Consider the following 273,451-nt stretch of genomic DNA (forward strand, 5'->3'; position numbering starts at 1 on the left):
AAGTCCTACTTGACAGAAAGAAAGCAGTATGTACAAATTGATGAACATGTATCACGATGGAGGAACATAACATGCGGTGTTCCCCAGGGGTTGATATTAGGACCTAAACTGTTTATGTTGTACATAAATGATTTGTGTGAAGTTTCAACAAAGCAAAAATCTATATCATTTGCTGAAAACACAACTGTGTTCCAGCAATGATCTATTATTGCTCATGTCAGAGGTCACAACAGAAGTATCCAAACTCAAAGAATGATTTAATAGAAATGAATTATCTCTAAACCTATTGAAAACAAAAATGTTTTTTTTTTTTTGTTAAATGGAATAGTCACGTTCAAATTCAAATCAACATTGATAATGCTCAAATAGAACAAGTAAAAGAATATACATTTGTGATCTTTGGTCATAAGGCTAGCTGGAGACCGCAAATAAATAATATTCGTTGGAAGGTGGCGTTTTCTAGACCAAAAGGCCCTCTTCCTCCTGTACTGTTCCCTAATCCTACTGCACATGAACTATTGCTCAGAGGTCTGGGGAAATACCTACAATAGTCCTTTGCAGGTTTTATAGAGACTCAAAAAGGCCATTAGAATTGTGCACAATGTCGGGTATAGGGACCGTACAAATATACTGTTCTTAAAATAACTTGTTAACCTTATAAAACTGAATTCTTTGTTACAGATATATAAAGCTGTAAATAACCGGCTCCCTCGTAAGATGCAACAACTATTTTGTAATAGACAGAGAAGATATGATCTAAGCTAAGGGGTACTCATAATCTGAAAGTGCAATCTATTCGTTCTACCCTAAAAAGTCATTGTATACTCTGGAGAGGTGTAAATCTGTGGGAAAATTTTCGATGAAGACTTAAAAGTTGCTGCTCGTCTACAGCACACAAAAAAAAGGCAGTATAAGAGATGTGTGTTTGAGAAAGCACTAAAGACATGTGACCTTCTTGCTTATTGAGTCATTCTCAATAAGCAATTTTGTATTATTAATGAATTTGTGGAAACAACTTAATTTCTAATCGAACCAATGTCACCAACCCATAAGCTTAAAGTGATTTTTATTAAAGGAACTTGAAAAAAATGATCAAGCAAAAGAGAAACCAAAAACACTGTTACTGTCTGTTTCCACTGGTCATTATTAAGCAAAATAGAATAAGGGCAGGCGGGTGATGTTAGAGGGCTCCCCCTCTCAGCAGGTTCATAAACCTTGTTTTTTTTAAAGCACCACTCAGCATAGGTTTCAGAACTGTTTCACAACAACTAGTTCGGGCTGCAGGGTGGGGGCTCGCTGATAGAGGCTTCTGCCCTCTTCCAACTGGCTACATTGCACCCTGGCTTTTTAACGCACCTCACAAAATAGGGCAAACAATCATAAATAATTAATAAAATAATCACAACCAATATTTTTGCAGTGGAAATGGTAAAGACAGCAAGGAGAAGTGCTTTTATTATCTTTAGGGTGGGCCTAGCCTGGCCTTAGCCATCCGTAAACTACGGTCAATTATCATTTCCCTACATGTACGTCTGGGTTTGATCTCAGTGGTCACGCTACATCGGTTGAATTTCAACCTGCCATTCAGCGAGAGGGGGAGGCGGGTGTTGTAGGTGACGTCAAGCATTTGCGCCGCATTTGCTGGTTGTAGTTTGGCAATTTGTTACGAAAGTAATGGAAGCTCTTCAATCCGTTCTGGCTCAGCTCCTAAATATCAAATTGATGCCTTGGAATGTGCAAGGAATGCTCCCAAGCACATAGCTGATAGCTGCTTCACTCACTCGGGCGCATTGCATACGTCAGACCAAACACGAGCGAAAATCAGAGCCAATCGTTTCAAGGAGTTTACCCGTCCAACCTGATAACGGCGCTCACTTGTGAAAGTCCAGACCCTTGGGTATGGTAAAACCAGGCTAGGGTGGGTCTACACTTTTTGAGTTGTCATTAATGATGTGATGTAAATTAAGAATGCAAAATTGCTCAAATAAACAAAAATAAACTTAAAAAAAAAACTATTAGGCTATTATTTTTATGCATTTAATTATTTTTTGATGATTGTTTGTGTGTTTTAAATGTTGATTTTGTGTGTGTTTTGAATGTGTGCTGTTGTTGTTGCTGTGAGGCACATTGAGTTTTCCAACATGATACATCAAAACAATGGAAGGCAAGAAGAATTCCAAGCGATCCGAACTTCCAATGATGTCTTGGTCAGTGTGCAAATGAGGTATCGGGCCTTGTCTGTTTAAGATGCTGGTGGGGGATGTAGCCACAGTGTCTGAAGTGCCTCGGACCTTTGGATCGCCTTCTCCTGACTGCTGTTCCGCACAATGGCCCCGCGTATTGGGGTCTTGTGGCTCTGTCGGTCGGTGGAATGCGTGGAAGTCACAAAGAATCTCCAGGTTCTGGCATTCTGCAAACACGCCACAAGATTAACTGTGTCAACACTAATGGAATCTCCCTCTCTCCCTCTCCCTCTCTGTCTCCGCTAAACTAAATAGCCAAGTCCTCTCAGGGCAACCAGGAGCCAGAGCCAGCATTACGCACCACGTGACAGTGGAAGGCCCACGAACTTTGCTGTATTCTGCTGGCACGGTGTCCGCCGTCTCCCCGAGGCTTTTACGCGCCGGGCATGTGTACATTGCGCAGGGTAAATCAACCAGCAGTGCATAATGAAAGGACTGTAAATGATGTACGTTCCACTGTGATAACTATTTACAGCATCGCGTAAATTCCCAGCGGAGATTCGGCCTAGAGATCCCATCTCATCAGCGAGGAAGAGGAGGGGAGGGGGAGGGGGAGGGTTGAGCGGACAGCCTGTGAAAAGGTGGAACAATTACAGACAAGTGTAGCAGACCGCTGTTTCGACCATTCGCCTTTGTATCTCACGAGTTAGACCATCACTTTTTTTTTTTTTTCTTTTTTTTTTACGCACAACTCCAAAGTGCCTTTTATTTTGAAGCGCACTGTAGCTACAACTCGGGTGGCTGGAGCTTTGATCACGGAGCGTAACTTTCACTGGAGCCTTTACGCACACTGGTCCCGGCTCGAGCTGCGTTCATTAATAATCTCATCCCGGCTTCAACCAGTTACGCACGGCGGCGGGGGAGCGACGTGGCCACGCTCTTGTATGAGAAACCACCTGGACTTTTTTTTTCTTTCTTCTTCTTCTTTTTTCTTTTTTTTTTTAAAGGCTCAGCATCTTTGGACTAACTCTGTGCGTACTTGTGTGGAAGTTTGCTGAATACACTCACAGCACGCCGTCAAGAGGAGGGAGAGAGCGCGAAATGAGAGTGGGCTTGCTGATGGAGGCTGCAGTGGCGCTGTGTCTGCTCCTCACACCTGCTCAGGTAAAAGGCTTTTTAAGAAACGTTTGAAAAAAGGTGCTCTATCATCTCGGGTGCATCCACTGAGGAATGCCCAAGGGAATGGTTTTTGGGTAAATTGAAGACTGTAAATGATTTGACCTAGTTTACTGTGAGACACTTGTGGAGAGGTGGGTAATGCCAAAAGATACACAGTATATACTCAAGTAAGAGCAACGTTACTTACTCATCATACAAGTTGCCGAATCACAATGCTCAAGCAAGAGTAAAAAAAAGTTGGCTATTTGATGAATTTAACACATTCACTTTCCAAAGAGTATTGATCTTTTTATATGAAAACTTGATACATGAAGAAATGTAGTTTTTACATGTCAAAATACTTTTTTCATTATTGTTACTCAGTGGAAAGATATATATATATATATTTTACTCAAGTAAGAGAGTATTGCCCAAGGTGTAAACTTCAAGAAGTTACCAGAGTATCATTACAATCCCGCCTCTGCAGTCGTGTAGCGGAGAATATGAAACGTGCGCTTCTGGAGATGCCGCTGCTGACTCACGGTTACTTTTGGCTAACCTCACTAAGCCCATAATTACAGACGCATCCACTGCACACACTCTTGGATCAGCTTTCCCCTCTGTACATTTCCACTGAGCGGCACAAAAGGTTCCTTACAATCACTGCACCCTATAACCAGTGTGAGAATTGCAATGTCTGTTTTATCAAGAAACATTTTGCAAAGGCTCTTCAATTGAATCTTAAAATAACCGTCTATATCCGTGAACGCCCCCTGTGCAAATATGACACTGGCTTTTTGACTCCAGACACTGGCACTATGCGCTGGTAAACCTCCTGTTGTTGAAATGTTGAGACTTGACTTCTTGTGCAGCCAGTCTGGGGGAAAAGCAGAGCAGTACAAATCATGGCTCTTTCGGACACACTTGTGACGAACACTTCTTCTCCCTGACAGACAGTAGTGGCAGAGTGTGGATTTCTCCGGAGAACCTTGTCAGGCTTTAAAGATGGTGGGATTAGTGCCAACCAACTTTCAGCTCCTGTTTCCTTCAGTGAGCTGGCATCTCTCTCACTGGAGGAAACTAGTGGCAAAAAAAAAAGAGAAAAAAAAAAAAGCTTCCTGTCTGACTTTGTAACCAAGCTGCTGAAAGTAGGTAATCCAAATCTGTGCAGAGCAAAACCCAAGCACAATGAGTGGGTGGAATGGATAGAAGGACAGGTGTGAGTCTTGAAATTTGCCGGCTAACGGAAATATTTCAAATGTCAATTGAACTGTGTATTATTGGGTCTCTAGAAAGAAAATTCATATTTTTCACATTCGCCCATTCCAGTCGCTATAATGGTGTTATTCATGACTGGAAGGCAGGTGTATTTGACCAAAAGTATAGATACTGCTGGTCAAATATTACTCCATTAAAAGTAACTGTTGCTCAGTCAAGTTTTAGTGGAAAGAAAGTATAAAGTGTACATGACTTTAAATAGGTGTTTGCAGGTTCTATAACACAAAAATTGTGCCTGAATTCACTACCTACGTATGGCAACACAACGGGGACAAACTTTCTTCTTTGTTGTGAGTCGGTGGCATTTGACAGTGAATCTGCACTGCTCCACCTTCTGTTCTGGAGTGTGCATTTTAAGGCTTTTAAGGAAAAGATAACAAAACACATGGCCATAGAAATGTAGTGGAGTAAAAGTAATAACTTCTCGATATGAACACTACTCAGGTAAAGTACAGATCCGTAAACAAAAACCCACTTAAGTACAGAGCTTAAGTGGATTTACTTCATTACTGACCAGTCACCATATATCGAGCTTACTGAAAATAAAAGACTCAACTCAACAAATCTACTTTTTGTTGTCATTCCTTTGGCCCTTGTTTTATTCGTTATCTATCACACAAAAAGTAATTTAACATATTCAAAGCGTGCGCTATCTGCAGGATGCTGCTCTGTTACTAGTTCATGTGCGGTGGAGCAGGCAGCGGCGGCTCGGTCTCACTTCACTACATTTTCATTCTAATTCAAGACAGTCAGTCCCAGCCTCTGTCTGCCTCCTGTGCTCTTGGTGAATAAAGTATGTTTTGGGTCCAGCTGATGCACTAATCTCTAATATATGTTAATAGCTACATTTGGCTGTAAATGCTATAGGTGCGCATTAGTTTCTTACTGTACTAGTGAGGTGGTTATTCACATGGATAAACATAGACATACAAAAACAAAGTGTCTTTTATTTTCTCAGTTTTGTGACTTTATCTCACCGCTAGAAGGTCCTGGTGTGCCTTTTTGCATGTTCTTCCCTATATGCTCAACCTGAAACATGCACAAGGGAGGCTATCCAACAGCTAGGTTCCTGACAAAGATCCTGGCTGAAGTACTGCAGATGGCGCCCCAGAGGCTGCACTGACAGATCAGATTAAACTTCCCAATCCGGGACAATACGTATAGTAAAGAATACCTTGCAATAGCTGTGCACACGTTGTATGATGTCAGACTCAAACCATCTTGAATGGCACCTTTACCAGGTGAAGTCAGAAACCTCTGCCTTTGAACTTGCCAGTATAGCTTTAAATTATGGGTAAAATGCAAATGAATCCCACATTTGAATTGTACAATTCCCTTTGTTGAGCCAGAATGATGAATGATAATGATGATGCAAGAAGCCCGTAGCTCAGGTCCTATAAGTGTTGATGTCGAGGGAAGCACCTGGGTTTCCCCTTGAAACAATACGTCCTATCTCCATCACCGAGGCCACATAACTTCATGACATAACAGTGAAGTGCCGGTCAGCCAGTTCATGTCCACTTTATGCTGTCAGTATTGCTGGCACTAATCTGTTGTCCTCTGGTGTCTGCAGTCATCCATAAGAAATGTGTGTCTTTGCCAGTAGCTTCTAAAAGCCGCTTCCTGCCCATCTCTCTTTGATATTGTGATGTGTGTCCTTTATTGCATTACTAGGATTGAAACAGTGGTTTTAAAAGTTGCAGAGTGTTGCATCATGAATCGGACCAGCCCCAGTGGGAGTCTGGCCCAAAGCCCAGCAAGTTTATAAGAATAAGGAGAAGTGCTTTGTTTTGCCTTGTTGACTCCAAACTTAGGCGGGGTGTGTGTGTACTGACTAACTTTTAATGCGGTGATGCAAAATAGCTTTCTGGAGTCTATATGCGATGCAATAAAATTAGAAAATAAAACACCCGAGTGAAGTGAGAAAATTGTACTCACTTTGCCAATCTCACATTACATACTGTAAACGGTTTCTGAGAAATCACACCTTCATACACATTTTATTATTACAAAGAGACGCTCTCTTAAATGCTCAGGATGTAGGTCTTCTGAGATTAACTTTGAGTGGAGCCGCTGCTCCTCCACATCCAGCACAGCGGTGGACATGCTGACTGGAACACTTTGAACACTGACTCTGAGATACTCCCTTTGACTGTTGAATCAAAGGGAGGAGCATGTGGTTCAGCACTTCATAGTACTTCATAGTACTTCATAGTACTTCATAGTTATTCATTGTACTTCATAGTGCCGTAGTTCTCTCCGTTCAGAATTTGAACCCAACTGCCTTTATACAGTCTGTGACACTGGAGTGAATGTGTGTTAATTCTGTTTTTGTCTTCTATATTACTCATTTACATATTATAAGTATTCCTCCTGGTGTGCTATGATTCATAGACATCAGGCCCTCTCCTCCCTCCTCTGTGGGACCAGTCCGTGTGCTTGCATGTGAAGCAGCCTGTAGTGACCCTGTAAATGATAGGGCTGCTGCTGGCTTGTTGTGCTATTTGTCTGCAGTTGTAATTCCCCGGCCCAGGGGACAATCCCAATCTTCATCAGGAAATATGGATTTCTCTTCTTCCTGCTGCTTGCAGCAGTGCTTTAATCTTCCATCTGTTTGTCATTACAGCGTGTACACAGGCAGAGCAGTTACTGTAATGGAGAGCTCAATCAGCACTGGTCACTCTTATCTCTGTGCTGTGTTTGGGGATGCTGCCTGAGCGGGGCGGGGCGTGGGGGTGTCAGCATGTCTTCAGGGGGATATTTGTGCATGCATTAATGGACTCACACAGAGGAAATGACATTTATCTAAAACAGCATCAACTTTGTAAAAGGCCTGTGCAGTAAGAAGAGACGATATGACTCTTACTGAAGGAGGAAGACTCGAATGAGAGGTTTCACGGCAAAGAATACGAGGAGGGGACCACGAAGATTCTCTCACACAGACTGACATCTTTCAATTTCATTTCTGTGGTTATTTCCATGCAAACATTTACTTGAAACAAAAATGTTCATACTTTTAGAACAATGGGAGAGTGCATGGCTTAGAGAGAACCCGTGGTAACACAAGGAGGACGGTCTGTCCTCTGAGGCATGTGGTCTGACCGCTCTTATGAAAACAACTATGAATTTGGGACACAAAACAATCAATAATTTAGGATACAAACTTGAAGAAAAGAAAACGAGTAAATGCTTTGTGTGCACTGTTTTTTTTATTTGTTTGCTCTTGGGCGCATCGGATTCACCCTGTAAGAGTTGCCATGGCATCCTAAATGCTTTGACTTTAAATTGGCACACTGATCTCGTGGTCTGCTCCAGTTTGTTGGTGTTTAGTCTCCTGCTGGATCCATCAGAGCCGAGCCGAGCGGACCGCTGTCACCAGACCCTCTGCCTCACTGTAAACAAAACACTGAGCCCCATCTTTGTAGTTGAAGTAGGGTCCCGGTCAGCGGACAGGCCTGGGAATGGATGTTCTTCAGTCAGGGTTCCGAGGAGGCGCGTGTCAGAGCAACATTATACCAGATAGTTGTTGTTTGTCCAGGCGTTTGCTCCTGTTAACAACATGCCGCTATCAGATGAGTTGGAGTAGAACTACACATCCTAAATGCGTGAGCAGATCTATGACATTCTACACATAAATACACCCATAGAGCGTTGTAGAACAGAATCTGAATTGGGGACTAAATGACTGACCATATAAGGACTGGACTTTTGGAATAGACATAAAAACAATGGCGTACTGCCCAATCGATGTAACCGCGTCAGTCAGAGAAGAGTAACAGGGGTTTTTCCAGACTTGTGCCAAGCTACTTTTGGCTATAATATAAAACTGGTCTCACACAATCACAGATATCTGGTAGAGAGACAATAAATCACCTTTGTTAGTACAGAAAAGGGAGGCTATGTATATGTTCTATAAGATGATGGATATTGTGCGGTCATGATTCAGATGGGGCCTGCAAAACAATGACGATCACAGTGGATTTTTGAATTCACTGTGATATGATATAATATAATTCCCACTGCTGCCTGCAGGGGGTGATCCGGGTCAATTAAGAAATTCTGACCGACACTGTTTTGTCCTCACGTTAATGTTGTTCTAAGTCATGAACCATAAAACGTCAATGCCGAGGTGCCCAAAATGATGCATCCACTTCAAGGACTGCTTTCCTTGCTTAAAATCCCACTTGCACCAGTCAGGCCGGTGTTTAAGATGACGCTGTGCAGCTGGAGAAGGGAGGAGGACCCGGGAACAAAAAAACAAAAAGACTTATTACACTTTTAGGTGCTTTGCCATTGCCATTAGTAACTATTCCTCCTGACGTTTCGCCAACTGTAACACCAGCTCGGAACAAAAACATGGCAATAAACATTTAACACATACTGTCAGCCACGAAGGCACCGCGCTCACGAAAGCCCACATTTCGTCTTGATTTCCTCCGGGGCCGCTTTGGTGAATCAGATTCCGGGAACAAACAAACCACTGATTGCCTATCTACAGTTTATAATAATGCGCTGGTTGAAAAAAGAGAGAGAGAAAAAAAGAAAAAACCCCAACTACATAAACTTTCTCCAATGTGTTAGCCACAACACTATCTTACGTGCAGGTGATTCTTGTTTCAGTTTAGCATAACATGAATCTTATCGCACTACTTGCCAGGAAATTCACAATTAGCCGAGAGGAGCCCTTCTGATCGCTGAACTTTGCTGCTTACTCACAGCTGCTTTGTATGTTATCGCAAAGTAATGACGGGCGATGGATCAAAGGGAGAACATGATGGATGTGGATAACTTTTGGGGAAGTTTGTGCTGGATTTATTATGCAGTGAAAGGGTTATCAAACCGTGCAGCTATAAATCCAGTGAGTTGGATGAGGCTACGTGCTGAGCTTCACAAATCGCAGACAAAAATGTGACTGCGATTTAACCCTCACTCAGTTTCATGTGCGTAAAAGAAAAAAAAACAATTGGACTATTACCTTCTTACCCCATTGACACGGCTAACCCAGACTGTCAAAACAACAGCTGTACATTAGCAGCACTCGGTTTTTTAAAGGGAGGACTGATCCTGAATGGCTGCCTGGAAGTTTCGATAGCGGTTATAGTGAGATATTGTCATGTAAGCAGTGCTGAGCCTACTCCAACGACAGCTTTATGGAGAAATGTCATCAACATTTGGGTCCATGCGTCTTCATCGAAGCAGGACATTCCTCTTTCATCACACAGTTGAGTGTTGGACACTGTCGACACATGCCGTCCCTGCTTTGCTCTTTTTTAGGATGCACAAGTGTGAAAATGAGCCAGTGTTTTCATCACCGGGAAATCCCTCGTCTGTCCTGTTGTGCTTAGGTAACAACCTGACACCGAAAGGCCTGAGGAAGCAGCTGGTGTGTAATGGTGTGACTTTCGTGACTGAATCTCATCTGTGGAAGGAAAGCTGCATTGTTTTGTGTTTTTTTTTTTTTTAAAGTATGCGGGACAAACAAGAGAAATAGCACAACAGTGAATTAAAGACGAATTGCAATCAAACTAAAATTGCAATTTGAATGGTTGTAATTAGCAAATTAAAAAGACTGGGGGGAAAACTTAAGTTGCCCATGAGGAAGGAAGATGTATCTAATTTGATTCAACTGTGCCTAAAGCTGGAGACAAAACTAATCTTATATGAAATAGAAATTTAAAAATGTAATCATCATCAAATCAACACTTTTTAAACATTGTATTTGGCCGTCAGCCCCACCAAATTCAACTTGTCAAAGGAAACAGTTCCTATGTAAATGGATACGATACGGATGTGACTCTCGTATTGGTTTAGCTGTTCTCTTCATTGTTAATCTGGGATCACGCCGGCTTGAATTGTAAGGGTGGGTTAGAACACTGCAAATCCATCCATGTTTAATTTTGAAAAAAGTTATGTGTGCTTGTGTTTTTCTTTGCAGCACCTCAGTTTTTTTTTGGCATCTCTGCATTGTTTATTTAGTGTATTTTTCACCAGAATCAATTTTTTGTTCTGTCCTAACGGTGAAGGCGGGCTCGTGCTTCACAGCTAGAAGGTCCCGGGTTCGATTCCCACCTGGACGGGGCCTTTCTGCTTGCATGTTCTCGCCGTGTCTACGTAGGTTTCCTCGGGGCACTCTGGCTTCCCCTACCACTAAAAACATGTACAATAGGCCAGGATGTTTGAGGGTGCACATAGGGGATGATCGATGGAAATTACCTCAAGGCTACAATCCGGTGTGGCATATTTACATGCATGAGACTCGTGTATGTTCATTAACCCGACCAAATAAATAAATAAATAAATGAACTTTACTTTTTGCCTACTCAAGTCTAGCATCAGCTGTGTGGATGTTGTAGTACAAGGTCCAACCACAGAGAGGCAGTATAAAACTATTTGCAGTTCAGTGACATGTTCATGATATGTATACTGTATGATTAACAGTAAAGATATCATTTCTAATTGATGGTCTCTCGGTATCTTCCAGAGTCTTCCCCTGTCGAGCACGAACACCACACAACCAGGTAAGCTCCTTGTCCTGATTATTTACACACTTTTGAAAATAGAAATGTTCTTTTCGAAAAAGCAGTGAGGGCATGTCTGGAAAAGTCTCCCTGTGGTCAAGGTTGCAGCTGAAGCATCCCTTCTTTATTCCTCTTGTAAATAAAGATAAAATGAACGTTGATCGGGTCCAGCATTGATTGGAGTGGCGCGCAGCTGGCCGATAAGCTGCACACACTCTGGGTTCATGCTGCATCAAGTGGCTAATGAACTGGCCCTTTGCACCAGGACATCACAGGAGTTCAGAGACCCTCTCCTTACACTCCCTCACTGCAGTGCACTTCTGTAAACAGCTGCATAAGGCCAGGCTCCTCCGGCTGACCTGCGGCTGACCTCCGTGGAGTCACGGCCTTCCCAGAGGACCAGCTGGGGGCAGCCCTGTTCTCCATCTAGAAACAGTTTTAATGCGTTGACTAAAAAGCTTTCTGTGTTGAATTGTACTGGCCCTATGTTGTGTGTTGTATGTTGTATGTTTGTGTATTGGTTCTCACAATATAGGCTTTTATTTTGTCAAAAGTAATGATTTATGAAGTAAGGATCCAAAGCTAACATGTTTTGGCATGAACATGAACTTTGGGGTTTCATACGATGGTGTTACTAGTGGAACTTTGGCTGCGTCTCTGGCACCCTCACCAAAAACTCTGTATGGGGGTTTGCTTACAATCCCAGTGTGTGAGTTGGTTTCCTTCAACAACCCTATCTGAAAATCTGGAGACACTCAAAGCTTTTTTACCCCTCTTTTTGAAGAGGCAGCCAATCACCATTCAGCTGGTGAATGTTAGAACATCCCCCCTGCTTTAGAAAGAGTTAAAGCCAATCAGAGGCTGCTTTCTAAAAAGAGAGCTTCAATGGGATTTCCCATTGAGCTTCAGGCTCTCAGGGGACAGGAAGACTGCAGGGAAGACCACACTGAAACAACTCACTCTAGTGGATTTATTAGGTCAAGGTCAAGGTCAAATTTATTTATAAAGCACATTTACAACAACTATCGCTGCCCAAAGTGCTGTACACAGGCAATACAAGGTTTCAACAAAGTTAAAATACATTACATAACAAACAAAAGCAATGATAATAACCACCAAAGAAAATCAGGTCAGCTTGTGTTGAAGGCCAGTGCAAACAGATGGGTCTTCAAAAGAGATTTAAAAACATTCAAAGACTGAGCTGTTTTAACGCTCAAGGGAAGACTGAGGGATTATGTATTTTGAGACCTGAATTTGCAAAAAATAGGGGAAAAAACGTTACATTTCCCTTGTAGTTAATGAGGAGCCGCCAGTGGAAAAAGAAGAAGAATGACTTGTAGGCTGATGTAGTATATCGTATTAAAGCTAATTATTGCATGTAAAAAACTTTAATGGCACTATACTGGTCAATAGATATTCTTTGGCAAAATACTTGTCCACTAAAATGTGGAGGACTTTTTATTGACCATTGCATCAAACACAACAAGAGAACTATTAGAAGAAATGTACAGACTTCCTAAAGAAAAACACTTAACAGTATATTAGATATGCACATTTTCAAACCCGAAAGTTGGACGTTCTTTTCTACTGCCCTTTTAAACAGTATAATTGACTGTGGTCACCTCGGTAAAGCGTACGTTCCCTCCCCAGTGCTGATGTTCCAGGAGGTGTGGGGGCGCAGCTTCTGTCGGACCATAGAGAAGCTGGTGGAGGTGGTGCAGGAGTACCCGTCCGAGGTGGAGTACATCTACAGCCCGGCCTGCGTGCCTCTGGTCAGGTGCTCCGGCTGCTGCGGCGATGAGAATCTGGAGTGCCACCCGACTCACACCACCAATGTCACAATGCAGGTGAAGCTCGTACGGTGCGGCGTCTCACGTGCGTTTTCGCGTCGCTCATCCCAAACACTGTGATTCGCAGCTGCTGAAGATAAGGCCGGCCGACCCCGTGCAGGAATACGTGGAGATGACGTTCGAGGAGCATCAGACTTGTGAATGTAGGTAAGAGTAATGTGTCATTATTTTTGTTTTACTTTATTTTACATTTTTATGTTGTTTTTCCAGTTCCTTTTAGCCTTGTTTTACATTTGCGTGGAGTTCAACTGGCGTCACTTTAAAATAACTATACATTTGTTTAAAAAAAAAATGCGGATCAATTTAGGTGCTTATAGATATTTACAAAGAAGTCAAACACAGAATTTGAAATGGGACACATAAGGTTACGTTTTAGCCATAGTATAATGTCATGTGCCTCCAAACCTCAATAAGCTTGTGTGCTTGATTTCCACTCTTTCAGGAAGTGCTCTGACTTCATTATAAAAAAAAAGCACCTGTTGTTCTCAAAACGTAAACAGGAAGTAAAAAAACCAAAGAGGAAACACTGTACTAACTTTAAGGAAGTGAATTAGGAAAAATATCAACATAAAGCCTTATTATGTTCCTTTTGTTTTATCGCAAATCAGTGTGATAAATTTGTGTTGTCGTTACAGACCCAGGAAGCCCGTTGTAAAAGAAAGGTAAATAAATGGCTGTATAATTTCTCTTTTGCATAATTTGTTGCTTTGGTGCATTGTTCTGGATTTGAATAATGTGTTGTGTTGCATTATTAATGTAGGAAAAGGCAGCGAGGTAGAGGGAGGAAGAGAAAGGAAAAGCAGAAAAACAAAGAATGCGAGAGGTAAGGACTTGTGTGACATGTTTTATTACGAGTTGCATGGCACTGGCAGATGATGTAAATCACATTCTATTGACCTCAAATATAGGCTACTGTAGGTTCTACGATGAAATGATATAATGTCAGACGTCCCTTTAAAACTCTATGGGCAATTCACAAAGAACAAACAGTAAATCTACATAACCATTTCATGTTTACGAGTCCACAAAATGTCCATGTTGGTTGCTGTGGTCAAAAGTTCTGTAGTTAAAGCTGCAGTACCTGATTTTTTTCCAGTTCTCCTGCTTATCGCGATTGTTAAATGTAGTTAGTAATAGTATGTAATATGGGTTCTGTTGTTTTCCGAAGGTGTCAGGTTCCTCGGAGGTAACTGCAGTGACCTGTTACGCCCCCTCCCCCCCCTGTGGTCAAGACTGCAGCCCAGTGACTGATGAACGAGCGCCCACTGCCCACGAATGCCAGGGCTCAGCGGGGCGATCGTGCTCCTGTGAACTCCTGCTAACGGGTCGGCCTCTGCAATGTCCTGGGGCTTGGATGATGGAAACATGGTCGTTACACTCCTGAAATGTTGGACATCCATGGGAGCCAGTGCAATTCAGAACCAAATGAACTGAAGCCTTCCTTTTTGTTTTAGTTAGTTATTGTGAATCTGTCAATCTGTGTTTATTTAAAGCCTTACTTTCTGTATTTATTGAAGAAGAGAAATAAGGGCCAGTGAGCTATTTCTTTCCAATATATATATATTTGCCCAGAAACTGGAGAGGATAGTAGACAGCACGGGCTCGGTTTTGATAATGAAATGTCTCCCTCTAGTGTTGGATCTTATTTTATTTTTTTCCACTTGGTCATCACCGTTGGGCATTTAGTAATATCTCATGGTGAAATATGTGCAGTGAATGGATAGTTTAAATTAAAATGTCAAATATTTTAGGCTACTCTTAATGTGACTGATACTAAATATTTATTTTTGCTCAATAAATTTGTATTTTATGCATTGATAATGTGTATTTTTGTCACTTAAACCGATAAAGACACGCCGCCTGACGCCAAAAACTGAATCCGTTCCATTTTAAAATAGCGCAACAGAGTGCGCTATGTCATGATAAATGCGCAACCTTTGGATCATAGTCAATGGGTGTCGGAGCCCAAGTCGTTGTCTGAAAGGATTGTTGTTGTTGTTGTTGTTGTTATTGTTGTTTTAAGATTTCAAACTAATTGTGTATCAAGCACTTGCATTTAAAACTGTTGCTTGTTCATCGAGGTACAATGAATTGGGCACGTTTGTTCCGCTGAAATGTGCCTTGCAGACCACGCTCAGGGCTGCAGTGCTGCATGGCTCAGCTCTGTGGGTTCAAGGCATAGGTTGAAGGAAAGAGCGTAGCGCACGAAGAAGCAGCGCCGAGAAAGCTGTCTTGGAAATCAAGCAATAAACAAGCTTCATTCGAGAGAAACCACGTTGGACAGGTGATAGTGAACATATTCGGAGATACTGTCCTTAAACAGTCTCCTGTGGGGAGGTTTTTCATAAAACTAAGACCGAATGATATGTCATGATATGCCTATGCTAGTAAACACAGCGCTAGCTAACGCTGGGCTGGGCAGTAAACAACTCGGAAAATCATGATTTTTCTTCCCTCCTTGTTGCACAAGCTGACACCTTAGTTACTGTAGAATTAAAGTCCCACGTCGATTATTACTGTTTTTTTGCTGTGCAACGCAACAAATATTGAAACCAACGCAAATCGACACGCTGTTTGCATCTTCTACCATTTTGTTTACGGCGAATACCATTATGCTGTAATGCTAAAGTGATGTTCTAAACCCACACAGCAGATCTCCTCTGGTGCAGCTCGGAGGAAGGATGAACGGCTTTGGCAGAGACAGACTCAGGGCGTCATTTACAATGGCCACGCACCTAAGAGCGTCCAAATCTGACATGGAGCGAGATTCTGGCTTTTCTGGTGAGAATGATTATATTTGATCTTTTTCCTAAAATAGAATAAAGATATATAGGTGTGTTTTAGATGTACCTTAAAAACAAATAGCCTATGCTAAACATGGTATTGAAGATACATATAAAAAGTTACACTTGGAAAGAACCGTGTGACCCAGATCTGTTTTATTGATTAGATTGTTTCCACTTTTGTTCCCTTGACCCTCTTTATATTGAGAGGCCTGGCCTGCCTTTAGCTGGGTCCTGTTCATTTGCTCAATGGTGTCTCTTTTCAAACTACCTACAGATCCATATCTACATCTGCCACTGCTTTTTATTGCTAAGTATATGACTGTGCACCGGCTGTGCAATTGTGTAATGATAAATGAAGCATTTTACCGTTACGCCTTCCTCCCACAGATGCAAGCTCAGAGTACCTGAGTGCAGTGGAGCTGACAGACACTGAGGAGTCAGGGAGAAACGGCACCGTGCTGAGCCAGGATCCAGCAGCTCAGCAGATGACTATGATGGGCGGCTCTTATGCTGGAATGTCACCAATGATAATCATGAATAATTTTCTCCTTAAGCAGGTAAACTATTCTGTTCCTGTTATTCTATCTGGAACAAAATGTCACATTGCATTGTAAAGGTAGCTTTTGTGTTTACTGTGGGCAATGTTATGCAAGTTTCCTCAATATTTGATTGTAAATCTATCTGTGTCTATGCACAAATGATTCATTGGCAACAGATTTTTATTATGATTAATTATACTTAGCTAACCTTACTAGCTTAAATTATGTAGCCTCTTTTGAAAATATTTTATTTATAACTTTTGTTTTTCTTCAGCCCCCAAACATTGCCCCAGCGGAGAAGCAATGGGGGATTTCCTCCCCCATGGAAGTGATGCCTCAGTCACAAGTGGTTCTTCTTCAACCAATGGTTTCAAATGGCAGCATTCGTACTCCAAAGGCTGGTAGCGAAAATGGGCGACAATCAAGGGGCTATCCGCCTGTCAAATCTTATCCGAGAATTGCCCCACACCCTGGCGAGCATGTGTCCAAAAAGGTGGGCTCCTCCAGACTAAAAGGGCCATCTGGCTATGAACAACGCCAAAGAAAGCGTCATCACAGCCACAAAGTGTACAATGCCCCAAGTGCACAGCCCACACTCAAGGAGAAATGCAGCTTTGAAGCAGTGAATACCCAGACACACGTCAGTCCAGCGCAGGTGTGTGACAAGACGGCACCACCTATGACAGGAATCAGCTCTGTGCCCACCCTCATGCAAGAGTATCAGTCAGCCATAAGTAACACCTTTGACAGCTCTGACAGGGATAGCTCAGACACAGACGGCAACAAGCTGCAGCGATTCAGCAATACCTACAACATTCTCAGCAAATCGGGCTTACTGGGGATCACTATGCGGACGAAGCAGCTGATCAAGGAGAACCGGCGCACACAGAGCCAGCTGCAGCTGCTGCAGGAGCAGACCACTCTACTGCTGGGGGCTTTGAGCAGTGGAGACTCCCAGCTGTGGACCAAACTCCAGCGCTCTCTACAGGACACAGAGACACAGCGCAGCCCAGCCAACACCCCTGCACTGCTGCTGTGATGGCATCACTCCAGTGTTCTTTAAGGTCTTAAATATGTTACTTCTACTTAGGGATGCACCGATCTCATACTGGTATTGGATATCGGAGCTGATACATAAAAAATGTGACATGAGGTATTGATTCTGATTCAGATACTGAAATTATACCTTTTTAGGCTCTCACCGTTTTAAAAACACAACTTAAAAACACAACTAAATCTAAGTGAATATGGGCATGCTGCACCTCTTTTTGACAAGTGATAATAATGCATTAGTCTTATATACAGTAGCACTTTTGCAGACGCTCAAAGTTCATTCACTCCATACTTGGTGGTGGTAAGCTACTGTTGTAGCCACAGCTGCCCTGGGGAAGACTGACGGAAGTGAGGCGATCAGTCTGTGCCATCGGCCCCTCCGACCACCACCAACCCCTCACTCACTCACTACATTCATGTTTCCCAAACAGTCTCCCATCCAAGTACCAGCCAGGCCCTTCCTGCTCAGCTTCCCAGGTCTGACGGGATCGGACAGAGCAAAGGCGATATGGCCACAAGGCCAAATCACAGAACCTTGAGAATTAAATTTAATTCAACCTCCACAAAAGTACTTTTGATCTGCTAGTAGCAGAATGCTATTGCTAACAGTGCTTATGAAGGCTGGGACAGAAGCTATGATTGGATCACCTAAAGTAGCCTAATAAAATAAAATTGGTCACTGCTTTATGGCCAAGTGTTTGTATTTAGTTTATGAAATCCTGTTTTTTTTTTATCTCACAATGAAGAAAAAAGGATCATTCACTTTTTCACTCAAAGTCGGCCATTTAAAAAAAAGCCTCTTGGTATCTGATATCAGCTGATACTCAAACTCCCGGTATCGGTGCATCTCTACCTCTTCTGTGCTAACTAAAGAATGTTAAATGTTATAGGTCATGAGGGCAGGCAGTCCGTACAGTAAGCCTTTACTCATTTCAACTTATTTCACAAATACCACCATTGTCAATGACAGAAATATTTTTAGGTGAATGTGAGTTTAGAGGCGGTCCTGCCGCACCACCACTGTGCAACCTGTCACATTTTGCAAATGTAAGACAAAAATATTTGTGCTGTGGTTTGGAAAGTGCTAATGAAAAATTTCAATCCTCTGCCATTAATATTTTTTGCCTTCTCCAATGGCAAGTGTAATTGCCTGAGGGCTGTATGCTGCTTCATGATGAATATTTAACTAGGTAAACGCATGCCTTACAGCTCAAGAGCAGGACACTTGCCTGGTAACATTGAAATACGTTGAAGCTTGTTCAGCTGACCAATTCAGATTCTTTGTTTAGTTTTTGTGTTATTTATGTACCATAATGTATCAGATTAAGTTGTCTGTATTAACTGAGCTTGCCAGTGATCTGTCAATGTAATATTTACCTTGGTAGCAAGGTGTTGTAGCCATATACTGTAGTTTCTCGATGATGGAAGCTTTCGCCTAAGCTTTTTGTCCCAAATTCTCTTGGGGCACAGAAGTGGCAGCGAAATGCTTCAAGCCCCCGCACTTTAATGTTTTAGATTTGTACATTGCCTTGTGTTGATTGCTTCAGCTTTAGATTATAAAACATGTGACCAGATCTTTTCTAGTTGCTTGTGCCTTTATAATAAAGTTTTATATAAGATGTTTATATCAGATCTTTGAACCCTGAACAGAATATCAATAGAGGTATTCTTAAATCAAATGGAGGATGTCATTTAATAATCAAGTTTCTTTTTCTTTTGTCCAGTTTGACTTGTGTACTTATCGTACATGTAATCATTTTGTTTCAACACTTGTGTTTTGCACTTGCTTACCATTTCGAAAATGCTTGTATATTGTTCAGTTTCTCTATGTTCTTAAATTATCTGATAAAAATCCTCTGCTTGGACATAAACATGTGTCAAATAATTGTATGGTTTATTGGTTGTATAAGAATACACAAAATAGCTCCAGAAAAGACAAGGTTATGAGAGTCTTTGACTTGTCCCTTAGGAATAACAAAAGGCTCATATTAGAAGATTACCCATCTTTGGGTAATCTTCACACATTTAAATTATGGCACATTGTGATAATACCCTGCCTAATACTTTACGGATTAAAAAGCAACAATGGCAAATAACACATCTGTCTGCTGCGAGACAGATGTTTGTACTTGTACTTGTACACTTTAATGCTAGCCCTTAAGTTAATTTTAGAGTATAAGTTAAACATTTTTGTAATAACACAGTATTGTACTATAAAAAGCTTTCTATTTAAAAGCACTTAGCATAATAATCCTTAACCAACAGAAGCAAGCATATATCAAGTGAAATTACTGCTAAATTCAATTGTATAATTTAAATGTCAAAATATTGCCTTCATTAGATTAATAGCCTATGTGCACAAATTATTAAAGCCTTAATGGAAATGTCCTCAAAAGAGTAGGTGGAACATTTTAATAATAAATAACTGTACTTCTGTATTTAAAAATCTTAAGTGGCTGCATAATATAATGTGATGTGATTCTCTTTGTAACCATATTCATGTTTCAATAGATTGCGTAATGTGCTTGTGTCATAACAGCGTGTATTCTGACAGATTTGCACAGATATCACAGTTTTAGTTATAATTTCCCGTTGGTCTGGTGTTACATTTGACACGGTATGACTAGTTAATAAATAATAAATAAAAGCCTTAAAATATTGCATTTTCCCCGTATTGTGCAGCCCTAATGTTGTGGCTTGAGTTACAGTATGACGGGTCCTGGCTTAGTCCTGTTTCAGCTCGTGTGCGTCCTGTGAGCTCCTCTCCACAGTCTGGACAGGCAGGATGAGGCCTAAGATCCAGCGCGTCCCGAACACATCCATCAGGTTATTTCTCCAGGGGCTGTGACTGTCCAGCAGCTCCCCTCTCTGCAGCTGGCACCAGGTCTGTCCCCGAGCCACCAGCAGCACCTGCTGACAGCAGAACCCTGCACACACCAGCCCAATGCCCAGCCACACGTACAGCATCAGCACCAGGAAGAGCTGCAGCCCTGAGACGGTTCCTGTGGAGCACCAGAGAAGGCCAGTGGTAAGTTCAAAAACATTATGCAAGTTTAGAGGGAGAGTGCAGGACAAATGGGACAGTGTCTGCATTAAACCCTGATATATGGAAACATGCAAGGTCAACAAAGGAACACCTAAGTGCAATAGCAGTGTTTCCAATCTTTGTAAATACATCTGAGACCCCAACACCCTTCTCGAAACTGACAAACTAGTGTGTTTTAAGGGGACAAAAAGCATTATCATACATAATTGCTCCTAAAAGTTACCCATAAAGAAGTAGCCCGTTGTGAGCGGCAGCAGCGTGAGGAAGGTGAGGGGGTTTTGGAAGGAGATGGAGTATTCCACGGTGAGGAACGCCACCCCGAGCACCAGCGAGTACAGGCAGGTGCAGGACGTGTAGATGCAGAACATGATGAAGTAGCGCATGTTCCTGTTGCCAATGCAGTTCCCGGTGAAGAAACAGTGGTGGTCCCGTTTGAGGATGACCTTCTTGCACAGCTTGCAGAAGTGGCGGCCGTTCAGGAGGTAGTGCGCGTCCACTTTGTCGGAGCAGTGGGGGGAACACACGGGCACCGTGCTCTCGTTGGCGCTCTCGGCGGGGTACCTGATGGTCATTATGTAATTGCCCAGCGCGTTGAACATGAGGAAGAGGAAAGCCGCCACGTGGAGGGTGGTGGAGCCCTGCAGTGACGCGTCCGCCCCGGGGAAGATGGTGGGGATGAACAGGCAGAAGTACAGGATGAAGGTGGCCGCTGTAGCCATGAAGAAATAGGCAGGAGCTACAGCGTTGAGCAGCCTCAGCTTTACCATCCGGGTGAACATGCCTAAACAGCAAGCACAGATTAACATGGTATATGAAGTCAACATTTTGTGATGAACATCTCATTATATAATATGTGTCCAACTGTAATCATTTTAAATCTATATGGGGAAGTGTACCAAAAACACACTGCATAACATTTTGTATTATTCTTTTGTTCGTTTGCAGTGGGTTTTCAAACAATGGATTTAGATGGTGTCAGACCCCCCAAAGGGATTGACTCTCCCCCAATATTCTACCAAATGTCCCTTTTTTTCTCTCTCTGTTTGGATCAGTATTAGTATCACTGAAAACAGAGCTCCATTCTTGGTTGGGATTTATTTTGGTATTGTTTATTTAACCAGGTAAAAACTCATTGAAATGTACCATCTATTACAGCACATCCAGTATGAGACAGTATGATGTGGCAGCTCATTCTATCTTGAAAAACTCATTTTCTGAAAATTGGGTCTGGGGACTCTCAGGGGCCAATGAGAGGGCTAATAATACCTCCGCTGCTGCTCTGCGCGCTCCCTCTCTGCGGATAGCGAGCACAAAAGCACGAAATAACAAAAAGAAACGTGAACAAAGTACACTGCTCCTATATCACGAAGAACTCCTCGTCACACAATGGCACCTTTTCTCCTAATAACATACGGAGTGATGCTGAGGATGGCGTCAAGCCTATTTCCATGGCAACGCAGCAGCAGCAGATACAGATCTCCAGTGAGGAGGATGATGATGTTACCTGCAGGAGTGGAGACGCACAGGCAGAGGCCGTCTTCAGGAGCCCGGCACAGCTCACAGCCCTGCTCCGTTATCCAAAGCGACACAGCTGGAGCGCTGGAGAGCCATGGATGTCTTGTTTCATCATCACAGTGTGTGCCGGGGCCACTAGCGCCGCCTCCTGGTCTGGATGAGGCTTGGTTCTCAGCTAAACAAAAAACAGGGGCGTGGGCAGACTTTTTCTTCTCGGGGCTGCCCATCGGTGGCATGTAGTTAGGTATTAGGGCTGGGCAAAAGAGATGATTATTTAAAGCCTACAAATAATGCAGACGTCTGTGCCGATTTTAGAGCCATTCCCACATACTAGCACGACACCGCCCCGCCCACTTCGAATCCCTCTCAGGTTAAAGAATTAGCCTAAAAACACCAGTTTAATAAGAACAATTAAAACGGCTATCAGTTTTGCGGATTTCTTCTTGTTTTTGTCGCTCCAGAAGTAAAAGTCCCATTCAAAATTCCCATAGACTTGAAATGCCCAACGGAGGCTAACAATGATCATAGTAATCACACCCACCCAAGAAGAACCGAGGAAGAAAACACCAGAAATCTAGATAAAGTCTATGTCGGTCAACTGTTTGGGTCATAAAGTTTTTCATAAATCTATTAAAAGTCATTTGCGTCATAAGTTATCTTTATAAAGAAAAATAAGACATTTTCTCTTCAATATAGAAATGGCTATGACAGTGTTAAAATAAGTGGATTGACAATGAACTACAAGGCCTATCAATTAAAAAAAAAAATCCAAAAAATGCAATGATTAAAAACAACATTTTGTGCACGCTCCCTGACGCAGGCTCGTGGTGCTATTGTTAGACGGTGCCTGCACGGGTGGGAGTTTCTTAGTGTTGGAGAAACGCAGCAGCAGCAGCAGCAGCAGCATCCTTATCAGCAGACGTCTCCCATCAGGAAGCGACTATAGGTGAGATTCGCTTATCCATTCGTGTTGTGTATTTTATTACCTCGGGTGACTCGCGGGGGCTTCTTTTTATCGCCTTATTATTTTTGGCGTAATCGTTTCCATCAAGTTGTCGGGGCTGGAGCGGAGGACGTACAGGCAGGCTGCTGCGCTTGCTGCTCCGAGCGATAGCGGAGAGTCACCACCAACAAGCTTCGATGTGACTGAATATACGCTTTTTTATATGTTTGAGAGTACGGGTTGAACTTATTTAGCCGCGCAATGTGCCACCACGCAGCGGTGCCATGTCGCTATGTGCTTTAGGGGGGGACATGTTGCCGAGTCCGACAGCGAGTCAGATTTACACCCTAACCAGACGATCTACGATGTGTGTTTTTTTAATAACACCTATTGTTCTTCACGTAGACGTGCGGGTGGACATTTTATTTTACCTATGCATTACTTTTCCTATCGACAATAGTAATGCATACTTAGCTTACCTTGGAAATAACTTGTTTTAGCCAGGTTTATTTTACTCGTTTGTTCCTCAAGGCACAAAGCCCTCGTGGGTCTAGCGTGGGTTAGGGTAATATTTATATAGACCTGTTGATGCCCTGCCTTGGATTAAAAACGATATCCAGCTCTCTGTTGCAAAGGTAAATTGAGGCCACCCCTAAAATCCTGCAAAATATAAATACATTTATCTAATCCTACGCAGTTTTTGCGTAGTGCACTATAGGACTGAACCTACCAGCACTGCCATTTGCAAACTGTGATAAAGCGCATGCCCTTTTAAACGCCACACTTACAATGGGGTTTTTGGCATTTGCGTTATTGTCTGTGGTTGACCGAGTAAAGGGCGAGTTATAATATGCTCTGTTAGGAAGTTGTAACGCTTTCTTGTATACATTTTAGTGCAATATCGCCATGGCTGCAACAAAAACTATTCAACTGCACAATGAAATGAACAAAGAGAATTTCCTTTAGCAGCGATTTTCAAGTTTGTTTGTTTGTTTTCCCCTGAAAGCAGAGTGATCTGTATGCACCACACGACCATGCATATTTAAAGAGTCTGGCAGAGATTGTAAGAGTGGCTTTACGCAGAGTCAAATGGATGTGCGTAACAGCTGTAGCCAGTAGAAGAAGCCAGCGATACGTTTCTCTGAGAGGCGTTTCAGCACCACGGGCAGGTGGACAGCTCCTCCGGCCGTGCCCGCTGATCAAACAGAGTGTGTTATACTGTAGTTTCATGTGAGGACAGGTGCAGGGATTGTTTGGAGACCTGGGTAAACACAGATGCATCATATTGTTTAGTGCATATTCTTTGCAATAATCATGTCTTCAGCATCTTTCACACTTTATAGACGATCATGTTTTGGGCCAGTTTTCACACTTTTCTTGGCAAACAAAGAACATTTGGTTGTGTTTGGCCATTTTTTAAAATCGATTTTTGCCATCAATTCTTTCAGTGTTGTACGTCTTTTTCCACACTGATAATACAGCAGATGAAGCATGTCTAAAAACACCCAGGCTTTTGTCAATGAAGGATTTGAAATGGCAAAATGGGTATCAGGGAGAAAACATGTTTGCCCAAGGTCTGCGATCATGAATGGGAGTCCATGCCTGCGCTCGGCCCACGTCTCTAACAGATTGCGTGCTTCCTGTGTACCATGATAGTAGTGCGATGAATAGTCAGCTAACGTTGGGCGCGTGCTGAGTCTGAAAAATAAGGCTCCCCGTCATTTGTATTCCACCTGGAGCCGAACGCAGCAGCGATCCTACCACAGGCGCACTCTGTTCTTTTTGAAGTTTCGGAATAGGGAATAGGTGCCGCGGCTGTTTGCCGTGCCTGCTGCTGTGAAGTTGCACACTTGATTCCGCCTCGTCACTTATAGCAATGGTGGGTAAACAGAATTGATGAAAGCTTAATCCACGAGCAGCAGGGTGCTATTTAAAAACATATAAGTGAGGGAAAGGTAGGTAGGGTGTTTTTTGGCCTATCAGTGCTCCTAAATATGAGGTTTCACTGAACAACCTGTGGATTTATTGTGGATTATTCTACATTATGTGGAAAAGAAACCATCTCCAATCCCCCCCAGTAACCCGGAACAGTGTCAAAAACACTCTCTGGCACAGGGGTTGGCATCTATGTAAGTATACCCTGATTATGCTGATAGTCATTAGGAGAAGCAGATCAATTCCATGTGTGTCACTCATGCCAGATGGGCTTTAATGAGAGCCACAGACTCCAGCGAGGCAGACATCCCTGAAGGCCTGTACTGAGCATGTGCAGACCGGGAGGTGGAGGAGGAGCAGGTGTGGTGTTGGCGGCGACATGTAAAGTCTGTGTCTGAATTACGCACTATTTTAACTCCCGCAGTTTGTATATTATACCTATGTTCCTGCATGGCTTTGAAGTACTGTTTTCAATCCAACAGTGTGACAGTGCTAAGGAGATGCTTGCAGACAGCTTCCTATAGAGCTCATTATGTTATTCAAATGATATGCTCAGTCTAAACGTCCTTGTTAGTGTTTGTGTGCGAGGAAAATACAAAGCCAAATGCTCATCGTTAGTCATCGCGCGGTGTCTATTATGTGGCGACGCTGCAATCAAAACACACAATGCAGGCTAATATTTTCAATTTGAACCCCTCATTGTGCACGTGTCATGTCATTTCCTCAGCCCGTCACAGCTGAATGGCGTATTATGAAGAACCAAAAAGCCCTAGTAGAGTCATCAGTGTCAGTTTTGTGAATCTCGCCCATCTTTCTCCTCTCAGAAACATTTATCCGTGTTCCCGCAGCTCTGCAAGGGCCTTTGAGATGAGAGTGATGACAGGAGAAATGCCAAATCCTCTCTGCCGCTCTGCTCGGTGCAGGTGTAGCAGAGAGGAGCGCTGCCCCAGCACAAAGAGAGGTGTGGGAGGTGAAAAGTGCAGTAGTTTGTGCTTTTTGCCATTCAGAGTTGTTTCAAGCTACATAGACGATGCACATACGCGAGACTATACACTATGCACACATTCACGAAGGGGCTCTGAAAGTGAAACAGCCTTGTCTGAGTTATTTCACTGCATATTCTTGATGGATGACACGGAGAGTGTACCATCACTCAGTATGCATTAACATTTGAGAAGAAAACTTTAATATCAGTTGCTTTGCTAATACAAGATTTATGGACTAAATCACAAGTTTAGCAGATTTTGTAACTCTTTGGAGACAGGATAGTTTTGTGTTTGCGGAAGAAATTATATCGCAGCCTTTGAGACTTTGCTGTGACTGATGGACCCTTCCAGCAGTGAGAATAAACCCTGGAGCTGGAGCGCAACATTTCATTCCATTCAGTTTAATGAGGCAGCAAAATACAATCTTGACCAATTAGACATTTGCAGACAACTGGAATGAGCCCCTTTTTCCAAAGTTAACTTATCAAAGTAGGGGTTGTAATGAAATAAAATACATTTTTATTCAGTCAGATACAGTGCTCATGTTTTCTAATAATGCTCTGTTCGTCACTACCACTCACCACATGTGCAGTCACTCCAAGACCAGCTTTTAGGATGCAGACGTTTCCATTTGTTTTAATTGTGAGGCTCTTATTCATATTTACTGCTTTTGTTTGATAATATATTCATTTTTATTCTAATTTGACAAATCCTTAGAAATGACTGTATTCAACAACAAACAGGAGACCCCAAACAGCACATAGCACAGGACCTCTTCAGAGCCCGACACAGCGCTGCAGTGAAGGTAGAGCTGTTATGTTTGTATTTATGGTAATCGTGAAAGGCCTCAGAGGAGGCTGCTGTTTCATCTGCCGGTGACTGACAGCTGAATGAGGTGCATGGGAGCAGGAGTCAGTGCAAGAGCCGTTATTTATGGACCACTGCTCAAACATGGCTGTCCATGTCTGTGCCATTAGTGTGCTATCGCCAGTCTCAGGGGACGTCTGGTGATGGCGAAGATGCTTTATGTTGCTACTACCATACGAGGTTATTAACAGAGGCAGATCTATAATTGAATAGGTGCTGCTAAAGATGAAACACGTATAGTTTTGATGTCACAACATGCATGAAGAGATGAGTAGATAAGCTGCCTCATAGGTATTTGGATGGAAATAGTAATATCTTTAAGTGCATGACTGGTTAGATTAATGTTTCACTGAGACAGATTTGACATTTAACTTCCCCATGACACTTCCACTGGCATAAAACTATGATTAAAAATAGGGCATTCACACACATTCACATAAACACAACATCCTCCAGCATCAGTCTTAATTGCAGTATAACGACGGCCGCGAAATGCTATTTACCGGAGAAGGGAAGGATTGGTTAGATGCTTTGATAAGCGTGGCTGCATTATGAGCATGTTGTCTGCGAGATTGTGTGAGTTGTGTACAAAGTGCTGAGTCATGCCTGGTCTGACGTGGAAGGCCCAAATGTTGTGTGAAACCCTCTACTTCCTAGATCTGGAGGTGGGAGGGAGCTGACAGTTGTGAATGGGGAAGTCTGCTCTCGTCGTCTGTTGTTATATGCAAATTACACTAAAAGAATAATTGTTAGTTAAACAAGAGACGTTCAAGGCATGTTAAAAAAAAAGTCTACCACAAAAATCTCCATAGTAAGTAAACAATGGGCTCTATGGATTATGAATAAGCCTTTTTGTTGTCCTTTAAGTTTTCACACAAGTCATCTTTGTTAAATGTTTTTCTCTTGGCCCCTCCAGAGAGCATTTTACACAGGGCAGCCCATAAACGAGCCTGCATTGCAGTTCGCCTCCTGGACTGCAGACCGGCACATTTATTTGGCACAGGTTTTCACTAAGTGGCCAGCCATACTTCTCTCAGACTGGACTGAGAGTGATTTGTATCTAATTGCTCGCCAAGGGGAAACAAACTGGATTAAGGATTAGGTAAAAATGAAAGCTCAGGCTGTCCACATTTTTTGTTAATCCAGTGCCACATATTTACATCGGCCATTGAGCTTGTCCTCCTAAATTTTGCACATGCAAAGGTCGAGCCGGTCCTCGGAAAATAAGAAACACTTATTTAGCCTTAATAAATGGTGAGTTAAAGAGACTAGATACAAGTTGATCATTTTATACTCACTACTGCCACCTCAGGTCTTACGCGTAACTGCAGTCTCTATATTAAGCTCGTGCGTGACGGCACTTCGGACCCGAATTAACAACTTTTTGAGTGACTGCAGGATTTTAGAGGCAGCTGTGGTGAACAGCTCATTCTACACATTAGGACATGGCTGGAACATGTAGGGGAAGGAAAATACTTTGTTTTAACATTATCCAACTCTGTATAGTCCCTTAAACACTTCGTCACACTTAACTAATGAATTGTTCATGATGAATTAATTATCTATTTAAAGTAGGGCTGCATGAGTTAAAATATCCAATAGCAAGATCCAGTTCCCGGGCACATTTTAAACCCATCCAGGGGCATTAACATTTGAGAGAAGACTGAAATCTGAACTACTAAACTGTTTATAGAGGTCTTAACTACAGGGTTAGCCCCACTTTACACTAAATAAATATATTTGTGATTCAGTTGCAATATATTTTGTAGCCCTAATCCAAACGCATTGCGCTGCGTAGCTGGAGACTTATTTGTGAATGGCACATCATCTGCTCTGAGACAGTATCCGAATATTGACCCAAAGACAGGAAAGAGGAGAATCTCTTAGGTGCCGTTTTATTTTTACACATCTCTCCCTCTCCTGCCCCTCCAGACAGCCCCTCCCATTGATCGCGTCGCTCGCCACCCTGGAGGCTGTGCCACAAATAGTATTAGGAAAACGCCAATGACAAGGCAATTTATCACTCGGCTTTGGGTGCCAATTTAAAGTGTTTTTCTTGTCGCTTCTAAATCCTTTATGGACTTTGCGCGTAGATTGCTGTCATGTATTCTCCATGACTATGTGAGTGGTGTGAGAGGGCACAGTCGAAGCCACTGGGAGTGCTGGGGCTGTATCGATTAAGGGTACGGTGTTGGGGGCAGATGGGGCAGGTCTGCTTTCTGTGGTCAGACCTTTGGGATTGAGTGTTTCCTGTCTGCTATTCCAGTCACAAGGCATAACAAACGAGACATCAAGTTTTTGTTGAAATAGCCAAATAGTTGTATTTGTAGTAGAAGAGGTATTAGTAGTGCAAAACCATCCCATGAATGTATTGTCATCTTTAACAATGTGGAATAGCTCATTAGTTTAAAACCACTCACCATTCAGTGACTCTGTTATCCTCACATTTCATGTACTGAGTGGTTGAATTGGCCGTTTAACAGCCTCAATAGCAGAGAATGGCTTTTCAAAGGGATGCTAATGTTTGTGTCACGCAGTCAGTTTGTGGCTTTCATGTCCCATCTTTTGTGGCATTTGTCAGACGGGCGCAGATCAATGAGGACTAATGGGGCGGGCGGACATTAGGCCAGTGCCATCAAAGCAGCACTTACCCTCACTTCATCTGTGCTCCTAAGCGCGTGAGGACCGGAAAGAGCACTGTGAAGTGTCCTGCCCAAGGATACAACAACAACAATAGAAGGAACTAATAGGAACAGTAGCAGGAATTGAGCTACAGGCCTACCTACCTGTCATTTCTGTTCTTCTGCTTCTGTTTCCTGCACTCTCTGTTTATGACTGTAGCTGTTTTAGCATTGAAGCTAAAGGCTAACGTTAATTTGACACAACAACAACAACTGCTGAAATAGCACCACTATCTGAAAGGACTTTTATGAAACACACCCAGCTTGTCGTTTATTTAAGTCTTCTCCTGTTTGTGATCCCTTATTTTATTTGTAATTTATGTTACATTGTGGACAGGAAGGAGTCTTCATCCTGGACTGGCCAACAGGAAGTTAGCCAAAAACAAACGGTGCAAAGTGACTCTTGCTTGTCTGTGCAGTAACAATCGTATACTTTCATGTACTGATGCTACCTTAAGTGACTACCCAGTGTACCATGAGGTCGTATGCTCATTTTGAAGTACCTTTGTCCAGGTATGTCTCAGCTCTGATGGCCGACGCAGGGCTCTTTGTGACGAGAGCGCCCCCTGTGGGAGGGAGGCTAGAGGACATCCTGCAGCAATCCGTGGGGGAGGAGAACAGCACAGTGGAGCGATGTTTTCACGCACACTCCCGCAGCAGTGTGCTCCAAGGACTGCCCTTTGGAGGGGTGCCCACTGTCCTGGCCATCAACGTGGTCCTGTGGATGGTAAGGTCTGCTCACTCTCAGTAAATACAAACAACTCTGAGATCATTTCATCCAAGTTTTAAAACTCCATTCCATTTTATTACCATATTAAAAAGTAAAGTACAACCACAATTCTCATCCCACCAACTCTACTCTGCAAGTATTACGCCCAAGATGGCAGACCAGGCGATTACAGAGAGGTATTTTCTCTAAGGATTTCTTGAGCTTTAGTGCAGCTGAACAAGGCATGTGAGTGCATGTGTGGAGGAGGTCTCACTCAGACTGTGGTATGCTGTGAGCAGATGCTCTGTCAGATCTGCCTATGAGTCAAATGCAACTCCATCAGCGGTATTGTAAAGGTGTTCTCTTCACACATATATGAAGGAAAAAACCTATGCTGCAAGATTGAGAGGTAAATGCAATGCTCTCTATAACCAGTGAAACCTGGACAGTGGAAGAGATGTGCTACTACCTTTACACTATTAGGTGGAGCAGCAACTAAAATAAACATTTAACTATAATATTTATAAGCCATTTAACAAGTTAACAAAGAATGTAAGAAAGTCCCACACCATCATTGCAATGTGTTTAAGAATTGCAATAAATGATTGCAATATAGTGTTCATAATATGGCATTGAACTCTCCTCAAGTGATTTTTGATTGACAACTATATACTTTGTGGCTCAGTGCAATATGCTCATTGTTTACAAGCATATTTCCACATTGTTAGAATTCACAATAAGTATCTCATCTTCCTGTCACGCTTGCTGTCTTTTAATTGGCTCATATGTCAGCTCAGTTGTCAAGACAACGCGGCACAGACAGAGGCCTAATGATGGGCATGAGTCAAAGCAAGCCTCCCCCTGGTGACGGGAGTCCGCCTCTGCAGCTCCTACAGAGTAAATCACAGCAGCGAGAACAGGGCCCACACGTCAACATGAAAAATATCCACAGCACAAGGCACTGAGAGAGGCGCAAGGTCAAGCTGTTGCTGAAGGAGAGGGAAGATATGTCACTGTGCAGCTCTCTGATGAAAGAGACAACTTAATCTGATCTGCAGAAGTGATGTTAGCATTCACAGCGACCAATTCAGCACTCTTGTGAAGGCAAAAACTGCACAATGACAACGACTGCCCAGGCTTTAATAAAACCACACCAGAAAACAGGACTGGCCCAGGCCTTTATGGGGCCCTAGGCATAATTTGACTTGGGGGGCCCCCCATTGAACTTATAGTGATCGGGCTCAACATTGATGATTGTGTCTGGTCCTGGTCCTTCTCTTACTTCTTCAAGGAAAGGCTCCTTTGAGACGGTGTTAACAACTGAGCACATTTCCCACACATGAAACAAAGTTCAACAAAACAGAATCGGACAGCAGTTTTCACTACATTATTTTATTTTCTGCAATAAAAATGTAGGCACTCTTTGGGGGCCCCTGGTTGCCTCGAGGGCCCTAAGCAGCTGCTTATAGGTTGGGCCAGCCCTGCCAGAACAGATGCTGCCATCTTGTCTGAAGGGGTCCCTGTATGGGAAGCGTAGGGTTAGTCAGAAAGACCCTGAGGAATCTGGTTACAGTGGTGTGAAACCGGAAGGCCATAGCCTGTGATTGTGGCTGAAACTTCCCAGAGATCTTTTTGTTTTGTTTTACTACCCAGGGATCTGCCCCCAGGGCCCTCAATTTGCTGTGACCAAAGACACAAAGAAAAGGGGAAAACAATTACAACTTGTCATCTCTTTTCCAGTGTTTCAGAGTTTTCCAAGGGCTCCCTGAGCACACGTTGTTACATATAATCTTTGCAGCTTTATGTAAAACAAATTTAGAACCGCATCTCATAGAATTTTCAGCTGATTATTAGAGGTTTTGCACATGTTGCACACTCAAAGTCACAAAATATTTGGCATGAGAAAGCATAATACAAATCTTTAGAGGAACAATAAGGTAATTGCATGAGGCTGACCTTGTGCACATTCTTGCTCAGGCGCAAATTAAGGCTTGTATTGCCAAAGTTTAGAGGTTAGATTTCCAACACTGACCTAGAGTATACTTTTGTCAGGTTTATCTGGGAAAAACAGAAATGCTTGCAAAAAGATGAGTGTGCAGGAAGATACATTACAGTTACAACAATTAAGTAAATAACTGACTGCATTGAGGTACAATGACATAGGTTCATGGGTTATGAATGAAACTCTAAGCATCAGTGTGTACGGCCCATGGTTACTGACAGTGACTAGTGTTATATTTAGCTCCTCTCTGCTGTGACTGACTAATACGCGCATTTCCCTTCAGTATTGATCACGTTGTGAGGTTGTCATTGTCAGTCCGCTCCCAGCATGTCCACTTTCGCTTCTCCGGCTGTTTCCACGACAACCACATGTTATTCCTACGGAAGTCTCGTCTTTAACTAAATGGCTCCTCACTGAGAGCATCTAAGAGCTTTCCCATGTCGACATTCACCTTGTGGTGCTGTTGTTTATTTGTTTTTTTCAGTTTTTGCTGCTCATTTTCTCGTGTCTGAGGAAGGCTGCCTGGGACTACGGCCGCCTGGCTCTGCTGATGGAGAACGACAGGTACATCAATGACAGGCTGTTTTTACACTGAGGACAAACCTGCTACACACTCTGCTCACTCACACATGTAAACACTTCAGAGGGAGATGGAAGCAGTCCAGGAGCGTCAGCTCCCTCTGCTGATGACAAACAGCACTGCATGGAGAGTTAGAACTTCATTTAGAAACTTTGAATTTTTAATTGAGAAAGTGAGCAGGTAAAATGTTTTAAATCTGCAAATGTTGTGGTCAGGATCGATAATGATCCTCATCAGTGATACAAACAATCAGATTTAACATTTGCGGAGTTACGTTTGGCATATCCTTTATGAGTATATTATATCAATGAAGAAATTTGGATTCTCGCTACTACTGAGAGAGGAACTTCAGCACATTCTTACAATACAACAGTGACAAACTAAACATTATTTAAGTGCAATAACAATACTTAAAGCTTGTAAATTCTCTTTTGTCAGTACATTATGTTATTTTCATCAATTAAAGCTATATTTGCTCTTATGATGTTATGGACGCATCTTGGCCTAATAAGACTTTTGACTCATTCAAAAGATGGGATATTTAGTTTGAATGTTAATTGCTACAATAATGATTGTAATTTTTCATCACGAGGCCGATGGATAAAGGCGACCAACCAGTTTTATTTCTCTCTTTATCAAATATTTAGTACCAGTTTGATATTAGCAATTATGTCTGTTTCGTTTCAGTCTCACGTCATTATTCTACGGTGAACAAAGTGAGAAGGAGAAGTCTCCCTCTGACTGCAGCCCATCGGACTCAGAGACCAAGGACTTGGTGAGCAGCTGCTTTATTATAGAACCATATTCTTCTATCATAAATACATACAAGATCGATATGGAAATGATTATGTATGATAAAGCCATCCACTAGGGGCAATATTGAGTTGAAATTCTACTTGTATATGTACAGTGAAGGTGATCCTTCCTCACTTTAACCTCCAGGGACAGTCATATATTTTTAATTTTTCTTGTTCTCTCTCTCATTGCCATCTTTTACATGCACCAAATTTGTAAGTGTCAACAAAGTCATATAGTTAGGAAGAATAATAGCTTGTAACATTAATGCAACAAACAATAATACTCTCTATGTATTAGTCTGAGAATCAATGATCTTCTTTTTTACAGATGTTCAGGGCCGCAATTCCCTTATAACTTAGATTAATGTTAAAAGGTTGAAAAAAGTCTGAACTTGTTTAAAAAAAACTTCATTAACAATACAGTGATGTACATAGGAACTCTCAGGATGAAAACAATAACATAAATACATTTACTTAGTGTTAGAAATGATCACTAAGTAATGAAATGATCTAAAACTGTTTGCTTTTGATAAAAATACAAATACATGTACAATATCGGGCAACAACTAGTTGAACCTGATTCCTAGACGCCCCTGAATCAGCACAATAATAAAAGCTGACTGAACAAAATATTAGTGTGGAGTGGAGCCCCAGCCCAGACAGTCTCCAGTTGTTTTGTCATTTGTTTTGTGGAGGTGTGAGCGAGACATTTACATGGTCTATACAGCAGTGATTCCTGAGTCAGCTGACGGGCTGCGCCTCCTTCACACCCGGGTGACAGACCACTCCGTTTGTCATGTCATTGGACGGTGTCAAACCAAAGTCATGCAGGGCCTAACTCTGCGGCTGCACTGACTCTGATGTAGACGTATTATTTCATATGTTTGTCATTTGCTGGCTGTTATTAGATTGTGTAAATTGCCGGATGCGCCCCGTCGGTATTTGTCATTTATCACGGTAAATATTGAATGCTTTTTGCTTCCTGTGCTTGCAGGGCTTCTGTTCGTGGCTCTCATCACTTTACCATATGAAGTGAGTAGACAAAGCACTTGTAATTTCAGCCTGATCTCAGTGTTCTTTTCCTTTTATTGGCCCGCTGTCTTCAAAGCTGATGTCACCAGTAAATGTAAAGTCATTGCGTTATATGTGATTTAGCAACAAAAACAAACGCACTGAGCTCATGCGACCGCTGGAGCCGTGGTTTCCCATTGGGTATTTGCACTTGCTCCAGTCTGACTACACACAACACATTTAGGCTGTAAAAGAGCCCTTTCCACAGTGTCCATGGTTTCCATAGTATTATGGTGGCTTCTGTTTTTAGCTCTCGTGCCAGTGGCTCACCCCAGGAACCCTGGGAAAGAGCAAACCCACCCGGCAACTTCTCTATGTGTGGGCCGTCCTGAGCAGCCTCTGTTTTTACATTTTGTCTCTTTGTCTTCTGTTTTATGACACTGGCTTCCTTTAATCCCTCATTTGGTGCAGGATAGGGCCGTTCTTGTTCTTCATGAAGTAAAGCTGTGTTGGGCTCTAACCTGGGAACAGGAAGGGATGCATCTATTCAAAGAACATCACTTCTGTCTAAGTGTGACACTGTTCAACAGTGGCTTGTTTTTACTGCACGTATTATTAGATACAGTGTCCTAAATGCGTCCCACTTCCCTGTTTGTTCACAGGGACGAGGAGCTCCGGATTAAATGCGGCCTGGATGCAGTCACATACCTGTCCTTCCAGCGCCACATCATTCTGCTGCTCAGCCTGGTCTGCCTGCTGTCTTTGGCCGTCATTCTGCCGGTCAACCTTTCCGGGAACCTCATGGGTATTTTAGTGCTGTCTTCTGTTCCAGCCAAGTGTTTGCTAAAGCACCGGGATACCCTCAAAGGCTGCAGCGGGCGGCCCACACAAGAGACAATCACACACATCGCATACAGGCCACATATACACTGCAGATTTATTGCTCCAATGGAAGATCTGGTGAAGGCAAAGTAAGATGTTTTGTGCAAAAATATAATTACTCCCATGCAAAGATATTTTTAGCTGGGATCCACTCATAAAAGCCTAAATTGAACCATTTCTCACACATAAACTGTGTTTTCAGCTGACTTTTATTGAAGGGAGTCACTAGTACTTTGGTGTCAATTACCCAGGTACAGTGAAGTCGACATATCGCATGCTTCATTTGGCACAGCCGTGTTGGTGCCAGGGTGGGGAGGGTGCCACAAAGCCGCCCCAGGGCAGGAATACAGCAGTTGTTTGTTTACTGAGCAAAAAGTGTTGAGTAGGTCTTTCCATAATGGGATCCTAGTTGTTTTCATTACTGTTTATTGCTGTCATCTTATGGAGCAGGGTGTCACCATAAAGCAGCACCCGCTGACAGGCTGCCATGGAAACAGTAAACACAAGGACCCTCGTTAAAAGCAGTGGGACTGACAGGGCGAGGATCCCAACTGTGAAAATATTCTTAAATATATAACGTGATGAGAGATGACTCTAAAGTACATTATTATGCTAAAGGATTTTATGAATATTAGGCCCACTGACTGAAGTTCCAATGAATGTAGTATTTGCTATAACTATAGAGGTTGGAATTGAAAGAGCGCTATGGCCAAAGTCTGTGTACCATCTTCTTCATGAAAGGCCACATCCATAGAGTAACATCAGCGGTTCAATCCTCAAATGGAAGATTTAGTTTAGTATAATTAGCTCTTCAAATGGGAGCGTTTAAAATGAATTGCCATGATTCGTGTAATTCAAAAGAAACTAACCGTATGTCACGTTGCATTATCTCTACAGGAGACAGTCCAGAAAACTTTGGAAGAACTACCCTGGCTAACATGAACACACAGTAAGACTAATGCTGTTTGAGTGACACTGACACTTAGGAAGGTCTGTTTAATACAGAGCGCTCTCTTTTCCCCCAGGGACAACTTTCTGTGGCTCCACAGTGTCTTTGCACTGGTGTATTTTATCATTACACTTCTGTGCATGGCCCACCATGCCATCCGCCTGGAGTACAGGGAGGATGACAAGGTTTGTATTGCATTTATAAAATCATTATGTTGTTAAGGGTGACGCGACATACACAGTATGGCGCACAGTCTCCCACACACGCAGTCGTGAGTTTGATTCTAGTTCTTACATTGGCAGGTGGCTCGAACTCTGATGATCACGGCTATTCCCAGAGAGATTTCAGACCCGGGGCTCATCACCAAACACTTTCAGTACGTCATAAAGTCCTCACTGATACAACAGAGCATGTACATTCTCTTTGTTCATGTCTCTTTCGCTTTTCCAAGTGAGGCCTACCCCAGCTGCACCGTCACTGATATACGCTTCTGCTTTGACGTCCACAAGCTGATGAAACTGGACTTGGAGAGGTACTGTCCACCAAACTGTTCCCCCTCCAAAATAGAATCTTACACTTATTTGTTTACTTGCTTGTGTATGTATTTTCTAATGTCAGATACTTTATTTAGTTACATAAATTGATCAGCAATTACACTCTGTTTTGCATTTAGAAATGACTCCTCCCCCTGGCAGAATTTTACTCAGGGGCCTCGGTTATGCCTATTAGTTAAATATAGGCATTTTCTGACTGAATAATATATTTTTTTGCAGACGAAAAGCAATGAAAGGCAGGCTATATTTCGCTTCAAAGGCCCAGAAGGAGGGCAAGATCATGATCAAAACCCACCCGTGCGCTCAGATCTTCTGCTGTGACGCGTGCGGCTTCGAACAAGTGAGTAGAACCCGGGCCTGGTTACAATTACGCGCGGGGCCTGCCTGCCGCGGCCGTGCGTGGAAATAGCTCCACCACTTGAGGGCACTGCAATGCAAACATCCTTAAGTGGAAGCACATGTGGTCAGGCTGTGTGTGTGTGTGTGTGTGTGTGTGTGCAGGTGGATGCAGAGCAGTACTACAGTGAGCTGGAGGAGAAGCGGACCGATGAGTTTAACGCTGAGAAGAATCGCATCTGCACCAAGAGGCTGGGCATCGCATTTGTGACTTTCCGGGATGAGAGAATGACATCTGTGTAAGCATTTAAACAACAGAGCAAGCCTCCTTTTTAGCTCACAGTCAGAGATGGGAACAGACAAATAAGTCGAGGGTTTTGATCTGGGAATTGAAAGGTTTTCTCTGGAGATGCCCAGGGAGGCACTAAGCGAAGATATCCGATGTCTTGAAAGCAACATCCGAATTGAGATATGATAAGATATGATAGCCTTTATTGATCTCACAATGGAGAAATTTACTTGTTGCATTCAGCTCTTAGAAACACTCATGGAGTGCAAATAGGCAGGAAATGTGAGGAAAAACAATTAAATAGTAAATAGTGGTGTCTTGTATACAATGACTACCAAGGACTTTGTGGGACAAAAAGTATAAGCAGTAAATAATAAGTAAACTGACTATAACACAAAGTTATAGTCAGTGTTAGCAGTGCAGGTTTACATCATAGTACAAGTGATGTAGGGATTATTGCATGTATTCTGCAAAGGGGTTACTGCACATGTTACAGTCTTGTTGTACAGTCAGACAGCAGTGGGGATGAAGGACTTAAGGTAAGTACTCCTTCTTGCACTGAGGGTGTCTCAGTCTTCCACTGACAGAGCTGCACAGCTCCTCTACTGTCCCGTTACATCGGGTGAGAGGTGTTGTCCATGATGGAGGTGCTCGGCTAATACCCTCCTGTCCCTCACCTCCTCCACAGAGTCCAGGGGGCAGCCCAGGACGGAGCTGGCCCTCCTGACCAGCTTGTTCAGTCTGTTCTTGTCCCGCTCTGTGCTGCCCGGGGCCCAGCACACGGCAGTGAAGTGAAGAGCAGAGGCAACCACAGAGTATTAAAAAGTCCTGAGCAGAGGCCTGCTCACTCCGAAGGACCTCAGTCTTCTCAGAAAGTGGAGGCGACTTTGGCCCTTCTTGATGAGGCTGCTCTCGAACTTTCATTCAAAAATAATGGTTTCAAGTTAAAATAATGACTGGGACATTTGCTTAAATGTGGCAAAGAAAGCATGTACGCTGCGGTAAAGGGTAAAGCAGAATTTTTTACATTTTGCTAAATTTGCCAAAGTCTATGTTCATTTATTGTCATACTTGTTATAGTTTGGTGATACATTAGCAGTAAAGGGTGAGAGAAAAGACATTTGTCTGAATGGCTCAAGAGGCGTTTGGTTGAAAGGCAAAAATGGCCGGCATAACTGACAGGTGGTTGAATTCATGCTTTGACTAAATCCTACTCTGAGGCGATCGCGTATTCTGGCTCACGACCGACTCTTCCTTTGTTTGTTGTTGTAATGATAGAATCGTAAAGGACTACAAACGGGTCCGATGCCAGCGCCAGGCCCAGCAGTCCAGCATCAGCGCCGTCGTCCAGTCGCAGAAATGGGAGGTCAACTACGCGCCCGCCCCCAGTGACATCATCTGGTCAGTACATGTCCAACATGACCTGCTCAGCATTAAGGAGTACAATCATTTCCCACCCTTTAATATGCTGTAGCCAGGCGTTTCACACTTATCTTTAGTTATTAGAAAGAAATACTACATTTTATACCTTCTAAAGTTATATGGATATGTTTTATTATCTTAAGTTATATTACAAAGTTGTCCTAAAGAAGTCTAAAAAGCATAATTTCAGTTCATATATGGGCCCTTTATGGTTCAAAAGTTCATCTGGCACCACAGGATTCATCCCTGTTATGGCGCGAGTTGATGATAGTGCTCCAGCCCCAGCAGACACTTCTAAGACACAAAGTTTAAACCTAATCTCGCACCATGTGTGACTGTGGGAGGAAATCAGGTTACCACAGCCATACAGAATTTGATGTAATTGGCCATTTTACAAGACCTATCCATCATTCTGCATTACCCTCCCTGTAATTAGGCCTGATATATTGGGTGTCTTTGGAAAACCTCCGGATCGTGACTAAACTTTGAAACGCCAGAATTTGGGGAAAAAGAAACACCAAACATCTGCGGCTCTGTTTGCTCTGGTCTCAGCAAATGTGTTCGAATAAGCCGCTACACACCAAGCCTCACCAAAATGTTCGAGTGGGGAAATGACATGCTGTTTCTGTTTAGGGTTCTGACAGTGATGGGCTTGTCAACAGCTGTCCGTCATCAGCTCGCAGCTTACTGAGCAGGCAGTGCTTTCCACTGCATTTAGGAGTTAAACAGTTTCAACTTCACGTGAAATCAGATGAAAATGGCATTCTCTAACACTGAACCCATAGAGATCCCTATTTGTTGGAACCAATGCTAGCATATATCCATTTGAATTGATTTGAATTGCACTTAAAAGCTTAGTGAGAGGAGGTCTAAGGATACAATGCTTTTTCACATTGTTCGATCAAATCGGGCTTATGTTACTGAACGCTAATGAACGTTAGTGTCGCATTGAGTGCCTTTAAGAACAAAATCTCCATTGAAATGTTTAAAGGTAGTGTAAAATAAAGTGTTACCTAACTTTTATAATGGTAAGCTTAAAAAAAAGTCATCTCCATGGAGGGCTCATAACAGGAGTGTTTTTGTGTGTTTTTTGCTTCTAGCAAAATGTGATAACGTTTTTAACAATTTTCTTTCTATTATCTCTCTCTCTCTCAAAACTACGCTACCGGGAAAAATTTGACTCAATTTGCTTGAAAAATATCAATGTTTTATAGTTATTTATCTATAAAGAATAAAGTCATAATAACCTAAAAAGGGCCAGGGTGTGATAGAGGGCTAAAAGTAAACAAAGCCGTCCTGGTGAGATTATATAACATGCACATTATAGTGTGGTGCTCTCTCCAAAGTAACACATTGAAACACAACCTTCTTCCAACAAACGTTTGAAACTGAAGTGGCGCAGCGGGGGACAGCCGCTCCTGCGTCCACTCTTGTACGGCCGGCTTCATTATTCTCTCCTCTGCTGCCCTGCTGCGTATAGGGAGAACCTGTCGGTGTGCGGGTACCGCTGGTGGCTGCGCTGCGTGCTCCTCAACATCCTGCTCTTCCTCCTGCTCTTCTTCCTCACCACTCCGGCCATCATCGTCAACACCATGGACAAGTTCAACGTAACCAGGCCTGTGGAGAGCCTGCAGGTCGCAGCCACGCAGAACCCCCATACGTTTCCCATCAGTCTGACTTTTCTGCCTGACGTGTCGATGACTTGTGTCTCTTGATACAGAGCCCGGTGATCACCCAGTTCTTCCCCACCCTGCTGCTGTGGGCCTTCTCTGTGCTGCTGCCCTTCGTCGTGTACTACTCCGCCTTCTTTGAATCGCACTGGACCAGGTACACAGTGATGACAGTAAGATTAGGTCAACCCATTGTTACTGTATCGCATAAATCCTCTTAAGCTTGATCATATTCATGATCACAGAAGACAAAGATGGATCAATATCAGCTCCACTCTTAAAACACCATGAACTTTTAACTATCGGCCGACCGATATATCAGGCGACGATATATTGTCACCTGATATATTGTACTATATCGGCTATCGGCCGATCTAGCACCGAAAAAAGCCGATATTTCGGGGACCGAAAACGATAGAGACTTTCCGTTTTGCATTGGAAAGAGCAAAGTCAGGGCTGGGAGGTGAGAAACATTGCAATGACAATTTTGCTTCAAGTTTGTTAAACACAAGTTTCACTAAACCTCCTTCAATATGGACATGCTGCATGCCATTTGAAGTGCAGAATCTGGAGAATTGCTGAGTTAGTTTTAACCTCCACTATTGTATTTTTGATCGCGGCGCAAAATGCCACTGCTAGCAACAATATGCTAATGCTAACGACAACTAATCACAGCTGGGACAGAAACTATGATTGGATCACCTAAAGTAATCAAATAAAATTGTCCACTACTGGAGCGGCCAAGTATTTGTTTTTACAGGATTATAGAGCAGACATCTGGAAAAATCTGCCAAAAACATCGGCCGAGCATATCGGCATCGGCCAATTAACATCCCAAAATATCGGCATCGGGTTTAGAAAAACCCATACCGGTCGGCCTCTACTTGTAACGGGCTAAGATTATATACACTGACTCAGTCCATTTAGTGCAGGTCTATCACAAAGAAAATTGTGCATTTAATCCCTTCAAATGTGTCTATTTTTCTTTCTCTCCCCTCATTTCAATCATTCTCCCTGTCAGCCTCTTGTTCTCCCTCCGCTGTCACTCTCGGCGCGGCGTTATTCTGGGCAGGTTGTCATAGCGATCGGATCCGTGTGATGGATAATGATATGCGCTGTAGCCAGACACCAGTGGAGCATGGGGGGACTGTAGGCTCAGCGGGAGGAGAGGGAGGAGACACCTATGAGTGTGTTTACATAACCGTCCGGGCCGGCGTGGTGCTGGGCTCCGCGGGCGTGATGTGCGAAAGGAAGAAGGCGAGGCGAATCAACTGTTTATCGGAGTGGGGGAATGCCTTTAGTCAGTGCTCCTGCTGTAATGTAAAGACAGCTGACTGAGCTACGTCAGCTTTTCAATTGCAAAAACAGCGGGGCATAAGCGGGGTTCCAATTGGCCCGACCGTCCTCCGTATTTCGAGACAGGACGACTCCATCCAGGCCGCAGCGGGTCTTTTCCGATGAAGAGAGCGGAATGACAGAGGATGTGTTTTTGAGTTTATCGGTTTTCATGAGGAAGGAAAGTTTGACCAAAGGCTTTCAATCAAGAACAATTGGCATTTATTTTTCTTTCCTATTGGTGTCTCCCTGTGGGGTCCCAACCACAAATCAGTCTCGTCGGATGCAGATGATGGCATGAAGTGAAAGTCCAGACGTGAAGAAGATGATATACTGTACTCCAAAGTAGGGCTGCGCGAATAAATGCAATTCGTACAACATTTTTCATGGCCACAATTGGCATATCGTGAAGATTGCAATTATTTAGGATATAAAACCCCATTCGATTTCGTCATGTCTAAAAACTACAGGCCCGTATCCACATTATCTAAAAGTGCTCCTTGTCTAGGGCTGTGTTCAACCAGTATTGAAGAATTAAAAGTCAAAGATCAACGTTTTGATGCCTGTTGGGTCAGTGGACTAGGGACACACTAGGGACAGTGACTAATAAATGATTTAAATGTAAAGAAATGGTCTTTTATGGAATAGATTAACATTATTGTTCTGTTGTACTGGTTCTAGATGACAAATATTTTAGTATAGGTATTGAAAAAAAGTCAGGTATCGGTATCGGAAACCAAGTATCGTCAAAGTACTTGTCTAATCCATGCAGTCACATCGCTGGTCAGATTAAAAATTGCAATGCAGCGTCAGTCCTTCTCCTCATTTTTCTCCTTGGAATAAATCCTGACACTGTGTACTCTGTGTCTGCAAATATTAAAAGGCTAAACATCTGTCCCATCACTCCTTTTGATTGGTCTGTTTTTAGTAGTGGTTACCGCGGTCGACCTGTTTAGACTCAGATGTCATTCCAGGCAATGTTGTGGGAAGTGCCCAGGGACTGAATAACAGCATGCAGTTAATGGTTACCCTCGAGTTGATGGGCCCAGTGTGCCACAAAATGACAACAGCATTGTGGAGTGTCTCATTTGGGATGATAATGATGTCATTTCTTTGTTGGCGCAGGTCGGGGGAGAACCAGGCGACCATGCACAAGTGCTTTCTGCTGCTGGTCTTCATGGTCATCATCCTGCCCTCGCTCGGCCTGTCCAGGTACTCTCATCAAACGCACCCCCGGCTCATGCAAGCGCTGTCCTCGCTCTGAAGCTCTTCCTTTTATGTGATTCCCCCTCTGTAGTCTGGACGTGTTCTTCACGTGGCTCTTTGATGTCAACTTCTTGGATCAGCGAGATGTCAAATTCCAGTATGAGACTCTGCCGTCCGTTTCCATAAATGTTACCAAGATTTTGACAGTTGCCGTGACGCTTTCTCCTCCTCCCAGGTGTGTCTTTTTACCCGACAATGGCGCGTTCTTTGTCAACTACGTCATCACGTCCAGTTTGATCGGGACAGCGATGGAACTGCTGCGGATCCCGGCGCTGACCGTGTACACGGTGCGGCTGTGTGTTGCCAAGTCCCAGGCCGAACGCATCCATGTCAAACGGGTTTGTTTTGTTTTTATGCCTATTTTGAATCCTTGTCATGTAAACTATGCAGCGAGGCTCTCAATCAATAGGTTCACATTTTCTACAGAAACCATCATTTTATTATTTATTACATAATGCATCCAATTATGAGAAGGATTCACTGCTTATATTTGCAAATCGGCATTAAGTAGCTCCTCCTGTAGCCGCCACCTTAACGTGATGGAGGGGTTTGAGTGCCTGAATGATCCTGGAGCTCTGTTGTCGGGGGCTTCGTGCCCCTGGTAGGGTCTCCCATGGCAAACAGGTCCTAGGTGACGGGGTCGGACAAAGAGCGGTTCAGAAGAATTGTGAGGCCGTCCTTCTATGGACCCACCACCTGCAGGAGGAGCCATAAGGGGCTGGTGCAATGTGATTTGGGCAGCTCCAACAGCTGCTCCCACGACCCGGCAGTGGACAAGTGGAAGAAAATGGATGGATGGATGGATGGATGGATGGATGGCATTAAGTAGACATCTCCTAAATCACTTTATGCAGGCATTTTTCAAAACCGTTGACATCTTAGCCTTGATTTCATCACTTATAACAATATAAATGAACAGTAAACAGGTCAAAGTGAAGCCAATTCAAAAAGGATATAATAGAAGATTTGCCCAGTTTTGAATCAAATTATTGACTCCCTTAACAGAAATCACAGAGGAACACTCCCTTGTAACATCAGCACATGAGGTGTAAGCTTCAGTGAATGGAAAACATTTAACCATCAAGTTTATAACAAAAGACAATATAATATGGGCCCTTTCACATTGTAAGAATTGAGTGTACATTCTTATACGGCTTAAGACACATCAAATGGAGAGAGAAAAAATGCTTCCACAGCTACTGTTAGAAAACATGGCAGCTTGAGTAAAAGAAACGGTGAAAAGGACACATCTATAGCCTGTAGAGGTATAATGAGTTTTCGAATCAACGCCTTCCTTGTCCCTGTTTTCGCAGAGCCAGGCCTATGAGTTCCAGTTCGGGCTGGAGTACGCCTGGACCATGTGCATCTTCGCTGTCTGCATGACCTACAGCATCACGTGCCCTCTCATCACTCCCTTCGGTGAGTGGGCGCCGCATTCTTCCGACATGTGAGCTTTGTTTAGGTGTTGGTCATCTGCCTCTGCGCGGTGCCGCCTGCCAGCCCCGCGCAGACTGTGTGAATTTGCTGCTGCAGTCCTAGACGCTCAGACACAGGGAGCTGCGAGCCAGACGCCCACTCCGCTCCTGTCTGTGCCCGGAGCCGAGCGAGCGGGCTCAGCGTGTTTACTTCTGCACAGGATTCATACATAATACCTGCCTGCTGCCTACGTTTGCCTGGGATCGAGTGTGCAAACATGCCGCGGCGGTTCACAGAGTAGGAAAATATAGCTCTGAAAAAGAAATTATGTAAGAGATCCAATTTTAACAAACAAATTTTCTCCAGTGAATTCATGCTTGACAAATCCTGAGCGTGTAATTATAATAAGCATGTTTACATAATGTGTTTTCTTTCTCAGCCCATATCCTCTTGACTCCACAGATGCTTTGTACATGACTTATGTACGTGTGTAATGTATCCGCAGGTCTCCTCTATGTAATCCTCAAGCACATGGTGGATAGGTACAACATCTACTATGCGTATGTCCCCACCAAACTCAACCAGCGGATTCACCGAGCAGCCATTAACCAGGTCATCGTGGCCCCCATTCTCTGCATCTTCTGGCTGCTCTTCTTCTCTGTGCTCAGACTGGGTATGTCATCGTCGCCGCATCTGTTTTAATTAGTTCATTCCTCAACTGGATGCTATAATGTCAGAAAGTCTGTGGACGATTCACTGATTTGGAGAGAAACAAAACGGAAAATTCCCCGTATTGTTTAGGGACTGGATTCATCAATTTGCCATATTAGACTTGTGTGCCTATGTGCCTTGTCTATGTCAATATAAAATTATAAAATCTTCAGAATGCTTCATGTCAAGTGATCACAAACTGTCTCCTCTTCCCCAGGCCCAGTGCACCCCATCACCCTGTTTACCTTCGTGTCCCTGCTCTCCTGCATCGTTTTCTCCATTTTCCGCCTGTGCCTTAGGAAGCAGCCGGATAAGTCCAGCAGCTACCAGGTGAGCCTTGTGCCCTTTGAGTGATTGTTGTAATTACTGCAGTGGAAGCCGCGTTCTGTCCCGCTGACCTTTCATATGTGCATTTACGGTCCTCTGTTGCAGATGTCAGACCAGCCCACTGAGGGAGCGTTCACCGACTCCGAGAGGAGCGCTGTCACAACCACCACAGCCTCCAATGTACGGTCGCGCGTCATACTCTAAAAGATCCTGAAGTAGGGTGTATTCAGGCTTTTTAAAACTCCCTTTGAACAGCTTAGCCTTGGTAATACATGTTTCTAAATTCAAAATATTATGCAACAGTTGTATTACATAGTGGAAACACCTGGACACACCCTCTGCTGCTTTCAGCTTGGTCTGATGAGCCGGATCATTTGGATTGGAGCTCTTTTGGTTCCCAAATAGCTCTTCTTTTTTAACCTATACTGTTTGAGTTTAGGTTACGACTACTACTACTGCAATCAAGTATAGATATGCATATAAGATTTTTTTTCATTGGTGCCATAACTTGGCGTATAGTGGTCTGTGTTCTTCATTGTCTTCAGAGGTTAAAGTTGACTTTCGGAGGTGGTGGAACCAATGTTTATTGTAGCAAAAACTATTATGTGTTTAAAAAAAAAAAATGTATTTACAGTCAAAATCCCTTGTGAGTGTTTCCCAGGGGGCCCCTCTCAGCCCCTCTGTCTGTGCAGGACTTCTGATCTTCTAGATTTGGGCCTTTTATGACAGGCTGATAAAGAGGACATACTGTGTGCGGACATTGCAACACATATTGCTGCGCTGTGCATGTGATCGTATTGTTTACTTTTTGCTCCACATACCCAGATACCCAGCGTACTACAATTTAACTACAAAATCGAAAATATGTGGCAGATTGATGTAAAAAATAAAAAGTGACTAAAAGCTAGGGAAGGGGAGACTTCATTCATTGATTAGTTTCTGTTTGTAGAGTTCTTCATTGTGTGTTACATGTTGTTTTTGAGGAGACCAATTGAACCGTACCGTCCTCCCTCACACTTCGTGGTGCACTTCTTTCCCTTGCTTTCACTCTCCCTGTCTCCCTGCCTGTTTCTCTGAGGCGAGTGTAGCGCAAAGGCAACTTAACAAACAATAAAAAAGAAAATTCTTCACCATTATCGTCTACTTCTATTGAGCTCAATGTACCGACCCATCACTAATGCATAACCACTTTCCCTATTAATTCTCTCTCTCAGATGTTCGTCGCGTCAGTGCTGCTGGAGCCGGAGCTTGCCCTGACGCCCATGCCCTCCCCGGCCCACCACAGCTACGGCGCCATGTCCAGCGCCCGGAGCCCCAGCTGTGGGCCCCTCCAGGACGAAGAGGGGGGCCACCGAGAGACAGAGCTCCAGGACTCCCCTCCAGACGCTCACCTCTCCAGCCCGCTCATGGACACCCCCGTCAGCTACACAGACCTGACACGCTAGCCCCTGTTTTTACACGGGGCGAGGGCGACGCTGCGTTCCTCTCCTCATTGACTTCTAACCCTATCCAGCTGCATAACGCCCAAAAATGAACTGCTCGTCATGGAAACTTGTACAAATCTCTGCACATTATTTTCTCTGTATCTGCCAAGTCAATCCTACTACTTCTCTCCGTGTACAGAAAACTTGTGGGTGAGCCTTCCAAAGTTACGCTACAGTGTGCTGCCAGACATGCAAATGTTCGAAGCGTAAAGATTAAAGCCACACTGAGAAACATTTCAACCAGTAAGTAGAAACAAGTTGCTTTTTGTGTAAATGTTTTATTTTTGATCATCAGTTAGTGTCCGGCACGTTTGGTACGACTGAAAACTTTAAGCTTCTTGCATTTTGCCACAGTTTAGTTCTTTTATGTGTAATAACGTGTCATCTGGAATGTTCCGCAGTGTGGCTTTAAGGTACATCATTCTCTGCCTTGGGTGGCCTTAAGTGCAATGCCGGAAGACGCTTCTATTGTACACGTTTAATGTTGATGGGGAGAGACACGGGGAGAACATGCCCCCTCGCGATGCAGGATCGATCCGGTGACCTTCTGGAGTGGGTGGGTGAGTGAGTGGGTGGGTTGTGCACAGGCGCGCCCCCGGCAGACTGTCCCGGGGGTGCCGAGTGGTAGATATGGCAGAGTGGGGAGTGAGGGCAGGCACTTGTGAAGCCATCTGCTGTGAGAGCGCAGACAGACGGGCTGCAGAGAGATGTGCTACACAGACACAGTACAAGACACGAGCGCGGACTCAGGCTGAGGCTATACTGCTGTAATCACTGTTGATTTAAGGGGGATATTTTTGCTACGATATTTTTGATGTTGTTGATATTGTGTTTCGGGGTCGTGGGGCGCCAGGGGAGATTGATGAAAGTGTTGCAGTGCTGTCCCCAATGGCGATGTTTCTTATGACTTGTAATACTTGGTTGGTTTTAGAGGTAGCCATTATTGGAGATCATTGTGGGCATTTTGAAAGTGGAAGGCTGCAGCACAGTGATAGCATGGTACCTAGGAGTGTAATCGCATGGGAATAGGGCACATGTCTAGTTAATATCATGGTAATGGGATTAGAAATGACCAATATAGATGACCATTAAACATGCTGGTCGTAATAGAATAAGTCAAAATACAGGGCTGCTAAATGCATTACCATCATCCCTAGTTACCGTGCAAATTCATCCTCCCATTACCATGTTGTTACTGTGCATTAAAGTAAAGCCCTGAAGAGTTTGACCCTGACAGTCAAATGTACATGTTTACTGTGTGTACGGTGGGATCATTTGTAAAGCTTTCGTCTGTGTGCAACTAATATGCTTGCATCTTCGCCATAGGACGTAACATATATATTTTGGCTTCATGCTGACATAAGTTTCTTTTTCTTTGGTTTTGGCTGTGTTACACATAAAGAAAATCCAGGAAAAGTGAATAATCCCACTGCAGTCAGGAATTTCAATGTTTTTTCATTTGTAAATTGTAGGTGATGTTGATTTTTTCTTTTGCAAAAACAAGTACAGAAACTGAAGAAACAAAAGAAAAAGATATTAGATTATGAAACAATCGATCTGTTTTTGCAAAGGAGCCCTTGCAGAGATAATTTAGTCACATCATTGCACACGACCTTGTTATTCACCCTCAATGTGCGCTCGACTTTGAAACTGAGAATGACGCAACTGAATGATAAGCTGTAAACAACATGTATTGTATATTTTTCTAACCCAAATGAATGTAAACAGACTGGTTCCCACGTCTCCTGTTGTGCCTTGACTAAACCGCTCCCTTCCGCGTGACAATCCGGCGTGGAATCGCCTGGAACAATGCGGCGTATCGAGCCCTGACAAGCCTGAGAGCAGGAGAGAGAAAAATGCAGCGAGTTATGCGTTTTAGTTTCCTTGGACGACCTCCCGGTCCCTGTGTCCGCCCCAAAACAACAGCGGAGACGCCACAATGTTCACACTGAGTCCCTTTGGCCGGGCTGAATCTTTTGTGACAGGTGACTAGGATCAGTTTGGTCGGAATTTGTTGTTTTCGTTTGCTCTTGATGTTTTTGACCATCGGACACGAAAACAAGGTTAATTTGACCCAAGCATCGGCCAAGACAAACATCCTGGGTGTAATAGCACAAAGTAAGGCGTCACAACTGATCAAAATAAGGACAAAAAAACCTTTAGAAGTCTTATGTTTCTGTCACAAGCAGAATCCTCAATCACAATTCAATATTCCCCCCCAAATCGTGCCGCCCTGGTAAACAGCAATATTTACATAACATTGCCAACGACAAGGCGGCCCTGGACATGTCAAGTGTTTTGCATTGCGGTCGCTGTGGATTTGAAGATTGTACAATTATGGCCAGGAGCCACATGATGTAATGACAGTCAGCAACAGTTTATGCCCCTATTGTCTAGGTCTCTGTGTGATTTATGTGATTTTAATGTGAACATGCCCCAAGGCCCATTGTTGGTAACGCGCCTTCGCCAAAACACGAGGTCCTCTTTGGTTTTTTACAAGAAATGTCAATCTTCCTCACGACTGCGCAGTGTCTAAAAGCGTTTTGTGACGGTTTAATTACACGCTATGAGGGTAGAGGCGGTATATGGCGTATGATTTCTTTAAAAAGAAATGGATTTGGCCCGTGCTGTGGCCGTTTGTCTTGTAAAATGTATGCAAGATATATAAGAATTGGTCAAATAAACATCAAAGTAAGTCCCCCCTCCATTTGAAGCTCTATTTTCCACGTCATTAACACACTCTCTTTATGAAAGCTATTATGATATTCTTGGCGTAAGGGATTGTTTTTTCATGCCTCGCTAGTTTTACTGTGTCCGGTCCTTGGCCGTGCCCCATGTGTCCACTCGGATGTACATTTCCAGACAGCACTAGGCCTCTGTTATGGAATATTTGTATCATACTTGCTGCAAAAGCGGACTGTATCTTTTATAACTGTGGGCTGGAACGGGGACACACTGCATTTCACATTGATCTCTTGTCGGGTTACATGGGTTTTATTTGTACCAAAGTGAAGTGATGTGATCTGAAAATAAAACGGAGCGAACTTTTTCAGTTGTCACGCACTTTCTGTGGACCGCGTGCTCGTGTGAGGCGAGTTAGCCTAACTGAGGTTAAAAAAGATCTGTAGCAAACTTGTACTGCTAATTGAACAGCACTTTATATTTGATAGGACTTTCCTTTCTGGGTTCACCACAGCAACTTGGCACTCTAGTTTGCAATTATTTAATTCTTCTTAAACCAGATGCCCTTCTTGGCATTGGCAGTATTCTGTATTTAGTTGGGATTTGGCACTGTATATTTTCTATATACAGTGCCAAACTGCATGAGTGCAAACCATTGCAGTTCAATTATTTACATGCTCAAAAGTGCACTAAATAGGGTCCATTACAGGAAAAGGTCATGTGGTGGAAACCCATGGATCTGGTTAAACTTTGGAACTTAAAAGGGCTAGATGCAAGTTGGCCATGCACCTTCTATATTAAGCTTGTGCCTGACGGCACTTCGGACCCAAAGTAACAACTTTCTGAGTGACAGTGCAGGATTTTAGAGGCAGTTGTGGTGAACAGGTCTGGGCTCATTCTACACCTTAGGACATGGCTGGAACATGTACATAATTTTAACATTTTAAAACTCCATATAGTCCCTTAAAATCCCAGCGATAGTCTATAAATTTAAATGCTTTACACATTTCACATAGGGTGAAATTTGAAAGTACACAATCCTCCTGACAGGCTGGTTCACCGGAAAAGCTCGTCTCATTGGTCATCGCGGGAGGATACTAGACTCTGACAAATTGCTGAGATCCGGGAAGGAGGGACTTAAAATAGGGACAAAAAATATACAGTATATATTATTACTTCATCAAAATGCATTTGATAAAATGTGTATTACATTTAGCCTTCCGGACTATCACTTTAATAGATTGGATATAATTGATCGCTGGGCCTGTAATCTGATGTAACAAGAATAATATTGAATAATAATATTTTTTCTGATGTCCCTCCCCTCCCACTAATGAAATGCCCAGTGCCATAACTTTAACCAATGAGACGTGCTTGAGGGAGCTTGATCGTTTACTTCTCCTCATTTTGCCATCGTGACCAACACTTTAAGATGATCCTGTGAGGTAACTGGTTGAAACCAGAACAGGTTGTGACTTGATGAGGTGGGGGATAAGAGATTAGAGCAAAGATGTAGATTCAATCTCTTCATAACTGGTGTACTTGCAAGTACTGTAGGCGACTAGTTCCCAATATGGAGGTCGCGAGAGACTGAGTGGGGGTCCCAAATTAGTGATTTACAAAAGGAAACAAAAGGAAAGTATTGACACTCTATTCAAATTGTTAATTGAAAACAACTATTTGTGAATACTGGTCAAATTGCAACGTAGCCTATGTAAATCCATGTTATCAAGCAAGACGATTAGAGTTTTGCTGCTTGATATGGTCATAATAAGCACCCGTAACTAAAAGTGGGGTCCCAAATCACTTGTATGGTAATTTTGGGGTTGCAGCCTGAAAATGTTTGGAAATTGGAATAGAATAGAATAAAGTAAAAGTTTAGGCCTACCCCCAGTAATAGCAAAGTAAATAAATGATGTACGTGTTCTCACTGGCATCTTTGTACCAAACATTAACATTTGTGCAAGTATGCTCCCCTCGGTGCATATCTCCTCAGATCCTTGCGCAGCCTGTGTCAAGTGCAATTAACACCTGCCTGTATCCACACGAGTAACGCCGAAGCAATATTAGATAACACACGCAGCACCAGGCTTCTCCCGCTAATGGGATGCTCTCGCCTTGACAGCGGTGGCTTCTGAGTCCGAGATAGGTGGGCAAAAACAGCATCGTTTCGTGACATATTGTGCCTCTTGGCAGCTCCACTTGACAAAAGAAGGGGGTAAAGTCCTTTGTGGTTTCCCCCTGTCACCCCTGGCAACTGCGGAGGGCTGTGGGGACTGAAGGTGAATTCCATGGAGAGAAATGGGGCTGAGAATAGAAGACGTCTCCAGTGGAAAGGTGACAGAGCTGCTACCTGTGGCTGTTGAGAAAGTGCATTACGCTCTATTATTACATAACGCATAACAGGACCAGTAAAGAATATGTGAAGAATTAATTTATTGAGTTTCATATCATTTATTGATACTATTATTTTGGTTTTCCAGAGCCAACAGAAGACCAATTTTCCCAAACATTGGAATTGCATAATGTTATATCATGGGCCGCTAGTGGTGTTGAGAATTGACTATATTTACTATGACGGTAAATCCAAATCTGCCTTATTTATACACCACATATTAAGGTGCAGCACATTCTAGCCCTAGCACTATATGAGACACTTCTGTCAAATCACCCTGGATCTTGCACTGGCGACACCAGCTTTAAAAATGGAGCAGCCAGTTGTAAAAAAAGAAAAAATTTACTGACACAGAAAACACATTTTCCACATTATACTTCATTTTGCACTTGGTTAATCCAAAAAAGAAGTATAATGTGGAAAATGTATTTTCTGTGTCAGTAATAACAATGTAATTACCATTATTACCATGTTATTACACTTTTATGTACTATGCTATTTCCATCCAATTACCATGCCATTCCTGCAGTGTGAAATGCTACCAAATAATTCGATAAAATAATGAAAATGTTTCCAACTGATTCTACCTTTAGCCTGGGCCCTGATGAATAAAAAGTAACCTTTTCTGATCGAACATTTCCAGTTTTAACATAATTATACATAGACATGCGCTTACACACACACCGATTGTATCAAAAGTCACTCCTGATAAAAATGCAAGGATTTCAGCCAGCAATTAAAAAGACATACTAGCTGTCTCCCAAAGGTCTCCTAGATAAATCTTTCCTGTTTTACAATGCCGTGCACAATGCATAGAGGGATGATATGTGGCCCTCTGTATCTCATGCAGGACGGCACAGACACACACACACACACACACACACACACACACACACACACACATGACTAGCCGACACATAGAGGAATGAATGTGTGTCCTCAAAACGTGCACCTGTCCTCAGCTGAACTGCCGGGACACAGATAACCAAGTGCATCTCTTCCCTTCCCTACGTGTCTCCGGTGCGCGGAGCAAACCTGATTAGCCCCGGGTGTCGTATGTGCCTGCTCCCCTCGTGCTGCGATAACTGTGTAAATGGGAGCTTTACGGAAAACAGGCGCATTATACATAGATGCCGCTCTCCGCCGCCGCTTAACTGTTGCCATGACGACGTCCGATAAACCCCTTCATTTCAGAACACGCCGCAGACTGGCTAAAAATAATGTCATGTTGTCTTTTCTCAGACCCCTCAAGGCGTCCGGCTTCAGAGCACGTCCACTACAAGGTAAGAGCAGGCCACATGAGGCTCAGGGGGGATGAGGAGTTAGCTGTTGACCCTACAACTGCTGTCATATCTGATGCAAAGGAATGTACACCAGATTAATCAAGCGTGAGGTTCAGATCATTTAGCTGCATTAGGAGCAAAGACATTAAGATCTGAATGTGACAGGGGCAGCTCCTGTGGGATGTTTCCAGTCTGAGTAACTTTATGCAGGTTCAACAAGTGCGTGTATAGTGCATTATAGTTTACAACGACACTGTGTACTGTCATTGTGTCTTTGGGCAAAGCAGGTCCATCACCCTGTCTCTGCACTAATGTGTTGGTCAGGTGCATGGTGGTGGCACAGTAATCACCTTACAACAAGACGGTCCACTGATCAATTGCCAGTGGGTTTCCTCTGCTTCACTATAACATATGGGATCTCCTTTGGGCCCAGGACTTCGAAACGCACAGAGTGGCAGCCATGCTTTCATCTAGCTGCCCCAGGACAGAGGGAGCCTATATGAGACTATTGCGTTTTTCTGAACCTACCAGATTCTGTGGTTGAAGTGTGTGGGCCATGGGCAGACAGACGAACCTCATGTCAGACAGACGTGTATTTGAAGAGATGGAAAATAATGAGTCCTCTTCCTGAGCAGCCTTTTATCAGACAGCCTCTCATATGTTACACTTGTTAACCCTGGCTCTGACTACGAGACATGCACGGGGGCAAATATGTAACCCTGATCTTGTTATCCTTCATTCCACAGACGCGAGTCTACGTGACACGGTGCAGTTGCACGGGTAAATGGACTGATGTGCCTGCAGTCGCCCTCGTCTTCTTGGCCGGGGGCTGTTTGGGTCTTATGTAAGACGGAGCGAGGGAGTGCGCTGTCACTGAGGGCCTAATCAAGCGTCCTGTGATTGATTTCCATCCACAGACACAGCATAACACACAGAGCGAAAAACACACTGACCCTGTGCGCCAGTACCACACAAGAGACTTTATTACTCAAATACATCAGCACGACAAGTGCAATCCAGTGACAAACAGTGCATCTAACATGTGCGTTCATGAGTTTTTTGGTTGTAGGATAACTAGTCATCACTGTTAGATAGTAGCAGCCAATAAAGATGAGGTAGACAGTGACGCACTCGAAATGTACAAATGTAAAAGTAGGTGGCATGCTAGTTGTTTGGTCACGCCCACTAGAAAAGACTTAAGTACAATCACACAGAGGTCTACAACCTGCATAGGATAAAAAAGATCAACTATAAATATACAACACCTACACAGTGGGATAGTAACAGTACACCTGAGGGTACTAAGCACACAAACATGTAAGACAATAACCTTTAGCTGGCTCTATCAAAAGTATACTTTAGAGACAGTTCATTTAAGATAGTGATATATTTACTATCAATTATATATTTGGAACTACTTAGAAGCTTTATACTGTGCTGTACATTAAATTTGTCCAAAAGTATACGCTCTTAACTACACATAAATATAAGATAGAAAAATAAATTTGTGCATGTAAACTCATCCTAAAGCAATGGTAACCACATATCAGCAGCTTGGAATAACAGTGGTATGTTGTTATTATGAAATACTTGGCACACCGTTGCTAAGTTACTTGGCATCATGACCATACATGTAAATAACAGCCAAGGAGAGCAGTGTTCAATAGTCTTAAAGCAGACAGTGTCAGCATACATTAGGAGTTATTGTAAGTGATTCTTTTCACATCTTTAGTTTACATACACTGGTCACACCACACCTCTGAAGCTGAGGTAAAGTTATCCTTGCAGCAGCGATGCTTTCACTAAGAACACACGGGGCTACACTAAAAGTAATAAAACAACAGTAACCTGATCCTTCCAGAACAATGTAAACCTAAGACAGATAAATCCTCTGTGATTCTCCTCTTGCAAACTCAGTGGTCACATAACAGTCTGAGCTGAGTGTAACAGTCAACTTAAGCTTATTGGAACAAGACGCTCACAGAAGGAGCACATTGCACACCAGTCATAAGGTGCACTTAAGCCGTAACAGTCATCAATCACTTGAAAAGCTATCAAAAATAACAGTTCTTGTCTTCAGCATCTGTGCACTGTATTATTATAGTGTCTGTGCTTGTAATCAATAAGTCTGTTGAAAATGTTTTGTTTCCCATTGTTTGATGGATCACTGTGTGCAGGTTGGATAGAGAGCTGCCAGTCCTAGCCACAGTAGTCAACACAGTCTCATTTGTGTATAATGCCTAATATAATATCAAGTGATTGACATGTGTAAGATACAACACAAAGACCACCACAGTCACTCTAATCATTACAGGAGATAACTGAAGCCAGTATATACAAAGTGTATTGGCAGCTCTGTCCTGGACACTCGCCTCTATGGGACTTTGTCCAGACCATTAAGAACCAAAGTGGGTTGGCGCAGATCCCTACAGCTGTACAGCATCATTGCCTGGTAGCGAACATCCACGACAACAAAAATAAACTTGGATTTGGTCAATCCAATTGTCATGTTTAACCACATCATACATTTGCTATGCTACGCTACCCCGCTCACTGAGCAAATGTACAGCAGCCAAAGCCACTATGTTGCAAGTTACACAACCTTATTCCATGGCAACCATGTTGAGTGATTTGGCAGCATCTGTAGCGCGCTGTGCTTCAGTCGGCCTTGTCCTCTCCGTTCTTGGCCCATCCTCGGCTCATGGCCGCCACCACAATGCTGTACATGTTGAGCCAGGCTTGTTGCAGAGGTGCAGTGTAGGCATGACCCAAACTGCACTGCAGCATGTAGAGTAGAGCCTCACCCACCACCTGGAGCCCAGAACATACAGAGTAAGACACGCACATATAAAAACCAACAGCAAACATGTTTCAGATCTGAGTCCTACAGCGAATGACTGTGTGTTCACTCCAACAGCCTGGTGCTTCCTCCCAAGGTTGAGGAGAAAGTCTTCCAGCGAGGGCAGGTCGTCAAGGTTACTGACTGCTGCATCTATGACCAGCATCACCTGCAAATGACAGAGGAAAGGCGGTAAGGCCTTCATACACTAAGTTAGTGCAGTGAGGGCAGGGAACAGCTCACCTTAGTCACGTGCTCCACAAACACAGGGCTGGACAGACAGTCCTGACTCGAGCTACACTTCGTCTTGTGGTAGAAAAGATTGAGGAGCTCTGGGTCCAATTCAAACAGTCTACCAAAAAGACAGAGCACACTGTGTGTCGAGAGGACATTCATAATCACGCTAAGAACAAATCGTTTTCTTTATAAGAAATGTCCCAAAGAGAAGTAGCTCTTCCTGTTTGTCGCCAAGCAACAGGTTACAGCTTCTATCTTTGCAACTTTGCTAAGAAGGAGCTGTCCCTGCTGCTGCAGAAAATATTTAACATTATCTGCAATTAATACTACATTCTGGACAGAGTATATATGACCATTACCTGGAGAACATGATTACACCATGGGGTACTTTGTTCTTGCCCAGGCTCTCCCAGCTGCCTCGTATCAGCTCCTTATCCTTCTCCGACAGACAGTCCATCCTGCTACAAGTGTCAGACGAGTACTTCAGACACACACCAGCCCTCTGCCAAACAAGTGCTGCAACAGGAGAGACAATCCACAGACCAAACTTCCGTCAACTCGTCTGCAGAAGGGGAAAAAAAGCAATCACTGAGCATCATATGTAACAGACAGGCTCTCACCTTTCCCAGGTCAGTCGTCCCTCGGAATCCCTCCTGCTGCTCTGCGTGTTGAGAGGATGCTGGAGCAGCCTTTGCCTGACAGTCTTCTTCCCCCTGCCCACGTTGCAGTCAGGGAGACAAGTTCTGCCACGCTCTTATCTGTCACATTGGCTGCTATCTCTCTCCCCCCCTTCCCGATAGTCTCTCTCTCCAGCACCAGGGTTATTAGTCAAGCCACTGAAGGAGAGGAGAGGCTACTGCATGCTACAGCTCCTCCTGCAGGTGAACCAGGCGACCAGCTCAAAAGCACCATATCCACAAGTCTTCGCACGGACACTTAGAGGAGATTTACCTTCAATTTGTGGTGCAGACAGAACTAACCAGGAAGCAAAACATTACCTTCTATACATTGCAATTGTCTGATGGAGATGACGGACCATTTAGGGGCCTGCACCATCTATTTTAGGATGTTTCCACAGCTGCCAACACTTGCAACCCACACATCAGCGAGAATTAAACGTGTGGGGATTTATAATGCCGTGTGGTGGCGAAAATTATAAGAGACCTGAGCGCGCCACCTGGGTCAAAATTACATTCTTTATCTGCTCCAAGAAGAGGCACTCCTCAAACAAGCATCATCTTAACATTCGGCGGTTAACGTGCAGAGCCTTTCATTAATCCAAAACGAGATGCGATCCGTTTTCGCACAACCTCTACTTTTGGAGGAGCTCAGGCACATGCACCGACTGTGGCCCCCGGAGAAGTGGGGAGGCCTTCCTATAAGGGACGGGGGCCCGGGGGGAGGTGGGGAAGGTGGGAGAGGGGGGAAGAGGGTAGGATACGACTGGGGCGGAGGGGGAACTATGCGGTTCCCATGACAACCCATGGAATCGTTGAGGTCTTGTCATGTGGTGGCCGAGATAGCGCTATGTAATCTGCTCAATCTACAGCGCGTATAATTGCTGACTGTAACGTTTGATTTAAAGCTGTCGCGCCGAGTTCCCATCGCTGTTATTTTACTTTGGAAATCACAGGACGCCTTTGCTGAGGACAATGTCGACTTTGTGTAGAATTAAAATAAAAAATAAATGACAGATTTGACATAAGTGTGGCTTACAAAGTGTGAATGAATGAAGAGTTAAAGGTTTTCACCATTCATAAAGGCCCTGTTGTTTTTTTCTGTAGTAGTACAACATGAATAGATTATAGATTTACTCAGAATAGAAGGATATTTAGTGATATAGTTTTAATCAGGCTGCAGAACTGACTTGTACTTTCTTTTTCGATCAAGTTATTACTCAAGTACAGTAAGAACCATTCTGAGGAGTCTAATTTCTTCACCTCAACACGCTGAGTAAATACAATTGATTACTCCAAATTAGTGTCTCTCCAGGACGCTCCCACTACCGCTTGTCATCACGAATCCGACGTTGCCCTCAGGCAGTTTGAAGATCTGACACAGTGGCCTAGAAACACATCACATGAACGCCTACCGGTCTCCCCGGAGGTCTTCTGACGGCGGTGATTATACATATTTAGGCATTGCCCATGTGGTTTGTCTTCAAAAATGATGTCTTTAAATTCCTGGTAGCGCTTTCTAAGAAGGAGAAAAGCGCAGCGCGGTATTTGATGTGGGTCTATGGGCTTTAAACACGGCGCGGCTCTTTGTGAGGCCGACGAACAGTTAGGCTTGTTTTTTTAGCTGCTGCTGTGGCTAAAGAAATAACTGGGAACTTTGGGATGCAGAGTGGCGGCCTCGCAGACTTGTTTCAGACGGCGCGGTGTCCTTATAGGACCCAATAAAATGTATATATACTTGTTGAGCCTAAAGTCACCCCTTACTGTAAAGCTCAAAGGAGGCAACGGTTCACCTTGTGTCAACTGTGAGGATACATGTTTATTGTGGAGGCTTTTTGGTTTGAACTTGGGAGGTTACAAAAGCTTGCAATGGGGGCTTCACTTTAAATATAATACACAATTCCGAGCAGTATTATTATAAAAAAGAACACTTTGATTTGAGTACAGTGTGGTAGATCCAGAAAGGTTGAAAATAAGCGTATAAAGTGTCCGCACGTTCCATAATTCCTACCTGTTTGGCGCCCTCATCATCTGCAGTTGCACATCAGAGAGCTCAGAGGCTGTCGTGGATGCCTCTCCATGACAGGAATTTTTCTAAAGGCCGTGTTGTTTACTGCCAGAGCGACCACTAAAAACCCTCCCGTGCCGTCTGACCCGTTTTGATCATGGCATTCCGTCCGCTTTGCAGTCCACGCTCTCCTCCCTCACATCTTCAATTTTCTCTCCGGTGTCTGCATTTTCTCCCCTAAATCAGACATGTTGGGAAAGAAAGAAATGGCGATATGTAATTACATTGAACTCTAACTTGGCAATGGCACTTGTCCTTTTTTTTTGTGTGTCTTTTCTTTGCTGGAAAGAGGCTCTGAAAATTATGTAATGCGTAATATGACCAAACCACATGAAGTCCTTGGCTCTCAGGGACCAGTTCTATTCATAATTTTACCGGACAGGGCACGGGAATAACAGTGTGAGAAGAGGGATTGTGAAAAATGTCAGTACCTGCTAAGTTGGTCCCGTGTGCTGCTGCTGCTGCTGCTGCTGCTGCCTGTGTTCACTTCAGAGGAGGGAGACGATCTCAGAAGACCATTCTCTTCAACAAACTGCTCCTTGACGCCCGCACTCCGGAGAGTGTCTCTGAATGTTTTCTCCACATTGGCCTTAGCAGATTTCTGTCAAATCCAAGTCATTTTACTGAACATGTGAAACACACCAAGATGGCAAATTACAAATGCAGAATATTTCATGAACAGTACTGTACAAATATTTAAATTAAATTGTTTGAATATAGATAAAAGCAGTGCAGTGTTGCATATTATTGAGAAGGAGATGCTTAGAACAGTGGTTCCCAAAGTGGGGTTGGGACCCCTTGGGGGATCGCGAGGCCTTGGGTGGGGGTCCTCACATGATTTCAAGATGAAACTAAAACAAAAATGTTTTGTTTTTAGTATATTTTTGAGTGTAAAAAGCCTATAATTTGTTAAATCCATTCAATTATTCAAAATAAACTGTTTTAATACATATTAACTTGATTTAAAAAGTTTTTTCTGTCCTAAAGTAGCATAACTTTACACAATGGGGGTCTCGAGTTGTTTACGTGTCAATTTTTGGGGTCCCAGCCAAAAAGGTTTGGGAACCCTTGGCTTAGAACATGCAGGATTACTCAAACATTCATGAATGAAAAGTGCAACTCCGTGTAAGCCGGCCCTGGGCATAGGGGAACCAGGCGACCGCCTAATTGATTTTTTAACCCTCTGAGGTCGTCATCAAGAGGTTTCAAGCTTTCAAACAAGCACTCCCTGGACCTCCTGCTGGACACAGATGAGCACCAGCACAACACCACACTAGGTATGGTCTTCATTAGGGAACAATAACTACAATTATGACAATATCATAATATAGATTATAGAAGGTTTAAACATCGTCACATCACACTAGACCAGTCACGATAATTACTATACTGTATTTTTGGGCTCAATATCTATCGTATGTATATTTATTAGCATTTTTTTCTTATATTTGCAAGCAATACTGTAATTTTCACGGAAGTTATTTAAACAATTGGTTTTAACTTATGTGCAATGTAAAATGTGGTTAGGAACATTTAGAACAAAACTTTATTGTCATTGCTATGCTTTTGAGTTACAGTTTTGTCGGCATTAAATGGTTCTCAATATTATCGTTTATTGCCAAATTTTGTTATCGGGACAGGCCGACATCACACTGAAACATTTTGAAAACTTGCTCGATACCAGTGGTCCTCTCTGGTCGACTCAAAAGTGGGTTGCAGGAGCATTTTATGTGGGTCACAAAACTTTGCCAAAAAATGGCGATAGATAAAATGTTTTGATATTTTTTGTCAACAGAAATATGTGAGAAAATACTGTATTTTGATATTACCTACCACACAGATTAAAAGGAATAGTACTTATAATCTTTGATGTAATATTCTGACGTGGGTCGCAGCTCGCATGATAAATTGAATGTGTGTCCCGTAGCCGTAGTCAGACCCACTGCTCCCTATGACCCAGTGGCTGGTGTGTGATAATAATGTGCGGCGACACTGACCTTCGGAGACACTCACCTGTTTGACCTGCTCGAACAGATACGGGCGTTCACTGACCCGCGCCCTCATGCCCTTCAGTTCCCTGCCGTACTCTCTCATCCGCTGCTGGTCCACTGCTCTGCATGTAAGCACAGATTATAGTTTGCTACTGGTGGCGGTTGCTTGTGGTTCCTGTGATGTGACATAGTGAAGGTTGCAAAGTTTGAGAGTGGACAGCCTTTACTGGAGCGGCACTCACCGATGGTGCTGTAGTTTCTCATTACACACTTCTTTTAAGCTCCTGTGCGGGTCCAGCAGCTTAGCGTGCAGCGTGACTGTCCTCTGCATGGCCTCTGACCTCATTCGGTACTTTCTCAGCCACTCGGCGCTCTCCTTGCTCTCTCGCACTTCTATTGATTTTCTATAAGCGGAGAATGACCTTTATTTAGCCGGGGGAAACTCCTGGACAGATTCACAGGGGAGTCTTCATCACAGAGGGGACTCTATTGTACATGTTTTTTGTGGTAAAGGATGCAAGAATTCTAATCACTGTGCCATCATGCCACTCAATATCCAACATGTGTAACTTCAAATTCAAATTCATTTATTCAAATTCAAATGTTCTGTCATTTTATGGCTTCATATAAAAAATAAGGCATTTTATGCACAAAAATGCCAAAAAATGCCTATATTCTCAGCAACAAAATCCTAATAGTGAATACAGCCAGGATTAAATTTATGGGAGTTTTTTTTTGGGGGGGGGGTGAAGTTGCAAAGATTTTTTCATAAGTGATTTGGATATCGTTTGCTTTTGAAAAGCTATATATAAGTGAAAATATATGAAAATATCTACCTTGTTTTTTGAGGCTCAAAGCTCAATAAACCAGGCTAGGAATTAGATATTAAATATATATAAACTATATAATACACAAGACTGGAAGGTTTGTAGGAGGCTTGACTGATCACTAAACCCGTTACTAAACCTAAAGTTCAGTAACATTTGCACATGTGCCTGTATGTTTCTCCTGTCTTTAGGCGGAAAGTAAATGACCATATATGAAAAGCATTAATTTGGACACCTTTTGTGTTACACATGGATTGCTAGCGGACATGGCATACACAACATCACAAAAGAAGCAGATCGCACAGGGTGAGTTTGGTCTTTTTTTTTTACTTTAACAGTAACATCATTTTAAGGGACAATCTTTGAGTTATTTCCTATAATAGATTCACCTGATAGCCTGGCTGCGTTTCCTTGCAGCATCAGTGATGTAAACAGGGAGGGTGTCTGTGGACAGTGAGGTCAATGCTCCCAGGGACTTGCTTCGTATGAGATGAGTTACTTTTTGTGCCTGTGAATCATAGAATAACGTACAAACAATGCATAACCCTGGCAGATGGTAAAAGGTACATTTTCTGAATTTATACAGCACTTTTCCTCCCACACAGGGCACTCAAAGACAGAGGCTGCCTGACCATGACTACAGAATTGTAATCAACATGAGCATACATTGAGTGCTTTATGTAACAGCGTGACATCTTGAATAATTAAAATGAACTGGCTGATTATTTCACCAAGTGCATGCTGTGAGCGGTATGGGAATTATATGCCGACTGTGTAAGAGTGGTTTTCTGATTGTTATATCACTTTTATGATAATGATTATAACATTCAAAGCTTGCACATGCTGGCAACAGGAGTTTCCCTTGAACCAGTTATTTTAGCATCTAACATCATTTTGGCACAAACTAGAATGTCACATTTTTAAATCAACGAGTGTGAACTGTGGGAGAGTCCAAAGCTCTAAATAAAATCCCAAGAACCCTTTAACATAAATCTTTGCCAAAGTGCATAGCTATGGCATTTCCAAAAACAAGGCAATAGTTGCAGTATTTAAAACTGCGGTGACGATTAAGTTTTTAAGCAATCAGCAAAGACTGCTTTTCATAATTATGCCTTGAGTACATTACTTGAGTTTGATTTAAAATCTATAATTTGGCTCACAAATACAGGCCCTGGGCAGAAGCGAACCAGGCAGCCACCTGGGTCGCCATCTGCTGGAGGGCCTAGTGCCATCGAACTGAGCTGCTAAAAATTAAAATTGGAAAGATGTAACCAAGGTTGGCTCTGCTGGCTTTGATGACCCCTGTTTCAGGCTACAGAGCTGGAGAGGGACATTCACAATTAGGGTGAACAAAAACATACAAATAACAATGCTGTCGTTGGACTCATAGATGTGTACATCTGCTCGTATAAGTTCAATATATTGTTGCTGTAAATATTGGGGCTCTCGGTTGTGCAGGAGGTTAACATTGTAGAAAAAGTTGCCAGCTTCTTTTTAAGTGTTGAATGAACACTTAAAATTGTTTATTTGAATGAATGGTTTCATTCAAATAAACCATTCATTCAAAGGGATTGGGACTATTTAAGGTCACGCTTCAACCCACTCCTTTTCCAAGAAATTCATTGTATTTATTGTTTGCACTATTAATATGTTCAAAATAAACTAACTATGAGATATTTGAGCCATAGCAAACTTACTGTACATCATTAGACAATAAACTAGTTCATATTCTGTTCTATTCTATAAGCATTTTCAAATATTTCTGTCTCAAATATTTGTTATACCCTGCTTGTTTTCAGCATCTAGTTCACAAACGTGCAGTGTACCTGTGACTTCTGATCACTGCTCCTGCTTTGGCGCTGAGGCAGAGCGGATGTCCTGAGATGGAAGGGCAGACATTTGGTCGTGTCTTTAGCCTGCGCTGTTTCCCTCTGTAAGGCTCTGTGGAGTCTGCTGAAATCAGGGACACGGCGGATGATCTTAGGTTGAAAGCTGGGGCTCTCATCCAGGAACCCTATCCTCTCTCTCCTGGGGCGATCTGCGGTGCGAAGCTTGGGGCACTCAGACACTTTCTGACCGTCTCTGTTTGCTACAAAAAAATATAACAACAAAGAAGTGTTTCACTTTCACACAGGTTGTTTTTGAAATCTAACACACTGTCTGTCACGCTGTCTAACGGGCGTAGGACAGAAGGGACAAGCAGATAATTCAACTTACCTACTTTGGGGTCTTGTTTGATTTTGTGAGATTTCCTGACTGCAGCCGCATGGTTTTTATCTTCCTGTGATGCTTCATTCATCATTGCGATGAGTTTCTCTCTTCTCTCTTTCTCTCTCTCCTCAAACCCGAATGGTTTTTGCATAGAGAGCAGGAAGTTCTTTCTTTGCTCATGGCCATGTTTCCGCTGTTCCTCCATTTTGCCCATCATCTCTCCGAAAAGGGGCACCGTGACGTGCCTGGGTACTGGGAGAGCACTAAACTTCTTCAAGCACTCGGCCATAGCTTCCTCCTCTTCGCTTGGCCGTGTTATAGCCAAACCCGCACGCTCACAGTGGTACGTCCTTGTATGTTTTGATTTGGATGACTGGCCAGAAAAGTTACAATGTGTTGAATACATACAGGCAGAATTGGGCTGAATCTGTTGTTGCGTTGTCCCTTTACTGAAGTTGAGAGCAGATGTCGATGACACTTTTGTTTGTCCTGGACTTCAATAACAAAAAGAAGAAGAAATTAACTCAAATTGCAATGGGAGTCGAGCTAGTACAGTGCTTTACAAACTTTGGGATGCTACGTGGGTCAGGTCTGTTTTAATCCAGGTCTTTCCCTAGCCTGGTGGCACTTGTAAAGCCAAACGTTTTTCTGATGTGAAACGTGTGAGAATAGCCATTCAAATGTATTAAAGGTTACATACGTGTCTTCTTGGCGCATCAGTGTTGAAAGAGCAGCATTTAGTTGAATCCTCTTCTCCAGAGCCTCCCTTTGCTTCATCTGCGTCTCCTGCAGCTGGTTCTGAAGGCTCTCGCTCAGAGCCTTGAGCTGATGCCGGAGGATTAACTCTGATTCAAGGCAATCTCGCTGATGCATCTCCAGCTTGGGCATGTTACAGATAATAACTCTGCCAGAGTAAAGAAATATTACTCATGCAGTTGTAACTAAATCATTCTGTACAGCAAAAATAAAGGGCTTTCTGTAGTTAAAAAGTAGTCAGATTAACAACATTTTATTGTCAAACTATTTAATAACTATGTGAAAAGATGTTTTAATTGCTGTATATTTGGGAAACAGGAAATGCAAAATAAAAGTGAATGGTTACAATCATGATCACTGTGGGTTTTACCTTTATGGTCTTGTGTGGCACATTTTTCCCACTCATCGATTTTGCTGACTTGCGCGAGGTCTGTTACCGCGTTACCATAGCAACCAGGCGAACGCGCTCTTAAATAAAAAGTGAGACGTTCCTCATGCAGAAAAACCTGGTCCAATGCACAAACACACCCATTAGATTTACGTTTAAATATGTAGGCTACAATCTAAAAACGAAACGAAAGCAGCAAAGCCCACCTGTTGAGTAAGTTTAGTAAGTTTTTACTCCGGGTCTTCTTGAAGCAGAAAAAAAAACATACTGGATGCACTCGCTTTACGTCTTAGTTCTCATTTAGGAGATAAGAATAGTGTGAAACATAAATGAAACCGAGCGGAATAATCAAGTCTTCGTCCTAAAGACATGGATCTATTATAAAAGCCTGTCCGTGGCGCGCCTGCGGAGGACGTGTTCTGTGATTGGACGAAAGACAGGAAGTGCTTCGTCTGGAGCGTTTGTCAACACAACATGGCTGAAATAGCAAAGAGACGTCCACAATAGGACATGTTCAAGGGGAAACGTAAGGCTTACTGGTTTTCTTGACAGACTTAACATTTTAGTTGACTCTTCCGCGCACCCTCTTCCCCTCATGACAGAGAAGTGAAATGCACAAGCTCACCAAGTCGACGCTGACCCTGAACGGATTTGCCAGGAGTGTGTTTGCAGAAAAATGCCTCATCTCTCCCAGAAATATTTGTCGAGGAATTGTTTGCGCCCAACACAGCACGACTGCTGGCCAGGATGAGGTCTATGATGTTATTATATCTGGGGGAGGCATGGTTGGATCTGCCATGGCATGTTCATTGGGTAAGTGGTGATGTTTAGCTAGCTTAAACGTTCACACCCCTCCAGCCTAAAATGAATCCATTGCATGTTCTGATCATTACCATCATTATCAAAACAGGAATGGATCCCAACCTCGGCGATAAGAAGATTCTTCTACTTGAAGCAGGTCATAAGAAAGTGATGCATAAAGCCCCAGAAACGTACAGCACCAGAGTCAGCTCCATTAGCCCTGGTTCTGCAACTCTGCTCGCAGGTAAGGCCTACAGGCCGACTGAAACCTAATAGGCATTCATTATGAAATGTGTATGGATATATAATTCATATGTTGTGGTGTGTTTCTATTAAAAACGATGTTATTGAACATTGTAAGGTAAGCCTGGGTTAGACACTGTTCCCTGCTTAAATCGTCAGGGCAGCAGGCGCCTCACTTGGTTTTGCTGACACATATCAGACAGGCTGATAAAAATAAACTGCACTCATGTCAATGCTAGAGTGATTCAAATAACTTTCACTGGGTGCCAGGGCTGGGCGATATAGACCAATGGTCATATCCCGATATATTTGGGTTGAATATCGATATACGATATATATCCCGATATTTTTTCCGCAAAGTGAGAGCTGTGAAATGAAATGTCAAGGTCAAATACAAGTACTTTTATTGAAAACTCACTATACAATGTAAACATAAACACTGTATAACAAAGCTCCGTAAGGTGCACATTTAAATAAAAAAATATCTTGGATAAAAATAGCCATAAAATAAAATAGGTCAGTCTATTTCTGAGGGCAGCATTTATACATAAAGAGGTAACAACATAAATTACTCAGTTTAAACTTTAAGATACACTTTTTTAAAAATCACCTTGAGTTTCTTTTTGTTAACTTAATAGCTTGTCTGAAATTTAAATATCCCGATATACGCGATATGGTCTGATTCCATATCTCATTTAAAAATATATCGATATATCATAAATATATATATATCGCCCAGCCCTACTGGGTGTAATACAATATAATCTATAGTGTTTCTCAAACTGTAGTACAAGTACCACTTAAAGCCTTTGGGTGACACTCAGGCTTTACTGTAGTTCTAGTATTAGATTCTTTTTAGGGACAATTTGATTAGTTAGTCCTTGCTAAAGCACTGCATTTGTCATATTTTAGCTCTTTCATATGTTTAGTTATACTTTATTAATCCCCATCGGGAGATTCGTTCTCTGCATTTGACCCATCCTTGCTGGGACAACATGTAGAAGCAGGGTGCAGCCAGCGTAGACCGGCGCTCGGGGACCCATATCAGGATGAAGCCAGGCTAATGGTCAGAAACACCTGGCTAGAGGATTCACCTATTGTACATGTTTTAGTGGTAGGAGAAACCGGAGTACCCGGAGGAAACCTACGCAGACACAGGGAGAACATGCAAACTCCACACAGAAAGGCCCGTCCAGGTGGGAATTGAACCCGGGACCTTCTAACTGTGAAGCATTTTTTTGGTCAACGGTACTTGGTGTGAAAAGAAGTTTAAGTTATTAATTATTTCACAGACATAATCACAAAGTGCTTTACATGAGACAATGATACATTCACGCCACACTCGGTGGTGTTTAGTTTCCCCTGGGCGAGACTGACAGAAGCGCTGACCTGGCTCTGACCACCACCATTCTGTCATATTTATACCAGATATCTCGATATCAATATATAATACGATATAACTACGGGTTCGGTGGAAAACAACCATTTTTCAGAAAAATAAAAACATCATAATACAAAAGAGTTTTATTGATGAAAATCTATATCGTTTATATCTTGACATAATATCTTAAATTCAGCATGTGTTTCTCTTCACACAGTACTAACGGTGTATTTATTATTGCAGGTGTTGGAGCATGGGATTACATTACAGAAATGAGATGTAAGCCGTACAAAAAGATGCAGGTATGTTTACTCAAACACTGTCCGGCTGCTTTAGTGAGTTTAACTTAAGAGTACTGTCCATTATTGAAAATGGGCCTGTGTAGTAGGGCTGGGACGATCCACTTTTGTCACGATCCGATACGTATCACGATACTCAGGGGCCGATCCAATACTTACGTATTGCGATACAATACGTAATTATGATTTGTAATATGTTTACCTTAAAATGTATAAAAAGAAAACTGTCATGTGTCTAAAGTTTATAAACCAAAGGCCATTTGACATTTATTGAAGTGTTAAGATCAAAAGTGCATTAACACAAATTGACACAGTGCTGTTTCTGCAAATTAAAGGAGTGCAGGATAAAAATGCCTCTAAGCACAAGTATTGAAAGTATTGCGATACTTGAAAAAGTATTGATAGTTGGTATTGCAGCACAAAGTTTTGCGATCCAAATCCGATCCGATATCTTGTCTCAGCCTTACTGTGTATACGTTATAGCAGAAATGTTTGCACAAAGCTAAATTAAATGTCCCAAGCCTGAACGGAGACCACATTAAATTACCCCCTGAAACAACAGAAATGATCCTTTCTCTGCTATAACAGATGTTCTGGAATATTCACATTTTTAGTAAAGCAAAAAATAGCTAAAGCCAACAACCAAACATATCCTGCTGTTACACAATGTCATTTTTCTCAGTTAGAGCAGAATTTACTGGAACGCTATATGTAATTCTGTCATCCATCAATCAAAGCGCTATGTAATTTGTGGAGAGAGGATTCTATGACACTCATTCAGCTGATTGAGTAAACAGCACAATACGGCGTCATATAATCATGCATATGGTATGTTCACGGTAAAATTGCAAACATGGGTTTCATGTAACAGGCATTTTGTTCATTCCTCCATGTCATTTCTGCCTTTTCTGCCACACTCTAAACTCAGTTTCTTTGAATATGCCAATGATAACACTGCATTTGCAAAAGTTCAGTTAGTACACTATAGGATGCCATTGGGCAGGTTTAAAATGTATCTGCAATAATAAATAAATCATTTGACATTTTGTCTTTTAATTATGAAGATTCATGTGAACAACGAGAAGAAGATGAAAGATTAGGAGGGTGGTTGTTTGCTGCAAAGCCACTTTACGGCTGTGGGTGCAGGCTCGGTCCCTTTTGAAAGATGTGGTCAGCGCGTACCAAACACTTGACCGCAGGGCTTCTCCCTGGGCCCAAGATGTCATCATGCAGTGCCTAAAAGTGCTTATGGCAGTGTACCTCTCCCATTATACCTTCACTGTGGTGCCACTGAGTTGTTTGTCCACTGCATCTCCGTCATTTTCTATACATTTTAGCCATAATGTTGGAAAGTATGTAGAAAAGCTGCAAATAGCATTCTTTCCATTCAGTAAAATGCCCCTCCACTTCCACTCTAAATGCACGTTTTGCTTTGAGGTCTTGAAACAGACTCTGACTCATACAGTGTCTTGATTTTTCCTTAGACTTATAGATGTATTGTCTAAACACAATGTGCACCAGCAGTTTTTTCCCAAGCTCAATCTTTTTGACCTGTATTAAACTAAACCAAAACCGTTTTGGGCCGGTCTCTGTAAATCTCTCTTCCCAACCACTTATCACAAGTTGCAACCTCAGTGTGATTAGTGGTTTTCTTGAGGGTATATCCCCCTACTTTATGGGAAGTCAGTAAAAAGTAGAGCAGCAGCACATTACTGCCAAATGATGGGGTTGGGTCACCATAGTTACAAGCCAGGAGAGGATTAACCTTGTACAAACACTTTCACCCTCCATGCTGAACTCCACAGCGGATCCAAGGCTGAAATTACAGTAGCTCTTTCTGCCACTTGGGGTTGTGGGTAAATATTGACTTACTCTGTAATGTTCACAAACATGTCATTAGTTATTTGTGCCTCCAAGAAAATGAAGAATAATGACCCTGACCCGAGTGAGCCCACTCAGCTGAAGTAACCAGCCAGCCTGGGCTTGTCATGGACCCTCTTTGCATCAGTAACATCTAAAACTTTGATGTGTGCAGCTCAATGAAAAGACGGCTATATATAGGTATAGGGGATGCATTAAGGACAGACCACAGCCATAATGGACCTCTCATTTAGGTTTGGGACGCCTGCTCAGATGCTCTGATCATATTCGATAAGGAGAACCTGGAGGATGAGATGGCATACATTGTGGAGAATGACGTCGTTGCGGCAGCCCTCACTAAACAGCTGGACAGTTTATCTGGTAAGTAAACATGCATTTTTGGTTTACGCATCAACATCCACACAGTGGCTGTGCCGTGTCAAACCCAAATCCTGCTTCATCAAAACCTCTGGGTTTGTTGAACCTGTCTGCTAGAACCACCATATTTATTTCACCCTTCCCTCAGTTTGTTTATGCTCGTGCTGACAGTTTTGAGGCTACTGACACTATTCAAAGATATTCCTGCAGTTTGAATAAAATCCAGTACTCCAGTGGCACGTGATGATCCAGTGACTTTTTAAAGGCGCCATGTGTTTTCAGCACCTCTAAAGCCATTGAATTGTACAGAGGGCTGCTGTATTCTTGTCCACATTAAACTCTTTTCTGTGAGCGCGACAAATAAAGCTCTGCTTCACTCTGTGCTTGACAGCCAGAGTGGCATATTTATAAACACTTTTGGGCAATTGGTGCCAAACAGCGGAAGTGCGGTCACTGCACGTTTTACCTCATGTGCCTCCCATTTGTCGGCCTCTTTCTCATTTGAGCGAGGGCTGTTACACTCTCAATGTGGTAGATGAAAGCATGCCCCGTGCCAGCTGCACTTCAAGTAACCATTCAAACCTCTCTTTGACTTCTTTTGCGTGGAGCCGTGTATTCTGTTTAGAAGCTTGTAACAGATGATCTGTTGATTCTTGGTAACAACAAGTGCCATGAGAATCACGTAGGAAAGAAAGGTGACGGAAAGTGGAGTTTTGTGTCCTCTGGAGTGGACCTTATGGAACAGTCACAGAGGATAGGATTTCTGTCACATCTGCGCGAGCAGGCAGACATCATTAACAAAATGTGAATTTCAGCTGCATAACAGCGTGGGAAAAATACTCATTTATGAAGTTGGTTTTGAAGAAGAAAAATAGGCATGTTATTATGCACAAAATGTGTTAGACTTAGCCAATAAAAGAGATGCAATATGTTTATGTGATTTTAAATGTTCTTTCATCTTGAATCTAAAAATGTCTGTTTTTGACAGATAATGTGCAAGTGAAATACAAGTCCAAAGTGGTGAAGTACAAATGGCCAATGCCGCAGCACTCTGTGGAGGCCATCCCATGGGTTCAGGTGGCACTAGCCAGTGGTGAGACTCTGCAAACCAAACTGCTGGTCAGTCTTTAGTCTTTTCCTAATAAATTGATGTCTTCTGTCCATGTCATTAGTGTTTTATTTTTCAAATTCTTGTGTGTTTGTCAGATTGGTGCTGATGGACAAAACTCGATGGTGAGGCGACACTTGGGGATTCCCACAGTCAAGTGGAATTATGACCAGTCTGCTGTTGTTGCTGTTCTGCGTCTGTCAGAGGTAAATATAGTTGCAATTATCGGTTAACATTCACCAGATGATAATAATACACAATGTCTCATTTGAATATACCTATTTAAAGCTTTAATTGTGTTGGTCATCTTTAAATGGCGTTGTCAAAAGTAGCGAACAATGCAGTGTAATACCTTGTTTACATATGCTGCATGTAATTAAAGTGTGCCTTTACACTAGAATAGAGACTTTGGCTGTATCATATTGTGTTTATGTGCTTGATAGCCCACAGAAAACAATGTTGCGTGGCAGAGGTTCCTCCCAACTGGACCCATAGCAATGCTACCGGTAAGACTGCATGTTTACTGTTCTAGCTGGCCTTGCAAATCTATTCACTGTGTGTAATTAGTGGCAGATAATACCTCAGCATTAATGTTCACTACAGCTGTCAGACACAGAGAGCTCTTTGGTGTGGTCCACCAGCCATCAACTCGCAGAGGAGCTGCTGCAGCTGGACGAAGAGAGCTTTGTGGACGCAGTCAACTCTGCCTTTGTGAGAAATGCTTTTTATAGCAATATAAAGTGTCTCTCTTTCCACATGTGCCAGCAGCAGGTTGCAACATTTCTGTTTACTGACCGGATACTCTCATGCCGGATGGTTCAAATGAATCATACTAGCATATTTGTCACTCTTTGGCCCAATATTAATATCTTTCTGTGGCTGGGTGTACCTTTCAATTCTTATGTTTGGACAAAAGTCCTTTTCCCAAGCTGGCTATTTTTACTGGTTCTGTCGATGGACAGGGTCACCACGGTTGAGTCACGTTTGGTTTCAAGCCTGGTTTGCTAATTAAACCTGTGGTCTCCCAGTGTCGGCCATTACTGCATGGAATGTTTTTCAAACACAGCTAATTCGACTGTATAGCCTGGCCAGCATCTTCTTTTAATTAGCCCTGCTCACAGTGGCCTGCCAAACCAGTTAGTGAGAGAAAAAACTTTCCCTGGCTTGGAGTTGATCCTTGCTCGTATGTCCGCTACTGTAATTTCTTTGTCCACTCAAGGATAATGTCTGTTTTCTCTCTTTGTCTTTGTGTGCCCATGTGCCACAGTGGAGTAATGAGAACCAGTCGGAGCTGGTGGAGACAGCTGGCTCGATGTTTCGCTCTGCCCTCTCTGCCCTCATGCCTTCTGCAGGGTCACCCCGACAGCTCCCTCCCAGTGTAGCCGCTATAGGCCCAAAAACCCGGGTCATGTTCCCCCTTGGCATGGGTCATGCTTCAGAATACATCAGGCATCGCGTCGCTCTAATCGGGTACGAATAAAGAGGAAATCCTGTTTGATTTGTGTATTAGCCAAAGTGACATGACCAGCTTGTATTCCCTGTTTGTCTGTGTAGGGATGCTGCTCATCGAGTGCATCCCCTGGCAGGTCAGGGAGTAAACCTGGGCTTTGGGGATGTGGCCTGCCTCACACAAGTCCTGAGCCAAGCAGCCTTTAACGGGAAGGACTTAGGTCAGTGCAACACAGAAGCTCTATAAGTACAGTGGTTTTTTAAGCTCTTTTCCACACAGTCAGAACATGTCCGGCCAAGCGCTATGAAAAAGCATCATTTTCTCTTCATGTAATTATTTCATCAGTTTTTGATTTGAAAAGCATAATTTGTCTTTTGCCTAGTACGGCACTGAAAAGCTATGAATGACAGCATATTCAACGGGATATGCTTGTTCTTTTGTGAGCAGGAGCCATGCAGCACCTCCTGGAATATGAAACCGAGCGGCAGAGGCACAATCTGCCCATGATGGCGGCCATCGACCTGATGAAGCGTCTGTATTCCACTCACTCCGCTCCTGTGGTTCTGCTGCGCACTTTTGGGCTACAGGCCACCAACATGCTGCCAACGCTCAAAGTAAACCTCGCACACATCACATCACATGACTACCTGTCACATGGAGGCTCCACCTACGCTCTCCTGATTACACAGAGCTTTACTGAAGCCGTGTCTATAATTTCCAGTGTTCTGAACCTACTACTATGGTATCTAAGTTTAGTCCCAAATTTACTGTTACCAAAAGTGTGTGGGTGGGGTGCAGGGCTGGTCCAGGGGCAGCGGACGGTGGTGTTAGCTTGTGTTTTCACACCCCTTTTACGACTGACCGCTCATATGAGATAGCTTTATTTCCTACTAAGTGATTCAGACCAACACAAGTTAACTGGCTGTAAAACGTTTGATTGGGGGTACAATCTTTTCCAAATGAAATGCTGTGATTCAGTGCTTTGAAAACAGTGTGATCGCACTGGGTTGAAGCAGCACGAACAAAGCTCAGTGAAGCATTTCCCTGACCGTGTCCTTTGCTTCTTTCAGGAGCAGATCATTTCCATGGCCAGCAAATGATGCACCAGCACTAGTCGCTTCATCCAAGACTTAAATGTAAATAAAATATTATTTTATTTTCCCTGAACATTTCCTTGTTTTGATTCATTAGACACAGATCAAGATTGATAATTACATATTTTATTAAAACATGTAAAAGATGTATAATATACACACCTGATTTAATAAAATGTACAAATGTTAGTTATCAAATGATGAAAAAGCCATTTGAGCAATGCAAGAGCCATTCTTGTCAAGTCATTACATTTACAGTTACATTAAGTATATACAGCAGTAGTTATTATGGTGTGAAATACTGAAACAGCAAAGGCGTGGCAGCTGCACAAGAAGGTACACTCTTAACAATAAATCTCACTTATTTAACATTTGTACAGTTCACAAGAAAAAACACAGTTTCATAACCCTTTATAGGAACCAGGTTTTCATCCAAAAAATAAACAGTAAACCTCAAATCATTGCATAATTTATCTTTGCATTGTCCAAATTTCTTTTGTCCATATTACTCATGAGTTTTTCTCTGTGGCCTAAAACATAGTAGTTTAAAGGCCCTACAATTTAGCCACTGTGTGGAGGAGTGCTTTCCTCTCTAGACCAAACAAACTAAACTGGCTGAAATAACTTATAAGTACAGGTATTTTGTGAGGGGTGATCAAGCTTCCCTCAGAGTCATGGTGGAGACCTTTACCAGAGGAACTGTCTCAATGACCACAGCTACATTCTGCAATAAAAGTCTTATGTGCAAAGTTGAAGAGTTGTTTTTCTTTTTTGAAATAAAAAGGTCAATGAGTAAAAAACTGATGTAAAAACTATGGCTCTGTGTCAGTAGCCAGCATCTTCATAAAATCTACTGCATTAATCATTGCTCACCAAACCACAGAAATCACCAGAGTACCACCATGACTGAACTGCCCCAACACTAGCCTCTGCAGACTGTGCAGGCATGTAAATAACATCCAAGAGGGATCATCCATGTAAACACGTTACAAAAATCAATCCCAGCTCACAGGTTATGAGCTTAACATACAGTAGAAACTGCTGGCAATATAAAAATAGAGTGATTTCTTTTCAACAGTTTGTAGATTGGCGAGCGTGTGCTGTGGTGGAACAGACCAGGGGCTGTGTGTCGAGGTGGGCAGAGGCAGTGCCAGCTGCAGTCACAGCCATGTGCTTTAGTCACTCGCGTGGATGTTCAGGTTTCTGAAGTAATCAAAGGTGGCCCCAAGAGCCCAACTTGTTTCCACATTGTTAACCTTTTTGGCGAGCTGTAGAAGAAGAAAAGGGTTTACTGTGACATACTATTGTCAAACTGAAAAGCATCTATAGCAGACTCCAACTTACCTGTAGTACTGTGTTGTCCTTGAAGCCGAAGCCCTCTTTTAACAGACAAGTGATGTATGTCAGATCCATGCACAGGAACGGGTTGATAGTGCGGTATTTAGACATTTTGTTGCACACTAGAAGAAGAAAATTGTATTAAAACATTTGTATCATATCTAGATAACTGACTTTTTTGGTCCACTAAACAAAGTTGTGAGGAGGTGAGGGTCAGCACAGGGCTACTGCTATGGCAACAGGCTAACCTGCCTCTGCCAGTGAGCTCACAACACAAACAAGGCCAGTCTGCTATCGCACGGCCTTTACAGCCACATGACGGCTCATATGTAGCAATCAATCAATAGATCGTGCCATGTTAAATTCATAGGGCATTTATGATCTAATATGCCGAACACATACTCAGCGCAAAGCCTCAGTGTTATAAATAATGTGCAATATAACTTAATAATAGAGCCTTTTCAGTACCTTCTTTTGCCTTCTTCTTGAAGTCTCTTACTTCCACAGTTCCACCTCTGCTGTCTGCAGTTAAAAACAGTGTTCAGGTATACAACAATATGATAATTTACACAGCTCAGGAATGATCTGCACGGTGTGCACTTACCAATGAGGCCTGACTCCTTAGCTCTGTCAAAGTAGTAGGAGAAAGCATAGAAGATGCTGCTTCCCTTCAGTTCATAGGGCTGGTGCACGATACCTTTGATCACCCTCATCATTTCGTAGTAGCACAGCTTATAGCCTGCATAGCCTGAGAGCAGAGAAAAGCAATGATGTAACCTATACTGAAATGGAGTGGAGGAAACCACGAGTTAGCGGAGCATTGCTGCAGCAGTGGTTGGAATGTGATGATGAGAGCCAGTAGACTGAGGTTAACCCAGGGGTAAAGCCGAGGGGCTCATGTGAGCAGGCCCAGGGAAGCCCCAGTAGCTCTGGGTTCACAGCCTCGCGGGCATTGTGTGGGGAAGGCTGGCTCATTTGTGCTGCAGAAACCATGTGCTGACAAGAGTAGCAGTTAGAGTGGCCCTGATGGCCTGCCTATTTTTACCACATAATTGTGAGCGGTCCAGATCAAGCCACTCGCTGCACAAAAAAGTAACAACCCTGGAACAAAACCAGCATCTTTTGGCTACTGGACTGTGGTATGGGAGTGACTGCCTTATTTGTGAAGCTAACTGACAGTTTCTTTTCTTTTAAATACAAGGTTGGCTGCAATATAATTGTTCAAGAGGGAAGATGAAGAGTCATAAGATGACAAAACATGCTTTTGGCGCCAAGGTTAGAAAAACTTCAGTGGTCAATGTTCTGTATTGTACTGTACTCTATTGTGTTCAAATGCTGAGAAAGGAATGCTGGAATAATGCAGTGGTCTGGGAAAGCTATCAAACCTCACAGCTTTTATCTTACCGTCTGGAATCCCGCTAACTTTGTAGGTGGACCCTGAAAAATTCACTTCTTCTCTGAGCCTTTTTGGAAGACAAGGACTTGTGAAGATTTTCCAATCAAGGCCTGCGGAAATAAATAAGTGTTTAACCACAGAATTGTTACAAGGAGGTGCACGGTAGAATAAAAGTATTATTTACCATCGGCTCCTAAAGCCCCCAGAGCAGACAGGCGAGCAGCAAATAGCCCATTTCCCAAATAACTGTGGAAGAGCCAACTTTTAGCTTTGAGACTTCAAAATGATCATAATAACAAACTTACCTGTGTGTGTACAGCTGGTATGTGTTGTTAAACAGGTTGAAATTGGCGATGTAAGAGGAGGGTGCAGACTGGACTGTTTTCTGTGGGATAAAGATGTTAATATTATAGAAATTCTGACAATTGTTTAAAGAAATTTTACAATTTATTTCCAAACCTTTGACTTAGGAAGGAAGGTGATCTGTGTAGATCCTCCGCCCAAGTCCAGGATGCCCACAGTTCTCCGGGTGTTGGAGTACAGGTGACCTGTCACAAGGAGACACTATATTGGAATACTATAATGCCTGTACTTCTGAAGGCAGCTGCTCTGTGTGAAACACGTGAGGGAACATCACTTGTTTTTGCGAGCTGCTTGGGGCCAGTGATTCAGTCAAAACCTCACACAGGAGACAGCCCTATGTGTACACAGGGCAGCAGATATGAGCCTGCTGACCACTAACACCAACATAACAAAACACAAGCAATGTCTTACCTGTCAGGAAGTTCACCGTAACCCAGGCAAGGACTCCTACAACAACACAGGAGCACAAAAAGCATTAGTGAACTCCTGACTCTGCCACTGACTGTTTTAGTGACGCTGACTGGTGTGTGTCTAGCTCTGCTTCATTAGCTTATGTTAAAACAGCTGAGCTGGTTGAAGGCTTGCCGTTGTCTGTGATGTCAGTTATTGCACTCATAAAGAGAGTGATGACACATGACACAGCCAGGGAGTCTTAATGAGAGCTCTGGAAAATTGCTCTCAATGACTGGGTGTGGACAAAAACTACAGTAGTGTATATCTCCTATATATGGCAGCAACAGTATTTGTAGATAATTATGCTATTATAGAATGTGTTAAGTATAGCACTGTTGTTAACTTAAATTAGTTGATTTATTTTACCTTCATTTGTTCCAGGCATGATGGAAACACTATTATTTGGCACAAAGAATGGAGACTCGTCAAATACTTCTTTCACCTGCAGGAAAAAAAATGTAGTCAGTTACAGTACATGCTCTAAACCGAAGAGGCTTTTACAAACACAGCTTTATGACAGGGCTCTGCTGTGGACTGACAGATAACCTAGCCGCATGCTTGGTTGGAACAGTAGCCTAGATTTAATATGGTAAATGACAAATATGGTTACTCCGCACAACCTCACAACAGCTGTTTTTGCTACATGATGACCACCAAACGGGCAGACTTGCTGCCTCTTTTTCCAGTGACACTTGTAAGCACTTAGTGGTTTCTCATCACGTTCCCTGGCAGGGAGGGTGGTGTTAGTGCCAAACTGTCTGAGGACCTCACCTCCTTCAGAAGGCGAATGGCGTTATCTTGGGGCAGGAGACGCAGCCCTGCTGTGGCCCTTAGGACCACTGGGGTCCTCCTCCACTCCTCTTCGGGAACCGTCTTCTTGGCTATCTTCAGCAGCTGGCGAACTGTGTTGCCGCCCTGCACAGTCAAACATGCAGAAAAATGCCCGATGTTAATGCTAGATAATAGAGCAACAGAGTCATTGCTAAACATTTTGATAATTACGCAATATTTAGGTTACATACACCCAACTCTCGGAAAATCCCAGTAGTTTTGTGGTTTGTGCCAGACAGACACCTCCCTAATACACCTGATCATTAATAAAAACTAGAAGCAAACAAAACAAAACAAACATACCTCCTCAGGGTTATCTTTGTAAGAAGACAGGCCCGGCTTCACAGCATGGAACATCTCACCGTCCAGAACCGGCAGCTCAACTACAAACGCCAGAGAACACAAACCCAGTGACCACTTAATGTGATGTCTTGCGGTTGTGAAATAAACAGTGGTGCATTTAATTGGTTGGTTTGGAGATTTAGACTCCTGCATTTGACCTACATTCAGAGTTCAACAGACTATTTTCCTACGCATTCAAGTCAACACATTTAAAAGTTCATTGAGCCACTTTTAGATGTGTTGCATGCGCCTGCAGCGGGGGCCTGGTTCGCATTACAGCATAGTGAATGAGCTAACAGCAGACAGCGGGAGCCAGCACTAACCTCAGAGCCAGAATGAGAGAGAGAGACAGAGGGACGACTCACCCGGGTCCTTCTGGATGAACTTATAGATGTGGATTCTTGTGCCTGTGCTCCCGGCGTCAAACATGATCCCGTGGAAGACCCTGCTCATATTGACCGGAGAGGGAGCGTGGAGCGCCGGCTGCGGGACCTCAGGTGGGCGGTAAGGCTCAGGTGCGGCGGGATGCACCACTTCGGGCACGGGGTGGAACGCCTCCGGGAGGGGATGGATGGGCTCGGATGCGGGGTGGAAGACCTCTGGGACGTGGGGGTACGCGGGCGCTCGGGGCGCCGGGTTGGGCGCCTCGGGCAGGTGGTTCTCGGAGTTGGCGGAGTGCTCCCGGTACCGGTAATAGACGGGGATGTAGCGGTGGTGGCGGTAGTAGGTCGCCTCCGTTGATTGGCTCCCGAACAGAAGGAGGGCGCACACGGAGAGGAGCATTTTGAGGGAGACCATGGTGGTGCGGGTAAGGCGCGGGTGAAGAAGTGGATCGGTGAGGCGCTCAGTGAGGGTCCTGAGGAGAGGCAGAGGGAGCTGAGGAGCTGCACTGTGGGTGCTCATACACACTCAGGACTGTCCGCTCATCTCTTTACACTATATAAAGACATAAGGGCTTGGCGCGGGGCCACAACGCGAGCAGCCGTGAACCAATCGTGTGGCAGTCCATCCCCGCTCCCTCAGGGGTCCCTCATGACCTCCTCCTCCTCCTCCTCCTCCCACCAAGCGCTGACTATACCTGCCGCCTACCAACAGCTTTTTCCTTCCAGGGAATATTTTTGGAGTTAGGAGTATTCTCCCCTCCTCAACTTTACGGGCTATCCTGGTGCCAGAAATCCACTTTGAAGAGGAGGGCTTCACAATAAGAATGAGCGGCTGCAGTCTGAAGAAACTAGAGAGAAGGAGTCTTAAAATATACTTTTATAGACTGGTTTAAACGTTTTCCTTTTCTTCTTCTGCAGCAAGACTCTAACAGCCTACTTAATTGAACGTGCGTAAAAGCCCCCCTTGCCTATAATAAGATATGCACGTTTGCAGGGAAAAACCTTAGCCTATGTTATATAATCAGTTTTGGCTTTGAAAACATAAAGCACATACTTTAAGCTCAATGCAAATATGTAACATTTTCTCTAAATAGCATGGCCGTTGCACCTGCAGCCATAAACAAAAGCATCACGGATCACATTTGCAGTGAAACATCTTGGCCCAGCTGGCATTAAAATGTTGATTCATTTACTCCCACTCGTGGCTCTGTTGACCACTAGATTCCCAGGGAAATATTTGGGCATGTTTCAGTGTATGCATGAAAACGAAATGAGTAGCTGTTGTATGATTTAGGTGGGCGGTTGGCACAGCAGTATAGGCCATACTGTAGGACTCAGCTAATTCCTCTGGTCGTTTTTAGAGTTCAAGAGACAAAAGTGCACACAATGGATACAGAGGGCAAACCATCACCACAAGCCATGAACAATATGCACTTTAATGTTTATTCCCTTCTTTATATTATAGTTGGCTCATTGTTGCTGGATTCCAACAAATGCACATGCTTAAGTAAAAACAAACAAACATGTGGCCCCTTGTTTGGCTGCAGTGTTATTAGCCTGATTTTGAGCACATGCCCATGAGTGACAGTGTTTCACCAGACTGTCAGCCTGGGCCATGTGCCGCTCGGAGTCAGAGGGTAAAGGGAGGGCAGAGGTCCCAGATGGGCACAGCAAAGTGCAGGAAGTCCATGGAAAGGACAATGTGGGGAGGGTGGGGCTTGGCACCAGTGTTCACCCATCATGCCATTCCACTCCCAGGACACTCGACTTCGCAAAGCACTGTTCCAACACTGTAATTTGAACTAAAAATATTGGACTTTCTTTCTTCCATCCTTTTTCTAAACACTGTGGCTACTTTCTTTTTTTTTTTACTCCAATCTTGCGGCTCACCAGAATGGTCGTTTGCCCCTATCAAAGAATAAATGCGCAGAACCTCTGAGGACTGGCCAATAAATGTCCATGTAAAAACAGATAGAATGCAAACACATTTGGATTTTATTTATGCAACATTTCACCAATGATATTGTGCATGAATTATTACTTTATGTACTAAATCATCAGTTTTCAGAAGTCTTTTTTTTTTATATAATAGGGACCAAAAAGCTGTTATGTTATGTGCATCATCAACTTTAAAACAGATTTTACCATCAGCCTGTTCTTCCAGCTTCATGCCACGCAACAACATTGCTGCGCACCATATAAGCTGCTTACTTTTTTACATGATGCAGCACTTTGCAAATGTAACCCTTCAAAGCCGAACATGTTTCAATACACGGTTTGGTATTTGGCTGCAAGTTAACTGAAACCGTAACTGCTTAAGACAGGGCACCAGCTTTGTAATCTACACTGTGCAATGTATCATTAATATGCTGCAATGTTGCCCTCAGGAATGCCATGTTTGTGGGTGTCCTACCCCAACAAGTCCATTGAAGAGACCCAAAGCTTGTCATTACAATTCCAATGATAATGACAGCGTTGAAAAGCTCAGGGTTATTTCAGTTTTCTCTCCTCACTGTCATAGTAATTACCTTTAAATTTAGTTCCCAAGCTTTGTTCATGATGCCAGTGCCGTGAACATGCCTATATGATCCAGTTTACAGTAGCTACACCCAACACTTTGGCCATATCGACTGGTGTTTGAGGAATAATCCTGGCACACTCACGCAGCTACTGACAGATCAACATGACAATTGTCAGCTTAAAGTGAGATATGACCCGTGTTCATTTAACAATGTTTTGTTTTTGATAAACCAATAGCATTTTACGCTTGCCTTTGTGGTTTTCCCATAACTCCTGCAGAAAACAACTGTGGGTATGGGAGTGAGCAGCAGGCAGTTCTTTTTAGGACAACATGGACAATACCACTGACAAGAGCCAAATGTGGGCCTATCTCATGTCCTGGTGTGGGAGGAGACCATGTGCAAACAGATCCTGTTTGATAGAGATCAGCGTGAGGAAGCTATAATTACAAGACAAGTGACAAGTGCCACCATTTTATGTCAACACAGTGGCTGCTGTTGAGGAGAGAGCACATCTGTACCTAAACCCACAGCTCAGCGCAGCTGGATGGGTCATATTTGAATTGTTCCATCCAGCTGTCAACTTCAGTAATGTCAATATTGCAGAGTATTTAGTACAGGGGCGTAGCACCAAATTCTGGGCCCTGGGTACAAACTATCCTGGTGGATCCCCCCTCCCCCCCTCACAATTGGAAATTCACATTTCATATTCTATGTTCTTTGACCATATAACAGTGGTTTGACAGTGCAGTTCATTTATATTCTATTATAACTTTATTATATATACCTTAACTAAGTGAAAAAAAATGGGTTGGCCAAAAAAGTGCTTCATATACAAACACATATCAGATCCAATGGGTACTTAGTTCATGGTTTGTTTGTTTGTTTCAAGTCAATGTTTGACTTGAAATTGCATCTGATTTGGCTTCAGTTACAGAAATTGAATAACCTTTAACCCTGTGGTGACATAGATATTTAGATTAGGGTGGAATATTCTACTTTCATTGGGCCAATTGAAATGGCTAGTTTTAGGTAGAGCATAGTGATTATTAGAATCACATTAAACAGGAGGGCTGCACCAGGGACATGGGATATTTGTGCTGAGAATAACACATTTGTGACTTTAAAATAGGGATTAAATTGATATTTTACAAAAAATGATACTATATGATGTCTCTGTGGCCACAGGCCTGAACAAAAAACTCAAGGGCTTCAGTCTGATTTAGTCTCTCACCATATTTGAAGCCTTTACCTTTAAGTGTATTGTCAGTAAATTGTTACGTTGGAATAGGCTAAATGGCACGAGCTCCACCTTTCACTAGAACCATGTTGACTCGTCTCCAAAGCTGCGCATTTATAATGCGTGAATCAAATGCGCGCGGCTAATTAGCATAATTAATTGGGCGAAAACGGCGTGTGCGACCTGTGGCTTTTGTCCCTGTATTGGCCTGATGGTTCAATTATAATAAACATGAGGAAAGAGAAACTTTAGAGGTTAAAACGAGGAGAGAATGAGCTCTGTCTCTGACTCTGCACCTGCACCATCCTCTTCTCAGAGCAGGCAGAGGCAGCACCTCACCTCACCTCATGTTTAAGTGCCATTTATGACAAGAAAGATGCATCTAAGGGCTAGAACAGGCTAGTGTTAAATAAAAGAACATTAGAGCGAGGCCAGACTAATATCTGTCTTTCCTCATAGCTCTGTGTCATTGCATTACAGAGTCCACCTCATCAAGTCACTGCTGATGCCCTGGTGCCCATCCCACTAACAGGCTTTGGTTTAATGAAATCCTGCCGTGGAGGCGGAGCAAGTCCATGCAATACTTTGTATACAAGGCAACCGTATTTTAAAAAAATTAATGAAGTTATCAAAATTGAGTAAACGTGCCTAATGGGTTTATATTGTACTTCACATGGATTATAAGCCTCTCAAAGCAACCATAGACCTTTCTTTTCAATGATTCTCCATCCTCGATCATGTCCATATACCTCTTGCACCAGCTGCCCTGGGACAGGGTGCCCACGATCACCAACAATCACATCACATGAACAAGGTAAAAATGCCTTGTAATTGGACATAATATGAACCAGCCTGCCAGTCATACGGCCACTGTTGTTCCAGTCTGGGTCTAATAATGAGGAAAAGTCTTACATGAATAATATGCGAATACATCATTTTTAATGACATACACAGAGTAGCCTATTTGTGAAGAAAAATCTAGTGATGTGCAAACAAGGACATTTGATCTGTATTTGAAATGTGACCCCTCTCAGGCTCATCTCTATGGCAACAGTAAACAAAACATCAGGAGGACCACATAAGCAGACTGCTTTCGTTAACCTCCAGCCACTAGTTGGTTCGCCCTTTCCCCAATTTCAGAGAAGCCATTGGTCTTCCTCATCTTAGAGCAGAAGTGGTTTTACGCAGCGTCATCCGTTTGACGCAGTCGACAAGATGCCCAAGAAGAAAGTCACCAAAACGAAGAAGGCAAAAGCCGGGTAAGTCTCATGATATGGAGCAGGCCTATCATCTAAGAACAAGTTTAACTTCTCTGCGCACTGACATCGCAGCAAAGGGAAAAAGGATGGTAAGCAGGAGTCCAAGGTGGACCGAGAGACGGACATGGAGAAGGCCCGCTCCAACGCAGCTCTGTGGGAGCTGAGGCTGCAGGTGACCGAGCAGTCCCTGACGCAGTACCGCGAGTCCTGCAGGAGACTGGCGCGCGCCAACGAAGAGCTGACCAACGACCTGTACCGCGTGGAGAAGGATAGTGTGGACACCACGTGGTTCTTCAATAAGCAAGATGAGTCCAAGGAGGGGAAGGTTGGTTTGGTTTGATCTAAAGTCACAGTTAGGACTAAATTGAGTTGTTTTATTTATCTGCTTTCTTGTGCAGATTCGGTCGCTGCATGAAGCCCTTAAAGAGCAGAAAGCGCAAGCACATGGTCGGGAGAACCAGCTGGTGAGTGTGGCACCTGCAACCATCCAAACCTGCATTCAAAATCACATCGCAGAAATAATCACAAGACAGGAGTAGTTCTTAGGAAAAGCGCGTTGAGGCAAGTCTCTATTCTTACACGTGACGTTCACTACAAAACTGTTCAAACAGTGCTTTTCTTCTTTAACAGCTTTCTTGTGTGCAATTATGTCGACATTTATTATGCAAGTAAACAACTCCAAGACCTCACATTATACCGGTCATAGAAAAAGAAAAGTGCTTGGTTTGGAAGAGGCCCTCATGGTCCTGATGTGTTGACCATACATCACATGTCCAGTCACAAGTTACACAACAAAGAGATAAATGTGCACCTTTATCCTCACTGACCCCTGGAGCTCACAGGGATCAAGAAATCAAAAGGACACAGTCATCCAGAAGTGGCTTGATGGGGCACAAGTGTGTGAAACGTTTTTCTTATTTCGAAACCAGATGTTTTCCATCTTAAGCGTGATTATGCACTGCTTAAATGAGACCTGAGTATAGGGGTTAATGCCTTGTGGAGTGATGTATGGAAATTAGGATGAAAAAATGATAGAAATCTGCATGTCTTTTTAAAGAGGGGGTATTATGCTTTTTTCAATCACATAGCACCAGTCTATATCACACTACGATGATGAGCAAACCTTCTGTTGGTCTGTAAATGCAGTAAATTAGAATAACTGCCTTGTATGAAATTGCTCTCTCAAAATGGCTGTAGTGAATGTCTTGAAATAGGCCTCTGCCTCTTTAAGAACCTCTGACCCTTTCCGACACGCCCCCTCCACACGCTGTCTGGGGCATCAGTGGGGAGGGGGTTCTGCTGAGGAGCAGTGGTTGGTTACTCGGCTGGTGATGAAAGCTCGGAGGCGTCTCCAGGAGGTGGGGGCGTTCCTAGGAGGACTCAGGCAAACCTATCCCTAAAATGGCCGCCATCAGAGTTTTTACAGATTACTCAAAAATACGTGAATGTGCCAAGGCAACACTTCAGGCATGTTTTTAATGAGGGAATGACAGAATAACATGATGTAGAGCTTGAAAAAGTCGATTCTGCATAATACCCCCCCTTTAAAATGCTAAAAATCTATGTCAGTGCAGCCTTTGGAAAACAACACATTTATAATGACATAGGCCTGTTTGCATAACCCGTTTGAGTGAATGAACAGTTATCGTAGTGATTAGGCCTATGGTTGTAATCCAATGGTAGATAACCTCTCATTTAGTCATCATGTTGTGGGTGCATGTTTTGCTAGTCCTCCATGACTTTGGTCACTTTGTCACATTTCTGCTCAGGCAGGCTTTTCCACAGTAGCATCTGGAGGTATTCTGCTCCGCTGCTGTGAGCCTTCAGTTGATATAGTGGACTTTTAACTTTGAGAGGGATCATCTTTTCATTTATTTATTTTTCTCTTTGTATTAAAACAATTTAGATTTCAGAATATACGCAGCAAATAAATGAGATGAAGGAGCTGTTCAATAAACGGTCGAAGGACTTCAACATGATCGAAGAGGGAATGAGAAGAATCAAGGCGTTTGAGATCCAGAAAGCACAAATGGAGCAGGATGTTGCTGATGTAAGTTACCGGCAAAAGAGTCCCCTGTTTATAACTTATAATTTTAACTATAAGTTATAACTAAGATCCAGCACTGCAACATTTTGCTTCTGTAATTTAGATGAGAGAAAGCATGGCGAGGGCTGAAAAGAAGCACAGGGAAGACCTCAACAAAGTGGAGTATGATTTTTTTAAAGAAAAGGTACGACAAATTGTTACTTGCCCAAAATGTTTTGTACGTTTTACTGAATGTAGAAGAACCATTTCAGAAATATCATGTCCACACTGTAACTTTGGAGTGTATATTTTGCCACAGGCTCGATTGGAGAAAGAAGCGGAGCAGACCATTGCTCGGGTGGTGCAAAGGGCCCACAGTGACGCAGTTGTGTGAGTGTGCTTCCCCATACTTTATTCTGCATGGTGCACCTGTAGGAAACTCCAAATGCACAGGAAAAAATATAATTGGCCCTTTGAGATGTGCAGTATATGTATATGAATATATATAACCGCCTGATGTTATTTTCTCGACCGCACTGTTTTGTCACGTTCATGATAGTGTACATCTCTGCCGCCAATGATCACATGCTTCACTGTCCCGGAAACTCCCACAGGCAGGAAGTTTATAACTTTTGAGGCCTACAGATGAACATCTTTCCTCCGCTGTGTTTAGTTACATTTACAGCTCATAAATGGTCAACATTGATGCTGGTGTGGTCCTGTTAATGCGTTTCATTTTAGACACACACAAACCATATCTTTAAGTTTGCTCGGCATGATGATTGAACTAAAGTATTATTTGTGTTTTATACAATTGTATTGTTCTTATGTTGTGAAATTAAAGATTTCTATTTCAATGTGTTTTTTATTTGGACATATTAGACAGCTAGACGATGCCTCGCGATCTGTGTTCAGAGAAAACGTACGTCTGAATGAAGCCGTGAAGCTTCACATGAAGGAAACACAAGAACTGGGAAAGCAGAACAAGTGTCTGACTGAGCTGAATGACTCACTGATTCAGGACAAGGTATGATCAAACAAAGTTAACTCCTCATTTAGACACAGTTCATCTATACATGACATGTTGAAGATTTCCAGAAAATGACATCTCTGATTTTCCCTTGTTTGTTTACTTGAGTGGAACATGTGGTCTCTCTCTTGTACCCCCATGATGGTCTGTGGTGAGTTTCCACTCTACAAGGCTATGGCTTGAAAATCAATGCCCTCTACTCTTCCCATTTCTGTCTGAGCCTTTTTAACTAATAAACAGTGGCCATGTTTGTCTTGCGACTCACGATGACAGCTCATCATGGAGTGAAGCCTCACTTATTTCCAATCCTTCAGCAGGAGAGATTGATGTTGAAAATGTAATATATAATCAATGTTGGAACGAACTGCTTAATAAATGCACTTGGTTTCTGTGTTTTGTAGAGCATACATGAGGGTATAATAAAGAAGAATGCTGCGCGGATTTCATTTCAACAAGAGGAGCTGTCAAAGCTCCAGTCTAAAGTGGCATCACTGGAGGAAGCCCTGAAGCAGAAGGAATCCCAGTTTCAGGAAGAAGAAGCAAAGCAGAGGCAAATGTTGGTTTGTGTTGAAGCTGGACAGGTGGAGCTGGACAAGCTGCAGAAGGTTCTCAGTATGCGCGAAAAGGAGCTGGTCCACATAAAAAAGCTGGCAGCAGTTGTCGTGGAGCAGAGAACAGAACTGGAGAGGTTCTTCCACCAGGCACTGGCCGAGGTGAAGCAGGAGGTGATAGTCAGTCGCTCCAAATACAAGAAAGACACGCTGCAGGCCTATCGCATGACACTGCGGGAAGCCAATGGAGGAAAAGTCAAGTTTCCACCCATCCGCAACTTCCACAGAGTCCCCCACAGTACCAACTCTGTCTATTCTGACATGGAAGCAGCTGCCACATGGTGGGCTCACAACACTGGTGTGAAGCAGTACTTTTTTCATAATTTAACCTTTCTGTGTCTGTGTAGGACTCACCAGCCTGGCAGCCAAGTGGAAATCACGGATCTTACGTGGGAGCAGAAAGAACACGTCTTGAGACATCTCTTTGCAAAAATGAATGGAGTGGCTGAAAGGTAAAGAGAAAACAGTAATGTTTGTCAGTTTGTATGCACAGCTACCCTATGACTTCATTCAGGCTACCGCTGTGTAAACCACTTTGAGATAAATTACCTTTGAAAACCCGAAATGCTGTGATGCCATAGAGTAACTCGTGCTGAACTTCTGTTGGCTCCTCCCTCTTTTAATGTTTTTAACAGACATTTTCTCTGAGAAGAGGATACCATAAAACATCAGTTAGGCTTCAACCAATTTTCTTTTCCATCCAGCTGCTTAAAAAGAATGAAGAAAGAGTCTGGGCACAATAGTAAAAATAGGCCCAGCCACAGAGTCGTGTGCTTGGAAACAAACATCTGGTCACGTCCATTTGCTTTCAGGCGATTGGCCCCTCTTCACGTGCCCTCTGGTTGGATTTTACTCTTTGAACACTTGTGGTCACTGAGAGCAGCTGGTAACATGATTTTCAAAAAGGAGAGTGCGGGAGATTGCATGGGCCTATGGCAGTCAGGAGATGTATATTCATGTTAACAGTGGTCTGGCACCTACTCCTGCAGCATAACGCAGAACATTTGGCCACGCAGGCCAGTTAGTTGCGACTCCAACAAATCCATGTGCATTATGCTGACCCAGAGTTACCCCGTGTCCAAAACGGCTGCAGGCCCAAGTGAAATGACACTAGTGTGCTAAAACATGACTTTTTACTATGAGGTTTTGTATTTAACTGCAACTCTGCGTTTTTTTTTTGATAGAAAGAGCAGCCAACATTTGGTTTTGTCTGCCCCTCCGGAGAAGAAGAACCTCATTGACAGTGATGCTGCCGGGTAAGACACTGAAGGAATGCACCAGAATAAAAGTTGTACCTCATCCTTGCAATTATGAAGTCTGCGCAGATTTATTGGCCCCGCATTCCACGTTGAGCTGAAAAAGCGATGGCAGTGGGGACCTGCAAAAGTGTGATTTATTATCAAGTTATAATACGACTGTCTTTCAGGTTGAAAGAGGAGCCCTCTCGAGCAGCCTTCATCACCCAGGCGCCCGACTCTGCACTCCACCCCAGCAGCCTGCCCAACATACACACCGCCTGACCTCTGTGTGGCCCACAGCAACGTCCTGCAACGCTTTCTTTGCAATAAATACTGTGACATTACGGCAAAATGATTTGTTTTATTGAATGAACTGGAGTTATCCTCACAGGCAGGAGGCCTAGTAAGAGCTTTTAGTATACAAAGGCTTATGCAGATACAGTATCATTAAGTTCTAGGGCTTTTAATTGACAACATTTCAAGTTTCATTGAGAAAATTTGAATCCTTATGAAGTCTAGAGCAACTATGTTCGCCTGCGATACTTGGCTACTTCTTATTTTGGATTAGCGTCCCATTGTTGGCATGGTAACAGCTGGACTTTTGAGAGTAGCATCTTCAGCTTTCCATTGTGAAGTGACTGTTTTGATCTGTGTGTAGAACTGGATTCCCTGGAGAGACACACAGATGGCATTTAAAGAGTAATATGAGGAACAATGTTCTAGGTCAATGATTGTGTAGTATAGTTGAAGTAGTACTAGTAGTAGTTAGTCAAATGTGGGACTGACTTGTTTTCCATAGAAGTTCATGTCTCCTCTGAAGGATCCTCTTGAGCCAGTGAAGGAGAACATGGGCAATGGGACAGGGATAGGAACGTTCACCCCAACCTGAATAAAAGGAGTTTCCAGAATGCACTAAAGTAAAACATTTGTGTCTGCTGCTTAATTGCTAGGATGAAGACACATGAGAAAGGCAACACATCAGCACTGTTAAAAGGTCACATGATATCAAAACAAGAAACTGGCGGCATACATTTACACTTTCGAAAGCACAACACATGCTTATTTAAGGAGAGACAAGATAAATAAACAAAGGAAAAATGCCGTCATTGTTGGGTTTTTTGCGTTTGAAATGGTGAGTACATTTGGATACGATGAGACCTTTTGGCGAGGTGTGGAAAAGGGAAAAAAGGAAAGTTGATGTTTATTGCAGCGAGGTTTGGAGAAAACAGCTCTAGAGGTCCACCATGTGAACAGCAAACAGAGCATAACTCAACACCACAGGCAAACAAACAGGTCAGGGATGGCTATATTTATAAACAACGGTGAGCAGCCCTGAGGAATCCCTTTTGAGATTTAATTAGTTTCTCCCTCCTCGATTACTGCCGGGGAAACTCTTTGTGTACCCGGGGTTTTTATTCATGTATACTCAGGTATTTGCCATAGCTATTTCAAGTTAAAACGAGTGGGAAGTGGAGGGAAAAGTTCAACCGATGTGTATATTTTGGGTAAGGGGCAAACAGATTAGTAATGCCAAGAAAAATAATATTTTTAATGAGAAATAAAAAATCTGACTAGGGTGTTCCCTGTTTGGTATGCTGTATTGACATGACAGAGGGATGTGAATGTCTCCTTTCTACCAAAACACATTTGGAGAGTAGAGACTCTCACCTGGCCCACGTCCACCTCATGAGTGTATTTGCGCGCAGTGGCACCATTTGTGGTGAAGATAGCCGTCCCATTGCCATAGGGATTCCTGTTGACCAAATTGATGGCGTCGTCTAGATTCTCTGCCTCAAGAACGACCAACACAGGGCCGAAAATCTCTTCAGCATAGCATTTCATCTCAGGCTGTAGGAGTACAGAAGTCAACATTGTAACTAGAGCTACTTTCTTTCATCATCTTGTTTACACAAAGACAAAGGTCCACGTACTGTGACATTGCCGATGATGGTTGGTCCCACAAAATTGCCATTCTCATAACCCTTGACCTTCACATCTCGGCCGTCCAGGAGAACCTGAGCTCCCTCATCTACGCCACTCTGAATCAGGCTGCACACTCTGGCCTTGGCTTGGGGGGAGATCAGGGGCCCTACATCTGCACCAGGCTGGTCTCCTAAAGGGGGCCCACAAAACAACCAGCTATAAGGTTATGCACAATAGCACTCACATCATGGGGCAATGACATTCAAAAAATGCAGTTTCCGCAGACACACCAAAGCCAGGATGAGGGGCACCCAGAGGCACTCCTTCTAAACACATACTTACAGGTTTCCTGTATGTGACAGTTAACGTCCACATCACTGTGAACAGTGAGACGTATTCCCTCATTTATAATACATCAACTGTTTTTTTAAAGGATTTGATTTTCTAAACCACTGTTTAGGCCCATGCCGCAATCTGACCACATATTTGCAGCATGACCGACTCAAAAAGCCCTGTACACCAGCTGAGACCAAAGTGAAGTTAAAATGAGGCAGAAAGCATGAGGTGTGGTCAGAGCGGCGTGGGTGGCCCCACATGACCACAGCCATAGCCACGAGGATGCAGCGGCCCAGGAGGGGAGAAGGGCACAGAAAGGTGTGATACAAAGGTGCTCTACCTGCGTTCACTCGAAGAGCTTTGGATCGCTCCACCAACTCAGGCAGCCAGCTCCGGGCCTCTCCTACCAGGATGGCAGTGGACAAGGCCATGCAGCGCTGGCCCGCTGCACCAAACGCTGCACCCACCAGCTGATTAAGGGTGTTCTCTTTGTTAGCGTCTGGCATCACCACACCATGGTTCTTGGCACCCTATAACACACAAGTGTTGAACCTCCAGCTTATTGCAGTCTTCTATATTTCACTGCATTATTCTAGGTCGCGACAAATTTGTGACAAATATTATTGACAATACTATTTATTGACAATAATATTTGTGATAAATATTGTTATTGTGCAATTTTATCGTGACATATCAATTGCTCAAGCCAAAATGTACAGCACTTTCCTGACCAGCACCTTCAGGACAGGAAGACTCCTTACGAGAATCTGTGGAACAATGCTGCCACCTTCTGTTCAGGTTTGTAAAGTAGACAGTTTTCAACATTTCGAAACTCACCATATTGGACTGGACTCGCTTGCCATTTTTTGAGCCCCTTTCATAGATATATTCCCCAGCTTGATTTGAACCAACAAAACTGATGGCTTTAATAGCTGGATGATCACAGATGAAGTTTACAGCTGTATAGAAAAGTTTGACATATGCCTGTCACAAATGTCTCGATGTTCTCATAAATAACCACAGATGGATGTATTGCTTACCATTATGTTGGCCATGAATAATATTTAGTGTGCCGTCTGGAGCGCCAGCATCCTGTAACATTTTAGTGAGCAACATAGTACAAGAGGGCACTCGCTCTGACGGCTTTAGCAGATACGTGTTCCCGCACACCATGCCCATGGGGAACATCCACAGGGGAATCATAGCAGGGAAGTTAAAAGGGGCGATGCCAGCACACACTCCAATTGGCAGACGATAGGTGTAAGTGTCCATGTCTTTAGTGATGGAAGGGAGAGTCTCACCCAGCATCAAAGAGGTGACGCTGCAAGCATGTTCCACAACCTCTGAAATGTGCACATACACATAAACATTGGAACAATAGACTGGAATAAATAACTGAATAAATAAACTTCATAAGAATGTGTAGTATAAACTTACGCAATCCTCTGAACACATCGCCCTCTGCATCTGCCAGAGTTTTTCCCTGCTCCACTGTGATGCTCTTCGCAAGTTCTTTCTGAAATTAGCAGCCAGGTAGTACTCAGTTACTCAACTATATTCATTCAGTTACACAAAAACATTTACTTTAGTAATCATGACTACTTTTAACTATAAATTATTTCAGAAAAAGTTACTCAGACTTGAGTAAACATTTTGTCTACTCCATTCACCGAGTAAATTAATATAAGCATTAGGTGCATGTTTCTATTATTGCTTTGGTTGTAAGAGATATTCAGCTCATACCCTTTAACTTACAATGTTGTCTTTGATAAGCTGCTGATAACGCAGAAACACCTGCTGCCTGGCCAAGATGGAGGTTTCTGACCAAGTCTGAAAGGCTTTGGAGCAGGAGTCTGCAGCTGCCACCATCTCCTCCTGTGTGGCTTTAGGTACACGCGCTATCACTTCATTGGTGGCCTGTAGGACATAAGGATAAGCATCTTAATCGTCAGTAAATCAGATATTACTATGTATGTATTAATGAATGACTGTCAAGTTCAAAGGTGAAACAACAGGTTTGACAAGCTGCATGACCTTGTGGCCGAGTGTTCCACAGAAATAGGAACTTTTGGGTATTCAACACTTACAGGATTGTGAACATCCAGCCAATCTGAGGTCTTTGACTCAACAAACTTCCCGTCTATGAAGAGCTTGACAGTTGGCTGTGAAAATAGACATGATTTAAAAAATCCAACTGATGTAATGAGTGAAACAATAACCAAATTGATTGGTGTAAACTTACTACTGAGGAGGAGGAGTAGCACATGCGCCCAGTTTTAAGTGATATCTGCCAAACAATAATATAAAGTGGTCACGTCAAAGCATATAGACAATGTTGTTACATATTGCACCTGTCATGTCCAGTTTCAACCAGTTAGCTCATTAGATTAATAAGCAACCACTGGAAGCCATGGATTTAGGGGGCAAAGTCAACTTTTAAGCATGTCTACCTTTTGTAAAAAAAAATCAATACAAATATTTTTTGTTTTTAATGTGCTTGGAGTTTGGCTACTTAAATATGATCAAACTTAGGATAGGCTTCTTTTTTCTTATAGTTTGGGCTCCTCAGAATATACATGACACATAACCAGTGAATGTGTGCCTCCTGCAACATAGACAAACAACTTATGCGTTTCCCTCCAATTATACACTTACTTTGGTCTTTAGCACTGTCCTTAGAGCTGCAGACGCCATGGTGGATTAAAGTTGACTTGAGTTTGAACTCCAGAGAGGCAGGAGCATGGGCAGCAGCAGCAGCAGTACCAGCAGAGAGGGGGCAGTCGTTTCCTCCTCGCAGTAAAAAACAACTACCTGTAGGCGGGCTCTCGTCAAATCTCGAGTTGTTGATTGGCTACGAGCAACGTGAAGTCCCGCCTTGTTTGTGAAAGAAGGAATCGAGAATGGATAAACCTTAGCGATTATGTAACAGGACGCGCGACTGTGTTGACGATTCTCCGAAGTGCAGTTTGTGCATAGAATCATTCAATCTGAGTTTATTAAGAGTCAAAGTGTAAATTGCCTAATGCGCGGCGCACGAGCATTACCAATCGCCAAACAATGCGCCTGTCCATTGCACGTCTCGCCAAGGTATTGCCGTCTCATTGTTTTTAACCATTTAAAAGTACTCCTAATAATGTGATCCAGATGCGCTACAAATGCTTAGTCATGATCCAAAGAGTAGTGAGGAGGAGGGATTTTAGGAGCACATCCCATTGGCTGCTGCAGAATAGAACCAGACCACTCCAAAAAAGTCTTTCTGTAGTTGTTGAGAGACAATCAGAATATGGCAACCCAAACCAAGGTGAACCGTTAGAAATGTACTGTTGTTTGACATGTTTTTGTTTTCCATTGAGGTAACCTGTGTTCTGTTGTAGCCAGTTCTGCATGGATACTTCAGAAGTTCCTGCTCGTGGAGGGTTCGAATTGGTAAGTCATAATCAAACTCTACTTTCATGGTATTTTGGCTTGTAAATTGTGTTTCAACCCTAACCCAACCCTTTCAACCCCAGCTTTTGCTCTAAAAGGGATTGAATATGATCAGGTTCCCGTTAACCTAATCAGAGACGGTGGTCAGCAGGTATAATACAATGCAAATGCAAATTCATGTATAGAATTGATGTATGGTAACATGCTTTTTTGTGTGTGCTTCAAAGTATTCATCACAATACAAGGCTCTCAACCCAATGCAGCAAGTGCCTGCAGTTGAAATTGACGGCGTTACACTTTCTCAGTCAGTAAGTACAGAAAGTGTTCTCATGGTCCAGATTCGATGAGAACTGAACATGATTTGTCGTGTAGCTGGCAGTGATTCAGTACATCGATGAGACCAGGCCGGGGCAGCAGCTTCTTCCCGCAGACCCCCAGAAACGCGCCCAGGTCCGAATGATAAGTGACCTCATTGCCTCTGGGATACAGCCTCTGCAGGTAAAAAATAACCTGCTCTAAATCACTGCCACAAATAGAAAAGTTTGCAGGATAAATTGCAAAACAACCCAAATAAAAATGATGTCTCAAACTGAATAAAGTTTGTTTTTTGTTGTTGTCCTGCTTTCAGAATTTATATGTGATACAAAAAATTGGAGCAGAAAAGGTTCAGTGGGCACAGCACTTCCTCAACAGAGGATTTCAAGGTGGGTGTGAGGCTTGTGTCCGAATTGCTTTCAACCTGATGCATTTAAAAGATTAACTATAGACCATTTACCTTCTCATTCAGCGCTGGAGCCCATTCTGAAAGAAACAGCTGGGAAATACTGTGTTGGAGACGAGGTATGAGCTCATAAGCGCACAATACACGTTGAACATATAGGTGAAGTGTTTTGATTGTGTACTTTTCAGATCTCAATGGCTGACATCTGTCTAGTTCCTCAAGTCTACAATGCAGAAAGGTATTGGCACCGTGCACCTTGACTTTGAGTAGTAGCGAAGCAGATCAGGCCAAAAATCTCTGACCCAATGTTGGTGTGAAAGCTCTGGTTCTGATTCCAGAGCTAATAATACTATTTGTTAGAAAATGTCTATCACTAAAGTTTAAAGATGTATGACCTGTATGAGGTTTTTGTGACCAACCGGGACAGAGTTGGAACATAAGATTTAAGAATATGATCTTGTAATGGGCTACGGTCAACTTGAAAAAACAGCTAAATAAGAACAAATATACATTAGGGGTCCGATACCTGCTGATTTACAGAATAGGATTTATTGGAAACACTCATGCAGTTTGACATTTGTGTGTTTTGTCTGTAGATTCAAAGTGGACATTGAACAGTATCCAACAATCAAAAGACTGAATGCAGCCTTAATGGAGATTGAAGCCTTTAAAACGAGTCACCCATTGTGTCAACCAGACACTCCCGAGGACCTGCGTTAACATTTTACTGCTGCTTGTGTACATTCTTAAATATATGTAACACAGAAATGCTCCTGTGTGGAAGAAGACTTTGAATAAACACTTCTTATAAAAAGGTTTTATTGTTAGATTTTAAAATTCCTTATTAAAAAACTCACAGATACAAAAACATGTTACAAAATGATTTGAAGTCTCATTTCTCAGTCACCACAAGGAACCTCGACTGTGAACTTTACTGCATCATTGTAAAAGTTACCGGAGCAGTCGGAGCCACCAAACACCAACAGCGTACACCGAGTAGTGAGCAGCCCGGGCCGGTCCTCGCGCTGGTCTGTGTTGGATGTAGTGGTGCAGCCTGGGCCTATTATGCTGTGTCCGGCTCGAGGCTTGGAGGAGAATAGAGGACACGCCAGTGAAGACCACATTCTGGTATCTGCACGGAGGTTTATGAAAACAAGGGATTAGGAAAATAGCCAAATTAAACCAAAACTTTTACCAGAAAAAAGCAGACATAATTAGAAGGGGAAAATTAAGATGTTTATGATTTCACGCAAAAATTAAGCCTTTTGTGCTTAAAATGTAATAAAGCCATATTTAATTTTATGGGTGTACAGGTTCATCTGTGGGGATTTTGTTCACAGAGTGTGAGGTGAGAGTTCACATTGGAATCTACAGTGGAAAGTTGATTCAGGGTAAAAATTAAAAAAAAACTTGTGGACATTTAGATATTCATTAACCTTTAAAATCTGAAACAGATATAAATCATAAATATGGGAAAACAGACTTACTTATATTAAAGATAAGGATATCCTGAAGGGCTCCAATGGCACTGCATCCTCCACTGACTAAAATTCTGTTGTCTGAAACTGGCAGTGCTGCATGAAATCTGTCGAAATGAGAAAAGAAAAGAAACATTTATTTGTTGTCATTTAAAGTCACAAATGACACATGACGTTTTCCAGGAAAAGCATAAAGCTCTTACCCCCGAGGCAGAGGAGGCATGTTTTCACACTTCACTGCTCTGTACTCCATCATGCCTTAAAACAAACATAATTACATCGCAGTATTGACAAATACATAATAATCAAAAGGAACTATAAATTACCCAGATCGAGAATATAAAGATCACTGAGGTATGTAGCCGTTTTTCTGCCACCAAAGATAACCAGCTTGTTGGAGAGCAGAGTGGCTGAATGCCTGTTGAAAATAGGTACTGTATGACTATTTTATTACATATTAATATGGCAGGCAACAGTTGATGCATCACGATCACTCATATTATAAGCACTACTAACCCAAATCGGGGTAGAGGTTTTTCTCCCTCCACAATGGGCTGGTACCATAATCCAAACTCTGGGTTGAATATGTACAAAGCATTGCTGCAGTTTTTCTCTCCGGAGGAATTACTGGGCTTAACTCCACCGAAAACAAAAAGCTCCTTCTTATAAAATGTGGCAGAATGATATGCCAACGTTGGAATGTTCCCTTTGGTCTAAAACAGCAGACATAAAGAACAAGTGAAGAAAAAATAATTATGTGAAGTATGCAACAGAAACTCACATTGACATGCGTCCACTTCCAGGTCACAGTATTTAAAATGTACAGTTCATTGTAGGCGAGACCATCCCTCAGGCCACCATAGACGAAGAGCGCTTTGGAGTCTGGGTCAAACGTCGCAGAGTGGCCCCGGGCGCACAGCGGCACAGGTCCAGAAGCAGAGGGGTTCACCGGAAACCAGAAGTCACTATCTGAGGAATATATGTGCAAAGTAAATACACGAATGAACACTTTTGCATTCAAATGTATTTATTTCATCTATTTAGACGGCCATTTAAATAAAAAGCCTTTTAAGTACTTCCTAATGCGGTTCGTATTTGTTTGGAGTGCCTGGGCTTGCTGCTATGTTTGCTGTTTCTACTTTTGCATTTCTGTTTTGGATTTAAGACAAGCCAATTCATCTGTTCTAGATTGGACTTTTGCGTTTTCATAATCTAAAACAATGTCAGCTACAAACCACATGTATTTTGACATCTTTTACATTTCCCAGCCATGATCTGGTGTCTGATGCCCTCTGCTGGCAACAGTGGAGAGTGAATCGTGTTGAATTCGTTCTAGATTTGTAATCTATCAGCAGGTCAACAATCATCACCCAAACGCTTTTGCACTCAAGACAGTTCAAGCATTTAGAACTAGTCTCGTCAAAGTTGGAAATAAATCCTCATCAAACAGCACTGCCTCACAAGTGTGAATATATTTTTAAAAAGTACTCCAGGTATGTTTTTGAGATGGTGTAATAATGCTGTATATGTCATACACCAGTTTAGGTTATGATGTGCTAGCTTGTAAGCAAAGACAAAGCATACTCAAAGGCACTTACCGAGCTCCAGTTTCCACAGCGAGTCTTTGCAGCAGTCCTGATGTGAGGCTTCTCCTCCGATGAGAACAGCTGTGTCTGAGTCTATCAGACACATTGTGTGACACCAGCGCTTTGATGGACAACCTGAAACTAATCAAAGTCTGTTTCAAAACATTGACACATTGCAGCAATCCAAACACTGTCATGAAAATGTAAAAACAACAAAATTCTGACCATCTCTGTGCTCAGTCTTTATCTGCTCAGCCATTTCTTCTTGACTGTTCAGCCTTGACAAGATCCTTTTCTTTGGAGTCGAGACCTCACCAGGACTGTCCATGTCCTCAGAGCTCCATGCAAGCCGACCTCTTTTACAGATTATTGTCCGTCTAGGCGTTTTATCCTGTATTCACAAAAACAAAAGCAGATTAATTGTGGATCACAGGTAATGCCCAATATGGATCTTACTGTAGGCCAGGCAGGTGGTCGGTTTGCCACATTACAATCACTTGTGTCAATTTTATTAACTTGAATCTCTCCATAGCAAACACTGTCACCCAACTGTGAGCAGGTCCTTGTCATCTGCAAAAACAATGTTATCACATATCACAGCATACTTAAAATAGTTTTAAACTCTTGAAAATCTCACGGTTTCATTCATGGTACTCTGATGTAAAGTGCTGGACAGATCTGTTTGGTTATCCCCTTGTGGGAATGACCATTTCTTATGCACCAGAGGAGTGCTACTGAAGACGCTGTCTTTATCCTGCTGCAATTGCATAAATTAGCATAAATATACAGACCCACCTGCACTACTGTGGATGCTGAGAGATTCAGGTTAAAAATTAATACCTCTCCACACACAGTGAGTACAATCTTGCCATACACTCCTTTCCTTCCTTTCTCAGTTGCCACTGCAGCAATTTCATGATTCCACTCACCCTCCCAAGTCAGGCACCTAAAAATAAGAAATAAAATTACAGCGCAGTAATCCAAACTTTTAACAAAGAGTGAAAGATGTATTAGCTTAGCTCCGCATATTCCTTGTTCATACCTTGTGTGAGTGGACAGAGTGCCTATATTCTGGGCCTGTACATTCGCACTGACCAGGACTTCCACTGATATGGTCTTGCTGCTTTCCCACTCTCCAAAGCCAAAGATGACCAGCTGTTTGGGCAGAGGCAGGGGGACGTGAACTTGAAAGTACCTGTGGTTGGATTTGCTGAAGAATGAAGGGCAAAAAGGACTTTAATGAGCTGCAGCTAACACTATAATGCACACAGATAAATAAACATGCACCAAACTTGCCTCATAAACTGCCGGGGAGCGTCGCGCAGGGACCACAGCACATAAAAACTTAGTTTACCCATTTCGGGTAAAGACAAATAATTTAAATTACAAATACAGCCAAAAATACAGCAGGACCAGCACGCGCGTTGACAGCTGACAGGTGATTGGCTGAGACGTGCTCGAGGCGTAGTGGGAAACGCACACCTGAGACCACTGTAATTAGTCGGCCATTTTTATCTAAATAACATGGATCTATTATGGTAAATAAGGACTGATTGGTTATAGCACCTGCACCTCATAACATTATGCTTTTTATTACATTTTGTGGTTTAAATCAATTGTTAGGATTAATTACAAACAAAACATTATACACTGATTTAAAATCATTTGAAAATATACTATTCCTTAAGATGTTTCTAGTGACATTTGATGCAATAAAATATGCAGATCCCTTGTTTAAATCTTGTTTTACATCAAATGGACTAAATCCAGCTAGATTAGAGGGTGAAGCTGAGTGACACTTGAATTCCCATCAGCCTTTGGGGAAAACTGAAAATAAACCTTGGTTTCATCACTAACTCTGCAACACATCAAATCCCAAATGGTTCAATTTAATGGAAGCACAAGGGACCTCCACCACAGACTCACTTTCTAATACTGCACCAACGCAAGCTGGATCTTATAAAAAAAGAAAAATGCAACAAATTATATGATATGTTCTTTATTTTTTTGAAATATATAAATTCAAAATATAATCATAAGTTACAGTACAGCAAACATTAAAAGCTTTAGATCAGATGCTTTGATGTATAGAGTATTTAGCAGCCAGCTTTGCAACATCTTTGGGAACATGCAGTGTGGAAGTTCCAATGATTATTCTGACAAGAAACCAAACCACTCGAAACATTTCATTTCAAAACAATCCAACAATCCAATAAAGTGTTGTTCAGTGAACAAGACCAGTGCACATAACACAATTACAATAAAACGTCTTAGCTTCAACAAGTGAGGAAAGGCAAATATTGATTCTCATTATATAATAGGAGCGTTGCATGATAAGACATGGCTTTTCACTGTGCCATGACAAGGAGACAGCGGAGAGATCACCGCTTGCTTTAAAACATTCGGCATTTTAACAATAGTACTGACGACATACAGACATGTGCATTTGTAGGTAATATTCACTCATTCACAGTCAAAAAGAAACAAATATGGCAAAGGGCAAAAGGCAAACACACAGAGCAGCAAAGCATTTACAAGTATAGAAGATGCCCATAGAGGCAAAATATAAAAAAGGATATCTCTCAACCCCTGTTAGACACCTATTCTGCAGGTGTTCCCTGATTACTGCTACTTTTGTAAGGTTAATACATATTTTAGACGGGCACTTGACCAGTAAGCACAGTGCATCATTGAAACCATTAAAAATATGTATGGCTGCTTAAGAAATAGCACAACGCTGGAGTGTTGCATCCGCTCAAACTGACAAAATATTCTTCAAGATGGCTGTACGGCAACACAAGCAGGTAGTGACAAAATAGACCTCTATGCCTGTCTTCGTATTATAGAGCTGTGTTTTATATAAAATTAAAAATAGTTCAAAGCATCATTTACAATTCTGTCTCTAAAATGCTTCACTCGTTAATACATTCATTAGTAACAACGTGGCATCTCAGGCACTGTAATAAACTCTGTAGTAAAGGGTTTTATTTCGCCATAGCGAGTAGGAGTTGTCAAATTTCAAGAGGTATGTGCCTTCACCTGGAAACTCGTGACTTCCCCCATGGACGGACAGGTGAGAGTCCTGCCGATAAACAGGCAGGATTTCAGCCAAATTTGAGTTGGCCTGACTTTTGGAGCCCTTTTCCACATCTCCATTCATCACTGGGCCTGCTAAAAAAAAGAGCTCTTTGTCAACTCAAATGAAAATAGATTTAGATGATCCCACACAAGAAAAACTGTACCTTCGAGCTCTTCCTCTTCATCCTCGTCATCACTGGACTCACTAATGTGCACAGTGATAGCTCGGCTTGTCACAGGGGTCCAGTCGAAGTATATTCCAAAGCCAATGTCATAGCCATCAGTGGCAAACTCCCAGCACACTTTCTTTGCCTCTGGCACAGTGGGCACATGGACCGTCATGATATCTCCACGATATACCGTCACCACGCTGTCCTTCTCACCGCGGAGCTTTGCCTTCAGCTCCTTCAGAGTAGCAGATGTCCATGTAGTTGGAGGATCTAATGGTGGCATCTGGGCTGCCAGAGGGAAGGGCAAATGTAAGTAAGAGGAATTACCAATTTGGAACTTTACTACAGTAACAGCCCACTCAGCTCCAATGCTATTTGAAATAGTAGGCTCTTGGCGGCACAGACAGCAGGTCCTTACCTTTTATCTCAGCAGAGAGCTGACAGCTCCCAGGGCTGTTGTTCTCGTCTGTCCCCTCCCTCTGGACCGGCTCAGCGGGGGCCTCATCATTACCCTCAAACACATACAAGAAAAATCATCTTCAATAGCACTTCCTTGTTTACCGTAGCTCAGTGATTATGCCCTTATGCATGGTCTATTTGACATTTGATAAATATTAACTACCTCTGAAAGCTTGGTACTCTTCTCTGTAGTTTCATTCATATTCACTTGGTCTTGGCTCAAAGTCTGTGAAAGGTCTGTGTTCTGCAGGCTAGAGAGAATATGATGAGCACAAAACGTCAATTAATGAATAACACTTATAAAAAACACCTCTTGCCCCTCCTGAAGCCGCCAAGAGCAACAGGTTACCTGTCAGCCGCCTGGTTCTCGCACTGTCTGGACGATATTCCGGAAAAGGCAGAGACGGAGAGAGATGACAGCCGTGACTGAAGCTCCGATGTAGCGTCTATTCTCTCCATGGCTCTAAGGAAAAGACAAACACCTCAGCTGTGGCTCCACAGCCAAACCCCGCCTCTCAGAGCGGGGAGGGAGCACTGACACCGCTCACTGCCACCTTTATAAACTAAACTAAAGACAGTCATGCCACGGACTGAAACATCCACTGTGCCAAACTAGTAAACAAGCGCGCGGCAGAACTTCAGCATCTGAACACAAAGCCTGAGAGTCATATGGCACATGCTCGTCCCTGTTTAGCCTGCATCTGCTAACTGTTAGCATACATCATCTATAAGCCAAAGTGTTGTCTCACCACCACATCATGCACCGCAAACACTGCGCCAGCCCAGAAGTGTCCCGTTCAGTCCAGTGGAAGACATGCAGAGGCAGACCGTCCCGTGACAGAGCCCGGGCAGCTGACGGGTCGCAGGAAGGGGAAAGGGGAAAACGTTCATCTCACATACTTCCGTATTTTGCCGAGTGTTGACGATAATCCACGAATCAGAAGCACAGTGCGCGAGACTGAATATCCTACTATGGGCATTTGATGTGCCGTTATTAAACCATATAGAATAAGAACAATATAGTGACTAGAATGTGTATCAGTTATAATAATCAATTCAGAAAACCCCACCCAAATAAAAATCATCATTCTAACTCTTTACAGGGTAAATAATAATAATAATAATAATAATAATAATAATAATAATAATAATAATAATAATAATAATAATAATAATAATAATAATAATAATAATACACTTTTTATAATGAGTCATAAACACACAAAACGAGCTGAACACTGCGAGTTTATGTTAGTATTTTAATGTGTTGACTCCAAAAGTGCAGAGTACAGGGCACAAATACATTCTTGTGTGGATTTACTGTTTGATAAAAAACTGTAGAGTGGAGTTTCCTTTGTCTGAGCATCACTGACAGAGATCCAAGAAAAGACACTTTGGAGGAATAAGAATATCGTCATTAATCATGAGACACGTGCAGCCTGCTTGAACATAATAACATGAAGAACAAGCACTTACTCGTCTGCAGACATGCAAGATGTAGATGAGCTGATCACATGTTGTGCATTCATTTCCAAAGACTGGGACAATTTGTCTTTAAAAAGTTGGTTAATCACATGGAGAGTTTCTTTCCACTCCAAATGTACAGACGTACATATATTAACCAGGCTATACAGCACCGCACACATCCATTTCAGACCAGGAGAAGGTTTATGCTGTTTTCCTGTCAGTCTTAGAGGACAGGACAGTTTGATGAGGAGTGAGTGTTTTAGAGCTGTATTCAAATGGGTGCATGACCTCCACACTTCTGGATTGTCATAAGCATCTGCTTCATACTGTGATTTCAGAACAAAGTTGTGCTCAAGAAGCTGCACTAATCTAGACAACAAACAAAGAAAGACACGCATGAGAAGAGTAAAAGTGCATTCAAATTTAAATAGGTTGTGTTCATGAGACATCACACTCTGAAGTGGTGGTTCTCAGCCTTATTTAGTTGCGGCCCCCAGTATGAAAACTGCTGGGTTTTCTACATTGAATTGCACACAGATATGAGCTATAATCTGGTACAGTGTGTTATCTGTGTCTATGAGCTTAATGTCCCTTAAATGAAGATGAAAGTAAACATCTGGCAACCCAGTGAAATTCTCTCATGAGCCCCATGAGGATCCCAACCCCAGGTTGAGAACCACTGCTCTAGCAGCATAGTTTAATGCTCTGTGGAGGACAGGTCAGAATGCCTCAAATCTATGGTAGAAATGTCATATTGCAGATTTTCAATGGGTTTAAAACTATATTTCTAAAATCTAGGGTTAAACCACATGAAGCAATCTATCTTATCTATCCATAAAATGACTTGAGGTGAGTTTTTTTTCTCTCTTTTGTATTTAAGAGTGACACTAAATCAGTCACTGGTGCGATGATCAAATGACAGAATTCATGTGGCCAGTTGTGGACCTTCTCCTGAAAACCTCCACCTCCATGATCTCCATTTGATTATGATGTCTTATTCTATGAAGCCTGTCTAGAAGTAAAGGCCAAAGTAGCAGTGCAGTACCTGGAGATGGGAACAGCTGAGGGGAAACTGTACACAAGGGTGTGTCTGCACAGGTGAGGGCTTAAGTCAGCACACACTGTGGGCAGGTGAGAGGGAAGGCAGCAGAGGAACAGGACATCTGCCCACTGTGCCAGGCGGCCATTGTCAAAGAAACATTCAACTCCTGGTTCCACATTTCCTAGAGAAAAACAAATCAAGAGAAGGTTAACTTCATTTCAATAAAGGTTTGTTGCATGGCTTCTTTGTATAAACATGTGAGAGTTCAGATGTAGTAACCTGCACACTCTGGTCTTATAGTGGAAACTTTAATATTTGAGGCTGTGATTTGAGTCTTCTCCAGAAGAGACGAGAGCAGCTGTTTTCCCAGGTGGCCCATCCCTACTATTCCCACGCGCAGGTCTCCACAAAACAAGCCGCTTTTGTTTGCACAGTGCTTCTTGATTGAACTTCTGAAATGAACGAGGTGGTAGGTTAACTCTGTTAGGCAGTAATATCCTATTTGAATAAAGTGGATGCTGCAGGTTTATACCTGAGTGATTGAAAAAGCTGACAGAGAAAAACAGCCTGAGCGCACCCGCAAAATGAGAGAGCAGCCGAGCGTGTGCGGAGATGAAGCAGTCCGTCTTCCTCTTCAGACAGCCCGTTTCCAAACGACAGGCTAGGAAGATTTTTGGTCAGGTCAGACATGGCACAAAGCTATGTTGTAAAAGTGTGACCTCTCTAAGTTGCCATAGCAACATGGACAACGTGCGCAACAATGGCGCTCGTGTTCAAATGCAGCCCCTGCTCCTCCTGTCTGTGTTGGGGAGTAAATAAATACATGTGTTTAAAATACTCTTTTTGAGTATTCTAGTAGTTACACTTTCATTTGAGAGTGTTTAGAATACAGTTACTTTCCAAACAAGGGAATACATCCCAGTATCAATCATTACATTTTAGCTCCATTTGCACAGCATCATTAAGAAAGAACTTTTAATGTTGACCTAAAATAAAATAAAGATTTAAAACGCCTTAGGTTCATACAAAGACTTGACGTGTGCGTCACATGATGCGCTGTGATCTGCCGCTCCTCTGCATTTGCCAGGAGTTTGTGAGTTCCTAATTTGGCAATGTGAAAGTATTTAAAGTATTCAGAATGCAGTTCTCTGGTTTGTAGTAGTAGTATGTAGTAAGTAGTATGTAAAAGTAATGGAATACATTACAAAATACATTTTAAAGGCAAGTATTCAGTAACTAAATTTCAAAGTATTCTCCCCAACACTGTGTATGCACCATGGTTTACCCAACGCCCAGGTAATGGAGGAGTCCAATTGGAGAAATTGGATATGAGCCTTAAACACCTTTTATTTCCCTTTCATGCATTCAATACAAATTCATAAATTACTATACATACAGTTTGTCTGTACAACAAGTGAAATTCATCAACTATGTCACTTAATCAACATGGCCTTTTCAAAATGCAAAAGGACAATTGAGACCAAAATCATTGTAACTATAAAAAGAAGAACATAAATACACACAGCAGAAAATAGCAGCATTGATGAAATACAATATAATTCTGTGCTGGAAAAAAAAAAAAAACAATGGAAATGTTGCAGGAAAATGATTTTACAGGAAACCCCCTTAAGTCAAAATCTTAACCTATCTTTTTAAATACTTGTTAACTTGAATGTTACACATGGTTGTTTACAGTAAGAGCTGACTACAGCAAAATGCTGGGAGAATGAGGTTCCCCAGAAATAATTCACACATTATCAAAACAGAACTAAATCACACATTTACCAACAGAAGTATCATCTGATGACATATAAAATGTAGAGTATTCCAGTTTCAAGCTGTTACGCTGCGTGGTAATGTTGTCCAACATTTAATGATAATTCATGTAGAGTTACACAATTCTGATACCATGAAGGCACTGTGATGGGACAGTTACGCTGATACAAGCATTACAACAATACAAAGTACAAAAGTGCAACCAGATGAACAATATTTGATGTGCACCATAGCTGGCGTAATTCAATGTCCAACAATCTGTCCTGCTGTTGTTTGTGCCCCGTTGACCAGTTATTTCAGTTCAAATGGCAAAATCATTCACTCTTCACCCTGTCTCCATTTCTGTGACTCCTCTTGGCGTGCATCAGGATGAATTTGGTTTCTCATCCCGTCCAGGACATTAGAAGTGGCTTCAGTAGCCATAATAAGTGGCTTAACCACAGCAGGCGGCAGCTGTCTCAGGACCCCACCCACTGCCCCGGTCATTCCTCGCTGCTCATGCTCTCGAGTAGCTGTGTCATAGATGGTCAGGGCAGTGTCAGTGATCCCCTAAACGTAAACACAATGAACATTAAAAACTTTGTGCATTTGTATTCAACACTGAAAGTTCTTTACAACCTACCTCTTTCACCACAGTATAGGCTTTAGCTACTCCCTCCCTCAGATCCACAGGCTGATGGGCCAGCCCATAATGGGAAAAGCGTTTGATTTTCTTTGTGTCTCGCTCATCAGGTACTGGAGATACCATGTCATAAGCAGTCTCTGCTGCCGCCTAAATCACAATACAGGCCTATTATTAGCAATATTTAAGAGAAACCATCCTGTAAAAGTAGTGAGCTACATTACCTGAATGGTTCGGACCATCCTATTGGTAAGCTCCAGGGCAGCCATGGCAGTGGAAGTCCCAAAGGAAGCCGTGCCTCGCTGGAAACCACGAACAATTCGACCATCCTTCCTGTACTGTTCAATTGGGAGCCAGACCAAATCCCGGAATCCCTGAACTAAAAACAGATGAGGGTGGTTTAGTTTCCAGCACTGACGTTTCCATTAGATACTACAGAACGAAGCAAGATCAATAGTTTTTTGTAGTTGTGATCATTTATTAAACTCACCTAACTGCACCAAAGAGTGAATGGGTCCGACACCCCCCAGCAGCCCTGGGAGCTGGTTCTTCTTTATGTCATTCAGCCATTCGTTCATTGCATAAGCAAACAGCTTGTCCACTCCCAATAAGCTGAAAGAGATCCCCATGTTACATGAAAGTAACTATGTTTCATGCACTTAACTACAGAACACATACCCTTGTCTATAGCACAGCCGCCTCAGCTTTAATTCAGAACAATTGAGCTGCGTCAGCCCAATAATAATCCCGGCAAATGTTCCCTGAAATGATACAAAGCCATTCGACAAGGGAGAAGTGTTAGGGTAAACATTTCTTTAACAACAATGGTATAGTCCTGTGGTTCCCAAACTTATATACCTGTTCCATTGCAACATGCTTCCCATGGTAATCCAAACGAATGGGAACTTCTGAGGTAAACCGAAACTCTCTGTGACAAAGGTGCAAAGCCAAAATAACCACATTGGTCACTTCAAGAATAAATCATTTTGTGGGAGAAAAATACCTGAAGAAGATTGGCTGGTCTGCAAAGTTAAGGACAGATTCATTGTCAGTGCCTTCATCTATGGAGAAACTATTGTGGCTCAAACGTCTCTGAGCAGGGACTGAGATGATTGGAGCCGCGTCCTGGCTGCTGTGCTTAGAGAAACTGCAGGAGATCTCTGGTGCGGAAACTTTTTTTGTTGACACACTGGCAGCTTTGAATTCAAGTATTACAAATGTTACTTAAAATCAAAACGTCAAGTTGTGCGTAAGCATCCAAACCTACCTTCTTGAGCAGGTGGAGAGAAGAACTCAACTTCAGCAGCAAGACTAGAAAAGAAGTCTTTCAGGAAGAACAAGGCATCCTGGAGACAAACATCATCATTACTTTTATAGTTTTGTGCATACATGTCCAGAGAAGACTGTGCAACAGGCCATTACCTGATCAATATTGAGGCGTAGCGGCATTAAGGAAACACGCAGACAGCACTCTTGTGGGGCCTGGCCCGATTCAGGACACATGTGGAGAGCTTTAACTGTCAACTAATACAACAAATATACTTCAGTCATCAATCGGCTCCAAAACAAGTGGCGCGACATTGGCCACACATTTAGGCTTTTACCATATTTGAATGAGCTTTCCTGGGCATCTCTTTGCTCGAATACAAGTAGAGAAACTTATTCATCTGTGACGTGGCCAGTCTGTCTCGTATTTCCAAATCCTGGACAGCAAAGGTTTGGCGAGACACCGGCTGGTCCGATGTTGTGCCAGAAGCCCCCTGCGACTGTGGGTACACCTCATGCTGAAATCTGACCTAAAGTTTAGACAAAAATATAGAGGTAGTAGGTATCAAAGGCCCATTTAAGGATGGTTGAACAGCTTTCAAATACCTTGCTGAGTTGGATCTCCATTAAGACATCTGGGTTTCTCCCTTTACCACCTCCCGCCTTTCCTAAACCCCTGGGCTGCCTGACGGGAGTTTGAGAGGGGGAACTATGGGGTGTTGAGCTACAAACAACAAACATGGTCTTGTGTTATTTGTATGCACTTTTTAAGATGGCAGTAGTGTTTGACTTAGGCCCGTCCCATCATTGCTTACCCATGGCTTCTTGCAGGTGATGCTGAAAAACCGGGATTTCCAAAGTCTTTCCCACCGTACAGATGCCACACCACAGAGATCTCCTTGATGAGGTAGCGCGCCTCTGGTACGGGAAAGTTTAAACCCCCCCGACTGCCACTGCCCTCCAGTGGCTGACTGAAGTGGTCGTCTTTGATTTCTACCGGCTCTGATGAAAGCTGCTTCACCATCGGCTCCTGGTCACAACCCTGTCACAATTACACAATTACAATTCATGCAGTTTTTTTTTTTAACACATTGCAACGTTGGAACAAAGAGTGCTGACCTCTGGTCTGGAGCCAGGAGTGTCCAAGATGCAGAAGTCGTCGGTCTCCTGGGCCAGATTTGGGGCAGGTGTGATAAGAGGTGAATGTAGCATGGGGTAGGTGGGACTTGAATCCTGGTTGGAGCATCCACTCTCATCTGGGAAAAGGAATAAATCTGACTGGGGAGCGTCGTGCTGGCAGCTCTTCTCCTCATGTGTGCCTGAGAACATACAAAATAAATAAAGTGAATCAAAACTTTTTTTTATTTTGATACAAGTGGGAAGTAAACACTCACCATTCTGTACCAGTCCCTGTGACTGGGGGATGTCTGTTTCCTCCATCGCTTCACTCATTAGATCTTGGAGAATTTGTTGTTCATTGTCAGCAAGTAAAGGCATCGGAGTTGTGGTTCGTGTGGGACACTCGGCCTGTGTCAAATCAGAACGTTAGAGGAAAGCAACAGCTCATCAGAACAGCTTGGCCAATTTGATATAAAGTCAGTGATATGTGAAAATATAAAATTCAGTGTTTATGGTTCATTGTCACTGGACCAATCACTGCACGGGGAAAGGGGGAAGGGTGATGCAGCATATTCAGCATCAGAACTGATTGAACCAGAATATTCCAAACGGCAACCGCATCCAATTCACCTCTAGCTACTGCAGTGCAGAAACTGAAGAAAATGATCTGGACTTTTGTGTGACTAGTTTACTATGCGCCTCTAAATGACTAAGCAGTACCCGTCTGTAACTGTGTAGAGAACACAATGAGAAAATCAATCTAGTTAGCTAAGCTTCATTTGAAAAGTAGACCGTTAATCTGATGTCCGTAGACACTGAATGGATGTGAATATTGTGATTTGACATACGTATAGTAACTGACCTTGGTCTTTTGAGAGGTGCTCTGTTTTGAGCTCTGCTTGGTCTCTTGTTCAGAAGGAGGGAGCAGGTCTCCATAGCTGGCCACATACTGGATGAGGTTCATGAGAGCAGCACACGAGTCTGAACATGTTCTGATGTGGATGATGTCACTGGAGCAGCGCAGCTCAAATTTGGGCTCCGACTATTGAAACAAGACAGAGTTTAGTTGTTTCTCCATCTGTAACAGTGAGTGTTATTATATAAAATAATGAATCAAACCAATTTCCCATCCACTGCTGGTTTAACAGCTGTGATTCTCAACTCGAGTGTTCCCATATCGACTACTTGGACATAATCTATGAAAAACACACATGGATATTAGTATGACAGTTAGGATTATTTCCAAATGTTTAAAATGTGTTTATGATACAATACCTCGTGCAAGATTGACAGACACTGCATTATTTTTATCCGACAGGAATAAAGCAGTTTCATCCAAAAGTATCCTAGAAATGACACAATTACTTAACACAAACTGCATCAAACATTCTTCAATCACTGATCTTACAAGTACCTGAGAGTTGAGGAAGAATGGTCGAGTGAGACACTACTGGATATACTAAAGGTTTCCACAACAACTAAAGATCTCAAAGGCAAATAAAGCGGCCTGTTAAAGACATCATAAAGTCCAAAGTGAACAACATGTATATTGATTAAATGTTACATTAGATGTGGTTAGTCTGACCTGTAGTCAAGAGAACAACTCCATAAGTGGAGATGCATCGTGGAAACAGAAGAGGGAGGAGCATATCCCAAAACAGGCTCATCCGATATGTTGAGAAAGTCCACAATCTGTTCCAAATCAGGCATTAAAATGTTTAGTGTAGCTTGTATTGTTAATGAATAGTAGCTACAATTAAGTGGTAATGCAGTGAGGATTATCTTTTTACCTGGTCGTACCATCCTAAACCAGAGGGAACTACCCTGTGCTGCAGTGTGGCACCTCTCACTCCAACAGCTACTAGAAACTCCTGCACAAAACAGTAGGTAAATTAAAACCTCAATAACAGCATAAAACAGTAAATAACAGTACATGTTAAAAGCAAATGATCGTTTTACATTACACTGTATATAATTATACAAAAATCAATGTGCAAGTAAATGAACAGGTGGAAACAAGCCGTGTGTGGTTTGTAGATTACCTTGACATTACGCTCAACATTCTGAGAGGACACTTTCACAGCCACTGACACCATGCTGCGTGCCTCCAGTCCAATGCACTCTGAGGGAGTGGAGGTTCTTTCAGGAGAAGTCTCTGATTGGTAAATAGTTGGCTCTAGCCAATGAGGGTGTGTTTTACTTGGCAATTTGGGGTCCACACCAGCTATACCTCCGTCCATAAGTCCTACACAAACATGAATTCTCAGCATTAATGGCCCAACACAGGTTGGGAGGTATGATTGTTGTACGATTTCCATCTACCTTGATGATACATGCAAATGTTACTGGTGTGAAAACAGATGTAGTGATCGTCTTTAAAGCCCTGATACTGCGCAACACTAAAAAGCACAGCATTTTTAATCTCCAGCCAGAATTCTCCATGCTTGTTTTTTAGTACTGTCTTGTCCTTCTGTAAAACATTTACGCATTCAAATGATCTACAAAATTATAATTTTATCATTAAATTATACATCGTAGAACTGAAATTACCTTGGCATCGGTGTGAACGGACACCAAGCCATGATTCACAGTTAGGATGACAGAGAACAGGCTCTGGGAGGTCTTATTTGGCACCTTTGTTTTTTTCTTTTTGCGAGATCTGAGGCAAAAATCCGAATCGGGGGAGTAGTAATGCATGTTGTCTTCATCTGAGCCACTGGACTCGTCTGCCGTCATAATAAACAAATATCAGACACCAGATCATCTTCGCAGGCTAATCTCACCGAATGCATAAATACAACAAAACGCTCTCACTTTCTATGCCTGTGGAGCGGAACTGGCTGAAACAATCTTTTGAGTAGGTGTTGATCAGCTGACTGGCAACAGACAGCCCGACTCCATAAGGCATACATTCAACTGTTTCCACTGGGGAAGGGGCTGTCGGCTCCCACAGCAGCAGGTCATTGTTAATTCTAGAATGATCAAAAGTCACCGTTAAACTTTTAACATCAACATTGGTAAGACATAACGATCACAGTCATACACGAGTGATGTACCTGTTGTGCAATTTTTCATAAAATGTTTTACTAGGAAGAATAAATTGCACATTGGGAAAACATAGTTCAAGAATGAAGCGGGAGTTGTTCATGGTTTTTTCTTGAAAGTCTGTCATCTCAGCCACATCACCAGGAATAACCATCTGCAAAAATCAACACAAAAAGCATAAATCATATTTTGCAACTTAGTGTGTAAAGCACTGCCTGAAGAGTTTTGCATAAAAATGCATTTGAATACTTTTGGTAGGAGCCATTATAAGCTCTGCATGCAAATATATCCACCTGCTCAGGGAATGCAACACCACTACTTTGAATATCACTGATTATTACCAAACACGGGATACGCTCATTAACTACACTCCCTTACCTCTTCATTCTCATACATAACCCTACGGGAGGAAAACGGGGATGGTTCTTGTTTCCCAAAGTCACAGACATCTTTCAGGGAATGGGCCGCCCCTTCTTCCTCCTCCTCTTCAAGGGAATGGTCCTCAGCTCCTTCATCATCTTCAACAGTGACTCTTTCCAGAATTGAGTGCACTGCAGTGGGGTTCATCTTCAGCACGACCCTGAACAAATACAACAAGTAGTGACATAGGCCACGTACAGGGACAATGATTCACGCACAGAGAAATAAACAAACCTGGGCCAATCAAACTTAACACTTGTTGATGTAGTCATGTCACCGTCCATAGTGTTGGACACCCTCAGAAAACGCGTAGCTGGCTGATCCGGCTCTTCCTGGAATTTACCTGTACACACAATGTATTTGTTATTTTAAAAAGGGTTGAGGACACAGTTTCAGCGGCAATGTTAATACCTATTAGCTCTCGGAAGGTAAGCTCCATTTTGGTTTGGTCCGGAGAGCTGCCACCCTTAAACTCGGTTTTTATTTCAAAGTCATCGATCTCTAGGAAAAGCACTTCTTTTTGCAAAGATTTCTTAAACCAAGGCCCCCTCTCCTGATCAGAACGCAGGTCAGGGATGGGAAAGCGCACTACAAGGCTGAGGACTGGGGCACTCACGGTCAGTGCTACATGACAATTTGCAGGAGTCTGAGTGTCATCAAGAAACACCTCTGTAAAGGCCTTGTGCTGAGAAGCCATAAAACAGCAAAGTGTTAAACTGAAACATGCATTGAATATACATACATAAATGACATTTCATTGTTGACGTACTTACCAAGCTAAAATGTTTATTATATGATGTGTACATGTGGGAAGCCATTGCTTCTGTGGTGGCCAGTTTCTGAGGCTGTAGTAATGAGTTTAGACGGTCCACAATGCTTATGTCAAGTTCAGAATGCGCATGGCCCAGCTCTACCAGGATGTCAGCTTTTCTTGGGATGGTGCTGAGGCGAACTTGGCCTCCCTGCCCATACAAAAATAGTTCAGTAAAAGATATAGAGAGAATGCAAAACCTACCATTTGAGTGTGTTTAAATTTGCATGGTAATGTTTGTGGTTTTGGATGAAAGCTTTTACCTGTGGTCCTCTGCGCTCAGCCAATTTGTAAAGCAGGTGGAGGCAGGTGGAAGGCTGTGCCTCGGCATTGGCTGTGGTGTCGAATGTCAGGAGCTGAAGTGTGGCAGATATACAAAATTAGAAAAAAAAAAAAAAACAGTTCAATTCCATACACTCTGTATTCACATATGCATGTTTTGTAAAGTTGAGGGTATTGCTAGATTAGTTGGAGAGACTTACCTCAGTGTATTGAATTCCTCTTTGTAAATCACTAAACCCAGTCTCTGAAGGAAAAAGACACTCCAAAAACTCCATTTGACTGAGGGAAACATCGGTACTGTATGTGTGCAAATTGGATCCTTGATAATGTTCATAGCTGATCTTTAAACCCTGCCCCACCAGCCTGCAGACAGGAGTTCAGGTCACAAAACCATATCTACCACAGCTGTATCCAATGTATGTGACAGAAAATATGTTGCTTACCTGAGGTGGTCATGTGGACACGCATTATTAAACACTGCTCGAGACTGCAGAAAAGATGTATGATCTAGCTGGCCTTGGCCAATTGTTGTAAAAAAGTGTGTTGCTATTGGAGCAAGAGGACAAGGAGCTGCATTTGGTGATGGCAACGGGTCAATGTGAAGGACTGAGACTGCCAGACTGCTCAGTGTTAGCTTTAGCACCAGCTCTGGCCTTGACTCGTCACCATGAGCTTTGGACGGATGAGCTACACCAGACAAGGTAAACAGAAAATGACTTAGTTAGTTTACTGATTAGCAAATTAATTATTTTCTGAGCTTTAATACATACAGGTCTGCCTCAATATTTTTTGTGAAACGTGCAAATCACGTGACTGAGCAGGAGTTTCACTTGTTGCCTTATCTTTTTGTCGTGGGACGTCCATATAATCATCCCATGAGACCTAGCAGCACACAAATCAAATCAGTAAATAGCTATTCTTGCATTACTTTTATTCTTAAAAAACAGAGTTCAAAGTGTAACTGTGTTATTAGAACATACAGTTGCGTGGCCAGAAGGAGATTCTCTTGGAGATGCAGAATAATTACTATTGAGTGACAAGTCTAGATCAACAGTGGGTGGTTCACCCAAAGGAGGAAGTGATGACAAACTGTGAGACATGTCCATGTCAGCCATCGAGAAGAAAACATCATCTGCACAACAGGAAATATACTGTTATTGCATTATCAACGAACATTTGATTAAAAAAGTTACGTTTCAGTTAGTTACATTAGTAGTTACATAGTAAATGCACTTCAGTAACTCTTTGAGTAGTTTTATAATACAGTACTTTTTACTTACTAATATTATAATTAAGTTCCTCTTCCTTTAGTAAAGAAATAGTAACCTTTTCCACTGTGAGTTTAAGTGGCAAAAGCTACATGAGACATTTAAAAAACACATATTTTGTGTTTCATGTACTTAATTGTTAAGACTAATTTCTTTAATAACTTCTATAAAGATTTTCACATGATTTGATATTTAGTTTCTCATGCCTTTTGTCACGACTGGACCAAAAATTAAACTCTTGCGCTCAGTTACTCAGTATTCATACAACTCAAGTAGCCTTTTCAAGTACCTTTTTTTACTTTTTCTTGAGTAATGATTTGGGTCACAGCATTTTACTTCTACTTAAGTAAAATTATTTTAAAGAGTTACGCCTAATTGAGTAAATATTATAAATACTCTACCCACCCCTGAGTTTGGCGATTAGAAATAATCTAAAAATAACAATATGAATACATTAGGTGTGAACCAAACCTCGACTTGAAACTGTTCTGGTTGTGTGACTCTCAAACAGTTCATGATCTGCTGCTGTTGTAACAGTGTCTTTCTTTAAGCAGCGATTAAGTTCCATATGAAGCCGATATTCATCCTCCTGTTGTATGGGGCGGTTCTTTCTGTCCTTGGCCCATTCTTGGGAAACTTTAAGAAAAACATACATGTGTGAAGGACTGTAATTTTGGTTTGTTTAAAACCTCAAACAGCATTATAGAAATATTCAAATAAACTCACCACGACCAGAAAATGTTCCAAACATATCAAGAAGAAGATTCACTTGTCGTGGTGACAAAAGTAAAATAAGAGTGTTGATATCTCCAACAACATGCAGCTGAAAAAGAACAAATCAGTGGCATAAAAGAACTGATTTATTGAGTAAGAAGTGTTTTTTCATGTTGTTTACCTTTGCTCCAGGCATAGCTGGGTTATTTTTCAGAGTGAGAGACAGCTCTAGTTTACCCCCAAGCCTGCCAACTTGGACAGGTTCAAAATTAGTTGCAGAGGATATGGGCTCTGTAAACTGGGGGTGGGGCTCACATATAATTTTAGGATTCCAGCTTGGTGACAACTTTGGCTCAGTGTCCTAACAACATGCATGACAAAGTGAATCATACACATGGTCATTTTACTCACAATAATCAGATGAAGCAATAGCAACACAAACCGTGGGAGTAGGTGAAGATTTGCAACCTCCTCGGGACAAGTCAGAGAATTCATCCCAAAATATAGTGAGGCCTTCCATCTGTAGTGTTTTGTGAGCAAATGTAGTTGGCTGATGAACATTTACATTTGAACTCTCTTCATCACTTTCATCAAAGTAAACAATCCTAAATTTCAGCAACAGAACAAGAAGAATTGTAAATGTATTTTTCATCTTTAGAATAGATAGTTAAAAGGTAGTTTTGTTTTAGTTTTCTCACTTGTTGATCCGTAATTCAAGTGCAAATCCAGTTTTTGAATTTTCTGGAATGTGTTCAAGTCTAAGAACAGTATCTAAAAACGTCATTTTTACTCGTCTGAGAACTGCAAAAGGAAAACATGAAAATGCATTAAATAATAAGATAACAAAGAACTAACACCTGCCAAATAATTACCTGTCTCAATTGTTTCTGCAAATGTTTCAAGGCCTTCAAATGGTTGGAAGCTCTCCCCGATGTCATCTGTCAGTTTCTGACTCAAACACTCTTTGGCAAGCTGCATGCTACTTGTCATAAAACTGGACCAATACATGGGCTCCACACCAGATGCTGAAAAAGAACAAACATGTATTTTGTGAGCCAAAAAAGAATAACAAATTAGGCATGGATAAACAATATTAATAACAGTTTATTCTTACCAGCCCGAGGTCTTGGCCTTAAAACCAACTCTAAACCTTTCACTTCAAGGGCACAGTTTTCCTGAAGAAGAGCTGCCCAAGGAACAGTTAGAGTGATGGTCTGAATGAAGCCTGCGATTACTTCAAAAGGGGCATCAGCCGTTTCCAGGAGTTCATTCAGTGACTGTCAGAATGCAAAAATATATTACTTGTCTATTGTCCTTATTTTGTTTGTTTCTTTTTTTATCTTAATACCCACCCATTTATCCAAAGGTACTTGAGCAAGTGTCCCAGTGCCCTGATAAAGGTCTAAGCTTAACTGGTCCAAACTCAGCTTCTCCTGCAGAAAATTTCCCAGGTACCGATGGAGGAGGTACCTGCAAGCTCGCTTTTTGATGGACTCAGAAAATGGCCACGGCATCTTAACTTAGTTGAAGTATGCAGAAAATTCAGAAACTCTCAGGTTTTACATTAGATTGTGCCTTGTTGGTAAAGCAGCTATGTCATCCCGTTGATCGAATAACATCCAAAAGTACAGAGTCAAAACATGTTGGGTTCAGCAAAATAATGAAAGATGTGATGACACTCAGGTGTATGTCAAGGACTTGATCCGACTCCAGTTTGCTGCACCTGAAGAGTTAAAACACATACACAGCGTTTTACTAAACAATGTGGTATGTTGCATGTATAAGAAAAGAACCTGTATCACAGATAACTTCAGGTTTGGTCCTTTGCGGTTTAACCAAAGTTAGTAAGTCCTGAGTCAGAATGAGCCAAGACAACTATGAAGCCTATTGTGACTGTCCAGTATTGATTCTGACCATTACGGGGAAAAAATAAGTTTCGTTGACACAGTGACACTGTTGTTCAGACAAAGACACAGCTTACAAACCGGTTAGCATATTTGTGTCAACCAGCCTGACTGAAAAAGCTTTACATTCCCAGGCTCCCAGCTAAAGCTAATGATATTGCATCGGGAAGATGCTTGCTAGCTCAAGGGGAAGCCGCACTACATCATCCATGAAGCCGAAACACATTGTTTTGATAGTTACCACTGAACACTGTACCAAGGATGAAAAGGACGGAATGCTCAGGTAATGGCGATGTTGGTTGAAAAGGCCCATAACATTAGTCTTAAGTTTAACGAAGAAGTCTAGCTTTACCTACTGAGTGGGTTGTTTACAAACACTTTCATGACTCCGCACTGTCACTACCAAATTTGTGTCGTTATCGCGCTCTGCGCATGCGCCTGTCAATCCGCCATCTTTTCTACGGCAAATGAGTCTGGTCAAACTTGATAGTAACGATTTGTGAAAAATACGAACAATAACCGTATATTTACAATATTTACACAACAGTGCGACGATAAAACACGGTCGGCTATTCGCAAAAATAGAGCCTAGACCTACCAACACATGCAAGCACATTTGTTTTCTTTTCTTGACAGACGCGACAAGCCCATGGGTTTGGTCTGTGACGTCATAACATGGCGTAGTGTCGTAGTTTTTAGAGATGCTTGGTTTATGTTTATTCCAGTGTTAGCCACTATTTAGGCTTCCTGAACTCAAGTTATTGGTTTGCTTCAAGGTGACCACTTTATATAGTAGCCACAAACTTCTCTTATCGACTGTTGTTGCGGATCTATATTTCTCGGCGAGTCCATCACAGTGTGTTTGTGTACTGGAACTTTCTATAAACCAAAAGGCTCAGCCAGCAATCAGGTGAAACATATGTATAAAGTCTGCATGCTTTTCACATTTGTATTCTAACTGCTGAAACTATATGATGTTGCATGAAATTGCATCCTTGCTCTGGCTTTCTGTGTTTATGTTGTTATTTGACGTACAAACCATTCACATAATGCTGTGCCCCATTGTTTTGGTAACAAAAGCGCATAAACTAATAATGGAAGGTCTTCACAGAGATAATGTGACCATGTTCTCTTTCTATTGTAGACATGGAGGTGGACTGTCAATCTGAAGATTGTATTGTGTCCTCGTTTGAAGATGACTGTGTTGATCTTGGGGGTGTTAAGGACATGAGATTAGAAGCAGAAGCCATTGTCAGCGATGTCCTTTTTGCTGTAACAGAAATGCACGTTTCACACAGTCTCAACAGTGCATTGGATGTGGCCTACATTAATGTTGAAATAAGAGAGGGAAACCAGTATTGCTTGGAGCTGACTGAAGCAGGACTGAGGGTAAGTTGCTCTTAGAATAGGTCATGAATTTAATTACTGTACAAAAGAGCTACCTCTCACTGATGTGTTTTATATCCACAGGTGGTGGGCTATGCCTTTGACAACGTCAATGAAGATTTAAGCACTCATTATCATGAGACGGTTTACTCCCTTTTGGATACGTTGAGTCCAGGTTATAGAGAAGCCTTTGGAAATGCTCTGCTTCAACGACTGGAGAGGTTGAAACAAAACGGACAATAAAAAGAACCAGGCCGCTTTTTAAAATAAGATATTTGTTATAACTTGACTCTTTCCAGTATTTTAATCTGTGGAAAAAATCCACACATCAGTTTTGTTTTTTAATACAAGCATTGAAATACTTTACCTCTGCAGATACTATGGCTAAATGTCTGTGCAAATATTATTTGGTGTCCTCTGCTTTTTTGTAATTTCTTTGTATAGGGCCAAATCACACTTCTTCATAATTGTTTCGAGGTTCCACTTTCCACTTTTGATTTTACATTACAAGGCATTTTGAAAGCACACAGAATTCTCCCAGCCTTCTTGACTGACAGATTTCCTTTAAGACAAGCAAGACACTTTTCTCCACTTTACTGACCTTTGTTTGGATCAATAAAGTGTTGACCCTTCTTTTTGCTGACATTGATGCGTTTTATGACCATATGGTTTTATTACAATGTAACGGTAAACTAACTGTATCATTCCTAGCAATTGGGTACAGCAGGAAGAAAGAAAAAACATTTTGAATACAGTATGATTCCCTTTATTATTTAAAGTTCTACACATTTAGCACAATGTCAGTAAGAAAATTACAAATTCAAGTGCACATGTACCTTGACTACACAGCAGCCAGTGATTAGCAAGTCTGGAATGTGACATGTCAATGGCAGGAAGAAGCCAAATCAAAAGAGACACATCACTTTGGTTAATCAAACAAATGTTTTAAAATGTGGAATTATAAAATGCAATCTAAGGGGTAAAAAATGTAAAACCCTTTGGTTGCTTTTAGTTTGAAATCTGAACAGGGAACTTGATGCAGAACATGTCATTGTTAGCATCGTCTTTCAGTTCCCACTCCACCGTCACTCTGATCTAAATGGGGTACAAGAATAGACGAGTTGTTAGTTCTGAAAACCACAGTCAGCAATGCAAAAGAGAAGTACAAGCAAAGAATCTTTTAATGTTTTTAGGCCATGCAGTACTTACACAGGGATATGCAGACTTCACAGGCAATGTGGCCTTATACTGATAGGTGGACTCCTTGTGAATAGGACAGTTAATCCCGGATTGGCAGCCATCACTTTGGGGAATTTGAAAAGGAATCGGTACTCCAGCAATGACTCCATGCACCACTGCAGTGCTTTTCTGGGTCTCCACCGCTACAAAACACAGCCAGGCCAAATGTGTTTTACTCACTTGAGAACAACAGGTTTTACGTTTGGTATTAAATCGCATCATACTTACCACTAACAAATGTTACACCGACACTGTAGTTTCCCCCTTTTTTTAGTTGGCAAGGAAGTGAAGGACAGGGACTTATGTCCACAGTGGAAACTTTACCAGTGGATGAGCCTAAAAGAAATCAAGTTGTTGATTACATCAAGCAATAGGACACACAAAGTAAACCCACACGTTCTAGTGACAATGAGCATCTGAAACTGTGAGTGCACCTTGAGAGGGTTAGTGGCTCCAACTTCAATGAAAGCATATTTATAGTAGATAAGTGACTGATAGCTCAGTTATGTGAGGCATTTTACTTACCACAATCAACGAAATGGACAATCTCGGCGCATGTGAACGGAAGTACACAAAGTACAAGAATGAAACTCTTCCAAGAATCCATGTCGTCTTTATTCGTCACTCTAAAACAAGAAAAATACATTAGTTTGTCAAGAGACTGCTTTGTAAACGAACTGGTGATGAAACCATGTTACTATTAGGGCACTCAAATATCAAAACAACGCCAGTAAGAGAAGTAACTTAAAGAATAAATAGAGAACTCAAACAACAATAGGCAATTTCGTGTAAATCATTAAATGTAAAACACAATGTACGATCGAAACTAACAACACTGACCTGTCAGCTCAGTTGATCACTTCGCACTTCCGAGCGAGTCGCAAATAACCAGTCCGTCCACCGCCCAGCACCTTTTTGTTCCTGGTGTCACGAGATCCGGCTCCGATCCCTGAATTTAGTCTGTCAGGCGTATTAAAAAGACAAATACAGAGCGGGAGAGAGACATTAAACAAAATAAAATCAAATTCAATTACAAGGATTAATGCATTTATTTTAATAGATTTTAACAGCCCTGAAAGTATTAATTACTTTTGTTTTATTATCGTTCTACGCAATCTGTTACGATTGCAAGATGGTCAACCAATGGGAGAACAGAATTATCCCAAGTGGGCGTTTATTTTTTGATAGACAGGTGTTTAGCCAATGAGCGAAGGAACTCCCTTTGCTGTGGGTGGAGTCAACTGCGTGCTTTCTGGAAGATGTCAGCTGTGAGAGGAGTTATGTCAACTGTCTCAAAGTCAAAAGTATTAAGCCTTCTCAGGTAATAATTACACCGGCACTTACCACGGGGTAGCAATCGGTAGCATAAAAAAACGGAAACGACCGAACGAAATGCAGTTGATTTGGTTTGTTTAGCACGTATTAGCTTGTTTTTAGCTAACATGCTAGCCTCTGCCACACTGTGTTTACATGTTATCAGCACTCCGTGGAAATGTTACGTCATGTTATTTATTTATGTTTGTATGCAGGGTATCGTCTCTTCTGAATATCAGTAGGAACCAACAACCACATCTGCAACTATGCGCTCAGTCTCGTTTGGGACAACAACGCCTTAACAGTGCATCATCACAGGAGAGGCCAGATGTGTCAAGTCCCAGCAGAAAAGAGAGCGTGTATCTTACAGAATCCTGCGTCAAGGTTTGTCCTCACTGAGCTGCATGTTTCTCTGTAGCTGCCTGTTATATAAAGCCTATATTAATTGCTTTACAGAGACTAGGGGAGCTCATGGAGAAGGGGGAATATCTCAGAATACATGTTGAAGGAGGTGGATGCTCTGGCTTCCAGTACAAGTTCTCAGTTGACAGTAACAGAAGTGAAGATGACAGGTAGGAGGTCAAACTTTTCTCTTATTTATTTGCATCCTATTTTGTTTGCATTTCCAAACAAATAATTTTTCATTTGCCATTTGCAGAGTATTTGAGCAGGGAGGCGTAGGTGTTATTGTGGACCAAGACAGTCTTGAGTTTGTCAAAGGAGCCACAGTGGACTTCAGTCAAGAGTTGATCCGCTCCACTTTCCTCGTGCAGCAGAATCCACAGGCTGATCATGGCTGCTCCTGTGGAAGCTCTTTCTCTGTCAAACTGTGACAGCTGCTTATATAAAGTTAAAAAGCATGATGTTTTTTTTGTCACTCTTTTACTCATGGTAAAATTGAAATTACAGTTGATATAAAAATATTTATTTAGAGTTCATCGATAACGATTGTTGTCTCATTTAGTTCTTTCTCCAATACTTTCTTTTTCATTTCATGTACATAAGTTTGGTGTGTGTAAAAAAAAATAAAGATTGTGTTGTTCCACATGTACTGCTTATTAGTTACGTTAGTTTTCACTACAATTTAAATAAAGAGCAAATAGCTATAAATATTATACACTAAACACCGTCACACCAGCTGGTAATTTATATGTTTTTTTTTTATTAAAATGGATTATAAGAAATGGCTCACAAAAAAATATCCAAAAAGAATATATACAAATGATATTTACAGTGGTGTAATGTAAATCAAAATATGCAGCAACATCTTAGTATTTATATTAACACAAGAAGCAAACAGTTTTGCACTTGTTATATTTTCTATTTTCTTTGATAAACATTCCATTTAGGTATATTATATAGAATTACACAAATCATTTAATTAGTAATGAAAATAATTACACCTTTATCGTAAAATTACAACAATATAACATCATAGCAGCACACTGAAAGTGACATAATTGCACCAGTTGTGCATTTAATAGTTTTTTTGAGGATCACGGTTTGGACAGATTGTCTTAAAGTAAGCCATGCACACTCATTTACCACCTACATCTTCAACCACGTGTACACAGGTTAACGAACGGGAACACTGCAGAGGAAGGCTTGAGGTCAACCAGTCAATAGCACAACCACATACACAGACCGAAAAATAAACCACTAGGGCTAACACAGTGACCAGGTCAGGTGTACAGTGCATAGTATGCTTTGGCATGCTGACATCCAGAACATAACAATGGATGTTACATTCAGGAGGAAGGCCACAGGATTAAGAATAAACAAAACACAAAAATATGTAATCCAAAAAGTAACAGAAAAAGTACAAAAAGATGCTGACCCTCATATGAATTAAGGCTAGTTGACTTTGCTACATGGTAAAAATGGCATTGTCAGAAAGAACTTAACAGGCATATAAACCACAACTGCCTTATGAAACCTTGTTCTAAATTTGACCTTTGAGTCACACAGCAAAAAAAGATGTATGATTTGCCTTCACGATTATAAAACTATATCTTCACAAAATGGGCCAATGAAAATAGCAAAATAAAAATAAAACTTGGACAAATGCATGCACCGAATTTTGAGGCAGTAAGTGACTTCATTAGTCAGCAGCCAAGTCCATCCTTTTATCCTTTTACATACTCCATGACGACAACAGTCACATGAACAGAGGCCGAGAGTTCCTCTTTGTGGCTTCAGTGAGGAGTGTGGACACATCTCCACACAAAAAGGCTGTAAAGGGCACACGGAACAATGTGTGGTTAGAAACAAAGGTGTCTGTTCTTTACAATATTTAGTAATAATAAACCGGTAATAAACAGTGTATGCACTAAACATGTTATTAATACCTTCTATCGTCTCCTCCAGCACTGACTACAAAGTGATCTCCGTTTGTGAAGCGTACGTTGGTTAAATGAGCCGAATGCCCCAAGAAACGTTTGTGTTTGGCCTAAAACAAAACTCACGTTGAAATGCAAGAACAAAAAACATACAAAATGCTAAAGCAACAGGTTTAAAGTTTATTCTCATATGATCAAGAACATTTCCCAGCAAATATGGGTTTAATTATTGGTTTATTTATGTTAATGAATATGCATGGGTCTCATGCATGGCTCCCAGGACAGTTAACCTTTGTTATCAATAAACCGTTTTAATAACATTTTAAGTCAAATAGTAACTAGTGCATATGCATGATACTTACAAACTTCTCTGGGCATGGAAAGTCAAACAGCTTTACCATTCCAAAGTCATCACCCGTCACAATGTTAAGGCCTGAGTGTGACACACAGGCACACGTTACATCTGCTTTGTCAGTGTTTCTGGACCAGATCCCTACGACCTCATCTCCAAGGACACTACATACAAAAAAAAGGGGGAAAAACCTTCAAAACAGGAAGAAGCTTCAGCATAGATAATACAAAGGAATAGAAGTTTAACCTAGTCCAGGAGGCCCAGGTAATTCGGTCAATCTGTGACTGTTCTGTTATCTGTTTTCCAGATGGAACTTCATACACCAGTCGTTTGTAAGCACCAGTGGATATCTATGGGGACATTCAAAAACACAAATTAGTGTTACTATGTTTAACCTGTATTTTCTATTATATCAGTTAAAACTTAAGCATATATAGAAAATGTAGGACCTGGATGTATGAGCTGTCTGCAGAAAAGTCCATCTGCATGACAAAGCTGGGGATGTCCCTGCAGCAGTTTATGCGGTTCAGTTGTGGACCAAGAGACAGGTCATAAAAATCTACTGCACTCTCGTTAGAACCAACAGCCAAGTATCGGGAATTTGGACTGAACCTGTTGAAAAAGATCATCTTATTTTACTTACTCCCCCCTTTAAACTGGAAAACTGGAAAACCGGACAAACCCCTCACCTGATATCCTGAATAGGGGAACGTCTATCCCTTTTCTTCCCCCATATTTTAAGTGAGGCCACTAGCAAGATGATGAACTCTCCATTCTTCATCCCAATGGCCACCATGTCTCCTTCAGGACTGTAGCTGATGGTGTGCGCAGGATGGCCAAGGTTAACCTTATTTAGCATCTTCTGTTTACCCACAACAGCATACAAATAAATGAGAGGAATTGTGTGGAAAAAAACTGTAAATAAAAGTCATATTTTTATAGCTCAGGACACACAGACCTTCTCCGGGATGTCCCACAGACGAACAGTGCCATCCTCCGCGGCAGACAGAAACACATCTCTAGACGGATGTGTTCCCAGTCCCCAAATGGGCCCATCCATGTGGCCGTTCACCAAGATGTTACATGCAGCGTTCTTCTCACCTACTTCAATGATCTCTGCATTTCTTGTCCCCACCAGGATTTTACCCTGCAATCGATACATCAAAATAACAGTAAATATAAAATGTTTGTGGATATGGCCATGGTAAGCTGCAGTGCCATACCTTCCCCCTGCACACAGATCGGACACAGTCTATGACCTGTCCCGTTTCCAAACGAAATGCACGGCAGCGTTTCAACTCCTGGTCCCACAGCTTCAGCGCTCCTCCCTCTTTTGATCTGTACAGGAAACAGTTCATTGGTCAGCTCTGTTTCATGCCTAATGCTTACTTGTGCACTGGCCATTGAGGCAGTGCTATAAATAAGCTGCTTGGTCATAGACACAGTCAGCCAATTAAAATGGTAAAACAAGTCACTCACGGTCTTTCTTTGCCTCCGGTGACGATGAGACCGTCTCTAAGGGTGGTGTACATGGTGAACACTGGGCCTGTGTGAGCTTTGGCCACTATCCTAACTAAAATGTGTTCCTTCCACACACATACATCCCCACTTATGGTACCTGTAAACGTCAAGTTATTCTGAAAAGAAAAGAAATGGGCACTAATCTAGTGGCCTAAGACAAGGCAAGCAATGCAATAATACAGCGTGTAGAAGCAGACAATATATGTTGTGAAAATTACTTTCCACATTAAAACATATATTCGAAGAACAATATCTGATTATGCAAATGATATTTTCAGTGTCATAAAGGTCGCGGCTCTTAGAATCACTTCAGTAAGCCCAGATAAGGGACGTTAACCATCACTAAGCAGACCACCAATAAGGGAAAGAAAAAGGATCTCTCTGAGCGTGAAATAGTTGAATGCCTTTGCCTAGGTATGGAAACCTTTGATATTTCACGAAAGATTCAGCTTAATCATTGCACTGTTAAAAGATTAGTGGCTGATTCAGAGCATACATGGGTTTGTGCAGATAAAGGCACAATGAAGACTAGTAGTATTTAAAGCTGCTGATGCCTCTGGAGTCTCCCAAACATCAAAGTGTAGGACCCTCCTTTATGCATAGGCTTGCAGTTGTGCATAAATCTTTTACCCGGCCACCCCTAAACTGTTCATTGAATGCTGACGAGCAGAAACGGCTGCAGTGGGCCCAGAAATATGTACAACATGGCATGGTGCATTTTCATGCATCAAGATGATTTTGGAAAGCACAGTTCTGCTTTTTGTACCATGGAAGAAAGGGGCCGACCAGCTCTCTCCCCATGATTCCAGGCCCAAACTTGACTCCGCCACCTCCTTACTGACGTCGCAGCCTTGTTGGGACATGTTGGCCATTCACCAATCCTCCACTACTCCATCCATCTGACCATCCAGGGTTACACGGCACTCAGCACTGAACAAGACTGTTTGAAAATGAGTCATGTATGTTGTTGAGCCCACTGCAGCCGTTTCTGCTCGTCAGCATTCAATTAACAGTTTAGGGGAGGCCGGATAGAAGGTTTTTCACAATTGCAAACCTCTGGAGGGTCCTACTCCCTCATGTTCTGGAGACTCCAGAGGCACCAGCAGCTTCAAATACCTGTTTGCTGCTTTGTAGCAGCTGTTCTCTTAACCTGATGTATTTGTCTGGCAGAAACTGTCACTCATTGTGCCTTTATCTGCACAAACCCGTGTGTGCTCTGAACCTGGCAGTATGATTAGTACACTTAATCTAAGTTTTCATACCTAGTCGAGGGCATTCAACTATTTCACGCTTTTCATCAACAGAGACATCCTTTTTCTTTCCCATTTTGCTTGAAAATGTTGGTCTGCTTAATAATGGTTAACGCCCTTTTTGAGTCGTTTTTCCGTTAACTGGACTCACCTGACAACTAATCATCACAGGCGTCATTGATGTCAGTAATTCAAAGAGCCCTGAGACACAATACTATCCATGAGCTTCATTGAAAACCCTTCTTTTTTTTTTACCTTCATGACACTGAAATATCATTTGCATAATCATTTGATATACAGTGTATTGGATGTTTTCTGGAACTTACAGCGCCAAATGCCACAGAAAGCATGGTCTGCATCCGTGCATCCTCTATTGAACTCATCACACCCTTCTTGCTAAGTAAAGCTCGACCTGCCAATGTCCAGAAGCGCACATGCTTGATTCCCACAGACACAAAATGTGTGTCCGAGTCGGGGCGAAACTCTGCCACAAATATCCTCTGGGTATGACCAATGTGGCTGGCAACTTTGGCACCTGTAACAGTTCCAAAGAGATCAATCTTAGACTATTTTCTGCACTATCATTGGAGCATGTGGAAATGCAGTTGTACCTTCCTGCCACTTCCAGATGGTGACAGTGTGCTCAGCATCCAGGCCCACAGACAACAGGAGCTTTCCTGTAGCACTAAAACTGACCGAGCAAACCCCGCCCGAGTGGTAACAGCGCAGCACAGACAGCGTCTGCTTGGTCATGGCGTCCCACACATGGATGGATGGAGATGTGGCTGGAGAAACAGTTTCAATACCAGAAATGTCAGTGGACAAATAGAAGAAAATGTTAGTGACCACTAGATGGCAGCAACTTAAATGTTTAACATATCTTACCTGACATGTCACCAGTATCACCTGTAAAAAGAACATTTTGTTTGTTATGGTGACTACAGAATTCAAGGCAGCATGCAACTTAAATAAACTATATGCTTTTATTTTTGCTATAAATATAGCATGTGTAAAAAAAAAAAAGAAAAAAAAGAAAGAAAGACACAAGAGCTGCTTTAGAAATAGTCAACGGTCTAACATAAAAAAGAAGTTGGGGAATGACGCAGGAGGTCCGCATCTCACAAACATACCTACTTGGCCAGTTGCCACTACGTTGGGGAATTTAGGATGTTGATTGATTGTCAGGCACAAAATGTCATCACTGTGTTCAACATAGAAACTTTGGCAAGCTACAGAGAAACAGGAGACACATAGTTAACAAATGTGAAAGTGAAACCGTACAAGTGCTTAACTGACTGGTACTCACATGTTGTCAGGTTCAGGACAATGCCAATAGAGGCTGTGTGGTAGATGATGTCCGCCCCATCGTTTAAGTAGTGCACATTATTGCGGCAATCATTACCACGGTAACCAAATACCAGCTCCAACACTAAATCCTGATTAAAATTAAAATAAAAAGCCTCAACATGATATTGAACATGCATCGCACAGGCTTCAAAAGGATGAAGCAGAAACCAAACACATGGGCTTCACTTCTCCCAAACTGAAACTTAATGTGCGTCATACCTCAATAGGCCTTTTCTTTTTGCCCACGTTGTTTGTCTGCAGTTTCTCTGGCTGAGGCAGTGCTCTGCTGACGGGAGGCCTAAAATGGACAGCTGGGCTGAGAAACAGACAGATGCCAAGCATACTAATAACATTCCAGTTAACACTAAAGTGATAATTAGCATGCAGCTTTAAGCTATGATAGATAAAGTTTATAGAGGACTAAAAGTTTTATTCCAGTATCTGCACACACAAACTGTACAACAAAAGATTTATGTTATACAAATATACAATACTACACAAAAATGACAATGTATAGGCCATTATTTCTGACAGCCAGACTGTATTGTTGAAAGTGGGGAGGAAAATGGATACAAAGCTTACCTCGATCCCCTTCAAGGCAGCATAAACAAACAGAACACAGTTACACATAATGTTTTCTTACTTAAGGTTTCTGGATGTCTGCTGGATGCACACGCAATTCATCGACTGAGGACACATAATACAGTAGTCAGCACCAGTAACCATGGCAACCAAGTCCATTTCTATGACAACTGGACGGATCATTGGAAGACTTATATTACAGACAAACAACAGCGTTCATCTAATGTATGTGGATTTGTCACTACTTAACACAGGTCAGGATCACATCATACAATCAATGATATGGGAAAAATCCATCATGTTTGTGAGAAGCAGGAGCAACATCCGTAGTACACTTTTAAAACACATACCGTTGTGCCAATAAGTATAAACACCCTGGTGGATTTATTTTTTATTTTTTGGCCAATTCTCAAAGAATATGAAAAAAACACAAAAACCTTTTTGTCACTCATGGTCAGTGATGTTGTGAAGACATTTATTGTGGGAAAAAAAATGTGTGAACTCATTTCAAATCACCATAGCAAAATATAATACCAAAATGACCCTGTTGAAAATTGTACACCCCCCAGTTACTAATACTGTGTATTGCCTCCTTTAGCGTCAGTGACAGCTTGGAGTCTTTTGTGGTAGTCGTGGAGAAGGTTCTGTATATAATCTAATGTTAAAGCAGGCCATTCGTCATAGGAAAAAGCCTCTCGATCCTGTAAATTCCTGGGTTGTCTTGCATGAACTGTACGTTCGAGCTCTCCCCATAGTGGTTCAATGACATTGAGGTCAGCAGACTGAGATGGCCACTAACGGCACCTTCACTTTATTCTGCTGGAGCCACTGGCATCAGCGAAGCACCCCCATATTTCACAATAGATATGGTGCACTTTTCATCATCGGCCTTGTGGTCAACAAAGCCTTGCGGTCGGTGATGCGGTCGGTGAGTCATTTTGGTAATTTGTTTTGTTATAGTGATGGGCTTTTGTGTTTTTACTCATATTCTTTGAGAAATGGCCAAAAAAAACACCAGGGTGTGTAAACTTATTGGCACAACGGTAAACCAAGATAATTTAAGGGCAAACATGGTTGGGTTCAATGGATGGGTCAGTGCAGTAAAGTTTCAGAATACTATTTTGTTTTGATAAAACATGCATATATATATTAAAGAGTGATGTGTATGGCAACACAATCCTGATCTCCATTGGCTATTAGTTAGTTATCAAGCATAGGAAAGCATTGTTTAATTACGGCGATGGTTTACACTAGGTCTAAGAAAAGAACTCACCTGACCACACCTTGTCTTCAAGTAGAATGAAAGAACGAAGCAGGATAATGACAGATGGACAGCCATTAAAGAAAATAAGGAGAGCAGAAAAGCCTGAGTTATTTAAAAAGAGCAAAGTCCAGACTAGACACACAGGAAAATATCTTGTCTTCATGAGACAATGTGTCAATGTGTTTACATTGTACTTTATTGTTAGTAAAAGCAATGATTTCCAGTTATCTAATCGCCCTATTGAACACTTTTTATCTTTAATTTGGAGTACCTTTCATCAACGGTGGGTTCCTTGAGTTGTAAGTGTGGTTTGACCCCCGTCATTGTTCTCATGTTTGTTGATAAGGCCTTGATGGTGTAGGTGATCTCGTTTTCCCTCGTCACATCACTGTCATAACCTGTGAAAATGTAGTATTACAATTATTGTCATTATCCTTGACTTAAATAATGATAAGCGACTGTCATCTCACCACCGTCATCCTCGCTGTCGATGTCCGACTCCTCACTGTCACACTGGCGGATCTCCCGATGACCCTCAGGCTCATGGGCCCAGATCATGAGGCACGTGTCTGTCCCGCCCACTGTCACCAGGAGGCTGTCGTCATGGCTCCACCGCACATTGGTAACATGCGTACTGTGGGCCACATAGCGCTTGAACTTTGCATACTTGCCCTGAAGGGAAGAATAACATTAATTTCCACTTGTGACCTTCGCTTAGAATTTCCATGTCATTTGCATTAATCTTTGTTCTCGTATGTATTGTACTGTGTCTTGCCTTGACCGGATATCTGAAGAGCTTGACGTATCCTAAGTCATCTCCTGTTGCTAGCACCTTTCGGTCATTACTGAGGCAGGCAGAGGTGACCTCAGTGACCTCACTGATCACAGGCCAGATTCCCTCAATAGAAGGTCCCAGGACACACGTCCATGTGCTCCAGTCAACCTTCTCCACCTGAATGACAAAATCAGTATGCAGGAGATTTAATGGGAGAAGACACAGAATAACCCACATATAGATTTCCTTCTATTTTCAAAAGTCCAATTTAAAGGTTTCACTGGACTTAGATTTGGTGAAAAACCCAGCCAGGTTAGGTTCACCGAGTGCATTGCCTTGGTAACTGACTCAGCTTTCAGATAGACTCATCTCACATCACCCCTTTATATACTTGCAACTCAGAAGGAGGAGGAGTAAACCTGCTCCTATGAAGTCTCGATAAGTATCTGAATGCCACTTTACTAACACAATCCCACAATGCCCACTATAACCGGTAAAAAGTGGGTCATGTTAAAGCTTTATTGCCCTTCCCTGAGCCTTCTCTGATCCCCAGGATATAATATGGGCCAAAAGCAACAATAACTGCCGCGGTGCCTCCCTACTCACCTCCGTAGCTGGGATAGTCTGCCTCTTGCCACGAGGTGCTTCGAAAAAGAACTGCTCCTTAGCACTTGTATTGACCTGAAGTAGTTTTCCTGGTAAAGAGAGAGCTCAGTGTGTTATTTGCAAACGACTTCAGTAATGTGTTGTTTTGGGGAACCAAATGTTTACCTCTCTTATCCCAGTCAAGATGGGTGATGTAACTGTGGCAACCTTTACAAACTCCGACTCGTTTGCTGCTCATTACATTGTAAATATCCACAAACGTGTCCGCAGATGCTACCGCGAGATACTTCCCGATCCCTGAATCAACAAACAAAGATGTCAGGCTTCGATGGGAAAGATATTTTTTGAAAGAAATCTCCAAACACAAAATCAAGGTGGATCATTGATTGACTGCGGAATTCTTCCGCAGTCAATTATTGGTTTTCATGTTCTTTATTATTATTCCTCTTCCATCTTTTTCCCGATTTTCTAGAGCTTTCAGCACCTTCATGCTTTGTGCAATTTATGCAAGTTATGCATCAAAATGTTCCGCATGTTGAGGAGAAGGGTGCTATTACTTTTGGGACTTCTGCAATTTATGTTTTTTCCGCAATCGGCCAAAATGTCGGAGATTTTTCCCATTGACTTATAATGGGGCTGCCGCAAATCCATGCTTTTCTGCACTTTTTTCTGCATTTTGTGCAATTTCTGCACTTGGTGCATGTTCAGCTTATGCAACTTGTGGGTTTTGAGAAAAAATTGGCCTTTTGCAGTTTTCCAGTTTTTTTATACGAGAGTTTGAAATGTTTGCATTGGTGTGTATGGGGGAATCCAGCCAATGGGGCGACTCCAGGCCTTTCAGCCATTTGTGCTTCTGCCAATCAAGCACTTTCAACAGTTTGACCAGTTTATGGAATATAAAAGTTTATGCAATATTAATAATTTATGCAAATTAACCACTTTATGCATTTTAAACCGTTTATGCAACTTAAGAGTTTATGCCATTTAGGATTTATGAATTTTAAAGAGTTTATGCAATTTACATAATTTATGCAAATTAACCCATTCATGCATTTCACCACTTTATGCAGTTTATGCAACATGACATTTTATGCATTTTACCAGTTAATGCAAATTAGATTATGCAAATTAAGCAATTTATGTAATTTGAACAGTTTATGCAATTTCTGCATTCCCTTCCCGCAATTCCGCAGTCAATCGCAATGGCGCAGCCATTGCATTTCTAGTTGTTGTTGTTGTCCTTGGGATGGGGTCCAAAAATCTGCCTCATTAATTAACAACAATGGCACCAATTTCTTTGAATAATGTCCACACTTTTAGACACTTTTTGGAATGCTAAGTCACACAAATGCAATCTATTCTGCACGCTGACATCAGAGCACTGTGACTTCAGATTGTTGAGGAATGAGAAGTGTTGGGTTGAGAAACTAGATCCCTGCACAGTGGATTGAGGTTAAGTGTTCAGGCAGCAGAGTTTAGTTTCTTGCTCTCACTTTGTCCTCCCCCCACTGTTTGCCATTCATTTCTTACGCTCTTGCAGACTGCCCCTAATACGGCAAGCCATTAATGTGGGTCAGGCCTGCTGCAGAACCTCGCTGATTCACAGAGGGAGGGAATCCATTCTACACCTGCCCGAAGCCCGGGTTAAATTAGCGTCTTTTGTAAAGTCAAAGAAGTAAGCCGTACCTGGTGAGAATCTGATTTCAGTGATAATGTCCTTGCGGTGGTGGAAGGACACCAGGTCCTCCAGGGTGTCCGCGTTCACCATGAGGAAGCTGCCATCGTTCAGCCCCACAGCCAAAGCCTTTCCGTCGGGGGAGAAGCAGCAGCAGCGGCCTCCTGCATGGAAGGCAACGTGCTCGCTTATTAAACCCCGCACATTGGTTTAGTTGCTGACTCACCTTTCCTGAGCTTGCGTACGGCCAGCATGCAGTGGCTGGGGGAGAGGTCCCATATGCGGAGGGTTTTGTCATCGCTGACTGTGGCACAGAGTGGGAGATGGGGGTGAGTGGCCAGGCCCCACACTTCGCCCTCCATGTGACCCTGAGGACATAAACAGACAAACCACTTAGAGACGGAGAGCAGGAGCTTATCCATGGGTCTAAAGGCATAAAAAATGAACAAAAAATGGCACAAATAACCCAAAAAAGTATATGTCTAAGAGGGAGGCAACCTACTAAACTCAAGCTAGGAGAAAGGTATCTAACATTCAGTTATAGATGAGCCAAATTTCGTCCATGTCGCAAGCTGATCTAATCCGATCCAGCACAATGAGCCAGTTTAGCTTTTTGCAAAGGCCAATCAGCTGTTCTCCATGTGCCCGAAGCAGAACCACTTACCTAAATTAACAATCTCTCATTTAGTCACAGCAATTCATCACTATTTATTGCCTCCCCCCATTTGATTCATGACAGCATAATAAACTGTCATGGCGTAATATAATCACTGGGGATGGCTCACACAGTTTGGGTAATCTGCGCAAATGAACCACAGCAATTACCTGGCAATAGCTAGAACCGCCACAATAACAGGACGCTCCAATAGAGTACGTGAATGTACGAGGTTGAAATGTACAGTTGGAGAATTATTTTAATTCCTGACATGTTTATTAGTGGATTATTGCGGATACCTGGACCAATAGGGTGATAGGGCCACTCTTGTCCACCTCCAGAATCTCTCCGTTTTTTGTTCCCACCAAGATGTGTCCATGGCCCAGGGATATGGCACGAATGGATGGGTTGTCTTCCAAAAGCAACCCTGCAGAGAAAGTGTTCGAGCAAGCGCGAGACAAGTCATTTTTAGAATAGACAGTGTAAAACATGTGAGGAAAAATAATAAATTGAAAGCAACCTGCTGGAGAATATGTGATCTTTTTTACCTTTGGAACCTGGAGCAAGGACTGCCCTCTTGATGGCGTAGGTCTTCAGGCATCTCTCGAACGTGTCGTCCCACAAAGCGACAATACCATCCTTACCTCCTGTAACAAATCCCTGTATTCAAGGCACACTGACAAAATTAGAATACAATAGTTTAGGCAGAGTAGCAATACCAGCAATACTGTTTCACCTTTTCTAGAGCGTGCACACTGAAGACAGGGCCGTCATGAGCCTTGACAGTCTTCATTAGAAACATGTCTCTCCAGATGCAGATGTCCCCGGTGCATGTCCCCGAAAAAACCATCTCCTCCGACCAGCCGTACACGGCGCACATCATCGTCTCCGTCTTTCCCATGTTCCCTTTGCGCCCAATTAATCCACCACCTGAAAGAGAGCCCCCCCCCCCAGTCAGCACGGGGCCAACATGTGACAGCGAGCGCCCCGGCTGTGCTTGCTAAGGGCCACCGCGTGTCAATAAAAAATGCACTGTGTATAAGGGGCTTACCGGCTTTATGCCAAAATTTCATGTGCTTCACGCCAGCGGTGATGAGCTTGTCAGGCAGGTAGGGATTTATTTTCACAACAAAAATCTTGTCCTTGCTTCCCCTAGAAAAACAAACACATGGCATCATGTTATAAAGAAGAAAAGAATAGGGTTCATTAACCCCAAGACACAATGTGGAACATTCCGGGTTAAATGAGGCAACACGGCACACGAGTGACCCACAGTGACATTGAAAAGTGACCCTGCAAGTTGTGAAACGTGCTTGTAAGAATTGGGATTTTAAGAATTTGGATGTTAGATCTGTGTTTGGAAAAGTTAACAATGAGTCCAAACCTCATGCCCTCTTGCAAACAAATATAAGTGAAGGCACAGAAGACATTGCTTGAAAGAGGTGGACACCTTCCTAAATCGAACACCGCACTCACAATATTCAACACAAACCACTCTGCTGCACCAGAATACACAGATGAAAAGATGCCCTCGGTCATATGCAGTGCTATTCAAACTGCAGATTGGGTAATACAATCCTGTAGCATAAAATATACAAGCGCGCTGCGTGTGGCCCATATCTGTTCACATGGATAATTTTCATCCTATAGACATAGTGAGCGTTGCAATCATTGTCTGGGAGGAAAGCTGGTCTGCTTTCAGGATTATTCAGGGAGTAAATCATTCCTATTGAGCGATACATATAGTATAGCGTAATGGAGTAAAATCAATATTGGCGGTATTTTTCTTTGCCCCTTCATAGCAGTATTGAGGACCTTTGCCACAGCGGTTAACATTGCACAATAACATTTTCCATGTTTGAATAAGTCCGAAATAATGCCCTCCAAAATAGGCAATATCAGGAGCATAGAAAAGCAAACACATTTACACACCTCATGGCCGAGAGCTTTTCCCCCTTCCTCCAGTCCCACAGCACGATGGTGTGACTCTCGTCCAGACCCACTGAAGCCAGCCTCTTGCCGTCCGCTGTGAAGACAAACCCAAAAAGGATCTAATGAGCGCCTGTCTAGGATCAGTAGGCCCTTGTTAGAAATATGAAAGCTTCCTGTTGGGTTTGATGTAACACAGGTGAGTCACTGACACGGATCTTCACTCTCATTCTGTCTGGGGCCAATTAGAGAGAGGAGACAAACATCTCTTATGTGGTATTGTCGGACCAGTGCGAGACAGATGACGATGGGATGTTTATCTAGTTGTAAACTGGATGTCTAGATTTTCTACTTGTTTTGTGTGGGAATTAATTAGATATAAACCTGTCAATCTTAATGCAAACTAAATAATACCAAGGTGTGAAATGATATATACCTGAAAAGTCCAAGGCACACACTCCAATCTGGTGGAACCCTTTTAACACTGACATAGCTTTTAATGTTTCTGTATCCCATATGTGGATAGAGGAATCTCTGCCAACCTGAGAAGATACAACACGTGTTTGTTTGGGCGGGTAACAAAGCAAAAGTAAGATTTCAGTGCCCGCTTTACCTGTCCTGTGGCTACAAAGTCTTTGAGGGGGTGGATGGCCAGGCAGAGGATGTCGTCATTGTGGCCCATGTAGAAGCGCTGGGTGTTCTGCTGTCGGTTGTAAACCACTCCCACAGCTGCTACGTGGTAAACGATCTCTCCGGTCTGGGTGTAAAACAGGTTACTCCGGCAATCATAGCCTCTGTAACTGCAAACACAAGGGCGAACACGCTTCACAAAAGGCAGACCACTATTCAATCATGTCCTTTTCTGCTCATCGTTTTACTTATTATAGTAGCCTCCTTTGTATGGCTGGACAAAGTGAGCCTACCCGTGGATAAAGTGCAGCTTCACTCCACTGCCCGGCGCCCTCTCTCGCTTTTTCATTGGCAGCGCTCGGCGCTTCTCTTTGGACTGCTCTTTGAGCTGAGGTAGATCTTCTTTATAAACCTGTGAGGAGAAAGTGCACTTTCAATCATACAGACAGTTTGTGAGTTGTGTTTTGTTTCATTTATTCAATTTATTCATTGAATAATTTTCTTTCAAACTGCTTCAACCGCTCTATACCAGGCCAGGATGAGCACAGGCGTTTGTGTGCTCCATAATTAGGTCTGAATTGCTTGAATCCCTTTTTGATTCTATGGTTTTAGTGAGCTTGGATATAGAAATTGCACAAAAAAAAGCTGTAAAACCTGAAAAAAACCACACCTGAATTTAGGACTGTTTTAGGTAATGATTTAAGCTCTGTGAGGCGAAGGATCAAGAGTATGAGGTTTCTGATCCAATGCATATTCTTCTAATAGCGATTAACATAAAAGGTTTGCTTCATAAGTTCCAGCTGTACACAAACCTGTCTCCGGTATGTGAGCTGGGTTTCCTGTTCGATTTCAGAGTCCATCTCAGGAACATCTGATTGGTCTGAATCCGACTCCTCACTGTTGGAGTCCGCCAAGGTCTCTGCAAAAGCAAGAGCACACCGCGCGTTATTGGCACAACAGCTCCGTGACCTGAACTTAGAACACCGTGCACCTCATAGGAATAAAACTGTCATAGCTGAAGATATGGGCCGTCATGTAATTACCAGCTGACACTTCCTATTTATCCACCAGCTGCGCCTTCAGTGACACTGCTCAAAACAAATGTCTTAAAATGCTGAACCAGCAAATGGGGAGCTGCGCCAAGAAGAGGCAATGAGCGGAGCTGGCAGCCAAGGTCGACTACTCACAACCTCCATTAGCAAAATGAAAAGGAATAGTGCAGGCTTTCAATTCAGAAAGCACAGCTGCACTCTGTCCCTGTGAAAAATATGACAATGCAATTATGGTTCCAAACCTCATATATTTCTATTGGATTTTCCTTAATTAATGGCAATGGTGGTTCCTTTGCAGGCCTTTACAGGAAATGGTTGTGACCAATATTAATAAGAGTGAGAAACATGGGGCAATGGTTGGTTTGGTACTTTGAGCTTCTTGCATTATCACACAGACATGAAAAAAATACCTTGTGGTGCTATATGCAGAGCCTCTTTTGATTTCCTCTCAGGGATAAACTTCCATTGAAACACAGAATGGTCCGCGCCGCCAATTGTAATAACCCACTGGTAATCATGTGACCATCTCGCATTGGTTATGTGCGCTGAATGACCTAAATACTTTTTACATTTTGCACCTGCACAAAAAAGAAACATGCATCAGTGATCAAATTAATGTAACGTAAGGTATGGCATCAATACAAAAAAAACAAAACACACATACCTTTTTTGATACAGGGATATCGCAAGAGTTTGACCAGACCATAATCGTCCGCCGTCACTAATATTTGGTTGCTAAAGTTGGCGTCTACAGAGTTGATGTCATTTATATCGGAGTATTTGGGCCATATGCCGTTGACTTCAGGCCCCAGCACACACGTCCACGACGCCCACTGCACCAGCTTCAGCTCCTCCCTGTTGCTCACCTCCTTCCCACCTCAACAAAACACACACACTTTTACTCAGAAATCACATCACCCGACAGCAACCTTCTTTTTTTTCTTTTTCAAATACAGCATTGTTCATTTTGCCAACAAATGTTCATGTTTTTTGTCAGTGGATTTGGATTTTCTTTTTGTGTCAGTAGTAAAGTTTCGCTCCCCCCCCCACCTACACCCCTTACTCCCATACATAGCGTGTGCCTGATGATGTATTCAAATCTCAAATGTATGCTACACACATTAATCAGCAGAATAAGATACATGTGGCAAAGTAAATATTTTGACACTTCTTTACATTTATTACTTAAACTACAACTTTCATGCAGGTTTGTTTTTTAGTATTAAGAGCATCATAGTTCCATTAGGTTGTATATCCCGCAACCCATGAACGCGTCATCCTGGTGCTGCTTTGTAAACAGAAAGGACCTGACAGTTTCCTATAGATGTTGGATTATTGGACATTTCATGAGGATTTTAGCTGCATCAGAGCATGTCGGTCAGATGTTTATTTAGTTCACTTCTTCCATAACGCTAAACTATGACTGTGTTAGCGGGCTAACTGTTGCTGCTTTTAACGTTTCCACTGCTTGTGTTTACATGGGGCGGGGGGAGGTGAGGGGTGTGTTGGGGGTGCACAGTGAGGCGGGGCACAACGTGGAGCTCGTCTCTGCTTCTGCGGGATAAAGTTCAATGGGCAGATTCAAAGGTGCCGCATCGAGCAATTCAATGTGGGAATGCAACAATTTCCGGTTGGCAAATGGTTTAGCTCAGGGCGGCTTCAGGGCGGTCAGTCTTTTGATCAAAGTATAGTCCAATAATTCTTTTCAGATTTTTTTACTAAAGTGATTTTTCCAATGGCATGGCTTCAAACAGCCTGGGGCCTTTTACTGTGTGGATTTCGCAGGATTTTGTACTCCGGTTTCCGCCTATCAACACAACACATGCACAATCGGCTGAACCCTCAGGCTCAAGATGTGGATGTGGGTCACCAGGCACGATATTGTGGTCGAAAAAAAGAAAAGTTGACGAAGCTGATTTCACAGTTGCTTTCTCTTACTTGGCATCCTGTAGAAGAGCCTCCTCCCGCCGCCGTCATTGGTCTGTAGGTACTTGCTGTCCGTTGACCAGTCCATGTGCGTTATAAAGCTGTGGGAGCCAATGCACTCGCCCACTTTCTTATATCTTTGCACGACGCCGTAGATGTCCACCGAGTTGTCATTGGAGCCAACCGCCAAATGCGTCCCATCGGGGGAGTACTTGAGCTCGTGAATCGCCTCCTTCCGGTCCTTGATGTGCACCACTTCTGTCATGTCTCTGCAGGGAAAAGACACATTTTTCAGTTTTAAAAGCTTTCATGGTCAGACGGACACAAGCACCAAATGTGGGAAGGGGAAAGGTTTTCTTAAGGAACAGCAGACTACATATGGAGAGATGTGGAGATCAAATAAAGCTGAAGTAATATGGACAAAAAAACACACTAGTTCTTTACAAATATGCCTGCTATTGATCATAACTTCTTACTGACTAACATGTATTCATCGTCCAGTACTAGATCATGATTAACTTGTGTTTGTAAATGCTGCCTTCATGCATTGATGGCGCTGATACTGAGGAAATATAATTGATCTCTTTTTTTCCTTGTCATTCACGGAGCACAACAATTTGTCATTTGCCCTTTGTGCACCCACCTGACTCGGAGGACGGTGAAGGAGCCATCTTTCATCCCCAGCGCTAAATGGATGCCGTCAGTGCTCACAGCTGCACAGCGGATGGGCTCCTCCATGTTGCAGCGGGCTATTAGCGCGTGGTCAATCAGGCTCCATATTCTGTTGACACAAAGAGCAAGTAATTACCAACCAAGCACTCCTCGGCCAGCATCAAAACGCCAAACTCCCTTTAATGAGGCTTCCTTCTATGCAGCATAAGAGAGACTGGCTTTATCTTGAAACAACTTAAAATCCTTCATTTAATTTCAGCAGACAAAACAACCGACGGTCTACATTCTGGGTCGAAAAGCCGCTGACTTTACCTGACAGAACGGTCGTCGCTCCCGGTCATTGCCAGTGGTTTGGTGGGGTGCACAGCCAGCGCCCAGAGCTCGCCCTCACAGTGACCCTGCATGATGAGAAAGGGCTTGTTGCGATCGTGGACGACTATCTCGAAAATCTCGCTGTCCTGGGTGCCGACGAGTATGTGATCACCGCGCCAACAGACACTGCGAACGGACAGGCCTGAATATGGACATAGGGAAAAGGATAAGTCAAGAGTTAAGAGATTAAATACTACTTTGTTATGTAGCTGTCCGATGCTAAAATAAAGTATTAATAAATCCAATTACACTGCAATATTACATTACAAATTGATGAAAAACTACTGACAGTGAATGCCATTAATATGTGCATTCCCTGGTTTGCAAGTTACCTTTATAACCTTGGTCCGTTTCCCTGAGATCAATGACAGTAATTGGTTTGAAGTTGAGATCCCATAGCCGGACACATCCGTCTCTTCCCCCGGTGGCGAAGCCCTCTTCACAGGCATTCATGCTGAAAATCCCTGACTGGAGGAAACGACAAACTGTCACTAAAGATCTGTGCAATAAATGAGCAACCACATCACCAGCTATAGCTACAGAACACATGACTCGTGCGGCCACTCCGAGCCGGCCGGGCAGCTAACGGGGCTTTCACATTTACCGAGCTGCTGGGGGCAAGGCAAGAATCGCTGGGGAAATAATGGTTGAGTTTAGGCTTGAGGAACACGGAAGCATTTTGTTAACAATTTATAAGCAGATGTGTTGCCGCAGTAACAAAGGTCAGGCACAATTAGGAGTGGAAAAAGGAAAAGGGTTTGGGCTCTGTTTTCTGAACATATTCATAGTCTGTAATCATGTCAAATCACTACATCTAAATGAAAGCTCAGAAAGCTTTGAAAGTGTTTTATAAATACTTACAATTCGGAATAGTGATTTCCACAATTTTTCTTCATTTTCGCCCCAATTTTTCACCTTTTTACACACTTCATAAACGTATAACAAACAGCTTTAGTATTAGGTTGGTGGTTTCTGCTTTTAATAACTGTGTTTTCATAAGATAACATTTGGAATACAGAATTTTTACCTTCATATAAAAGTTAGCTAAATAAATGAGCAGTTTCACAATGTAAACTACAATGAATAAGACAAATGAAAGCAATTTACGTTCCAGTACAGAAAGGAAGGAGCCTGGTATCCAAAAGGCAATATAATTATCCCTAACCCTAACTCAATATAAGGCTGTAAATTACCAGGAAACATGGCATCGATATTGTGGGGTGTCCAAACCTTTTTCATCGAGGGCAGTATTGAAGCACATACAGCATAGGGCCAAACACTGGTGGTAAATGGAGCCAAACATTCAACTGGGACACCTATAATTTTGGCTTGGAACCATAATACCATCTCTGTCTCACAATAAAGTGTTGTTTCAGGTTCTAATTGTGTGGAATTATCAAACGTAAAAGTACCATCTCTGACAACGTAAACCAATTCACCAAGAAGCTTGAGGGCCTCCGTCGAAAACTAGTCTGATAGCCGTATTTGGACTAATACTGAACCGACCTCATCTATGCATTTTTGTACATAAGAACCCATTGATGGACTACACTGCAAACTAAAAACTGTCACAGCTTAGTGTCTTTAAACAGGCTTTGCAGTTGTTTTGATACACACCCTGTGGTTTTACACTGGTACCGTTATCAGCCGCCATAAGCCCATGTATCAGAATGGATCAGACTGGGAAAAAATGGTATTAGACCAATACTAGTATTTTCTGGTAATAATGTGGAAATTAATTATCCCATATTACCGCGTTACTTTGTTCAAATGTTATTACTGCTCTGTAAAGTGTGAAAAACTGAAATTATTTCCCATGGTTCATTCAAAAGTTTTAAATCTTTCAAGTAAAAAATGTCTGTCCTGTGATGACCAAGGAGTCAGACATTTGGCTTGTAAAAAAAAAAAGCAGCTACGAGTACTGTAGTTATTATCCCCTCCCCCATCCAGCCGGCTCTCCACCCAGCTGTTGATCTCATAGATATCATTTAATCCTGTGTAGCAAAAGGCTGATCCTTCCCCACTGAAGCTTGTCTGCATTTTGGGCATCCTAGCAGTATCCACTTTAGGTTTATGGGGCAAGGTCAGTGGAATCAGCCATAGGGGCAAAATTGGCAAATGGCAAAAAAAAATAAAAAATAAAAAAAGGATCATATCTTCACTCAACTTACCCCATGTGCCCCTTGTACCGTCCTCATCAGATTGATCCCTTTCCACACATAGATATCCCCGTTCAAGGCGCCGGAGTATGTGATCTCGTCTTTGGCACAGGCGAGACACAGGATGGTCTGCAGGTCGCCCGTTTTGCCAAACACGCCGCGTTTGGGTGTGAGCGCATTACCGCATAAGCTCCAAAACTGAAAACACAAACACGGGAGTTCAAGAGCATGTCAGCTAATAATCCCACTGTGTACGTAATCCTACTGTCCAAAAATTATCACACACAGTTTCACAGCGTATGAGAACACACATCTTTTTTACTTTCAAGGTATTTTATGGGGTTATCGATCAGAAAGCAGAACCAATAGAAAACAAAAGGGCAACATTTCTGTATCAGATTGAACCCTCTGGAAGAAGAAATCCAGGTATGACCTCCTTGAAAGTCAAATTGCATCTGTGCGTTTGGGGAACCTGATGGGGGTCAGCAGCGGTGCCGCACTAACCACCTGATCAGCATGCGCCCACACAGTCGCCCGCGCACACACATTATTCATGGGCAAGGTCATTGGGATGCACAGGCACGGTCTCGTCTGGGGCTAAATCCATCAAACAGGCAGAGAGAGAGACGCCCTGTCTGCATGGAGATGAGATCGGCAGCCTCGAACTAGCATGAAAATATGATACAACATTACACCAGAAAGAGAAAGATGACTGCCTTCCGTGGGCGGCATGAAAAGCGGACTTTCTTTCCCCTGGTTCAAGGACTGCGAAAGCGCTTTCAAAGGACATGGAGGCATCAAATGAGTGCTTGGAGATAGCGGTGACAGTGAGGGAATTATTAAATAAGCTGGTGGAGAGTGGCACCCGGGTGCGCATCGGTGACACCTACCTGAGCGACTGATACGGCTGTGTGTTAACAGAGGGGATCGATTATCACAGACTGGATCAAAGGCTCAGACACACGCTGTCAACAGACCTGCATAGGCTGCGGGCTCTGATTCACGCCATCACATGTTTTAGTTGTGTGGCTGAACGGTCTCCTCTATCTTATAAGTAGTCAACTGCGTTCATTGGCCAAAATTTAAAGTGCATATGACAGGTTTTAATCCTTTTGTAATGACGACTTAGTTAGCTGGATAGCATCTGTTGTAAGTAATAGTCATAGTTTTTTTCAGTGACGCAGTAATTTAATGAAGAAAAGTTATTTATGTTTAAGTTAATGACTCGCTCATTTCTCATTGATATAACATGGTTGCACAATAACAGTTTACCTCTACGTACAGTGGGGAAAAAAAGTATTTGGCCAAAATCCAATAGAATGTCTATGTGAAACTGACCAAATACTTTTTTTCCCCACTGTATGTCACTTCCTGTCAGTGTCCACTAAGGAAGTGAAACAATAAACATCACAAAAAATGTAAAAGCAAAAATGATGTCCAAATTGTCCTTAGCTACCCTTGAGTTGGACAGGGACAGTGGCACCATCACTGCAAAATGTTAGTGTGTGAGGTAATTTCCCTCAGAAACCTGAATGCTTCGTCACACATCAGAGTAGGTCAAGACTCTGGGATGGTGAGGGCTGTGGATGACGGCTCATGGCACGATTTCAGCACAAATCCTCACACTTAGTCTGTAATGATATCAAGTCAAGCATGCTCTACTGCGGAGTACTTTTCTCTAATCGATATCTTTAATCTCTTTCAGTTTGCTAGTGTTTGTTTTTTTTGCAATGCCGCATGTCATGAGCAGTGGAACTGACGATACACATTAACGTTTGACTGAAACCGAACTGACGTCCAAAGTAAAGCGGAGTGTAGTATCAAGCCAAGGGTAATGGGCGATGCTCTGTGGGCCAGCCTGTTGCAGAGCCAGGAAATTGTGGATGGATACAGCCTCACTGCGCCGCACTCCCTGACTGCAACTGATAAGGCCGCGGGACACGAGCGCCCGGGGTAATCCTGCATGGGGCTGCTGAATTACTAAGAGAAGAACGAATGTGAGAGGGTTTTACGATAAGACCAGGACCAGCAGAGAAAGGCAACAGGGTGGAAACAAATGGCCTATATGAGGCCATGTAGTGTACCATGTAAAAGGCAGTTCATATCAGAAGTGCACTCTTTGGGACAGATAGGCCGACGACTGAGGGATTAGAGAGACGTCGTTAGCTCAGTTACCTCTCAGAAACTACTTTACATCTTAATTTATCCACACCGCTCAAGTTACTGGTGGCGGCTGAGCTGTCCTCATCCTCACCCACTCCATCTTGACCATAAGATTTGTCAGCAATGACCCTAAATGAGGCAAGAGAGCTGAGTGCTGCACTTAAAAGAGGTTATGTCCTCAGAACTCCTGTTGAAGAAAAATACTTTTAATTCAGGAATGCTTTTCTCCATCCATTAAGGGTAACAACCAGCTCATCTGAATGTACAAGAACAGTCAAAAAATAAAATAAAAACTATGTGCAGATAGCCTAAGGGTTAAAGCTTCTGCACATATGCAGGCCACTGTGCCAGCATCAGCGTTGTGAGTTACTCATCCGGCCCAAAGAAGCCTGCGGGTTATGTATTGCAATAGACTAGCTCTGGCAGAGGCTAAATTCCAATCACAGCCTTGATAAATGCAGTAGATTAATATAATTGCAACATAATTAGTATTGTAATGGTAGTGGACACTTGAAGACGTGCTTTAAAACATTCAATGATGAACTAATCCATGGTTAATTACCACAAGAGGGAGGATATATGTGTTGGGTAGAACAGAACTACACAGTCCTAGTATGTAGTGTGGTAAAGCTGCGCAAATTGTACTTTTAATGGTCACAATTAAATCGTAAAGACGATTGTTAAAGCATTGTCCAGTGGAAACGACACAAACTGTCTTCACAAGGTTTCTTCTTCCCTGATGGCACGGGCATATTCCAAGATCATAATGTCAGGATTCGTCAGGCTCACATTGTGAAAGAGTGGTTCAGGGAGTATGAGACCTCATTTCCAAACATGGATTGGCCTCCACAGAGTCCAGATCTCAACCCCATTACAAGATCAGCGTGAAAGATGGATGACACCTGGCTCTTTTGACATTGCAGAAGCTTATTGAAACAATGCCACAGCGAATGCTGCTGTAATCAAAGCTATGAAGGCGCTACAACCAAATATTGCAGCGTGTGCCTTCTTTCAGTAAGGCAGTGTGTCTTGGTATCTTGGATAGAGGCTGCTATCTCTGCAGCTAGACCTCCACAATCATGTTCTGAAATGCATGTGACTGAATGTTGTTTAAAAACATTACTCGCAAATCTAATCACTACTGCAATGCTTCCAGTTTGGAAATAATACTGTTTACCTTCTGAGATTTTTGTTGACCACAGACTGAGATATTCAGTTTAACTTTGATCACCCTCTTGTTTAATCTGTGTGCTGCATCTGAGTCCTATTTCATCTGCCTTATAACTAGGATATCTGGAAATCTATAGTCTATAGTCCAAAACCTGAACTTATCTATAAAGCTGGCCGCTACAGGACAAACAGAGCATGGAGTCGTCTTGATCAAAGAGCTGTACATTAGTCCCTTTGTGTAACTTTAGAGGGGCTGCGTGCAAAGGAGAGCCACACCAGTCGCCCAGTCAGGGGTTGTGTTTTCCTCAGCCTGCTACAGTGAGTGGATTACTGGGGCTAAATCTGCACCATGCTCTCTGTGCTATAATCGCTGAGCGCACACAGGGTTGGGGAGCAGATGTCACATGGTCTGCAGGAGCAATGGGGGGAATTATGTGGGACAATTGCTAAGGATTGCATGGAGTCTCAGAAAAGGGAAGGCAAGGAAAGAGTGTCCAGGCCGCACAGAGGTGAAAAGCCATTACTACTGTAAAATAGTGAGTGAACAAGGGCTCAACACAGCGTACGCTTCAGACAGTTTTATGAAGATTATGAACAGCGCCATCTTCAAAGGGCACATTATTACTGTGTACCAGGCAGATGAAGCTGCAAGATCAAGTGCAATAAAAAACGCAGCGTGTTAAATGGCTACAATTGACAAATCGCATGCGGCTGCAGTTAGTGATGTTTGTAAATGGTTTCGATCATCATTCAAGTTTGGGAAATAAAACTGAACCAAAGGATGGCTCAGCAAATGCACCCAACCAGAACCTCCTAAAGCTGAAAGGCAACACTGAATGGCAGTTGTTCTTTGCCCATTTGAATATGAGTCATGCCATGTGCTATTTATGTATGTAAAGCAACTTATAAGCATAGACGGTAGAAAGCAGAATTAGCATATGCACTTGGGGTGATAAAACTGGATATGAAGGGCGTATGAATTTCTAAACATGCAAAAGAGGTTCAGAGGTGCCTTGCATGATTAATGACCTGGACTCGCATTTACCTTTATATGTTTCACACCACAGCTCACAAGTTTGCTCGGCTGGTACAAATCCCACGATATGTCGAATATCTACGGAGAGAAGAAGACGTCATGAATGTCACATTAAACCAGTGTTGAGTAATGTTATATGGACAAATACATTTAGGATTCTTAGGTAGCTCACAGGTTATTTTTCATGGTTGGTGTGTTGTTGAGTTTATTAGAGATAAGAGCATCTTTAGCTCTTTAAAGCCTACCACACTACTATAGCTTTGTTGTAGTGGCTGTCTTGACAAAGCAGCTCATATCAAGTCCCATTTGTCGACACATTTTGTCTTTGATCGAGTATAGCGTACTGAAATCTGTTTATGCCCGCTAAGTATGAGGATGAAACAATCTTCACAAGCAAACTATCCAGGTTGTGTTCTGCGAAAGTCTCATAATTACTCCTCAAAAGCGTAAGTAACTCTCTGTCGTTCTCATTCATAAAAGGACCTCATGGCAGTATAAAAATGGAGATTCCTGCAATAACCGCATGAACAGATAGAATGAATGCCTTGGTGGAGGTCTGCGCTCTCCCAGTGCTTCTATGTGAGTTTTTGATTTAGAGCCAATGTGGAAGAGCGAAACTATCCACCGTCTGTGCTGTAAAGTGTGGGCTGAACTAACAACCGCCACTTGCCCATATTTCATCCTTTCAGGAAAAAAAAAAAAAAAACCTTTTCATTAGCCGCGCACCCTCTCAGACTGGCTCAGGGCGGCTCGCGATCAATCAGTCCTAACTGGCTCGCGTCCCCCCCGGGCCAGCGCACCATACCCCGCGTTTATGGCTAATTGAACTGGTCGATCCTAAGCTTGTGACGGCGGAAGATTGTTTACCCTGTCTGTGTGACCGGGGGCGGCTGCCAGAACCTTCCCTCTCCTCCAGTCCCACACGCAGATTGTGTTTTTCGAGTCCAGGCCCACAGACACCAAACACTGTGAAGAGAGAGCAACGGTTAGCATCACAGGGAATGGAAGATCACAAAGAAGAGGAAATGCAGCTGGTCAGAGGAGATCACATTTTTATTCTAAAGAAATCTTTCACATTTTTAGTGAAGTAGAACGGAGCAAGTTATTGGAAAACCTGCTTTTAATTATAGTCTGTGTCATGTCATGTCATGTCAGTAAATTATTACCCTTACACAGCAGAATAAACACATGACAGGGATACTGTCATTATCCTGGGCTGAAGATGAGGGGTATTGGCCTCTCAGGCTTTCTTAAAATAATCTTACTAATGGAACTGAAGATCCTACTCCAGGAAAGTTTTGAATAAATTAATAATATTGACAGCAATTTCGGAGTAGCTAAAAAGGTGTTGATCTTGAGATAGTATTAGAATATTTCAAAACAGTTACCTTTTAGGGCATCACTATATTTTACACTACCATGACACATTGTACCTAATGAAATTCAGTACAATGTAATGTGCTCTGCAACCCTCTGTAATAACTTGTACCTATGGGTTAGAATGGAATAACTTGTATTTTGTACTTTGTAGGTACATGATGTAATAGGACACAAGACCCTTGGGGTTAGGGCTTAAGGTTAGAGTTAGAGTTATGTCTTATATACCTACAAATTACAAATACATATTATTCCATTGTGTAGCTAACCCATAGGTACAGGTCATTACAGATTGTTACAGAGCACATTACATTGTACTAAATTTAGTTAGGTACAATGTATCAAGGGTACTGTAAAATAAAATGTTACCCACTTAAGATTGCAGCCTGCAAGTTCCATGTGTACAGGTGTACAAGACAGTACGCATGTAAGTACAGGTATTACACATTAAAGTGCCAGATTTAATAAAGGTGTACAAACTGTAACAAAGGTGTACATGGCATCTCACTTTAGATTACAGCCTGCGCTCATGTAGAGTTAAATATTAAGTACTGTGTATTTTTGTGCTAGCTCTGTGGTCATTTTCCTCAATTTATGAAACATTATAAAGCCGGCACATCTATCCCAACCAAATTAACCAATAAAATATGTGCACCTGCAACTACATGTTTAGAAACCTTGACCTTTAATGTGTTATTAGTTTACCTGTACTGTCATGGTCAGTTACTCATTTTGGTGCCTACACATGGAACTCGTAATCTAAAGTGTTACCTACAAAATATAATTTCCGGAAACGCTACTATATACTATTATGAAAGTTGTGGGTTTCCTTGACAATCTTAGGGTCAGTTTGCAGGTCTCGGTCTTAAAACGCTGAAGACCCCTTGACAAAGGACATCACATGCTGTAACTGCTCTGCTGAGCTAATAATCTCTCGTGAGCAAAACAGCTATAGGTACCGACGCTGCAGCAGCGGGGAAGCCACCATGAAAATGGCTAATAAGGGATAAGAGAACAGAGCAGTTGTCCGGCCCCTGGCACTTCCGCTCAGCAGATTTGAGTGCTTTTGCTGGGGGAGCCGGCATGTCTGACCGAGCGAGTTGGCATCAGCCGCGGTGGAGCAGAAAATGACTAGAGCACTGTGAGTATGACTGGTTTAGAATTGCATCCTTGTTGCCAATCATGATTGATGTGGCCAATGATGGACACATTTTAGTTTTTTTTAGTATTGCTACAACTCCTCGACCTTCTCCGAAAAACAGTTGTCGAATTAATGAACTGGGTTTGGCTGAGATTTGTTCATGGAGGGAAAGCGATGGGGAGTAAATGGTGGTGCTAAACTGAGAAGTGGTGCAGCCCTTCTGCCTTTAACGCTGTCACTTTGCATCTACTACATCCCCCCTGCCTCACCGGACGAGCACAGGGCAATCGCACACGGTCGTCTCCAGTCTGGGGTGGCAAAATAATGCACCAGGAGTTATGTAACTTGTCTAAGAAGTCCGGCGGGAGACCAGAGAGACGTGCTAGATGAGATACAGTATGTGCAGACTATTGATTTTTAAAGACTAAACTCCATTAAGCGGGTGATGCAGTGTGTAAACATTAAGAGGGGACGTCTGCGGGGAGCTGCCAGGGAAGACAGCGTAAGGCAGTAAATAGTGGGTCTTTGCTTCTCAAATTGAAAGGTTGCGCTGACCACATCCAATCATTTAAAGTGGACAAATAGCGTCCATAATTGAGGCTTATAACCTGCACCTGTGCATTGATATTTCACATAAGAAAATGTAAAGTAATGTGTGTCCATGGAAAATAGACTTGATGAATAAAGGCTGCTCTTTTCGAGGTATCTTTACTTTACTCTATCGACTGGGAGTGATGGTTCTGTATGCAACACAACAAAGGAAATACAGATCAGAGCGCTATAGCAGTAGAAGAAGAAATTGTAATAAAATAATACCACCATTCATTTCATTTAGGTCCAGTAACTACAGGGATAGCATTGTCCTCAAGCTGTAGTGTCTTTCGAACGGTTTGATGATCGGTCACGTGAATGCAATGCCTGAGTGGTGCATGCTTTGTGATGGTTTTCTACTTTACACCTGGTGCTGTCAAAGTCAGTGATGCAACAGTAACAAACAGTGAAGGCCTCCTGCTAATGCCAGCTGTCGGTGGAGCACTGCAAGAGTAATCACATGTCGTTCTGGGTTTAGAGTTCCAAACATCAGTCTGTGGAGCTGGAGTCAAGTCTGCTTGTTCAGGCAGACAGGCCCACAAACACAGGGCAGGGCAGGGAGGGGAGGGGAGAGTTCAGCTAGCAACCAAAAAAGGGGTCTGTTCAATTCAGTTTAATTTACGGTCTCGGGGTCAGGGTTGGGGGTCAAGATTAAGTGTAATAACCATAACCACAATGCTATTACACTTTCTGATAATTTCCATGTTAATACTATGATCTAAAGTAAAGTGTTATATTGTAAAATAAATAATGACATACATCATCAATTTTCATGGGACAAAAGGGTAAGCATGAATTTTTGGATTTATCACAACACTTGAATTAATTTAGAAAAGGTTATTCGTGGGAACTGTGCCCAAGAATATTCAGTAAATATTATTAATGTGGGACAACAACAAAAAAGCACATTTTGAAGAATTGGGAGGAATCTTTTTTACATGTAGTCTTTGAAAAATAGTGCTAGATTGTCATGCTATTTCACACCAAGGGGTTTGAGAGCAACTCGATGCTCGGTGCTTCTTTTAAGATTTGTTCTGCCAGCAAATTATTATTATATAACAAACACTTTTCTGTTGTATTTGCCACTAGGGCGACCTGTAGGGAGCAGAAGGCAGCCCTAGAAAGCAGGCGCCCTGGGACCCATCTCCGAATGTGGAGCCCGGCTAATGATGAGAAACACCTGGCTGGAGGATTTACCTATTGTACATGTTTTTAGTGGTAGGGGGAAACCCGGGACCTTCTAGATGTGAAGCAGAGTCACACCTTTTCAGCTCCAAGTCATTTACCTGTCCTTCCAGGTCAAAGGCGAGGCAGGCGATCCCATGCGTGTGCACGTCTTTGAGGATGGACACTGTCTGCACGGTGTAGGAGTCCCACACACAGATGTACGGCTCCTTGCCCACCTGTCCCGTGGCCACCAGGACACGCTCCGGGTGCAACGCCAAACTGCGCAGAGGAAGAAGGGGCAGAGACGACATCTGATTACACTTCACGTGCTTGTGTGTGGGGGGTGAACAGGCAAAATCCACTTGCGGTTAACCACTAGAGCGAACGCATCAGGCTTGTTTCAGCTGGAACAGGGACAGCTTGATGAGGCAGCATGGTTCAATTAACTCAGTCATGCTCAGTGGCTTCATCTCTGCCTTTTGGCTGTTCAGACACTATGAAAAAGCCGTGTTGGCGAGGCACCCGGGAGGCCGTCTTTCTCTTTTCTGTTCATTTTTAGCGTCCCGAGGGTGGTGTGTGGAGATAAGATACAGTCTATTGTGTCCCTATTGTTGTTGGGCTCGTGCTTCGTGCAGCATTGTTTTCACTCTGTGGCAGGAGCTTGTTTATTCCTAGGACAGAGAACAAACAAAGACACTACATCCTAAAAAGGAAATGACAGTGCACAACTTTAGCTTATGCAAAAAGCCTAAAATATCACAAAATACTAGTTTATTTTGGAGGGATACATGCTAAAATGATGTCTCTTCATTTATAATTCTAGAACAGGGAGAGGCACCTACATAGACCTGTCATGATAACAAATTTGAAGTTCGATATATTGAGGCAGGGAAGTATCGCGATAAACTACATGATTGACTCTGTCGATACTGGATACTGTCAACTCTCAGGCATAAAAGTGACAGGAAACCTTTGTTCTAAAAGTGCATCATCATCATATCATAAAATACCACACAAGCTGCAATAAACATGAATATAATGTAACTCAATTTGCATCAGTTAGAAATCAAAGTTTTAAAAGGAAAAATAGGGGTGAATGGTGGTTATCATAGTTTTAGACAACCGAAGTGGCAATTTTCTGAAGAAAAAGGGATTTCTCTATACCCTAAAACAATGTTGACCAACCTTTGAGATAAAGGGTGCTGTAAGGGGTGCTTGGACTATATAAAACTCAAGAGGTACCCAGGACAAAAAGAGACTCGCTCATGACCCTTATGTACAGTATGGTTGCATGGTCACTGCCCAAGTGCCCAAAGAATGAGATCAGCTGAACATCCTGAATGACCAGGTTATTCCATCAATGGATTTCTTCTTCCCTCACAACATGGGCCTATTCCAAGATGACAATGCCAGGATTCGCCAGGCTGAGACATCATTTTCACACATCGATTAGCCACAGAGTCCAGATCTTAACCCCACTGAGAATCCTTGGTATGTGCTGGAGGAGGCTATGCGCAGTGGTCACACTCTCCCATCATCAATACAAGATCTTGGTGACATATTAATGCAACCATGGATCTTTCCACATTGCAGAAACCTATGGAAACAACGCCACAGCGAATGTGTGCTGTAATCAAAGCAAAAGATGGTCCGACCAAGTGTTAGAGCGTGTGACCTTTGTTATTTCTCTTCATATGTTACACATCCTGTGCCCATTTTCAATAAGAAAGTGAAGTTATCTAGACAATATGAAAATGTCAAGCCAATGAAAACAAGGTACAGTTCAGTAAAATGTGAAATATAATAACAATAAAAGTTATACAATAAAAACAAACTGAAAAAGTCCATTATAATCCAAGTTTGCAGTTATTGAACACTTTATATTCGTACAATTGTCCCTATTCTACCTCCTCATCACCTTCTATAATTCATCTGGGGTTTCCAGGCATAACCCGACATATGTTTGTCACACTGCTACATGTTACATAATACTCCTCCCCCCCACGCTGACCTGGTCCTGGCTCGTCCCACCCCCACCTCCCGCTCACTCCCACTCTACAGCTGGATGCTCCCATAGGCCCCGCCCCTCTGCTCAGCCACCGCCAGTCACGTTCCAAACAGCTCTCACTGATTCACCGGCCCATTCCTCCTCTCGCTTTGCCGTGGCCTATAAATTTCATCTCACAACTGGATGCAACTCCCATGATGATAACCGAGCTGTCTGGCCAACTGCTCTCAAGAATATCTTTCAGTGCGTGCAAGTCGAGAGAGCAGACTTCATCTCCAGACAATAATCCATATTTAACCTTTTCAAGTTTGCAACGCCCCAATAAACGTAGCTACAGTCTGCAACTATAACTGCTAATACACGCCAACAATAAAGTAACATCTAAGTAATGTCAGGTAGAAGTCGCTTCCTCCCCAGAGTAAAATCATCCTTTGCACTTCAAAAATCCTTCAATCCCACTGGGACCACCTGTCAAGAGCATTTTGTGATTGCAGTGCAGCGCTCTTGGGCCTTGGATTACCCTAATGTTCATGTTTTAGGTTGCTGGTGGTGCAAGTAGAGTGGAGTAAACACATTAAACAGAAGACAGCAGAGTCTTGTCCCGTGCCATGTCCAACGCTTCTGTCCCCTGGCTGTCAGGATGCTGAACTCTCCCGTTCCATCCCTCTGCTGCTCCCTATTGTTGATCGTATGGCTGTCACGCTAATAACTATATCGATTCATCGTTCAATAAATAACAGATAAACGATTTATTTTTGGGCTCGATATTTATCGCCTGTACATTTATTAGCAGTTCACCCCTATTTTTTCTTTGTAAAAATGTGATTTTTAACTGAAGCGAATTGAGTTACATTATATTTGATGTTTCTGGAAGCTTATGTGGTGTGTTTTAGAACAAAGGTTTACTGTCATTTTATTGACAGTATCTAGTATCGATAGAGTCAATAATATTGTTTATCGCGATACTTTCCTGCCTCAATATATCGAACTTCAAATTTGTCATTGTGACAGGCCTAGCTAATCGTGTGTGCTGTATATACTTTCTTTAAGCTTTATTGAAGGGACAATGTACAGAGACATTAAGCTCAAAGAGACAGAGATGTACTGCACCAGATTATAGCTAAATAGCTAGTTTCCATCCATAGTCCCTAGTTACATAAAATAAATAACAATATACATATATATATATATATATATATATATATATATATATATATATATATATATATATATATATATATACAATATTATTTATTTTTAACTACTGTTTTTGTCGACCAAGTTATTTAGAGTGATGCAATTTTGATTCTTTGTTTGTAGTAGAATTGACAATAAAACGATCTAAACCGAAATGGACTTGCTGCAAAAAAAAGAATATGATGATGTTGATGTTCATTACAGTCATTTTGACAAAGCAAGTTTTAAAGAAGTATCAGATTTCAAGTAAATTGAGATGTATTTCCTAACTCTAAGTGCAATGAGATGTTTGTTTCTTAATTTAAGTGCAAAAAACAACAAATAACAACACAAGCAGATATTTTTTTTTTATCGAGGGCAAATACACAGCTTTATGTAATATTGGTAAGTAAACCCAGAGCTTTCTGCTGCGATATCGAAAATTCAAGCCACTTTTTGTACAAAAATAATGACCTAAAGAATTACTTTATAGTCCCTGTCACTAAAGCACATACTTAAGAATTTCCAATGTTGTAATGTATCCAAAAACGCATCACCCTGCGGACTCTATCGCGCACATTTCCTCTACTTCTGCCTCTCCTGTCTCTCCTGGCGTCTCTCGCCGTCAGAGCCTACAGTATGAATCACCCCGACTGGCTCTTGGCACCTCCTCTCTGTTGGAAACTCGCTGCAACAACAGCCCTGACAAAACTGAGATGGAGAACAAGTGCTTAACCTCCTTTTAACCTACTCCATTTTGCTTCACAACCAACCTGGACCCATCTCTCGTCTTACTCTTTTTCAACAGAATTATATAATCAGAGTGTGGCGGCTAAAAATAGAACAGGGATTGCAACACTTAGATGCAGACAGTTCTGGTTCTGGCACATGAAGGTAGCACGCCCACTGAATGTGTCGGGTTTGACAAAGCATTGAGAAAAAGTTTCAACTGGGGGGGAATATCAGGGCAAATAAAACAAGCAACAAACAAACATTGGGACTTCTGCATCACTTTAACCCCCTGGTGTTTTGTAACTTAACAAGTGAGTGAGTCTCCTATTCTAACAGCCTCTCCTCTTCAAAATCACAAACAGCACAGTCACACTTGGACAAGGCGGGTGAAGTGTCTTGCCCAAGGACTCAACAACATATTATGCTCCGGTCAGAGCTGGGATCAAATTATTAAGAGCTGACCACTTGGGAGATATACAACCACAGTCCATATTTCAATCTAAAGCAGGACCAAATTTCCCATAGAGACTGGTCTGGTTTTGCCTTGGATGGATTAAAAGAGAGGATTAGCACATTTCCGGACGTCTATACAGTCAAAGATATTTTGCAGGATTCCGCTTTAATCCAGACGTCCATCATTCTTCATGTAAAACACCTGTCCATACACCAGCGGCTTAAGGCCAAAGATAGAACGACCGGGCAGTACAGTACGGCCCTTTATAGACTGCATTTATTTATTTACTAGATGCCGCTTGTTACTCTGCGAAATGGAAAAGAATGAGACCCCGTCGATGTCTGAAAGGATGGCGGTTTAGACTGTGCATGCGGGACTTTTAACTTGCACTCTCTCCGATTAATATGCAGAGCTCGTTCGCACCATTTAGTCGAGCAAAGAGACGACAGGCGTGAGAGTTTTTAGATGCCTCTCCCGGCAAGTTTCAGAATTCAGTGAGCGCACAGATTCAGTGTTTTGCGCAGAAAAATGTCTTGCAGTGAAAGCTTTAAAATGCTAAAAAAAATTGTGAACACACACGTACATGATTATTGTTAAAAAAAAAAACATTCAGCAACTCAGCACCTGGCTCAAGGGCAAGATGAGCCAATTTAATGAGCCTGTGGGCCAAAAGCAGGGAGGAAAAAAAAGGGAAGGAGTGCAGCAATTATCCCATACAGCTTAAAATGAACAGCAAAATCAGCTATTTGACACGCAGGCTTTGTCACTAGAGCTCATATAATGCACTAAAGGTGACAAGTGAGCAGCTTACTCTACACTGGGACTATTCCAATCCACCTTGTGCAGAGTGGTTAATGACTTTACAGGCCACTTGCGTTTGAACCCTTCACCCGCGTTCCACTACCTCCCCATTGTATGCGATGAATAATGGAGCAGGAGCCCAGCTGACGAACGACACAAAGCTATAGTCATCTCCAGGTCAACCCTCACTCACTCTCCACGCATGTAAAGGCAGGCGCTGGAGCATTTAACTCAGCTCATTGCCGGGTCACGTGCGTGATGAGAGAGAACGAGAGAGGGGAACGGTAGGATGATGAGTCGCTTGGTGCAAAACTAGTTGTGATTCAACAATTTGAGGAGCACCTTGGGGCCATTTACAAGCTGCTGCTGCTGTGAGAAGAATACATGTAAAAGGGGCTTACAGGAGTTTGTATTTTCTCCTGTCTTAAAACAATCTGAACGACAAAACAAAAATTGATTTGTTTTTTGTTTTGACACTCAGTCTGGGATATGTTCTCTACAATGGAAATACATATCCTCCAGCATTACTAAAAAACTCTATTCATTTAATAAAGGCTCACAAGTATCTCTCAATTATTAAAAGAAATGTGGAATAATACTGAGCTATCTGATTGACTGGTATAGACAGCAGCACTGAAGTAAAATCACCAGACCACTGAATTATGTGCTATCTGCTAAACGCACCGAACAGACTTCAACACTGTCCCACATTCAGTCACCCTGTTCACAAGGTTATGGTGTTAATGCTCTTGCAGCCTGGACTACAGAGGAGTGGCAGTAGTAGTGAGAGTGCTGCTGCTGCCAGACTCTTGTCACCCTGAGCCCCAAACTGACCCCTGCTCCCTCTCGGTAACAACTAACTCATGCAGCCAAAATATCATCTCATATCATCTTACATTACATAAAGCGACACCGAGAGCCTCAGTGGTGACAACACGAGCGAGAACCATGCCATTTTCTACCAGAGATAGCATTTTTTTTTTTTTTCTACTAGAAGTTCCTGTCGCTGTCCCTGGTGCTGAAAGCGTGATGTTGCCACTACCTGATAATGTCGTCGTTGTGTCCCAGGAAGAATTTCTGCTTGTGCTCCCTGGTGTTGTACACGACTCCAACACCGGCCACAAAATACACGATTTCCTTTGCGGCGGTGTAGTACAGGTTGTTGCGGCACTGATGTCCCCTGTATCCGTACACCCACTCCAGTCTCAGGTGGCAATTCGGAGCAGTCCTGTCAGCCATGTCCGCACTTCCGTGTGTGTCTCTCTCCGTCGGTCTGACCCCTAGGTTTGCCTACGAAGTGTCATTCGCCAAAAAGGGATTTATTCTAAGCCCGTGTGTTCCATCGATTCGGTTGCATATCTCTCTCTTTTTTTTTTAGTTCCTACTCGCGTTGAAACTGGACATTTTGGAGTTTGGCGTGCATCAGATAGTAGTCTCAGGTGCTGCTTTGGTCATGCAAAAAGCTCCAGCGTGAGCCTGCCAGAAGCGGACGTCTACACTGCGTTCTTCATTTTGAGAATCCACTTGTTCAGCCGCAGGTTATCGGGGGCTTCTTCTGCACAGGTCAAAGCTCCTGTCAAATCCTACAAAGATGGAGCTGCGCTGTTGTTCCTCATGGACCGCCCACAATGATGACGGAAGCGCTTCCTCCTCCAATCAGAGACTTTTACAAATCGTGCCATAAGTGGGCAGTATTTTTTAAACTTGTTTTATTTTTATTTTATTACATGAAAAATACATTGTTTATTTATCCTAACTATTCTTTCAATAGCCTATTATTTTTTTAATGCTTATTTTATGCATGTTTGACAAAAAGGCCTAAGCGGAGCTCCGCCCCCCCTTTTGTCGTTGCTTGGTAACAGAGGAAGCTTAACTTTCGCCCGTCATCCCTTTGCTTCTCTTGAGAATACAAGAATACAAAAACAAAGCAATGGAGGTGACCATGGACCCTTTGTTTCTGGCGTGGAGCTACTGCAGGAGACGAAAGTACCAACAGTGTGCAGATATTTGTTCAAATATATTGCAAGACGGCCCATATGACCAGGCATGTAGCCCTGTTAGCTTAGCATGCTAGCGACTGAGCAAAGCCTTCTGGTGTGCTGTAGCTGCTGCTAGGTCACTAATAATCCTTATCAGTAAAGGCCCTATTTTCTCATTTACTGATATTAGAATGCATTTATTTAGATGGTGTTTTAAATTTGTTTATTGAATATAGTGTCTTCCTTAGAGCTTTTTACCCGCTATATGCTGTTTTCATTCTGTTTCTGTACACCATTCATTCTTTCTTTCATTCTTTTATCCTTTACCCTTTTCTTCTATCATTAAACGACTTTTGCTGTATTCAGGACTCATCGTTGTTAATTTCAGAGGTAATATCTGCGTCTTTTCTCATATATGTTTGTTGCGGCTTTTCCTCATCTTTAATTCCAAATTATACGTCTTTGCACACTGAGTTAATGTTTCTGTTTTAGGCTGCATGGAGTCTGAAAACCCGTGCTCTAACAGAGATGGTGTACATAGATGAAGTTGAAGTTGACCAGGAGGGGATTGCTGAGATGCTGCTTGATGAGAACTCCATTGCTCAAGTGGCTCGTAAGTTCTGGAATCTTATTAACCTTAATATAAGTACTTTTTTTGTTTATGTTATTGTTTGTGCTTCTTTCAAGGCCCTGGGACTTCACTAAGGCTCCCAAGTACAAGTCAGGGGGGAGGACCCACCCCTGCTGTCAGGTACACAATATGTTTCTCTCTCTCTCTCTCTCTCTCTCTATCTCTCTCTCTCTCTATCTCTCTCTATCTCTATCTCTCTATCTCTCTATCTCTCTATCTCTCTCTCTCTCTCTCTCTCTCTCTCTCTCTCTCTCTCTCTCTCTCTCTCTCTCTCTCTCTCTCTCTCTCTCTCTCTCTCTATATATATATATATATATATATATATATATATATATATATATATATATATATCTATCTCTATCTCTATCTCTCTCTTTTGATAAAAAAAATAAACAAAAGATGTGTTTTGTAAACGATTATAGGCCAATGACACAGTCAGGACGCCCCATCACAGGATTTGTGAGACCCAGCACACAGTCAGGTCGCCCTGGAACAATGGAGCAAGCTATCAAGACCCCTCGCACCGCCGGCACTGCTCGGCCTGTTACTAGTTCTTCTGGAAGATTTATACGCCTGGGAACAGTTAAGTAACATGAACATATTATATTGTTGTACACAGTTCACAGAATGTATAATAATTCAATATAAAATAACAAATATATGTTTGGAATACAATTAATGAATCCTCCAGGCTTCAATGATGACGAGTCCTGATGGGCCGTTCATAAACCTGTCAAGACTTAACATGACCAAGTATTCCCAAAAACCCAACTTATCAAGGGTAAAAGCATTCAGAAAACATTTATTATTATTATTATTTTGTTTTGTTTTTTCAAAACTGAAAGCTGAATTGACTAACATTTCTCTCTACAGACTTTGTTTGAGTACATCTTTCATCATGAAAATGACATCAGAAACGTAAGTGATAACATAAATATTGCCTACCTGGGGAGTGGTATGTAAATCTGTGGTCACCCATAGGCCTTAGATCTGGCTGCACAGGCAACGGAACATGCCCAGTTCAAGGACTGGTGGTGGAAAGTCCAGCTGGGGAAATGCTACTACAGGTAAACACTCTTAGAAAAAAAATACATTTTGTTATTCATATTTGGAGTATTAAAAAACATTTTACTACAGACTTGGTTTATATCGAGAAGCTGAAAAACAATTTAGATCTGCCCTTAACCATCAGGAGGTTGTAGATACGTACCTCTATCTTGCAAAGGTAAAAATACAGTTTGATAATCATTTATTTGGCATATTTTTAGTATGCTGACATATACTGTTAAATCTCAAACTTCATTATTCATTTGAAAAGGTGTATCAGCGTCTTGATCAACCCATTACAGCACTTAACCTGTTTAAGCAAGGCCTGGACCATTTTCCAGGTGAAGTCACTCTTTTAACAGGAATTGCTCGTATACATGAGGTAAGTCATAAAAGTTAAAAATACTCTTTCAGCTTCAAACAAAAATATATATTTTTTGTGCAATTGCGCCATGTTAGGAGATGAACAACATAACATCTGCCACAGAATATTATAAAGATGTGCTGAAGCAGGACAACACTCATGTTGAGGCAATTGCATGTATTGGCAGTAATCACTTCTACACTGATCAGCCTGAAATTGCCCTGCGATTTTACAGGTCCAGAAAAGTTCTATTTTTAAAATACATAACCAAATGTGGTTGTTTTGTTTGTTTTTCCTTGAAACATGCCTATTTTCTCTTTTAGACGTCTTCTCCAGATGGGGGTGTACAATTGCCAACTGTACAACAACTTGGGCCTTTGCTGCTTCTACGCTCAGCAGTATGACATGACCCTGTCGTCTTTTGAAAGAGCTTTGTCACTTGTAGCCAATGATGAAGAGCAGGCCGATGTCTGGTACAACATAGGGCACATTGCTGTGGTGAGTTATTCATCCAAACACCTTAACCAACTACCTTCATATGAGTGTTTTACTCTGTCTGAAATGAGCGTGTGTATATTGTATTTACAGGGAATAGGGGATGTAACTTTGGCCTATCAGTGTTTTAAACTGGCTCTTGCTTTTAATAATGATCATGCTGAAGCGTATAACAATGTAGCCGTGTTGGAGCTGCGTAAAGGCCGCGTTGAACAGGTGAGAATAATGTGCACTTATGCAATTTTATTCAGTTTAGTGTCATCATTATTAATGGTGGCTTTGTTTAATGCAGAGTAAGGCCTTCCTGCAGACCGCTGCATCACTGGCACCTCATATGTACGAACCTCATTTCAACCTTTGCATTCTCTCTGAAAAGGTAACCATTTACAAAAAAAATACATTTTTGTTATTACTATACTGAACAAAATGCCCAACTTTGTGTATAGATTGGTGATCTACAGAGCAGCTACATAGCAGCACAGAAGTCTGAGGATGCTTTTCCAGAACATGTGGACACGCAGCAGCTTCTGAAACAACTGAGGGAACACTTTGCAGCACTGTGAGCCTTTAGGGCAGTGTCAGGTATACTGTCAATATAATGGGAGGTCTTAGCTGGGTTACAGTTGCCTCTTAGCCACAGTCTTTCAGTTTTGTTCAGTTATTTAACTTGCCTACCTCTAGTTTGGGACTTTCTTCATATTTAACCAAACTGTCAGTTTAATATAGTATGAACATTGTGTGACCTTCAAGAGTCAACATAATGGCCAAGCAGCATTTCATATTCCAATATCTTATTTCTATGAACGTTTTATTATTATTGCATCAGAACTGAGAACAAAATGTGCTTTTATTTAACATTCTTAAATGTATTTTTGTGTATAATAACAGTGACAGCAATATTTATTGTAGCCAGTTTACATAAATCCAGTCTTGCATATTTAATTCATATAATTTAGCTGTATTTTAATAAAACAAATAGTGTTTACATTAAATCATAGCAAATTGCAATGTCTCTTTCTCTATTTAATTAGGTTCCTTTTCACAAATCCATTTTAAATAGTGACTGCAGGGGGCGTCGTTCCAGTTTTTAAATGGGTTTTTATTGGGATGAGGGTAAACAGCAGCACAGTCCTCATTTCCCTGATTGTTCGGCTCTCCAGTGTTCCAGAACCTAAAACAAATGGGCTTGAATGGCATGCTCGTACACAAAGTTTACAAATATCTACATGTTCTGGATGGCTGGCGTTACCCCTCATGGATTTGTGTTCCATCCAGCCCTCTCCAAACTCCCTCCTCATCCACATCTCTCGCTCCAATCCAGAAACCACTGGCACTGTATTGTACTGACGGGTTGTGATAAGAAGTTATTAAATTACCGATGGCCAACTGTAACAAAAAGTTCACACCGACATTATTAACAATTCTGATCATTGTTGAGTTGTTGTATCGATTCCTGATATGGTGATTCACCTGTTTTTCTCTGCTGTTTATTTCTATTAAATCAGCCCCAAAATTCTTGCAGTACTCCCGGCTTTCCTCCCATGGTCTGCGGGGTATATTCTCAGAGAAGGGGATGTAGTAACACATTGATTTGATCAAATTCCATCCTGGTAAACAGTGTCTACAACCCTCCTCTGTTGCGATTAGAAATATGTATTACTATTACTTTCGATTGTAGAAACATTTCCCAAAATCAATATGTCGAATGTACTCACTCAGTAAAGGAATGTGAGATCTCAGTCCTGTGATTTGCATTAGGAGCTTTTCAGTCTCCTTTTGATAGTCAGCATTTGTTGTCTTTTGGTGCTCAAGTTCCCATTTACTTTGCTGCTGCTGAATGGCCTCTTGTGCCAACTCTTTTCTGAGTTCAATCTTGGTGTCAATCGCAGTTTTGTATGCTTGCTGTAGCTTGGCAACTTCAGCGTTGATGTCCTTTATAATCCTATCCCTGTCCGTGAGATTGCGGTCTGTGGGAAATATTCAAAGTGCCACATCTGAATTCTGGAGAGATTTCTTTACCAGTTATTTGACGGACGTATTTTGCACTTCAACAAACATTTACTGCTAATACTTTGCCATGTTGTTTTGCTTACAGTGGACACCCAGGCCGACGTTAACTGCTAGTAGGATTCCAGCGAGCACCGACAAGATCACAGTCAACACTTTTCGATGGTTCACAAGCGCGCCAGGTTTCCCCAAAGAGAGTGAAACTTTGCAAACAGAAAGTCAGTTATCTCCTACAGCTCCTGAGCATTGGTCATCTCTTCAGTATCAGATAATATTTGGATATATTCATGATTTTTTTTTTTTACCTTGTTCATCTTCATTGGCAGTCAAAGAGCAGTCATTACTTGAGTCTTCAGGATAACTCAATCTGTTATATGTTCTGTCGTCCATTTTGGCTTTTCAATGGAGCGCATTCTCGTAGGGACGAAAGGGGACATTGCCCTACCTGTATCCCACTGTGTTTACTCATGTGCTCCAGTTAAATATTCACAGAACTCACAAGAAATGACTCGACAACGCAACAGTTCCCATTATTTCATCAGCACATTTATTTAATACTGCAGAACTTTTTTTTCTGTCTCTACATTTGGCTTCATCTCACATATCCAGTTTAGCTCGTCGTTCTCACAGTTTCTATTGTACCATGATCTCCAAGACTGAATATTGCGAGCAAAGGCGACACAGTGTCCAGCCAGACTTGCTTCATTGTTGGGCTGACCACTTTGCCAGTACCTGTAATAGACCAGACCATGAAGTGAATGACAGTTTAATGTAGGTATATCGCTTTCTGTTTCTTGTTTTAATATTGGCTTACATTGTATTGCTTTCAGTGGCATTGTTAACCCAGGCCCACGCTCCATGTGTTACTCTGTCTGTGAGTCCTATCCAGAATCCCATCTTCCACTGAACACCAGTACCAAGTATCTTCGGATAGTTGTTGTTGATTGCTTTCTGTGGATTAAAAAAAAAGGCCCAGGATTAACATTATGACAACCTGCCTATAAAAAGGGGCTAATGTTAAATGTTATGCTTTGGATTTTTTCTTTCTTTACCTGCTCCTCCAAGTTGTTGATCACAAGCAGGTCACCCCCTCTGCTGATGCAGTCTGCTCTGCTGTCTGGCCAGTTCTTTTTAGCATTGGATGGATTGGAATAAAAGTAGCATGATGTTTTGAGAAAAATCCATCCATCTGGGCACCTTCCACAACTGACCTCTGCAGCAAAGGCACACACAAAGAATATGGTTGAAACATTTTTATACAGTAAATCATCTCCGAAATCTCCAAATCTTACCTAACGCAGTTCTGTTGTACTCCAGTTGAGACTTCTCTGCTCTCAGGCCTCGGATGTGACTTTGCATGCTGTCCGTGATGGTCCGCAGTTGTTTTATTTGGACCTGCAGCTGCATGTGAGCTTTGCGATGATTCTCCAGTTCTACCTGAAAAGTCTGTCTCTCCTTGATCACGTTGCTCTGATTACGGAGGAAGTCCCTCTCAAGGATGAGGGGGGCAAGAGCGGAATCCGAAACTGCCTTGAAATCTTTGGCCTTGGCACCTGTACGTAATGTATCATTATTTGTATATATTTATTTATGGCTGATGCACTTCCTAATACAACCGTCCACATATTATGCCCTGTTGTTGCTCTTGAATTGTAATGCCTAATTACACAGAGCAGAGGTGGTACTTGAGCTTCTTCAGTTTGTACTCGGGGTCATCTATAATTGCAGATTTTGTTTATTTTTATTTAAGCACATTTCATTATGCTTTAGTGACGCATTTATGTTGTGTTTCTGGTTTAGACAGGACTAAACCAGTTTTGACATAACTCAATTTCAGACCAGGTATAATTGGTCTAAATCTGGATCTAGGCCTGATGGTGCTCGGAAGGTCATTTTGTCTGTCTTGTGGGCATTGCACAAGCCTCCTAACCATCACAATAATTACAGGTCCATATTGATTTATTTAATTAGACAAGAAATAATAGCTACGAAGCTTTGTAATGTAGGCAATTTGAGTGCTGAAATGTTCCAGAAGTGCACAGGGGACATGACCTCAGGACACAAGTCACGAAAATGACTGAAACGTGCGTGATTGAAACAAAGCAGAGCAGGATGTCCTTGCTAAACTGACTTTAGGATCCAGAATATAGTTAAATTCCACCAAACAAATGTGTTGTAGTGATTTGTGGTTGCATTAATAGACATATTTACTCACAGTACATGCCCAAGACCAATGCAGCGATCAGCAGTGCAGTGTCAAGCGTGCCCAGGCAGAGCAGCACCACACGGTGTGTTGGAAACCCTAATCCAACTCCTGTACACACCAAGAAATCACACTGCTCAAACCTCAACACTTTCAGCATGGATAATGTAAGAATCGGATTTACCTTTTTTACATTTTTGACGCCGAGCGTGAGATTGTCTACTTGTTCTCAAATCTTCAGAAAACCTTTGTTCACTTGACACGTCCTGGTCCTGCTCATGCTCCATGTTTCAACAGCAGGCGACTATTGATCCGTTTGTCCACGGGTCAGGGCTTAAAAACTACAAGTGTGTTAGTATGTGACGCAAAAGGCTGCGAGTTTGCTTCAATTCAAAACAGCTTGCATTGACATAACAACAATAATAAAGGATATGACATGATTCAGCACAAAAGCCATTGAGTACATCATGTAGTAAAAAAAAAAATTATTATTATTATTATTATTATTATATTCTTATTATTATATTATATTCTTGCTCATAATGTTTCTTTTATGCATGTTTGAGCAATTCTGCATATCTGAATATATCTGAATATGCTGAGGGCTTCTGCCATGTACAGGGGGGAAAAGTACAGCTTCCCCAAACCAAGAAGGTTGTGGCCATACCGCCTTTGCGATGCCCAATCCCGTCAGACCTTGGAAGCTCAGCAGGGAAGGGCCTGGTCGGTATTTGGATGGGAGACCGTTTAGTAACACCAGGAAGCCTAGCGAATGTAATGCGTGAGTATGTGGTTGGTGGTGGTCGGAGGGGCCGATGGCGCAGACTGGTTGCCTCGCTTCCGTCAGTCTACCCCAGGGCAGCTGTGGCTACAATAATAGCTTACCACCACCGAGTATGGAGTGAACGAATAGTGCAATGTAAAGCGTCTTTGAGTGTCCAGAAAAGCGCCATATAAAACCAATGCTTTATTATTATTATTATTATTATTATTATTATTATTATTATTATAAGAAAGAGTGAAATTAGTCCAAACCAGGTTTACAACAGAATAAGTTTTGACTAAGCAGGAGGTCAACCGTGTCCAATCCAGGATAAGATTGATAAGATTTTTATTTTTAGTCTAGGTTAGACCATCTGTGTGATGTGGATAAGGGAGATATCCACCAAAGTGACAGCTGCTGCCATCTACTGGATATAAAATAATGCTTTTGCTTGTGAGGTCAGGTTTGTTTCATTAGAATTAGAAGTTATTGTTGTTGTTTTTATTAGCTAACATTGACACGTCCTTGTAGAAAAAAAAGGACTTTAATAAACACATTTATTAAAGTCAATTTCCGGATTTTTTTTTCCGGACCGGAAGATGGTTTAGCCTTTCAAAATAAAATTCAACCATGACACAAAGTTGCGGTTTTGTTTTATTCTGAATTATTTACACAAGTTTGCTTCATATCCTGGGTCATTTTATCACTTTAGAGTCGTGCATTTACTTTTCTTTCACGTATTATTCTGCATTTAACCAAGTTTGGGGACTATTATGTTGCGTTTAGTTGTGGCAGTGTAGGTGCGGACTCACTTCGAGGTGTGTTCAGTGGTCGGTGTTCGGAATACACGCATTTATGGTTTACTGTAAGTAGTTTTGACGGGATTGTCGTGAGGCCCTTTCGTGGTGTTCCCGTCAAAAGCTATAAGCAACTTCATAATGTCACTGGAGGATTATGAGAGGCACTTCGACTCTCTGAACTCAGAGCTGGGCGGCGGGTCTGTGGTGAGCGAGCGGTCCGCGTCGAGCGCGTTCAATGGCGAAGAGGAGAAGTTGCATTACATTCCGATCCGGATCCTGGGACGGGGGGCGTTTGGAGAAGCCACTCTGTACAGGAGAACGGAGGTAAGTTTAGATCAGTCACAGCAGCCCAAACAGTGTGTGTTTTATGTGTAACCATCTGTCAACAAGCATGTGCTGCGTAGTAAACACTCAACCCCCATTTTCTACAGTTCGGCTTAACCCAAATCTAAAAGCTTCGTGAAAACATCCTAGTTTGTGAACCTGTTCTCAAACAATGGCAATAAATACAATTCTATTCTGGAAAAAAAAGTGACACAAACAAGACGAAAATGAAGATGAAAACGCAACAAAAAAACAACAAAAATTACAAAAAGCAAAAAAGAAATTTAAAATAAAATTACCAAAAAAGCCAAAAAATAATAATAAAATGACAAAAAGCAAATAAATAATAAAATGAAATGACAAAAAAGCAACGTAAAAATGTTTAAAAATAGGACGAAAAAGTGACGACAACACAATACGGCAACAACACAAGGAAAAATCTGAGTTTTGTAGGTCTTAGCTTTCAAATCAAGCGTTACTCTAGCCTATAGGCTGTAAACGTTTAGATTTGGATAAAGCCAAACTGGAGAAAATGCACTTGGTTAAGGCGGGGGTTAAGTGGTTAAAGTATAAAGACATATGTGCTCCTTGGTGTAACGTCTGTTTCTGAAACCACTGTGAGAAATTCCTAAGTGAGACAGAAAAAAACACCTAATTGCATGTCATCTACAGTTTCCTTTGTTATACATTTTGTCTATTTTTTATTTGTCAACTTCCCATTGCAGGACAATTCCTTGGTGGTGTGGAAAGAGGTGGATCTGAATTCTCTTTCTGAAAAGGAGCGCAGAGATGTCACCAACGAAATAAAGATCCTCGACATCTTGGAGCATAGCAACATTATAGCCTATTTAAATCACTTTGAGGATAAAAACACCTTATTTATTGAGTTGGAATATTGTAATGGTAAGAACCCGTTATTTTTTATTCCTTTATTGTTTGATACTTTCATTTGGTTCATCAATAACATTGGTATTACAGGAGGAAATCTGTATGACAAAATAGTTCAACAAAAGGGAGAACTGTTCAGAGAGGAGGTATGGATCAGTTATGACTAAGTTTATACTGTGTAATATGGAAATTCAAGACTAACCACAAATGATTGAACATTTTCTTCTCTTTAGGTGGTCATTTGGTATTTATATCAGATTGCCTCGGCTGTGGCTCACATTCACAAAGCTGGTGTTTTACACAGGTACATTATAGTTGCATCTATTTACCATTAAAATCTGTATTTGAGATAGGACATTAGACGTTATGAACTTGTGGTTGTTGGTACTTTCTTGCAGAGATATTAAAACTTTGAACATTTTTCTGACTAAAACTGACCTGATCAAGCTGGGCGATTATGGTCTAGCAAAGCAGCTCGGCTCTGAATTTTCAATGGCAGAGACTGTGAGTACTGATTCAATGTCAGCTCTCCTATTTACGCGCATTAAGTTGAACAACTATGAAACTGATTTTCATTATTATCTATCATTGCCCTGACCAGTGTGTGGGTACACCATATTACATGTCTCCTGAACTGTGCCAAGGAACAAAGTATAACTTTAAATCCGACATCTGGGCCATGGGTTGTGTTCTTTATGAAGTCATGACACTCACAAGAACATTCGATGCTACGGTATTCATCTTTTTTTTTCTTTCTGTTTAAATCTCAATTCCAAGGAAATGGTCTTATTTGTTGTTTCTGGCCTGTTTTTTTTATTTTTATAGAACCCTCTTAACCTGTGTGTCAAAATAGTTCAGGGCAACTGGTCGAGGGAAGTGAGCTCAGATGTTTATTCATCCAGTCTAATCGAAGTAGTTTACCAGTGCCTTGATCAAGTGAGTGTCATCTTATTTTTCATGTAACAATTGGTGCTATTTTGAACCTTGCCTTTTGGCCTTGTTCTAAAATGATGTTATTTTAAGGATCCTTCGAAGAGGCCCACTTCTGATCAGGTTCTTGACCAACCCTTCATCCTGTGCCGCAAACCGTAAGTTTATTAAGGCATATTCTAGAACAGTATTTCTTCATTGTAATAACACCAACTTTATTTCAGGCAACTGCAAGAGCGTGTTGAACTCCTAAATTCAGCCATGAAAAGACCGAAGTAAGTCTAATTCTTGATTTTAATCTCCTGCTGACTGTACCATGGGTCAATTGGAATCTTTGATGATTTGTCTTTTCAGGCTGAACACCGTAACTGAGACGCCTGTTGCTGTAGTAACCACACGATCGAGGGAAGTGTACTACTGGGGAGGGGGAAAGTTTACCCCCCAGAAGTTAGACGCGTTCAAAGGAGGCAGTGGCGCCCAACACGTGTGTGCAGGAGAGAGTCACTTTGCAGTTGTGACAGTAGAGAAGGAGCTATACACTTGGGCTGTGAGTGCAACACGCTCAGTATAAATATTCACATACTGTTATCGGCTGCTACAAGAAACTGCATCTGTTAACCTGTTTAGAATGTGCAAGGCGGGGCCAAAATGGTGGGTCAGCTTGGACACGGAGACCAGGCTTCATACAGACAGCCCAAGAGAGTTGAAAAACTTCAGGGAAAGGCTTTTCGTCAGGTGGCGTGTGGAGCTGACTTCACTGCTTGCGTCACTGGTGAGTCACGGGGCGACAGCGGTGCAGATGCTCGTGTTGTTTACCATAAAATTCTGGCCTAACCCAACTCAAACCACCATTTAGTAATCGAATCATTTTAATGTACAGATGAGGACCAGATGTACATGTTTGGCTCAGACTACTATGGCTGCATTGGTGTGGAGGGTGAGATGGGCATGGAGGTGCTGGAGCCAGTGCTGTTGGCGTTCTTTGAGGAGCGTCCCGTTCGACAAGTGTCATGTGGGGACAACCATGTGGTGGTCCTGACTCACCATGGAGCTATCTACTCCTGGGGCTGCGGAGAGTATGGTACATAAAGTCGCTGTTTGTACTGTCTGCACTTCTAGGCGGCAGTGGTGGCATGTTTTTGTAGTTGCAGCTTGGGACCAGGAGGTGGAGTAATCTGACAGTAGCTAAAATTAATCAATCTGTGGTTTGCTTTTTGGTGTGTTGTAGGACGTCTTGGCCTTGAATGTGAGGATGACTTCTCTTCCCCAATGCTGGTGAGAAAATGTGGAAGACAGATATCTATTTATTTATTGTTAAGGTAAAAAAAAATAAAAAAAGGTACATTCTTTTGCATTCATTTTCAGGTGGAGCTTCCCAAGGGAGCCACAATGTCGTCTGTGTCATGTGGGAGCGATGGGACCTTCTTCTTGACAGAAACAGGGAAAGTCCTAGCATGTGGAAACAATGAGCTCAACAAGCTTGGTCTTAACCAGGGTTTCTCTGGTATAAAGAACCACACTGGAGAAGTATGTCTTGAATGTTGAACAAATGTACAATCGTCATTATATGTTTTTAAAACATTATTTGTTTTCAGGGCTTCCAGGGAATCCCATACACAACTACCTTGACACTGGTGAAGCAGTTGTCACGGTTTAAGATCCAGGTTATTGCTCCTGGAAAGAGCCACACTGCTGCCATTGATCGTATGTAGATGGTTATTTAGATATTTAGAATAACAATGTTGCATGGGTTGTAAATACATGCTCATAATATTTTATTAACCTGTTCAGAACGTGGCCGTTTGATTACATTTGGTTGCAATAAGTATGGGCAGCTTGGCGTTAAGGACTTTAAAAAACATCAGGGTGTGCAAGTCCTTGTTGGGCCTTTTGGAGGAAAGACAGTGACCAAAGTGTCCTGTGGTGATGGGTTTACCATTGCAGCCACTGAGGGTAAGAGTAATGTCTACAGTTGAACTGCTTTGATGGTTGAGTGAATGTGTGAGCTTTCATGACGTTCTTCTGGCAGACAATCAAATCTTTGCATGGGGAAACGCTGGAAACGGACGCCTTGGAATGCCTGCAGATAAAGGATTTGGTTCAGAGGTGTGTCCTGCCATGCCAAGGCCCATTTTTGGATCTCTTCATCATGTACCAGATCTCTCCTGCCGAGGATGGCACACTATTATTATAATGGGTTCGTAGTCTCTGCATTTTTTGTGTCTGTCTGTTTTTTGTCCAAAAACATCAATGCGTGTCTTTTCTGTACAGAGAAAGTTTTGAACTCCAAGACTATTCGTTCAAACAGCAGTGGACTGTCTATTGGCAGCGGTAAATGCAGTGTAACTTTTGCATTATACTGATTGTCAATGCATATAAGGAATGCCTATGTTTTCCATAGGGATAGGCCAGGGGGCCTCCACATCCACAGTGGATCTTGATATAGAGGGGGCCTCAGAGACAGAGTGTCGTGACAGAGGTCTTGGTGGGACAGTGGAAATTGAAACTGATGAGTCTCTTTTGGAGACACCGATGATGTCAAGGACAAATCAGACTGGAGACAGCTCTTGTCCACTCTGGCTCAGAAAGGTTTGTTTGCAACTTCATGATTCATAACCATCCCGTCACATCTCAAAGGAACTGTGTCAGAACTTTTGACTGGTACTGAACATGTTTAATTTGTTAAAGGGCACTGGACGTTACTGATTATTTATGTTTAATAACAGGAGCTAGACGATGCAGAGTTCATCCCAATGCCTGTTGATCCCATGCAGTCCAATTCTAGCCAGCTTCCTTCTATCTCTGAGAGTGTAACCCTCCCTTATGAAGAGCTGATGGAGTTAAAGGCTGCTGCTGCAGCGGCACTGAGCACCAAAAAAGACCTCCCAGTAATGTGCAGCCCACCCTGTTATATTAGCCATGTTTTAGATGCAAAGAACAACTCCATACATAATGACAAATGTCTTTTCAGACTATGCGCATGGGCTCTAGTCGAGTGAATGGAATGGAAGAAAATGATTTGTGCACAAGAGGAGAATGCAATGCAAGTCATGAGGTCATGCAGGTATTAATGTCTTATCAGTATTTGTGTTCGCATCATACTATAAAGTTATTAGTCCAATGAGAATAGTGGCAAAATAAATCTTATTTTTCAGCTGCGTGAAACTGTGGCTCAACAAAACATGAGGATTCAAATACTAGAAAAGCAGGTTAGATATCTTTGTGACCCATTTGGGTTGATGTTTTGATATACGTGACTTTAATACCATCATTTAATGTTTATAGGTCAGCGAACAGAAAAAGGATAATGAGAGACTATGGGCAGCAATCAATCGTCTGTCAAACCAAGAAGCAAGATGCGACACCAATGGTAACCACCCCTCTGATCAAATGTCTGGGGATGGAGGTGGGAGAGGAGCAGGGAATAAGAAGTATGGAGGCAGGTCTGCAGGGGCTAGTATTTAAAATCCAGCCTGTTCACAACTAAAACAAAAGATAATGTACATAATGACAAGTTGAGAGTGGAGCTGTGCCTCAGGTGCCACCAAAGACGACAACATCTGCATTATAGTTCAGTGAAAATGTGTGCTCGCACAATACCTACTGGCACACGATCACATGAGCACTTGGATTCAGAAACTGTAGTTTCACTAGTGCAGTGAAAAGCTTTGGCTGGATTCAACATGAAGCATATATTATTTACAAATAAACAAGCTGGCTGTGACAGCTCCATGGAATAAGCTGCTGAGTTATTACTGTACAGTAATGTCAGCATTCAGTTGAGTAAAAGTATTTAAGTATATTTAAATTGGTTCGCTAACATATGCCGGAGCATACCTCATAGTCTGTTCTGAAGCTTGTGACTTCTCAGTATAGTTGCGGGATCACGGAGATTGTTTCATTTCGTTTATTAAAGCTTCCCAATCACTGCATTCAGACTTTTATGGTAAACTTTCTTTTTTTTTGTTGCCTTTTTTGTAAAGTGTGTGAAGCACAAAACTACTGACGCTCTACAATTTGTTTACATATTAATGCTCCTTTTACTGGTATCGTTCATGTAAAAAAGTGACTGTCCATACTATAAATATTGAAACTGTATATTGCATGCCATGGAGCTCTGCCTTTCACAATATGTTTTTGCCTTATGTGCCTATAGTGCGGATGTGAATACATAAGCCATACTTTACTATAACAGGCCTAAAAGTGTAATTGTTTGTTTACATTGAGTATAGCATTACAAATCTGTAAACTGTTGTACATGTTGGACATAAACTTTTGCATTGTAAAAATGTAACGGGGTGTCAAGGTTACAAATAATTTTTAATCATATTTATGGAGAAAATACAGCAAGTGCCTTTTATAACTGTTTTGGTAATGTTTGATGTGGAGCTATATCTATCTTTGTGCCTTATTTTCAGTGTATATGGTTTATTTTTCACTTTTCAAATAAATTTAGATTATACTTACTTGCTTTTCAGTAGTGGCGATGTATTTAAGACATGACAAGTACGCCTATGGTATTTATACAGTACTTAACAGTTAAACCTCACAGCAGAAGTGTACATCTTGACAACTGCTTCACTCTACTTCATGAATGGTAATTCCTATTGTGTTGTCTTTGTTTCTTCTTCCTTGGAACCTATAGGCAAAAGAATTGATTTAACATTGACATTATGTTATGTGAACATATTATTTATGTTATACCTCAGGGGTTCTACTCCTGGTGTGTGTTTTCCAGTACTCCTCTAGAGACGATCCCTTGTTCCTGTGCGCAAATGAATTGAAAACTGGACGTTTGGACTTTGTTGCTTTTTCACAGATTTGCATATGCTTCTCCACTCTGTCAGGCAAGAAATTTCTGTTGCAGATGTGACATGGACGAAGCTGGATGTTTGTATTCCCGCCCTCAGCATGTTCGAGTTTCCAGGGTGGATTAGAAGACACCTGTAGCAGGGCCAGTTCCTCATGCACAGGTCTCCCTGAGGCGTTAATGTTGCCTCCTTCAGCAAACATATCATTAGCTTTCTGCTGGATATGTGTTGGTTTCTTGTAAACATATGTTGACCTGCCGTCTTCTTTCCTCATTGACACAGCTTTCTCTGCAGAAACATTGTCCCACTTGGCATCTTGTGGTTCATGCTTCTTAGTGATTGTGTCTTGTCTGAACTTGTGTTGTTTGGTATTTTTTGTACTTTCAAACAGCACTTCATTACCTGTTACTTGTGTTGCCTGCTTGGTTTCAGTATTAGGGATAACCATCGCCTGTCTCACTAAATATTCATCCTCCCCTGTTGAGTTGCATTTCATGTTAACGCCAACATTATTACTCTGAATCTTTTGCCGCAATGCATCTTCAACTTTCCACAATTTTTTCTGGAGCATGAGCTGTTTCTCTTGAATTACTCTGGTCATCTGTGCTTCTCTAGCCGGCAGTCTTCTTGACGACTCTTTATTCAGTGTTGTGTTGCTAGGAACAGCACATTTATTTTGCATATCAAGCTCATGTGTGTTGGAGCTGGTAAGTTTTTTGTGACAAACCGGCTTGCTGGGAAATGGTTTCTCCACAACATCATTCCCTTTCTCTGGTACTGCTCTCGGTTTAGGTGCAGAAAGGAGGCTTCGTCCTGCTCCCTTGTTTTCTTGAGGATGGTGTTTTCTTGTATATGAGTTCATAATCTTAGGATGATCTCTTCCTTTTTAAGTGGAACAATTTCCTATAATGGATAGTTTGGAAAAACAGAAACAAGTGATGCTTTAATAATGGTTGATTGGTGACAATTTACAGAAAACTGCTAAAGACATTGCAAATAGCTAACAATCCCGTGTAGTATTGTGCCTACAAAAATTGCCTGTCGCTAATAAGTTATTTTAGTTGCCCAATGCACAATAATAGACAGTGAATCAAAATCCAACATTAAAATATAGTGTTTTATTACTCACCAGTGATAACAGATATGGAATATAGTAAATGTTTCGATTAAGTTACTGTTAAAATAATCAATCAATAAATTGACCTAAAGCATCTGCGACGTTGTGCATCGTTCCACGTTGCTTAGAAACCTGCTTCTATCTCTGATTGGTCCATAGATAAAATAGTACTTCCGGTCTCTGAGGTCCCGTATGCATCAAAAACACGTTCTGCTGATATTGTTGTTGTTATACAGCTTTGTAACTTTATCCAGGTAAATTATTCTACGTACTGTGTGTAAAATGTTGGAAATGGCTGTCTATACGGTCTAGCGTTTCCATAGACTGCACAACTAAACTGTCCTGTAGCTAGCCAGTGTCAGTTGTTTTGGTTTTGAGCAAGCTAACTAACATGCATTGCCCTTTTCGTTTTAGATCTGCTATGTCAAATGAAGAACTAATATCCGTGGATTATGAAATATTTGGCAGAGTACAAGGTGTATTTTTTCGTAAATACACACAAGTGAGTTTCATATTACAAGTTAATACAGCAGAACAGACAATGAAGTAATTTGAATGAGCTATGAGATCATAACATAACCTCTTAGTTGTCTTATTGTATTTTATGAAAGAAAATGTATACAAATGGATATACTTATTTAGATATTGGTGATATTCGTTAAAAATTCCACGTGTTTTATTTTTCAGGCTGAGGGTCGAAAGCTTGGTCTTGTAGGTTGGGTCCAAAATACAAGGGAAGGAACTGTTCAAGGACAGCTGCAAGGACCTAAAAGCAAGGTGGAAGAAATGCAAGAATGGCTGCGATCTACTGGGAGCCCCAAGTCACATATAGCAAAGGCAGAATTCAAGAATGAGAAAATAATTGACAGCTTGACTCACTCCTCATTCGACGTTAAAAAGTAATTGCGTTTATCAAACATGTATTTAGTTTACACATTTCCTACTGATGTAAAAGCATTTATTTATTTATTTAGGACTTGTATTTATTTTATTGGCTCGCTGTCCTCTATTAATGAATTGTAACAATGAAATTACATAAAGAACTCGTCTTGTCTCAACTATACTTCAATTGACAGATGGTGAAAAAGAATAAATTAATTTGACAAAACAGCAGTTTTTTTCTGACTTCAGATATTCATATATTTGTTTCTGAAATGAATTATCTTTTAGACAAACCTATGATCTATGAGGGAAATTCCTCCGTCAATACTAGCATCAAATTAAAAACTATAAGTAAATAGGCGATGGAAAATTGTAAATAAAATACTGATATTACAACATGAGATGTCCAGGCTGCTCCGAGTTCAGATGCGAGATGAAGACAGCAATGGCGCCCCCAGCGGAGAAGTGCAGCTAATGATACAACTGGAACAGGCCACCGTTTTCCCATACTGAGATATGTTTTTACCTGAGCTTAGATGAGTTGATGCGTACCTGTCTGGTCTTTGTGTGTATGCGTGTGCTCAGTCACGCAAAACGACCAAAGATGTTGTTAGCATTTGGCTTCTCCCAATGTGTTCCTATGGCTCCAAACGGGGTGGAGTTGGAAGCTACCGCACTCTTCCACGGGCACAAAGACCAGACAGGTACATATAAACTTGTCTAGGCTCAGGTAAGAACATATCACAGTATGTAAACAACTGCACGAGTGAGGTGAATATTATTTTTGACTTTATTCAGCTCGGAGGTCGTAGTCCTGATTTTCAAGTGGAAAAAATATCAGTTAACAGTTGCCTAGAACCATGAACGCACCATAGATACAGACAGCATCTCGTCATAGAAGGGGGTGTGGCCTCGCCAAGGGGGAAAATAGAATCTTTTGGGAAACACACTTTTTCACTCTTTTTTGCCATTTTCTGGTGGAACATGAACTTATTTATTACATACAAATAAAGTCAAGTATAAATCGGGCCCATATGGATATTTTCTCACAGCAGATTGTTCTGTAGAAGTGAAAAAAACGGCTGTTGTAGCAAGCGCTAGCTAACGTTAGCCCGATGCTAACATGTAGCATCATGTTAGCAGTCTCCGTTTTTTTATGTATTTATGAGCTGTTGAACTACTTTGCTCCTCCCCATGTCTTTGTATCTTTATTTTGTCGAAAACCATATTCATAATTCAGCATTTGATAAAGTAGTTTTTGAATAATTAGAGAAAGTTTAGATTTTTTCAAAATTGTTTTCCCCCTAACTGTTTTCAAACATGACCATATATGGGCGATTCCGGAGATGCCGTCTGTTGCTATTTTCTCGGTCCTTCGCTCCACAAGGCGGCAGCACTGGCGTTTTTTACAAGAGACATAATCCTTGACCATCTTCATTCGCTCTTGTTGACTGTAAACAAACGGGCTAGGTTTGGTTAAGTACTATGATAACCACTATTTTATTTATTTGGTACAGGCTTTTTTCCCCCCATGAAATGCTCGAAGCGTTCCAGCGCGACATTAGCTAGTTAGCTCTCATACCAACTGATCATTTTGTCGGCGGCTGTTAGTGCTAGGTATGATTAAATGCTTACCAAAAGAGTTACAGGGAAAACTTCGCTCTGGCATCGCCCTTCCCTCTTTGCAACAATGTGTCGAGGAGCTTATAGTGAACAGCATAGACGCGGGGGCTACTTGTGTGGGGGTCAGGATGGACATGGACGCCTTCAAAGTTCAGGTCATCGACAATGGAAGAGGAATGAGCGCCGATGACATGGGCTGCGTGGGAAACCGATACTACACAAGCAAATGCAGCTCCGTGGAGGACCTAGAGGACCTCAGATTTTACGGCTTTAGAGGGGAAGCACTTGCAAGTATCGTGTCCCTCGCCACACTTGTTGAGCTCTCCTCCAGGACGAAAGCGTCTGTGAAAACGCACGTTAAAATCTTCAGAGGGGGAGAAGGCCTGGATGTCTTTGAAGCGGAGACGACTCGGCCCTCTGCTGGGACCACTGTCACAGTCTGTAATTACTTCCACAGTATGCCAGTTCGCAGGAAGAGGCTGGATGCAGTGCTGGAGAATGAGAGGATCAGGCAAAGAGTTGAGGCAATCTCCCTAATGCACCCCTCTGTTTCCTTTACTCTGAAGAATGACAGCACAGGAGCCATGGTGGTGCAGCTTTCAAAAGCCAGAAACACTTACTACAGGTTTGTGCAGACACACAGTCTTGCACGTGCACAGAAACTTGGGGAAATAACCTACACCGATGGACAGTTTGAAATCACAGGCTACATTGGCAAAGAGGGGCATTATAATAGCACAATACAGTTTGTTTATGTTAACAAGAGACTTCTCCTGAGAACACGGATACACAAGCTTCTCAATGGCTTATTACGCAGGTTAAGCAGCTCCAGTCAGAAGAACATAAGCCCGGATGTGCACACCACAACAAGAAGCCCAAGGCACAAACGTAGCCAGGATTTTTACGGAGTATTTGTTATTAATATTAAATGCCCTTACTCTGAATATGACATTTGTTTAGAGCCTGCCAAAACTCTTATTGAGTTCAAAGACTGGGATGGCATTTTGCGCTGCATTGAAGATGCTGTGAGAGATTTCCTCAAAAGGGAAGATCTGGTGGCCGAGCTCTCCCAGGACGACATGGAATGTGAATCTCCGCAGACAGACATGAATAAGTCGAGCCAAACCAATCCGCAGCCAGGCGAAAGTGTCCCAACAAATCCTTTTCCGAAAGTCGATTCAAGTATTGAAATGGCACTGTCATCTGAATCTGTTTATCGAAGCTGCACAGACATCTCTGGTGATAGGCCGGTTAGTAAAGAAAATGAAGAACAAAATGTATCCATGTGTGACTCGAAGAGTATGGATGCTTCAAAGCAAAATTCTGGGACATGTGAAAGGGGATATTTGAATGTACAGCCTGATTGTGGAGAAGTAGAGGAAGCATCTGAGGAAAGTTCCAAAGTTTCAGTTCAACAACTAGAAATTAAACTGCCCGATCCTCCAAAAGAAAGTATAAGTTGTCAAATTGAAAAAGGCGCGAAAGACACTTGTTCGACTTCTAAACGGGTTGTTTCAAACGACACTGTGACTCTGCCAACCTGTCAGCAGATGTTTGTAAATACAAGGAAAGTCACTTTGTCAGATCCATTTGTGCATGACAGTTTTCAAATCAAACAGCTTTGTAAAAATACTGGATTTCTGCCTGTAGAATTGTCATGTGCATCAAAACGCAAAATATCACTTGGGGCTGTTCAGAAAACACCTTGGGAGGAGGCTTTCAAAGAACCCGTACCTGCCAAGATTAAAAAAATTGTTTCTCCATCAAGCATCTCACAATCTCTTGACCAATTCCGAAGAATTTATGGCAAATCCGAACCCATTTTACCTATTAATTCCTATAGGCACTGTTCTAATTTTGACAATATGAACTGTGACAAAAGTCTGCCAGCTTTTGATGCCACAAATGTGAAAGAGGATGGACATGGGCTGCTGTGCCCACCAACACTCGCAGCTTTTACCAAAATAAAACCTGCCATTTTAAACCAAGAGAAGTCTTTAGCAGGCAAACTATGCAATTTAAGACAACTAAACAAAAAAGAACCATGTATAACACAGGTACCCACAGCTGAGACCACTTCACATACGGATATAGGCATCACTGGAGGCTCTATTCAGGAAAATGACAACTCTTGCAGCTTGGAGCTAACTCCTGAGCCAGAGCCAGTTCTCTGTCCAGACCAGACGGAAGAGGAACAGACGACACCATCAGATGAGTGGCTTCCTCACTACGATTCACTAGTGGGAAAAACCGTCTATGTGAATAAAGTAACTGGGCTCAGCAGCTATGAAGAGCCAGCAGAACAAGCAGAAACACACTGTACTTCAGACGTAACCAACATGGCTGTCAGTGTCATGTCAGAGGCGGGTGAGTGGTGTAGCTTTTGCAACTGATCATGTTAACCAAGGCTAGTGTTTCATAATCTTACTTCTGGACGTAGGAATGGAATACATATGTTATCCCTTTCAAATTGACATAGTGAAACCCTTTTTGCCCACGTCCAGGGCTGACAGAGTTTGTTGGTCAGGGCTTGATGGCAGGGGTGTCTCAGTGACAGGTAGAAACTCATCCAGGACAATGATAGTGTGAAGATTCCAATAATGACATTCTATTAAGTTTTAGTAATTTCTGCTTTACAGGTGAGGAGGATGAAAACAGCAATTCTCTATATTCCATGTATTCAAAGTGGAATAACCCTGTCTATGTCAGACCACCAAAGGTAAGCTGAGTGATTTGCCTTTAGTTTAGATTACATACTTCTCTCTGGTACCTAATATTACAATGTATGATATAATATATACTGAATGAGCTCTGCTGATACACCTAGGTTGCTGTGGACATATCACGAGGTCAAGCTGATGGGCTGACAGTAAAGGTCCATAACATTTTGTTTCCATATCGATTCACAAAAGCCATGATTCCAACAATGAAGGTGAGGTTTAATATTTTCAACATTGACTGTTCTGAAGGAATTACTGTATTTTGTTACCATTTAGGTAATTAATCAAGTGGACAAGAAGTTTCTTGCATGTCTAATTGATACTAGAGAAGACGAGGCTGACCGTGCAAGTGAATCTGATGGTAAGACTTTTCTACAGCACCTGCTAGAAAACTTTGGTTGATGTTTTATTCTTAAAAACAGGAAATCTTTTGGTGCTTGTGGATCAACATGCTGCTCATGAACGAATAAGACTTGAAAATCTCATTGCAGGTAAAACAATAAATTATGGTCGTATTTTTATTATGACAAATGAATTATTTTTTTTTAAATTATGTGATTCGACTTGAACTAAAATCATAGAGACATTATTTCTGAAACACACAGATGCTTATGAAGATGACTCAGGTATTTCAGAAGAAAAGAAGTTGTCTTCGTCCATAATTTCACCTCCACTTGAAATCAGCATACCCCAAGAGGAGCAAAGACTCCTTAGGTGAGAGAAACTTAATATGCTCCATGTCTCCTTGAACCAACCGTTGTGTAGCCTTCAGCTATGTATTGACATTATATATTGAAGTGCATCTAGCACATAATACATAATCTTTGCTAAAACATAGTTAACACAATTATTTATTTAAGATTTTTATTTTATTTTTAAAACTGTCACCCAGCTTTCTTTAGTTTGACCATTTTTGTGATACTTATAGTTTCACTTCTTTAATGGACGCTGACAGGGAGTGACATATAAAGGCAAACAATTTTAAACTGTTGCCACACCAACCATTTTGTCAATGGGAAATAAGTGAGTCAAACGACTATTGAACTGAACGCCTATCTGTCAGTTCCTGTGAGCAGCTTAAAAATTCAAATAAATATAACTTTTCTTCATTGAATGCTGCTTCACTGAAACTATCATTACTTGCAACTGATGTTATCCATCCAAATAAGTCATATTTTCAATCGCATTGAAACCTGTAATATGCACTTTAAAGGTGCTCATTATAATTATTAATATTATTATTATTATTATTTATATTATTATTATTGCTATTATTCATTATTCAGGCTTTACAACCTATAATATCAGTAATGTGTATGGAAAACAGGCAAACTTTCTGAACATACAAAAATGCCTGGTCTCATTCTCTTCTGGCACAGACAGGAGTGAAGCACTGAAAAATTACACTAAAAACTAACGAAAGCTGACAGCTACTTACACAAAATTATTGGTTATGGTGGCAATTTGAAAGCTGAAATGATCAGAACGAATCTGATGAAGCAGTTTGAACTTGAGAAACACACTGAAGCACCACTTAATTTGTAGGATGCAGCAGATAAGGTGAGAAGTGTTCACTGTATAGACGGAATACTCAAACATGAATGTTTTTTAACATCATCAATATATGAATTTTATAATAAAGTCCTTAAAACACCTTGAGGCATAAAATAATATTTTTTCCAGGTCTTGCAGAACACATTTACAGAGTTTGGGATTGGAAGTGACGTTCTCTGAGGAGGAAGATTCCAGGGTTTTCATAGGAAAAGTTCCGCTGTGCTTTACAGAGAAGGATAGTAATGAACGAAGACGGGGAAGATCTTCTGTTATCAAACCTTTAGTTGAGGTACAGCTGGTTTTGAGTGTAACATTTTTACTCATGCTGCAGTTGTACGTGCTTTACTGACACTTTTTTCCAATGCATTTACCAGGAGTATCTACGAGAGCAAATTGAGGTAATCATAAAATCGGTGCATCAGCATTTTTCACCAAAAAATAGTTTCTTTTACTATACACACAAAGGTTTGACTTGAGTATGGTAGCAACCCAAGTAATCCATACATACCATTGTCCTTAATATTAATATTAAATGACTAGGGGAAAAACAGAATTGAACACCCTTCTGTTTTGAGAAACTAGTAGTATGCTGGTCTGGCCAGTCAGCCACTTTGAGTCTGTTTCAAGCAGGAGCGTGTTTGAAAAGATTTGAAGGGCGCGTTGTCTGACTGGCCAGTCTAGTAGTTTGCATTGCTCAGATGTGATATATTTTGCCCAGTTCTTTTCATTGAATTCAGGTCATGTGATCTTTTTTCTGAAGTCGGTTTGAGGCTTTCCTATTGCCCAAAACTTCACTATGGTATAGAAGTAATCACTTCCATGAGTACTTTGTGTTTCAGGGACTCGTGATATTGTCCACGTGATCCCCAGGTAGTTAACACACCTGTGGGGGGTGCCCATTCATAAAATTGCCCATATGAAGACACACTAGTGTAAAGGCGCGATGGCATTTTTAGATATGTCCATGCTTAAATAAAGGACTTGATATATATTTTTCTTCCAGAGTACCTTGGGTTACTTTTACTGCTTTCACAGTTACCAGCCAGTCGTCCTTCTGCTTCACTATGGTAGCGTTGGATGGTGTACACTGTGCCCTCATTACTACAAAGTGCAATTTTGGAATCCTCTGATTATATATAGAGGGTTTCTCAGGATCTCACAATTGTCGAAATGTTGAACAGCAAATTCTAATGAATGCACTTCAACAATGATGTCTTTAAGGATGCGCTTGCATACAGGCCATAGTGCAGTACTGTGTTGTTACCATTTGTTCTACGTATATCTGGAGCTTCCACAAGGACTTTTTGATTCTCAGAAAACTACTGCAAGGATTATTTTCTCTTCTGTCAGAAATCTTACAGGGAGCACCTGACCATAGTTAAATGGTGAAAATATGTTCTGTCTACTTTCAGATTTTAATGCCAACTGGGATTTATACAATAAACGGGTTTCAGGGCTTGTTATGGCTTTCCGTGCTTTTTCCCTCTTTCTTTGTTTAATTTATGGGCATGTAGGGCATAATGTCTTTATATGTGTGGATTACTGGAGTTGTACCAATATCTGGTAAAAAAAAAAATGTGTCCAATAATTCATTAATAGTGCATCAGTGTTATTAGATGTGAATGCTGAGTAGTAGTGTTTTGCATTGACTGGGTGTATCTTTTTTGTCCCCAGCTGCTTCGTTCAGCAGGTAGACTAAGAGCAACGATGCCCCTCACTGTGCAGAAAGTACTGGCCTCGTTTGCGTGTCATGGTATGCCATTTGCTGTTCCCCACTTGTATTTAATAATATTACTTCATTACTATATACAATTCTTAACATTGTTTTGTGATGATGTTGTACCTTATTGTCAACCAGGTGCAATTAAATTCAACGACATCCTGAATAAAGATGAGTGCTTCAGCCTGGTAGCGTCTCTTTCAGCCTGCCAGCTGCCTTTCCAGTGTGCCCATGGACGTCCATCCATTGCGCCTCTGGTGGATCTCCATCATATAGACAAGGAGGAGAAGGTGACATATTGTACTAATACGTGCAGATTTAAAAAACAAAAAACAAAAAAAAAAAGTGTCAGCCCACGCCTCCATGAAATACAACTGATTTTGTTCCTGCAGGGGATATCAAGACCCAACATGGCTAAGCTCAGGAGGATGTACAAAGCTTGGCAATTATTTGGAAATAGATAAGTGGGTGTGTTTTTTTTATTTATTTATTAAAACTGCAACAGATATAGCGGTGCATTGACAACTGTCTCACTTGGGGCATAAGCTATTGCATTGTAGACATTTAAAGTTGATGAGAAATGGAGAAGCGTCCATGGTCGCTGATTTCCGGGTCATTCCCACGTGACTTGTCCGCCTCCAGCACACGTCGAACATCTTCTCACCTCTGTCCAAGTAAACAATGCAGCATCGTTGGCTGTGGTCGCTCTTCTATTGCCCTCTGCCATGAAACAATTCAATTACAGAACATCTGTATATTCACTAGAACGAAGCCCGCGAGACCTAAAAACCATCACATTTCCTTGACCTTGTTAGAGAATTGCCTTTTCTTTTATTTAAACCAATAATCGATGCTTCGGTCTCTGTGTGCAATCGTCGCTCAGTGTTTTTGATGAATAAAAATGGATGCCTTCGGAACCGTCTAATTGTCATTGTTCAGGAAATTATTATATATGAGAGGGATAAAAATAGGCTCACGTTTCTCCCCCCACATCACAGTTTATGAAGCCGACATTTGTGAATGAAAAGGAAGGTGTCATTTTGATTTCGTGAACTGCTTACATTATGATGAAATAGATGTAGAACACATTGTGAGCGATTATTTGAGATATCATTTCAAGTGGTTGAAAAAAAACCTTGTCTGATGTACAGCATGGGACCGTATTGTTGAATGTTCACACCCCCTTCGCTGGATGGTACGGTCTTGGTTCATTCATAAAATTCTAGCAGAGCATAAAAGGAGGGGCTTGCATTCTAGTCGTCCAGTTACCAGGTATATACCTGGAGGAGACCCGTGCCGTTTTGCCCGGCGGGAAGCCCAGCATCTGATCAGGAATACGCCTCTTTTGTTGTGTTATATGAAGCCGCCGTCAGACATGGATTCAGTGTCTCCCACCTGCCGGACAGACTCTCCTGCCGGGACACTGGGCCAGAAGACGCCAGAGGATGCGAGCTCCCCAGCCTCCTCCTCTGAGAGCAACGCTAAGGTATGTATGGCTTTGTCTTTTCCACATTCAACATGTTGACATTCAAAGCCGTTTTTACATAACACTCGGATAGGTACTGTACCATGAGGCCATGTGTGGGGGATGGTGAGATTGATACGTTTTTAATTAACTGGTTTGAGCTTAATTCTTTTTATGTGGCGATTTTAAAACATTGTTTGCGTGTGTGAAGCATTGGGTAATTTGGAAGGACTATGGTTCTTAAACGCGCTGCGAGTGGTTTTGTTATGATTCCGACGTCCTGGGACCAAATGTGAGCGTGTCGATGCAGCGGTTCATTGAGAAAAATAAATCCATTCAGGAGACTCCACAGCAGCTCTGCGTCAGTGTTGACGTCAGACACAATGATAAAGTCAAATATTGATCTGGAGAGGGCTATTTCTGGTGGGATATATATTTAAAGACAATATGATGCGTAGGAAATCCTCTGTGTACATACTACATGCAGATAGTATCTGCTGACTTTAATTGCATTTATAATAAACGGCCAATAGCAGACACCCACTTTGACTTATTTCATGTCACTGTGGATGTTATTTTATTTCAGGAGCTGGGTCAAGATACACCGTTTGTTCCAACAGTCACTGCAATTTCATCTACCCCAGACTTTCAATGGATGGTGCAGCCTACCATTATTACATCTGCCTCTCCATCTCTGGGAAACAAACAAGCCAATGAACCGCAAAGCTCAAACAAGACAACACCCAAAACGGGCGGGAATAAAGGGAAGACGGCTGTCAGAAAGGGGAAAGCAGAGCAGGTAGGGTAGCTGAGCTCAAGCCCTTTTTCTATTGGCCAAAGCAGTCAATATTGCACATTTACATACGTCAGTCTAAATTCCTCGCGTGCAACAGTGCCATTGTGCATGCTCCTCTTGTGCAGTGTGCTAGCTGTGAGCCTTCCTTAGGCAGTCAATTTGTATTCAGGTCACAGCAAGTCTGCAACAATGGTCTATTTTTAGACGCATTGCAGCAAAACATGCATTTACTATTCTTTAAATTGGATCTGTATAGCACAAGTTACAAAGATGAAAATAAAGTAACACAAGCAATTCTTTTACATGGTAGCTGTCCCCAGAGGAGGAAGAGAAAAAGAGGATACGGAGGGAGAGGAATAAAATGGCTGCAGCAAAGTGTCGCAACAGACGGCGGGAACTCACAGACACACTGCAAGCTGTAAGTAAACAGTGATGCATTTACTCAGTTGTCCTTTGCACCTCCTGTGTGTTTTCCATGTGGATGATTCTGGATATCCCTGTGTATAAAGGAGACCGACAAGCTGGAGGAGGAAAAAGCAACACTGGAGACAGAAATAGCCATCCTCCTCAAAGAAAAAGAACGTCTTGAATTTATCCTTGCCACTCATAAACCAGCTTGCCAAATGTCAGAGGAAATGGAATCTATCTTTCAGGAGTCCACAGAATCTCCGGAGCTTATGTCTAGTGCAGATGAGGACAGACTTCCAGAGGATGGAATCCAAGAAGCTCCATCACTACAGGACATGGACATTCCCAGTGATCCATCTACAGCCATCTCTGGGAACTCGAATATTCTTCTATGCTCCAGTGCAGAAATCAACATCTGTGATCTAGAGCCGTCTCTGGACATTAAGGAGGCGCTTCTGGAAAATATGCTGCCCAGCCTCGAGGAGAAAACCCCTATGGAGACCGCTCGTTCAGTGCCAGACATAGATCTTAGCAGCTCTCTCGGGTTGTCGGACTGGGAAACCCTATACAAGTCTGTTTCCAATGATTTGGAGCCCCTGAGCACGCCTGTGGTGACCTCCACTCCCACCTGCAGCAGCTACCTGTCTGTTTTCACATTTGCTTGTCCTGAGCTGGACTCACTCACAGATGAACTAGATAACCAGAAACCTGGAACAGGCAAGGCTGAATCTGTAGATATCCTCAACTCCCCAACTCTTCTCGCCTTATAATGTACAATCAAAAAAAACATTTCTCAGCTCTCTGGTTCTTGGAATTAGAAATAATATATACCACAGTATGCTGTAATACACTCATGAAATGTCTTGTGTGTGACAAACATATAAACTTTCTCCAGATACATAACAAAAAGAGTGAAGTAGCTCAAAGCATGGCATTCACTTTTACAAGAAGGATGGAAGAGTTTAAAATGCATGCTGAGAATATCAAATAATTTCCGAGGCTCATACATATTTGATCTTTTACTAAATCTAATATGTGATGTGGACATTAATGTTGCAGTATGGTTTTGTGTTTATAGTGTCTACAGTGTATTGATCGATGTAGATGTTTGATTAATACATTTATCCATAAATACCTGCATACCTCAATGTCATTGATTGTGGTTTGACCTCATTGTTACAATGTTTAAAGTTTTCCATGAAAACATCCAGTGCTATTTACAGTACTATATATCTATCAAGATGTACCTTATTATTTATTTTTTTACCCTTTGGATTTTAACATTTGTTAACTTTTGAAACAGCATTGATTGCATATCTATGCTACTGAATATCTACAATAAATGTACATTGATAATGGTGTTTGGTGGTGTGTATTCCGTTCTTGCGCGTGCTTCTCTTTACCTTTTACACGTCTAAGTTTTATTTAGCAGTCCTGGCCACACTGTGCCGTTGCAGCGTCGATGTTTCTTTATGGGGAGGAGCGGTGTGACTTCCCTACTTCTGCCCCCACTATGTACTTACATCCCTGCTTACGTTTGGCTGGCATAGCCTAATTTCCGCATTCCCAAATCCTCCCAGATTGGGATCACATTTAAAAGTCGAGCTGATGCAACGATTTCCACTTTTTAAAATCTACTCTCGACCCTCGGCTGACTACAAGAAAGGACATTTGTTGCACCTGGGATCAAAGTCAGGTTTGTAAAAACTTCATAGCGAACGCAGCATTTCTTATACAGAGCAGTTTATTGTCGCGCCACGCATTGGCCATAACGAGCATAGTTCATGAAAAAGAAAGGCAGGATAAATCACCTGTATTTCTTGTTATAGGCTCGTTCCATCTGGACTTAGCATAAAGGCCCTTTTAAGTTTTTTTTTTTTTTTTGTCTTTGAGCTTGTTTTAGCCCGATGTCCATTTCTTTGTCTGCATGTTCATATGAAGCTAGGCGTGCACATTTTGGGACACAGCGTTCCTCTAGGCTCACATTTATAGCCAGTGAGCGAAACAATATAGCTACAAGTTAAATGCACGAGCACTTAAGACTACAACACTATCACTAGTCTGCAGTTGTCTTCCAGAATGACAATGTTACGTAAGGTGAATGCCGCACTGAAGAAAAACTTCCGCTTTTAAGTTGACCAATGGGCCATGCGCGTGCCATTATCAAACTGAAACGACAGAAATTGCGACTTTTTTGAGTGAACTTTTGATGCTGCAGTACACTCAAGCAAATCATCATTATTTATTGTTTAAGGAGTATGTTTTTGTAGCTGGATTTGTACACTTCTGTCATTTTTACAAATTGGGGCTGATTCTCCATATTTCCCATACTCTATAGGCCTATAGAAACAACAAGGTTTTCTGTAGAGTCAGAGCAAGTCCTCACTTGGTACTTGTGAAACATGTTGTAATTATTATTTTGTAATTATTGTGTTTGTTTTGTGTTTAATTTCTTTTTGAATTAGCATTGGTCACACCTAAGTCTGACGTGATGCCAGGACAAATCCCAGATCCTTCTGTGACAGCAGGCTCTCTGCCCAGCCTAGGTCCACTCGCTGGGATCTCAGCCACCACACTCACAGACAAGCTGAAGTATGGGGACCTCCAGGACTTTGGGACTATGTTTTCTCCATTGCACATCTTGGACAGTCTTGGAAAGAGACCCATAGTCATCAAATCCGAGGTTAGGAAAAATATCTGTCTTAGATTCAATAGTACAAGAATCACAAGTTGTGTTATTTGTTGTGGACGTCAAACACTCAAATTCAACATGAATTACACAGGCCTACATAATGCATTACATAGTTATTTGTATTCTGTAATGTCTGCTTTCAAAGTACACCTGTTTTTAGCAGAGGGAAAAAAGTGATCTGAGGCACTTAGTTAAAAGTCCTTTATTGAATGTCCATTTTCATGTCCATTTTCATGTCCATTTTCATGTCCATTTTCATGTCCATTTTCATGTCCATTCAATAAAGGACTTTTAACTATGTCAGAGTGACTTAGATAAAAGTCAGAACTAAGTCAAGAGTTACTTAGTTAAGTCAGAATGCCTCCGATCACTTTTTTCCCTCTGCTCATCATGTTTTACACCTGATCTCTGAAGAGCACCTGCGCCTATTTTTTTGGACTTACTGATGCACTCACTTTTTGCTGTTCATCTACACCTGTTTTTAATTTAACTTTATTTGATATCATAGTGCCAATTCTAGTAATAATGAAGGTACTGCAATCTTTCAGTTCCAGTGAACTGTGATTGATATTCTTATTCATGCTTGTTGTTAAGTCACAACTGTCTTTTGCGTACCATATTATGTATGGACACTTTTCCTTTCAATCCAGAGAGATGAGGAAGTTGAGAGAAGGAAACGGCGGCGGGAAAAGAACAAAGTGGCTGCAGCTCGATGTCGAAACAAGAAGAAAGAAAGGACGGATTATCTTCAAAAAGTATGAAAAACAATGCATTTATTTTTTGTTAAGAAAAAACGAGGTCAGTTATTATGATTAATTTGTACTAATCTTTCACAGGAATCTGAAAGACTTGAGATGTTAAACTCTGGGCTTAAAGCTCAGATCGAAGAGTTAAAGCTAGAGCGACAGCAGTTGATCCTAATGCTTAACCGCCATCGTCCCACATGTATAGTGCGGACAGACAGTGTCAAAACGCCCGAAAGTGAGGAGAACCCTTTGATAGAACAACTGGAGGCCAACTGAACGTTTACAGAGGAAGCCACCTGCACTTAGTTCTGGACCGCGTAAGAACTACACAAGCACTTATAAATGGACCCAAAGAGTTGATACTAATTGACCTACAAAGACTGTTCCAACCTCAAACCTTAACCAATGTTCTTGAAAAGGAAACAAAACAAAATATGTAATCCAGGTAAGTATCAGAGGCGTTTTTTGAGCACTTCAGATGCATTTTCCATTAGAACAATATTTACTTTGAATACATTTCTAATTGATGCAGACCATCCAACAAATGAACTTTGGCATCTCTTGAACCTTGTACTTGAGTATTTGCCCGACCTTTTTCATATTAGTTATTTGTTTGAAAAAATATATTTTTTACATTTGTAAAAGCACACTTACATATGTGGTCTGAAAGGCCTGTATATCTCATAACTTCACTCATAACATTTCTGTTGTTTGGCGCAGGCGTCACATATGCACATAGCCTCTATATAAATATCTATGTAATGAATGTTTACAATGTATTATTTGTTTTGTTATCAGGTCATGATATGCTTTTTATACTTTTGTACGTTTTTAGTATTAAAAGATCGGAGAAAGAAATAGTTTCTTTTCAATAAATGTTTCTTCTAGTTGGCATGTTTCTATTCTCTCACCCTGGCCATAACAAAAGTGGATACTGCCATCTGGTGGCCACAACCCCTCTCACCGTGTGTTCCCCCTCTTTTCTTTTTCTTAGCTACACGAATCTGGAATTCCCTTCGAGACAAACTATTTCAGATCTCATTTGTAACACACAACATACAATAGCTATGCCAAGATCGGCTAAATTAGGCTATTGTTTTCCGATTGTTTTGTTAGGCTACTTAATGAAATAACATAAATGCAAAACGGTTCCAAATCATATTAAGTCGGGTGCCCGTGTGTGTTTTCCAACCCAGTTCTCTGATGTGATGTAGCCTATATAGGTTGGGGAAGAGAGGATGGGGGGTGCACTCTGAGCAGAGCTGCGCGCGGCAAGGACCGAAATGAATGAACTACTGACCGCGCGCACACTGGCGCAGCGGTGAAGCAAAGGTATTTACATTTACAGACGGCAAATACAGCCACGGACATTTCCAGCAGAGGACCGAGGATAACACGATTACTCCTGTTTTACGCGCTACAGACGCGGGTCACAAGTGCGCAATCTGAAGATGAGCCAGCGCTCGGCACAGACAGACGATGGGAGCGCACAGGAGACTGAGAAGGAAAACTCCGTATCACGCACTCAGCCGGAAGTTTCAAAAGTCACTAAATGCGGGGATGGCACTCTCTCCACTCTCTTGTATGCGAAACGCTGGGCTATCGTTTTTCTCTTTAGCTCCTATTCTTTATCCAACGCGTACCAATGGATACAGTATGGCATCATCAGCAACATCTTTACCGGGTTTTACGGGGTGAGCTCCTTCGCCGTAGACTGGCTGTCTATGGTCTATATGCTCGCATACATCCCGCTCATCTTCCCTCTCACCTGGCTTCTGGACAAGAAAGGGCTGCGTGTTTGCGCAATAGTGGCCAATGCTTTGAATTGCGCAGGGGCATGGATTAAAGTGATCAGTGCCCAACCCAGCCTGTTTTCGGTCACCATGGTTGGACAAGTGGTCGCTTCGATGTCTCAGGTGTTTATCCTCGGAATGCCGTCGAAACTGGCCTCCATGTGGTTTGGCGCGGATGAGGTGTCCACCGCCTGTGCCATTGGAGTCTTTGGTAATCAGGTGAGAATGTCGCTGATTGTTGTACTAAGTTGTAATAGCGCGTAATCTTTTACACATGACTGGATAAACTATTGGAGACCTCTTGTAAAGTTTGCTTATAGCAGATTAGTAATGAAGGGGCTGCCTGTGTCTCATGTGCCAGAAATTGCCGGTTCGTGTTAATTTGTTGTGGGCTATGCAAATTCCATCAAAGCTGGGCAATTAAACATTTTATCTCCAGTTGTTCTTAAGCATGTTTGTCAAAGTAGAAGTAACAGGCTCAATCTTTTTAATCCCCTACAAAAAAAAAGAAGTAAAAGTTTTATAGTTAAAGGCCAAGCTTGTTTGTCTTTTTTGGCACATAAGAAGAAAATACAAAACAAACAACAACCCCAAAACTGCACGTGCTTTTTTTTTTTTATGTACTTTTTATTTTCGTATCACATGCACGCACTTCGGCTGTTTGGGTGCCATGTCGGAAGTGACGTGGAGTGTGTGGGTGCGCTTCCCATTTCCGTGACAGGGTGGTAGATTTTATTTTGTTGTTTTGATGCTGGCAACTATATAAGGTATGTTCACGGTGAATTATTCTAAGCGTTATTATTTACCTGTTGAGTCGCTTACATGCATAAGTAGCCTAAGTGAAGGATCAAAACCAAATCTGAAGTCTGGTGGGTAAACTACCACGTCAAAAATCTACACAAAAGTTGAGTTGAATAAAATGTCGAGGTATTTTTGTACTTTTGTATTTTATAGACATGCAAAATAGCTCTGTTGCTTATTTTTATTATTGTATTTTGTAATTGGGGTAATTTTGTATGCATATGTGGATAACCAGGCTAGTTTTTGATGACACAGTGTATAGTTCTGGTCTTTTATTGAGTACAAAGATCTATGTTTCCCATAAAAGACGTTTTCCTTCAACTACCCCACATTTATATATCCCAGTGAGCAACACGTGATGCCATGGATGTGTATGTACCTATATTGTTTACCTTACGTAAAGGGCTTTCTTGTTGAATGTAGAAGCAAATATACAAGAAGAACTTGCTCTTCTCTTTCCCTGCAGCTCAGATTTCCTCTTATGTAAGGAGTGAAAGCTATTGGAGATGGGTGACAAGGAGAAGTTTGTCCAATCATGGGTCGAAAGTCACAGTGACTGCTGCCTGGATAAAGAACGCTCTTGTGAAGAGAGCTGTTCTTTTTTTGAAGAACACAACCACCAGCTACCTTTGGGAGAGGGCAGTGTCAGCCTGGAGTCGGAAGACCAGCTCCTCACACTCATGGAAACTAAGCTCTACAAGCGGCGGTGGCTCATGCTTTTAATCTTCTCTTTGTACTCCATGAGTAACGCCTTCATGTGGCTGCAGTACAGTATCATCAGCAACATCTTCATGCACTTCTACAGCATTGACTCTATGGCCATAGACTGGCTGTCTATGATCTACTTCCTCACATATGTTCCCTTCATCCTGCCTGTAACATGGATGCTGGACAAGCGTGGACTCAGAGACATTGTGGTGGTGGGCTCAGCTTTCAACTGCATTGGAGCGTGGATCAAAACAGGCGCAGCTGACCCACACATGTTCCCTATAGCCTTCTTTGGTCAGTTTGTTTGTTCAGTGGCCACAGTTTACCTCCTCGGCATCCCATCAAGACTGGCATCTGTCTGGTTTGGGCAGCAAGAGGTGTCCACTGCCTGTTCCATTGGAGTCCTGGGAAATGAGGTGTTAATACATAATGTATTTATCATATGCAAAGTGAAAGTGTGTTGGTATGATCAATGCTAAAATGTATAATTTTGTTTAGTGCAGACAAATGCACAACAACATATACCTTAGGTCTAGGCTATCTCTGTTCTCATTGATTTATCTTGTGGGAACATCAATGTTCTGCCTATTTTCCTTTCTCAACTTCTTTCTAGAACAATGGACCTCGGTTGGTGACTTTGTGCAGCTGAGGATGTTGGTAATAACGTACTTATGTGGTATTCAAGTCAAGAATGTCGCCCCATGTAGCTTCCATAACCAAGCGAGGAGTCATAGCACATAACCCTTTCACTGCAATATAGGCAATATAGCACCGACCGCACATAAGCATGTTATGTCAATGTTTCACTGTCCCCCCTCCAGTTTCCCATTATCACCCATGGGTTCTAGGCAAAGCTGTGCAGTATGTTGTATTGTTACTGTGCTTCTGATCTACAGCTGGGCATTGCCATTGGCTTCTTGGTTCCTCCGGTGCTTGTGCCAAATGTGGAGGACAAAGAAGAGCTGGCACATCACATCAGGATCATGTTCTACATCACCGCGGGAATAGCCACCTTCCTCTTTGTCCTTGTCGTCCTTGGTGAGTGTTCAATATATGAGGACTTATCGAAAAAAACTAATTTAACAACCCTTTGAGAAATGGTTGTTAACCTTTTATAGTTGCGGCATTGTTTGTCTGTCTCTTAGGGCATGTTTTGTTCTTACATACATTATGCAACCCAAAAAGATCTAGAGACCCCTTGACATTACTGTATCTCACGGTTGAGAATGACTGACTTATGGGGCACTTCTGGGTTATGGTTAGGGTCACATCCTGTAGCCATTTTAAAAAAGGAAGTAAAATAATAAACTATTTACCAAAGTAAAATAGATACTTTTTTATGTTTAAAAAAAAAAGACATCTAACCGTTCTTTCTCAGTGTTTAAACTAAATCAAATTGTCCATTGTTCATAGTCTTTTCTCAATTAACAGTAGCAAAAAACTATACATATGATATCAACAATAATCAATCTGATTTGTAATTTATTCCCCCCCCCACACACACACACACACAAATAAGCCTTAACAATGCCCTTATTAGTACTCTAAATTTCTATGTGTACTTTATAGTATTTCAGGACCAACCTAAGCTCCCACCCAGCCAGGCACAAGCTCAAGCGAGAAGTATGGATCCTGATGAGTATTCTTACACAGCTTCCATCTTAAGACTGCTGAAAAACAAGCCCTTCATGTTACTTGTGGTCAGCTATGGTGAGGTTCCTCTGATTTTTCTTCTAAACCATTCCCTACCGTAGACATTTATTACCAATCAATTCCAACCTTACATGTCTATTGCCCTGGCATACATGGTGTATTCAACTGCATACAGAACAAAAATCTTTGATATTTGCAGGGCTGAACGTCGGCTGTTTTTACTCTGTTTCAACACTTCTGAACCGGATGATTATTGAACACTATCCTGTAAGTTACGTGAATGCTTTGTTTAACTAAGAGTTTTACTATTTGTGGTCATACGGCTTATTAGAGTGTCTCACCGTGAGCGAGAAGATTCCACTCTAGGTGCCTCTGTCGTAACCCGGAACAGGGCATAAAGATGGCCTGCTTTTCAACAATCTACTGATAAATCAGCTGAAGTGTGGAAACTGTATGAAAATAAGAACAGCATGTGTGTAACATAAACATCAACTGTCGCCATGCAACCATACTGTACATTAGGGCCATGAGAGAGTCCGTTGTACCTTATGATAGAATTGCCTCTTACATTGTCACTTTTTAGCATTAAAAAATATCTTACTTCTCATAATACTATGTCCACTGTGAAACAATGATAAAACAGATATCTGTTTTTGCAATTGAACTTGAATTGAATGCACTGGCTTGGCATTCTAATTATTCCTCTGTTCTGACAGATTTAACTTATTTGTATATTACTATTACCTACTCTTACCATATTTTTGTCCTGTAGGGTGAAGAGGTGAATGCAGGAAGGATTGGTTTGACTATTGTTATTGCTGGTATGGTGGGCTCCCTCATCTGTGGCATCTGGCTTGATAAGACCAAGACCTACAAGTAAGATTTCCCAACTCTGTCCCTTTACTATTGCGGGATAGTACCAATTCTTGGTCTATGATCTCCCTCTGGTTTTAGGTTTGTTTCCTTTCAGACATGGAAGCACAAACATGGTAAAAAAAACTTGAGCAAACCACTTTTTAGTTGATTTGTGCTCTTACAATCAGACACTCCCATCACTTAACATTTTAGGCTTTCATTATGTAGTAGAACAGTAATGATTAGTTTAATCAACGTTGGAGTGTGGACAGCGACAGTGAAAGATTTCTACACAATGTGAATCTGGTTCTGACCAATACACAACAGACGACTGTCTTCTATTTGAATCAGGGCAAGTTTATTCATAAAGCACATATAAAACAACCATTGCTACCCAAAGAGTTGTACACAGGCAGTACAAAGGGCAACAATTGAAAAAATACACAATGAAATGACTAGTTTGCGCATAGACTGCAGACAGACTGCTCTCGATAAATCTAAAAGCGCAAGAACAGTGGAAAAACCAGAGTCAACAGGTAAAAGATCATTAAAATCTGTTTTGGTGACACAAACCAGACTGAAATTTTACCAAAAGGCAGGTTGTATAACAGATCTACACAATTTACGTCAATGGTATTATCTGAGATCAAAGCAGCATCAATCAAAGGCAATATATCATAGATCACAAAATGGTGAATAATTTGGAAAGAAAACTACCCGTAGTACCTAAACTTTTTTTTTCCGCTACCAGAGTGGTATTGTTTAAATGTACCCAGCCCTACCCATGAACATGTGATGTGGTGAACATGCATATTATGTACACAGTATTTGGAGCGTTTTTAAATCCTACAAAGATGTCAGAAGGAATGAATGCTTCAGTTTGAAGTAGTTACAAATCACTTACTACTCGTACTATTATGAGGTTGTGCTGCTGCTCTATAGATATTACTATTCCTTTACCAACACAAAATATCTATATTTATAAAACATACATACTTTGGCATGATACATTAATCTGGCTTCCAAAATGGTCTGATTATAAATCCCTGACATGCCTTCTGGATGTTTCGTTCCAAACTCAGAGAGCCTAAATGTTTTGACACTCTTATTGCCATATGAGGGAGTACTTTATGAAAGCGGCTGTAGTAACAGAAGTCAGCCTGTTTATCTGTTTAACTAACTGACTTGCATGTGTTTGTGTTTTCTTTATTTGCAGACAAACCAGCCTGGCTGTGTACATTCTCACCCTCATCGGGATGCTGGTGTTTGCCTTCACTTTGAATATAGGTCGCCTTTGGGTGGTGTTCGTCACTGGTGGTGTTTTAGGGTGCGTCATCATTACAGCAGGCGTTGTTATCGTAGTTATAATCAGCACATTTGCCAAGAAGCCCATGATAGCATTTTGTGTTGCTCGACATTAGCTGGTGACTTCCAACTTTGATAAGTTGGCAGAAATGAATTACATCATTGTTAGTTTTTTATGTTTATATTATTTAGTATTTGTGCATCGTTTGCAAGCTTGTTGGTTTTGATTTTTGTCCACAGGTTTTTCATGACTGGTTATCTACCTCTGGGGTTCGAGTTTGCAGTAGAGCTAACATTTCCAGAATCGGAGGGAACCTCGTCTGGTCTGCTCAATTGTTCAGCTCAGGTGCGATTGAAACTACAGTTCTAGAGAAGAGAAGGTTTCATATGCTGCTAATGTAACTTTCTTTGATTTCAGATCTTTGGCATTATTTTCACCATATCACAAGGAAAGATTATCGACAAATGGGGCACTTTTGCTGGTAACATGTTCTTGGCTGTCTTCTTGCTTTTTGGAACAGTTATGACAGGTAGGCATCTTGACTCACCAGCAGAAAGTAAAAAGGTTAGGGCAGCTGTCTTTATTTGACAGGATAGATCAGGGTGAAAGGGGATGAAGGGCAGGGAGAGATATTCAGTAAGATGAGACTTAAACCCACTGAGTAGAGAACAGTGTTCAACCGTTTGTGCATCAGCCTTTAACCACTAGATTACTGGAGGCAAGACCATTGTAGGATGCTACCACCTTGTGTCTGGTTGGGGGAACTACTTCTTGCACTTCATTCGTTGTCAAATCGATGACAACGATGGGGTCGGACCCCACCGACCCACAGACTCCATTCTAATCAAACAATTTGTGTTTGATTAGAATGGAACATATGGTGTTGAAATGGTTTAGTGAAATATCTCAATAATATTGTTATTGCGATTTTGCACAGCCGTATAGCATATCACAAGTTATTTCAACATCGTAGCCCTACAACAAATATATGTTTTCCTTTTAGTGCTTAATAACTTATAAGTGACATTTTTTCTTTTTGTGGCAGCACTCATCAAAGCAGACCTGCGAAGACAAAAGGCCAACATTCAGCTTCAGGTGCCAACAGTGAGTGTAAGTATTCATATATTATTCACTAGAGAACTACTTCTGCTACTGGCTTTTTTTTTTTTTTAACAAATTGCATTGCTGAGGACAGATACGGTACATGGCTGATTTGGCTGCACTTGGCTTTTGGGCTTGTTTGGCGGTACCAGATCTAATTGTTTGAAGCGTCTATTACTAATTTGCATGCAAATATTTATATTCACAAGTGTAGACAATGGCTAGCTTTATACAGTCAGAAATAGAGCTGGGACACAATTATCTTTTTTATCAGTACAGAAAATAAATTGATACAAAAAAAAGAAAGAAGCCCAGCCCAAATAAACACTTGCGTTTTCAAAAGCAAAGACAAATATTAGTTCACTTGCACTGCCTTTGGTGTGTCTTTTTTTGCACTTTCTCCACCTACCTTCTTTTATAAGACATTCTGACTTGCTGCTCCTTTTAATTCCAAAGAACATGTGTGTGCTGCATTTGCATGAAACTGGGACTGTGCCACTTCCTAGACACACTCCTACCTGTTCATTCATCTCAAAGATAACAACATTTTGCTTGCTGGCTGCACATAGTGTACTTGGATGCGCTGGTCTCTGGGCTGCAGTGGTTGCATGGAGGTTTGGGGTGTTGGTGTGAATAGCGCAGGTCCATAAAGGTTTAAGAAGTGTGACTTTAGAGCTGTTGTTGCAGCCTGCAGGTTCTGTGTCTTCTTCACAGCAGGACTACGGGGCCACGTCCTACAGCGCCCTCTGGCATCGACAAAAAAACTAAACATTTACATTCCAAGGTATGGGCCAGTGCTTTATAGATAGAGATGAATGATGTGTCTATATTTCTTTACACACCGGGGAAAAGATGCTGCACTTTCTGCTGTGTTTGATACGTTTTTTGTATGGTTTATATTGTGTGAAGTCTCTATCAATTGCTTTAAAAGGAAGCAGTTGACGGCTTGTTTTTTTATATTATATTTTGATGATTTTGATTTTGATAGTCACCCTCAACCCCCAAACAGAGCAATACAAATTAATACAACTTTTTTTTTTCACTGTTTAGACATTGACAGCTGCCGAAGGAACTGCAGTAGAAGCATCATGCCACCAGAATCCTTAAAGGGAAGGAAATAATGAGAAGATGGAAATCTAGTAAATGTCATCAATGGGGTGCTAAATGTAACGGCACGAAGAACAGATGAACAAACAGACTCTCTCCTCCAAAATAAGCACAACCATACAATGGCGTTACAAGTCGAATACTGAAGGCGTCAGACCTGTAATAGACACATATAGTGAAATCTCACTGCTATTTGACCTCAGCCTTTGCACTTACTGATTCTGAATACAGCTTTTGTGGGTGCTCAGAACTCAATGCATACGTTTGAGGGGCTCTATGCTCTATTTAGATGTTTACTCAGAGCCTTGGTACTGAAGGTTATTGTTATTTGTGCGTTTTACAGAATGCACTGTGATATCTAATCGTTTGCCATGTTCTGATCCGTCACCCAGGATTACAGTACGCTTATTTATATACGATGCTATGCATCTAAGCACAGACTGTTCATATTATTCTCTTACTGTATGTGGCCTTCTTTATCGGTACACTACTGTGTTGCTCAAAGAGCTTTTTGGTGTTTGTAAGACTTAACTAACACATGGAAAGAGTGTAGCCAATGGCACTTGTCATTTTACAATTTGCACACACATATATATATATATATATATAAGTTTATGTTATATATTTTCAAGAGTTGTTTAAATGTGTACGTTGCTGAGAACAGTGGACCTCATTTAATAATGGTGTCAGTTTATTGTAACTAATGTCAGTTTGGTCGGGTGATTGTTTCAAAATGCTGTATTTATGTCTCTGATCAAGTTTACAATTATACGCTGTGTCAAATCACTACTTTGTTGGATTGCACATGTTAATAAAAACATGTTTTTATTAAGGTAAAAAATATTTTGTAGCCTTAAGTCTCATTTGGCAAAAAAAGAGACCATTGTTTCTATCTTCAACATATCAGTCCCTTCTTATTGTTCCTTTATAATAAAAACAAGCTGCTACGTGCCAAATGCTGTTGTTGAAACTTGCTGTTCAAACTGACAGTAGTGGTGACAAGAATGGACGGCAATTTTTTACCTTCATTGTTTTTGAAAATGTGAAATCCTGAAGTACAATTTAACCAAATAAACAAATCAAAACTAATCAAAATACAAGTCTTTAACTGAAATTTATTTTACACACATCACAAAAAGTTATTAAAAACTTGAAAGGCACACAGAGTAACATTAACTAAACACGCTCCTATAGACCAGCTAGTTTTGTAGGGTAATCAAAGACTGGATTTGCATGAGAACTTAACCTAAATCTCACTTTTGATGGCTTTTAGTCAACATCTGGACGAGCTGGAGTTGTCAGGTCTGAGGAGTGGTGAGCTGCTCAGAGCAAAAACACATGTTTGTTCATTTTTGGGATATTTCTCAACAATAAAAATATGTGTAATAAAATGAATGCTTGTATTTTATTCTATTGGATGAAATGTTACATGGTGTGGCTTTAAAGAGTTTACATTTACATCTATGTTCTTCAAGACAAGCAGAACCTGTCCACATGGACGCAGTACTGAAGGGTGACAGGGATTTAGTTCCTCTTTTTCTGTCGCGCTCCAACATCCTCCTGTGTCTCTTGGAAATACTGGAAACCTATGAGCATCCCTATAACAGAAAAACCTATCCAACCCAAACAACATTTAGGCTTTAGTTTCAATAAAAAAGGGTATTCATTTTGTTTTTTTGCTTAATGAAGCACTGTTATTTGACATACTTGCCACAATCAAAGGTGCCATGACACCGATAGTTAAAGGTGCAGTTTTGTAGATGAAAGCCTCCGATAGAAAATGTCCCAACGCCAGCACAAATGTCCATAAGGTGATGTGATAAAGTCTGTAAAAATACAGGTCAAATGAAATAAACGAGCTAAATTAAACCTTTGAAATGAAGGCTCACGTTTTGTTCTGTATGTCAACAGCGCAGGCGCAGCGAATGATGGATGACAGAAGTGTCCAGATTCCAAATGTCCGAGCTTGAAGACCATTTACTGAAATCAAACAAACAGAGGTAATACAGCAGCATAAATACAATATGACTTTAGTCACAGTACTATGATTCTGATCATCACATCTACCATTGCTCAACAACAGCTAATTAAGTTTTGGTGTAAAAATCCATGACAGCTCACCAAACTCAGGGGTGCCTGTGTAGAGTTTCTCCGAGAGAAAGCTGTGGTCTCTGAAACTCTGCACGGTATTTCCCACGGCAATGACTGACACCATCACCAACCAGCTCCGCAGCACATTCAGAACGCGACTCATCTTTGCCAGTGTGTGAGCAGCTACCTGAAATAATTGTGTACGGTTCATGTTCATATTTACATGTTTTATTGTAACATTTGGTATGGACCGACTCAGTCTTAACGCCCTTGTTATTCACTGACGAAAACATGAACTTCAGGTGCTAGACATGATTATGATCAACGGTGGTAAGCTAGCGCTGATATTGTATTCAGTTTTCATTCAAAAGTCGACTTATTGTTTTTTTTTATGACAATTTTGTTAAAAAGTTACTTACCTTTCATTAAATGCGACGCATGTAGATCAACACTGGACAGGTAAATTGTATCGTGTTTTAGTAGAAGACGGCTGTGTTTACGCCTCCCATTGCTTGGAGTGTATTCATCCAATAAGAAAGCCTCGAAAATGGGTTCATCCAATCACACCATTCAGGCCATTGCGCCCGATGCCCCCATCAGCCAATCAGCTGTAGTTTGGCTGCGCTCGTTCAAAGAGTGTGAATGAATCCAAATACTTAAGTTTTATTTTTATTTTGTATTTTCATATTTTAAAGGGTTTGTCACATGGGCAACATCAACCAGCTACATATTCATAGCCTTAACATAGTGAAGCATTATATTTATGTGACGTTTTGAGTTAACTTGTTTTTAAAGGGAAAACCCTATAAATCAGTGAACGAATGCGCATGCGCTGTTGCTACTCACTTGTTGTAGTAACCAGGAAGAAAGATTAACCGCGATGATTATTGGCCAACCGTTAGCTTTTAGCAGGTGCTAAAAATAAAAGCAACTACTGGTTGGTTTTAGATGCTTGACGATAGAAAAATGTCGTGTACTACACACGGATCATAGGGATAGATCTTTACATGTCTAATGTTTGAGGTGAATCATTTTTCGTAGCTATTTCACAAATAGTTTAATGATGCATTTAACTGCAGCTAACAGCGGATCTGCTCCTGTGACAGATTGCTTTGCTAGCCTGCAACCAGCCAGGCTGTAACGGCTTCTGCTCACTGCTTAGTGACTAACGTGAGTTAACATTTGTGTCAGTCCTTGACTGGAATTCTTGCGTATGTGGCGAGTTTAAACTTACCTTAATTTTTGTCATTTTGTTGCAAATATTTGTTTTTATAGAGCTGTTATTAATAGTTTATCTTTCGTGGGTGTTGCAGGGCTATTACTAGTAAGCCAAGGCTTATTGTATGACTCATATGTTTGCTCATAATGTTATTCTTCAAGGAGCCGAATGCCGGGATAAATGCAATGCACTTGATTCCTTGGGCATTTTACCAGTAGCCCACTATCACTGCACAATGCCAGCTGTCACCAGAGAGGACAAGGGGGACTCGGAATCCTCAGAAGATGAGAACGAGTAAGTCCACATCGACACAGACATTTGTCATAATTAGATTGTTTATTTGTCTCTTTGACCCCCATGTGTATGTGCGTGTTCCTTCTTTATATGCACGATGTATATCTAGACAGAGCTCACATTTATACTTGGCAGATTCGCATGTCTAAAATGAATATAGTCTTATTTATAGCTGTAGATTTAGCTTCATTATGATTCGTTGTTAAATCTTCTAATGATAGTTTGAGTTTTTATCTGAATGTTATATTTCTTCAGTTATGTGTGGTTTTTCTTTTAATTTAGTCTACACATGTAGTCCTTTTGTACCTTATCCCCGTCCGTACTCATTTTTTTTCACCCTTCTGTTATTATTATAAGCTAATTCTTAGAATATGTCTGTGCTTCTGTTCAGAGGTTCAATGTGCTCATCTTAAGTTCAGGGTTCAAACACCACTAAATAATGCAAAGATCCCATTAGTTTTGCGTTGCAGAGAAACACTAGATAGACAGTAAAGAGTTGCTGTGCATGTATGTATGTAGTATTATTTTCAAATACATTGACACTATTTAAATGTTAATGTATGACATGCACCTGACTGAACATTTTCAATCTGGAAAATAAATTAGAAATTTAGTACACTTACCACTCAAAATGGGCTGCCTGTATCTGGTCCAGGAAGACATGTATGGTGTAACTGGCCTGTTTGTACATGGGTTTGCACCTCATTGTGTGGTTCTAGTGCTATCTTTACATTCCCAGTGTTATGTTGGCCCTCCTTTTGGTTATAACCAAGATTTCTCAAAATGCATCTCAAAGACTGACATATTGGTGTGAATAAAATATTTACTACATTTTGTGTCTGTCTACTAGAGACCATCCCTGTATTGCCTGGAGCGGTGCAAGCAAGACAATTCCCATTCTCTTGTTTTTTCCTGAAGCCATTGTTTCAAAGGATGGAAATACTTGTTCCATTGGAGGTACAATACATCCTATAATGTAGCATCTTTCAATGAATTACACACACAAACGTGCAGTAATCAAGGGTCTGTGTTCAAATGAAGCATGTTTTCTTTTCCTAGAGCAATACAAGATGGCTTTTAAGATTGTGCGCACAGAGAGCCGCCTGGTCCGAGGATTACTCACCAATCATGGATTCCATGAGGTAATGTCCTCTAAATCATATAAATTTTACAGACTGCCTTAAATCGGGCCAACATTGTTTTTCCAAGTTGCTGCTATTTATGTAACTCTCCGCTTGGTGAGATCTAACATTTTTCCTTGGACTGATAATGTCAAAGCCTGGGAATGCGCTGATGAATAAACATAAAATGACCTCAAAGGCAATAATTCCACTGCACGACTTCAGACAATCCCCGCTATTTGTCTTCTTAAGCAGTTACAATTAAATCTCTCTTGTTTTATTTGAGTGCTACTTGACTCCTGCTAACCCTTCAAAGGCAGATGAGCGTGTACCAATCTTTTATTGGAAACATCTGGCTTTTCTCTCGACATCGAGTGGTCATGCAAAATGTCATATACAAATAATGAAATAAAATAACAAGAGCTCTGAATTTGCTTGTTGAGTTTTTGAGTGGCTTCATGGTTACATCCATGTGACATAATACCCTTCTCAAGAGCCTGTAGATTATTGTTGAGGACAAGTCTGACAGCTATGGTAGAGTGCACCTTCTGTTGCAGATGTTTTGACCTGGTTTATGGTTGATCTTTAATATCCCTGTAATTATGGGGCATATTCACATGAAAACGTCACCGTATTAAGTTAAATAAGGTGAAGCAATTTTCTTACAACAGAATAAAAAGTAGGAGACAGTTGGCACACTAATTCAGTATTTTGATTTTTTTACGTGCCCTTATGTCTACTTTAAGGTGCACCCAAATAGCAATGACTTCAACCTGATGTGGACCGGATCCCACCTGAAGCCTTACATCCTCCGCAGCCTCCACGACTTCCAGAAAGTTAACCATTTTCCCAGGTAACGCTGAACACAACCCGCCGCGGCTCTTGTCAGCGTTATAAATGGTACCGCCGAGAGGTTTTCAAATCCTTTAGTACAGGCAGTGTGTTTGTTGGCTACCTCAAAGCAAAGCACATTTAAGTTGGAAAGGTGCCTTGTTGAAACATGAATGAATCACATTGACGGGCAGAGGGCGACCTATTGCTTCTCTGTGTTTTTCTTCTGTCAATGTCAAAGAGTTGTGAAGTGTTATATATCCGCTCCTGTGCTTGCTTTTCAGATCGTACGAATTGACACGCAAAGACCGCCTTTATAAAAATATCCAGCGGATGCAGCAGGCCCATGGTTTGAAAAACTTCCATATTGTTCCTCAAACGTTTGTGCTTCCATCCGAGTATCAGGAGTTCTGTTGTAAGTTCATATATGTCTCTATATTTTCAAAAATGTAGATTCTTTCTTCTAACACAGGTGACTAATTTACATTTCTGACTCTTAGACTGTTTTGCAAAAGACAAGGGGCCATGGATTATCAAACCAGTAGCTTCTTCAAGAGGACGAGGCATCTACTTAGTCAGCAATGTAAGTTAGCTCTAGTCTAGACACAAAAAAAAGACTTTATTAGGGGCTTAGCCCGTTGAAATAAAAGGCATTCGTGCATTAAAGGATGTTGTCTCCACTTCTCACGGCTTTTGTGTTGGGAGTTTCACTTAAACAGCTGTTTTCAAACAGAGAATTAGACATTAATAGGCTTTACAGAGTAAATCACAAACGTTCAAAGCTCATGCCTCGCTGGAGAAACTACTCTCGGAAAACATATGCTTTTCTTCTTAGATTTTTCTTCTGAGGCATTTTTATGAAATAGTGGAAAGAATGTCAGGGGGATATTTGTAGGGAAGAAAGAAATATGGCCATTTTCTTTTTCTTTTTTTTTTTTTTGGTTTGGCTTTTCTCTGAACTGTAGCCAGCAGTGACGTTCCACTGCCCTCCCTGTTCTTCACTTCACCACCTGCAACACATTTCAACCTCGTAAATGACCCATCTCCCAACACTCGATAGTGTCTTTCAAGACTTTATTTGAAAAGTGATCTTCCCAGCCAATGCTTTTTTGTTATATAATGAACACTAATTATCTCAAATTTCTAAAGGTTTTCCTTTATTCTCAACAGGACTTTTTTTTTTCTTCTAGAGCTGAAATTAGTATTTTGATCACGATGTATACTTTATATTTGCCTTATTTAGTTCTTCTTTTAGGAGCATTTTTTTGAGAAAAAACGACTGTATACAGAACAGTATCTAAATATTTCACATTTATTAAACATTTACACAAAATAGTCTAAATCAGCACAACTGATCTTTTGACCAAAGGAAATTTAAGCCCATTGAGAATCTTTAGGATGTGCTGGAGAAGGCTTTGCGTAGTGGTCACACTCTCCCATCATCAATACAAGATCTTTAAAAAATAATGCAAATGAAACAATGCTAGGCTGTAATCAAAGCTTAAGGCGGGCCAACCAAACCTTTTTTGGCAAAGCAGTGTATTTCTATGGGCCTGATTGCCCGTACTTTCCGACAAAGCTGTACACGTGCCCGAAATGTGTATTTACTGTAACAATCAGGATGCGTTGGGGTAGTATTCTGAGAGCTAGAAACGATTTGGGACAACAGTGAACAGTTTCTCATCTACATCCAGCATTCATGGCTTCAAAATGGAAGGAAAGTGCAGCTTTTCATTATCTGCTTCTGCTGAGAGTTCAGCCCTCACTGTCATTGGTTAAATCCATCTGTCACTTCCTGATTTTCACAGCCTAACCAGATTTCAATGGATGAAAACATCTTGGTCTCCCGCTACCTACACAATCCTTTGCTTATCGATGGTAAGGTCATTCCCTTCCCTCAAGTTTTTCTTCAATATTTACCGACTTAATCCTACTTTTCCACTGTTTTCCCCTGCAGAGTTTAAGTTTGATATGCGATTGTACGTCCTGGTGACTTCGTTCGATCCGCTACTTATATACGTGTACGAGGAAGGTCTGGCAAGGTGAGTAGTTTCCGAATTATGCTTTTGTGGCCGTGTTTTCTTTTCTTTTCCTTTGCTTTTATGTAACTCAAACATGCAAACGATCTAACCCCAGTACATCTTTAATCTCTGGTCTGGCTCTGGATGTGTGGTCACTGGAAAAGCCATCAGTGCACCGTCCATCCACCACAAGATGGCAGTGTAATCTCTCCCAGAAAGCGCCTCACAGCAGTGGTAAAACAAAGCTGTCTATTGTGTCATTTGTAAGATATGCCTTCTGGTTACTGTGGATATATTTGCAGATCATATCACGTAGCACTTCTTTTCCCAATAAGCGCTGACGTGAATGAATTATTTATCCGCCTTGTAATATGTTTTTGGACGGTTAAATAGTTGGGATAATTATTTGGCTCCCCACATTGGACTGACAGATACAGTAAGAGAACACTGCCCTCTTGTTGTCTGCTCCATTATCTGCCGCAGCAATAAATCAACGCCGAATTCTCCAGCTAGTTTTATCTCCTCACATTCCATTGGTTTTGGTTGGCATTCAGGTATGGCACGTACGAAGGAACTGTCAACATTGTACGCTTGACTTTATGGAGACAGGATATTTTGCTGTTGGAATGGACATCGTACTAATTTGTATCCGTTCAAATGAATTGTGTAGCCCTATGAGTGTGACGATCGAATGTCTTTGTGCAGGTTTGCCACAGTGAAGTACGACCGCGCATCCAAAAACATCAAGAACACATTTATGCATCTCACCAACTACAGCGTCAACAAGAAGAGCAGCGATTATGTCAGGTACCGGGTAATCCCATTCACAAGGCGCCGTTACTCCGTCAGATTTTGTCTAACTTTACAACCACTTTTTATTTTTATTTCTTTGTCCTTAAGTTGCGATGACCCAGAGGTTGAAGATTATGGGAACAAATGGAGTCTGAGCGCAGTGTTGCGGTATTTGAAGCAGGAGGGCAAGGACACGACTTGTACGTTCTTTTATGAAGGTTTTTGACTAAATATATCCAGCTCGGAGCACTTGCACTTTCAATACGAACAAAAATATACTTACAAAGTGCCCGATGTTATGGCAAAACGTCTGGAAAACAGTACAATATACCACTGTCAAATGCTGTGGAGTCATTCTGTCCTCTGTTTGTTCCAGTGTTGATGCGGCAGGTGGAGGACCTCATTATTAAGGCCCTTCTGAGTGCTGAGCCACACATCTCTGCTGCCTGCAAGATGTTTGTTCCTCACAAGACAAACTGCTTTGGTGTGTATTCCATCTTATTCACTTAATCAGTCTTTCTTTGAATATTAGAGATGCCTTTTGCAGTTCAGTTACTTTTATTTTATTGTCACTTCTTCCACATATAAGTCCAAAGCAGTGACATTCTTAATTCTTTTCTCTCATGCTAAAGGTATTCTTCCTTCCCTGCCACCTTCTCCAGCTAATATCTGGGACTAAATCCATGCTCCGCTGGTCTACCCTCCTTTTCACCCCTAAAACTCGTACTCATTCTTCTCGCCAGTTTCTATGTAGATGTTAAGTCGCAGACAGCTTGTTAGATCGAGCGGGACTCGACTTCCTCTCGCTGTTGCCTGATTTAGGCTCACTCTGTTCTTGGCCACGTCTACTACAGCCGTCTTGTGTGAACTCCCATTCTCGAGCCATTACCCATGTTAGTGTTGGCACTAATTGTCTGCGCCCTTTCTCTCTGTCTGGCAGTCTTTGAAATTTTGGATTTGGAAGTGGGGTTTTCGGAGTGTCCTTTAGCCTCTTTCTTCGTGTTTTAAAATTCCCCCTCACTTAGTCACGTTTTCTTTGAGCCCTGAGATGTTCGAACAAAAAAAGTGCCTCGATAGTTGTGACAGGCTTTTGGTAGGCATAATAGCCGTCTGATTGCTTGTTGTTTGGGCTGTTTTGGACATGAAGCAGCATCATCTCACACCACCTGACAGTTGCCGGCATAGAGATGCTATCTGGGCCCTGAAGATCACTGCCGGTTGAAAGACATATCAACCAAGGGTGTAATTGTTGCAGGTATGCAGGTATCGTGTGGGTAATATTGCAGCTGTGACATATAAGTCTCCATTTAGGTATTTTCGGCTTATTCTATGGTGGTTCTGTGGTGTGGGCTGCAAATTTATTCCACCACTAATATTGAATAGCACAAAGGCAGTTGGGTTGTACGGCTTTTAGTAAGACACATAATACACTCTGTGGTTAAAGCTGGATCAGATTACCCAAAACTCTAGTCTTTTTGTTGTCTCTAGATTGCCCCAAGCAAGTTAATTACACAGAGATTGAGCAGGATTAGGTTTCCGAAGACAGACAGTGACGGTTCCAGTGGACCACCCTCATCCCCTGGCTCCCAGCGTGTGCGTCTCGCACTGACACAGACGTGTAAGAACCGGTGTAATGCAAAGCTTTTACAGGCTGACAGAAGTGTCTGAGCCCAGCCAGTGCCGCCTCACATCTCTGTGGGCTTTCTCCAAACCACCAAGGACTCATGTTCACTGAGCTCCTGTCAGCCCGCCTCCCCCTCCTCTTGAACTTTCTCTCACTTTGCTGCTCAGCACATGCGTCAGGTTAAGGGTAAGGTAAGGTGTGCTTTATGGTTTCCCATAAGGAAACTCCTCTGCATTTGACTCATCCTTCAGGAGCAGTTGGGATCCATCTCTAGATATTAAGCCCGTACTTTGGTCAGGAGCACCTAGCTGGAGGATTAGCCTATTGTGCATGTTTTGTTTTTTGGGGGGAAAGCAGATTGCCTAGAGTGAACACACTCGGACAACATGGAGAACATGGCAACACCACATAGAGAGCTGTTGTGTAATGTAACAAGTAAATTACAGATGTGATAAACACGTCACTCACCTGAGTTTGCCCTGACCACACGTCTCTAAAAAGCCTTTATTAATTTATTTGATTGCAAATTGTGATAATGGTTATTTCTGCTTTTATTGAAATGCAGTATTTTTAAACAAGGGCTCATCCAGATGGGCATGGTGTAAGAACATCTTTTTATAGTGCTGTAATGTCTCATGTGGTTAGAAATAAAAATAACAGTATTTTTTTTAGTTAAACATCAGAACATGATGTGTGCGCATATGTGAGGGGGAGAAAATGCCACCCATGCAGCTCCTCACCGCTGCCGTGTGATTAATGGACAGGCTTTTTTGCTGAGGGATGCTGATTACGAGATGTTTTGACTAAAATCTGATTAGCCAAGCCAAAGGCCGATTTTATTACACACAAAACATTCCACTTACTGGTCCCGTGCTCCGCTCTTTAAGTGCTGCGTGTGGTTGGATCTCCTGTCTGTGAACTTCTTTGCGTCCGCGGGAGCCCTCCCCCTCTTGTCCGTATCCCTCTGATGACGGTAACTCTGTCTGTTTAAGGAAGATGAATGTCCTGGAGGCCCGCTATGATAATACCGCGTTAGGCAGTGACTTTAATTTGTTGTGCTCTGTGTTTTCATGGCTGCGGCTCCGGGCTGCCTCCCTTCGCTCCCTGTAACAGCACTCCAGAGTCTAAGAGCAATAACTTAACTCTAGAATGATGCAAGACTAATTCAATTGTCCTTGGAAATACGTCGCCGTTATTGCGGCTTGTGACGGGGGCGGGAGAGGGGATTATTGTCTTTTGGGCGTGTGTCTCTTGTGGTAACGTCTCCAGCAGCACCCATCCAATAATACAAAAAAAAAAAAAACGCTCTTCTCTATCTACATATTTCTCCCCTTCTTGCCCTGGTGGTGGGTGTGATCCTCTCCTCCGTCTGCCAGGCTTGTTGTGGGCTCACCGCGGGTGCATTTAACAGCCCCCCCCCCCCCCCCCCCCCCACACACACACACACACACACACACACCTCCTCTCATCCACAGAACAAACGGTCGTAGTGACGAGCGGCCCGACGGGCTCGTGGGGGCAGCAACGCCGTCTGCTCCTAATTGGGGGAAAATGCACAGCACATGGAGCCGCTTTGTCGGGGTCTGCTGTGGCGCTGCGGTGTGCGCCTCCCTGTTGTTGTGGTGCCACTCCAGGGCTTTTCTATACGTCGCCCGAGTTGTGGTGACACTCTCTTTAGCTCTCAATTAGTCTCTGTCTGTCTCAATGAGCCGGTGCATAAGTATAGAAGAGAAAAGGGACTGTTTAAGTTTATTGGTCGTCTGAAAAGTGACGCAGTTCCAGAGATGCGTGATGCAGATCTTGGAAAGGCGCTCAAGGTTGAGATTGGCACGAAATAAACTTAATACAAGAATCAATAAAGACAAGGAAAAAGTTAAGTCTATAATAGTGTCTTGGTGTATGACCCGATAATTGAACTTCTACTCACACCAGAGTGAGGGCATTTGCGCCACATCGGGTTTTCTCAACGTGATTTAACCAAGTGCAGCATCAAGGCATTGCTTGAAGTCCCACCGGCTCTGTGTGCTTAACACTGGCACTGACCTGCGGCGCTTGAACAAGCAAATCTGGATATGGCGTCTCTGAAAGGCCCCACCCCCCCCCACCCCGGCCCGTTCTCAACACTTTCTGTTCTTTTGAAGTGTCATTGTGAGGGTTTTACTCTGCTTGCGTCGCTGGTTTTGCCTTGTCCCAGTAAAAAAAATAAAAAAGGTTGTGGTCTCGCTCTGAGATGCTTCTGAGCCGACTGGGTGGTTGTCGCCTTTTGGGTGACACTCCCCAGAGAGCTGCTGCTTTTATTGGCCACAAACTTTAGGCAGGAATCCGTTTTACGTTTTGTCATTCAATCTTAAGATATTTTTGAAGTCAATGGAATAATATTTTGTAACCTGTTTAGCATCTGTCATTAGTGAGTTATAGTTCTAAAAAGTCTTTTGAACTGAACTCTCTGTGGTGGTGGTGAAACCATTTATACTGGCTCACATTATATCAGCGCTTTTATGGTAATATGGAGTGACATCTCGCAGAATGCATAACCTCACAGTCATGACAAAATTACGAGCCGGGTGTCTGAAAATATTCAGCGACACAGTGGGTTTTTGATCTCCCCAGTTCCACACGCCGCTTCGTGACAGATGAAATGTGTATGTAGTTAGCTGATGTAAGGAGACCAATCTCTCAGTAGCAGGCCACGGTGAATGCCTCTTTTGTGAGCAAATGATTCCAAAACATGCTTGTAATCAAGAGCCGGAAGGCCCTGGCCATGCTACTAAGCTCCATGTATTGAGCTTTGCCTTGATATCTGCGTGATTTCTCTGTCTCTTTGCAGAACTTTATGGTTTTGACGTTCTTATCGATGCCAAACTCAAGCCCTGGTTGTTAGAAGTCAACCTTTCTCCCTCGCTCGCATGGTGGGTGAACAACTTTGTACTTCTCCTTCTAAAGAACCATATTATTTGTCTGTACAAAGTTGTGTCCATTGTCTAAATTATGTCGACTGAAAATGTCTATGTTTACGATGTTATTTGCAGCGATGCGCCTCTGGATCTGAAGATAAAGGCCAGCATGATAGCAGACATGTTCTCACTTGTGGGTGAGTGTAAGCTGATACTTGTTTGTATTCATAAAACTAAAGGAAACAAACACTTTTTCCCCTTCTGTACTGCTGTGCCAAAATCTATCGGTCACATGTTTCCCAAGTCAAAATCCACACATGAAATAATTGGTGAGGTATTGGGTCTTTCACGACTTGAGTGAAGCATATAAAAAAACTATAGCCTAAAGCAAAGAAGAACAGTGTTTATACAGCACTGTTTATGGCACAAATGACAGGTCTGTGCTGTGACCTTTCTCTTGTTAATGTTCACACCGGAGGGAAAGTACTTCCAATAAATGTTTTGACAAACAATATAAAAACAAAGTCATAAAATCATTGCTGCTGAATTTCAGACTCCCTCAAGTACAGTTATTGATAGAGTAATTTATTACAGTAACCGCTTAATAATTATGCTGATCATGTTCCACTTAACTCTCATGTTAGAGCTCGCAGGCTCTGGAGGTTCTTAAGGTCAATGGGATAGAGGATTTAGAGAAAACAAATTCAAACTTTTCCTGTAGATCAATGATAACCACATGTATTCATACAAAATGCCGTAAATTAAATTTCAATAATGGATAGGCCATGGCAATTTTCGTGGCTGTAGGTGTTAAAGGGATATTTCAGGATTTTTGACATAGGGCCTCATTTCCTAGTTAGAGAGTAGATGTTGCTGATTTCTGGATATATTTCTTTTGTACTTCAAGCAGTTCTTATATTTGAAGAGTTTCGTGGTGCTAGGCTAATGCAAGGCTAGCGCATTTCTACGATATCAGCTAGCCTGCATTCAAAACAGTCTGACCCGCTCCACAGAGCACCTGAGGCAAATCACTTATAACATGTCTGTGTCGATAGAGTAATTTTGACAATTTTGCATGTAAAATAACTTGCATTTGAGCAGCATCAGCTTCATGGTTGTATAAGCTACGCGGCGGCGGAGTGATCTGCTAGAAAATTGTCCCTCAAAATGCGATCATTCATGTGATGCAAGGTCAGTTATTTTCCAAAAATTATTCTATCGACACAAACATTTATATCGTTGGCCTGGCGTTATAAGTGATTTGCCTCAGGTGCACTGTGGAGAGTGTCAGACTGTTTTTAATGCAGGCTAGCTGATACCATAGACATGCACTAGCCGAGCACAAGCCTAGCGCCACGTAACTCTTCAAATATAAGAACTGCATGAATTACAAAAAAAAAAAAAATCTCCGGAAATCAGCAACACTTTGGATAACTAGGAAATGAGGCCCTATGTCAAAAATCCTGAAATATCCCTTTAAGTGGAGCTAATCATTTCAGATCAAGCTGTTCTGTTGAGAGAACTGGCTCATACTGACCTTTTAAAACAGGCTCTTTCCTGCAGTGTCACATTGGTTATGGCACTCCCTGGTCAGTGACTTGTCAATATCGGACAGCTTTTGCATGCATGCTTGTTGTATGGACATTGTCTTTATGCTTGTGTACCCTGTACTTCAACTGCCAAGACTTTCTCTGGCCAATTGACTTTAAGTGAATGTGCACAGCGTGTGCCTGCATAAGCACATAATGTCCAGGCTTACCAGATTTAAACTGCTCTTGGCTCATCATCAATCTATCATTTAATGAAATGCAAGTTATCTTTGGAACGAGACATTACTGCAGGTCTCAGAGAAAATGAGCAGTGGCATGTAAAACATTGCACATCTATTATGTAGCAAACAAACAAAGTGGCTGTTGGCTGATAACACTTGGGTCGCGTCCCAGACCTGTAAATAATGACAGCATTCCATTAGCATTCAGCCCTCGCCTGTGCGTAGCTGCCGGCTCCGTGTCACCCATGTTTCTGATAATTGCTGTGTTCAGGCAAGAGCATGGCAGAGGTTGAAGTCTTACCTGACGGCTTGGATGAGGCAGTATAAATAGCCTGCAGGGCCAAGCTGTCGATAGACCTAATGCAGCCAGAGAGGGGCTGGGAGTAGTAACATAAACATGGAAGTGGCATTAACTTTCAGCACGAGTTCACTGAGACAATGGGAAAAATGCTGTGGGAATGACAAACATGTGCTATTATCTGTGAGAACCATCTCATTATTACAGCAGGTGTTCACACTCCACATTCCTGTAAGTGATTATACAATAAAGAGCATGTGGGGGACGTGGTATTAAAATGTAAGTTCTCTGACGCACAATGTCCCTTTTATGCAATATTTAAAAAGACTGTCATAGCCACACGGATGTCCTTTCAATAACCCTCTGAATGGCTGTGGTTGGTGCAGGCCTGGTGTGCCAGGACCCCCTGTCCAGACAGCCCCGCAGTGAGCGGGTCACGCTGGACCCCAGCCTGAAGCCTCTGGCTCCTCGAGCACAGGTACTCACAGAGATGGCCACTTGCACAGCCAAGCACTGCACTTCTTTACTTTGTGAGCCAGGCTAATGCCCTGGGCTCTGTGCATTCTCTGTACAAATTCAATTATCATCCTGGAAAACACATCATCACTGCTTAACAACGCCTAATGTAATTACAGTGTCTAAATGACATCAGTCTGCACTGCTCTGTGTGACTTTAATATCATTTGTAATTATCTTGTGATGTACTAACAATGCACTAGGTTATTCACTGGATTGTGCAGTCGCTCCATATTTGACATTTGGTGTAACTTTCACAACTATAAAATCTATTCACATGGTTTAGCTCTTTATGTTAATGAGGTTCTGATCTCCACAATGCTCAGTGTATCCCAGTAATGCTTACCTTATCACTGTGTTCACTAGCTCTTATACACCACTGAAAGCACAGTGTAGTCATTCATATTCATTCTTCTCTGTCTGTCCCTTTGCAATCTCCTGATGACTGCCGGTAAGAAAAGTGCCTCGGCTTTTTCTTTATTTCATTATGTGACTTTGCCATTTTTCAAAGTGACAGACGGCAGATCGATTCCTAATGGTTTATTTAATAGGCACTTCATTACATTAGCTAAGTGGCTTTAGTAAGCAGGTTCTGAGTACTGCAATGCACCAGTTTCAGAGGAAAGAAACCTAAAGTCTCTGGAAGTCTAAAGCAACTGTGGCATAAAGCTGGGCTGGACCAGGCCAAAGAGGGAACCTGTCCTTTCTCTTTACTTTGATGAGAGTGAACAGATGAAGAGTTTGTTTGGCTCACACAGCCCCCTTGGCTGTGTGAGGCCAATTAAATGTAATCCCCTTGTTATTTATATGACAAATTCTGTATGTGATCCTGTGGGATTGTGCACTGCTGTCTGCTCTCAGCTCCAACCTGTCAGAGCTGTCAGTCACAGGCTGCCAGAAAAGCTACGCAGAACAAAAACATGCACTTCATGTCACAGGAAGAAATGTGATCAGAGTGTAGTTCTTCAATTCGATTTTTGAAATTGTTTGGCTCTCTGTCATCCAGGGAAATGGGAAATAAGATGTGAACATATGATCAGTGATCCATTCTGTTCCCGTGCAGCGACAGCGACATTTACAACCCAGTAACTCTGACGGAGATGGGCTAAAAGGCCAAGGTGACAGCACTCTTCATCTCACTGCAGAGGAGGTCAGCCCGTCATTTTGCATTATGAACAATATAGAAATAGACACTTGTGACTTTGTCTGTCATCCACAGGTCAAGGTTTTGAGGAGAATAAAGGAGGAATATGAGAGACGCGGAGGCTTCATCAGAATCTTTCCAACTGCTGAAACATGGGAGCTCTATAGGTACATTCCCGATCACAAGTTTAAGACCACATTTTGCATGGTTGGATCTTATCAAGGTTCCAAGTAGAACTTCGAACTTCGAAGAAGAAAAGGGAGTGAGATTTTATTAAAAACAATAGTTAAACTGAAATAGGTTGTTTTTGCAGCTGATCCAAAGTTTATGAAGTTTAAGTTTAAAAGGCCCAATCTGTGCAAAAATGTGGGTTCAGTGTCATTTTCTGTCAGCTATTCATACTGTCACGACGTCGTGATTGCAAAGTCATTAATACAATTGTCCTTTAGACCATGTTTGTGTTGTTGAGCTGCATAAGCAGAGCCTCTCACAGCGTGCCATCACTGCTGAGCTGGGACGCAGTAAAGCAGTCATTTTATATTTCTGATCCTGAGGGTTTTGGAACAAAACAATGAAGTGGGAGACCAGTGTCACTAGTGCTGAGCCAGAGGATCCGATTGGCTGCCTGTCAACACACTGGACGATCCTCGACCCAAATGAAGGCTGTTACTGGAGCTGGAGACTGCAACCCAATAACCATCAGAGGCCTCTGCGACTGAAGAAGAGGAGAAAAAAAGTTTTCAAAGGCGTCGTCTCCTTGAACGCCACAGCACCGCCGGTTTGGACTTCACAAGAGAGCACCAAACTTTAAAAGGCGGAAGAAAGTTTAATTCTCTGATGAGAATTTTTTTTACCTTGATGGTCCTGATGATTTCTAATGTTACTGGCATCACAAACAGAACCACCTGAGATGTTTTCTACGCGGCACAGAGAGCGTAGATCTCTGGCTTTTTCCTTTACCTGACCTTGTGGAAATGCAGGCATCAAGTATGCTGCAAAGAATTTTTGAAGTCATCAACAATAATTTGTGGAGCTACTCATTACTGAGTTCATCTTTGTTTGTTTTTTTAGGTGTGGTTTTAAACTTTTGATCAGCTGCAAAACATCAAACATGTTATCTATGAACACACAGGAGTGTGTGCTGTTTCACTGACGCAAATGTGAACACACAGAGTCCAGACAATTGTGGAGCAGAATAAACACAGACAGCATAACCATACCTCCCCTCTCTCTCATTTCCCTATCAAAACTGTGGCACAAACAACAAAACACCGGCCACAGCGAGCCTCATGCAGACCAGGCCAAAGAGCACAAAATTATAAAGTCAATAAGTATGACTTTTTCAGCCACAAACAACTACTTTCTATAATCACGCGTAATGTGGACCCCAGTCTCAACAATATCTCTGTAGTCCTCAGTTTTGACCTCAGTTTTGATAACAATTAATCTTCTCACAATCAGGTGATAGTGTAGCTTACTTTGAGTTTAAAAATACAGCTTCATACAACGTGTGCGTTTTATAGTCCTTTGCCTCTGTGATTTCTTTCTTGAGAGTTGACTGGTATAGTGGCTGTTCCATCCCAAGTTGCAAAATCTCCTTGGACTCATTAACACATTTGCTTTAAAATAGGGAGGTGAGGGCTCATTTGGGCGCATGACTTTACAACAGCTATTGTCATTTACTCGTTGTCTTTTCAGTGGATATCTGGAGTCCAAGACATCACTGAACTCCATGTTGGCGCAGCGACTTTTCCATGGAAGGTAAGCGTTTCCAGTGTGGTCAGGATGGGGAAATAAATCCCTCCATCAGTTTGTGGAAAAGGTTCGGATCCTGATGTGGCGTTTGTCTGGTTTTCGGCGGGATAGGTGAGAGGAACAGGCCAGAAGATGGTGCACAGTCAACTTTTCCAGTTTGCGCCCAAAGTCTGTGTGGCTTTGTGGTGTTGGACTTGGTGACAGTAAGGGAAAGACTGTTTTAGATGGGTCTTTTACACCAAACCACCATTTTTTACGATTTTATTTATGTCATTTTAGTCTTTGAAACTCACTATGGGGATAGGCAGGAAACTGGAGGCCACTTTCACTTCTACATATACTTAAAATAGGCCTATTGATTGATTCTGCCCTTCTCATGGATTTGCTGAAAGTATGTCAGATTTTTGCTTCAGTGGTCCTATTTACCCGTTTTAGATTTTTTTCGTTTGAGGCAAATGTTCTTCTGGAAAAGTTATTCAACTCCCTCTAAGAGTTGGGTTGTGTTAAAGTGTTTCGGTTAAAGAAATTGACTGAAACTTTACGGTGCTGTATAAATGCTGGTGATCAACATATAAATCATTATTGCTGGTTTTATGAGCACAGTGTTGACATCATGCTCTGTCTGTCAGGAATGTGAGTATGCAGCTGCAGGTAGATGTGGTCTGTAGTGCTCATGTGGTCCAGTACGAGAGGAAGCTCCTGTCCTTAGAGGCACGTAAAAGACGCCTGCGCCGCCTGAACCGCCGCTCAGCCAAGACCAAGTCAGGTTGGAAACTACTCCTTTATTAGGACTTAGTTCTTTCAGATACCTTGTCATGTTTCAATAAATAACTCCTCCATGTCACGTTAGCCAATAATGACTTTACTCTTTCAAGAACAACAAAAAAACTTTGTTTTAGACTCTGTATTCATAACACAAGTGAGACATTTACCTCTCATTGCAGTGCTGTGTTCCTCAGACAGGGAATGCAAGGCCTTTGCGACGGAAAGCAGCAGTCAGGAGGGAGACGAGGTGAATGGAGAGAGTGAGCCAAGCGCACACATGGTGCTCGAGGACAGAGGTCAGAGAGTCATGCCGCTGGACGCTCTCCACAGTAAAACTATGTCCAGTTCAGAGGCAGCAGCATGTGATGGCAGACCTAAAGTTAACCTGCTGCACATCCTTCAGCAGGGCTGGGACCTAAGGTCAGTGTGCACTCTCATTACACTTTTACACTCTAGCATATTGATAGATACAGCTGAAGAGAAGCATAATCAAAGAGCTTACAACAAGTCTGAGTGTGTAAAGAATTCCTGAGCAGGATCTATACAGGGTGCAGGGAAATTAAAGTCAAGCACGTCATTGTTCACATCTGACACATTTTTTCCAAAACATCAGCAACAATATTCTGACAACTCTCCTTGAAGCTTTACATGTACTGTAAATACTTCAATGACACTTCATCATTGTTATACTTGTGGAAGACGAGGCACACAAGTTTATTATTGTCTACTGCTTTCTACCGGCAGCCATGTTTTTTATGGGTGAGATGTCCGCTGAAAGAAGGAGGGTGATTGCTGTGGCGGTTAAAACACCTGCATCCCAGATTTTCAAAGCAACACAGCATTCTTCACTGTCACTTCTTTGCAAAACTATAAAGATTAATGTGCACCTTTGTTTATCCAGTGTTTGCTTCTAAATGACCATTCATTCAACTTTCACACCTCTTGGTTGTAACCATATTCCACCCTCTTCTTTTTACAAGTAAAGTGCAGGCTCGAGCTGCTTTTTCTTCCTACCTGCAACGGGTCCAGCAGAGACTTTTGGCTGAGAGCAGAGCCAACGCCATTCCAGCTTGGCCAGACAAGGACAATGACCAAATGGTACAATTTTACTGTAACCATTTTTCAAATCTTCTCATTTTTTGGGGGTGGGTCAAATGGATGTGTTGTAGAATGTGCTGGGAACTTTATTTTCTCTTCATGTTTCGATGCCAGTTTTTCCTTTATGATCGTGTTACTCATCTGTACCTTGGCTATGGTTGAAATGTGCACAACCCACGCCAGAAAAAAGTAGTCAGAGCAAGTGTAAAAAAAGACTCTTTGAATTGGACATTATTTGCGTTGTAATCGTAATACGCACGCACTCACAGTAGGCTAGTTTTGTACACTGGAATGAGAACTCTTTTATCAGTGAATCAGGGAGACGATAGTCAAACATTTTTGACTTGTCTGTTGATGTCTGCACAGGAATTGGTGATACGATTCCTGAAGAGAGCTGCCAGTAACCTTCAGCAAGACGTAAAGGTCGGTTTGCCCAGTCGCCAGCTGCCGCTCCAAGACCGCAGACGCATCCTGTCCCACCAGCTCGGGGAGTTCATCCACCATTACAACAAGGTGCCCATTCTCTTCTCTATTTTTTTTTTCTTTTTACTGTCTTGCAAGCATTTGTTCTTCTTTAGGGATTTGCTATCGTTTTTATCTTCACAGGAAACTGAACATTTGGTAAAGAAACCGGAGAAAGAAGAGCGCTGCGTTAACCACGTTGTATTTCAAGAGTACATCAGTGCAGCGAGGTTGGCAAACACACGTTGTGGTTATGTGTTATCCCAGCTACGTTATATTGTATAAGCAGCTGACAGGACACTGAACTCAATGTGCAGGACAGATTTAAAGCCATTCCGAGCAACATTTCACCCATTAAGTAGAGTAAAAATACAAGAAATATTTCATCACAAGCAGTGTTTGGAATAACGCCGTTTAAAAGAACGGCGTTAGGTAACGGCGTTATTTTTTCAGTAACGGAGTAATCTAATTCATTACTCTCCTCGTCGTTACAACGCCGTTATCGTTACTGGGTAAACAAAGTGGCACGTTACAATTGGGCTGAATGAAGCGCCGCGGTGTCAGCATGGGGAGAGCAGTGGAGAGGGTGGGCGGAGTCTGACGGAGCAGAACACGCACATCTGACTGTCCGTGCAGAGTACTGCATCGCGCTCTCTGCTCCATAAACTACTTGCGTCCCCGACCTGCGGCTTGTCATCCCCACAGCGCGGTGCAGCCGCAGGGGAGAATCAAGTTGGTGATCATTGATCAGTAGTGTTGGAACTTATTTTTAACCCAAAGACGCAGTGGACGCGGTGGAGACACGTCTTTCTCCCTCTCTCTCTCAGCGCCTTTCTTCTTCCTCTCTCCCCGCTCTCCGCTCCATAGAACAGTGCAAGGCCACTAACCTTCTGGGGCATGTAAACTTATATTTGCTGTCGATTGTTTCACGGAGAGACATCATGCTTGTGCGTAAAGTCTGCCCTGATCGTTGGCACATGTTACTCTTGTTCCTCCCCATTCTCTTTGAATACGGCCATATTCCTACATTAATAAAACAGCGGCGCAAATACAATACCACTCAGTCACAGGGGCCTCCCCCACTCACCCCCCATTCAGTTCATTCAGTTACTATGAACATCTTTGAACATCTTTGAACACCTGTCTGTTCTAACCATTTCAATTGACTTGTGAAAACAGCAACAACAAAAAAACAAAATTCTTTGACATATAGCAACACAAATAGTTACTTTCCCTGGTAACGAGTTACTTTTATTATAGAGTAATTCAGTTACTAACTCAGTTACTTTTTGGAACAAGTAGTGAGTAACTATAACTAATTACTTTTTAAAAGTAACGTTCCCAACACTGATCACAAGTGCAAAAGGTCATTAAAGTATTGCCATACATGTTTTCGATACGATTCATGACAAAGCTGGATGTTGTTGTTTTTTTCTTGAAGTGAAAATGATCTGGAGGAACTATTGACCTTCTACACACAGAAAAATAAATCTGCAACCATCTTCCTTGGGTCCAAGATTTCCAGCCTTAAGAAGCAGTTATCGCCAGAAAACCTTTCAGGAGAGCCAGGCAACAGTGGAGATTCAAGAAGTAAGTCTTTTAGAAATGTAGTGGAATTTTGATATTTAGATTATGAGATCCAGAAAGGAAAAGCCTGAGTCATGTGGGGTGAAGCAAAGGTCACTTCAAACAATTAACGCTCACTGGGGGAAAACAAGCGTGTGTCAGAGCGAGAGAATGGCTAACTGATGATAAAGGAGTCCTGGCTTTATTTTTCCCCTCTCAATAGCTCTGCCTTTGGCCAAAGAAGATTCCAGCACCTCCGAGTCCTCGCTCTCCACGGGAAAAGCCAGCAGTGACCCAGACTCCAAGCTTTCTGTAATTCAGCTTTCAGATCAACGCGGGGCAGCCAACTGTGGGAGTAGCACCCAGCCAGACTTCCAGGCCTCTCAGCACCACTCCAATTTCCCCGCAACTTTAGACTGCACTTACGTCCAGCCGTCAGCATCGCTCCCGCTGCACTGCCCGCCTCCCCCTCCGCCCCAGCAGCCCCCTTCCTACACTCAATCTCTGGCCAAGTCGCAGTTCTGTCAGGCCGACACTGACCCCCCCAAATACAGCTCTTCACCTGTGCTCACGCAACCACCACCAAGAGTCTGGGCAGCAGCTGCTGCTACGGGAGGACAGGCAAATCAGGGACTGCGGCAGGCACCGGCATTCGCCAACTCCAGAGGGCCCCCCTCCATCCCAAGTGCCACACACATCTACAGCCAGAAGCTCTCCAGACCCACCTCCGCCGGTAAACTATTCAGACATAACGTTACTCGTCTCACGTGTCTTATTTTGCTTATAAAACAGAAAAACATAGTCCAAAACAGTGATCAGTCATACATAAAAGAAATACACACAGGCCACATTCAGAAAGATTACACTTGACACTCAACATTGCAGAAGGCTAACATTGTAATTTCAATACCAGTCACTAGTGCAAGAACTTTCTATTTAAAAGCTGAGTGTCAGGGACTATACAGAAGACCCCCTCAAATATCCCATATCATTCAGAGCAAACCTTTTACCTTTTTTGTGCTTCGCCTGGAGATTCGGCAGAAGGTCGCTCCGTTTCTCAATCTTTGTGATCTTTTTTTGTGTTATATTTTAAACTCAGCATCATTGTATAATAGGAGAATCACGTAGTCTGGCTGCTTAGGCTTTTTTGCAGCAATTAAACACAATTGTAAATGAGCAGCGTAAACACATTCATTTAGGCTGAATTGGCTAATTTACTGTTAAGCTTAGAAACTTGGATACTTCACGAATGATCTCAGACACTGCACCGAGACTGACACGCTCTAATTGATAAAGTTAATTAAGGGATTAGCAACAGTTGCATGGCGCTCTCACAGCGCACACCAAATGGCACACCACTGTTGTTGGTCTCTTGCAGCATTAGAAACAGACTTTTTCGGGATCCATGACGTGTGAATTGGGCCACGTTATGTGCTATTTATGAAGTTTTGGGCACATTATTGGCTGGTCTGAGGGAGGCTACAGACAGGGCACATCTTGGTTTATTAGAATACAGTCTGAGCGAGTCGAGAAGAAAGAGCCCTAAAGGTGTCAGAGGAGGTGATGTTGACCAAAGGCAGGAACCATTTTCACAGCACTTTGCAAAGTTTCCTGTCAGAGGAAAGCAACTACTTTCTTTAGCATTACAGGTTTTGCACACTTAACTCCTAATTATTTGGAATTACCACTTTTTATGAATTAGTTTATTACAGTGTGTATAGTGATAGAAATTACATTTAAATGGCAGCCTCATAATGATTATTTAAATGAAATAAAAGGGATGGATAGAGTCTCTGGCCCTCATTCCAGTTAGTCAGTTAGTAAGTTGCATGCTACAAAAAAGAAAACTCTTTTTAACAATGCTTCTTTTCATTAGTGGTGTGGAAGAGCAGCTCTACTAAGCTCAAGTCGAACTCCGTGGGCACCTTTAAGGAGCTGAACGCCCTGTCGGCCCAGGCCCAGTCCAACCAGCAGGCCTTCATCGCTGCTCTGCAGAGGCTGGCAGACAAGCAGGTTGTGCGCCAGTACGCCAGCTCCAGCCACATCAACCTGCTGACACAACACGTGAGTTCAGTTCTGCAAGGAAGGCTCCCCTCCGGCCAACTGCTACTCCCACCTGAGGCAGGAAGTTGTGCTTCTGAGTAATGGCTTATTAAGCAACTGTAAAGTGATCTGTGTGATGCTCTGTGGGGAAGGTGAATCTGGCCCCTGTGCAGTAGGCTCCCTCTCACTGTGAGGTCTGATAGTTCTCTGATGCAGAAACCTGGCTTTGACCCCCGCTCTGATTGGTGGTGTTTAGCTGTTTATTCATCCTGTTGGAGCCAGAGGGTCTGCTGGCTCATGCTTTACCCGTTCTTTCTGTTGTAGCATATTAGGGGCAGATACTTGGCATGAATTTGCAAATAACAATGATGATGAATTTTAATAAAAAGAAATAACAAAATCAAATGTAAAAAAAAAAATGCACAGCTGGACCAATATTTTTGATTCATTACAAAAATGACAGTTTATGTCATTACTGAAAGCATGACTCATCTATTTAACTAGCTCAACAATAACTTACTATAACTTGGCATACATTTAGTTTTGTGTATCATTGTGATTATACAATACACATCCAAAAAGGACTGTTAAAGATTAAGGTAATAAACATTTGAACTCCGCCGCTGTGGTCTCAGCAGAAATCTTGGAAAAACAGACTGAACCAGTATATTATGAAGTGTATATAGCACACACTCAGTTGAATGATTTGACAGGAATGAACATAAATGTCAGACTTTTGGCCAGCCTCTAGTATGAGGAGTGTTTTGAACCTTGCTGCCTGGACGAGTGCATCAGCACCTTCTACTTGTGCGGTCTCATTATCGGATGCTCCATGGGGGAGTGATTTTGGTTGATACTTAACAGGCACCTACCTTTTAGTGGTAATTGATGCTTATAAATAGAGGAATGTGGCAAATGATTGCACTGAGACTGGGAGTGTCAAGTACATGGGCTTCCTCACTACCTTTTCCTCTGAAGCCCAAGGGTTTCTCACACACTGCAGGGCTCCTCTCCAGCCTCTCCTCTGCTCACTGTCTGCCTGACTGGAGTGTTGTTCTGCGGGATGGCACAGGACCACACAGATAGCCTGTTTTATAGCTTCCCTTCGCTTGCCTTGTGCATTATCCCGTCTATCTCACAGCTCCGGCGCGTATTTCTAATGGCACCAGAATGAAATGCTTCAGTGTTTTGCTCTCAAAGGCCTCAGAGTGCTTTTTTTTTTTTTCCTCCAAGTCGCGGATTAGCAGTCATTAAATCACTTTGTGGACTAAACGGAGAACACTGTAAACATACACAGCACCCTGTTTCGCGAGATGACCTCTACAGTTTAGGTAATTACTCACTCTCATGCTAGCTAATATATACACAAACAGAACGTGGACTTGAATAATGTCTGACAGTACCACCTACGGTTAAAGTAAATAAAATACCTGGCGCTGCCGTGAAGTCGTAACATTTGATTTCAGTCGGGAGCAAAGCTCTTACTGCCTCCATTAATCATTAATGTACATTAAGATTTTAGCAGCGTGATTGTCGTGTACAGAACACTTCCTGCCGATGAGCTTGTAAACAGAGAAAGGGGCTGTCAGTGATGGAGGCTGAAAAGAGGGTCCCTGGATTTAATGCTGAGTAAGCAGAGTCTGGCTGTGCCATGTTCTTTGTGTACATTCCACCAATCTGTCAAATACAAGAGATGAATGGTTCATGTTGGGATAGATTTTAAAAAGGAGTTGGAGTCTGGGTTAGTTTTTACATAAACATGCCTCTACCTAAAATGTAACATTTTCTATTTTATTGAGAGAAATTAAAACAAACCTTTTTTTTTTTTTTCAAACCTAGATTACGCACTCTCTGACTCTACTTAACTATGTTTCTACAGTATTTATAACTAGATGAAGACCCCACTGAAGGGCTTTCACTAGCCCTGTCTTCAATTAGTCGGACCAATTTGAATTAGCAACAGTGTAATAAGGATTTCAATTCAAATCATTGTGTCCTCCATCCCTTTGTAACAGTTTTAAACCCGGCCCTATCTGACAATAGTTTGGACCAGTGCAAGTCTTTCTTGTTTCCAGCTGAGCAATCTCAACCTGGCCAACAACATGCTGAGAAAAGGCAGCTTGACGCTCACTCCCAAAGCCTGGCACACTGCAGCGACAACCCCAGGACCAGCGCGGGCCATTCCCTCTGGAGCCGACCTGCACACCAGCAAAAGGTATGGGATAAAATCCACATGTAAGAACTGATCATTATTCTTTTTTTTTACACACAAACACACAGTATTTAAGAATGGCTTCAGTGGCCAGTGTGGTTTTCCATTGGGCCAGTTAAACATGGACTAAACCACCCTTTTTTTGTATTGTAATTCTGATGTGGATGTGACAGTGTCGCCGCAGACAGCTCGCCCCCCTATCTCTGGCTTTGTTTTTCCAGTCCGTCCGTTTCTTGTGTTTTGAGCTGTCAGGGAATTCCAGGAATGTCTGGCTCTTTGTTTTTAAACTGTTTTCACGTCCGCCATCCAAGAAACACTTATTTAATAGACGCCGTCATTTTGCTAATATTTTGACTTCCTCCTAAGTTTGACAGTAGATAAATACAGTAGGTAGCACTCTGACGGATACTTCCTCGCTGTAAATTTTGTGATTTCCTCCGCATTACTTAATCATCTATAAACATCTGTACTTTTTTCTTGCTTTTTATACGTTGGATACACTTTTTATTGCCCATTCACCTGCCAGCGTTTATGGTGGTGAATTTAAGGAGGGCAGCTGATCAGTAATGTATGTATATTATCTTGTTATAGCGTATAGCAGTCATGTGTTGAAATGTTGTCAACAATATTAGCATGAATTACCTTAGTTTAGCCTTTACACTGTTCCTCCTAAGTGCCCCTCTTGAGCCTCCCTTTTTACACTCGGGATGGCGCGCGTTGCCAAACATGCTGAAACTGTTAAGCTCCCTGGCTCTTTAGGCGACCACAGGGGTGAACTGCGATGGCTTTCAAAGAGGCGCGCAGCTCTTTGAAGTGCCGCTGCCCGCGTTCAGCAGGTATGCTGCATCAGCACACCGGCTGCTGCTCCTGCTGCTGCCTTACCCTCGTGTGCTGACAGCCATAGGGCCCAAACCGCACCACTCCTCTCATACACACTCTCATCCACAGTGACCTCCCGTGCCTGTTTTCCTTCGTTACCCCTCGCTCCCATAAAAGTTAATAATCTGTAACCTTCATATGTGCAATAGTTTCATCTTGACGTCTATTTATAGCAACTGTTCAAACAACTGTATCTCTTTGTGTGTGCCCACACCACAGCCTCTCTCGCTGAAAGTATTTTTTATCCAGATTTGGTGATTGGACAGAATGTTGTTTGACTTGGTCACATTTTGTAAAGACTCACAGTTTCAAAGGGATTTTGACAAGCCATTTGATTAACTGACAGTCTGTTAGAAAATACCCTGCAGAAAATGTCTTTGATGAGGGAAAAAGTCGTGTAAATGTGGTTTGATGTGTCTCTTTCTTTAGATTTTTTTGTATTCTTGTTGATTGGAGACAGATGTGGAAATGGGAAGGAGTTTAAAAAAGATGAGAATTCCTGATTTGGGGGTAGATTCCGTTCACCTATTGTGTTTCTTCGTTCTACAAAGCAAATAGCTAAACGTAGAATGGGAAAGTTATTGTGGGAACGTTATCTGTAGTAAAAGGTATTTCATACTGCACTGTTGGGGGAATTCTTTGCTTTTTTTTATGACAGCCTTGGGTAAAAGTTGTGACACAATTTTGTCACAAGGACTGAACTTCTGATCATATTTATGGACTGATTTTTTTTTTTTAAATCACAAAAGCTCAATTGATAGATCATGTTATACCTGCCTTTATTTCCTCCATTTAACCACCATTCATTCTACTGCAATCCAACAACGCCTATTTAATATTTCTCACATGGGCGTTAAAGGGCATTTATGCTAGTATCACGTTAGTGTCACCTCAATGTAAACAAACACTGACTAATGGCTGGAAATACCCTGACACCCCCGTGGCCGGCCCTGTTTACTCTGATGAGATACTCTGGCGTGATGTCATTCTTCACCATCTATTTTCCCACATTCAACTTGAGCTAGATTGATGCCGCACATGTGCTGGGGCTCACACTGACATAGCACAATACTGTAAGTTATATCAGCCATTCTCAACTCAGCGGGGGTTTGAGCCGGGCCCTGTAAAACCCCACCAAAGTCCAGAAACTATCACACGACCGTAATGAGAAAATCAGATGTACAAAGGGCTTGACTGTGCCTTCTGTTTTACTGTGTTGGAAAGCGTCCTAGATCTTTGACTCATGGTTATCAATAATGTTATTTGCGCTCCCACTCGCCTCCCTACAGAGACGTCGTTGCTCCTGACCTGAGATGCGGTCCGCTTTCCAACAAACGCTAATAAAATAGTAGCAGCGAAGGTCCCCGCGGTCCTGTGTGTGTGTGTGTGTGTGTGAAGACTGCAGCCAAGTTTAAAGGAAATGAGCGCAGTAAACAGAATTGATTCTAGCTTTGTCTCCGTTTCACACAATGGTAGAAATTTCACAGAGCAGCTTTTGTTTTTGCACTGGGAAAAGTGCTCCCAGTGGTTGTTCTTGCTATGTTTGTGCCATTATGTATGTGCTCTGAAGATCGAAACCTCCCTGGTTTTGCCGCTGGGTTCGGCATATTTCTCTCACAGTATCCCACTCTGCATTGTTCCCCAAGATGAATTGAATGCTAATTTTGGACCTTATCGCACTTTGCGGCTAAAAATACAGTCTTTATTGCGGAGTCTGGAGTGTTTTCTTTTCCGGTAGACCAATGGACAAATGTTATGGGAAGAATTTCTAAGAACGCTCTTAAATCATAAAGGCCCCGAGGGAGTTTTAACTGTAGTAGAATCTTTTTCTGCCTTGTATTTCGCCCGTAGTGATCTTTTTAGAATTACTTTTGGCTCCAGTTGTTCAGATGCAGTACAGTGTGCATATTCAAACCAGTCAACCGTATCTAAAGGTTGAATAGTTGTATCATTGCTTAAACTCATTGAAAGATAATCTCGAGAGGTCTGCAAAAGGCTTATTTCTAATGTTAATCCAGTTAAAAATGTGTCCTACTTGTCTAAAAGTAGTCTTCCTGGTCGAGGTTTTGTGATTTGAATGAAATATGAAGCCCAGGGAGCTCTGAGGCGGGAGGGTTTTAATCTGGCCTATATTTGCCACAAGCCTGCCCTCCGCAGTGATTCACACACTTTAACTTGAGGCTTTTGTGGGCCCTGCAGTCACCCACCGAGACACTGGAGCTCAGTCCCTGCAAGGTCGTACCAGAGAAAGCTGGAGTAGTGCTAACGGCTATATTCAAAGCATGAGAACTGAATTATTTTCTAAAGCCAGTAAATTTAAAGATGAACTTTTATTCATACTTACACATTGAATTTCCTGATTTTGATTGACTGATTGCTGTTCTGAAACACAGGCCATTGTTGGCTTCATTTCAGAAGAGTGATAATGTAACTGTTTCACACATACAGTATGTTATACTAAATCATTAATAAATAAAACACATTATTTTGTACCCTAAAACTCGCTTGTGTAAAATGTTGAATAACTATGTTTAATATTGTTCTTAAATAATGTGTTGTGTGTTTGCTTCAGACCTCTGAAGGATGAGGGGGATCTTTGGGCCTCTCCGTTCCAGAGGGCCTACAGTGTGGTGACAGGGGTGAGCCCGCAGCACATCTACCAGCCCACACAGGGCAGCTACCAGCTCCAGTACGCCATCCAGCAGCTTCAGCAGCAGCAGAGACTCAAGTCACAACATCTGCTGGAGCAGAGCCAATGTCGATACCAGGTAAATGCAATAATAGAGGAGTTTCCAGCGTCTTTGCGCTGAATATGACACTAAAAAGACTTATATTTATCATTGGTGAAGGGGAAATTCCCCACCAGGCTACTGTGTACGGCGGCGGAGGAGCTGCTAAAGGTCAGTTTTCATCTGTACGCTCACCACAGCTGGATAGTTCATTTCTGACACGTGAGCTTCAACTTGAATAGTTGGGTGGAAAATGGTCCACATCACTACTCTGGGATTTTGGAAGATGTGCGTGTCAATGCTATGTAACTGGAATCCCTTTAATAGAGTGTTTCAAAACTTTATTATTTGTTTTAATATACTTCTTTGTTTGATGTCGTCTTTGTGGCACTTCATTGATGTAAATTTAGCAGCATGGTAAAAGTATTCAGTTGCATGGAAGCTATAATATTTGGTCTAAATTTCCTTCAGCTTAAGTCATCCAAAGAAGTGCATTTACACCCACATAAAAAGGGATGCTCTCATGTTGGCGTTCACTAAACTATTTTGAGAGTCTACTTCCAAGCCACTTAACAAAACGGTGCTCGCTGAGAGCATCTTTCTAAACAGGAGCTCATTCCTCGAAAGCCAAACATGACTCTTCACCCTAAGTCATTGTTTGGCCACTGGTCTCCGAGAGGCTCATTTGGAAAGTGAGGAATCAAGGAATGCTGCCTCAGAGTGGCCCCAGTGCTCATTTCACTTCCCGTATCTGATCGGAGCTCCATTTGGCTGCCCCATTACAATGCAAATGCACTTTTGTATCTGGATTTAGTGGTTGTTGTAACATAACGACAAAGAATCTTTTAGTCACGCCTGACATGCCATGACTGATGAGATATGACCGTTTTGAAGATTAGAAATACAGAGGAACCTGATGATTTTAGAGAATAGGGCTTTGATAGAAATTCCTTTGAAAGACTATACTGGAGGAGGTCTTATTTGACATTAATCCAGTACACTTTTTTTTCTTCCCCAGTAGCAACCTCAGACTTTTTTGACTTTTTGACTTTCATTTTGCACCTCTTGCTATTCTTAAAACAAAATAATATTCCTCCACCACAGGCCAAGTTGTGCACTTAGGCTGCTGACTCTGAACAAAGCTGACTTGCCCATCAATTCAGAGAAGCCTTCCTAAAATCCTTCCCAGTTTTCGTTTTTCCACCCACGTGTTTCCCTGCCAGTCTACTCTGGCTCGGAGTCCTCTGCAGTCATTCCCACAACATGGATGATCTGTAAACAGTGGATTTTCCTCTGTAAATTGTTTGTCCTATACATAATTCTGTATCAAATTTGATGGACATATGACTCTTACCCACATGTGGGTACATGGGGCGACAGTGGCACAGATGGTAGAGCGGGTCGTCCCATGATCGAAAGGTCGGGTGTTCGAATCCCGCCTCCTGAAGGTGCACACTGTCGTTGTGTCCTTGGGCAAGACACTTCACCAACCTTGCCTCCAGGGTCTGCGCACACTGGTGATGAATGAGAGTGTGAATGGGTGACTGGTTTCTTGCCGTAAAGCGCTTTGAGTGCCTAATGTAGGTGGAAAAGTGCTATTTAAGTTGAGACCATTCACCATGTGCACTGATAATGAAACTTGATATTACGCCCGTCCATAGTATTATTATTATAGTAATTCAGTGTTGAAGGGTATTGCATTTAATTCTAGTTATGGATCAGGGATTGTATTGGGAGTTAGTAGAATACTACTTTTCTACAATCAGTTTTGCCCATGTAATAATATCAAGTATATCACTTTAAATGGCAGTAGTATAACTCCACTGTCTGTCAGTTGAATGTAAGGTATAAAATGTAAGTGAGACATGTATATATCAAAGTGTGGTCAGGCCCAGAGGAAGTGTCACTGTGAGTGTGATGTGAGTGGATGTATTGTGTGTGCGCTGATGTAGTGAGGGGCTCCAGTCCTCGTTCCTGTTACTGGCTGCAGACTGTGCGGCTCCTCCACAGGCTTGGCCCCGGGCCACCTGGCAGCCAAAGAAAGGTGCCCTTCCCGGCCCCGCTAAATCTGAATTGTGGCCATAGGCTTTGCAACCTGGAAACTCAGCTTCTCATTTATCAACGCAGAAATTACATCAGATATTCCCTGTCACTGCTGGCCTTTGGACTGGCAGCACAGTGTGGCTGAAAAACCATTAGCTGGTTAGATAGCCGTATAAAGCTGCAGAGAAAATAGCATAGACATGAGATGTGGAAGGAATGTATGCAAAGCATTCCCCAGCACAGCGAGGACAGTGATATGTGACCTAAAAATATTATGTCAGAAGAAAATGGCATTTTACCCCTACCCAGCTTTCCATGGAGATCTTCTATTAACAAACAAACAATGTGAAGAATTTCCTTTTTAGTGCAGCCAGTTGCAAAGATATGTTAAGCTTGTTTTGATACCGGATGGCATTTCATTAATATCTACTTGAATGCATTCTTCAACTTGCCTAGTGACGTTTTCCTATGATCTAACCATTCCAAAACTGATTGCACTTCCTTATTCCTTTTTTGGAATTATTCTTAAATTAATAAATAGCGATCTTTCAGGGAGAAAAAAGGGGTATAGTCGACCAGTAATTGGCCTGTGGTTTTGCATTCATGTTTGTTTCTTTCCTTAGGATAAGTCTTCAAACCATCCAAGTGTCCCGACAACTAAGACGTTCTCCAGCTGTCCTCCTGCCAGGCTCAAGCCCCACTCCCACCCCAGTGCTGTCGGCCTCGTTCAGGCTAAGACGACCCCTGTCCCTGTCCATGTCCCCAAGCCTCCCAGCAGCGGCAGATCAGAAGGCCAGGGCAGGAAAACCACCTCTAAGCGCCCCACCAAGTAAGCACAGTCCCGATGATGGTAGTCAAAACATATTCATTAATATTAGATATTCAAATACATTGGACACTTAACTGCCCCCTTGTGGCTGGAGTTGGTATCTTCCACCTTGATTGCCTGAGTGCATGACGGGTGAAGAGATTGCTCTGTTCAGCCTTATTTGGTGACCTCATCCTCACAGATAGCCGCAATTGTCTTCTTTCATAATTTGGAGCTGAGTTCACGGCTAATGAGCGTCAGAATACGTGTGTAGCGGAGCGCTGGCCGCCGCTTCTATCTGTCTGTTCGGTAAACAGCCTCATCACAGGCCTGATTTCTGCCTGAACCGTAAACACAGCGCGGTTCAGTGGAAGGACCCGGCCTTCCAGCTCCATTTAAATCCTGTTTGGTTTGGAGATAAGCTGAAGAGAGGGAGCGCGGCCGGGGAAAATACAAGCTTTTTCCCCTCACTTGCGACTTATGACTTTATTACGGCAACATCTGGGCAAATTACACAATAAGAGCTTCGTGATCACGGCTGATTGTTTGTTTAAAATGGTGTCGCAATCACCATGGGCTCTTCGCACTTACTGGGGAGGAAGGATTCTATCTTCATCGCATTCAGTGTGGGCAGAATGTTTTCAGACCAGTTCTTAGAAATAATTTTTAGTTATGTAGCACTCTGACACTAGAATCAAAATGTAGAGCTTGGTTATTTGAGTTTCCCCTTTCTTTCTTTCTTTCCTTTATTCCAGTGTCCCCGCCGATAGCATGCTGACGTGTTCCGCAGCCTGCCGGCTCCCACTGTGGGCAGAGGAGGTTAGGGCTGCCGTGTAGGTGCCTGTTTGCTCCCTCCCGTGTGTGTGTGTGTGCGCGTCTTCCTGGCAGCGGCACTGTTTACCCTCTGCATGTGGAATTCCAGAGCCCCCTCGCACTCTCCTCTGTCCTGCATTTTTGCGGTCCACCAGTGTGACAGGGGAGAGTGTGGGAAAAACGGAAGCCCCCCGCTCTTGGAAAACGAACCGATGGAAACAATGAAAGAAAGAATAAAGAGAATGGGAATGAACAAATGACGGGGAGAGAAATGCAAAGCGCGTCCAGGGGGGGAGAGGAGAGATGATGATTGTTCACAGAGAGTGGAGGGATAGTACACCTCTTCCTTTCCATTTCTCATTTTGGGAGTGACTCAATGCTCGTGTTCGCTAAGCACAGCTAACACATGTCAGTTTTAGTCCGGCTTTTCACCTTCTCCAGAAGGTGCTGAGACAGTGTACACCAGAGAATATATGAGCATGAACTCGTGCCACATCAGGATTACACTTGGTTACTCGGTTACACTTGCCAGGGGGCGGGCCAATAGCATTTTGGGGGGAGTGACTAGTGCTTAATCTACAAAAACCCTTTCTCTGTCAGTGAGAGGTCACCCTTTTAGCCAGGGCATCAGCGTTCGATGCTTCTATGGTGGTTCTTATCAGAGCTGAGCTAAGGTGTTTGTTGGGCTTAAATGTTTTGAGTCGGTTTACATATCAATCACTAAAAGCAATGTTAAGTTATCCCTAAATTATATAAAACCAGTGATGTGTGATCTCTCCTAAAACGTAACAAGCTGAATAATGACATTCTATAATCTCTATGAGAGCTGCTAAAGCGACTTTCCCCCCTAGTGACATGTAATAAGAAATATCTCCGACCTGTTGTACAAACTGTATAATGTAACATTAACCGGAGCCTTGAGTATCAGCTTGTATATACATAGTATCTAGTGGCCGGGCAGGGCTCCCTGTCCATCAGCATGCCATAGCTGCCAACTTACGGGCTTCAAGGACTTTGAGTGGTATGACTTCAGTGAAGGCTTTGAAAGGAGTCATTTGTAACACAAATAAATGAGCCTGTTTGGTGTTTTGTTTTTCGAGGTTTGGCTTGTGGCAGCTGTAACTACGGAAACGCGGGCTGTCGTGTGGCATTACTAATAGGGTGACAATTACAGCAGCGCCATTAATGTCAGCCTCACTGCAGCTCTCACTCCCTATTAATCAGCCACAACAGTAGTTATTTTCACAGAGTGCCGTATACACACACGACCTGCCAGACGTGTGTTTACAGTTAAACTTTATACCCTTTGGTCAGTAGCACTCTGGCAGCCCGGGCTACCTGCGGCGCACAGAGAGCAGGGCTGCTGCACATCCGCATCGTTTGCCTAAGATTTCTGCAAGCTGTGTGAAATTTTCAGCTTGGGGCTAGTATATTATCTGTACACACTGCAAGTTGAGATCCAGCTGCCCTCATCTAACTGAGGTGTAAAAGAGCGTTGTCAAAGAAAAAGTGATGCCAACAACTCTCCGAGGTCAACTTTTTTTTTTTTGTGAAAAGGGTTGCTTCCTGTCAAGGTTTGCCGCGCTAGAAGTGGGCCAGCTCTATTTGTGCTTGTGTAATGGTATGAAAGAACAACTGTGCAGCCCCTCACAAGGAGCCAGTGTGTACCCTCATTACCTTGTTAATGCTCCTCTGGCAAGCTGCTGTTATGGGGCGAGAGGTTAATGCCGGCTAAGCTTTATTTATTGTTCCTCCTAAAAATGCTTAACAGATTTAATGTATAAGGTTACGGGCACGTCTGCTCCCGCGCTCTGCTTCAGTGCTTCCTTTAATGGTTTATTCCATGAAAACACTGAATTTGCTGTTTGATAATGTGGAAAGGTGGAGCAGTCCGTGGCCTGTAATCTCCAGAGGTACTGTACGTCTCTGTGTACGTACACTGGCAGCGTCTGTATTCGCCGCGCTATCCAAAATCGCTTGGCACGCACTCCTTTTTATTTTGCAGCCTACATCGTAATTATCGGGCAACTGTGAAAATCGCATCACCCAGGACAAGGAGCAGGAATTTGTCCCCTACTTGCCACACTAACTCAAGAGAGACAGTTGGTAAACACGGCGCAAGCCTTACTGTCTGGCCCGCACGCTGAGAACTTCGAAATCCCTCTGGGGATGGGAGGTTTTGCAGAAGAATGTTTACAACTAATGTGAGAATACATTTGTTAAACTATTTTCATTTCTTTTCGTCACAAGGCAATCATCTGCAGAGACCCCAACTTCTGGACACGTATCCAACGGTCAGAGAATAGTCTACGAAGCCATCTGTGGTGAATCAGGTGAGTCTGATGCTAACGGCTATCATTTGTTCTTTTCTCTATTTGAGAATTGTCTTAAAAGTTGATAAAACACCCAGAACATTTGAAATGATTTTGCAGATAAAATAAATCAAGTCTTGGATGAAAGATCCTTTTAAAATCCCATTTCCAGGCAGTGATCTCTACCAGCGCTAAATTAGAAGCTAATCAACTTTCTTGGCCCATTACCGCTACTTTTTTTGAATAACAAACAAACCTGCTGCGGAGAGAGCCCACATGGCAGAGTTAACCACTTGCTGATCTCCTAATTCAATATGAAGAACATGGCACACACTTGGAGCGTTCTCTCAGCTTCATCTGACTATAAACAGTCATTTTAGTGCCGCTCGCTGTGTGACCAATGGACTGGCGCGTGTCCACGGCCGCAGATTACTAAAGAATAAAGCGGCTTACGGGCGATGACATCTTTTTTTTTTTGGTAATGAGATCCAGTGATGGGAACATTTCAGGCATTCCCATGTGTTGGCCGTTTCTTCACTCGCAGTGACACTACATATGTGGGCGCGAGTGGCTCTCGTGTGCGTCTTCACACCGCAGCCGCGCTGCTTTTTCCACCCGGATCAGCGCGCTAAACGAAGCGTTGAGCTCACGACAGTAGCGGTGATATTAGAGTGTCGCACATCTGTTTGCCTGATCAAGCCCATGCCATACTTTAGCATGAGCAAATCCTACTATCGGTCACATTACGGGAGTGTGAGAGTCACCCCAGCAATCAGCCTACAGCCCTACACATGTCCCTACGCAGGCTGCTCGGAAAAATACGGTAGCAGCAGCGCCGCCCAGTCCCCTCTGAACATTTTCTTTTCTTTTCTCCCCGCAAAACTGTGCCTGGCTTTAGTTAACAAACATCTTATAAACTCATCAATTACTGTAACTAGAGCCGTTGGGAGCAGCTTCTGAATTTCATGAATGCGTTTTTCCGTCATTTCCCAGCTCAAAAGGGGTTGGGGGGGAGAAGTTTGCGGCAGAGGCCAGTTTATCTGAAGTTAGCCGAGCCTGAGCGCGGTGTGTCTGCTGGAGCGGAATCGCCTTTGTGGGGCTTTGGAGTGAGTCAGGTCCTTTTTGTGCCTGTCCAGTTTACCTTTGCAGCGAGATGACTGCGCTCCCCTGATCGCTTCTGACAGGGAGAGCATTCTCTATGATCAGCTGTCAACCGCCATTAATCACCGCGGGCCTTTATCTCTCTCTCTCTCTCATCTCTTTCTGCTCGTATAACTTCCAAAAAGCCTCCTGCCCGCTCGCCCCCTCCCACTCCCCAATTTGCACGGCTTCATCATGTGTGCGTCACCCCCCGGTTCAGTTTTTGACATGCGATGAGGGGAAGAGTGAGACGAGGACCTATCAAAGCACGCAGATCCAGATTATGTCAGCCACATGTGTTTTACAAGCCTTCCCCTTGAAGTTTTCCTAAAAGTTCTCAGGGCTCCATAGACGTCCACCGATGAAAGATTTATTACTTGGAGTTGGAGAAAGGAAATGAATGCAGCACCCGCGCATGTTTTAATGGGATCTATGCAAGGCGTCGCTATCGGACAGTTCCTGGAAGTTTGTCACCGGGCCCATGTTATGCTTCTGTTTTGAACAACCAGGCAGCTTCACTAGACTCAAGCATTTCAGGACTTGAACTGCCTTGACTGCTATTCGTTGGCAAATAGCTGTCACATTTTGAGGTTAGCTTTTACAACTGCTCCACAACCGCTTTACTTTTACCTGTTTCCCGTGATTTTGCATGATTCTAATACAGTGAAAAAAAGGGAAACTCTAGAGCTCATTGTAATGGAAGAGTGTATGGTCAGCTGGTCTTACTGCAGACTGCTTGTACATGGGAGACACCACACTTTGTCAACATACAAAAGTGGCTCAGCCCTTTTCTAGACTTAACAAAACTGGAACAATAGGCCAAAATGAGCTAAATATACGGTGTGTCTGGAAAGTATTCTCATCCCTTCAGTTTTTCCACCTTTTGTTATGTTACATCTTTGTTCCAAAATGGATTAAATGTGTTCTTTTTTTTAAAGAAAGTTTTGCAAATTTATTAAAATAAAAGACTGAAATATCTCATGTACATGCAGTCAGATGTTTCTACAACTAGACTGGAGTCCACCTGTGATAAATGTAATTTTCTGGGCTTGAGTTGGAAAGGCACAGACCTCTCTATAAGGTCCCTCAGCTGACAGTGCATGTCAGAGCAGAAGCCAAGCCCTGAAGTCACAGGAACTGTCAGTTGACCTCTGAAACAGGTTTGTATCGAGGCATCGATCTGGGAAAGGGTATAGAAAAATTGTTGCAGCATTGAAGGTCCCGAAAGCACAGTGGCTTCCATCATTTCTAAATGGAGGACTGTCAGAACCACCAGGACTCTTCCTAGCTCAATCAGGGGAGTTTAGCCATGGTCAGGGAGGTGACTAACTCTGACAGAGCTCCAGCGTTATTCTGAGGAAATGGGAGAACTTTCCAGAAGGACAACCATCTTTGTAGCAACACTAAGTAAAACTAAGTCCACCAATCAGTCCTTGGTGGAGTGTCCAAGCAGAAGCCTCTTCTCAGTAAAAGGCCCATGACAGTCGGCTTGGAGTTTACCAAAAGGCACCTAAACAGCTCAGACCATGAGAAGTAAGATTCTCTGCTCTGATGAGGCCAAGATAGAATTATTTGGTCTGAATGTCAAGCGCCTCATCTGGAAGAAACCAGGCACCGGTCATCACCTGGCAAAGACCATCCCTATGGTGCAGCATGGTGGTGACTGCATCATGGAAGGATGAATTCAGCAATGTACATCGACATGCTGGTTGAAAACCTGCTCCAGAGCACTCATGGCCTCAGACTGTGGCGATGGGTTCACTGTCCAACAGGAGAACGACACGAAGCACACAGTCATGATAACGATGGAGTGGTTTCAGGACGAGTCTGTGAATGTCCTTGAGTGGTAAATAGTAATGGTAAATCATCAAGGAACCACTCACCCATTCACACGCTCATTCATACACCAGTGTACGCAGACACTGGAGGCAAGGTGGGTGAAGTGTCTTGCCCAAGGACCGACAGTGTGCACCTGCAGGAGCCGGGATTCAAACCCCTGACCTTCTGATCATGAGACGCTCTACCATATAACATAATAAAATGTGGGAAAAGTGAAGGGGTGTGTATTTCAATATTGCAATATTACTTACCTAATGCAGGGCTACAGAGTGAGGCCAATTCAGTCTGGGTTGAGAGCCGCTGGATGCTCCCCTGGTGTTATTGTAGTCGTAGAGAACTGATGGAAATGGAGCACAGTATAGCTCATGACAGCATAGAGGGTGTGCATAATATTTTAAGTCTCAACAGAGGTAGAACCTTTGGCGTTGCAAGCTGAGTGGAGAATCGATGAGTAACAGTGCCGACTGTTCACTCGATCTGTTGCCGTGGTGGACTGTTGGCTGCCACGCTGTTGCTGTGTTGTGACATTGCACATTTTCAAAGCACTGGGCCTGTTTCATGCCTCGGTTCACCCGATGAAGGGCTTGTGTGACCAACCCCCTAATGACAGTCTGGAGTTTTATGTTTCCTACATTATTACTGAAAAATGAATAAAAAAAATGATCACAAAAAAAGTGAAACTCCAGGGCCAAGATGTGCAAAAGCCTGGATAAAGCATTATATTAGGACTTGAATTCATCTTCAAGCTTTCCTGCCACACCGGTGCATTGGGTGAAGGTAGATTGTTTGTGGATCACTGTGGAATTGAGCATTGAGCAAAATATAAAAAAAAACCTTAAATTATTTAGATATGCACTCTTATCTTGTGCCGTTTCATGCGATTGGAGGCAGTGTTTTTCATTCTCCAGCTCAGTCAGCCCTCAGCAGCGTAAAGGAACCCTAAAATAAATAGTCTGCTGCAGGGGAATGAAAAGGGATACTGTTAGGAAGAAGCACAAACACACTAGCGCGACCTGTATTCGGAATGCCTTTTCTACTGGCCGTGAGCCAAGAGATAGGACGGCGGTCTGAGAGTGAAGTCACGCCACACAAAGGCTTAACACCCCACCGCTTTTGTCTATAATTAACCTCCCTGGATCAAAAGGTAGGAAAGGGAAAACCACCCCTTTGCCTTTTGAAATAAACACCCTTTCATATCTCGCAGGTCTCTCCATGTACCGCAAAGTGTTTCCGGGCCAGGAGCCGAGCCGCAGATGACACCGCGACGGGGACTTGGGACGCGCTCGCCCGTTGTGCCGCCGGGACAGGTGCTTCTGCATGTAGACGGATGAACCGGATGACAGGAAGCGGCATCGGATGGCGCGCCTCCTTTTTTTTTATTTTACGATTGTAGCAACAGACACGTGCGCGCAGCAGGGCTTTGACGCAGGTCGGGAGTCTGTTGCGTGTGTCTTATATGAGATGGTCCTTTCAGCGCGTTTCACACTCCCCCCGCAGCCTACAGTCGAGCGCTCCACTGCTGCCCGCGCTCATTCTCTCCATGCTTACCAAGCCATGGAAAGATTGCACTGACAGATAGCCTTCAGCAGATGCTTCTTCGACGTTTTAACGACACGATTCAGAATACTCGACTCTACTAAAGGCTGGAACATTGCAAATCAAATTACTTTTCAGATTTCCCTTTACAGTTGACACGCACAGGGTTAAGTGTGTTTTGAAGAGCTGGTTTTGGAGCAGTCCAGATGTTGCCTGGTCACGTTCTCATCTCCCCGTCATGCGTGTAGGGAAGGGGGCACACTGCAGATGATCAGGTGGACACTCACAATGCTGTTATCAAAATGAAGGATTTCGAAGTTACATATTTAAACAGCCATAATGAAAATAAGGCTTGTATTTATTCTATTTGTCGGGTGAAATGTGAAGCAAAAGGTATTCGCTTGCCCTTCCACATAAGAGCCCACTACAGCTGCCAAAGCTGAGCGCTGACTTGTTTCCAGAGAATGGGAGAGGTGCATCCCATTCCTGTCAACTTTAAGAAAACGTACAAACTGAAATCAGATTTGCCTTTTTGCTTTATGCGTTTGGAGCTACGAAGGTCACGGATGTATCATTGTTAAGAGTTTACAGACTTTTATAATAAGAACGTTCTTGTAAAGGTTTTTGTGAAATGTGTTCATTGTTTGGACCAAACTGTTGTCAAATGTATTTTTGTTTCGGTGCTACTGCTAGTATTTATTGAATTATTGAAGTATTTATGTACCTTTTTGGTGATTTGATCGGATACAGGCTAAGCAGACGTGGTTTTGCGCAGCCATGAATGTGTTGCTTGGATCGGTGAACACTGTAGTCTCAGGGCCTTTTAGTGGAAAAGTGTGTATATTTTACATATTGGTGACATATGTTTTATGAATATTACTTGAACTTTGCGCATGAATTCCATTTGTCGAATGTCTGTTGTGGTCAAAACTGCACAATGTTGCAGGATAGCTCTTTTAAATGCTATTATTTTTGCAGAGGTGGTTGAAGCACTTGAACCATTTTGTCAATTTACAGCAAAATGAAGTTGTAAAAGCAAAACTAAGTAAAAGTGTCGTACATTAGAAGTGACGTCAGTGAATGGAATTGACCCAGTTGTTTACTCATGGAAATAACGTGAGTAAAAGTGACATCCATCCCACCAACACTTTAATCAACTTGTGAAAGTATCCAGCCTCCCCCCCCGTGTTTTGTCACATTTGCAATCGGCAGTTTCCCCCGTTGTAGCCGTTTCTGCTGTTTTCTCCGATGCATGCAGCATTACATCACAGTAACATTGATGTGCATATTCGAGCATGGGAGATTACTGTTTTCTGCAGCATGCACCATTATTGCAGGCTATTCTGACAACCGTAGCAACAACACCAATACCTAAACGTCGATCATGTGATGCTCGTCATTGTGTTTCAGTCAGTGGTCAGCCATCTCTGAAAAACCTCGATGTTTTTAAAAAATATGAACATAAAACTTCATGTACTATCCAACAGTTCATTTAATTACAAAAAAAAAACAAGTGTTTCAAGGGTAATAATAAAAACATTTACAGTTTGTGGTCGAGTGAAGTGTTCACTTGGTGACGTACAACGCTGAGGAAACAGAAGGCTTCACTTTCATAGGAACATCCCTGGGCCTGTTGTATTCAAGAGGTAAACATAACCATGAAAGCACTACTTTGAATAAAGGCTTGTTTTTTTTTTTCCAGCATGTCTTCTTGATTTCTATAACATTGTTTTGTTTTTTTTGTCTTTGTTTCTATCTAACAGCATTTAAATGAACAGTGTGACAAGTACAGCGTTCATTTCCAGCAAGGACAAACAGTTGCGTCCCATATGTTTGGATTGTACCTTATTTTCATGCTTGTTCAGTTTGTACATCGACGTCATCATAGCATTTATGTTGAAAAGTCTCAAAGTTCAAAGAGGTCTGCGTTTCAGTGAAGTGGTAATCGTCTTCAATGTGAATGCCGCGCTCATTTTCAGCTTCTTCTTGTCTGTGGATGTAAGAGTCCGTGTCCGTTTTTTCTTTTTTTTTTTCCCCGCAGCAGGATTGAGTATCCAAACCACTGCTGCCAGCTCCTGAGTAGTGCCCAGTCTGTGCGTCTCACTGTCTTTAGCTGCACTTGCAGGACTTCACCACCATGTTGGACAGCTGCTCCACTTTGGGCGAGCGACCCACATAGTAGAGGATGGTGAGGGGCTCCAAGTCCTGTGGGACGCAGCAGGGTGAAGCCGACGCCTCGGGGTTCAGAGTGTTGTACAGGCTCAGCAGCTGTTAGAAGAAGAGAAAGGCGGTGAGTCCAGTTCATTATTTTATTGGGAGAGACACAGTTTTCAGTATATGGTATATGGCAATATGATCTAATAATCCCCCATTTTTAGAGATTTAACATGTCAGTGCTTTTCTTCTTCCTTCATTTCCGGAGTGTCTTATTTACGCAAGCACTTAGCAGGTTGTAGTTGGAAATATTTCATATCTAAAAACCAGGTGAAACTAAACCGCGTTGCTATATCATTGTAGTGTTTTTGCTTAATTTTAACACTGTACACGGGCTGTGCAATTAATCGAAATTCAATTACGATTTCGATTATTACACTAAACGATTACAAAATTAGCATAATCGGAAAAAAAATATTATTTTATTTTCTTTTTTTTTTTTTTTTTTTTTCTGGCAAAGCAGACTTGTATTTCATGGCGCTGGGATTATTTTCCCTTCACATTTCACGTGCCATGGCTCGTGCTTTCGTCTGACATAAAAACAAACAGCGCTGTGTGATGATGTCATCAGGCCGCGCTGCTCAGTTTGCTTGTGCAGGTGTGAGGGCTGGCCAGCAGGGGGCAGGTGTGAAACAGAGACCTCTCCTTAATCAAGGCGTACTTGAAATCATTTGTACTTTTATGACTGTTCAGAAAACAGAAAATATTAATCTTTTTTTTAATTAATAAATATAAAAATAAAATAAAGACTTTTTTTTAAGGCAACAAATAATCGTTTGAATAATCGTGATTTCAATTATGACCAAAATAATCGTGATTATTATTTTTTCAATAATCGAGCAGCCCTACTGTACACAACTAAATACCAAGGAATCTGAGTTTAGTGGATAATTAGTCATAATAATAATAAGGGGTACTTTGAGTAGAGATTAAACCCTCAAGGGGTTGGGAATAGGGCAGGGCGATATGGCAGATATGGCCTAAAATCTATATCACGATATAAAAAAGAAATATCACGATAACGATAGAACTGACAATGGACAAATTACTTCCAAATCCCAGCCTTGCACCAATTCGGAAGATTAATTCAGTGATATTTTATTCTTTTTTTTTTTTTAGGGCATTCTAATTTCCTCACAAATATGATCTACTCAAGCATTTTACATCCTCCATTTCATTTTACTTTTTAAGCACCTGTCCCTGTGTTCTGCAGTCAGTGTCTATGCTGCTCTGATGGAGCTGAGCGTAACATAAATTATATTGTGTCTGCAACGATATAAAAAATTGCAACAATATCAAAAAATTATATCGCGATAACGATATGGCCCACCCCGAGTTGGCAACCACTGCTCTAAGTGAGTGAGCAGACTCATCCAATCACAGTGAAGTTTGTATTCTAAGAAGGAGACTTGTAGCATTCTTGATGTACTGCGTCTTATATTGTTACATTTTGAGGTTTTATTGGTTCAACATGCAGGTTTCAAAGTCAAGACACTTGACGAAAATGTCTTGCTTAAAGACGTTGTGACTTACTGTGCTGTGAGTTGTGTCAGAGCTGCGTAGGTAGGGGCAGGGACCAGAGCAGAAGTTAGCGTAGTACCCTTCAGGCTGATGAATCCACCTCCAGCCTAAGTCCTGGCGGAAATTAATATATAGTGGTCGCACACAGCAGTTCTCCTCATAATTACTGCAAAGGAGAGAAGAGGAGATTACAATCCGATCTGAGTCCACAGATGAGAGAATTCCTCTCTGAGGTGTGCCCTTATTTTCTCTCCTGGAGCCGGCCCAGGTTTGTGTCTGTCAGTCTGAGAGGATCCCCGAGCCAACGAGACGGCATGGAGGACCAGGTAGTGTTGGCAAGTGCTGGGACGGATCCTGACTTGTAGCTCTAATACCTCTGTCATGCTCTTTGACATGATTAACAGGCTAATTCTATGTGGCCTACTATCCCTGCCTGGCATCTCAGGTAAGTTTCCGTTTCATGTTACAGTGGGATGATTCTTTTCTCATTCCAGTCAAATTACTCACATTTTTCTTATGCCCGTAACATGATTGTGACATAAATTCCCTAATGTGGTAAACAATACTGAGGAATGAGCCAGTCAAAAGAGCATCTACATCTTGTTTTTCTCTCCAAAGACCTGGCTGGATTGTTCATAATACACTAAAACTCGTTTCCAAAATTGTCCCAAATGTGCAAGAAGGGCACCCAGCATAAAGCCTTGATGCAAATATTTTATCCGCTGAGACGACACAAAGGCTAAAATGAGCTTTAACTGTGAGAGAACTGTGGCTCACTTGAAGCAGTAATTGGTATCCAGTGCCCTCTTGCGTCTTCGAGACGAGGACTGGGTGTCCAGCCGATGAGGAGGCAGCATCATCAGGATGAGGTGGGGGTAGAGCTGCTCTTTCTGCTCCTTGTACTGGCTCTGATCTTCTTCCATACCTGCACGTAACAAGTTAAAGAGGACATGAAGCATAGATAGTGTAGATCTTATAACTCTCTACATCTGTCCATTCATGCAGTCTAGACCTCTCCCTGCTCTGGAGTCTGCTCATCCACTCTAGCCTGATAGCTAAAGCAGCGTATATCTCCGGAGAGATGCTGCTGGTGGATTTGTCCGCCCCTCTTTAATTCGGGGCCAAGCGTCTGAGCGCCGTTGCGGCACATTCCTTGTGGCCAGCCCATTCGACAGTGTTCCCAGGCCCCGGGGCCCGGGGGCCTCAGCCCTAAGTGAGATACCAGAGCAATTGTATTCCCATGCTGAGTGTCTTTTCTTCTTCATAAAAAGGAAATCCATTATCTTACCATAAAGAACAGTCTGCGGATCACTGCATGAAACACACATTGATGACAGGGCTAAGGACTTTTCCGACTGAACTTATAAAAAGGGCTGCTATAATAGGATTAATACAGTAATATACTGGGAGTATTACTCCTAATGCCAAACGTATGCTTTTGGTTATTTTGGATAAGAAAATAAATGTTATCTGCCCTTATAGATGTTCTGTTCCTTAATGTCGTTACTTAATTTCAACTTTTTTGTAAAGAAATGTATATTCAGCCCACCACATCCCCTACCACCACACACGTGATGCTGAAGCAACCCTAAAAACACAAATGGCAGAAAAATTTCAACAAATACAAGATGTCTATCTGATCCAATCAAATGGTAATAAATCCAATTGCTGTTCGGCATTATACAAAGATCTGGCAAAGAATAAAAGACCAAAGGCTGAGAACAGAACAAAGTCAATAGCCATAAACATGACTCAGCACAAAGTGGAGCGGACAGCAGGAGCACAGAGGGAAACAGTCCAGGGCTCAGTCTGATCTCTTCAAAGTAATACTTCACCCTATTAATGAACCCTGTCTGTTTCCTCTGTGTGAGTTATAGTTATATATTAACTGATTCTGACTGTAGTTGTATTTGAATGCATTTTGTTGTGTCGTTTCCACTTGACGGGACTCTCACCTTTGAATTTGACGTCTAGTACCTCATTGGCATTCTCGATGATGTCCCCGTTGGGTCTGAAAGTGTGACAGGGACAGTGGACGCTGATCTCCAGGCCCAGGTTAGTCTCTGCACACACACAAGCACAAGGTCCTTAGAACTGTCAGTTTAAATGAAGCGAGAAGTCACAAACGTAATGAGCAATGAACACACTCACGTCTGTACATGAGCCACTCCCTCACTGTATCCGTCACATCGAACGAGACCCACTCGGGCGTCCCCTTGGTCAGGACATTCTTGCCCCCGATGTAGCGCTGCTTGGCTTTGGGGTCGTCTTTCTGAAGGATCTGTGAGAAAGAATGGTTGAAAATGTGAGCCAGCTGCATAAACTTTGTGTTCCACACAGACCCAGAGCTGTCTGTCTAGAGCCAGACTCTCCGGGACGCCCTGGGCCAAACGTCTCCTCATCATGGAAAAAGTGACTCTGTGTTGATATCCCCTTTTTGAGAGTTAATGCCTGCGTGTTACCCTCCTGCCAATGACAACCTGACTGTCCTTCACACCAGCAGGTCCAACAGGGGCTTCAAATGCAGAGTCACACAGTTGAGAAAGCAGATATCTCCCCAATGTTAATGTGCTGAGACCTGGAGTAGCATTTCCCAGAAATAAAGCTGGTTATCTTTTATTGTGAAATGTGTGTCTGGAGGTGCCCCACAGCAGTGCTAGGATAGCCAGAACCCAGAACAATGTCAGCATCTAATCTGTCTTCCTGTGGGACCAAGGGGCCAGTGTGCTGCCAGTGTCAGCCCTTTGCCAATCAACTCCAGTCTGCAGTGAGGGAGTGAGTGCAGCTCTGTTTACTGCCTCCTCTGGGCGACCCTGACCTATCTCCTTTTGGCCCCTGGAAACAATCTGAGGCTCTGACAGGCTGCGTTCAGCCCAGCCAGGCCTGCCTCTGAGGCGGTATGCAGCCCAGAGACGCTTGTCTCCCTGGCAGGAAATGTTGGAACCTGATCATTACTCCGAACCTTTCGTGGGAGATTTATGAGGAAACTGCGGGAAAAAACAAACGATCCTTGATATACCACTCACTGATCTGACATACTTTTATACATGCCATACAAAGAAAGAATACAAATATAGTCAAAAGTGCTGGTGTAGGCCAATGACGTTGATCTAACAAGGATAGGCTTTAAGATTGACATCTCAGAAAGAAGAAACTGACGAATGGTGAGCTCGAGTTTCTTTAAGACGGCTGTTGAAGCTCTTAAATCCATCCTAATGTGGAATCCATTTGACTGTGCGCACATGGAATAATGATCAAGAGGAGCGCTGGTTGGACACCCTAATATAAATGTTTTCATCTTCCTCTCTGACCAGCACAGGCCCATACTGTGAGGGAAAGCGAGCTCTCCGCCCCCCACTGAGGTGCACTAACCGTGGAAATGAGCAGAGCCTTCACACACCTGGTACAGCTCGATCCTCTGTTCGTTCCTCTTGGCAGCGGGGTTGGGGACCCTCAGGGCGCGGAACTCTGCCCGGAACAGGTTGGTGGAGTTCTTCTCCATGGTGGACACGTTGAAGCGGAAGACTTTGGAGGTGACTCCTTTGGGGCAGAAGGTGAGGTCATCTGTGAAAACATGAACCCGGAAACTACGATTAAAGCTGGCCATTCCACGCACTATCTCATTGAGTTTTCTGTTGCAAATCAATGTCACGGCTTAATAGTCAAATTTTCAAAAATATGAACCGAACCACTGCGCATCTGCTTGTGCTTTTCCGGCTTGCCTGTTTGCAACAAGTTAAAGTGATCCAATGAAAACCAAATGTGGCATGTGGCGGACAATGGAACAGGCTGCGCACACTCTTCCCTCCAGCCCCGCAGACAGGTGTTCGGAGAAATCAGACCAAATCACTGTGCTTCCGGGGACTAAAGTGTTGTTGCTGGAAACACGTGGCATCACTTACTCAACCCAGGGCCATGTCTGAGCAGCCAGCGAAGTCTATTGTGACACGCGGGCCCACCAAGCTAATGGCTCTCAATGATATCAGGCTGTCTACCTTCTAACATATTGTATAGGAGCAGTGACCTTTAGCCTAATCAACTTTGTAAATAGCCACATTGTTGCTGTATCTGTAAAGCTTCCTGTCAGCTTTCTCACACACAGCACTGTTGAATAGAGTGTTTATTAACTGGCCTAGCACATGCAGCGAAGTGGAAAACAAGCAGATTTTTTTTTATGAGCGCAGTGGAAACCATTATTTACAGCCAAGATATACCTAATTTACTGGTGTAACGTTCAGGTTTATTATGGGGCCCGCGCAGTTCCCGTGCGGCAGACAGGAGCACTGCAACCCGAGGCGAGGGCTTGCGCCTATGTCATGCGTGAGCGTCTCCAAGTATCTGTACTTTGTTTGACCCATAATTCCAACTTTAGCGTCCTCCCAGCCATTATCTGAGATTTCCATGGTTTTGTCCAGGTTTCCCTATTTATAGCTGACCTTCAGGGTTTGCAGACGCCGGCCTGATATCTGTCCAGCGTTTCCACATGATCTATAAGGAGTAGTAGCTTTGTCCTCCCTTAGCATGCCCCGCGCTCACGCCCACCCTCTCCACATGAACAGTAGGTGGAAAGCCCCCACTTCAAGGGGCAGATTCGAATTTCTAATCAGTTCTTTGCTTTCATTTCGGCTGACCTCATTCCCTCCCCCCTATTGCGATGGTTTTAGTTGGATTTTGCATTATGCTTCGGTTTTGCCAAGGGCCTGAACGCTGTAGGTCATTTGTTCCATGTTGATGATTGGGATAGCATAGTTTGTCTGACTGAAATACTTGAAGTGATTGCGTGACCCCCAGCTATTTCAGTTGACCACAATGTTAAGATGTTGAGACAGATAAATGCATGTCAATGATGCATGAGTCATCAGTTCTAAATTTGATGTGGAGTTCCAAGATTAGAAGTAAACAAGTGAAAGTGGCTGTAATTACTACTGACTTGGCTGAATTACACACAGTTTTATTGTGAGGTTTTCTTATTTAAGTGCCTGCAAAAGTGTATTTATAGCCACATATAAAAGCCGAAGCGAGAAAATGATGCCCAGTCGATCCCATTTTCATATTATCACTCAATTAATGTAACCATAGATAGGCTATAAACAGGGGATTTAGGAGCAGTGCAATAAGACAGACTGGGGTTGTTGTGCCTCGCCCTGATGTTGCAGACCACAGTCCCACCCTGACACGCGCCCGGCCTGCTGCCTCCTCCGCAGGCTGCTCCCCACGAATCACCTCTGCTTCACCCTCAGCGTCTTGGGCTGTTTGGGATGGCAACTTTTGTTACATACAGGAGGCAGGAGGAGTCTGACTACTAGGTGTCTCAGTCTCAAGTAGTGCCATCAAAATCATTTTCAAAATAAATTTACCGTACAGAATCAAATTGTCAATAAGCTATAGTTAAATGACCATTTTTTGTAACGATGTTGTTGGCTGCTTGACTGTCAATGTTGAGTTATTTGTCTTATTATTATTTGGCCTCTGTTGCCATGCGGCGACATCATCTGCATACTCTTCTTAGACAGGACAGCCTGGATGTCTGGATACTTTACTTCATAAAGACTGGCCAGGCCAGTAAAACCATTCACCGTCTTTGTGAAGTTGTTCTTGATTTGGTACAAAAGTGTGTACGTGGTCTTATTGATAATGTCAACAACTGCATTCAGGGGTCGTTTAACTACAATCCTTTTACAGAAATAAAAAAAAACTTGTCTCTAGGAGGTTACCAACAAATGATCAGTAATTCAACCGTTTAATAATTGATATTGACCAGGATTCACTCATTTCTCTCTCATGCTTTTACAGGTTGCTGGTTATCATTACTGTGGAGGGAGACTGTCCAGAGCCTGAACAATGGAAGGAGGTTGTGTTTTATTTGTTTATTTGGTCAGGACAGTGCATGTTAATGAGCACTCATGAGACTCATGCATGTAAACATGCCTCATCGTGTTGTTGCCATGAGCGTATTTTCAGTCCATTGTCCCCCATTGCAACCGCACTGTGCCATTAACCAAAGGACACGTGAGACATGGACTAAATTAACTAATACATTTACGATTTTGAAAAAAAAAGTTTGTACATTTTCAGTTTTGCTGAAAAAGAGCAGCAATGATTTGTTACAACTGACTTTGATACTAAAATGAATGAGAAACGGAGATGAATTATTGAGGGGTTTTGGTTGTGGGGGTGTTTCATGGGCCAAAGAGCTGTCTCTGTTTATCCTAATGACATCATGCAGCTTTCTCCCATAAATCACATCCTGTCTTCAACAAATGACCCCACATTTTACTAACTCAACGCTTAAGTCAATTATACAATTTACAACAGCTCAAAACTGCACATGCAGTGATCCGAAAGTGAGTGGAGTCTCAGGTTAATTCAGCGGTTCAGATCCAGATCATTGTCCTGTCTGAGGCATGGCTCATTTAATTGCGCTTTGATTTGCATCAGTAATATTTCAGGGATGAAAACCTTCTGCTTAACTTTTTAACGGGAGTTGAAAAAAAGGCAAACTTGACTGCGTTCCCGAACACTCCCACCTTCCAAAAACAGTGTATGTAAAAGTCATTATATCCAGCAGGAATGAAAATGAAGCAGGCTGCAAAATTATCAAGGTGACAGACATTATGTTGCTGCGCACTAAAAATCACTCTTAAAAAAAAGTTACATAACGGAAAATTGAAGTGTTAATTTCTGGTTTTGGCAGTGAGCGGTGTCAGTAGTAAGTCAAGTTAATGTCGTGTAAAAAAAGGCCTACAGTAAGACCTACTGTATGTGATGTCCTGGGCACGTGGCCATCAGTGATCCCACTCCTTAGGCCTGTGTTTGTTTTGGGCGCTCTGGCTACCTCTGACCAGGGGATAAACCCGAGCTGTGTATTTTGAATGTCAGAAGCACTTTGTGGGAGCTGTGAAACGCATTTGATTCAGGGCTTAGCTTGGAGACTCTGTTTAGTGTCAGGGTGCAGCATAAACACCTGTTGATTTCAAAATGCCATGAGCTAATCAGCCACTGACCGTGAAAGGGCGCCAGTCCAACTCCTCCACTCAACTTTCTCTGGAGATTCAGTCAGTCAGCTACTGTTTCTCATTTTTTGAAACAATCAATGGAGCATACTTTACACAGGAAATACCAATATAACTGGACAAGAGAATTAGAGCAAAATACAGTCGGCTTTTTGCTATTATTATGGAGTAATTGTTGAGGCATATAGATTTTATGACGGTGGAAAAAATATTGGGAAACTCACGGTCAGAAAATGGAAATGAGGTATTGGAGTTGGCAATGCATAGTAGACTTAACTGCCTGAGAATTTTCCTTTCCGAGGAATGTGTCAGACTTTAGGCAGGAGTTCCCATGGCTTTAGTGCGAGGTATGTATCAAGGAATAGCGCTCATTCCAGTTTGTTATTTTACTCTCTGCTTTGCGTGACGCGCCACGAGTGCGTAAAAGTTGCCCAACTCAAGAAAGCGGACAGTGGAAAGCGCACACATATTTGCCGTGCATTTTCCCCTTGGGTAACTTATTCCTGTCTCATAGCCCATGCATCAAAGACAGACTAATTTATGCTGTGGTCAGTTGTGTCCAAACGTTGACTCCATTACGCGCGGGATCAAAAAGGATGGGGGTACTTACTGTTCTCGGGACTGGTGATCATGTTGAACTTGTATATCTCTTTGGCATAGTACTCGGTCTCCGTGTTATCCTGGCCACAACTCTGCTGCCTGTCCCGTCCCAGCTCCTCAATGAGCTCCTTGGTGCTGTTATACAGGGCCAAAACCTGGTAGGGTACCTGACTTGGGCCAGTGGTCTGAGGCGGACTGGTCAACCGCAGTTTACTGAGAATCTGTCCCCGTACTGCTTCCACTCTCTTCTTCTTGATGTGGTCAATGTCCACAGCGGTGCAGGTAGAGAGGGTTAAAGTCATTGTCACACTATTTAGGAGGAGGAAGAGGAGAAGTGCTTTACGCAGATTCATATTTAGGCTACTGCTGTTCACTCACAACTGTGGTGTGTCAAGGCGATGCGCAGACTCCCAAGCTGAGCCACAATGTGAATCCAATCTCTCTTTGCTCATTCAGGTCGTGAGAGAGTTCTGTTCTCGCAGGAATCCCATTTTGTCAAGTGCTATGTCATCTTCGCAAAATGTGCATTCGCATGAGAACAAATCCGTGCCATTGTGTAAAATATGCTCAGATTGTTATAAGAACTCGTGGTGCTTCTCTTCATTCCCCTTAGTGCAGCTTCTCTTCCGTTCCTGAGTTTGTACAGCTCCCACAACTTGCGCTCTCGCGTATAGGGCTCATCCACTTGTGCGCACGGAATCAGCGCGCCTCTCAGCTGGGCTCCTTCGCTTCAGCCTCACACACTCGGCCACTATACGCCCCTCTCACGCTTTATAGCCACATGTTGTGACGTTTCGGTAGGAGTGGCTATTTATCTGAAATGTCATAGAGTGCATTCAATTAAGTTTTTGATTATAAAACCATATAGCGGAATGATTTAAACAAAGTGAGGACTCTAATTGCGACTGTCATGTAGGCCTACACCCTGCAGAGGTGTAAACGTTAATAATATAAACGGGATCATTTGGAAAATACCATGAAATATTTATAACTATAGGCTACTAAATATATAGCCAATGACTCATTTATGCCCAGTCTAGATGGACACACTCTACAACACTAGATGTCCATGGGTACTAGTCTAGTACTGCTACCAGACTGCTACCAGGCATTGTCCCAGTGCGGTACACATCATAATCTAAAAGTGTGCCTACAGTGACACCAAGTGGAAAGGTAAAGTAAGTTCAGGAGACGACCTACAACAGCAGCTCAGCAGAGACTCTTAATGTGGCGTTATTTGGCTTCATAGGTCTGATTATTAACGCTATTTACTCAATTTTATTCAAATTATATTAGAAATCCTGCTGGACTAAATTTTTTGGCGTTCCTTGCTTCCCGACTAGGGTTGCCATGGAGAGCGTTGCTATGTGACGCTCCAATACAGGGATTGCTAGCCTAGCCTAGCTTACCACAATCAAAAAACAGAAATGGACGACACGTTTCAACTAGGAGAGTCGGCTGTTGCTAAAAATGTAAGTGACTTTGGTAAATGGCATGTGTTCGAAAAGAAGAACCAGGTCTCGGTGAGGTTTTGTGCAACTTAGTGGAGAGTGAGAGTGCTAAATCGTCCCAAAAGGCTAAGGATGCTAGCTCCAGCAAAAATAACTATTGTGTTCTCATTAATATCGTACTTTAGGTTATATAAATATCACAAGGTGCACATGGCATACTGGTAATATATCTAAAGTCCGGATGCCATATTTCTGAATACAAGAAGTTTCAGTAGTCAGTATTAAACATGTGGGAAGTTTGTGCTCAGATACTTTAGTTTTGGCTTGGTTAAAATCAATTGTTTCATCAACAAACATCTACGCTCCTCCTTTCATCTAAATCAGTAATATATAACAATATATTTTATTGTTGACAAATTAAGAAGCTGTAAGTTGGACACTTTTTCTGATTGATTGATAAATTGATTGATTTCTTGATTTCTTGATTTGTTTGCTTTAGTTTCCAAAATCAGGTCGAAGGGCTCGAGCAAATCAGTCTTCATTTGAGGAGAATCGCCATGGGAGAAAGTCTTCAGCGTCTGGAGAGGTACATATTACATATTGTAGATATTCAAACGCTGACATGCACCAATTGTCTGCAAATTAACAGCATCGACCTATCTTTGCTTCATACATGATTGAAAGGAGGAAGATGAGGTAGGTATAACGAGTGGTGGCTTTGTCAGGCTTTGCTGATGCTCCAGATACCTTTTTTAATTTTACAGCGATGTTACACACAGTATGCCTTAGCTCCGTGACAACTGTGCCCAATTACCATACTACATATATTTGATTAATATTACATTTTGAAAGATAATGCTCAGCCATACCTTTCTAAAAGTATAAAGTTATCATGGAGCTACTACATTACTTTTTCTTTTTTCATTGGGTGTTGACTTGTTCTTAAGTGTTTTTTGTTGTGCTGTTAATTTGGGCTTAAGCATCTTAAAGAATCAAAAACCCTTTTCTTTTCTTATTAATTTAAAGCTCTATTAAATAGCTACCATAACAGCATTCTATTAATGACATCAAGCATTCCCTCTAAATTGACCGAAATTTAAAATGGACAACATTACCAAAGAAAAAAATGGTTGCAATGCTGCTACTTTTGGCCAGTCTTCCCAAATTAGGCCAGCATCTCTAATGTATGAAGCATTATTCTCGCGCCCTCTATGACCTGCTGAGCACATGCAATACATTTTTCCGTCATGTCCTGTGACTGTGGGGTTTATTTACAGTCTTTGTTTATCAAGACTGGCCTCATCTTCCTAAAATACCCGACTGATTGGTCACATTCCTGACATCCTTTTAAACAAAGACTCGCTCGCTTTTATGGGCTGCTAGGGTTTGGCCACCATAAGTTCTTTACCCCAGAGACCGTCACAGAATCCCAAATTAGAAAACTACGAGGGCTGAGCTAATTGCTTTAACAGCCATTAGCTTTTTACTACAACTGTGAAGTTCATATTTGGTCACAAAAGACTGGAGGGCCAGATATGTTTTTTTTTCTTGGGACACTAAGGGCCCTCTCCATACGCTATACTGTATTGTAAGTGTTGTAAAGTATTCATTTATAAATTTACCTCCATGATTTATTTTGTTATTATTGTTATTTGATTGTTTTTTTTTGTACACAGCTTCTCTGTTCAGGACATATAGTTACCGGCCAGTGCCTTCTAATATGCTATTACTGAGAATACTGTTTTCATCATAAGCTATTTGCCTAATGCCTTTACTTTTACAACCATTTACGCAGGCTTGGAACCGGTACAGAGAATACATCGGCTAGTTCTTATATCTTTGCTACCCTTTTTCATTTGTCTGCCAACTGTGCCACACTATTCAACCCATCATCTTTGGCATTTTCTAATTCAAAATCTACCATATTTTGAATAAAGCCCCTTATGGTTTTAAGATGGAAAATATTACATCAGGAAGGTCATTTGTTTAAACAATATACTAAAATGTATAGTGTGCTAAGTCAACAGAAATATCAAATATTGCAGCTCATGTGGTGTAGGTCAAATAACAAAAGTTAGAAGGTAATTATTGCCTAAAATAGTTTAATAGTGGAAATCATTCATAATGAGACAATCACTAATTGCTCAAAGTTGAAGGAGCTTTTTCAGCTTCAGCCTGTCTGGATTAATGGTAAAATAAAGTGGAATAGAGTCGCCCCCCGACTCCCCCCTCGCGCGCCCCTTAATGGTGACATTCAAATTTATAAATGGCTTTGGTGAAGGAGCGAGCCTTGAGCAATTATTTCATCATAAACGAACGAAATTTTTCACGAGCGCTTTGTCCTTCCACAGACACAATTTGGTAATGAGAAATGGTGGTCCTTTTTTTAAATTCATTTGTCTGGTGCCCACCCTCGCTCGCTCCGAGGAATTCATTCATTCAAGTGCAGGTCACAGGATCAGAATGCATTTGGAGTTTACTATTTTCAGAATGAAGGAATGGGAAGGTCATTTTTTTTTTTCTCTTTTCCTTCTCCCCCTTGTGAATCTATTTCGAGGAGAGACGTATGCACTTCAGCAGTTCCCATGCTCCGCTCCATACGTTCTGTTCCTAGAAATGGGCAAAATTGAAAAGTTGCGCAAACATGACCTTGAGTAGCTTCGTGTGATATCTCTTCGTAGAAAAAATACTGTATACTTTTAACTTTACTTTGAAGTGTCCTTTTGCCAGATGGGGTCATAATTTGTGTTATCCTAGACAAGAGGGCCCCCTTCTGGCGCCACATAAAAATAATTGCGATGACAGCTTTTCACAGTCCTATTTGATAAAGTGCATATTTATTTTTGCCTACAATGAGAATGAATGCACTGCTCAAACCCATTAATTTTTATGAAAACTAGAGCTCAACTGTTTTATGTTTTACTCACTTTTTTTTCAGTTAAGATTCATGTTGTAGATTAGAAATGTTAACAAGTCGCATGCTATTTATGTCATCCTCTTCTCCTAGGGTCCTCCGGCGAAGCCTACGCGCAGACAGGGAGGCTGGGCCGAAGAAAGCTCCGGTTCTGGATCTGCCAAGTACAAGCCTTTGTCTTTCCCCCCAATCTCCACAAAAAAGCACTTCTGCTGTTATTAATGAACCCTCATGCCGTTGAACGAGCTTATTTATCAGCGCATATTTGGCACTCGGGCTGTGAATCAACAAGGTTAGAGGGAGTCTGTCTGAGCGGGCAACTCTCCATTCGTCTTCATCTGCGCGCGAGCCGGTAATTGACATGGTTAATGCATCAGCCACAGGAGGGCACTGTTAGTCAGCTAGCCACTTCATCACGCCGGTTCAGGCCACTTAATCACCCCTGTTGCACCGCGGGCCGCTCTGTACACAGGGAGCGCAACATGGACACTTCTGAAAATATTTAGAACAGATGGAATGTGCTCGCCAGGACCCGTCTACGCGTATAGTGAAAATAAGAATAGTTTGAGTTGCGATGCGTTGCTTTAAAAAAAAAAAAAAAAAAAAAAATCAGGTATAGGGCCTTTAAAGACTGCAACATCTCACCCATGAAAAGAAGATAGGATTGAAGCGTTAGAATTACGGGTGTTTGTATTGTCGGAGAAAGTCCTTGAGAACTTTGCACAAGGCGGGACATCACAGACCTGTCTCCATGGAGATGCTTGGACTACAGGTGTACATAAACATACCACTCGGTCCCCTTTCAAAAGCCACATTTTGAATGGCATAAGGTTGAACATGTCTGTTTCACAGTGCGTTGAATTGTACTTGACATGGCAACATATGCGCCCTGGAATGATCCGCAATGTGGCTTTAGGCTCTTAACCCCCACCTGAACCAAGTTTGGCTTTACCGGAATCTAAAACGTCTTGGAAGAAAAACCGTGAAGATAGCGACAAAAACTAAATGAAAACGAGGATGAAAACACGACAAAGGAACATAAAATCAACAAATGCAAAGGAACAAAAGAGGGACAAAAAAAGTGACAAAAACACAACAAAAATGTGACAAAAATGCAATGAAAATGTGACAAAAACACAACAAAAATGTGACAAAAACACAACAAAAAAATGACAAAAACACAACAAAAAAGTGACAAAAACACAACAAAAATGTGACAAAAACACAACAAAAATGTGACAAAAACCCCCAAAAACATGTGACAAAAACACAATGAAAATGTGACAAAAACGCAATGAAAAAAGCCACACAAAAATCAATTAAAAATTTGAAAACGCAAGAAAAATGTGACTTAGAACTTATATGACAAAGAACGTGAAAAAGTGACGACAACACAGCAACAATGCAAGGAAAAATATCACTTTAGATCAGTTTTGTAGGTCTTAGCTTTCAAATGAGGCGTTACACTGGCCCCAGCTTTTAGATTTGGGTATAGCCAGATGTACACGGTTAAGGTGGAGGTTAAGAGGTTGACTAAAAGTTGTGATTCAACATATCTGACAGCCTATGCTAAAAGCAGCTTAGTGTCCTCATACAAGTATTGTAAGATGCGCTGCAGTGACGCTCTTGATCAATTGAGCTTATTTGTGTAGTTTACAGTGCAAGCAGCCAGAACAGCAAACTCCATACATCAGAGAGAATGGCAGTGCTTGCGTGCGTGCTTTGGTGTAACTCCGCTTAATTCACCGTGCGGTCGCTATCTAAACCCCGCGGTGTTGGAAAAAGCGCCCCGGCACGTGGCATTGATCCTCTCTGAAACAAAGTAAGTAATGGTCCCCCCTGGAACGGACAAGGACTCGCCGCTTCAATGTCACCCCTTATGCTCAATCACCGCCGCCCTCCTCCCGCTAATCCCAGCACAGAAATCCCAGGATTTGTCGATCTATCACTTCTAATTGACACTAAATGATCTGTCAGTTTATTGATGAACCTTTGAAGCCAGTTTGTCACAATATATTTTATCCCTAACAACTTTTTCCAGACAGTTTTACCATGTCTATCACTTTGCCTTACATGAGTCTTAATCAAGGCGCCTGTAATGTATCTTAAGTGTCGCCACCCACAGTCCCCCTCCACCCAGAGACAGGACACTGGTCAAGGGCAGCCAGGTACGCGCCCCTCAGCCTCTGTGTGTTGCTGGGGAAACGCAGACAGGACCAGCCTTAGGCACGCTATACTCAGTCAAGATATTTCGAAAGGCATTACCTGTTTTTATTTTATACAAAAGATTGATTTAAAATGATTATAATAATGAACCTGTGGCACCTTCTTTTTTATTTTCCTGCTCAATGGAAATGCAATCCATCAGTCAAGCAGGAAGTTTGTAAGATGTAATTTATTATGAGAACTGCAGGGGGCACTACTCTACCAGTATAGTAAGCAGGATATGAGTAAAACTAGGATGCATTAATCTGTTTCAAAAACACCTTTAACAGATGTGTTTTGGGTTGGATAGGTTTCTATTGAGTCACTATTGTCCCGTGCCTGGCAGTACGCAATCACATATTTGAATGGTTTCTTCATTTAGATTTAGAGTGGCCTATTCAACCTCGAGTGAAAGAATGAATATTCAACTAACAGAGAAATATTCACCTTCTAATGTCAGCAAAACTTTTTTCTCTACAGATCCTCAAGAAGACCTGCAGCCGAGGACATGGAGGAGTGAGTTGTTGAACACGCCAATACATTTTGAAAATGATCCATACTTGAGTTCAAGTCAAAACAGCCAATTACGTCTTTTATTCTAATTCAGGCTGTTTTCACTTTCACAAACACAATCTCTACCAATTATTAAAATGATTTCCCTCTGCTTTTATTCCTACTGACAAAATCGGCACATCTTTATTTGCACATAACTCTGTCATAACCCATTCCCCCAAAATATCAGTCAGCAGACACTGTAATGTGGCTGCTGTCAAATGAATAAATGACAAAAAGCCAATTGTCTAAAGAAACTATGACCTCACCATTGAAGGCATTAAATAATTCATCCGTATGCTCTTCCTCTTTCCACAGCCGCCGATTGCGACCACAAACTCCTGAGGGATCAGATGATGAAGGAGGTGAGCGCACCCTTGCAGGCTGCTGCGAAGTCTTTCCTCACGGGCAAAAAGAGTCGCCCAGTGGCTCCCAGCGCATCCATCCTGTGGAAGTGCAGCAGATAAACAGGCAGATCAGAGCTTTGCACTGCTGCACCCCGATCTTTGCTAAAAGTGCAGCTGTTTTTGGTGTATTTACTAAGTTACACATCCAAGTGAAAGTGAAAAAGTGAATTGACACAATTCTGCCAGGTACCTGTCTCACTAAAACAGCACCGCCCTGTTAGGGAGGAGATACTGACACATTACATTCTTAATAACTAGTAGCAGGCTGCTGGCTTACCACCTCCTCAAAACACATCCACTGTTAATGATGTGGTTTATTGGCTAAAGTGCTCAATGCAGGTGCCTGGTTCTTGTGCAGTTAAAGCCTCTGGAAAGACCATTACTTTGTGAAGGAAGAGCTCTTAATACAGAGCCAGGGGCTGGGCCATTGGAAATTACAGTGCTGAGGGTTAGTGAGATAGGCCGGCCATCTTGATTACATCCCCTACCCTTATCCCTTATGTCCACTGGCAACAAGGAGAGAGGAGAGAAGGCATGCCCAGTTCCCAACTCTAATCTCCTCATCAGTGGCCCCACAGCCTCCCGCTGGTCACTTCTAATAGCACCAGTATCACAAACATCGCGTGCCCCAGTCTGTCTGTGAGCCAGTTCGTCCAGTGCTTTTATAACTGTTAGAAACACACTGGCTGTTGAATCATTGAGCTGGCCTATAAAGTTGGTGACAGGCATCCCCACACGTCGTCCCCATGTTAGCTTTTGATACGAGCGGCAGTGAGGCAGCTGAACCTGACCGTGTCATAAAGATCCACACGGGCGACTCGCTGCCAGACAAAAGCCACCTTGATCCACGTCGAGCCAGCAGAAGGAAGTCAGTGCTACTAATACGCAGCACACTGACAGGAGACCGCTCCCTCCTGATAGACCTGGGCTTTGCATCAAAACACACACAAAAAAAAACAACTGCCTCTGTGCCCTCTTTGACCTGAGGGAATGGAGTGAACTGACGCTTCTTTACAGTATTGTTTTAGTGAATGATGGGCAGCATGTGAACTGAACTTGTGCTTATCATACGTAACTGGGAGGTGTGGGCTGTGTGTGGACCCAGGAACCTATTGGCAAAGAGCTGGATGGTGGCAAGGCTTTTTGATGTCATTGCACTAAGACCATTAAATTTGATTGGGGGTCCAGGGGGGACGGATTCTGCTGAACACTGTGCTTTGTAAATGAGAGGACAAAGTGTCACCTCGGCCTCATGAATATGAAGCACCCGCGCCTGCATTTATTTGGATATCAGAAACCCAGATGAATCTTGTCAGTGGCTAAACGAGAACAGCATTTTTAATTTACTTTGAATCAAACAGAGAAAGGGATACGTTATCTGCCAAAATGCTGATGGGTTATATTTGCCCTCTAGATTAGTTTGAACTGTTGGAAGTTTGTGTGATTCAAATCCAAATTAAATGATCAGCAAACTTTGGACCAGGCACCTAAATGTGGAGATGTGTTGATGGAAGGTAGTTCTTCCTTCACTTTTTCTGCAGTTATTTGGATGAAATAGATGCCCAGATATTTCCCCACATCAGATTCAGACTTCCATCTGCTCACCTCTATTTACCTGTTATTGACTTCCCCCTCGGGCAACAGTTCTGTGGTCAGAGATTACTGACAAGCCTCTTCATGGCGTTCAGCCTGCGCCTTTTCTCTACTTTCTACTTCCTCTCTCTCTCCATGACACTCTGCTGTAGAGCTGATGAAGAAGTAGTGTCAGCTGCCCCTGGAAACGAACCTCTGATAACAAAAAACTAAATCTAACTCTGCAATGTAAATGGCCTGCCATTTCACTCTTCTACAAAAATACAAGGATTTTAAAACATATTTAAACATTTTGCTTGTAGGCCTATTCAGATTGGACAGCTCAGTGAAAGGTGGAGAAGAGTGGGGAGAGACATTCAGCAAACTGTCGGAGCTGGGAAAAGTTGGTTCGATGTTTGGCCTTATTAACCTATCGACTATCTGTGCCAGATTCTGTTTCTCTTCCCCTCTGATTTGCCTTCATTTACAAATGTATATCTGAAAATGCATTGAAAGTTTGTCATGTCCTTCTTGGTAGTCGAAGCATCGTCTGTCCTGTTGCGTTTTGCCAATTAAAGTGGATTCCCACTGTTTGAGCAGTAGTTGGCAGCTCCTGGCACTGCAGCCCCTGCCAGGCCGCACCGTGACTTCCGACCCCACACAGATGGGCCCGTAAGCAAATACTCTTGCACATGGCTGGACTGGCCCCAGTCAGAGTGGCAGAGTGGACATGGAGGTCGGCCCGGCAGCCAGCGCGGGTCCTGGGGGTGGGCGGCTCTGACAGGGCCCAAATGCTTAGGTAGCAGGGGGTGCTTTCTGGGAAGCCCCTGGCCAGCGCCCCTCTCACAGCAGGGAGAGCTGCTGCGCTGCCTCCTGAATATTCATGGCCGCATGGCTATTGTGACAGGGCAGCTCTTATGAGGATGTAGTGAGAGGAAGAGGGAACACATGGTTCCACAAACATGCACCTCCGGCCACACAACTCGTCTGGTATCCAATACATCCCAGTTTAAAACTCATGGTTTTGTCCGTCATTTGAACCATTTTGTTTTATAGATATTCCAGTTATCCCAGACCTTGATGAGGTGCAGGAGGAGGATCTCACCATGCAGATTGCAGCTCCACCAAGGTACAGAACTCACTGCTACTCTCTCATTGTCCTGGTGCTGCCTGCTGTGGCTAATCTCCACTTAATGCATTGGCCTGCTCCTGTGACTTTGACGGCCGCTTGTCCTCCACTGTGCCAGCACAGGGTCTTGCTTTATGGGGCTAAAATGCAGAAATAACAGTTGGGTGTGATTTATGCAACTCTGTTACCAGGGTCCTTACGAATCGGGCCCTTTGATTTACAGGGCAGCCAGAGACACGCCGACATGTGTCCAATATGTAGCAAGGCTATGACAGCGGTGGAGGTTATTAGGCTCAGGCTTGCTCTCTGTGCGAGATAATATCCACATTGAACTCATTGTGGGGGCAATGTAGCGTGTAATGTGCAGTAAGTAGGACTGGCATGCACTGCTAGGCCCCAGCCACTTTGAGAGCCCCCCCACTTAATTCCGACCCACAGATAAGCAGCTGGGTTTCAATTTAAAGCATTTACCACTTGGCAACCTTCTTCCTCTTCTCACTCCTTTCTGCTTGATCTTAAAACCTTGACAAGCACAAACTTTGTACTTTCATATACCTACTCCATAGTTTGAACAGGGATAGTAGTTAGTTCAACATACAGTACTTGTGTCCAGTTTGCTTTTGTGGTGTTCAATAGGCTCGTATGATCATCCTAATGTTCTGTGTGCTGTTAGCATCCAGGTGAACCGGGTGATGACGTACCGAGACCTGGACAATGACCTTAAGGTCTACTCTGCATTTCAGACCTTAGTAAGTCAATGAGATGTATTTTTGAGTCTTTGGCATTCATTTGTCCACTTCTCTTCAAGGTTGTCCAAGTCAACCATCTCTTTCCTTATCCCTATTTGTGCAAGCTAAGTGAATTTTTGCTTTCTCTCTTCAGGACGGAGAGATTGACTTGAGGCTCCTCACCAAGGTTTTAGCACCAGAGCAGGAGGTGAAGGAGGTGAGTGAGTTTTTTAGTAAATATAGCTTGTGTGCTCCCAGTGAGGCTATGTCCAGCTGTTAGTGGGACACCGGGGAGCGTGCCACTTGTCTCTCAGGTAATCAAGATTTATGATGTGTACTTTAACACTCCCCATCTCTTCCTCGGGTTGTCTGGAGCTGCTCTCTAATTCCTCTTCTTCCCCTCTGCAGGAGGATGTGAGCTGGGACTGGGATCATCTGTTTACAGAGGTGTCCTCAGAGCTGCTGATGGAATGGGATCAAGGAGAGAGTGAGGAGTCGACCGCACTGTCCGCAACATGAGGACGAGCATTCAAATCAGACTGCAAATGTACACTGCAAATAAACAGGCAACTTCAGTCATTGTAATTATAAAAACTTTCTTTTTTTTATAAATGTGCATTTATACATAAAATGTCTTCTAAGGTACTTTGTCTTTGAAATGGTTTGTAATTACTCAATAGAAAGTGTCTTGTTTTAGAACTTATTGATACAAATGTCCTCTCTGGAAGCATTATCAACAGACTTACAAGTCCAAGGTTGATAATCAGCTAAGCTGAAATCCACTTGATTGTGTTCCAATTAACATTCTTCATTAAAGCCACAACCTTATTGTTATTGACTCTGCCATTGACTTTATCTTCCAGCTCTTCGATAGGAGCAACCCTTTCTTCACTATTATCTCAAAAGCATTGAACACTGTTCCTATTGACACCTGGAGGATTAACATACATTAAAGTTTTGTGGATGAAGGCAGACCAAGTGAGCCTATATTATAAAGCCTGACCAACAGTTTCTCTTGAGTTTGTTGAAGTGGAGACTAGGAATAGGCTTGTGAGGCCACACTGTGCTTGGATATTGGCCCTTGATTTGAAATGAACAGAAAGTAATCTAGTTAATGAAATGCTTTGTGTACTGTGTGCTCTGTGTGTCTTTGGTTCATGTGTGTGAATATGAATGCATTGTTCAAAGTCATGGCAGCTCTATTAGTGAAAGAGTTGTAATATTTACAGAAAGTGATTAGGTTGATGTCTGGGCGCCTGCTGTCTCATGACAGTTGGTCTGATGCGAAACACTGTCTTCAAGGACACACAATCTATGCATCCGACAATTAATCACCTCCTTTAACAAATACTATAGTCCAGCGTTTTCATCTGCAAGGCACTGAATCAACTTCATCAGGTATTCCACCTCGGGACATGCTGATATTACACAGGCAGTCCTCATGTGTGTGCACTGTCCAGGTCCATGTCTCTGTTGTTTGTCTGTCAGACCTGCAAACACACATTTTTAACCGCCTCCACAATTGGCATATTTAGCCAGACTTAATGAATTCTGCCCATATGCCCTGAGCAGCTGCTATTTTGCCCCTTCCTCCTGCCCCCGTCGAGCTGCGAAGTGCCCATCCATGTAGAGACAACCTCTAGCTGTCTCTGTGGAGAGGAGTGTGCCTGCCACTCCTCGGCTGGCAGCTGGCCCGGGCCGTCTGAGGTGCACTGTGGTCGGGCAGAGGACTCAGATTAGGGCCCACTGATCACAGGTTGAGGAGGGCCTCCAATGATTGGCCCAAATATCTATGGATCAGTGAAGGGATTAGAGTGTGCGAGTGTTTGGCATGTGTTTGCATCCAGTTTTTCAAAGTGACCTTTCTCCACTCCCTCGTCTGTTTTTTTCTCCTGCTTTATCCTCAACACAGTTTACTCTGACGCCAGTGACCTCTCAGAGTGTCTGCTATGAACGTAATCACATCAGGACAACTGTTATGTCTGAGCAGTGGTGAAGGAGGCAGCGCTCTGTCAGTAGTGGTTATGGTGGTGACTCTCACCAACATGGAGTCACTGGGAGGGGAACAGTCTGGGGCCTGTTGATGTTGTAGATATCTGATCCAAATACAGGCCATTATAGGCTTTAAGAGGCCATTGATTTTCCCTTGACATTTTTCTATTAAAATAATAGACCCATTGCTGCTGTAGACAATGGAACTTTCAGACTAGGCATCCATTTTTGCAATATTTCATTGATATGTGTAGATGATGACTCCATGTTTATAGTCCCTTGGATTTGATGGCGAACCTGCTGCAGTAAGGGTTCCTAAACTTGTTATAAAACACCCCAGTGTAGCTGTTTGTCCTTTCAAGTAAAGGCTTTTTTTACATTTAGTTTGATTGGGACAGTGCATGTTAAACACATGAATGTAAACACGCCGGCTTATAGCCAAAGGCTGCCTTTTTTCCATCCATAGTCCCATGAGTTAGGGTCACACAGAGGTCAAATACATTACACAATATATTTACACTTAATAAAATTCACTTGTCCAACATATCTCCAAGCTTATTCACCAGCTCAAGCACTCTCCCATGTCCACCTACTGCACAATTACAACTCATTACTGCACATTTGCCACTTCACTGCTGTAAAAGTATGAATACTTATCACAGGCATTATCCCATCACACAAAGTCATAATTAGAAAGATCAGGAAAGCCTGTCACACAACGACGAAAACAGTTTCAAAGGGGAGGGAATAGAGCACCCTGTAGATCCGGACCTGCGACTGGAGAGCAAAATTCAATCAAATTTTTGGGCTCCCATTTGAGAGCTATCAGTGGAGTGTGGAGTTCATCCACACAGGAAGTTATTTAACCCAAGGTATTATTGATTCTTCTGGAAATAACTTTTCATCTGGCGGCAAAAATGTAATTTTAATAAAAAGAGCTGAAGGGACCATTGCTGTAATGTTTGTGGTGCTCATCGACAGACTTGTCCTAATGTATTCTGATATCGGCCAGTAATTGGAAGGATACAGGGGAGATAATATGGTTCCAGCTCTAGCTAATATGCTGTAGTGTTGACAGAACTTTATACATCTTATCTGGTCTCAATATCTGCCTTCCATATGGCCCTAAAGCAATATGCCAAAGTGTAATTAAAGAAAATGGGAGATGTAGAGATAGCTGGGGCCAGGAGCCGGGCCCCTCTCAGAGTGAGGGGTGAGGACAGACAGGCTAAACCTTATGGAGTATTAAGACTAGTTCATTCCACCGTGGGCCGGGCGTCATCAATCATGTGCCATAAAGCAGCCAAACACTAATTAATGGTCTCGGGCGGCATGGCCATAAAGGTGTCTTCCTCTTGGGGCAGTTAATGTAATATTTCACTCCTAAACTGATGCAAACTCCATCTGAATTCTGATAAATGCAAATAGATCCACATTCAAATAGAGGGCTTTGAAAAGCCCCTCAAAAGCAGTATTGATTTGCCACAAAGACTCCATAATATTTCAAGTTTAAAGGAGAAATCCTTGCCACAAAACTAAGGCAGGCAGATCAATATCATTTTTGATCAAAAGGGGATTTTCCTTTGAAAACAATAGATTAAACAGCTGTTTTATTTTTCATTAGATATAGTCCACCTCTAAAGCCCTGCGGGGGATCAGAGTGTGCAATGTTGGAGGGGGATTACTTCAGTAAAGAGCCAATGAAAGTGCTGTTTTTAAGACTGAACTTTGACGGGCTGAAAGTGTTTTCAGTTTGTCACCGCTCTTCTTTTTAGTTAATATTCTACTGCTCTTAGTCCTCTTTTGTTTACCCCAGGTGGGCTCTGACATGAAATGGCAGCGTTGGCGGCAGCTTGGAATGCCCCTGGGCATCTAAAGGCCGTCATGTTGTCAGAGGCCCTAGGAGGGAGTGAGAGGACCGGGTGGCACTGGTGGCAGCTTTTTTAAACTTTAAACCATCAGACAGAAAAGCTGCAGCTCTTTTTTTAAATGCTGAAATTGGCTGAATTCATTATTCTCATCTGTTCTTATAGTGCAGCTGGGTTTGAAGGCGAGACAGAGGTTTGAACATGAAATACTGCCCGGCTTCACATTTGTCATGTATTTTATTATTTCCCTTCCTCACCTCCGTCCGGTTGGCGAGGTCCTTCATTTTTCACTTGACTGCTTTTCGTATCATTGCGGGCCCTCTCGGCTGGCCTATGAGTGACTTAAAGGCAATAAAACACAAAACATTCTGTAAAACACGAATGCTCTCTGTGTTGGAGAGGCCCCCGCGACGCCTTTGTGAGAAATTATGATAATAACTCAGTGGCTGTTAGAGTGGCCCGGTCGCGCTGGGGGCTGGGGGCAATGGAAACGGGGTTCAGGAAGGTCCTCGGCACAGGGACAGGTCAAGGTGGCCTATTGGGCTCCAGTGTGCGCCCCCCTCCCCCCCCCACACTCTCGCCCCGTCATAAACTCCATCAAGAGGGGAGCGGGCTGTGGCCAGGTACACAGCAAACCTCTTTGTCTTGTGGCCGCTTGGTGATAAAGCAGGGGCTGATGGGTAAGTGGTTGTGCTGGCCCTGTGGCAGAGGCGAGGTCAGCGGAGAAGTTTATCGTAAAATAACTGAGTCAACACAACACCCCTGCGTGCCCTCCCAGGGTCACGAACACGCCACTTTGAACTGCGTTTTTGGAGGTGGAAGAGACACGAGTGTAGCTCCACTGCCCTCTTGGTCGGATATTGGAGTCTGGGAATGAGGTTATGCCTGGGACCCAAAGGTGCTGAAGTACATTTGTCTTCATTAATTGGAAATACCAGTATGTAAGTATTACTTTGATAGTAAAGTAGAGGCTCCTGCTGCAAAATATGTACATCTACAATTGTATACGACTACAAACACTGACCCAAATGACTTCCTCCAACATGTAACTTGATTTTTTTATACTTAAAAATAGTTGAATGGAAGTATCCCCATCTTCTCTTTCCTGAAACAGTATGTCGTTAGCCACATAGCATAATTGCCTAGCTCATTTTGTTTTGATTTTGGAAAACATGTAAAAAGACATTTTATAGGAAACACATTGTTTTTCTCTTATTGTCATTTTAACAATACAAAATGACTTAGGCAGTTATGCTTTGTGGCTAGCGATGTTAATCAATGATGCAGCAGTTTAGTTTTCCAGTGTCTTGTCAGTGTACTCTCAGATTATGTCAGTGATTTCTGGGAAAAGCTCTCATTGCATTTTTTCCTGACTTTCTTCTCCACCTCAAAGTCTTGCTCGGGACCCCGGCCTGAGAAGGAAGCGGCGCCTGACACCTCTCGAGTGTGTCAGTGAGAAAGGAGCGCGGACAGGAAAGCGCAGACGAGGCTGAGATCGCACCTGTCCTTGCTCCGGTGCCCTCCCAGCAGGCCCTCCGCCCGCCTCCCAGGGTTTCTGCTGGCATCTGCGCCGTGGGCCGGGGCCAATCCCGCTTCCACCCGACCTCCCGACAGCCCGCCCGGAGGGGGGGGGGGGGGGGGGGAAGAAAAAAGAAAAGAAAAGAAAGAGTGGCTCTGGGCTTTCGGAGATCAGCCGTCGGAGGGGGGTCTCTCGCAGTGGTGAGTCGCACGGTGCACCACGTCACACGTCACATGCCAGCTGGCCGGGCTCCTAGTGTAAACAGAGACTAATGACCACTCACCGACACAGCAGCAGCAGCACGGGCCCTAGAGTGGAGGAGGGGAAATAAATCTGTCTTTAGGTTGCTTCTAATTAATACATGTGTGTCTTAATGTTGTAATGTTTCCTTGGGATTGGGATTGTGTTGTTTATAGCTTTATCTAAACTTGCTTCCCTTTGTGCAGTCAAAGGCCTGACTTGAATCGCTGCCTTGTGAGCGACAAATCCACACAACACATTGCACTGCTGAAAAAAGGCTGCTTAAAAAGTAAAGCTGTGTGTGTAGCAAAGCACAAAATTGGGCGTTAATGGTTTGTTAAGGCTAATGACGCCTGCTACTGCACACTGTTGCTGCTGTAATGGACCAAAAACAGCCATTTGAGACATTAACGCTGCATCGTTCCATTCCAATTACAGCACGACGCATGTGACAGTGAATATTTCCAAATGCTTCCACAGGTAACGTGTTGTAGGAGTCTGAATGATTTGTAATGTTCATTTTAGTCAAACCCTACTCCTAGCTGGTAAACCTATATAGCTATGGTTGGCTCTGACTGGGAAATACAGTAGTTGTGTCATTTGGCAAGGCACTTCATCTCCCCTATGGGTGTTTGAGACGTGTAAGTGAGCGATTGGTGGTAATCGGAGGGGCCAGTGGCGCAGATTGGCAGCGCAATACAACTATTGTCATTAGAGTCTACAATGTCACCTCTTTACAGTCACATTGCAATTATTTTCATTCTTCCTTTCTATGCATTGCAGTTTATAAAATGTCCTACGATCCGCCCGGGCTTACATTTATAGATAAGCATATAGGGCGATATAAATAAATATCAAGTGTGGTATGGTGTGACATTGAGAGCTATTTCCCGGCTGGGTATGTTGAGGTGAAAGGTCACTCGGCTGCTCTCAGCCACTGGCAGCGCAGGCCCGCTTCCCCAGTACACTATAGGCTTCATCTACAAACTTGCAATAAATATCTGGCCATCATTTATTTTAATTCACTCCTTTCCTGCTCAGATGGAATGGATTCTTAAACTTGCAGGACAAGGACACCCGTGTGCTGCCTGCCGTCCCTTTAGCTGCTAAATTATTCTTCATTCTTCAGGGGAAATAAAAAAAAAGGAGTCCGGCGTTGCTCAAACTGTCAGCTCCAATGAAAAGCGCGGCCGAGAACGTTGTCACTGAACCCCTGGACAAGGGAAAGAAGGGGAGTGGGCAGTGGAAGGCGCAGTGGCATGAAGCGGGGGTGAGCGGGAGAGGGGACGGGGGGAGCAGGCAGCCTCCAGAGTGATTTATTTGCCAAATCAGGACACAATGAGTCGATTATGAGTCCTCTAATAAGAGAGAGTGTTTGGGGACCCGCTAATTGGGCATGATTGAGTTGCAGTCTGGGAGCCGGGCGAAAAGGGAACCTGGTCGGCGGCTGTCATGCAATCATCAGCTAATCAGAGCTTTGAAATTAAAACTGCGTGTTTGGGCTGGAGGACGGGGTAATGGCAGGGACCAGGCTCAGTACAGAGGCTGCAGAGGAGCGGAAGGGGCCCTGGATGTTTGGTGCACTACATGATTTCTATGTAGGGGCAGACCCATGTGAGGTGCCTCTCAGCTCTGACTGTGCCCTGGGCTGGTCTTGATTAGGACAGTGAAGAGGCTGTAATCAGCCTTTGTACTTTAGTGGGTTTGCACAAGCTGATTCATGACGGCTCGTAATCCGTATTGTCATGGTTTCATATTTAACAGCAGTTAAGGGTTGATGTCTTTTCTATTTTAGATTGCATTTTTACTGAAGAGCAAACAGCATAAGTGAGAAGGACATGCACTCTGGTATTTTAATCACCTGGCAGAGTAAAATGCTAAATGTCACATACCCTTATTGTACAATTCAATTTATAAACCAAGTTTGGAAACTATGATAAAAACAATTATCACAATCCCAGTGTTGTCTTGTTACGTGTTATAAACGGTAATAACCTCGTACAAAAGGCCACAGTAGGCTTTATAACCACACAATGTAGGGAATGACGTTATTAATAACAGGCCACATACCTGCAGTATATTAGCAGAAGCCTTGTTGGCAGTTTATCTCCAGTTTCCAGCGCGCTCCCAACGTGTGAAAGACAACTTGCCTGTACAAATAAGATACTTGATGACACTTATCAAATATATGACCAAATAAATGTATGAGACATGTACAAAAGACATACCCCACTAACTGCGACTCGAAATGCAAGTGTTACCGCAGAGCCTGTTGAAACAGTGTGAGTGAGCTGTCGCTAGGGGGCAGTCTTTATCTTCAAAGCGTCGCGTGCGCGCACGGGGCTAATTGATGTCAGGTGCTGAGCGCTTAACGATCAAATATTTAACCAGATAAATACAGATAAAAGTCCGGATAAAGAGGTGAGCTGCGAAAGAAGCCGCTTAATACAATTATGGGCGCCATTACACCGGTACAGTCGCCTGTTTTACACCCTTTTGTTTTGGCCTTTTTTTAAATAAAAAATGTCAATTAATAAAAAATAAAAAAAATGTACTAAGTCTTCATTATTATGCGCGTTAAAATAAAACAGTGTTTTGTTTTGTTTTTAAACAAAGAACTTTTAGTCAGTTTCACAGAAAGCAGAAATCCGCTTATTTGAATGAATTAAATTGAAATAATTATCTCTTAACACAAGAATGCATTCAATATAATCATAGCCTAATAAAGACCCTTTTGTATAGTCTTGTCTTGCAGTCGGCTGCTTCACACAGGATCAATGATTGACAAATGGAACTGATATTTACCCTCCCAATATAATATTGAGGTTTTTTTATTGTAATGATCTTTACTTTCAATGTAAACATTCTTACTATTAGAAATGAACAATGTCCGATGAATGTATTATTTAGACCTGCTTCTTGTTTGAAAAGATAATTACATTTACCAGATTTAATGTAGTGGCTTCTCATTACACGACAGTACAGTCGCTGAACAGCACAGTCTTAAGAAACGTTTCTTTATAGTCAAATGTAACAAAACAAACTAGATATGAATATGAGAAGACATAAGAAATAAACTGCAGAGAGTATTTAGATTCAGATGTAAAATCTGTTCTTCTGCTCTATGTTAATCAATTCCTGTCAGAAAGTATAGTGTCAGAATATCTTTAATATTGTGAATTTGTAGAAGTACTTAAAAAAAAAAACCTAATATTTAACTTAAGATACACAATATCATTGTTCATTTTGCTAATGTGTTGATTAATTTTCATGCATTGGATTCTACATATTGCATCAAACAGCACCATTTTGAATAAGAAAACGCTATGAAATAACAGTGACTATTTATATCCCATTTGTCATTTGTTTGTGTGAATCCAGAGCTCACCAGCTCAGGAGCTGTGTCTCTCAGTCCTCAGGCCTTGTCTAATTGTAAATGCACCTTACATCTAAAAAGGGACTCGCTATAAAAATCTGAAGTGGGTTTAAGGCATAAATGGGATTAATTCCCAAAGAATGTCCTTTGCTCTTCCTCCCATAATTTCATTTGCAGGGTCCACAGGATGAATAGCCAAGCAGGCAGCCATGTGGAACTGGGGGACAGGCCTAGCGGGGCCCGGGCACCGCGCAGCCTTCAGGTTATGTTACCTTGATAATGTCACAGCAGCTGGAACCACACGCCCACCGCACAGGACACGGACAATCCAATTATCTCTCTTCTAATGTGTGGGAATTTTACGCTCTCATTTCTTAGAGATCTCAGCCGCGGGGCAAACCCACCTCAGACGTATTCCAGGCATGGTCATTTATTCATCTGGAAAACTGTTAAACAACATAAAGTTGATTTCAAAAGACACTATGCAGTTATGAATTTATACTTATACGCTTTTTTTTTAACCTTCTAACCATGTTATAGTGTTGCTACTTCATTCACTGCATTCTGTTATGTTGACAAATCATTTATATGCATATTATTCTCTTTTCCTAGAGCTCAGAACGCCCTGTCCCTCCTCCTGATGTCACATGCTCCACTGTCTTCACCGGACTCACTCTGATCATCCCACGACACAAACCCCCCTCCAAGTTTTACCATGTTTTACTAAAAGCAGGTATTGTTTTAGCTTGAGTCCTAGTCGAGGTGCTTTATTTGCTCAGGCAAAAGACCAGAGCAGTGCCGTGTGTTTTTTTTTTTTTTTTTAAGTTGTAAAATGTGACGTGACTCTGCTGTGGTTTCCAAAAAGGGATACGAAAAACAAACCGTATTTTACAACCTTTATCGTTCCAGCCCTGCTCGAGTTCACTGGTCAGACGTGTAGTGGACAGTGGCTGCCTGGTGAGTCTCCCACCGGCCCGGACCCCCGACTGCTGCGTGGCTTAATTCAACGTAAGAATGTGCATCACTTTCATCTGCGTGTCGGGCGGCGAGATGGGACAGGGTGACATTAGAGACATTTCCACGTCTTCTTGCGAGACTTTTACACACGACTTCACTTGAAAGGGCCAATTGCTGCATTTATTGATGGCTTTGGAAAAAGTGCCTGCCAAGTGGTGTTTTGACGCTCTCTCCAGGCATAATATTATCTGTTATTGTACACCACGCAGCAGTGATTAGATCTGAGCTCTTACCAGCCGTTGCTCTGCGCTCAGGACAGTCTGGAGGAATGTGAAGGGACTCCTCGCTGCAGCAGAAGCCCTGTTAATGAGCAGTAAAGACAGACGAGCCTCCCCCATGCCAAGCAGGTTGCCTCAAATGGATTAGCGAAGCCAGGATTGGGATTGATAGCTGTCTATGTGCCAAGGAGCCATTAGCACTTGCCAATACGCCGATGTTACAGTGAGCAAAACAACAGCCGGATTCCCTTCACCCGCGCTGCACACTTGAACTGTGAAAGTGAGAGGCCAGTGATTTAAGATTTAAGAAACTGGGCACAATGAACATGCTTCCTTTTGCAGTATTATGAAGTTTGAGTATGTGGCAGATTACATTGTGACACCTGACGGAAAGGAAATCCCAAGATTAGTGGTTGTGTGATGTGTCAGTCGCTGTCACGCTGCACTTTATGAATGGAAAGCTGCAGTTCCTGGCATGTGTCAACAAGAGCACTGCCGATCGGCCCTGTGTGTGCTCTGAGCGGTGAAGACGGCCCCCGCGGATGTCAGCGTGCACCAGGGGCCCTTTGCCAGTCCACAATACAAATGGGCAGACGGGTGAAGAGCCAGGGAAATGTTATCAATCACAGTCTATCCCAGTGGAGCGGCCGCTGGCGTGTGGCCGTGCAGAGTCCAGTCCGGATCATATAAAAGGGCCCCGTGATGCATTAGAGCAGATGAGCAGGGGCCACCACTGACACATGACTGACAGCTCATTTGACAGCCCAGAGAAAGTGTCCCGCCAAGTCTCAATCTAATCTCATGTCGCTGAAGCAATGGAGCAGTGGTGTGAAAGTCTGTTTATGTTCCTCGCCCTTTAGGACAACATGGCTGAACTGGTGGATGATGATGAACATGTCCCCTGGTCCAGGTGGGACGCGGCCCGTGAAGCCCAAACTCTTCTCAAAACAGATCAAGTTCTCTATGGAGCACAGAGATCCAGCTCAGCAGCATGACTGTTGGTAAACATGAACATTTTTGTGTCATGCATTATCAATCGTTTGTCTCCAAACGGGTAATCTGTGTCATTCAATCTTCACCGCAGAGCTGTGCCTCTTGAAACAGGATAGGCACAAAAACACACATTAATATTGAGTGGAGGGATCAGTTTCTCATGAGAAT

At 42.4% G+C, this 273,451-nt stretch overlaps 31 protein-coding genes across 51 annotated transcripts; 17 read left to right on the forward strand and 14 right to left on the reverse strand.

Annotated features, from left to right (window-relative positions):
- The first annotated feature begins 2,874 nt into the window (after window positions 1-2,874).
- On the forward strand, window positions 2,875-14,662 carry pgfb (placental growth factor b). 2 transcript variants are annotated; one of them, XM_079573707.1, is made up of 7 exons: window positions 2,875-3,347; window positions 11,101-11,137; window positions 12,788-12,984; window positions 13,055-13,134; window positions 13,623-13,649; window positions 13,748-13,810; window positions 14,156-14,662. In XM_079573707.1, the coding sequence occupies exons 1-7, from the start codon at window positions 3,285-3,287 to the stop codon at window positions 14,175-14,177; spliced, it is 489 nt and encodes a 162-aa protein (XP_079429833.1). In that variant the 5' UTR covers window positions 2,875-3,284; the 3' UTR covers window positions 14,178-14,662. The 2 variants fall into 2 exon arrangements, with proteins under 2 accessions (XP_079429833.1, XP_079429834.1); XM_079573708.1 differs by lacking the exon at window positions 14,156-14,662 and having other exon boundaries at window positions 13,055-13,130; window positions 13,748-13,812.
- Window positions 14,663-15,617: 955 nt separating this feature from the next.
- cipca (CLOCK-interacting pacemaker a) lies at window positions 15,618-17,601 on the forward strand. The gene is made up of 3 exons (XM_079573813.1): window positions 15,618-15,768; window positions 16,161-16,330; window positions 16,587-17,601. The coding sequence occupies exons 1-3, from the start codon at window positions 15,669-15,671 to the stop codon at window positions 17,349-17,351; spliced, it is 1,035 nt and encodes a 344-aa protein (XP_079429939.1). The 5' UTR covers window positions 15,618-15,668; the 3' UTR covers window positions 17,352-17,601.
- A 2,338-nt stretch (window positions 17,602-19,939) lies between these two features.
- Window positions 19,940-22,077, reverse strand: zdhhc22 (zDHHC palmitoyltransferase 22). Its single transcript, XM_079573957.1, has 3 exons — window positions 21,916-22,077; window positions 20,635-21,192; window positions 19,940-20,367 (listed from the first exon to the last, which is right to left on the reverse strand). Exons 2-3 carry the CDS (start codon window positions 21,188-21,190, stop codon window positions 20,090-20,092), a joined length of 834 nt encoding a protein of 277 aa, XP_079430083.1. The 5' UTR covers window positions 21,191-21,192; window positions 21,916-22,077; the 3' UTR covers window positions 19,940-20,089.
- A 746-nt stretch (window positions 22,078-22,823) lies between these two features.
- Window positions 22,824-47,380, forward strand: tmem63c (transmembrane protein 63C). 2 transcript variants are annotated; one of them, XM_079574330.1, is made up of 23 exons: window positions 22,824-22,872; window positions 29,852-30,065; window positions 32,534-32,613; window positions 33,317-33,404; window positions 34,421-34,458; window positions 35,100-35,242; window positions 36,217-36,268; window positions 36,345-36,453; window positions 36,571-36,644; window positions 36,720-36,800; window positions 37,042-37,162; window positions 37,324-37,457; window positions 38,726-38,848; window positions 40,350-40,503; window positions 40,590-40,696; window positions 43,000-43,086; window positions 43,172-43,237; window positions 43,316-43,478; window positions 44,454-44,559; window positions 45,062-45,229; window positions 45,485-45,597; window positions 45,700-45,774; window positions 46,809-47,380. In XM_079574330.1, exons 2-23 carry the CDS (start codon window positions 29,868-29,870, stop codon window positions 47,037-47,039), a joined length of 2,511 nt encoding a protein of 836 aa, XP_079430456.1. In that variant the 5' UTR covers window positions 22,824-22,872; window positions 29,852-29,867; the 3' UTR covers window positions 47,040-47,380. The 2 variants fall into 2 exon arrangements, with proteins under 2 accessions (XP_079430456.1, XP_079430455.1); XM_079574329.1 differs by lacking the exon at window positions 22,824-22,872 and adding an exon at window positions 23,393-23,504.
- Window positions 47,381-53,763: 6,383 nt separating this feature from the next.
- ngb (neuroglobin) lies at window positions 53,764-59,334 on the reverse strand. The gene is made up of 6 exons (XM_079573875.1): window positions 59,203-59,334; window positions 57,135-57,389; window positions 56,874-57,030; window positions 56,521-56,629; window positions 56,327-56,446; window positions 53,764-56,249 (listed from the first exon to the last, which is right to left on the reverse strand). Exons 3-6 carry the CDS (start codon window positions 56,969-56,971, stop codon window positions 56,097-56,099), a joined length of 480 nt encoding a protein of 159 aa, XP_079430001.1. The 5' UTR covers window positions 56,972-57,030; window positions 57,135-57,389; window positions 59,203-59,334; the 3' UTR covers window positions 53,764-56,096.
- isca2 (iron-sulfur cluster assembly 2) lies at window positions 57,179-122,794 on the forward strand. Its single transcript, XM_079573874.1, has 5 exons — window positions 57,179-57,183; window positions 121,863-121,934; window positions 122,143-122,311; window positions 122,384-122,499; window positions 122,586-122,794. The coding sequence occupies exons 2-5, from the start codon at window positions 121,873-121,875 to the stop codon at window positions 122,758-122,760; spliced, it is 522 nt and encodes a 173-aa protein (XP_079430000.1). The 5' UTR covers window positions 57,179-57,183; window positions 121,863-121,872; the 3' UTR covers window positions 122,761-122,794.
- Window positions 59,297-65,768, reverse strand: fam161b (FAM161 centrosomal protein B). Its single transcript, XM_079573876.1, has 10 exons — window positions 65,639-65,768; window positions 65,415-65,550; window positions 64,989-65,192; window positions 64,295-64,782; window positions 63,904-64,166; window positions 62,467-62,585; window positions 61,493-61,654; window positions 61,273-61,372; window positions 59,691-59,860; window positions 59,297-59,436 (listed from the first exon to the last, which is right to left on the reverse strand). Exons 3-10 carry the CDS (start codon window positions 65,174-65,176, stop codon window positions 59,355-59,357), a joined length of 1,572 nt encoding a protein of 523 aa, XP_079430002.1. The 5' UTR covers window positions 65,177-65,192; window positions 65,415-65,550; window positions 65,639-65,768; the 3' UTR covers window positions 59,297-59,354.
- On the forward strand, window positions 65,871-74,196 carry coq6 (coenzyme Q6 monooxygenase). The gene is made up of 12 exons (XM_079573272.1): window positions 65,871-66,245; window positions 66,343-66,477; window positions 68,101-68,159; window positions 70,271-70,397; window positions 71,383-71,513; window positions 71,601-71,708; window positions 71,946-72,008; window positions 72,106-72,213; window positions 72,770-72,972; window positions 73,057-73,172; window positions 73,400-73,566; window positions 74,023-74,196. The coding sequence occupies exons 1-12, from the start codon at window positions 66,044-66,046 to the stop codon at window positions 74,050-74,052; spliced, it is 1,449 nt and encodes a 482-aa protein (XP_079429398.1). The 5' UTR covers window positions 65,871-66,043; the 3' UTR covers window positions 74,053-74,196.
- Window positions 74,932-88,245, reverse strand: entpd5a (ectonucleoside triphosphate diphosphohydrolase 5a). Of its 2 annotated transcripts, XM_079573265.1 has the most exons (14): window positions 88,192-88,245; window positions 79,135-79,625; window positions 78,731-78,810; window positions 78,368-78,511; window positions 77,963-78,038; window positions 77,555-77,590; window positions 77,240-77,328; window positions 77,086-77,165; window positions 76,965-77,026; window positions 76,789-76,890; window positions 75,989-76,132; window positions 75,853-75,906; window positions 75,391-75,506; window positions 74,932-75,314 (listed from the first exon to the last, which is right to left on the reverse strand). In XM_079573265.1, exons 2-14 carry the CDS (start codon window positions 79,565-79,567, stop codon window positions 75,222-75,224), a joined length of 1,509 nt encoding a protein of 502 aa, XP_079429391.1. In that variant the 5' UTR covers window positions 79,568-79,625; window positions 88,192-88,245; the 3' UTR covers window positions 74,932-75,221. The 2 variants fall into 2 exon arrangements, with proteins under 2 accessions (XP_079429391.1, XP_079429390.1); XM_079573264.1 differs by lacking the exon at window positions 88,192-88,245 and having other exon boundaries at window positions 79,135-80,000.
- Window positions 79,201-89,464, forward strand: bbof1a (basal body orientation factor 1a). 2 transcript variants are annotated; one of them, XM_079573271.1, is made up of 12 exons: window positions 79,201-79,266; window positions 84,081-84,170; window positions 84,243-84,495; window positions 84,569-84,634; window positions 86,077-86,220; window positions 86,321-86,401; window positions 86,516-86,586; window positions 87,079-87,223; window positions 87,628-88,118; window positions 88,185-88,289; window positions 89,022-89,093; window positions 89,264-89,464. In XM_079573271.1, the coding sequence occupies exons 2-12, from the start codon at window positions 84,127-84,129 to the stop codon at window positions 89,355-89,357; spliced, it is 1,566 nt and encodes a 521-aa protein (XP_079429397.1). In that variant the 5' UTR covers window positions 79,201-79,266; window positions 84,081-84,126; the 3' UTR covers window positions 89,358-89,464. The 2 variants fall into 2 exon arrangements, with proteins under 2 accessions (XP_079429397.1, XP_079429396.1); XM_079573270.1 differs by having other exon boundaries at window positions 79,241-79,266; window positions 84,052-84,170.
- Window positions 89,507-94,146, reverse strand: aldh6a1 (aldehyde dehydrogenase 6 family, member A1). Its single transcript, XM_079573266.1, has 12 exons — window positions 93,990-94,146; window positions 93,577-93,621; window positions 93,422-93,496; window positions 93,090-93,251; window positions 92,772-92,850; window positions 92,375-92,677; window positions 92,172-92,293; window positions 91,675-91,864; window positions 91,007-91,188; window positions 90,744-90,923; window positions 89,862-89,960; window positions 89,507-89,744 (listed from the first exon to the last, which is right to left on the reverse strand). The coding sequence occupies exons 1-12, from the start codon at window positions 94,026-94,028 to the stop codon at window positions 89,640-89,642; spliced, it is 1,581 nt and encodes a 526-aa protein (XP_079429392.1). The 5' UTR covers window positions 94,029-94,146; the 3' UTR covers window positions 89,507-89,639.
- Window positions 94,254-96,314, forward strand: gstz1 (glutathione S-transferase zeta 1). Of its 4 annotated transcripts, none has more exons than XM_079574144.1 (9): window positions 94,254-94,421; window positions 94,709-94,760; window positions 94,844-94,911; window positions 94,988-95,068; window positions 95,133-95,258; window positions 95,389-95,464; window positions 95,548-95,600; window positions 95,670-95,719; window positions 96,078-96,314. In XM_079574144.1, exons 1-9 carry the CDS (start codon window positions 94,392-94,394, stop codon window positions 96,199-96,201), a joined length of 660 nt encoding a protein of 219 aa, XP_079430270.1. In that variant the 5' UTR covers window positions 94,254-94,391; the 3' UTR covers window positions 96,202-96,314. The 4 variants fall into 4 exon arrangements, with proteins under 4 accessions (XP_079430270.1, XP_079430272.1, XP_079430273.1 ...); XM_079574146.1 differs by having other exon boundaries at window positions 94,297-94,421; window positions 94,713-94,760; XM_079574147.1 differs by having other exon boundaries at window positions 94,331-94,421; window positions 94,688-94,760.
- LOC306976246 (uncharacterized protein) lies at window positions 96,260-99,109 on the reverse strand. The gene is made up of 9 exons (XM_079574143.1): window positions 99,002-99,109; window positions 98,771-98,936; window positions 98,558-98,686; window positions 97,741-97,928; window positions 97,476-97,672; window positions 97,286-97,377; window positions 97,163-97,217; window positions 96,969-97,066; window positions 96,260-96,613 (listed from the first exon to the last, which is right to left on the reverse strand). The coding sequence occupies exons 2-9, from the start codon at window positions 98,871-98,873 to the stop codon at window positions 96,381-96,383; spliced, it is 1,095 nt and encodes a 364-aa protein (XP_079430269.1). The 5' UTR covers window positions 98,874-98,936; window positions 99,002-99,109; the 3' UTR covers window positions 96,260-96,380.
- tmed8 (transmembrane p24 trafficking protein 8) lies at window positions 100,546-103,200 on the reverse strand. 3 transcript variants are annotated; one of them, XM_079572945.1, is made up of 6 exons: window positions 103,002-103,200; window positions 102,602-102,715; window positions 102,414-102,503; window positions 102,212-102,312; window positions 101,788-102,081; window positions 100,546-101,713 (listed from the first exon to the last, which is right to left on the reverse strand). In XM_079572945.1, the coding sequence occupies exons 2-6, from the start codon at window positions 102,709-102,711 to the stop codon at window positions 101,496-101,498; spliced, it is 813 nt and encodes a 270-aa protein (XP_079429071.1). In that variant the 5' UTR covers window positions 102,712-102,715; window positions 103,002-103,200; the 3' UTR covers window positions 100,546-101,495. The 3 variants fall into 3 exon arrangements, with proteins under 3 accessions (XP_079429071.1, XP_079429070.1, XP_079429072.1); XM_079572944.1 differs by having other exon boundaries at window positions 100,546-101,716; window positions 103,002-103,195; XM_079572946.1 differs by having other exon boundaries at window positions 100,546-101,716; window positions 102,212-102,305; window positions 102,416-102,503; window positions 103,002-103,189.
- On the reverse strand, window positions 103,725-105,480 carry noxred1 (NADP-dependent oxidoreductase domain containing 1; the record flags this gene model as incomplete). The annotated part of the gene is made up of 4 exons (XM_079574254.1): window positions 105,294-105,480; window positions 105,041-105,213; window positions 104,765-104,942; window positions 103,725-104,088 (listed from the first exon to the last, which is right to left on the reverse strand). The coding sequence occupies exons 1-4, from the start codon at window positions 105,449-105,451 to the stop codon at window positions 103,725-103,727; spliced, it is 873 nt and encodes a 290-aa protein (XP_079430380.1). The 5' UTR covers window positions 105,452-105,480.
- On the reverse strand, window positions 106,111-118,411 carry atg2b (autophagy related 2B). 4 transcript variants are annotated; one of them, XM_079573751.1, is made up of 43 exons: window positions 118,341-118,411; window positions 117,437-117,807; window positions 117,199-117,361; window positions 116,957-117,109; window positions 116,783-116,885; window positions 116,527-116,689; window positions 116,266-116,445; window positions 116,097-116,193; window positions 115,842-116,006; window positions 115,083-115,234; window positions 114,873-114,984; window positions 114,546-114,789; window positions 114,303-114,465; window positions 114,084-114,176; window positions 113,783-113,971; window positions 113,421-113,694; window positions 113,244-113,352; window positions 112,968-113,169; window positions 112,601-112,743; window positions 112,359-112,516; window positions 112,095-112,270; window positions 111,867-112,014; window positions 111,587-111,789; window positions 111,335-111,415; window positions 111,130-111,236; window positions 110,959-111,051; window positions 110,820-110,890; window positions 110,664-110,740; window positions 110,407-110,586; window positions 109,820-109,952; window positions 109,545-109,744; window positions 109,241-109,467; window positions 109,032-109,149; window positions 108,764-108,955; window positions 108,582-108,683; window positions 108,427-108,505; window positions 108,163-108,355; window positions 108,018-108,087; window positions 107,838-107,920; window positions 107,650-107,771; window positions 107,384-107,538; window positions 107,160-107,309; window positions 106,111-107,086 (listed from the first exon to the last, which is right to left on the reverse strand). In XM_079573751.1, the coding sequence occupies exons 2-43, from the start codon at window positions 117,596-117,598 to the stop codon at window positions 106,856-106,858; spliced, it is 6,216 nt and encodes a 2,071-aa protein (XP_079429877.1). In that variant the 5' UTR covers window positions 117,599-117,807; window positions 118,341-118,411; the 3' UTR covers window positions 106,111-106,855. The 4 variants fall into 4 exon arrangements, with proteins under 4 accessions (XP_079429877.1, XP_079429876.1, XP_079429878.1 ...); XM_079573750.1 differs by having other exon boundaries at window positions 118,230-118,392; XM_079573752.1 differs by having other exon boundaries at window positions 118,345-118,390.
- Window positions 118,661-119,859, forward strand: gskip (gsk3b interacting protein). The gene is made up of 3 exons (XM_079573167.1): window positions 118,661-118,898; window positions 119,133-119,377; window positions 119,459-119,859. Exons 2-3 carry the CDS (start codon window positions 119,135-119,137, stop codon window positions 119,615-119,617), a joined length of 402 nt encoding a protein of 133 aa, XP_079429293.1. The 5' UTR covers window positions 118,661-118,898; window positions 119,133-119,134; the 3' UTR covers window positions 119,618-119,859.
- A 413-nt stretch (window positions 122,795-123,207) lies between the features above and the next one.
- Window positions 123,208-158,457, reverse strand: eml5 (EMAP like 5). 3 transcript variants are annotated; one of them, XM_079573872.1, is made up of 42 exons: window positions 157,892-158,451; window positions 151,798-151,957; window positions 148,270-148,368; window positions 147,412-147,480; window positions 143,046-143,231; window positions 141,207-141,342; window positions 140,815-141,016; window positions 140,474-140,611; window positions 139,843-140,099; window positions 138,569-138,781; window positions 138,315-138,482; window positions 137,665-137,771; window positions 137,146-137,264; window positions 136,836-137,022; window positions 136,659-136,764; window positions 136,226-136,319; window positions 135,345-135,445; window positions 135,030-135,223; window positions 134,842-134,953; window positions 134,593-134,720; window positions 133,865-134,006; window positions 133,650-133,802; window positions 132,129-132,260; window positions 131,964-132,052; window positions 131,358-131,534; window positions 131,053-131,254; window positions 130,831-130,980; window positions 128,956-129,047; window positions 128,696-128,825; window positions 128,520-128,618; window positions 128,275-128,295; window positions 128,001-128,174; window positions 127,716-127,924; window positions 126,098-126,255; window positions 125,842-125,956; window positions 125,577-125,765; window positions 125,308-125,480; window positions 125,068-125,230; window positions 124,865-124,968; window positions 124,629-124,782; window positions 124,276-124,376; window positions 123,208-124,159 (listed from the first exon to the last, which is right to left on the reverse strand). In XM_079573872.1, exons 1-42 carry the CDS (start codon window positions 158,086-158,088, stop codon window positions 124,123-124,125), a joined length of 5,937 nt encoding a protein of 1,978 aa, XP_079429998.1. In that variant the 5' UTR covers window positions 158,089-158,451; the 3' UTR covers window positions 123,208-124,122. The 3 variants fall into 3 exon arrangements, with proteins under 3 accessions (XP_079429998.1, XP_079429996.1, XP_079429997.1); XM_079573870.1 differs by lacking the exons at window positions 123,208-124,159; window positions 124,276-124,376; window positions 124,629-124,782; ... (10 more) ...; window positions 128,696-128,825; window positions 128,956-129,047 and adding exons at window positions 129,380-129,423; window positions 130,592-130,606 and having other exon boundaries at window positions 130,854-130,980; window positions 157,892-158,457; XM_079573871.1 differs by lacking the exons at window positions 123,208-124,159; window positions 124,276-124,376; window positions 124,629-124,782; ... (10 more) ...; window positions 128,696-128,825; window positions 128,956-129,047 and adding an exon at window positions 129,402-129,423 and having other exon boundaries at window positions 130,854-130,980; window positions 157,892-158,457.
- A 251-nt stretch (window positions 158,458-158,708) lies between these two features.
- ttc8 (tetratricopeptide repeat domain 8) lies at window positions 158,709-162,127 on the forward strand. Its single transcript, XM_079572988.1, has 14 exons — window positions 158,709-158,893; window positions 159,321-159,441; window positions 159,516-159,579; window positions 159,882-160,041; window positions 160,151-160,240; window positions 160,333-160,377; window positions 160,441-160,526; window positions 160,597-160,684; window positions 160,778-160,888; window positions 160,966-161,105; window positions 161,194-161,368; window positions 161,459-161,581; window positions 161,658-161,741; window positions 161,812-162,127. The coding sequence occupies exons 1-14, from the start codon at window positions 158,780-158,782 to the stop codon at window positions 161,926-161,928; spliced, it is 1,518 nt and encodes a 505-aa protein (XP_079429114.1). The 5' UTR covers window positions 158,709-158,779; the 3' UTR covers window positions 161,929-162,127.
- A 28-nt stretch (window positions 162,128-162,155) lies between these two features.
- LOC306975456 (uncharacterized protein) lies at window positions 162,156-163,844 on the reverse strand. The gene is made up of 6 exons (XM_079572989.1): window positions 163,678-163,844; window positions 163,459-163,575; window positions 163,081-163,332; window positions 162,836-162,999; window positions 162,615-162,751; window positions 162,156-162,536 (listed from the first exon to the last, which is right to left on the reverse strand). Exons 1-6 carry the CDS (start codon window positions 163,760-163,762, stop codon window positions 162,389-162,391), a joined length of 903 nt encoding a protein of 300 aa, XP_079429115.1. The 5' UTR covers window positions 163,763-163,844; the 3' UTR covers window positions 162,156-162,388.
- Window positions 163,845-163,923: 79 nt separating this feature from the next.
- On the reverse strand, window positions 163,924-165,903 carry LOC306976335 (CD209 antigen-like protein C; the record flags this gene model as incomplete). Its single annotated transcript, XM_079574255.1, has 6 exons — window positions 165,760-165,903; window positions 165,588-165,686; window positions 164,665-164,925; window positions 164,425-164,585; window positions 164,187-164,323; window positions 163,924-164,104 (listed from the first exon to the last, which is right to left on the reverse strand). Exons 1-6 carry the CDS (start codon window positions 165,860-165,862, stop codon window positions 163,924-163,926), a joined length of 942 nt encoding a protein of 313 aa, XP_079430381.1. The 5' UTR covers window positions 165,863-165,903.
- A 1,141-nt stretch (window positions 165,904-167,044) lies between these two features.
- On the forward strand, window positions 167,045-173,615 carry nek9 (NIMA related kinase 9). The gene is made up of 23 exons (XM_079572987.1): window positions 167,045-167,462; window positions 168,188-168,365; window positions 168,441-168,496; window positions 168,584-168,654; window positions 168,749-168,854; window positions 168,952-169,083; window positions 169,176-169,286; window positions 169,374-169,438; window positions 169,505-169,555; window positions 169,635-169,827; window positions 169,908-170,052; window positions 170,161-170,361; window positions 170,509-170,555; window positions 170,646-170,807; window positions 170,876-170,984; window positions 171,072-171,233; window positions 171,310-171,477; window positions 171,552-171,611; window positions 171,682-171,869; window positions 172,007-172,168; window positions 172,252-172,344; window positions 172,436-172,489; window positions 172,566-173,615. Exons 1-23 carry the CDS (start codon window positions 167,277-167,279, stop codon window positions 172,743-172,745), a joined length of 2,880 nt encoding a protein of 959 aa, XP_079429113.1. The 5' UTR covers window positions 167,045-167,276; the 3' UTR covers window positions 172,746-173,615.
- Window positions 173,616-175,354: 1,739 nt separating this feature from the next.
- Window positions 175,355-176,208, forward strand: acyp1 (acylphosphatase 1, erythrocyte (common) type). Its single transcript, XM_079572990.1, has 3 exons — window positions 175,355-175,462; window positions 175,623-175,710; window positions 175,896-176,208. Exons 1-3 carry the CDS (start codon window positions 175,401-175,403, stop codon window positions 176,109-176,111), a joined length of 366 nt encoding a protein of 121 aa, XP_079429116.1. The 5' UTR covers window positions 175,355-175,400; the 3' UTR covers window positions 176,112-176,208.
- Window positions 176,209-177,637: 1,429 nt separating this feature from the next.
- mlh3 (mutL homolog 3 (E. coli)) lies at window positions 177,638-184,473 on the forward strand. Its single transcript, XM_079572991.1, has 12 exons — window positions 177,638-180,080; window positions 180,154-180,270; window positions 180,353-180,432; window positions 180,541-180,645; window positions 180,710-180,794; window positions 180,856-180,924; window positions 181,039-181,147; window positions 182,117-182,276; window positions 182,362-182,385; window positions 183,662-183,740; window positions 183,846-183,997; window positions 184,100-184,473. Exons 1-12 carry the CDS (start codon window positions 177,710-177,712, stop codon window positions 184,169-184,171), a joined length of 3,423 nt encoding a protein of 1,140 aa, XP_079429117.1. The 5' UTR covers window positions 177,638-177,709; the 3' UTR covers window positions 184,172-184,473.
- A 364-nt stretch (window positions 184,474-184,837) lies between these two features.
- Window positions 184,838-187,649, forward strand: fosaa (v-fos FBJ murine osteosarcoma viral oncogene homolog Aa). Of its 2 annotated transcripts, XM_079573068.1 has the most exons (4): window positions 185,020-185,193; window positions 185,759-185,971; window positions 186,279-186,386; window positions 186,478-187,649. In XM_079573068.1, the coding sequence occupies exons 1-4, from the start codon at window positions 185,065-185,067 to the stop codon at window positions 187,144-187,146; spliced, it is 1,119 nt and encodes a 372-aa protein (XP_079429194.1). In that variant the 5' UTR covers window positions 185,020-185,064; the 3' UTR covers window positions 187,147-187,649. The 2 variants fall into 2 exon arrangements, with proteins under 2 accessions (XP_079429195.1, XP_079429194.1); XM_079573069.1 differs by lacking the exon at window positions 185,759-185,971 and having other exon boundaries at window positions 184,838-185,193.
- Window positions 187,650-187,776: 127 nt separating this feature from the next.
- On the forward strand, window positions 187,777-190,549 carry LOC306975513 (jun dimerization protein 2-like). Its single transcript, XM_079573070.1, has 4 exons — window positions 187,777-188,072; window positions 188,842-189,059; window positions 189,719-189,823; window positions 189,905-190,549. Exons 1-4 carry the CDS (start codon window positions 187,985-187,987, stop codon window positions 190,088-190,090), a joined length of 597 nt encoding a protein of 198 aa, XP_079429196.1. The 5' UTR covers window positions 187,777-187,984; the 3' UTR covers window positions 190,091-190,549.
- Window positions 190,550-191,249: 700 nt separating this feature from the next.
- Window positions 191,250-199,237, forward strand: flvcr2a (FLVCR choline and putative heme transporter 2a). Of its 4 annotated transcripts, none has more exons than XM_079573140.1 (12): window positions 191,704-191,826; window positions 192,875-193,532; window positions 194,013-194,154; window positions 194,686-194,826; window positions 194,969-195,036; window positions 195,542-195,645; window positions 196,841-196,951; window positions 197,170-197,275; window positions 197,348-197,459; window positions 197,976-198,040; window positions 198,719-198,815; window positions 199,082-199,237. In XM_079573140.1, exons 2-11 carry the CDS (start codon window positions 192,915-192,917, stop codon window positions 198,797-198,799), a joined length of 1,548 nt encoding a protein of 515 aa, XP_079429266.1. In that variant the 5' UTR covers window positions 191,704-191,826; window positions 192,875-192,914; the 3' UTR covers window positions 198,800-198,815; window positions 199,082-199,237. The 4 variants fall into 4 exon arrangements, with proteins under 4 accessions (XP_079429269.1, XP_079429266.1, XP_079429268.1 ...); XM_079573141.1 differs by lacking the exon at window positions 191,704-191,826 and adding an exon at window positions 192,279-192,374; XM_079573143.1 differs by lacking the exon at window positions 192,875-193,532 and having other exon boundaries at window positions 191,250-191,826.
- A 1,082-nt stretch (window positions 199,238-200,319) lies between these two features.
- Window positions 200,320-201,581, reverse strand: erg28 (ergosterol biosynthesis 28 homolog). Its single transcript, XM_079574077.1, has 4 exons — window positions 201,260-201,581; window positions 201,028-201,118; window positions 200,846-200,964; window positions 200,320-200,751 (listed from the first exon to the last, which is right to left on the reverse strand). The coding sequence occupies exons 1-4, from the start codon at window positions 201,444-201,446 to the stop codon at window positions 200,663-200,665; spliced, it is 486 nt and encodes a 161-aa protein (XP_079430203.1). The 5' UTR covers window positions 201,447-201,581; the 3' UTR covers window positions 200,320-200,662.
- A 528-nt stretch (window positions 201,582-202,109) lies between these two features.
- On the forward strand, window positions 202,110-240,080 carry ttll5 (tubulin tyrosine ligase-like family, member 5). Of its 3 annotated transcripts, none has more exons than XM_079573279.1 (32): window positions 202,110-202,252; window positions 202,336-202,399; window positions 202,610-202,742; window positions 203,593-203,699; window positions 203,802-203,884; window positions 204,610-204,716; window positions 204,979-205,109; window positions 205,195-205,277; window positions 206,503-206,572; window positions 206,652-206,736; window positions 207,421-207,522; window positions 207,616-207,707; window positions 207,884-207,991; window positions 211,959-212,040; window positions 212,161-212,222; window positions 214,481-214,572; window positions 215,674-215,760; window positions 215,830-215,921; window positions 217,453-217,515; window positions 218,139-218,275; window positions 218,454-218,694; window positions 219,255-219,372; window positions 219,739-219,885; window positions 219,979-220,064; window positions 221,276-221,424; window positions 221,624-222,133; window positions 223,277-223,464; window positions 225,519-225,658; window positions 229,107-229,302; window positions 231,930-232,135; window positions 235,178-235,260; window positions 239,423-240,080. In XM_079573279.1, the coding sequence occupies exons 3-32, from the start codon at window positions 202,684-202,686 to the stop codon at window positions 239,473-239,475; spliced, it is 3,759 nt and encodes a 1,252-aa protein (XP_079429405.1). In that variant the 5' UTR covers window positions 202,110-202,252; window positions 202,336-202,399; window positions 202,610-202,683; the 3' UTR covers window positions 239,476-240,080. The 3 variants fall into 3 exon arrangements, with proteins under 3 accessions (XP_079429405.1, XP_079429407.1, XP_079429406.1); XM_079573281.1 differs by having other exon boundaries at window positions 218,469-218,694; XM_079573280.1 differs by having other exon boundaries at window positions 215,680-215,760.
- A 1,165-nt stretch (window positions 240,081-241,245) lies between these two features.
- On the reverse strand, window positions 241,246-251,835 carry tgfb3 (transforming growth factor, beta 3). Its single transcript, XM_079573283.1, has 7 exons — window positions 251,113-251,835; window positions 246,890-247,053; window positions 245,641-245,770; window positions 245,445-245,552; window positions 244,267-244,414; window positions 243,502-243,655; window positions 241,246-242,022 (listed from the first exon to the last, which is right to left on the reverse strand). Exons 1-7 carry the CDS (start codon window positions 251,453-251,455, stop codon window positions 241,864-241,866), a joined length of 1,206 nt encoding a protein of 401 aa, XP_079429409.1. The 5' UTR covers window positions 251,456-251,835; the 3' UTR covers window positions 241,246-241,863.
- A 429-nt stretch (window positions 251,836-252,264) lies between these two features.
- On the forward strand, window positions 252,265-262,891 carry ift43 (intraflagellar transport 43 homolog (Chlamydomonas)). The gene is made up of 10 exons (XM_079573958.1): window positions 252,265-252,351; window positions 252,446-252,574; window positions 253,053-253,139; window positions 255,561-255,631; window positions 258,153-258,188; window positions 258,543-258,589; window positions 261,260-261,332; window positions 262,006-262,081; window positions 262,215-262,277; window positions 262,469-262,891. Exons 2-10 carry the CDS (start codon window positions 252,530-252,532, stop codon window positions 262,577-262,579), a joined length of 609 nt encoding a protein of 202 aa, XP_079430084.1. The 5' UTR covers window positions 252,265-252,351; window positions 252,446-252,529; the 3' UTR covers window positions 262,580-262,891.
- Window positions 262,892-273,451: the final 10,560 nt, after the last annotated feature.

Source organism: Gobius niger (assembly GCF_951799975.1).
Source record: "Gobius niger genome assembly, chromosome: 16".
In the NCBI taxonomy this organism is placed as follows: Eukaryota; Metazoa; Chordata; class Actinopteri; order Gobiiformes; family Gobiidae; genus Gobius; species Gobius niger.

Excerpts from the sequence above, each read along its gene's own strand:
- pgfb (XM_079573707.1), top strand. The coding sequence starts at position 3,285 with ATGAGAGTGGGCTTGCTGATGGAGGCTGCAGTGGCGCTGTGTCTGCTC. Across the intron at positions 13,135-13,622 it reads CATCAGACTTGTGAATGTAG|ACCCAGGAAGCCCGTTGTAA; the intron begins GTAAGAGTAATG and ends TTGTCGTTACAG. Across the intron at positions 13,811-14,155 it reads AAAAACAAAGAATGCGAGAG|GTGTCAGGTTCCTCGGAGGT; the intron begins GTAAGGACTTGT and ends TGTTTTCCGAAG.
- cipca (XM_079573813.1), top strand. The coding sequence starts at position 15,669 with ATGAACGGCTTTGGCAGAGACAGACTCAGGGCGTCATTTACAATGGCC. Across the intron at positions 15,769-16,160 it reads GCGAGATTCTGGCTTTTCTG|ATGCAAGCTCAGAGTACCTG; the intron begins GTGAGAATGATT and ends TTCCTCCCACAG. Across the intron at positions 16,331-16,586 it reads ATAATTTTCTCCTTAAGCAG|CCCCCAAACATTGCCCCAGC; the intron begins GTAAACTATTCT and ends GTTTTTCTTCAG.
- zdhhc22 (XM_079573957.1), bottom strand. The coding sequence starts at position 21,190 with ATGTTCACCCGGATGGTAAAGCTGAGGCTGCTCAACGCTGTAGCTCCT. Across the intron at positions 20,368-20,634 it reads AACGGGCTACTTCTTTATGG|GAACCGTCTCAGGGCTGCAG; the intron begins GTAACTTTTAGG and ends GGTGCTCCACAG.
- tmem63c (XM_079574329.1), top strand. The coding sequence starts at position 23,458 with ATGCCCTGCCTTGGATTAAAAACGATATCCAGCTCTCTGTTGCAAAG. Across the intron at positions 44,560-45,061 it reads CCCTCTCATCACTCCCTTCG|GTCTCCTCTATGTAATCCTC; the intron begins GTGAGTGGGCGC and ends ATGTATCCGCAG. Across the intron at positions 45,775-46,808 it reads CAACCACCACAGCCTCCAAT|ATGTTCGTCGCGTCAGTGCT; the intron begins GTACGGTCGCGC and ends TCTCTCTCTCAG.
- ngb (XM_079573875.1), bottom strand. The coding sequence starts at position 56,971 with ATGGACTGTCTGTCGGAGAAGGATAAGGAGCTGATACGAGGCAGCTGG. Across the intron at positions 56,630-56,873 it reads GGTGTAATCATGTTCTCCAG|ACTGTTTGAATTGGACCCAG; the intron begins GTAATGGTCATA and ends TCTTTTTGGTAG. Across the intron at positions 56,447-56,520 it reads TTGTGGAGCACGTGACTAAG|GTGATGCTGGTCATAGATGC; the intron begins GTGAGCTGTTCC and ends TGTCATTTGCAG.
- fam161b (XM_079573876.1), bottom strand. The coding sequence starts at position 65,176 with ATGCCCAAGCTGGAGATGCATCAGCGAGATTGCCTTGAATCAGAGTTA. Across the intron at positions 62,586-63,903 it reads GCAGTGATCAGAAGTCACAG|GCACAAAAAGTAACTCATCT; the intron begins GTACACTGCACG and ends TATGATTCACAG. Across the intron at positions 61,373-61,492 it reads GAGAAACTACAGCACCATCG|AGCAGTGGACCAGCAGCGGA; the intron begins GTGAGTGCCGCT and ends GCTTACATGCAG.
- coq6 (XM_079573272.1), top strand. The coding sequence starts at position 66,044 with ATGCACAAGCTCACCAAGTCGACGCTGACCCTGAACGGATTTGCCAGG. Across the intron at positions 66,246-66,342 it reads TGCCATGGCATGTTCATTGG|GAATGGATCCCAACCTCGGC; the intron begins GTAAGTGGTGAT and ends TTATCAAAACAG. Across the intron at positions 70,398-71,382 it reads ACAGCTGGACAGTTTATCTG|ATAATGTGCAAGTGAAATAC; the intron begins GTAAGTAAACAT and ends TGTTTTTGACAG.
- entpd5a (XM_079573264.1), bottom strand. The coding sequence starts at position 79,672 with ATGAGCACCCACAGTGCAGCTCCTCAGCTCCCTCTGCCTCTCCTCAGG. Across the intron at positions 76,133-76,788 it reads AGTTAGCGGGATTCCAGACG|GCTATGCAGGCTATAAGCTG; the intron begins GTAAGATAAAAG and ends CTCTGCTCTCAG. Across the intron at positions 75,507-75,852 it reads CAAGAAGAAGGCAAAAGAAG|TGTGCAACAAAATGTCTAAA; the intron begins GTACTGAAAAGG and ends TTCTTCTTCTAG.
- bbof1a (XM_079573271.1), top strand. The coding sequence starts at position 84,127 with ATGCCCAAGAAGAAAGTCACCAAAACGAAGAAGGCAAAAGCCGG. Across the intron at positions 84,496-84,568 it reads ATGAGTCCAAGGAGGGGAAG|ATTCGGTCGCTGCATGAAGC; the intron begins GTTGGTTTGGTT and ends TTTCTTGTGCAG. Across the intron at positions 89,094-89,263 it reads ATTGACAGTGATGCTGCCGG|GTTGAAAGAGGAGCCCTCTC; the intron begins GTAAGACACTGA and ends ACTGTCTTTCAG.
- aldh6a1 (XM_079573266.1), bottom strand. The coding sequence starts at position 94,028 with ATGGCGTCTGCAGCTCTAAGGACAGTGCTAAAGACCAAA. Across the intron at positions 93,622-93,989 it reads GGACAGTGCTAAAGACCAAA|ATATCACTTAAAACTGGGCG; the intron begins GTAAGTGTATAA and ends ATTGTTTGGCAG. Across the intron at positions 92,851-93,089 it reads AGCTTATCAAAGACAACATT|AAAGAACTTGCGAAGAGCAT; the intron begins GTAAGTTAAAGG and ends TGCTAATTTCAG.
- gstz1 (XM_079574144.1), top strand. The coding sequence starts at position 94,392 with ATGCGCCTGTCCATTGCACGTCTCGCCAAG. Across the intron at positions 95,069-95,132 it reads GCGTTACACTTTCTCAGTCA|CTGGCAGTGATTCAGTACAT; the intron begins GTAAGTACAGAA and ends TTTGTCGTGTAG. Across the intron at positions 95,601-95,669 it reads AATACTGTGTTGGAGACGAG|ATCTCAATGGCTGACATCTG; the intron begins GTATGAGCTCAT and ends TGTACTTTTCAG.
- LOC306976246 (XM_079574143.1), bottom strand. The coding sequence starts at position 98,873 with ATGGACAGTCCTGGTGAGGTCTCGACTCCAAAGAAAAGGATCTTGTCA. Across the intron at positions 97,218-97,285 it reads TCTTTATATTCTCGATCTGG|GCATGATGGAGTACAGAGCA; the intron begins GTAATTTATAGT and ends GTTTGTTTTAAG. Across the intron at positions 96,614-96,968 it reads TATCCTTATCTTTAATATAA|ATACCAGAATGTGGTCTTCA; the intron begins GTAAGTCTGTTT and ends ACCTCCGTGCAG.
- tmed8 (XM_079572944.1), bottom strand. The coding sequence starts at position 102,711 with ATGGAGAGAATAGACGCTACATCGGAGCTTCAGTCACGGCTGTCATCT. Across the intron at positions 102,504-102,601 it reads GAGAACCAGGCGGCTGACAG|CCTGCAGAACACAGACCTTT; the intron begins GTAACCTGTTGC and ends TATTCTCTCTAG. Across the intron at positions 102,313-102,413 it reads AGTACCAAGCTTTCAGAGGT|GTTTGAGGGTAATGATGAGG; the intron begins AGTTAATATTTA and ends TTTCTTGTATGT.
- atg2b (XM_079573751.1), bottom strand. The coding sequence starts at position 117,598 with ATGCCGTGGCCATTTTCTGAGTCCATCAAAAAGCGAGCTTGCAGGTAC. Across the intron at positions 116,886-116,956 it reads TGCAGAAACAATTGAGACAG|TTCTCAGACGAGTAAAAATG; the intron begins GTAATTATTTGG and ends TTCCTTTTGCAG. Across the intron at positions 110,587-110,663 it reads CAGCAGTGGATGGGAAATTG|TCGGAGCCCAAATTTGAGCT; the intron begins GTTTGATTCATT and ends TTGTTTCAATAG.
- gskip (XM_079573167.1), top strand. The coding sequence starts at position 119,135 with ATGGAGGTGGACTGTCAATCTGAAGATTGTATTGTGTCCTCGTTTGAA. Across the intron at positions 119,378-119,458 it reads TGACTGAAGCAGGACTGAGG|GTGGTGGGCTATGCCTTTGA; the intron begins GTAAGTTGCTCT and ends TTATATCCACAG.
- isca2 (XM_079573874.1), top strand. The coding sequence starts at position 121,873 with ATGTCAGCTGTGAGAGGAGTTATGTCAACTGTCTCAAAGTCAAAAGTA. Across the intron at positions 122,312-122,383 it reads TTACAGAATCCTGCGTCAAG|AGACTAGGGGAGCTCATGGA; the intron begins GTTTGTCCTCAC and ends ATTGCTTTACAG. Across the intron at positions 122,500-122,585 it reads AACAGAAGTGAAGATGACAG|AGTATTTGAGCAGGGAGGCG; the intron begins GTAGGAGGTCAA and ends TGCCATTTGCAG.
- eml5 (XM_079573872.1), bottom strand. The coding sequence starts at position 158,088 with ATGGCTGACAGGACTGCTCCGAATTGCCACCTGAGACTGGAGTGGGTG. Across the intron at positions 138,483-138,568 it reads ATATCCCTGTATCAAAAAAG|GTGCAAAATGTAAAAAGTAT; the intron begins GTATGTGTGTTT and ends TTTTTTGTGCAG. Across the intron at positions 130,981-131,052 it reads CGACAGCGAGGATGACGGTG|GTTATGACAGTGATGTGACG; the intron begins GTGAGATGACAG and ends ACATTTTCACAG.
- ttc8 (XM_079572988.1), top strand. The coding sequence starts at position 158,780 with ATGGAGGTGACCATGGACCCTTTGTTTCTGGCGTGGAGCTACTGCAGG. Across the intron at positions 159,580-159,881 it reads GGACCCACCCCTGCTGTCAG|GCCAATGACACAGTCAGGAC; the intron begins GTACACAATATG and ends AAACGATTATAG. Across the intron at positions 160,241-160,332 it reads AAAAACCCAACTTATCAAGG|ACTTTGTTTGAGTACATCTT; the intron begins GTAAAAGCATTC and ends TTCTCTCTACAG.
- LOC306975456 (XM_079572989.1), bottom strand. The coding sequence starts at position 163,762 with ATGGACGACAGAACATATAACAGATTGAGTTATCCTGAAGACTCAAGT. Across the intron at positions 163,333-163,458 it reads CGTCGGCCTGGGTGTCCACT|ACCGCAATCTCACGGACAGG; the intron begins GTAAGCAAAACA and ends TATTTCCCACAG. Across the intron at positions 162,752-162,835 it reads TAAACAGCAGAGAAAAACAG|TTGGCCATCGGTAATTTAAT; the intron begins GTGAATCACCAT and ends TTTTTGTTACAG.
- nek9 (XM_079572987.1), top strand. The coding sequence starts at position 167,277 with ATGTCACTGGAGGATTATGAGAGGCACTTCGACTCTCTGAACTCAGAG. Across the intron at positions 169,556-169,634 it reads TCAGCCATGAAAAGACCGAA|GCTGAACACCGTAACTGAGA; the intron begins GTAAGTCTAATT and ends TTGTCTTTTCAG. Across the intron at positions 170,985-171,071 it reads CCACACTGCTGCCATTGATC|AACGTGGCCGTTTGATTACA; the intron begins GTATGTAGATGG and ends TAACCTGTTCAG.
- acyp1 (XM_079572990.1), top strand. The coding sequence starts at position 175,401 with ATGCATCAAAAACACGTTCTGCTGATATTGTTGTTGTTATACAGCTTT. Across the intron at positions 175,463-175,622 it reads AGCTTTGTAACTTTATCCAG|ATCTGCTATGTCAAATGAAG; the intron begins GTAAATTATTCT and ends TTTTCGTTTTAG. Across the intron at positions 175,711-175,895 it reads TTTTTCGTAAATACACACAA|GCTGAGGGTCGAAAGCTTGG; the intron begins GTGAGTTTCATA and ends TTTATTTTTCAG.
- mlh3 (XM_079572991.1), top strand. The coding sequence starts at position 177,710 with ATGATTAAATGCTTACCAAAAGAGTTACAGGGAAAACTTCGCTCTGGC. Across the intron at positions 180,081-180,153 it reads CAGTGTCATGTCAGAGGCGG|GAATGGAATACATATGTTAT; the intron begins GTGAGTGGTGTA and ends TTCTGGACGTAG. Across the intron at positions 180,433-180,540 it reads TCTATGTCAGACCACCAAAG|GTTGCTGTGGACATATCACG; the intron begins GTAAGCTGAGTG and ends TGATACACCTAG.
- fosaa (XM_079573068.1), top strand. The coding sequence starts at position 185,065 with ATGAAGCCGCCGTCAGACATGGATTCAGTGTCTCCCACCTGCCGGACA. Across the intron at positions 185,194-185,758 it reads CCTCTGAGAGCAACGCTAAG|GAGCTGGGTCAAGATACACC; the intron begins GTATGTATGGCT and ends ATTTTATTTCAG. Across the intron at positions 185,972-186,278 it reads GAAAGGGGAAAGCAGAGCAG|CTGTCCCCAGAGGAGGAAGA; the intron begins GTAGGGTAGCTG and ends TTTACATGGTAG.
- LOC306975513 (XM_079573070.1), top strand. The coding sequence starts at position 187,985 with ATGCAACGATTTCCACTTTTTAAAATCTACTCTCGACCCTCGGCTGAC. Across the intron at positions 188,073-188,841 it reads GCACCTGGGATCAAAGTCAG|CATTGGTCACACCTAAGTCT; the intron begins GTTTGTAAAAAC and ends TTTTTGAATTAG. Across the intron at positions 189,824-189,904 it reads GGACGGATTATCTTCAAAAA|GAATCTGAAAGACTTGAGAT; the intron begins GTATGAAAAACA and ends AATCTTTCACAG.
- flvcr2a (XM_079573140.1), top strand. The coding sequence starts at position 192,915 with ATGGGTGACAAGGAGAAGTTTGTCCAATCATGGGTCGAAAGTCACAGT. Across the intron at positions 195,646-196,840 it reads GATAAGACCAAGACCTACAA|ACAAACCAGCCTGGCTGTGT; the intron begins GTAAGATTTCCC and ends CTTTATTTGCAG. Across the intron at positions 196,952-197,169 it reads GTCACTGGTGGTGTTTTAGG|GTTTTTCATGACTGGTTATC; the intron begins GTGCGTCATCAT and ends TTTTGTCCACAG.
- erg28 (XM_079574077.1), bottom strand. The coding sequence starts at position 201,446 with ATGAACATGAACCGTACACAATTATTTCAGGTAGCTGCTCACACACTG. Across the intron at positions 201,119-201,259 it reads CACAGGCACCCCTGAGTTTG|TAAATGGTCTTCAAGCTCGG; the intron begins GTGAGCTGTCAT and ends GTTTGATTTCAG. Across the intron at positions 200,965-201,027 it reads GTTGACATACAGAACAAAAC|ACTTTATCACATCACCTTAT; the intron begins GTGAGCCTTCAT and ends GTATTTTTACAG.
- ttll5 (XM_079573279.1), top strand. The coding sequence starts at position 202,684 with ATGCCAGCTGTCACCAGAGAGGACAAGGGGGACTCGGAATCCTCAGAA. Across the intron at positions 219,373-219,738 it reads ACAAGGACAATGACCAAATG|GAATTGGTGATACGATTCCT; the intron begins GTACAATTTTAC and ends ATGTCTGCACAG. Across the intron at positions 232,136-235,177 it reads ACCTCTAAGCGCCCCACCAA|GCAATCATCTGCAGAGACCC; the intron begins GTAAGCACAGTC and ends TTTCGTCACAAG.
- tgfb3 (XM_079573283.1), bottom strand. The coding sequence starts at position 251,455 with ATGAATCTGCGTAAAGCACTTCTCCTCTTCCTCCTCCTAAATAGTGTG. Across the intron at positions 245,771-246,889 it reads AGAGGATCGAGCTGTACCAG|ATCCTTCAGAAAGACGACCC; the intron begins GTGTGTGAAGGC and ends TCTTTCTCACAG. Across the intron at positions 242,023-243,501 it reads CTGACACAACTCACAGCACA|CTGCTGAGCCTGTACAACAC; the intron begins GTAAGTCACAAC and ends TTCTTCTAACAG.
- ift43 (XM_079573958.1), top strand. The coding sequence starts at position 252,530 with ATGGACGACACGTTTCAACTAGGAGAGTCGGCTGTTGCTAAAAAT. Across the intron at positions 253,140-255,560 it reads AGTCTTCAGCGTCTGGAGAG|GGTCCTCCGGCGAAGCCTAC; the intron begins GTACATATTACA and ends CTCTTCTCCTAG. Across the intron at positions 262,082-262,214 it reads ACTCTGCATTTCAGACCTTA|GACGGAGAGATTGACTTGAG; the intron begins GTAAGTCAATGA and ends TTCTCTCTTCAG.